The sequence below is a fragment of the Molothrus aeneus genome, chromosome 2, assembly GCF_037042795.1.
Source record: "Molothrus aeneus isolate 106 chromosome 2, BPBGC_Maene_1.0, whole genome shotgun sequence".
Taxonomy (NCBI): domain Eukaryota; kingdom Metazoa; phylum Chordata; class Aves; order Passeriformes; family Icteridae; genus Molothrus; species Molothrus aeneus.
In genome coordinates, this window is record NC_089647.1 from 50,761,842 (window position 1) to 51,050,199 (window position 288,358).

The window sequence follows — 288,358 nt, forward strand, 5'->3', positions numbered from 1 at the left end:
AGTTTAAGTGCTGACGCCATTCCTCTGACTTGCACATTCTGTCATAGAGGTTACTTTTGTTTAGCAAGAAAAATATCCATAAAAGAAAGCTTGATGTCTGTGGTATTTAAAGGATGCTAGTTAAAACAGCAAGGAAGGAAGAATTTTAATCTAGCATGACATTAGGAATAAATTAGTATGGCTGTAAAGGAGACTGAAATGTCTCCTGAATAGAAACTGCTTCTACTTCTCAGTCAATAACATGCTGGGTTCCTAATGAGATATTGTCACTCTGATCCTAATTACTTGTGCCACACAGAATTATCCTCCCCATATAGAATCTGTAGCTCATCTTTTGTGTCTATCACTGAATGTTTTAATTAGTCTTGGTTAAAAAAAAAATGTATATACTGAATCTAATTTTTTTTCCATATGTTAAAAAAAGATTAATGATGTACTGTAAAACAACCCCAGTCAGTATTGAGAGGCTTACATTTTCTTGAGATGCTATAAAAAGCATACCTTTGGAGGAAGGGGACACAACAAGAACCTTGACACATGGGGTTTATGCAGAAGAGAAGTGGAGGCAAATCTTCCTTTAATGGAACATGAAGCTCTGTGCCACAAGAAATCTTAGAAAATCTCACATGATCCAATTACACATCTTATGCTACCACTGAGAATTCTGGAACTCAGTACTGAAAGGAATCAGCTCTTGCTCCATCTGAGTTGTGCTTAGGCTTTGGTATACCTACTCAGACCTTCCATCTGGGATTGGTGTGTATTGGGTCTGAACTTTAGACAGTAAAAGAATTAAATACAATACAACTGATCTCTAAGGACAACTGTCCCTACCCGCTATTTTATTAGAGTACTTTGTGGACAAAAGTGGAATTCTTGAATTTAGGTTTGTTATTCCAGGTTTTCTGAGAGACAAATGACATGAAAAGAGCATCCTACGTTTACATTGGAGATGGTCACTTGCTAAGCACATTTTCAGTTGTCAAGATGGAAATGGTAAAAAACCTTTCCTCTCTTTTTTTTTTCAGATTTCACACCATTTTCTTTATAAAGGAATTAAACAATTCATTTTATTTTACTTAGATCATCTTTCATATTTTGTGATCTTGTAGTTTATTTCTGTGCACTTTCTGCTGGCAAAACTGAAAAATTTGGAAACATTGACAGTTTAAAATTCTTCTGAATTAGTTTTCATACAGGATATCAAAGAAGCAGAAGAAATGCTTTAAGAATTCCATCACCAACTCAACTGGACATTCCTGTTTATAAATACCCGAGAGACTATAAAGAAACACAAAGTAAAGTGAGTGCTCTATTGCTAAAGAGAATTCTAACTTGGTAGTATGCTAATCCCCTAATTAATTAATTACATTAATTTAAATTGCTTTGAGGTGAGGGGAAATAAATAGGAGGGCAGGAGAAATTGTAAGTTCTCCAAATTTGCTCATTGGTAAAAGACTGTCTGTGTTGACACAGAAATGGCTAAGCATATGAAAAGCAAATGAAAAGAACATGTTGTTTTTCTTTCTACACTGTATTCTGGAAAGATTCCTGTTCAGATAGCTAGAAAAAGCCACTCTACCAAAAGAAATGTCACTGTTCATTGTAGCTGGGCAGATATCTATTGTGGTCTGAGAAGGACTGAGAGGGATGATCTATCAGGGAAACAAGTTTTCATGGAGGAGTGCCCTTAGTATACTGTTGTATTTAACTTGTATTGTATTATATATTACTATTATATTATATATTACTTATTATTAATAAATTATATTGAAGGGTGAAATATGAAATGTATTTTAATGAATACTAGATGTTTAAAATTTTATCAAAGCAGAAAACTAAAGTTATGCTTTGCCACAAATTCACAAATTTATTCCTAATTGAAAAGGTAAAATCCTTTTAATTCCTAATTCAAAAGGTAAAATCCTGAAAAGGTGAAGACCTACCACAGGATAGGTCTTAATCAATTTTTTGCTATGATTTAATGACAAATGTCCCAAGGAGAGGTGACAGCTTAATCTTTTAGATAGTTCTAAGAGCTCTGATGTTGACCTAAAAGCTTTCTGGCTCTTTCCAGGGTTAAAAGTTGTCCTTCCATTAAAGCATTATCCTAGTAGATACTGAGGTTACCTTGGTGACATGTCTGATGGCCCACTAAGGCTGCACAATTTATCAATCCCATTCTCAGATAGCTGTACTTATCAAGGAGCAGTGTTCAGGGAATGTCCTTATGGAATTAGGGAAAGTTTTCATTGTTTAAGGAGAATGGTGCAGTTTAAGTCCATTAGCATGTGCTAAGTAAGAAGGGGAAGCATTAGTTTGCTTCTGTGAAAGCATATTTTGCAATTACAAGTCAAATTAAAAATCTTAAAAATACTTAGAATTTGCTTTGCTATTAAAAAATAATTACAAATGAAAGCAAGCACAGTTCAGCCAAATTCTTTATTGAGTACTTGTTTCAAAACAGAAGTAGAAAAGCATGTTAGACAATACCTCTGATATTTTGGTCTGCAAAATTAAGGAACTTTGAACAAGTTTTTCTACTCCGTGAATAATTGTCTTTCAACCTTTTGTTGATAAAGGCAGACAACTTCCATGAGTAAAAAATTAGAGTGATAAAATTGACATAATTTACAGAAAACTCCACATTAGTACCAGACATTAGCTAAGCATGTTTTGATACAAAAGCTTTCAGACCTGGCCTCATTTTTGACGACCTTTTTCCATGCTGAGTTAACTGTTTGCATGCATTTTATTTATTGCTTTTATAATCCACTTTATTAGTCGAAAGAAACATTTAGGGAAAAATGGGAAAACACTCAAGAATCTCAGTATATGTATTGTTATAGGATTCCTTTAATGGGAATGTGATTTCTTATAAATAAAGAAGTCAACATGATCACTAATACATTGCAAGAAGCTCATAATGTTTGCTTTTTTCCTTTTTTGAAGAGCTTCCATTAGCCAAGTTACTAGAAAGTATTTGGATATGCAGTGCAGGACAAAAAAACCCATGATACATTTAATATAAGGCATATTTGTTTGCTTAGGAAAGGTAACATTACTGGTATTACAAATTTAAACACATGATGAATTTTAACTTACAAAAGCATACAATACTACTGAACCAAAAGTGCTATGTTACCGTCTCATATTTCCTTAGATTACTATAAAAGTCACTTGAGTTGATTCTTTTTCTTTTTTCTAGAAATCATCTAATTTCATTTATATTTCTTATTTATTGGAAATAATAATAATAAAAAAATACACTCTGTATTGTTCCCTGCTCATTTTTAATCAAATCCTGCAAACACTTATTAACCAGCAGAAGAAAGAATCCTGGTTCTAACAGAAGTTTTTGGCCTTGCAGGATCCCACCCTTGATAGTTCTTACTATCAAGAGCAGTAAAAGCACCTCCAATGGATTACTCCTAGTGAGCACTGTGCTGGCAGCTTCACATCTTTTTGTGGATTCATGGTTCAGTTTACATAACGTCATCAAAACAACGTCATTTTCTAATGTTCTCATTAAAAAAAAAAAAAAAATCCAAACAGTTCCTCTCAGAGACCATGTTGTTAATTTGTAATTCTGTGAATTCTGTATTGGCAAGCTTTTAGGAATGATCTAGTCTTGTCCTCCTTCTTGCTCCTCCTCCTGCAAAATATGGAAAAAGAGCTCTAATTATTATCTGTAATTATATGTAACACAGTAAGACTATGTACTGTATTTATTGTGAAACAAACATGTGAAAAGGAAAGATGGAGCCTGGAGCTGAATATGTCTCTCTTGTGCTGGCAGCTGTGAAATTAAACTGATCTTTCAGCTTCTTCTTTAATCAAAACAACATAGATTCTGAGAATTATAAATCTTGCTGTGGAGAATCCCAGAGTGACATTTTCCCATTGTTAAGACTCCAAAATCAGACTTCACTTTGATTGCTTTAATCTCATCTGAAACACTCTTTCAGTAAAGCACACAATCTAGATTGTTTTTAGATAACAGAAAAAAATAATTAGCAACTCCAGATTTTGTTAGGGGCTTTTTAAAACAAAAATATTGCTTTTTCTTTTGAAATCTGTATTTTTGGGAGCCTTTTTTTCTTCCTGTCCTGACTCTTAAGACAACAGAAATAATATTTTATATGTGTTATAATGTTTAAATGTATGGCTTTTTTTACCTTGTGCCCTCCTGGCTGGTTGTGCTTTCCGTGCAGGTGCTTCTAGAAAACAGAAATATTGCAGTCAGAATTTATTTGCTGGAGCCTTTGAATTAAAAATCATTAGAAATACGGGAAACTCATTGCTGACTTTTGAAGTTTGTTCATTAAATTTTTCAGTAAATTAAGAATTTTGTTCCAGAAGCATGTTGGCTTGATCACCTGAAATATGAATGCTTATAATACAATTCCCACATTTCTCTCACATGCATTAAATCTTAGTAACAGTTTAAAAGTATTTTTGCATTTTGAACATATGAATTAATCTATTATCCACACTGATCTTCCACAGATGGTTACATGCTGTAGTCAGGTGCCAGGGCACTTTGCCCATGCTCTTCACTCATGAAACACCATGTGACAGTGTGTCAGTGAAGTACAAACTCAGGTTAAGGCTCAGGACTCAGTCTCGGCTTTTGGCAGTAGATGTCCAGGTCTGCTGCATTGACATTGCTTCAGGAATTATTCAAAGCTAAATGCTTGGAACCATTACAAGATATTGGCCACATATCCAGCTATGTTTTGGGCTTGATTTGTAACTGCATTGGGTTCCACACTTAAGGTTTAGTTAATTTTCTCAGGCTTCTGCTTTTAAAGCTGGAGCAGAGCAAGGTCTATTGGATAGGTACCAGCCCCATTAGACATATCCTTTTTATTTCACTTATTCAGTGAAACTATGGGTGTGTTTTCCTTTTTCTCATCAAATCTTGAGACTTTTTTTAACCAGATATCTCCTCACTGGGAGAAAGAACACATCCCAAGCATAAGAAATAGTTCCTCTGTTACCAGCACAGAAATGTTACTGCAGTAATTTTTCCTCCTTTACAACCATGAAGTGCTTGTATATTCACTAAAAAAGCTGCAGCCAGTTCTCTTTTCATCCTGATGTACAGGGTATATAAATGCATAGCCCTGAGATGGAGGCTTGGCCTCATTCCAGCTGAGGCTAAACAGCGGGTATCTGCACCACCATGGCAGAAAATTCCAAGCTCTGCACTGCCCTGACAAGGACAGAACACGGTCCATCCAAAGGATGCTTTCCATACTTAGGTGCTGTCTGTACAATTATGCTGTCAGATAAGGCTTGTGTTTAAAGATCACACCCATCTGTCATTTTCAGGCAACAGGAGACTCCCCAGCATGCCTTGTACTACTCAGCACTGAAGCTGTACAAACACTTTGTATAAACCTTCATTACTTGGCACAGACTTCAAAACTAAAAAGGCAGAAACACATTAATTTCATTTCATTGTCCAAAAGACATATTTTTCTCCTACGTATTTAGTTCAAAGGCTGACAGAAGCATTATTCTGCATTATTAGAATTAGAAAAATACATAAATACAAAAGAAGCCCTAAGCAAATTACTTCTTAACTTTGAATGAAGATCATTAAACAATGGTTGTTAAAGTCAAAGAACAAATTGCTGGTACAAAGGCAGAGTGAATTCTATTTGGCTCCTTTTGGACCTTTATTCCATTCTGGTTTTTGAAATCAAGAGCTTTCTTCACTTAACAACAGGACAAAGATAGAGAAATTCCAAGACCCTGTGAGATATTTACTCAACCCCAGAGGATATATTCCCTGCACCCCACCCATTCCTTCACAACACTGAGAAACCCTGGCAGCAGCAGATCACATTTACACAGACAAGAAATAACTCAATTTAAAAGCAACTCACGTGGTCTTCTTCTGTATGTGCTGCTTAAAGAAAAGCAAATTTTTTATGGCTCATGTTCCTTCAAATGTTTTACCTAAGCTTTGTGGTTAGGTATTTCCTCTTGTCTACTATGCCAAATCTTTTCGTTACTTTTAGCCACAAGATAAACCTCAACATTTTTCTTTGCAACATCAGTTAACGAATTCTTTTCCAAAACAACTATAAAACACTTCTTGCTAAAATTCTGTCTTCAGACCTAATAATTTTTATGAATAGATACTGTAAAACCTCACCTGGAATGATCACTTTGGACAAAGCAGGTCTTAGTGATACTGAATTTTTGACAAACTAACCTTCCAGATGAACTTTCTTGATTTCTCTCTCGATAATCTGTGGCTCTCCCTCAATTATTTTAGTAACCTTGGTGTACTCAGTTCCGGCTATGGTAAGCATCAAAAACAAATGAGTTAAATCTGGCATAGCATTTTTCCATATGCAAGGAGCCCTCATTGGAAACAATGTCATTTTTGGGCATAGGTGTTGCAGGCTACCATGCTATTCATGCCATAAGGCATGTTATCTCTAGGGATGAGTCATTCATTGCAATCTTGGTTTAAAGTTCTGCTCCAGCAAAGACTGCTAATTGTTTTTAGCAGTTCTGGATGTTTTATGAGCAGAATTAAAGCCCATATGAAATCATTCCTTTATTTAGACAGTAATAATACATATCTTTTGTGTCAGTACTCAAATTCAAATGATTAGGAAATTTTCAGTAAAAAATAATTTTATGTAGACAAGAGGGCCATAAAGCATTATCACCAACAACCCTAAAGCAGCATATGTGTCTGCTTTTATTGGCTAAATGTATAGTAAGGTATTATCATGGCAGCCAAGGGTAACTGACTGAATAAATCATGGAAAAGACAGAGGAAAATCAAATTAAAGAAAAAGACAAGTCTGCCTACTTGGTCCATTCTGTAAAGCAGGATGCTTATGCAAACTAACATATAATAGCAAGGAAAATAGCAAGAATTCAAGAGATAATATTGACTTCAAATTTCCTAGAGAGAAACCATCTCTTTTCCATACACCTATATGCTTAAGATGCATCTCTACAGATTACACCTATCTAATTGTATACGTCTGTATCTGAAGGTGATTACAAGTACAGTTATAATTGTTCGATTCTGGTATCTGACCAGAATTCTACAGATAAGATTTGATCCTGATTCTTTTGGACTGGTTTAAAGCAATAGTGCAGTACATACAGGAATTTTCTTGCTTCAATTTTTTAATTTCCAGCTTTTCTTCTAAATAGTTAATCCAGAAATAGGCATCTCCAGAGAGCAAATCTTTTCACATAGCTGGGATACTTAGGACAAAATGAAAAGCCCTCTGGAAGTTGCTGTTTCTGTCCAATATTATAGGTGAATTCTGGCTTAGGTCTGTAAAACTAGGACTCAGATATTTGAAACAGACAGAATTTCAGTCAATGGGAGTCATAGCCATATCTTGGCTTTTCTCTAAGACTAGCTGTGTTATCAACTAACATATTTAAGTTTGGTGGTCAGCTGTTTCAGCTGTTCAGCCATCAAGAAATTTTTTACTTGACTGAAGTTTAAGTCACATCCACACAAAAGTGCTTTTGAAAGACAATCAGATTTAGTTCTGTGAACTAAATGTGACTGTAAGTTACTTTACTGGAATATAACTTTGTAACTTACTGGAAAGTTAACATAAAATTAAATGGATTAATTTATGTGAAGAGAAACATCTATCCATATTTTTGAGCTTCTGACTCAGGATCAAACTAACATTTACAAAAAACGTATCACTTAAATTCTCTTTTTATTACCCATTGCTATTATAGATAGTTTCTCTAATCTACAATAAGCAGAGAACATTCCAAATTCATAGATAAAGATTAATTCATAAGCAGAAGTTCTTTCACTATTTTCTACAGCTACTGGTTACATACTGCCAAAACTGTTAGAATGAAGAGAGCAAGAAGGAAAGATAACCATTCCTTGGAATGCTGTATTTGAAGAGAATTAAAGTTAATGTCTGGATATCCATCACCTGTAAGCATTTAAAGAAGATGTTAAACATGCCTTTAATTATTAACTTGAGGGCAATGAACATTCATTTCTGAAGAACTGATAAGTAAGATGAATTTGGCCAGTTACAATATGTTCCATTTCATAGTGTTTTTCACAGATTTAAATTTATTAAAAAATATTGGAATAAATCTTCATTGCTCCCCTGGGTTTTAATTCAGTAACCTTTTAAAGACTGAAAAAAAGAATTTTTTTTTCCTGTGATCAATGGCATGAAAAATTTGATTACTCAAGCTTTGGTTCTTACTGCCATTTCACAGATATCTGGCACTAGAATATAGTGTTCTATTTTTTTTTCATTAAAATTCCTTTTCTACTACATCAGTCTTTAAAATGTTAAGTTCAACATATCTGAGAGGGGTTTCAGTTATCATAACCTGTTGCAAAAATGTTAGTTATAATTCTCTAAATTACCTCCCTGCAGAAGTCTTTTGATTTCTTCATCTTCCAGTAAATGACCATCACCTTCAATAAATTTGGTCACTTTGGTAACCTCTGATAGAATACAGGTTATGGCAAAAAAGTTGATTTACAAAAAAACATTTGGCAATCCCACAAGAGCATATATAATCATGTCATAGCATTGTTCTGAATTTAAAAATTTGTAGTAAAAATTCATGTTATGGTATCAAATGTCACGTAAACACTGGAAACACCATATTATATGACAAACATAGCATGCTATATAATAGACCGAGGCAGCCTCAACTCTAGAGCTGACTGAAATATGAAGATCAAGGACTCAAACCAGAATTTTACATTTGAAGGGTTCTGAGGGTTAATCTCTGGGTAAGATTTTGCAGTATAAACATAAATTCTTTAAACATAGAATATCCACTCAGTAATTACTTAAGTTATATATGGATATATATATATATGCTAAAGAAATGAAATAAAACAAGCATACTAACCTTCTTCAAGGATTTTCTTTAACTTCTCTTCATTGTCTGAACCTCCTGCAGTAATTCTGGTATATTTTATTTCAGGCCCTGGAAGAAATTTTATAAGATAGTGGCTTTTATCAGATATAACAGGTTTGTCCTTTAAATTATATTTTCCTATTTAATTCCTGTGGTGATTCCATAGTTTACATGCTGTAGTCTGCGTATATAGTAAGTTTTTTTTTTTTTTACCACTTCCAAAATTAAACAGAATGAGCTTTAAAAACAGTAGTTAGAACTAGTCCTGAAAGTAATTAGGCAAATTTGCCATAATTAGAAAAATTAGCTGCTTACATTCTTAGAGTAAGATGCAATTTTAAACTCTGTTGTATTAGATCATAGATCAGATATTTCTGCAGTTCATTATTAGTCTGAATTGACTAATGACTAATTTCTGCAGTCCATTATTAGTCTATTGACTGTTGTAAATAGACATTTTTGCTTTTATTATTGCTATGAATCATTTGAAGACTTAATATTTGAGATTCCTTATCAGTTTCTACAGATTGAAAATGAGATATAGGTCTGAAATTCTGGCATTTTGCACTCTATTTACCATTTCACATGGGATATTAGTGAAACTTGAATCTGAGAATGGAGAAAATTATATTTTATTCATCTCCCCCTACAATTTTTTGCCAGAAAATAGTCCCAGGTTTATTCATAAACCACTAACGTCTTTCATTCAGTTATTTTCATTGTAGTAAAAAGTTGTATGATAATAACTTAAGCATGATTTTTTATTTCTGTCTTTCTCAAGTTACTTTTGTTGAATTTCAATATTTTCTAAATAAACTGAATATTAGGACTTACAGCTAAGTCAAAATGTTGTTATAACAATGTCTTTTCCTTACAAGCTCTCTAGCAGAAAGAATTTTAACAGCAGCATTCAAACTGATATTTGCACAAGGTGATCAAAAAGTGTCAACGGAGAACTCCATATATCACCTACTATGCTAAAGTATGCCTCACTCTACTCATTAGTTTCTAGGATGCTTAAAGAAATAGCTATGTAATAGGTCAAATACAATTGAAATTGGCCAAGGAATTTGGAAGTTTTTGTGTGATGAAATCCAGGGATGCATATTGATTTTATCTTACATTAACTTTATCCAAGTGTCTAATTTGTGGATGTCAGATCAAGTCCCCCAGAGAAATAGAGATCTTTTTCTGAAATGGCTGTCAAGAGAGCTTGGGATGACATGCAAAGATAGGCATCTACACATTCAACATCTATGTTTAGTAAAATGAAACCTTCCTGGAGGTATATAGTCCAGAAGTTCAGAAAAAATGAAAAAGAAAATTATTTCCTTCTAAAGCAAAGCAGAGTACAAAAACACAATAAAAGAAAAGCAGTCTCATTCTGAAATGGTAGCAAGAAGGTAGCAGAAGTAGACACTTGCCAAAATATGAAAATTAAAATGAAAAAAGAAGACAAATTTTCATAGTTTTGCATGCTGTTAAAATATTGCTGCCATTTATGTATATGTGTGTGTAGGACATATGGCCAGCTTTACAGAGACAGTGGGAAGTATTAGGGAAAATTCAACTGTCAAGGAAATGCAGTTTAGGCACTAGGATAGAACTTATGATATGTTACTTTTGTATGCAAAGGTGGACTTTACTAAGAAGGAATATCTCAGTTTAATTTACCTTGAATAATTCTTTCTTCTGTTACTTTTTTCTCTGTCACTTCCACAGGTCGTCCATCAATGATTTTGGTGTATGTTTTAATAATTGGTTCTACAAGGATTTTTAAATTCAAGGCATTAATCAAGTGATGAACTTTCAAGTGTTCTTTTTGAGATGTGGAAACTGACTGAAGCACAGAAGGAAATGCCATAGAATATTTTATGAAAAATAAAAAATGTTCAGAGATCAGGAACTAAATCTACTCAAAATTTAGGATGATTGTGTGATTTTTCCGTGAAAACCATCTTACATGTGAACATCTCAATGCCCTTAGCAAAGAGAAGGCAAGGTTTACCTCTCTTTCTGACAAAATTGCCTTTTAATCACAGAATCACATACTACATATTTGATTTCAGGACAGCAGTGAGCAAGTAATTCTTGACTGAGATATATGTCAGCATGCAGAGTATTTCTAAACTGTCTTGACTGAAGCTATGGAACACAACTAAGGAAAAAAACCTCAATATTTTGAAATGCATGAGAATTAAAAAGTATATGATGCAATTAAAGTTGCAGCACTTCACAAAGGTCTTTTTAAAAACAGAACAGCTGTCTAACATGAATCACCTAGATAAAGTATAAACTGACGGGGAATAGTGAATGCTAATGCAAATTGAGTTGCTGAAAGCATACCAACCTCCATGAATCACTTTAGTTATTGTCTCCCCTTCCCTGACTATTTTGAACTCAGGTTCCCCTTCAATTAATTTAGTGAGCTGTGTGATAGATGGGTCTGTGACACAGGAAAAAAAACAACATGTTACAAATAGTCATAAAATACTTGTAGTATTCCATGGGGGTGAGATGAAGCTTGCATTTTCTCTCCTTACTCTAGATAAACCAGATTATTGTAATAGAGGGCTGCTTAAATCTGAGAGGTTATTTGTGGCAACATTTACAGTCTTGTGTTTTCTCACACAAGATCTTAAACAAAGATTATATTGTACACTTACTCTTTACTTATTTTTTGTATATGATATTTTTAAAATTTGTTGACAAGTTCCAGGCAATAAACCAGATCATCAGCAGCAGAAAGGAAGTATTTTTCTATATATCTTGGTAAGAACATTACTCTGCATCTTTGCAGATATCTTACAGCTATTGCTCCACTAGTGATGCAATCTACAAAGCTTTTAGTTTTTTAGTTATTTTTATTAATTGTTGCTTTGGAGTTTCTTTTTTTTTTTTGCTTTGAGGTTTTTTTACATGGCTTTTTTTTTCCTTTGTATTTAAGACTTGGCCAGAGGTTACGCAGATTTAAAAAAACCAAACAACCAAAAAACAAACTTTTGAGATCAGCTGGAATGGCTGTAAAAATATTTATCAGCATTACTGGATATCATTATAAGGGGTGAGGTAATTTTGATCCAAATGTATCTCTGTCTGACATGCTAAAGCAGGAGATACTAGATAATTAGGAACATACCATCAATTAGCAGTAATAATATGGTTCTTTTCTAATGAATGCTGTGGGACTCCTTTTACTAAAGAGGCTGCTATAAAACAAACTTTCTTTATTCCTTATTCAGAGACAGAAACTTAGCATATTCCATCTTTTTTACTTTCCTTAAAAATCCCTTAAATACCTTTATATGAATTTTTGTAGAAGGTGTATTGATTATTTTTTCCATAATTGCTGATCAGGATTTAACAACAGCTTTTAAAGATGCATGCCTCCTGTTAATTTTGCAAACAGTCAATATAGGCAACCTTCAATAATAAAAACCAAAAATGTTTTGGGTTTTTTTTCAGTAGCAAATGATGGCATCGATTAGAATTTAGAAATAAATAATTCAGATTAAATTATATAATAGAATCATAAAGATTACCTGTTATTATAGACCTCTATTAATTTACTCTGAGTTATAAACAGCTGAACAAGCCCTCATTTCTTTTATTTTTAACAGGTCTGAATGAAAAATATTTATAAATATTTTAAAGTAACTGTCTTACAAGACTCATTCCCTGCTTCTGTTTTAAACCTGGAGGAATTTTTTGCATGTTGAGAATCTATTAAATAGCAATTTTCATTGATAAAAGTGATGAATATAAATGAAATAATGTAAAAGTTGTATTTATGAATATTCATAAAGGCTTAATTTTTACATTTCTCAATAACTGTACCTTTTCATGTGATTGATACAGCAGATGTGTGCAAACCAAAAGGTGAAGGCATAGCCAGCTATATTGCCTAGTCTAGGATCAATCCTTTGTATATTTTATCTGTTAAAATTTGGGTTTCAGTCAGATTTAACTCTACATCTGTTTAATCTTTTAGATCATATACCTGCCAAGTACAAAAAATGGAAGAACAACACAAGCAGAAAACACTGAGACAGGAAAAGGCACACATCCCCCTCTAAACTTGGTGGGGAGAGATGTAATTATTTTTTAGTGGAAATTGCCCTTGCATCATGATGTAGGAGAACTTCGTGACAAAATTAGCATTTAACTTTGCCAGCTTTTATCTACAGACTGTTGTGGATTTACATGGTTCTGATGGCATCTGCCGCTCATTACTGTTACTGAGAAAGCTTGGAAGTGACAGAATTGGTTTTATTTGGTCTATATCTAAAGCAATTATCAGCAGAAAGGCTGCAATAGCCAGAGATGTTTCCCTGGAGTGTGTCCCAAAGCAGAAATACTGTACTGGAAATGGAAAGGAGTAGCTCTTCGATACTCACTAACTTTTTTTTTCTATTTGGTGACTAAAATTTAGTTCTAAATTTGACTATACAAGTGCTCAGACTTTTAATATTTCATAAAATATTTCATAAAATATTTAATTTTTTCACTTTCATTTTTTCTTTAAAAGACAATTTTATTTCAATTAATTTTCAACTTCTAAACATCCTGTAAATCACCTAAACAATATACTCTGTCTCTGGGTTTAGCAGAGCAGAAGAGGTACTTTCAGAGAGTGATTCATCCTCACCATAGCAAGATTTCTAAAACAGCTTGGATGAATTACCATATGAAATAATCTATCCATTTTTATTGCACTGTGGATCTGATTTAATGATGGAGACTAGGCAACAAAGATCGGCATATATGTTAAATGGCCTCTAATCCCAAATGGGATGAAGAACAGAAAAGCTCCTGAAAAAGTGAGCATTCGTCACTTCTTCTGGAAGGAAATCCTCCCAGAAACACTGATTAAGCAGTCTAGATAAAATTCTTTGCATGACATTTTTAACTGCCTTTCTCAGTTGAGGGAAAACAAATTCCCTTTCAGCACTTTTATTTCAATGGGAAACTGGATCTCATCAGCTTTACTTAAGTTATAAATCACATGTGATTTTAGCAGTCCCATCCCCACATTTTTTTCTCTTCAGTCCCATCACTAATCTTGAAGTCATGCTTCTGTATGGAGAAATAAAAAAAGCTAAAAATAGGGTAGCTATTTTCAGGCATCCAACAGATATTGGTAGTTAGAACTGATTGAAAATTATACGAAAATTAACCAATTTTTTCCTTCAAAGTATAAGAAACATATCTACTTTAAAGTATCTGTTTTAATTAGAAAAAAGGAAATGTCTTAATTGAAAAAAAAAGATGATAAAATAAATGCTCTAAAAAAATATTATTTAAGTTTTTTTTAAATACCCATAGAAAAAGGAGAAAACTCATTTGGGGAGAAAAACTATGGATAATCTTTTTGTACAAAATATTTCAGTCAGTTCTAATTGCAATATTTGTATCTTTGCTTTTCCAGCAAAGTACTTAGCATCCTGGAGTTGCTGGGTATAAAATGCATCCCGTTAAAGAAATATATTCAAGATATATTCTGAATATGTATATGAACATATGCAGAAATATATATACCACAGGCCTCATTTACCTTCCTTTGTGATGATAGGCTGGACGTTGCTTTCAATTATGTTAATTTCTGAAAATATAGAAAATGGAATATACAGTGCATTCCATTCTTACAATTTCTTTGAGGCAACCATCACTTAGATTTGGTCTGCTCATGAGGATGTGGGTAAAATCATAGATATTAATGGGTGGAAGAGCAACAGAAAAGAATCTAGAGTATGAATATTGGTCCTGGTTATGAAATGGTGATCCACTCAGGTCACCTGCAGAGAGAATCTGCTGATATGGTATTTGCCTTTTATGAAACCCATGGGTCATGGTACCCATGATGATGTATGGTACATAATGGAGAGGGCTTGTACAATTACCCACACAAAATTTTGCACAATTCCCTGACATGCCTTATGGCTAAATATTGCCCTTTTCATTCAGGAGTTGATCAGGCACACACAGGAAACATTCAGAACTATAGGTAGAACATCACAGAACATTTGCCCTTGGAAGATCAAGTTGTCCACCCAGGACAGACTCACGTATTCATTGAACACCTCTGATAGTGATTTGTTTCATACCCATCCACTGGAGAAGCCCACACTGATAGGGGTTCCAGCCTTCCCAGTCTTTCACTCAACTGAATCTACAGCTACAGCTTTCTAGGTGTCCACATTGACCACTCCAGCTTAATTTTTGCAGGAACTGCTTCCTGTGCTGCTCTCACTGCCCATGGAGGTAGAATCATAGAATATCTCAAGTTGGAAGGGATGCATAGGGATCATCAAGTCCTTCTTCTCCAAGGAGAAGGAAGACTAAGCCATATGACCAAGGATGCTGTCCAGAAGCTCCTTGAACTCTGTCAGGCTTGGTGCTGCGACCACTTTCCTGAGGATCGTGTTCCCTTGACTGACCATCCTCTGGGTAAAGAACCTTTTTCTAACGTCCCATCTGAATTTTCCCAAGGCAGCTCCATTCCATTTCCTCGTGTCCTGTCATTGGTCACCATAAAGCAGACCAGCACACTGCCCTTCTTGGGGAAGGCATGGGTTGAGACGGGGTCACTGCTCAGCAACGAGGTCACCTCTCTACCTTCCTTTATCCAAAATGAACAAGTCAAATGTTCATAAATTCCTCAAAGTCTTGACCCCAAGACCTTTCACCATCTTCATCACCCTCCTCTGGACACTGGGCCCAAAACTGGCTCCCAAAACTGTCCCAGCTCGAGGTGAGGTGGCCCCAGTGCAGAGCAGAGTGGGACAATTCCCCTCCCTTGCCCGGCTGGCCATGCTGGGCCTGATGCACCCAGGACACAGTTGGCTACTTTGGCTGCTGGGGCACTGTTGACTCATATTCAACTTGTCATCAAGGTGAATTACTCTGTTTTTTGTTCCAAGGGGTTTTAACTTCAGAATGTCCATTCCAAATTTTCAAAAGTCTGATGGGATGGTTTCGATGGGATGGTTTCACTTTATATTGTGAAATATGGGTAGGACTCAATCGGAATTTAGTAATTTGTCTAAATTCATCTTTCCTCACAAGGTTACAGTAGGAACTTTGTCTTCCAACACCTTGTTTCAACACATACTCTATCATAAGAAATTAAATGCACATCCTGAGAAAAGTTGCAAGGGAGTTAAAAGGGGTATTTTTTTTTACATGTACTCCCTAAAGAGAAAATATTCTGAGCAACTGTTTCCCATTCAAGCCTCATATTTGCACATATGGGAAACAGGGTCAAGAGGTACACTCTGTCCCTCTGGAAATATTTATGGAAAAAAAGTATCTCAGCACACAGACAATGCTGCATCCTGGAGAGTACAGCACAATGCTACATCTTAGAGAGAGATACAACTCTGTTATGCACCAAGCACTGAACCTTGGCTAAAAGCTGAAAAACAATCTTTTCCATATGTATCTTGTCTACCCCAAGAGTTTAAGCAGCTTACTTCAGGGTTACTCTCCAGTCACACATCTGGAAAGGGAAAAATACAGTAGCACAGCAGCCAGAAGCATTCTACTTTGAGACTTTCCCTTCCTTTTCTTCATTGGCACATCTTACTTTCCCAGAAATTGCTTTCTTCTTTATTGAAAAAGAGATGCACAATTCCAAATTGGAATTGGCACCACTTAAAAAGCAATATTCAACTCATCTGGAAGTATTTAAAATGAACTTACTGTAAAATGTCAGTGGAATCTCTTTGAAGGTACTGTCACGAACAAACTGTAAAAACAGAAAAGAAATTTATTTAAAATTTTAAAAAAGTAGCATTTGCCTTACAGTTTCCTAGTGAGTGTAGGTAGGATTCACTGCTTCATTGACCTAAAAGTTAGGTGATGCTATTTGTCTAGCTTCTCTCATTCATTGTTGAGGGAGAATGTAATCTCAAGAGGATAGCTGAGATAGACAAGGATGCCTACTTTTCTTCACAGGTTATTGATGCTGCTGGCTTTAATGGCATAAGAATTTAGTCACTTGGTATTTTTTTCAAATAAGTGATTTGTTTTCCAAGGGTGAAAAAGTGAACTAATGAGAAGATTTGGACCAATTCACACTGTTGTTATTCAGATGCAAATATTCTACAATTATTTGGCATTGAAAAACATAACTGTTGAGTGCAGGGTATAATTCATGATTATATTGGGATAATTGGGAGCTATTGAATGTGTTGTTTGCTGAAGAAAGGAAGGACCAGAGAATTACTCATGATTTATAACATGCTCAGTCACACAGATCCTGCCAGAAAGACAGAGGGATAATTACTAAAAGAATACCTTAATTTGAATGTATTTAATCAACTTCTTCAGTATGGTGAGCAGCTGATCATTTCCAACAGGCAGTTCTGACAAAAGAAGCAGGCATAAGAGGAAATAAGCAACTGTGTGCATTTTACTTTGATTTACAATGAGCAGGAGATGCAGTCATTCTCAAACACTCACACAGGCGTGTACTCGATATATATTATTCCATATCAGCAGAAAAGGTAGATTTGGCTAGTCTCGTCTTTCATATACTTTACTTGCATAAAATTTCAAAGTCTTGCTAAGGTTTTAACCAAGGCTCTTCCACAAAATGAGCATTGAGGTAAATTTTCTGTTTCAAATTCCACGTAGGAATTGTATCTTTAAACTGATTACCTTTTAAAAGTTATTGCAGTTACTGAGCACATAACAGATTTAAAAGAGTGGGTACAAATTTCACGAAATAATATTCACCTGCTGGATATAGGAGTTTGTCAATGACATGAATGACACCATTTGTTGCCATGAGATCAGATTCTCTTGATTTCAGTTCATTAACCAGAAGAGTATCATTCACCTGGTAAAGCAGCAAAAGAGAACCCAAGTTATCAGGGACATTAGAAAACAACCCCAAACCCTATTGTAACATTTGGAGAAATGCATGCCATTCTATAATGTGGATAGACATGGAATATCAAATCTCTGTTACAAGGCTGTAGCGGGAGACATTTTCTATACTTAACTGTTTTCAAGTAGAGTTTGCCTCCTTGGATGGTTTTAAGAATATTTGTTACACCAGGCTCAAAGCCACTTCCAATGAAAACTCCTTGTGTCAAGTGGTAAAGAAGAATATTCCTGAGAGCATTTTTGTCCCCTATGTAAAAATAAAATGTAGGAATAAAATTAAATGGTAGAGGATTGTTCTTTTGGAAATGCTAAGGATTCACATACACTTGAGCTAGAACTAAACATAATATGTATGAAAGTACCATGAACACATACAATCTGAATTTTTTAAAATGATGACAAAGTAAAAAATCCCAACTATATGATAAAAAGGTACTCAGAACATAATCACAAAGATCCTATGAGAAATCTTCTACAAAAAACATAAAAGGGGTCAATGGAGCAATTAGCAGTGCTGAGTTTGTCTGTTCTTATAGAGGACAGAAGCAGCTTAGAGAAGTCAGGCAAGGGGAAACCATCCTATTTTAGGGAAGATTTCCATATTTCAAAGTTTAACATTCCTATGTGGGATGAAAAGGAAAAAAAATCCAATATTTTCAAGACTGTCTTAAAAAAATATATATTCTCTAGCTCAAGTTAATATCCTGATAGGGCTGTCTGAGTCTATGGAGGTTGAGAGTTATAGGATGGGCTGCAGAAAAACTGTAACATGCCCAGGAGACAGAATATCAAGCAGAGAAACTTTAAAACACATCTGTTTGCCATTACATGGAATATTGACCATTAATACTAGAATCACATGCTGATAGTAGTTGTTATTAGGAGTTCCAGCCTTGGTGAAACTGCAATGGGAATCTTGTCTGGTCATATTCCTTGCCTGATATCTCTTTCAGTGAAAATTTTCTGTTTTTTCTCTGTGTTTTGCTCTGATCATTGACACTACTGCAATTTACTTCACTACTGAAATGCAATTAATTGTCTTCTTCTTCCCAGTAAAATTAGCACTGATATTTTGTCACTGGGCCATTCATGGGTAACATTAAGTTCCATAAAAAGCCTAAAAATGGCCAATCCAAAGACTTTTGTAAAAACTATCAGATTACTTTTGTAACTATGCCACTATAGTTACTGGTGAAAATAATCCATGGTTTATATCTTATAGATAAACAAAGTATTTCAAAGTATGTCTTATAGATAAAGTATTATATTTGCTGAAAAGCTATATAGTATAAGGTTTAATCTTTATGGAGAAAGCAACATAATAACTTAAAAGAAAACCAAGACAGAATTCTAGAAACCAATCTGGCACCAAAAAAACCCAACTCTGCTGTAAAAAAAAAAAAAAAAGAGGGTGAAGGAAAGCCTTAAGTAACTGAGTCACAATGATAGAAAAAAAATGGTGCATTAAACCCCTGGAAATGCAGAAGAGCAAATAAAATTGTCTTGTTAACTACAGAATTAGTCCATAGTTAACAAAACAATTTAGTAGTCTGGACTTGGACAACCTCAAGCTCTGAATTGAAGACAAAAATAATGGAAGGAAGCAACACTATGGAATAAGATATTGAGGAGTGAAATTTAAATTTAAATGTCAGGTTGGAGGTTTTTTTCCAAAAAGACATTTTCTCTATGCCCAAGAAGGAAATAATTAAGGGGATTCCTATGACCTGCTCTATGCAAAAGGTAAACTGCTTCAGCAGACAGCTTTGGTGTAAGAGGTGCATTAGTCTCCTTTCCAATAAATTTTAATTTGCTCGTAATTCCAGGGTTTTTTTGGTCACTTACTTATCAGTATGTCCTTGTCATCGTCAGTCAAACCTTTAAAGGCATCATTAGTTGGGACAAACAGAGTCCACTGTCCAGGCTGTGACAGAACATCATCCAAATCTGCAGCTTTCACCAGACTGAGGAAAATGCTGTTTAGAGCAAACAGACAAACCACAAATACATTTCATTGAAATGCGGTATAATTGGTCCCGGTTCTTAGTTCTCCCATTTTTTTTCCCCAATAGTGTTTCATTTTTCAAACACTTTCACTATTTCCCAGAAATAAAGTAGCAGACAGAGGAAAAATTATTTGAAAAAAAAAATAACTGCAGCCAGGATCAGAGGAGGATTTGTCGAACACAAACCCTTGCAGATCAAACAGATAAAAGGAGGATGCAAAGGATTGTTCTTGCTTTAGGAGTATTGAGATTCTTGCAGAAAAGGGACAGAAATAGGTATGATTGTATGATAAGTATGATTCTTGCAGAAAAGGGACAGAAACGTATGCAATCCTGCTGCACCCATATGGAATTGTATCATTCATTAATTAAAACTCCAGAGACCATTGTATTTATAGCTCTGGATGTATCACTCAATTCCTTCTGTCCTGTTACTCCTCTCATTCTAGTGCCTTACAACCCTTTGTGCCATAAAAAAGCATTCTAGCATTGAGTGTGGAAGCCTTTTCAGCATACAGCTGGAAAAATTTCTCTTTGCCCACATTTTTCTTTCCTTTTATGTTATTTGTGTAGTTAATAAACCCTTCTCTGCCATCCCCACTCTCAAAGCCCCAACAACTCACATGCTCACAGTCCAAAACTTTTTCTCAGACCAGCTGTGCTGTTTATACCCTCTGCAGGAAAATCTAGTTCTGTCAGTATTGCTACTCACCTAAAACGCTTATCATTTCTCAACATTTCATGCAAACTCTTTTCTGCTGGATTGATGATCTGTCTGAAGATGTGAATAAAACCATTTCTTCCTTCTTTGCTTCCTCTGACCATGCATGAATTTTCAATACATACAGCCTTATTGAAAGAGAAACAAATGTAGCTGTTTACACAATGTTAAAAATAACAACCATATGTATTTCCTATAGTCAAATTGTGTGGTCTTGCCAGGAAATTTGGCATTGCTTGAGTATGCAGAAATAGCAAAATCTATAATAAAATAGCATGGCGCAAATATTTTAACACTTGATTTGTGTGTGTGTGTGTGTGTGTGTGTGTGTGTGTGTGTGTGTGCTTGTTTTCCCTTGAGAATGTTCTTAATTACTTTTAAAAGCTAGCTTTAAAAATTTGTAACTAACTAAACACCCACTTTGAAATTTTGTTGCATTTTCCCAAAGAGTTCTCCATGCAGACAAAGCTCGGATTAAGATCAGATTTTCATTTTTTGATATCTTAAAAGTTGAAGGATTTTTTGCTAGATAGTCATAATGGTAAATGTTGGGGTTTCATTCAGCTTTGCCTTTTATTAACTTCTGTTTTCATAGTTGGATGCATATTTTTAGAAAGACTCATTCACTTACTGTGCGATACACAAAGACTCTAAGTAGTTTTCCTCCAATTGTTTCCAGCTCTTGTCCATTGTACAGTTCATTGAGCCCAACTTTCACTTTTATAATGTGATTCTGCAGGATTCTTTTAAGAAGACGTTGATCCAGCCTTAAGGTGTCATCTACAAAGCAAATTAGATATTAATGTATAGTAATTTATATAGTGAATTTTTATTCAAATATAGTTAAAAGAATCTGGAAATACTGAATCTTTCTTTGAAATGCTTGAATTAAAGCATGGACAGGTCTGTGTATACAGAAGACAAATTGTTTTGACCATTCTTCAAGTTCAGTCAAGAACTTTTGACACAGCCATGATTAATTACTATACCTAATATGTCTGATGATTTATAAGTGGGTCTGCTCCATCTTCTGAATTACTGCTATATTTTGTATTAGAACCAGTCCTTTCCACATGTGCACCTAAAATCTATCCAAATTTGCTTCCTTAGTAGTAAGACTACACTCTAATTCTTTGAGAAAAGGCAAGATATCCATGCTGTCACCTCCACAAATATACAAACACCTGTTTTACGATATATTTATATCAGTTTCCCTCTGCTTTGATGTACTGAGAAATAATAACTTTCTTGTCTTTCCTGAGTTTAACTTGGATAGAGTAAAATTTCCTTCCAGCAGGTCCCACAGTGCTGTCTTTTGGGTTTAGTATGAGTATAATGTTTATAACACACTGATATTTTTGTTGTTTCTGAGCAGTGCTCACCTTAAGCCAAGGACATCTCAGTGCCTCATGCTCTGTGAGTGGCCAGTGCATGAGAGGCTGGAAGCATCAAGTCCAGGACAGGTGACCCAAACTTGACAGAGGGATATTCCATACCATAGAATGTTGTGCTCAGTATATAAACTGGGGGAACCTGGCTGGGAGGTGTCAGTCAATGGCTGGGCATAGGTCAGGGTAATTGCATGCATCACCTGTTTCTCTTAGGCTTTAATAATACTTTAAAAATTATGATTATTATTATTATTATTATTATTATTATTATTATTATTATTATTATTATTATTATTATTATTATTATTATTATTATTATTATTATATTAGTATTATTATATTAGTATTATTAATATTATTATTTTACTTTGTTAAAGTTATCAAATAGCTCTTATCTAAGCCTATGAAGTTTTATTACATTTTTTCCCCCTGATTCACCTCCCCATCCCTGAGTGGGGGAAAGAGGGGAGTGATAAGTGGATGTGTGGTACTTAGCTGTTGGCTGGAATGAAACTACTGCATACATTTTCTGAGAATAAATAAGTTTTGAATCTAATGGAAGTAATGTAAGACTAAGGAAACTGGCAGTTTATTGATACCTTTCCATTCCTAAAATCTTTCTGTGTATATTTTGTATCTTATTATAGTGCTACTATTTCCATTAGCAAATGATATGGGTGAAAGCAAACTCTGCAGCGTGGTGGTTAGGCTTGTTTTGTATTTCTACAAGGTATGTAATTTGAAAGGATGCAGTCATTCTATTTATCTATGATGCTCTTGCAGTGAGACTTAGAACAAGTACTGGGCGTTATTTGGAAAACTGTCAGGGTAGCGTATATACTGGTTTATTTTGACAATCTTTTAGGGCTACTAACCTGAGAAAGCGCCATTCAGAGGTGCCAGGAGAGTGTATTGGCCTTCTGGCCTTAGAGAAGATGCCAACCCTAGCTGTGCCACCAGGTCCGTAAATGTAGTCTGCTGAGCACCCCCAAGCTCAATGACTTGTTTGGCTGCAAATAAAGAATTAAGAAAAGGTATTTTAACACACAATATCTTCCTATTTCTGATTTGGATTCTCCATGCTTATCCAGAACTACATATCTGAGGGAATCTGGATAAGGTTATTGAAAATATCTTCAGTGCAACAAGATTTCCATCAGTCACATCACTGACCAGAATCAGGAATTAGCACTTGATCAATGAGGTGGATAACGCCATTGCTTCTCACAATATCTTTGCGTTTCACCATTTTCACTCCATTCACAGTCAGACTTTCACCATCACAACCAACTTCAACAGTGTTTCCTTCCAAGGTTTCATAGACAGCTCCCCCTGTGATGGCTTCAGAGCACTGGAGAGTATTTAATATATGGAACTTCACAAGAGCTGCAGAGAAAAGAGCAGGAATTTAATAGATGTAGGTGTTTGGACACATATATGTATAATTTACATACACTATTTTTAATTAATTTCACTCACAGATACTTTATTTAAATTTAATGATACTGTAGGCCTCTAAATCACATTTTTGATCAAAACTATTTGGCATCCCTTATACTATTAAAAATATATTGGTTATGCTACAATCTGCTGGTCACTGCATATGATATGCTCCAAGAGGACCTATGAGTACAAAACTCCATAGGCTATGCAAAGGTATGAGAGAATTTAATATTCAGATAGCCCTGGATTTCTAGGGACAGGAATGTCTATCAGACCTATGCAGCTGAACTATTAGAAAGTCAATGTGCCTATATTTTCACAGTTCCCTTTAAACTGTTTTGGAGATTAAGTTTTCAATGACTTTCTATCCTTAGGCAAGTGGAAAAATGAGAGACAGAAGAAATAACTCCTCCTACACACATGAAAGTAGAGGCGCTTCATTCCAGAGCTATAAGGATAATGCATTTTCTGCCTCCTGATCAACTCAAACATATTTCTTGTTTGCAAAAAAGTTTAAATACCTTCAGAGGCCACCTTGTCACCCATGATTCTTTCTAAAACTCCCCTTGGAAGTTTCTCAAAAGCTTCATTAGTAGGAGCAAAGATTGTGTAATGACCGGGTCTTCCAAGAATATCCATGACACCTGATGTAATGGCAGGAGCCTAAAATATAATTTTTTATTTAAATGCTGATTATTTGAAATATTACCAAAATGCATTATCTGTCTAATTTTACCTCATGCCTACAGATACTTGGATGCTAGACTGAGATCAGTGTTTTAAAAAGATAGATAATGAATGTTACAGAAAGATGAAAAAAATAACTGACAGAGGAATGTTTTTAAACTGAAAACCAGAAAGCATTGGTTTTTATATTAAGTTTTTTCAAAGATATTAAATATTGCGGTTGCCTATAACTGTCATGAACTCGATTTGAGGGATTCAGAGGATCTTCTCCACCTTTATGCCTCTCCATTTAAAATACCTTTTTGTATCATATTTATTAAGGAGATGGAAGATAGAAAAGGACAACAGTTATCTGCAAAGCAATGGCATATTTTTTAAAATAAGCAGCATGAAATCCCATTACACTGTGGAGACACATTTTTTAGAAGATGGAAAAATTAGAAACTTGGACAATTTTTAACCATGCTTCCTCTATGCAAGAAAAATCCTTCTTATGTGCATCTACTGACTCTATGAGTTGGGTTCTGAAATTTATTTGGTGTCTTTACCATTTTTTATTATCCATTTTGAAATTGTTCTTATTTATCTAGCACCAGAATCTGTAACTTCATGCTCACATTTCATTTTCTCAGTGCTTGAAGAGAAGACACTTTTTAGGTACAAGGACACATTCCGTCCTATTGATGTTGCCTTTTTAAATAGCTAGGTTTGCAATATTACCTGAAGCTCTTAATTTAATTTATTTTTTCTCTCTTACTGAGCTAACACCTCTTACTTCCAGGTATCGTAAACAAATAAAAAAGGAATTAAAAAAACCCTCCTTAAATAAACAGAGAAGAGTTTTTATTTTTGTCCACTTACTCTAAATGATGAAAGCTCATCCTCAAATTCAATGAAATCTTGAATGGTATTTGCAACAGAAGTCAGGACACGATCAACGACATGGACAACACCATTGGTAGCAATTTGGTTGCCATGGATGATCCTGGCACAGTTAACAGTGACAACCTATATTTGAAGAATCAAGTAGTAGAAGATTAAACAGTAATTTGATCACAACCTTGGAACCTGACTCTCACAGACTGGCAATGTAGGTAAATTGTGTATTCACTGCTGTAATTCCAATTGTTTTTTTCAAAATTTGAAGTAAAGCCTTTTAAGATTTGAATGTTTGACTAAGCTTCTGGAAAGATAGCAGCAGATTTATTCAGGTTACATTGATTTCATATTCATGGTTAATTTCTTACTGCAATTATTCTGATTTCTTATCTGGCTAATATGTTGGTTATACTGGTTCTTTTTAGCAATAACACCTGTAGACAAACAAACATTTTGATGGATTTAAGACAACAAAGATGAGTGACTTCACTGGGAAGTTTCTTGCATTTATAATTTTATTTTTTTTTGCCTAGGCAAATAATGGATGTGTGTTTCCTACAACTTTCAATGCTCCTACCATGGACTCAAATTCAAATAAAAGATCTGTGTAATATTATTTAGCAAAACTGTAAAAATTAATAGTAGATTTTGCTGTCAAATTTATGACCATGTATTTTGACCACAAAAGGCTTTGTCTTTTATGAAGAAAGTTCATTTTCATTTGCACTTTGATTTTGAAACATCACAGTCTTTACTCATCCTTTCTTAGTGATTAGTCTACAGAGCAGACAAAAATTCTTGAAGAGAATATTTATTTTTCTCAGTGGCAACTGACTTGGTGTATGGTAAACTTTTGATAATATATTTTCTTAGTTATATAAGGAAGTAAAGGCATCAAATAAATAAATGTATTAGGGGGAAAAAAGAGAATGGACTTACCCCATTGGGATAATGGTTAATAAACAATTTCTGGCCATTATACATAGACACCAGGGTCATGCCATTCTTAAGATCTTTTGTCAACATGCGCTTGTTTAACATGTGGTGGTGGAGAGAATTATACAGTTCAATATTTACATTGTCAACCAAATTCCTGTGGGTTTCCTGAAGAAGAAAAGGAATTTAATCAATTACAAGCTTCAAAACCTCCTGCCACTCAGAAAGATGTATGTATTGTTTTACCTTAGTATATGCTTTCAACATATACTCAGCATCTGTTAGGGAAGACGACTTTGATGCCTATAAATCTGGCTCTACTTAAATGATCTTTAAGTCTGATTTGCTCACAAATGGAAGATGAGTCATCATCACAGTCAAATCATTAGAGGATCTTTAATTCAATGTTTATTTAACTAAAATCATACTAAAAGAAGGACACCTGAATTTCTGACAGTGTACAGCCATACATCATGCAGCTGCTGGAATTCCTAGGAGTTTCCCTGAAACTATGTTAAATAAATTAATAATACTAATATGTGTCATGCAAGTGCTTAAGTAAGAAGCAATTACAGTTTCTTAGTACTCCTAAAAGTAAACCCAGCTTCTCTAGTTTCAGAAATGTACATTAAAGATGTAGATTATTTCATTATTACCTGTATTATGTCCTTCAATGTCTAAAACTTGACATTGTTTCCTATCTAATTTATCCCACACTAGCTGCTTCAGCTAGAATGTTTAACTCATGCACGTGCACACAGACACACACACACACACACTTACTGAATCTAACTGATCCCAGGCTTCATTGCTTGGTGCAAAGAAAGTGAATGATCCTCGTCCCTCAATCTCTTCTCTCAGCTTTGACATGTCAGAGTAGCGCTGTGTGGTGGTAGCTCCCACAATACCAAGCGTACCATATACATGATCAATTGGAGCAACTAAAATAAACATGAGGAAAGAACGCTGTCAACTCTTCAGTTTATCACAATCAAATTTTCTTTCTGTCTTTTGGATGCGTAATAGCTCTGAAACTGTTTAAGTCAGAATTAAACAATATGTTTAGGTTAAAAATTTCGTTGTCAGCATGCTCAAAAATCATCTAAGCACATCTGCTTGCTGTTCCTTTTTGTGATTTTCTTAATGAAAAATTAGATCAAACAATACTGAATATTGTAAAGTTTCCTTTAGAAGATCTGTTGTATTTTGTATCAACCCAACATGAAGGAGAGAGGCTATCCATTTACAATCACAAAAATTTCAGTGGACTGGGTCTCATTAAGTCACAATGGACCAGAATTCTTTTCGTGAGGCCTCTTACTCTTCTTCCAATGTCTGGTTTATGCATATCCTGATTTATCCAGAGAGTAATGGCCATAGTCTCACAGTTAAAACATGGCTACATGAGAACAGCATTCATCTCTCCTAATTTTAGGCATCTAGAAGTGAGACATTTGCATGCAACCTAATGGTTCTTGGTTCTTTTTATGGTTATTGTGAAGAACAGGTGATTCTAGTGTGTGACTGATTTCATCCTAATGTCAGCATCTGAAGGGAGATTAATTTATCTGAACAAACTGAACTCTGCATTATTGAACATAACAGGATCATCTCAGTTACAGGGATCAAAAACTATGAAACGTATTCCTTCTCATACTACTCTTGTCTGCTGCAATTAGTTTTATTTTTACGAAGAAGAATAACATAAACAGGAGAGATGCAGAATTTCTGTCTTCATCTGCACTCTTTCTTTGATAAAGGCTAAAAGACTCTTTAAGTAAATTAGATTCAAGTTTTTTCAGAAAAAAGAAAATACAAATTTAGATATGCTCCACCCTGAGTCCTGGTTTTCTGACCACACTGATATGCTTCAGACTAGTCTCAGATTTGATGGGAATAGGAATTAAAGCTCTTCTTTGGCAGCTTTGGGAACTGAAGACACTATCATTTCTCACCAATCCAGAATCTGCAAGGAGCTGGGAAATTCAACCTAAACTTTATGATCAAATTCAATGCTAGTTAATTTTTAATTGTGCTTGCTGCATGCAAATGAAGCTGTACATTCTTAGGCAGTACTTCTTAAAAAGAGGCAATCATTTCTCATGCTGATCACCTTTGAAACTCTGCTGTAATTTTAATTTTTTACATATGCAACTTATCTATAAGAAAATAAGCTTATACCTGCAGGACATCCCCTTGTACCATCCATCTTCATATAGCCAGGACAGCACTCATATAAGACAGTTCTATGGATTCAGACAAAAGCACCATTAAATAATATGTAGGAGAAATAAACTAATTTTAGCTAATTCTAATTTTATTTCTATTATCAATTTTTCATTGCTAGCACATACTCTCCAGCATTTCAGCCTTTTTTTGTCATTCAGCCCTTTTTGTATTGATTACAAATTGGTCATATTTTACTGAATGTAAAGTTTTTGAATTTAAAGAAAGACTGACATCATTAAAATAAAATCCTGGTCAAAGGGTTGTGAAGGAAAAAGACAAATTTAAATGAACAGAATAGAAATTAAAGTGAGAGAAGTACATGAGGTCACCTACATACTGGTTATAGGAATTGACAAGTATTTCAGAGAAGGTCCTGTGCATTGTATGGAGATAAAAAGTGGGATAAGAGAGCCTCTGTTCTCCAAGGAAGAATTTGAAGAAGGCCAGGAATGAGGAAGAGAACTAATTAAGAACAGACATAAAACTGGTTCCAGAGAAGGAAGTCACTAAAAACTGGATGGATGGACTCAAGGGAAAGTTCACAGGTAAATGTAGTAAGGATGAAAACCAGAATACAAGAAACCAAACCCAGGGTATAAAAAGTTTGTCATCACAGCACACAGAGACCTTAGCATTGCCAGGGGCCAGGAAATGTTATATAAAAATACTCTAATTCTCAAATACACATAAGCTACACATAAGAGCAAAACAGGGCTGAATGATGATTCTATAATGTAATGTTCATTTTCACATGTTTCTTATGAGATATAATTTCTTCTTAATTTTAAACAGAAATAAAAGTTCTACCATTGACCTGTTTGAAAAATCCTCCTCTTTTACAGGAAAATGCAAATTCACTAAAGTTATCACTGAATTTTGGCTCCTTGGAAGAAATTTAATTCATTACACTTCAGATATTATTTTTCAAATTATCTTACACTGTACAGTATATTGTACACCATAATGACATTACTGTTTTTCACAATATATTTATTTTTATAGGTGTGGCTGATGCTGGCAATTCAAAAGTTCTGAACACTCATTCCTTGAAGCTTTTTACTGGGCCTTTAACCACTACAGTTCATTTTTACTTAGCAGAATCTTTGGTGGCAGCTGAGTACATTTTTCTCATGTTTCATAATTTAAAGCTGACAAAAAGTTAATCACAACCACATTAAAATGAACAACTTATTCAAATGAAAATTTGGACTTAATATCTTCAACATCCAAACTACTTAAAGAGATTTTAAAATAAAGTAGACTGGAAGAAAAATAATAATAAACAGCATGATTGGAAAAGTAAGGATTATCATTCCATAAAAGAGAGCAATCTGATAGAGGTGGTGAAAATTATTTCTTTATTAAACACAGTCTTTTATTTCTCTGTGCTATGAAAATATTTATTATCTATTCCTTCACAGGCATATACATACATGATATATTCACCATGTACATATTTTCAACTGAGAAACTATGTATTGAAAGTATATTTATAGTTCTTTTAGTACATCTCTTCCTTTAAAGCAATTCATTAAAGGCTGTGTCTTGGGAATGCATGGATAGCATGGGCTACAGATTTTTAATATAATGATAAACCTTTTACTCTTAGTCCTTCATGCATCCTTGCAAGAAGCTAATAATAAAAACATAATAATCTGATTATCTGTTAAAAAAAAGTGTAGCAAAATAGGAATTAAAATGTTCTCCTAACTGTGTGAACTGCTTTGTCATGAGAAAATATTTTTTCCTCCCTTGGAATAGAAAATATTTCCCCCTCATCCCATGGGAAGCTATGAAAGATTGCAGTTTAATTAGCTTTTGGAAAAAGGAAAGAGGCAGCTGAGTTATAAGCATAGATTAAGACATGGCAAGATAATTCTCATACCACATCCAACAATGATACAATTAATGAAAGACAGAAAATTGGCTGAAGAACAAAGGTAAGAAGAAAATGCTTCTTCAGCCAAGCATTACAAGATCAGTGACTTTTTTACCACGTATCTTATTATGCACAGCCCAGGCTTCTTTTCAGTTAGCAAGTTCCTACTTACATTATTCATATTCCCTTACAGTTTTCTGCAGTTAGAAAGTTCCTTAGCTGTGCCCAGAATGTAAGAAAGATGGGATGGGAGAAAAGAGGTTTATATGGAGCATCATCCCGCAATAAAGTCAGAACCAGATAAAATTTGGTGCAAGATGCAGTTCCTCAGTACCACCTGTGTGTAGGCAGAGCACACAGGGGAAATGCCACCTCAGACCAGACCAGAAATTATCCTCATATGCATCCCTACTGGTTCAAAAGAAGCCTGTGGCCAAAAGCAGAAAGAAATCAATTATTCAGCTGAGAAACCAATGATGCATTCTTGAGGTTTTGGTCGGGTTAGTTTCTTTGTCTTTGTTGGGTTTTTTGTTGTTGTTGTTGTTGTTTTTGTTTTGGTTTGTTTGTTGATTTTTTGGTGTTGTTTTTAAGTACAACATTGTCCTGACCTCATCCAAAGGAGTATATTCCAAAGGAAAAAGACAGAACAGCACTACCTTAATCCTTGTTATTCTTGGCTAACAGAGCCAGTTTTCAGTTTATTCAAATCAGCTCTGTGACTCATCTATTTCTACTTCTTGCTGGCATGGAGATAAAATACTGCTGAGAAACAGTGGAAAGACTTTTGTTCCAACAAATGCTGATTTAGGAAATTTGTATGTTACACTTCCATTGTAAATGGGAATTGCACATAATAAAAACTTTCAACATTTTATAGACATAAGTTAGGGAGGACTTTTTAACATGGAGATATTGACATGAGATGAGCTGTTGTCCTTTGGATTAGCATTCTTATTGGAGAAGTCTCTTAGTTTTGTCTGTGTTTCTGGGTTTAGTATGCAGAGTATAAAACTCATTAATGGCTAAGGCTAAGTTACAACAGATGCTTTATTATAACCACAAAAACCCCTTAAACAACCCTCAGGAGTTCTATGACTCACCTTATTCTCACACGGATTCTTTTTCTCATCTAGCCCTGATCTGTGAGTGCTTGTACAATGGTAGGGGGGTAAAAATGGAAGGGGAAGAGCAGGTGATAATTTTGTGTACACTGTCATGACCAAACCCACCCAGCTCCACCACTCAATGTCTTTCTCTGGTTGGCTGTATTAGACTTCTTGAGGCCTTGCACAGGATTTCTGTAATATTTTACAGCTAACATTCCCCCAAATTCTGGTCATGAGGAGAACAAAGTCTCCACGTGACTTCAGTTCGATGAGTCTAAACTGCCTATTGCTTCAAACTACTTTTCCTAACACATGAAGTTATCCATCACTTCTTCTGGAGCTTTGAAAAGTAATGAATTCCCTCAGATTCATTCTGAGAGCAGACTTTCTTTCATGGGAAGACGTGACATCTATCTAGGAATAAAACCACAGAAGTAGGTTGCTTTCCAAAACTGCCTGTGAGAATATTCAAGTTCCACTGTAACCATTTTCAGGAAATACCTTTCTTCCCAATGTGTCTGCGGTTAGAATAAAATTTAGTGCCAAAGTTGTCAGTAGTATGGCAGACTTTACTGAAAAGGTGAAGTATTTTGGATGACTTGCAGTGTGCCCAGAGAAGGAAAGGGGAAGTCAGTATTGCAATGCCACCTGGAGGAGAAGTAAAGATTCTGACATAAACTATAAACAGTTTGTCTGTGAGAAAAGGAGTTTTCTAATCATACATTTTATTATCTCAGTCAATAGAGAACAGTTTGGAAGCAGAGCATACTTACGCTTTCTTTCCACAGATGGATTGCTGGTACCAGTTTCTGCAAGTGCTGAAGTATTTCTTTTTTGTTCCCATAACTTGCTGAAGAGCACAGACATTTGGGCTATGGGTGCAGTGAGAAACATTGTAAAAAGAAGTTTTCATACATGAAAAAATTTACATGAAATAGTAGCAAATAGTTTTCCTGTCGAGTAACAAATTAACTCCTGGCTTCATTTCCCAGGACAGGTGTGTTTTGAAGTAGCCACAGTGCAAGTTCTTGGGGCTGCCCAGCTGGATTACTTGGCAAGTCCACCCTCCCTGCAGCGACAGAAGCTTCCCCTTCATTCTGGTTTGACCCTGTGTGTCTGATGGGCAGTGATCACCAGCTGTGCCCAGGCAAGTCTTGATACTCATTTCTCCCTTCCCCCTGTGAAGTGAATTACCAGACACCGGGGACCAGTGAACACCATGAGGCTCTTTTCATTAAAGTTTTTGTCTTTTACACAGCTGTGCAGCTGAAGGTCGTGGGGAGATGGGGAAGAAAAAGTGCCTTGTTCTTTATGTAGAAGGAAGCCCTGTCTTCTGTAAATCAATCACCTATTCTGATTACCAACCATTTTGAGTACCGCAGGCACCTAAATAAACATTCTGGGAATTACTGGGGACCAAAGGGTAAATTGGCATGTAAATAAAAGGAGTCACAGGCTTCAGAGGAGGAATACGTGTTCCTTAGCATGGTGGTGTACAAAGATGAATTTCTTATGGTCAAATTCCATGGAGCAAGGGCATTTCATCCCTTATTTTTATACTTCTGCAATTAAAAAAATTCATCAGCTCAGAAGTTAGAATATATACTTTACATCACTGGGAAGCTAGTGAGCTTCTTTATTTGAAAAGCTAAAAAAATTGGAAAAGCACATGTGTGTAGCAGGCAGTGGGAAGACAGGATGGTAAACAATTCTTATTCACAGACTGTTTTTTGCTTAAGAAGACTAGAGGAAAATATCTTTAGGCACATGTGTTTTCCTGACACCAGCTGTTCAAATTATTTCCATGTCTCCAAGCAGCCTGGCTTGTAAGCGTTGCCTTTTGAAAGCCCTGCTGAGCAGCTTGCTGCATTGCTCTAGTGGGAACAGAAGTTTCACAAAGGATTCCCAGTATATATTCCCACATTAGAAAACATTTAAATAGAGTTAATGGTTTTCATCAGAATGGAATAAAGAGAGCAAATACTGTGGGTAGCTATCAACTCTGCAAAAGTTTGAAAACACATAAAAATTTCTGATCTCCCATTACAATACTTACAAACTGAAATTAATTTTGGTGATTCTGAATCACATTTTATTCATTATGAAGTGGTGATTTTAGATTTCTTTCCATTTTATGAAGTTCAACAGTATTCTGTCTCCTTTCAAAACTCTGTGTAAAGCTTTTTATTCAGGAACAATTATTGTAAAATGAATTTTAAAAGAAAATTCTACTTGAAGGACAGCAAAAATTCATAGTGAAAAATTACATGTAATATAATGCTAAAAGAAAGGGGAGAATAAAGATTAACAATCTTCTTTTTAAATTAGAAATAAAAGCCAGTTACTTACCCCTGGTCGCGTGCCCTAATTCGACTGTGAGTTAAAATCTTGTCATAGTGAGCAGAAGCAGCTGCTTGTTCAAAAGCAGACAACAAAAAAGGCAAAAAGGTGAATAAGAAAAAGATCTTCATCTTTAGTCCTTTGTTGCTTCTGGCAAGTCTAGAAGAGAGAACTGGCAAAGGGTCTGGAGAGCTGACAATTTATATACATGCTAGAAGGTGGTGGGAGGGAACCAGAGGATCAACCTGAAACTTTGTACCACCCCCCTTAGAACAGCAAACAGATCCTGCTGCCAGCTTCAGTAACCTAAATCAGTACCCTAATTAACGGTATAAATAATTTCTTTTAATCCCCAATTGATTAATTTCTTCCTTATTACAGAAGGCTTAACATTTTATTCTGCTGACACAACAACTGAGAGAGTTTGAGAAGTTTAGACTTTGACTTATGGTTTAGTATTTATAGCACTGAGGCATCCAGAGGTCATGATCACTGCGTGTGGTTTTATTCAAACCCAGAGGAAGATGTTGTCTGTTCCCATACGAACTGCATTGCTTTCCTTTGTTTTCCATGTCCTCACAGTTATCAGCTATGAGCTGTTTAATTAGTGAAGTTGATGGAAGTTACAAATACAGTTGCCAATAACCTGAAGTAGCATTTTTGTCTTGAGAAAAAAAAGCCGTATTAACACATACTCTGATTATGAAGTAGTCACTCAATCAAATGCAGTATTAATTTAAATATTCATTTTCATTTTAATGATAACAAGTACTGTTACATAATGCTTTCATTCAGAGCTTTATGTAATATATGATTACTTATTATATCAAAATCACAGAGTATCTGAACATTTGCATGTGTACCTTTCTCTACTTATTAGTTGGTCCTTCAAAGCCTCTTGGAAAAGGTAATGGAAATGGAAAACCTAAATCTGAGCTGTAACTGAGGAAACTGAGGCAGAAATGACAGGTCAAATCTTCTATGAAGGGATAGTCTTAAGGTTCCAGGGGCAGCTTGTGTGTTGACTGCAATCCAGGAGTTTGAAATTTTCATGCCAAGGAAAAAATTCTGCCATTTATATAGTTGTGTTTGCATAACACTTCATGGTTTCTAAGATTAAGAGCAGAGACATTTAGTTAAATGGTATGTGGGCTTCTGTTCTATCATGACCTCTATATACCCAACTTGCAAAAAACTCAAGATAGCTCATGGAAGTTTCAGTACCTCTTGATGTACGAACTCCATGCCTGAAACCTCACTGAGAGATCCACTGATGGAGGTGATGGGTCAACTCTGTGATTTCATATTACATGCTTTAGGAGAATATCAGTGTTGTCCTGATATGCTTTTTATTTCTTCCGGGTCTTTGCAGCAGGAAATACTCTGAGAAATATCGCCTCTTAAGTGTCTAGCTGTGATATTTCAAGCTGCTAATTTGCCTTAGTTGAGTAGTCTTTGCAGTTCTCAACTTAAAGGTGAAAAAAAATCAGAAGATACACTGTCAAATTAACTTGAAAAACTTCAGAAAGTCCCAGAACTGTCCCAGTAACCTGTCTTCTCAGGAGTCCCTCCCTCATCTCTGAGACCTCAGCATAACTCATGTTCTTCTCTTCCACACTTACCATGTAGCACCAAAAAAAAGAGTAGCAATTAATGCTGCTGCATTCATTGAGCTCTTGTTTACAGAGCTATCCACCACAGTAAATGATGGAGCAATCTGAGAGGGAAACCATTTCTCTTTTCATGGTTTTCCAGTTTTCTGATTAGTGACCCTACCTCCTCAAATCTCAGAGAATCCCATTTGTTCTCTGCATTGAGTATAGTAGGCTATTGTCCAACACTTAATAACAAGCCTGGTGACATCATTATACTATATTTAATGAGGCAAGCATTAGCAAAAAATAGTAAATGCAGAGGTAAACTAAGCTGCCACCTTAGTTTTTTTCTGCCTTCTGCTAAATGCTTTGTGCTATTATATTTCCTAAGTGATGTGATGTTGAAGTTCTAATTATAAATGTTAAATATCTAACTATAAAATTGATTAAAACACTGAATGGATTTGAATTACTACCATAGTAATAGGAATAATTATTACCTACAACAGAAAGAGTATATCCAAAAAATACCTGGAATAAGAAAAGAACACGTGTTGATTTTCATCTTCCAGGACATGTAAATATTGTCAAGAATAAAGTCTAAGGTATCTGCTATTCTGAAGAGTTTATTGCATTTCTCTAGAGACCTCTAGTGGAGAGAAATCTGTAAAGTCATTTTCTGAAACCTGTGTTAATTGTTCACACTAAAAAATTATTATATGATAAGCAATTAATTTTATTATTCCTAAAGAGGATTAGTTTAACTATTTGATACAAATTACTTGTATTAAAGTATTTAGGGTTGTGAATAACTTCTTTTGCATCAAATTGAAGCAACAAAAACATCTGTCTCTTAGCAATTTGTACCCAATCCATAAAAATGAAATCTCAACATGATAGTAATATGGTTCAAAAGAAGCCAGTATTAATTCTGGACTTAGTTCTCTCTGGTCATTTACTGCAGTACTTAACAAAAAGAATTCTGCTCCTGAATCAAAATTGTTTTTGTTTTAAAGTTTAAATTCATTTGCCACACATTGTCAAATACTTTTTCTCCTCATATTTCCACCTTTTTTCAATAACTGAACTTATTCTATACATTATCTTTCCAAGTTTTAGCAGCACAAAGGAGTTTATCAAAATAGCTTCATGTTATTTTTCCCCATGAGTGTTGTTTCACCCAGTGAGTGTGTGACACAGCATGTATATATAAACATACATGGGAATTAAATCTCAGAAAGCATTGTTAGGTGTAGAAACACGAAGATAGCTCATATCCGTCTGAATTTAGAAGAGAAGAAATGGAGAAAGGAAGAAAGGAGGACTCAAAGTTTTCATTCTGGTGATTCAGACCTGTAGATACTAATCAATACTTTGATTCCTTCTATATTTTAAGGAAAGATTTATCTTCGTATATCCTCAGAAACTGTAAGTATCTGGTTTCAAGAAAGTCAACAGGAGCTGTAAAATCAACCTGATCTCTTAGAAAGTGCTATTTTATAGTCAAATTTTGATGGAAGAAGAAATATTCCTGAATTGTAAAATATCAAAATATTCTGCTTTCTCTGTGTCAAAGTGACACTAGAATCCCAACACATGAACTGCAATGTGCATATGGCAAAATGTTATAAAATGTAGCAGTAAAGCATGAGTTATATGGTCTGATTCCTCAGTCCCAATCTGCATATTCAGCTCAGTTACCCTGAAAAATTAAGTAGGGATTAGCCTTACTCCTCAGGAAAAAGGAATGCTGATTTCTCATCCAACAGCAGGTGATGCTCTTGGCACTGGCAAACAGTTGTTTTCTTCCTTAGAGAATGAGCACATCTGATAAGGCAGCCTGCAATAAAATCCAAGTTTTGCTTGTAAAACACATGGCAAGTGTCAGTGCAACACCGAGATAAGAGCTGGGGGAGCCAATCAATAGGAGTTAAGTCATTCAGGCAGCAGCAGAATGTACCAGAGGGCCCCAAAGACACAATAGAAGCTACAAGGGTGTTTGTGTTGAGCACCACTAATTTTTTAAGGTTACCCCAGAATTAGATGGTATGACGATGAACTAGACTCTGTCAACACTCTCTGTTCTTTACTGCTTAAAGGAAAAAGCACAGACAAGCAAACAAAGAAAAACCCTGTGAGTTTGCCAGTGCCATCCAGTTTATTTAGTTAGTGAAGATGCCTCACAAACAATTTCTTTTTTTTTTTGGTTGAGGTTGAAATGACAGCAAATTGTCAGTAGTATGCATCCTAAATGGCCCAATTAAATGCTTATTCACTCTGATGGGAAGCTTTTACAAATTTCAAAGGTCATTTAAACTACTCTAGTGCAGGTAAAATTTATCACATTTCCAGTTAATCAAAAGGTCATTTATTGCAGTGTCTGTATTGTCATGAACACTAAGTAGTGCTCATATCCCCAGGATATGTATACTACACAAATGGTGGCTGTTTCGTCTGGTTTGAATTTTGTGATGGCTACTGTCAAGTTAAGGCAAAATTCTAAGCTTCTTGCTGTTTACAGGCTATATAATCCTGAATGCCATGAGCCTTTCCTGTAACAGCCAAACTTTGAAACCTAGAATATACAAGGGCATGAATCAAAAGTGTAAAAAGATGCTGGAATTTATGGATGTGGTGGTATGGTGGGTGTAAGGTGCAAAAACCATGGGAATAACCATCATTTATGATGAAAGAGATCTTTTAAATTAGGCTTTTGATCAATAACACTGTAATAATAAAAGAGCTACTTTTGCTTTCTACTAAGTGTAATATAAAACCACTTAGGAGCAGCTCGAAGACAAACAAATTCTTTCAGGTTTTATAAAGTTAAACACAAGAAAGACAGCATTCTGGAAGATGTGAAAATAAGAATTATGAAAACTGAGGTGTAGTGAAACTTTAAAGCTTAAATTCCTCAGTTTGAGCTTCTGTATGTATGTATGGAAGGGCAATGGATTTGACATAAAAATTATTTTTCATTTTTGATTTTTTTTTCAAGCGCACATGACATACCAAGATAGAGATTTTGTCAATTGAAGAATGTAGTAGTGTCAGCTGAATGTGGGAAAAGAGATCTAGGCAACTATATGAAGTTTTTTGAGAATTATCAGATTCTCAGAGATTTCGGGAAACAGAATCATTAATATTGTTAACAAAATCTAAAATTACTTGTTGTAATATTTTTTTAAATGGAAAGGATGAGAAACTAAATGCAAGATTGATCTCTGGTAAAATAATGATAAATCTTAAAATAGCTAAAAGTCCTTTTTTTTTCAATTTAATAATTGAAAAAACCTCAAAAATTAATATAATTCTATTTACAGAGATGATTATAAAACACAGTTTGAAGTCTTGAGTTTTAAGAGCTACTGGAAAGGCACAGCTCCCCCTCAAACTGAGCAGGGAGGGATTTGATCCTGGCTTCCCACATGGTGTAAAATTTCAGGCTATCTATTTGTCTGACAATCAAGTTTGTTTACTGCACAGAGCTGAATTGAAAGTCAGAAAACCAATTCTAGACATGACAAGACATATTGCCTTCCTTCTGGCAACTACATTCCTATATATCCTGTCTGGAGACTGGGCAATTGTCTGGTATCTCTTTCCTACTAACAGCTATAGTGCATGACACAAATTTTAGGACCTTCTTAGTGTGTGATTACAGTATTCTAAATATGGGGGAGAAAAGCCTCACAGGATGGGTTCTAAATCAAGGATTCTCCGTGTAAATATTCACTATGAAAAAGTAGTTTCTTTGAGTTGGAGAAGTTTAAGACAGGTTAACTTTTCTTCCAGGAATTGAAGTATTTAATGATTTTAACTTTTAAAAAATTATGAGTTCACCTAATATAATCAATAAATAGCTCTACTAATAAGAACTCGATGCTGAGGCATTGTCCTATACCAGTGAGACCCTGCACAGTACATAAAACAAAGGACAATGAATAAGACCTCAAATGTGGCCAGATTTTATTTTTCATATACAATGTGACAAGGTCAAAATTAAATGTTTTTGTGACAAAAAACATGTGAGTGTCTTCACTATGGATATTTTGAAATATGCAGGTTGTCTTCTGAAAGGCTATGATAGCGTGAATATATGAGTGTCATCTTTCTAAAGCAGATCATACAAACCAGGTTGAAGAAAATCAAGCCTGTTTTTAACTAGATTTCATGTAGATTCACAGTTAAAGAGTGTTCCCCTAGTAGATGGATATGACTTTCAAATTTAGATTTCAATTCATCAAGTCGTGTGAGCACATTTATTGCATTTCAAAATTTTCAAAGCATGCACAGTGAGATTTGATCTGTACTATGTGCATCTGGATGCAGTTTTTTTGCACTTTTGCACATCAGTTTTGTTTTAGGTCCTTTCTAGAATATGTGACTTTTCATAAGAAGTGACACCTACTCTATTTTTTATTATTAATGTTCAGTTTAAAGATCATGACTTGCAAGACAAAATTAGTTAAATAAAATAATGCAGAATATAATCTCCCTTGACAAATCAGTAGATCTAATTCTGCAAGGTTAAAGAAAATTGATTTTTTCTTTGACATGGGCAGAGATTTGAGAAAAAGATTAAGGATATCAGTATTTTATTTTAGAGAGAAAATCAAACACTTCTATGTAATGTCAGATGCACAATTATTATTTCACTCGTTCAGTGAGTTACCATAGCAATACAATCCAGTGGATTTTGAAACAATTTACTTATTTTAGTCAATGAGGGGAGGGGTTATTCTATTCAGAATCAAGCTGAATCAAAATGAAAGATTTTTTTTTTAATCACAATTACAATGAAAAGCCCATAGCTTATTGATTACAACATAAGCTTCTTGATTACAAATCTGTCTTTTGAAATTAGCCTCACTTCTATAGTTAATGCATGAATGTATTGTGAAGAACCAAGAGTAAATCACTTGAGTGGTCACTTTTCATGTTGTAAGGACCATGACTTTGAGTGAGTCTTATTTATTTTGTGGTGTTTATAGAACACTGGAAATTATAATTAAATGACACAGCTCATTGGTGTGAGCTGGGATTAATGCTGGTGTCAAACCAGAGAGAAAAAGGGCAATAGTTAAACTCTGACCTTGTCTGATGCATCTTTCAGTAAAACTTGTTTAGCAGGCAGCATTTATTACAAGCAAGCATTTCACTATCAGATGAGCTCTGGCCACATTAAAGATCAATTAATAGGAACTAGACTGTAACACTGGCTTTAAAAAGTAAAAACCATGGTATAAATGAAGCATCCATGTATGTCATCGGAAGATCAGAGATGTAGCAAATTAAAAATAAGGTTAATTAAAGCTCATGGATAGATCTGTGTATAAAATGTCTGGATTTCTTATGCAGATGAACAGAATTACTGTTTGATTATTCTGTATCTGCAAAAAGATAAGTTTTATGATTTCTCATATCATGCAAAATAATAAAATATAAGACCAAATACTGTACAATAAATTTTGGATTCTGTATCTTCCCTGAAGATAATTATTGCAAAAAGAGACAAAAAGAGACCTTTTTATTTTTTTTTAAGAATAGATTTTCCTTTTCAATCATACATAAAAATTTATACTAGATTGTTTGAGTGGTTGGTTGTATCTATACATTTTGCAGACTATACCAATCAATTACATGATACAGATGATACCAATCTGTCAGATCATTAAATAAATTTTAACTTCACTAAATATGCTGTTTTTTAATGCAATAATATCTAATAAACTATTAGACACATAGCAGCCAGCTCCTTAAACACCTGTACTTCAATTTTTCTCACTTCATAACTACTGAGTGCTGTAGAGTGTCAATATCAGGAAATTAAAATATTATGTGTCTGAATAATCCTGAGGCTATCCAAGCAAATAACCAGTGACTACAGTTCGTATAAAACTCAGACTGCTAACATTGCTTAGTGTTTATGATGTGGGAAAGATTAGGTTTTTAGACTCTACTAATACAAAGAGAAATCAGTTTATGAGTCTAGTTAAAACTGATAAGGGACAAAATAAAAATTAACATATTCCACTAACTTTCAATAGACATCCCATTTATAGATCACTGAGTGACAAATTTCATAAAGTTATGAGCAAATTAGAGGATGCATTCTCACACATGGGGAGAATTCCAGCGACAACTCTGTGCATCTTTAAATTATTTTGAAAGCCTGTCCCTAGAACTTCTCTGAAAAGTGATCTATTTCAAAGGAAGGATTAGGACTACAATATGCATGGCCAAAGTTTCACCTTGAAAGACTGTAAGAGAACTTATGGAATACAGGATGCTCTGATATGGGGTCAAACCTTTGTCCCAGTGGTAAAATGTTTGTCAAGAATACAGTGCAGAAAAAATGTCTAATTTGGGGAGAGGTTATCTTAGACTGAATTTCTGGGGGGGTTTTGCTTTTTTTTTTCTCCATTTTAGAGGAAAATCTTTCTATTGAGCTATATGATCTTGATAAAGCCAGAAAAATATAAGGATTACCTCAATCAAAGAGAACATGTGATATGTATCATGTACCCCATGCCCCTGGGAATGATAGATGTTGCTTTTTTTCAAACATCTATGTTTGACACAATCATTCCTTGATATGAACATGTCACAGAAGATATATGGAGCAATACTTGGTCAATATTATGTCTTATATTACTTCACAGTGAATAATAATCCCCAGTTCTATCTTGAGCAATACTAGATAATTCTAGCATGAGTAATTATCAGTTCCAAGGTTTCTTTTTTAGTACTAGTGTGTCTAGACTCATTTAGAATTTCTTCCTATGTTCTGCTCACACAGGCTTTAATTTAGGTATGGTAATTCTCCCATCTGTAATTAAATCCTGGAGTTAAAGAGCATAATAAGCAAAAAGTGGGAGAACAGCCCTGGGGATATTAAGACTGATCTTTCTTTCTAACAGATGGTGTAGGCATGAATTTTAATATTGAAAAGCATAATGCTTTACTCTGTCATTTTTAGCAGTGCTTCCAAATGCTTTGACCTTTGTCATACCATTGCTAAAAGGCACTTTAGTCCTCTTTCTGTTTCATATACCTCCCTCTGGCAGAATAAGGATCACTGAAGTGGCAAGAAAATAAACCTATATGCACCTTAGGGATGCCTGTAAGACTTGCAGAGTAAAGAAAAAAGACATACAATTGAGAATGAGGCTCTCAGCATGAATTATAATCAGTCCATACTGTATTTAAAGTTGATAGCAGACTTTTAAACATACTGATAACATTTAATGAGAGCTGTGACTACATGTGGGGTTTTTGCCACTGCAGAGCAACTGCACATTCATGTTGATGCCTTGAAGTCCTGGCTGATAACATCCAAACTGGAGGGGGAAAAACCCTGAAGTCTTGAAGTGGGTATAAACATAAGATATGTGACAGACAGCATGACCCAGCGTCTGAAGCCATGTGTACTTGGGAGCCATGTGCATACTGAGCTTAGGAAACTCCTCAATGCTGAAGGTGTCATCAGCAACAGCTTCTGACTTTGGTCTGGTTCCTGGAAATTCACACTGAACAGCACTTCCAATGTCTAATACCTGTCTGCAGAACCCCCCTCCACAGCTAATAGTTCAGGTGGAGGTTTAAGAGAACTGGGTGTTGGATCAATAAGCTCCTACACAGCACATTGCTGCCCTTCATCTCCAGAAGGAACATCATTGGGCAGAAGTGATCAAATAACAGTGGACATCTGATTATGGGCCTGCAGGCTGGGCAGTGCCAGAGCAGCCAGGGGCTGCCTTCTGCCAATCACAGCTATTTCCAGCTGGCTCCAAACTGTTCGGCAGCAGACAAGACCCAGGTCTTAAATACCTGTTCAGCAAGGTAAAGGCTGGGATATATTACACGTCCTTTTTTCTTCTTGAACATTCATAGTGAACTGTCAAAATTTGTGTAATATTACTTATCTAAAAATTTATGTTTGATGCCATAAGAAAAATCTGATTCTCCTGATAAAAGGTTTAGTCTTTCTTTTAATTATTTGTATTTGAAGGCAAAAGTGGATTTGCTTGGATAAATAGCAAGATGTCTTAAGGGTTTTTCTTCTCCATAAGATTTTGATTCATTTTAATTTCTCAGTACAGAGGTTCTCATGAGGGATCTTTTCAGCAGCTGCCCTGGAGCTGTATAGCTTATGAAATGAAAACAGGTCCATATATTTCAGTAAATATATCAATCAAGATATCATGCATATTTAGTTCTCAAACATTGCTTTATTTATTTTCCCATCAGAAGAGTCCCTCTCCTTTTGTGAAATGAAGAACTTCCTTTCATGAAAGGAAATGAAATCTTGAAAATGGAGAAGCAAGTCTCACAAACAGTCTGGAAGGGATGTATAATAAAAAAAAAGAAAAATTGGAAATGGAGTGACTATAAGTACAATGAAACGAGGTGCATTGAAAAAGGAACCAAAACTTACCAAAATTAACTACACTGAAATCCCCAAATCAGGGAACAAAGTGAAATGAAAATACAGAAGAAGAAATTGATGCAATGAAATGCTTAAAGAGAAAAAAAAATTCTCAAGGAAAAAAAAAATCTGATACAAAGTGAAAACAAGAAAAGCCAGTAGGTTGACATGAAGTGCAGGAATATCAACTGAAGCCTGCCCAATTAAACCTTATTGAAATCAGAGGACAAAGTTGGACAAACACTCCAGAAAGGAGATATGGTCAATCAAAAATGAAATTGAAAATTCCAGAAAATTTGAAATTGAGTGATTACAACAAATGTACTGAGTTGAAACGAGGTGCAGTGAAATAGACCAAAACTTGCCAAAATTATTACCTTTTAAATTGTTAAAATCTGGGAAGAAAGGGAAACAAAGAGAAAGAGAAGGAACTCAAGAAATAAATTTCTAAAAAATTAAAAAACTGATATGACATGAAAACAAGAAATGCCAATGGATGACATGAAATGCAGAAATATGGACCAAAGCTTGCTGAAGTGATCTTCATTGAAATTGCAAGATTCCATTCCCTTTCCTGAAAGGAACCCCTTCCTTTCAGGAAAGGGAATGAAATCTTGAAATCAGAGGACAATTGAACTAACACTCCAGAAAGGAGACATAGTCAATCCAACATGAAATTGAAAAAAATCCAGAAAATTTGAAATGCACTGACTACAACCAACTGTATTTAGATGAATGAGGAGTACTAAAACAGACCAAAATTTGCCAAAATAATTTATTTTAAATCCCTAATATCAGGGGAAAATCTAAAGAAAGTGACAGGGATAAATGTGAATTAATGAAATGGTAAAAAAAACCCGACCTCAAATTAAGTGAAAGCAAGAAAAGAAAATGGACTGATATGAAGTGCAAGGAAATGAACCAAACCTTTCTGCATTTATTCTCATTGTGATTTCTGTTGCTTTCAGGAAATGAAGAATTTCCTTTCAGGCAAGGAAATGAAATTTTGAACACAGAGATGAAACTTTCAGATATAGTCTGGAAAGAAAGTATTATCAATTAAAATGCAAGTGCAAAAATGGCAGAAAATTTAGAAGTGGCTTGACCACAACCAAATGTACTGAGAGTAAATTATGAGTAGTGAAAATGACTGAAACTTGCTAAGATTTTGCTTATCGAAATCCCCAAATGAAGAAACCAAATCAAAGGAAAAGTCAGGCGAAGAAAGTGAACAAATTAAACATGTGCAAAAAACCCTTCACACAAGTGAAAACATTAAAATGGCATGGGATGACATGAAGTGCAGGGAAACAGTCAAAGCCTTGCCAAATTGGCTGTTTTCGGGGGCTAAGGAGGGGCTTTCACTGGCCATCACAGCTGCAATTAAAAGGGAGCTGAGTAGGTGGATCCCTTTCTCTTATCACCCATTCAGGAGCAGGGAGGGGCCTCCTCTGGCCATCAGAGGTGTGATTACAAGGTGGCTCTAGGGGTTTTGGTGATCTGGAGTGGGTAAGCAGCATATGGCATGTCTTTGAGGATATGGTACATCTTTTTTTTTTGCTCGTGCAGGCAGGGTTAGTCATCCTTCTGCTAGTGGGGTTTTTTATTTTATGTTGGGGTTTGGTTGCTTTTGGGTTTTTTTTCAGCAATACTCACCAAATTTCTTCTCTGAAGGCGTGGCTGGGCAATGGAATTGTCTGCCCAGGGAGGTGGTGGAGTCCCCATCCCTGGATGTGCTTAAAAAAAAGACTGAATGTGGCACTCAGTGCCATAGTTTAGTTGATGAGGAGGTGTTAAGTTAGGTCATAGGTTGGACTTGATGATCTCAAAGGTCTTTTCCAACCTCGGTTCTCCTGTGGTTCTGTGATTTTGACAGAATCAGCAGGTAAGTCAATAGTGTTATGCTTCCTTGGCCATGGTGACAATGTCACAGAAGATCAATAATAAAATTCTAGGTGGCTAATGAAAATACTTTAGATCGTATTTTAATGCTGTCTTTATGTGGAAAATAGATTTTCCATGGAAATTATTTCTTTTCTGGTTTATTGTAAAGAATTTTTTCTTTTGCAGTACTAGCATCTTGTTTCAGGTTTATAATTGCTTTTATTTGGTCTTTCATCACTTACTTCTCTTGACCATGCTGGGTAAATCTTGGCTCAGTATCATACATCTGGTTCTCTCTTCATCAGCTCCAGTGTGTGAGTGTGTGGGAATATTTAAGTTTTCAGAAGTTATTCATGTTCTGCAGAAATAGAAAACAAACAAACAAGCAAGGAAAGAAGTAGCTTCCAAAATGAAGTGCTCTTTCCCCACCATACATGGTCCTTAATGAATAAACTTTCTCAGTATTTATTTCTCTGGGGAAATATGAGCCAGATTTGGGTTAGTTTGACTTCCTAAAACTCTGGGTGTTCGGGCCGATGTTTTGGGTTCTAAAACAGAACAAACGCTAAAAATGTTTGCTCTGTTTTAGACAGTTTAGGCTGTTTTAGACAGCCTTAACTATTGAAATACTTTCTTACATGTATTTTATATTTATGTGCTATTATATTTTTTGTATTATTGTTACTATTGTTTAGACATTACTGTCAAGGGCTCTATATCATATCTATGACTGGGTAAACAAATCATTACTATGCACTTTTAAAATCAGCAGAGCACATTTCTCTGTGGCTGAAATCTTCATGCTTCTTCCATGTGGATCTGATTTCAGATCAGAGCTGCACAATTCAAGGACAATAAATTCACTTGGGAAATAGAGAGCTTTAGATCTTGGAAAGTAACAGTCATGTAAAAATAATATCAGTAGAACCAGTCCTCAGATGAGGTCTCTCATAATCTCTCCTGATTTAGCATCTCTCTGTTAATGTAATTCTTAATAATTAATAAATAAAATTCTGGGTGTCTTTTAAAGCACCCACAGAAGCAACTGTATAATTCAAAAAAAAAAAAGGAAAAAAGGTCTCTCTAATTTTACTTAATAAAAGTGAAGGGAACTAAGAATGCGGATATTCGCTTCTCTAAATATCACATATTTATAAAAATATGTCTCTTTCAATTTTCTTTTCCCTGCTTCTTTTTCTTGATGTAGAAGTGGATTCTGTTAAATTAGTCATAGTGAAAGAATATTTCCATGCTTTTCTAGCTGCATTCATTTTGGATATGGCTGAAAAAAATTATATCTGAGTACCACACGTAATTAATCCAAACAAAACTATCTTTTAATCCTAAGGACATAAGGTCAAAAGTGACATTTTATTATTTAGTCTTACTTTCTACTTTTAGAAATAGGTAGCAGAAAAATGTAAGACATTTTTATTAGTGGAGTTACACATTCTCTGTAAAAACAAAGTATTAGATAGGGAAGATATGCAGAAGAAAAAGGGATAAAAATTATTGCACTAATGAGCATCTGTGTAGGACTTTCTGAGTTTTTCTGAATATCTTTGAATGCTTATTGTATTTGAGACAAGTTGACACTTTCAGAAAATGATGCATCACCCATCTTGTAAACTCCATTTTGTATGCTAAAAGCCTAAGTCATTAACCAGAATGAGTTGTTTTGCAGCTGACATTCTCACTTGGCCACATTTAAGGAGCAGTCTGTGCTGTCCATTAAATTTATGAAAGGTTAGCTCAATGCTTTCAGATGTTCTTAGGGTACTAATTAACTACAAAACCTCATGAATCTCTAAAAACTGGAAAATCTCTGTGTTTTTGTTTTGTTTGTTTTTTTTTTTTTTGTTTGGGGTTGGAGGGTTTTGGGTTTTTTTTGTTTGTTTTTTTTTTTTTTTAAATGGGGACTGGAGTTCACGAATACAGTATTTCAATCCTATAAGATTTGCTATTACAGGAGAAAAAAAGTCTTTTTACTAGCCTGTTAAATTAAAACACATGGATTCCTAGAACATTATTTTATCTTGCTCACTAACCATGGACTTTTATTGCCTGTTTAATAATTTATGGAATAATTTTATTGTGAATTTAAAAGCTGAGCACAGAAAGCAAATATAGATGGGGCTATTCCTGCTTTCTCAGTTCCATTGAATAAAAGTATGCCAGCTCTTATGAATTAACTCTTAACTCTATGCAGTGGAGGAGATGAGTTCTGCATGTGTGAAGTTCTCTTAGTAACCTTCAGACTGGAACCTTTTTGGAAACACCTGTTTTACATCTTGTACATTTCCTCTGTCTCCACTGCAAGCATGGCTCTCATACTCTTAGAATGCAACACTGAGGGTGTTGCCATCAAGAGACTTCCTTTTGAGCAAGGACATCCTCAACTGCATTGTCAAAGAAGAAAAGTGAGAGAAAAGATACTGAAGAAGCACCATGATGAACTTGTATTCATTTCAACTATCAGCTATTGGAAACAGGTTTCTAGTCGTAGAACTCCCTCTTAAAAGATCTCTATCAAAGACAATTATCCTGATATTAAGTGTCTGAAATTGAAAGTTGCATTGGCCCTTGAATGTACCAATGGGATACCATGGTAGAAAAGTAGTAGGTTACAAAGAGCTAAAGGCCAGAATGAAAAGGCCACAGCAGTAATGAGCACTACTACAACCCCTACTGCTGCACAGCACTCGGTTGTGAATGTGACAGTCAATTCAAGAGAGCAGAAAGTTTAATTGAAATGAAAATAGCATAACTGGTTTAGACTACAGACAAAGAAACCAAAGGCTGAAGGGGGATGAGTATATTCAAAGCAAACAGTAGTCAGAAAAATATTATATAATTAAAAGATAGTGGCTACCCTAAAGTACAAATATGAACAATTGAAACTATTCATGTGTATCTATAAATATAGCTATTTCATAGCTATATTTAGCAACAGCAGAAGATTTGATTAATTAGGAAGAGAATTACATGTTGGGGGGACCTGTGATGAAATTGTATGATGTAGTTCTCTTACAGTTCTAAAGTCATGATGGTTGAAGTTGCAGCTGTTTTTGCTGTTTTGATATTAATGAGAAACGACCTCTGTTTCATTCTTTACACTGCTACAAATAAAGCAACTTATCATGTAACCAAAGCAGTGGTTACTGAACTTGGTTCGATGTAGCTCAGTGAGTTCAACTTCTTTTCATTACTGGAGGATTGAAATTCATCCTTAACTGCAGCAATTTATTTTGGAGTATATCCAACTACTTAACCATAAACTGTCTCAAAGGATCCCTAATCTGCTCCTGCTGCAGTGAACGTAGGGTCCATAATTAAAACTTCAGCTAGGGAAAGAGTTTAAACACAAAGTAAGATTTTCTCAACAGAGATCAGAGTGCCGATGTTGGAAGACAGATGTACCCAAGGACATTTTACTGGCGTTATCAAAAGGTTGCTTGATATGGGAAACGGGCAAACTTTGAGTAGGGAGTTCCCTCTTCCCAGGAGTAGGTATCTAGTATTGCTATTGTTACGTGTACATTTACTAGTACTACTGCATTCACTACCACTATCATTACCAGCTCTATTACTATTTACCACTATTATTATTTTTGTGAGGTTTCTCTACTCACTAAAGCTTTTGGTATCTCTTAAGAGACTTTAAAATGAAGATGGATTATGTTGTCATCCAACTTGTACAGCTATATTCCCAAAAGAATATTTGATGCTAAATGTTTTGAACTGTATTCAAAAGTTCATTGCCTCTTCAAAATATTTAGACACGATTTGCTTCTTTTCTCTTTCATGCTTCTTCTCAGAATATGATGAAATATTCATCTGAGGTTTTGACAGTAAATCGAGTGTTATAGCTTGCAATATACATATAGAATTTAAGAAGAACATATAGTAATTTCTTTGTGTCTTTTTTCTATGCTTTATTCCTGTGAGGAAGCTAAGAAAAAATTTTCCCCCTCAAAGATCAGTCAAAGGATGCCATTAAGGAAGACATTCTTGCATCAAATACACTTTAGAAGAATTTTGAAATTTCACCTTTTACAGCTCCCAACAGCTATAACTATAGATATGCATTCTCCTGGAACTAGGTACTATTTATTAAAAAAAACCAATTTGTATTCAGAAAGCCATAGAAATTCTCATTAAATCCTGATGTATCAAAAAGAAAGTGCTGTGTGATGTGTTTAGCTCATCTCACTCAATGTAATGGTCTCAATCTATGAATGAAGAAAACAAGATTAAAACCAGCTGCAGAGCTGTGGTTACCCCTGGCAGAGTCTTGGTCTCTGGTAATATTGTACCATGTACAAATATAGCTGTGGCCTGCAGCTGGCCCACAGGACCCCATAGTCTGAATCCTCTGATGTTCTCACCTCTGCAGTGCCCTTGAGGGCCACTGAAGCGTGCAGAGTCAGAAGGAGCTTTTGCAATTTTATCTTGAAGGTAAGCATGCAGCATTTGCATCCCTGGCCTCTGACTGTGAATCAATGTGAAGCACTGTCTTGAATGAATTCAAGCTGCCTCCTGTCCAGCTATGCCAAAGTGGCAAAGTCCTGCTGGGCTGTCTGTACTCTGTTTCTCCAGGAGCTGAAGAAATGAGGCAAAAAAAAGAAAAAAAGCTGAAGAACAAAGGGCAGTCAGGTGCTGTCCTTACAAAAAAAAAATTAAAAAATGTTTCCTCAACATTCTAAGCAACCTAATATTGGTATTAAATCCCTTTGTACTTAGTCAGTTTTCTAGCTGCATGAAACATTTAACAATTTTAAGTTCTGCTTCAAAAAACTGTCCTTTATAGGGGTTCATATCCTGGTCCATTTGTATTCCTCCTATATTGATGCTAATGGAAGCTGCAGGAAGGGACAGGTAGGTTAGAACTTAATTTCTTTTGGGAAGAAAGTATGCTCAGCTTTGCAAAGCTTAAAAATGCCTCTGCTGTGGCATTACAAGCTTTGCTCTGTGCATATCTTGATATTTCTTGGCCCAGGTGTCCTCTCAGAGGCATCCAGTGAGAAAGGGTTTTTTTTTGGCTGCCTGCAAAGCAGTAAAAGTCCATCACCATTTCAGTTTTGGATATATTTTGGGCTCATCTGTTATCACAGAATGAGGTGCTTATTTGGCATTACTTTTAAGTTCCATCAGGTCCTAATTACATCAGGTCCTTATTACTGTCAAGCTTCGATGCCTAAGAATAACATAAAAATAGAGCAGATGTTGATTTTAAGTATGCTTTATTTATTAGACTGATGTTCCAGTATTTGGATGTAAGAAAAAAAAAAAAAGGCAGCAACAGCCTCTTGCTATGCAATAAATTGTGTCCCCATGGTTTAGTATCCTGCCCACCTGCACTGTCTCTGCTGCTCTGTCTTGTATCCATGACTTAGACTGATGCACAGCACAGTGGGGTCACGAAGTGATGGTGTGGCTGATATTTCACTTTACAGTGTTGGGAACTTTATGCACAGGGGAAACAGGCTCTTATGATGCCAGAATAATAGGCACAACTCAGACCTGCTGTAGTTAACTTGTTCTGATAATGGTGATGTTTGCAATACAAATACCGTGCTCAGGCACTTTCTGTCTGGAGTGAAACCATGTGGCTGGAATGTGTTGAAAGCTCTTTTGAGCTAGCACTGTCTGTTTTGAATTTGGCTAGTGTAAAGGGAGTAAGCTTAGGACTCAAAGGCATTACAAACCATGATGAAGAATGAGAAATTGAATGCAGTAGTGGGGAAGGACTGTTAACTGGCATATAGAAAAATTTGTGACAATGTGACACATTTGCCTTATGGCATCTTTGGCAAAAATGTTACAGTACAAAAAAGAACTCTCTAAAAGAGTTAACCTAATACAAATGATATGAGGGTATTCCACCATTATTATTATTATTTATTTCTTTTATACTTTTAATAATTCAGGTGCTTTCCAGACAGAAAAGCTGCAGGCTCTGCCCCAAGGAGCTTACAATCTAAAGGTGGACAAGGAGAGAGACATGAAGGAGAGAGGGTCTACAGAGCAGTCAAGAGGTGAAGATGGAAACTAACCAAACAAATATGATTTGAACACATTGCTGCAAAGCTATACAAACTATTTTCCAATTATGACTCATATTTTCCATTTTGGTTTAACTGTATCTGCCATGACACAAACAGGTATGGAGGAAGGAAGCTTTCATCAGAGAGAGTAGCATATGTGTAAAGTGGAGCTGGAAAACTCACCTTAAGTTTAGAGATGAGAGGGGTTTGCCTGGATTTCTAAGACACAGTTCAGCACCAGGACAATTTAGAGCCAGAATGACATGGCTTTAGGTCAGGCTCTACAGGTTTACATGGGATAGATTCCATCAGAAATGTAAATTCACTCTATGCATCCGGAAGTTCCTTAATACATGCTAATATGAATTACAAAATCTACCATGGCAGGGCTGAGGAAGAATGAAATAACAACACCTTTGTGGTATATTCAGTGGAGGAAAGAATGGTGTTGAAAGCTAGGGGTGGTTAGTCTTATGCCAGTTGTAAAATGACATTTTTAATAATATAGGACACCAGCCAATGATTAAAAAAAAACCCACAATGTTTAATTTTAAAAATACTGGTTTTAACTAAGACAGTGAACCACTCATCAGTTATGAAAAATACTATTAGGTTTTCTTTATACATTTAGTATCTATTATAAAACACCCAATCAGGTTCCCCCAAACTGTAAAATCGTCAAAGAAACTCCCTTAAGGCGTGCCTTCTAAAACTTCTCAACAAATTGCCATATTTATTCAAGTACTCAGGGGAATCACTGTATGCTTTTTTATTCCTGGAGTATCTTTCCCTTATCAAATCCAAGTGTGTTGTAAAGGCAGAAGCTAATAAGCAGCTGAATATTAAAGTGCATAGGTTGTCCACATGAGGAAAAATAGATGGTTGAAGAAGCAGTAGCTGTGGTGATAAAGGCTTCTTGGGGAGTAATCCATCATCAATTTTTCTAAGCCACAGATATTTCTCTTCCTCTAAGAAACATTTCTACAGTCTTCAAAACTTGCAAATGCATTTCTAACAATGGTATCAGGACAGTCACACTCCTCTTGCTGTGAGGGAAAAGTTGTAATTAAATATCAAATAGACCTATTTTTCATAATTTACAGGTATTCATATTCCTTCAATAAATAAAAGAATATAATTTATCTTCTGATTCTGTATAGATTTTGACACAAGTTTCTAGCAATTTAAACAAATGATTCTAATAGCTTGACATGAATTATGCTGGCAGAAATCACATATGATTATTATGGTGCACAGAATCTTTTAAGAACCTACAAAGTTAAATAAAAGCTTACAAGTCTCTTAAGCTACTTTTTATTTGCATAGAAAAATATTTATCATAGGAGTTAACTATCATATGAGAGAAATTCCATTTGCTGTAATTGAAAAAGATAGCTAAAAAGTTTCTGTGGGTTATTGCAACAGTACAAGAATACAAGATGCTTCCATTTATTAAAAAATGTAAAACAAATCGTGAAAGCTAAAGCAGGCTACAAAACAGAAGGTCCTCATATTTTCTTTCTCTTGACTACTATGTTACAAGATCATGTGCCACAGTTGAGTACTATAAAGTGTAATTCTGCATTAGCTAATATAGTTCTTAAAACATTCCCCCCCAAAAGCACTATGCAAAATATATATATTTGTAAATGCTTCCTCCTGTAAGCATCACAACCTCGTTATCACATAGTCCCCCTGAACAATTGTTTCCTGTTTCCCATCAGAGTCAATGCTAATGTCCAAAGCCTTGCCCAGCTGATCCTGTGGAGTGGCAGGTTCTGAGCTCTGTAACTCCATTTTCTCTGTTTCTGAAGGACAAATACTCCCCTCTTTGTGTGAATCCAAAGACTCGCTGGTGTTTTGTGACTCAGCTAACACACATTTTTTGCCAGGACTTTGGAAGTTTAATTCACAGTTCATGATCAATTCTCCCTCTTCCAGTTCATCAGTTTTCTCACATTGTTCTTCTGCCTGTTGGCGGGAAACTTCTTCAGAAACGGTGTATATTTTATTTTTACTCTGCTGCACAGAGTTTGTTTTTGATCGTCTGTGAAACAACCCAAAATTTTTTATGTCTGTTACAAAATTCACACGCTTTTGTTTCTCCTGAGTGGACTCTGACACCATCATTGCTGAGCCATTGCTTACATTATGTCCTTCAGAGGCGATACTGGCTGATCGTGGGTGAATCATCGTTGTTATGTCAAAAAGGCTGAAGGGTTTCTTCTTTCCTTTCTTGTTTCCTTCACTCTCACTATTTTCTTCATTTTCTGACAGAGAGGCAGTGTCTTTGCTCATCTTTCCAGTCTGCAAATTAGACAGCTTGCTTCCTTTTAATAAACCCAGGACTTCAAAGCGAAAGCTGGAAATATCTTGTTTTAACTCCTAAAAATTAGAAAAAAAGATGAAATGTCAGAACATCAAAGTGAATTTGACTTTTCTTTTGAAATAAAAAGAGAAAAAAAAAAGGGGGGGGGAAAAAGGGCTTATGTTTGGGTCAGTAATAAACTTTACTCTCTCAGTGTTGGGATACCTGGCATCTTCAAGGCTGAAGATCTTGCTCTAGGAAGCAAGTTATATGCTACCTGAATAACTAAGTGTAAGAAATATGCTTCACAGTTTTAAAATATCTTACTAAATTACTAAAACACTTATAAAGATAAAAATAAACACATACCTTAAAATTTTCTTCTGTCAATCCTTCCTCAGTTTTGGCATCTCTTATCATTGCTGCAACATACCTTTTAACCAGATTTCTCATAACTTCCTAAAAATATAAAGTATTGTATTAGCTTTCTTGGTATTAGTTAGTAAACCTACACTCACAGGCTCTGCTTGGGCTTTTTCATGCATTAGGAACATGACAAAAACTATACAAACCTGTTTGAAAATTTGTTTTGCTATTTGATGGAAACTACTAATGCTTACTATCCTGAGAAGGGATATGTTGGGTTTGACCCAAGGTATGTTTCCTGCCAGTAAGATCCAGCCTGGAAGCAAGCAGTTGCTGATGCCTCATGAGGAGAGCAAGTCTGGTATGGTTGTACAACTTTATTTCCAGCTATTCTCTCTCAAGCCTCTTGTGCTGTGAGACACAGTGACTCTCTGAACAAAAACAATAGTTCTAGGTTTAATTGGCTGTGACAGGTTTTCTTATGCATTTTGAACTAATGCAAACTTCCAGCATTCAAAAATCCTCTGCCAGTGAATTCCACAGTATGGAGTAAGATTCTGTTTCAGGGTTTTATTTTTAACCTTCGGTCTAGTAGCTTCCAGTGTTGTCTTCTAAGAATTCTAGAAATTATTTAGGTTGAAATAGATACCTGGAGGCTGTCTGAGTCATCTCAGGGCCATGCCCAGTCAAGTGCTGAATATCTCCATGGGTGGAGATACTGCAGCCTCCCTGAGCAACATTTTCCAGTTCTTTACTACTCTCACTGTGAAGACAATTCTCCTTACCATACAGAATTACCCTTCCTTCAACTTGTGTCCATTTTGTCTTTTGCATTGTACCTCAAAGAAAAATCTGGCTCCTTCTCTCTAACCACCCACTATGATATTTAAGGCAGCAGTTATATTTCCCCTAACCTACTCCAGGCTGAAATCCAAGCTGCTTATATGACAGTTCTCTAACCATTGGTGCCCCCTTGCTGGATCCCTTCCAGTTTGTCAACATCTCTCTTGTGGGTACCAGACATGACATGCTGCTCTGGATACAGTCCCACAGGCGAGGGCTGGAGGACAAAAATCACTTCCCTCAAAAGGCCTTCTATACAGCCTCACTTACGCAGTGTAGTACATGTGTGGCATTCAGTTCACAGATAAACCACTGCTCTGTGCTCACCTTCCTCACGATTCTATAGATCCCTGTTGTACTTCCCACAGCTTCCTCTTCCTCAGGCTGGAAAAGTCCCAGCTTACCTAGTTATTTCCCATTTGGGATTCATTAATTACCAAGCCTACGGCTCACACCTTGTTTAACTTTTACAGAACAAAAATTCAAAATAAAGATGAAAATTAGTAATTGTGAAATAATAATCTAAAAAAAGTAGAAACTGAAGAAGGAAGGATGAAAAATAATTGCTTACATACAGGGGATCTAGGCAGAGGGGTTATTAAGGAAGTTATTAATGGAGCATTAAAGCTGGAGAGATGAAGAGCAGGTTCTGATGGAGCATTTCAGGTCACTGTACATATGGTCCTGATGTTTCCTGGCAGGAAGGAGTTTGCTTTTTTTAAAGGCAATCCATGTTACACTGGGCAAAATACTGGATAGCATGTTATTGCTCTTGAAAATATCCTTTTGCTCCAAAAAGAAGACAATTGTATTCTGAAATTCATTTGTTTGAACATCAAAAATACTAAGCTTGTTTGCTGAAGAGGAAATAAGTACAGATTTTATGTTTTTTCCCATTTATTTTCCTTTTCCACTTTCTCATGAAACTCTTCCATATTTTTCTTTCCTCGTGAAGACATTCTGAAGTCATAGAAAAACAATGGCCCAAAGAATAAACATAGGCCTGTACCTGGTATTGATGATGTCTCCTCAAATTGTCAGCTGCACGTCTCTGAAAAATAGAAAAGAATAAAAAAATATTAATCTCTGTGGGGAAGTAAAATATTTAAGCATAGAAAACAGCAGGACTGTGCATTATACAGTATCTAGCAAGCTGAGAGAAGAGGTTCAAAATCTGTTGAAAAATGACAGTATTTCAACAAAGCCTATCATTTGCTCTATAGAAAGGGGAAGGCTGCTGTGGGGAAGGCAGAGTTGATTTTCTACATTTTTGTCAAAATGCTTTTATTCCTGCATCAGCATGGATGTGGTGGGGCCATCAGGTCACAGGCTGCAGAGTCCCAAGGTCAATGATCTGAGAAGGAAGTGGAACAATGAATCATGTCACTCACTTGCACAGACTGAAGCATATTTTACTGAATTGAAAGAAGCTTGACTCATGACAAGTTAGATTTTTCTTGGAGGTACACAGTGAAAGAATGGGAGTCAATGGACATGAGTTACAGAAGGGAAATTCTGCATGGAAAACCGTCAATATGGTGGGATTTGTAAAGCCATGGCATAAGTAAGACACTTGCTATGGCTCCTAATGTCTCATTTAAGGTAAAGGTAATCAAAACCTGCACTATAAAACTGTGTTAATGAGAAAAGCTCCCCCTTAGCTCTCTGTTAAAAACACTTAGTCATAGAGAGCTGTATGGAAGAAAGAAACAGCTTTCAACACAGTATGGTGTTGATAAGGAGGGAGGGTAAAAGGGACAGTAACTCTGAAAAGGAGCAGCAAAAAGATGTGTGGTAGGATGAAAGAATTGCCCAGGTTTCAAGCAGGTGAATTAAATTAAACTGCCATATCTAAGGGCTGCCCAGAAGAAGACGGGGAAAAAGGCCAGATTTATTTATTCCTTTGATTTCCTTTTGTCCTCAATTGCATAATGAGTAACATATCCCCATCCTCTACAATAATTATTCCTAACTGGTGAAAGAAACACAGCTTTAACTTAGACTCTCATATCTGCTGCTGACAAGAAAATAACGTGTCTGACCACTGATTGTATCTCTACAAAACAGAACACTTGACACAAGCTTAAAACAGGGGGAAAGGACATCCAAAGGACTTGTTGAAATTGACCTCAGTTGCACAGTAAGGCAGGCACAGCAAGTTATTGAATCTTTTTCTTTTTTACTTGAAAGAAATGATGAACCTTCTCCCTGTACTTGGAGTCAGTTTATCAGGGTTGATTTCTTGTTTGCAATTAATTTGAGAGATGCAGTGGCTTCGTGGCTGGGCTAGCAAAAACTAATAGAAAGGAGGAAAGTCATTATTTCCTAATCAGTCTGAAGAGCCACTGTGGGGTAGGCTTTGTACATGAGAATGCTTTCTTCAGTATTTTCCCAGATTGTGTTTCTCCATCTATGCCTCGTAAAAGAGAAAATGGATATTCCTTGTGTTTAAGGATGGAGGGATGGGCGAGCTTGCCCTTCACCAGGGCCAGAGGGGACAGTGTAGCCTTGGGAAGGCTCAAACCCTCCTAACACCCGGACTTAGCCGGTTTTTAGAAAAAAAAAAAAATAAATTCAGCTTTCTTGCAGTTGGCCACACGGTGGAGATGTTTCATTCTGCTGAGAGAACACCAAGGGAGTCCGTGGCTAAGAGAGCTCTCAACAACAGATCTGACTCACAGGTGAAGGGAAAAACAATTTAGGGTGTAATTGAAACACACTTCAGGTAAAGTGAATAACTCCTAAATAAAAAAATGCTGATTTTTTTATTGCACAATACTTCCTGCAGCTGCTGTCTATTCTGCTTTATTTTACAGTGAAATGTGAAATAAATGCATAGGTTCAATTCTGTATCTGTAACAAGAGCTATCTAGATACCATTTATCCTTTTTTTGCAGCCAATTTGGAAACTCCCAGAAACAGAGGCTGTGGCTTTTCCCCTTAATGTAATGCCAACAAGTGCAATTTGGGATAACTATGTGAAAAGATTTATGTAATAATGTGTCAGAACAGTTCTACTGCACTTAATTGTTTTCAATCCATACCACCAAGATGCTGAAAGAAAATTAATTTAATTGTATGTTTGCACACACATCTACATACCTCCTCCACAGGGAATTACACATAACCTATCAAATTTATTATCACCAAATATTTCTCTATTTCTCATTTAAATGTTTAGGTGCCATCTCCAGTTCCCAATCATCTTTTGCTTCCTTTTGAAAGTAGAATGAATCTTTGCCGAAACACATCTGAAAACCAGGCTATTCACTAGAAATAAAATGTCATTAACATTCATATTTTCCTTATTTAGTTCTATATAGTCCTTACTTAGTTCTCAGCTGGCCTGCTTTTCTCTACTCAGTTATAGTCTAATTTATGGTTCAAAATTTTTTTCAAGTAACCATTGTTCTCTGTGCATGAACAAGTTGAAAATTATGACTGGCAAAAGGATGAAAGTTTAATTTTACTAAAAATAGTAACAGGCTGGGAAACATGGTTATGCATGTTGAATACAATAATGAAATTGAAGGGGATGCTGCTGTCACTTTCCAAAAGGGGGCACTAATATCCTTTAGGAAACTTTAATAGTAGCTCCACTAGTAGTGGTAATTATCTGATCCTCCTGTTTATGCCATTGCTAGCAATTTACACTGTTTGGAAAAAAAGATCTCTTTAGCAGTCAAAAAATTAATAAAATTGTATTACTTATTTTGATGTGTTTTATTAAAATTATATCTTTTATAATGGAGGAATAGAAATCCAATGCTTGCACTTGACCTTAAACTTCTTAGTGATAAAGAAAATGGAAATATTGTCTGAAGCTGTGGGATATATTCCTCATCTTGACTAGAAGCATCACCTTTAAAGGATTAGAACTTATCTGTGTTGACAGAGAAGATTCTCCATGAAATGATTCTTGGCTATACCAGGAACACTCCAGATTATTGATTTCCACACCAGATGGAAGGCATTATTCCTTTGCTCAACTTTCAATAACAGACATTACAGAGAAAATACAAAATGTTTACACTGACTTGGAAATTGCATCATTTTCCACTAGGTGAAAAAAGAATAGGAGAAGGGAAAAGGAGATTTTCTGTGACAAATGATAATAAAATCGTGTAGATTGCTTGGAAAATGGCATAAAATTCTGTATAGTTAGAAAAGAGGCAACTGTTTATCTAAACATCAGATGCAAAAAAAAAAAAATACTGAAGCTATCACTGTCAATCCTTTCAATTTTCACTTCTGAAATACTTAAAATTATAGATGAAACACTTTTTGGTGACTGATCAGATGTAAAGTAGAACATAATTTGAGGAAAGCAGTACTGTTTGTTCTGGTGGGACTAGAATTTCTTTTCCCATATATCTTTTTTTTTTTTCTGAAGTACAGATGGTCAACAGCATCAGCCATAAGCCATAAGCCTTGTGCAGTCAGGAAAACCTCAGCCTAATTAATAGAATTATATTACTAATCTGGCTTTTGCAAAGGTAAGCTAACAAAATTAATAGAACTGATACAAATATAGATATAGATGATATAGATATATGTGAAAAGCAGCACACAAGCATGCACTTACTTCAGAATTTTAAGTGCAGGAGATAACTGATAATAGCTGAAGAAAATGCTGCATACCTGGGATATGTCAAAATGACAGAATAAAAAAATGTGCTGAACTCTGAGTGGTAGAGGAGCTCTGTCTGATTCATAGCAGAGCTGAAATATCAGTAAATCACATGTACCTTCCTGGCCTTCCTTCAGCTGAAGCTGTGGCTAGAGAAGCTGCCATCAGCATGGCTGGGCACCGTGTTGCTTTGGAGAAAAAGCCTCTCCCTTGAAAAACCTCCCCTTGACTTCACCCCCCACTGCTTCAGCTGTCCCTCTACAACAAAGGACAGAAGAACCACAGAACTGACATCCAAGGAAAAGCAAATTAATTGCCTTTTTTTCAGAGGCACCTCACAATGCCACAGACTGTATTCTTGCCCATGATAGTTATGTTATAAACAGCAATGTAGATGATCCTCCCAAGCAACCATGTCCTACTTATTTTTAGTGGCATTTCTCTTCTTCCTATGGGCCAGATAAATCATTTCACTACAATGTGAGCTGTAAACTATCCTGACCCTCAACCTTTTCTTTACACATTCTGCCTGCATATACTGAACTCTCAACTGTAAACATATATTAATTTTGCAGTGGATCCTTGACTCAGTCCTAGTTCATGATTCCTGGCTTTTTGTTATTGAGGACTTTTTGCAGAGATCATGCATAATCCTTGCCAGCTCCTTTCTGTCTATTATCTATTTTGTATCCTCTAGCACTGACTCACTCACTCTTTGGATGCACATTATTGCTTTTTCTGCTGGAAAACACCATAGTACGTCACTGCTGATTAGTGCTTCCTAATAGGAAAGTTAACATTTAGAGATTTCAGAACAGAATGTTTTGAAATCTGAGCTCTGCCTTACAGACAATGTGGCATCCATCCATCTGTACAGCAAATATAAGAAAATCATATATATAGCGTTTTTTTTACTCTCCCAGACCCGGTTGTAGGGAAGGAGACAGAATTTATAATGCAGGACTCAGTGAAAAGGAGTAGATCTCAAAAAAGCTTATCTTGTAGCTCAGAAGCCAAAGTTATTACAGAGCAGATACAACTGAGCTGAAGTCCTCTGAGATCCTTTAACAAAAGGCAAAGAAAACTCTTCATTAACTTTTGGTTGAAAGGGCATAGAGGTCCTAAATTTAATTTGTGTTGTAGTTTGTGGGACAATTGAAAAAGTTCTAGGAAATCAAGGCTGAGCTGTGGGTATGGGAAGTTTGTCAGAACCAGAAAGAAGTGCTTTTCCTCAGGACAAACTATGAGATCACTGTGGTGTGCCCATTTGTTGACTGATGATTTTACCTCTTGGAGGATGTCCAGTTAGCAGCACCTATCTGGTGGTTTGCATCTATCCAACATGGAAATAAGAGCACAGAGTGCATATGCATATATCATACTCCATTTTGGAACTTGGGTGAATAACTGGGTCTGGAAATTGCAAAATGTTCCAAATTCACATAAACCTAATGGGGCTTGTGTTATGCTGAGGACTTAGCTTGAAAACTTTGTAGTTTGATGAGATGCCCATATTGTGGACTGAATCTGCCCAGTCAGCCACAGCCACTCACTTTTTTCAGGGAGCTGGAAGTGTGGTTGTCATGATGGCTCTGCTGGTAAGCTCTCTGCTTCAGAGGGGTTTCGCTCTAATTCAACTAAGAATACTTCAACTAAGAGTCTAAGATTCAACTGAGAATATCTATTCTGCAGGGGAAACCAGTGATGTATATGGCCCTACTGTCCCACAGGGATTGCTTTAGGGATTCCACTTTCAAATAATTAAAAAAAAATACAAGAATCAACTTAAAATCTCCCACATCTCTCCCTCACTGACATCCTCCATCCCAAACAGTTCAGTAATTAGTGGTTCACATTCAAATCATAAGGAAGCTTGGTTCAGTTCCTTCTCTTCTCCCAAGAGAGCATCTTAGCCCCTGCAGTATCTTAAAGATCCTGAGAAGGAAATTTCTGTTGTCATAGCTTTTATGCTTGGGGTAAATAATTAGATATCCACTGGAGAATAGAAGTAAATCTGGGTCTCCTCAGCCCAAGATATTTGCTTTAAATGGCACCTGCTCCTTTCTTCAAAGAGAAATTTCATCCTGGAGCTGAAAAGTCTTTCCCAACAAAAGCTTATTTGAAACTGAAATATATTAATTTAAAAGTTTGATGTTTAGAGATTTTGGGGGATTTTAACTTAAAAACAAAGAGAAAATTCTTTGGAAATATATATTTTGGAAACATATTTTTCCAAATATTTGGAAAAATTCTCAAGTAGCTTGGTGCATAGACTCCCTATCCTTTGACCCTTTGCTGTAGCAGTTTTCCCAAATCTAAGATGTGGGTTTCTTGAAGGTGGCCTTTATGTACCCTAGCAGGAGGTAGGTGCAGGAAGCAGACATGATCTTTCTGAATCCTCTTCCTCATCATGCCATTCAGCATAGGGCTGGGAGCACCCTGTATCTTTATTACTCCCCTTGTCCAGGAATGAGTTTACTCCCAAATCTGCAGTTTGAGACGGTAAGAAAAAAAAAAAAAATTCCTTATCCCAGATAGAAGGTCTGACAAGAAATATTGTCCTGAAAGTTTAGCTGGGCTGTATAAGGTTTTTCTGTCTCTGTCTCAGTCAAACAGAAATACTGTGTTAAGCAACCCTCTGCTATACACTGGCATCATACCATTAATTTTAATATCATTCTCTCAGTTTACACTAGCTAATCATCCCTACCAAATGTTTAACAAATGCCTAGAAGCATTGCCCACTCCCCCACACACATAAGTACATCACTCTCTCTCTTGACTTTTTCTTTCTAACAACATCTCATAATTTCTCCTTCTGTTGGTCTCTGCATTTACTTTTTTCACTTCCTATATTACACAGAGATGTTTTACTCTTAAGATTATTCACCATTCATGCTAGTTAATGTTCTCTTTAAAATTTCTATATGAATCATTGTTAATCTTTCTTAACTTAATATTTTTTTCAGTGTGTTTCTTGTCATCCATTACTGGTTTGTTTCAATATCACCCTCATGTTTATTAGATTTTTTTTCCTGGCTGTTTCTTTCCTATATGTACAAGTATGACATCAAAATGAAACAGTTTTGCTTCCACAATTTAGATACTGGCCAACAATATCAGTATATTGCAATAAGCCTGATTTGAAGCTTTCTACAAAGAGGATGAAATCAATTTATCAGCATATTAATTGTGAATTAGTTTTATATGTTACTTTTCCTCTTTACCATATATCTGTACATGCATGTGAACTTGTTCCTCCAAGTACTTCTAGAGATTAAACTGCATTTCAGGATATGACAGCAGAATAGGTAGGAAAAACTTATTATTCACTTATCAAGAAATAGGGAAGAAATACAAAGAAAAGATTGATATAGAAATGGTCCATCAAATAATTGTATCATACCCCCTGACTTCTTTGAAATGGATGGAATTTTTTTTTATAAGAATCAATAGCACAAGGACCATACCCCTTTCTTTTCCCCCTTACCCACATTTATCTCCCATACTCCCACTTAAATATTGTCTGAGTTCCTGACAGACTTGAAACATTTATATTCATCAAATCACTATGGTATAAAGAAAATGCCATTATCCACATCTTCTCCCAAACAGTATTCATGCTAGAGCTGGCTAAATTCAGTCTAGTTACTGAGGTACTGACTCGCTCATGGGAAATGAAGAAAACATAACTAGAGAGAATTAGCTGTTGGTGGGTTAGGATGTTGCCTGAATATTTGCACTGACATTATGGAAAAAGCGTGTCACTGACTGAGGTATCTCAAGTAGATGAAGTTAGGAGGGAAAAGTTCAAATCTGCTTTACCAGCTGCATCTACCAGAGAAAGTAAGTAGCTATTACACAGGCATCTGCTGAATCCAGGTGCAGAACTATTCTTGGTCGCCTCGTGTGTCTTTTCCCCTCTTTTTTTTCCCCCTAGAAATGTCACTGCTAATCGGCAGTATCAGAATATGGTATGATTTCAGAATGGGATTCTGAAATATCTCTACCTTTAAATTCAAGAAAACAAGTCCAAGTAAATGCTGTCACCTTTGAAAAATTTTTTAATGGGAACAGCTTTTGGTAAAAATGCTTTTATGGCAAACTCATTTCATATCATGTAGAGAGACAGAGACACAGAGAATATCCCATGATGAATACTTCATACATGAGTTTCTGGTTCATGGTATTCAATTATCCCTGAGCTGTGAAACTTGAGCTAGGGATTAGTAACCAACAATTCTGACAGTGACAGACAAGTATACACATTTGATCTCTTGTTTTTTTTATTGCTCTTAATCTTTCTTGAACTATCTGTAGATGAAGCACAGTCATGGTTCATAATTTATTGTACAGGGATATGATGATGCTTTCTCTTCAAATACATTGACATGAATGTAAAAAGTAAACATTCTCTGCTAGAATAATTGTCTAACTCATATGCACATTACTTGACAGGTCAGACACTCTATAAAGCTGAGAAAAAGTCATCTATATAGCAAAGAGGAGGACTACAGGCAGAGTAAACCACACAACTTACCCCTATTGTTCCAAAACTTTCAGGCTTTCTTCTAATTTTTTTCTTGCAAAGGTGTCTCCATAACCATTTGATCAGATACCACAAAGACTTTGGGCTTGGTATGACATTAAAAGGAGTGGGCAAAGTTCCTCCTTCTTCAAAGTAACTCATCCAGAGTTTTGTTCGAGCAAACTTCCACTCAATGTCTGCATGATCCTGCACACAAGAAACACATCATCGACATAGATATTGCTGTAATTAAGGAGGCGAAATAAACCCCTAAAAAATCTGAAAAAACTAAAGCTAGAACAACCTTGAAATCCTAATGAATTGTCTTTTTAAAATACTGCCATCTTTTGACAGTACATCTTTAACACAAAGCAAAGCTGAGCTGCTTTACCTCAGTAAGGAGATGTTCGATATGTAAAGTATGCATCTACTTATAAGCACTTCTTTCCCTGTTACAAGCTGTTAAATTATTGAAAGTCTCTCAAAAAACAGAAAGGTAATTACAAGCAGAGAAATACTACATTTCTGGAAGAAGCAGTTTGTTGTAATAGCAGCTCACCATTATTCTGCATAGATCAGTCTAATTATGCTGCTCTGCAGCAGCTGCAACAAGTCAGCAAGGCTCATGCATTTTCTTAGAAATTACCAGTCCCCAAAATTCACAAATAGGTTATCCAAGAAATCATGAGGCTACTAAAACTATTGAGTGAAGTATCTTTTTTTTCCTACTACTTCAGAATTCAATGTTTGGAATAGGTTGGGGGGTAGGTTTTTAATTTTTATTTGAAATTTCATTTCTTTTGGAACCTATATAGCATTGTAAAATCCTGACATTTTTGGGAAAATGAAAGCTAAAGGCCATGGAAAGATGTCTAAATCCTAGCAGCTGAACAAGAAGTTTAGATCACTAATGTTAGATTTGGATAGCCAAGAACCTCAGCTACAGATCTAGTCCTGGCCATACAGTAACAAAAGCAACAATTTACAACTTGTAGCAAGAAAAGTAAGCACTAAGTTTTGGTGAGTGGTACTATGTTGCGATCTGGTTCACTAGACTGACAACTAGAGTTATACAAACACAGGTGGTCAGTTTTTATTTTGTAGAAACACTTGTAATTTCCAGATTGGAAAAAAGGCATATTTATAATCTTAAGACTGTGAAGCTTTCTATTGTTTGCTTTCTGCATTATCATATTTGAATTAAACACTGATATGATGAATCAATGTTTTTTTCTCTTAGTCTCCTTAATAGACAGTTTAGAAATAAAACTATGCCAATTGCTCTGGTAATGACAAAGACAGTTTTCATTGAAGGAGGAAACAGGACGCTTGAATGAGAAGACATGACCTTTAGTTTGAATAGCTAGTGTCCTTGGAACATGGGCATCCAATTTCTGTTAACTGTATATCCATGTCAGATAAAAAAATAAAACAGCAGCCTTTCAAATGATAATAAATATAATGTAGTAAAAATGAAGCAGTGACAGAACAATCTGGGCAGTTTTTTCTAAGAAGAAGTCCTGCACAGTGCAGCTTTGGCAAGGCTGTAGCCCACCTCACTTGCCAGAAGCATCAGGACACCCTCCTCAATTCATGAGCTGGCTTCTTCACCTCTTCCCCATCTGGTGTGGGGAAATTTCACTCTACCCAGTCCAGCTTGGGTCTAGTTTCTTTGTCCTTCCAGAGCAGTGCCAAAGAATCAGAGTAAATTGCAATATTTGTCCCAATGTCCTGTCTGTGAAGTGTTTTACTGCCAGAAATATTGAATGTAGGAACAGAGAGAGGGTATATATTATAAATTATCCAAAAGTAAGAAACAACTTACAGCAATGAGTTGATAAGAGTTATTCATCATGGCTATTAGCATGTTGAGTAGAACAACCAGAGATATTACATTATAGGTACCAAACATGGTGGCCCCAACAAATTCAGTGAATTCATGCCTTGCTTTCACATTGGTCACATAGAGATTGATGAGTCCAAATATAGACCAGAATAATGACTGCAGCGTTTCAAATAACCTGAAAAACAAAACCCAGAAGGAATAGCTGTATAGCAACTACACATTTAGTTTTCAGATTGTTCAGTTCCTCCCAAAACACACAAAAGTTCTTGACTTGACTGAGATGAATGACACTTATCACAATATAGCCAACATAGAGGGAATATCTTTCTAGTGAAACAATGGCCTAGTCTTTCAAATCTGGGCCTCTAGATATACAATACAGAATCTATAAATAAGCCTGCAAACAAAAGGCTGAATTTGTTCAAACTTCAGAGAGATAAATAGTTTCAGAGATGTCATGTTGGACACCTTCTTTTGAAGTACTTTGACTCTTTGCTTTAATTACAAGGGGTAGAATAAGGATCCAAAAGTAATTCAAGTATGATTGTTGAAAGAAGTATGGTATCCTCACATTGTGCAATTCTAGTTTGTTGAGAGCCACTGAGATAAAAGGAGTTGAATAATTAGAAAGGCTTTATTATCATTAGCATATGTTTTGTTTTATGAAGAAAGGAAACATAAAAAAGAAAAGCATGCTGCCCTCAAAAGAAACTTGTGTTTTTATACCTAAAACATATGATATTCCCTTAGAGAAGTTTGTACAACATCTAGGAATCTAGTCACAATAATGAACATTAAAAAATAATCCTCTTCAGCTAGATATATTGAAAAATTTACCTTTTTTTGTTCTGTGATCAGCTACACTGTAGTGTCATAAGAATGGTCCTGGTTAGATTGCTCCTTGAAAGTATGGAGCACATAAAGCATCACATTTTGACATGACATCACCTTCTGACACTAGTACCAGTACTCCTCACTATTTCCCAGATTAATATTGCTTCCCTCACTGCTGAGCTCTGAAAAATTTCTGTGTGCTTTTCTGTTCAGATCACATAAAGTTTAGACCTGTATAAGTGTTATTAATATACAACATAAATAGGCTGTGCCTGAGGAAAGTTACTTGATTAAGATGATATAAAGGCTGCTATTTTTACAAAGTTATTTCCTCTAAGAAGGAAGCCATTGGTAATAAATATATATATTTTTAAAAGCCTAGGTACACAGAAGTTAACAGGGAACAGACATTTATAGCAGTAGTTTGATGCAGGTTGAAAGGTGAAAGACAAGAGAATTAGTATTCATTTGGCAGTGTTTGGTACTATAGATGAACTAAAAACTATAATGAAGTAAAATTGATTTTGAAGTGAAAGAAAAAGAAAGTTTATAATAGAAATTAGAAATTTGATTGTTTGGAGTAGAGTCAGTAGAATCTGGGACTGCATGGTTTTTTTACAGCCTATCGTATTTTCAAGGAATCTTCATTTTTTAGAACATCAGACTTATTTAATGCCCACAGGTAGACATGGAAGAAATGCAGAGTGACAGCTGCCTGGATGGGCAAGGTCTGAACTGGTGACCTTATGCAACTTCTAATCTCATTTATCCTCTTATCTCTATTTGATCTTTTATCTTTTGAGATATCTTGAATTGTACAGACTTCACTGTGGTATGAGATGAACATTATTAGAGTGATGAAATGTTGGGTTTTTTTGCTATTATTAGGGTAACATTAGATGTGTTTGTCAGGACACCACAATAATACCAAGAGAAAACAGAGGTTCTTTTCTGTAGACAGCTTCTAAGTCATTAAAATATTTGGGGAGAGGGGGAGGACAGAAATAAATAGCTACTTACGTTGAAAATGCATTATTCTGCTTTTCACATCGTATTCCTTTGCAGTTGCCAGGTTCATTTGTCTCATAGTAGAAGTACAGCTGGTTCAATCCATTTGCAAAAGCAAGCAGCACAAGGCAGTATATGAAGAGAAACTTCAAAATGTCCAGCAACATTCTTCCTAGAGATATCTGCAGAGGTCCCAGGTGAGAATTTGCAGTGAATAATGAGATCAAGCGTAGGGAGCTGAAGATGTTTGCGATTGCAAACAGGGCCTCAGCCACCAGGGTTGGATGCCACATGTCCCAGCTCTCCCGTGGAACTAACCCACTGTACTGAAAACAAGCAGGAGGGAAGAAATTACTCCTCTATTTTGATGCATAAGCAAGCATGTCAGTTTCTTTATAAGCGGCTCAATTAATTTGCAGATTTCACAATAAATTTTCACAGTAGCAAAAATTTTCACAGTTTAAAAATTCTGACACTGCAAAAGGAACAGTTTTGAGCACCTTGCTTTTTAGAATTATAGAAATTTCCAGCTGTACAAGCAGGTAAATTATTTCTTTGAAGGAAAGTGCAGGGCTGACATTGATGGATAGAAACCCACAAAAGCTCTGGCAAGTAGGAAGAAAACATTCAATCACCAAGTAAGTATATCAATTAATCACTAATACTGGACCAATGATGAAAAAGATGTTTATTAACGAACCATGGCAAACTGCTTATGTGTCTCATTATCAAAGAGTCTGACCCCTGAAACTGTGACTTCTGTTCATGCTCTACCAAAAAAAAAAAAAATATTCTTGAAGAGGAAAGATATTTGAACTGAGGATTAACTACTATAGCAGACTCATTATTATTTATTTGGACTCATTAATCTGTTTTATAGAACATATCAGATGAGAGAATCTATGCTAGGAAGCCCTCTAAAAAGGGGATAATATAATATAAAGCAGATTTCAAAGGGGGACTATGGTGTTATCTGTATTTACCTATTCTAGACCATGCACATGCACCTTCAGAGCTGCTGGGCATGCCCTGAGCAGTAAGGAAAGGGACTCCATGTGTCACTGGGGCCAGATGACACAACAAAAACAGGCATCACAGCATTTTACCACACTCACCCTACAAAGAAAGTGATCACTGTCAGAGTGGTTCAGAAACACCTGAGTAACAAATGTTAAGTCTGTAGGACCTGATCAGATGCATCCCAGCATCCTAAAGAAACTGGCTGACATGGTTTCCAAGTCACTCTCCATCATATTTGAAAAGTTTTGTCAGTCAGGTGAAGTTCCCAGACTGGAAAGAGGAAAACATTGCACCCATTTTTAAAAAGGGGAGAAATTAAAACTTTGGGAACAGCCAACCTGTCAGCCTCCCCTCTGTGCCTGGGAAGGGCATGGAGCAGATCCTCCTAGAAGCTGTGCTAAGGCACGTGGAGGGCAGGGACACAATTTAAAGCACCAGCACAATTTCACCAAGGGGAAGTCCTTCCTGACCAACCAAGTGGTGCTCTGTGATGGAGTGACTACCTCAGTGGACAAGGGAAGGGTTGCAGATGTCATCTGTCTGGACTTGTGTAAGGCTTTTGATATGGTCCCTTGTGACAACCTTCTCTCTAAATTGGTGAGAGATGGATTTGATAGGTGGGCTGTTCAGTGGATAAAGAACTGGCTGGATGAGTGCATCCATAGAGAGATGATCAACATCCTGATGTCCAAATGGATGTCAGTGACAAGTAGCATCCCTCAGGGAACTGTACCGAGACTGGGACTGTTTAGCATCTTCATTAATGACATAGACTGAGAGATTGAGTGCACACTCAGCATGTCTGCAGATGACACCAAGCTGAGTGGTGTGGTTGACATGCCTGGAGGACAGGATGTCATCCAGAGGGACCAGGACCAGCTCAAGAAATGGCCCCATGGGAACACCATGGAGTTTAACAAGACGAAGTGCAAGGCACTGCAACTTGGTCAGGGCAGCTCCCAGTATCAAGACAGTCTGGGGAGTGAAAAGATTTGGAGGAGATGGAGTTGAGGTGCTGACAGCCCAGAAATCCAACCATATCCTGGGCTATACAAGAAGTGGGGCCAGAAGGCCAAGGGAGGGTTTCTATCCCTCTACTCCACTCTGGTGAGACTGCACTCGGAGTGCTGTATCAAGCTCCAGCATCCCCCGTACAGGAAAGACATGGACTGTTGGAGCTGGTCCAGAGGCATACAGTGAAAATGGTCATAAAGCACCTCTCTTCTGAGGAAAGGCTGAGAGAGTTGTGGCTGTTCAGTGTGGAGAAAAGGTGACTTTGGGGAGATCTTGTGGCCTTCCAGTACTTAAAAGGGTAGAGATAGACTAAAAGGGTAGAGACAGTACCTAAAAGATAGAGATAGACTTTTTAATAGGGCCTGTAGCAATAGCAATGAGCTAATGGTTTTAAACTGAAAAAGGGTAGATTTGGATTAGATATAAGAAAGAAATTTTTTATGGTGAGGGTGGTGAAACACTGGAACAGGTTGCCCAGAGAAGTGGTAGATAACCCATTCCTGGAAACATTCAAGGTCAGGCTGGATGAAGCTCTGAGCAGCCTGACCTAGTTGAAGATGCCTGTGCTCATTGCAGAGGCACTGGACTACATGACCTTTAAAGGTCCTTTCCAACCCATTCCATCCTATGATTCTGTGATTCTACAATCCAAACTGTGAAAGGGAACTGGGCATTGTTTTGGACACTAACAGTTGGCACAGGCCCCACACCAGGGTTTCTCTAACCAACTGGTATTGCATGTGAAAGTGTCCCAGTGCCTGACAGCAATCCCTGGAACAATGCCATTTACTCATATACAAGCAGCCATAGCAGCTTCGTTTTTGGATTTGGGGATGAGAACTAAAAAACTGAAAAATAGCCCATTAAAGAATTAAGAATTACTCAGCCTTACATTTTGTTCACCTGTGATATTTTTTCTCTACAGTGCAATGAATTTAATCTAGACCTAAATTTCTATGCTGGAATCATAGATCAGTACTCTCTTCATTGGACTATCCTCTCCCTAATGATTATGCTCATCTACCCCATCCACTATGGCTCTTTAATCCAGTTCTGATTGATTCAAGTTCAGTGATGAAAAACAGGCAGTAGAAAATAGAATTTAGTTACTGGGGACAACACCTAAGAGATAAAACAAGAATAAAAAGCAGAATAAATTATTTTCAGTGTTTTTGAGAAGAGAGAGATGAAAACTCCTCAGCATGATTCCTATAATGGCTTTCTTTGAATAATATTTTACTGCACATTACTGCAAATTCTCATGGCATGTTAAAGCTCTCACAGCTGAAAACTGCCACCTTTTAAATAACTAGGAATAATTGTCTGTACAAGCAAAGGTTGGTACTGGACAGTGTAGTAGATACTCAGATTAGGGAAAAGTACACAAGCTGTCTTGGGGCAATAAAGTAAAATACAGTCATGGAGAAATGTGAAGAACATTCAGGAAACTGGGAAGAGATGGAGTTTTTGATAGAGAATCAAAAGCATCAAACTGCAGACATATTTTAGGTGAGGGCAAGTAGTGGCAGATTCCAGGGAAATTACAGATGTGGGGGAGTTGGGAGAAATTGAAGAAAATACCCTTCAGAGAAACACATGGAACTACAGGACACTGAACAAGTATAGCACATGATATACCAAGACAAGAAGAATCAAGTTGAACAAGTCAGGTGTGGAGAGCCTTATCTGCACTCTGCCACCTACTCTTACAGTCAGCAAAGTGAAATGAGAATTTCTAGAGTAGTGGGAAAGCAAATATCCCACATAGGTGAGTTGCTCTTTAAGTTTCTCATTTTCTCCTCATTGATTGTAGGGGAAGGGGATAGACTGTCTTACAGCTGCAGTCTGGCAAGATATGTCCAATGCCAGATTTTCTAGATGAAATGATGTTAAGCAGAAAGGTGAGGAAAAAGGGACCTTGTCTGTGATGTCGTGGATTATGACACAAAACTGATTTGTTTGAACATTCAGAAAAGATAAAATGACCTTTAATTTGTAAAAGGGAAATCAAAGGCACAACTGTGATATTTCAGCAAAACTGACTTCTTTTTTTTGGGCTCAAGGGCTTCCTGCATGTTTGGATAGAATTCAAGAGGTGTCACTGTCGTAAGCAGAGAGTCATGGCTTTTATTTTAGTGTTGAAGAAACATACTTTAAAAGACTGTAAATACTTGGTGGAAAAAATTGAGAAAGGTGAAGGCCTGAGAGATAGGTTTGGAAATTGTCTGGAAATACTAACTGCAAGAAGACAGCAAACAATATAAAGAAAATAATGAGTATAAGAGGTCTCTAACAACAAACCCCTGTTGAATACACTATTCAAAGCAGAGGATGCTGAAAAGGAATCTAGAAATTATAATAAAACCCCTACATAACAAAGCAGCTTTCATGTGAAAAGGAAAATACAGAAGAGTAGCAAAAAGACTAGGTATACTAAATCCAGGAACAGTGAAAAAGAAAAAAAATATATCTTAGAGTCAAACCATGTAGAATTGAAGCATTTTTTCTCTCACTCATGTTTGTTGAAGTTCTTCTGTTCTACACAGGATAAATAAATTAATATTGTTCTAAGGAGTGGAAAATGGTAAAAGAAAACATTGCAACACTGAGTTTGCTGTAAATCATGATGTTGATACTCTGCAGTCCTCTATTTGGTGACCCTGATGAATTTCTGTCCCCCCTGGAAATGCAAACACAACCTTTTCACATACAACAAAGCCAACCATCACTTAATTTGATTAAATAACACCCATTATTGGCTCTGTGGTTGAAGGAAATTTACATGGCACATCAATGGAAAATTAAGAAGAGCAGAAAACAAATTGAGCAGCATATAAACAGTAGAGTTTCAAGGTAAATATATGATGCTTTTGCAGTGTCAGCCAGGGAATACAAGGTAATAATCCCTGATCCTTAGTCAAAGGAACTAAAATGCAAATTCAATATCTGAACCATTTGTGAGGAAAAAAAGCTGAATGATCACTGTTTTGCCATTAAAACAAAAGACATGAACTCTTGATCTCTTGGAAGCACCACAGGAGATTAAACAGACATGTAGATCAGGCTACTTGAATGTTTAATGGGCTGTTGGACCTCAGTCTAAGATGACCCTCTTGTTTCTGGTTACAAAGAGACAAGTTAAATAATATCCATTTCAGGAAAAGTACTTTAAATAATTTCCTGAAAAGTCATATGTAAATGTGAGCTCTTCCTATTTTAAAATGTATGTGGCAATCTTTGCATTCATTATGTGAAATTTCAAAGCATCAGTAGGAAGGGGACCTAGCAGAGAGCTTTAGAATGGTAATTACACCAAGGAATAAGGTCCATAATTTCTCAGGGGTGGAGAGGTGCTTATCTGCCTGTGTAAATGGACATTTAGTCTGTGAATCTGATAAAAATACCAATCAAAACAAGTTTACAATGCAAAAATGTAAGAATATGTTAGCTTCTGCAGAACTGGTGGCAGGAGAGATATATAATCTTATTTACTCCTGAAAAAAGTAGACCCGACACAGTGATCATTAAGCCAGTAAATGTTGAGGCAAATAATGTACTTAGCTACTTTTCAGAGTTCTTGCCCTGAATAGGAATTTCTTTCCCTACAAGATCTTCACATCAGTGGCTTCTCATCAGCAATATGAGATTGTATGTGATTTTTAGCAGAATTGGAAACAAGCACCACTAGGTCCAATGCTCAAGTTTAACAAGTATTTAAGAGAAAGCAAGCAGATGCTGCACTCATGTTGGCACTGCACTTAATTTTACATATCAAAACAAAATACATTGTATTCAAAAAACGTAAAAGGAACCATTTTTTCTTAGCACACCTAAAAACCCTCCATAAAAACAAATGTGTTGCTTAAAATCTGTCATCTTGTACTTAAAAAAAAATATAACAATGTACTATAGATTATGATATTTTTATGGAGGAGAGAGTATTTTCAATGGATACACTGGATAATTTAGGAAGACCTAACATATGGATACAGAGACAATAAACCATAGGTCATTGAAAATTATAAGATGTCCTTATTTTATTTGAATACTGGCAATGAAACCAGTTACTTTGAGTTATCTTAGCAGTTCTCTCATCCTGAAATTATATGCTTTGGTGAATTTTACATTACCCAAACAGCTACTCTAGATAATATCCATCTACTTAACTACTGCATCAGTAAGAGCCTTAAATGGGCAATAAACACTATATTTTACTCTAGGAATATTTATCACACAGGAGAGTAGCATGGAGACACTCATAATTTCATTCAAGGTAGTCAGTTAAAATGTTTTCTTGGGTGGCTGGAACTGATCTGTAGAAGATAGAATAAATCTAAGAACTGACCTTACATATTTGGTTCAATAAAGACAGAAGAGTTGTAACTTAGAAAAACGTGACTCACAATGCTTAGGAAAAGAAAATTAAAGTTTTACATTAAAATATACTGGTTACATTTGGCATCCTCTCAATCTCATCTGGCATAGTGGCAAGGAACTCTGTTGTAAGCATTTGAAGGAATGTGGCAGGGTATTAAATCACACTTACATTCCTCTTTTCATTACTTCATCATGTGTTTCAGTTGACTAGCACAGCTTTTGTAAGCACTGTATTCACTATGATTAAATTGTACACACTAATTTGGAGAGTAATGGATGCACATTATCCCAGATACTGTCACCTTGGAATCTGATTACTAATTACTGATAAGCAGAATCCATTTTGGAGATGAAAGGACTATAATGTCTTCTAATCAATATTATTCTGAAGTGAATAATTGGCCATCTCCAATGCTTTGGAAACATTTATTTTAAATGAACTGTGTGCTTTGTTTCAAAGGACAGTGAAATGACTATTTATTTTTTAGTCATTTTATTATAAAGCATCTTTGTGTGTAAAAAGATATTTCATTAGCTTTTAAATGACAGTTCACCACTCTTTGGAGCACCTTCCTCTTTCAGGCTCCAAATTTCTTCGAGTGAGAAGACTTCCAAAGGTTTGCAGCCAGAGATCCAGCATGTCAGAAACCTTTTGTCAAAGAAGGCTGATGTGTCAACACATGACCCGGGGTGGGGTCTTTGTTCCTCCCTGCTCCTGACTGGCTGGCACATAGACCTTTGTGACCAGACACAAGATGATAAAAATTAGAGTTCCTAAGCTCCTCTATGCCTGTGGCAGGGCTGCAGCAAGATCAGCTGCTGTTTGAGGAGAGGAAGTCATCACTGGCTCCTTGATGGCTCTCTCCTTGTCCCAGTCAAAAGCATCTTGGCAGAGGAGGGACTCTCCTTCCACGCACACAGAGTAGTACTATTGCAGCTGTAAATTATTGCTGGTGGCAGGGAACTTGAAAAAGCTGAAGTACAATGCTGATCCCAGTGGCCAGTAAAAATGGGCTTATCTCTACTTGGATGTGGTAAGAACTCTATGACAAATGCTAAAAAATCCTTACATTTCCTTTCATATGTGGTTTCCTTGCACTATAGATCATTTTTTGCTCAAAATATCTCATTTTATGAGGAATTTCTGTCATATTATTTATTCATGTGGAATACATATAAAATGTTCACAACAACATGTTCTATGCCTTTGGAAAGAAGGGCTGTTCTGCTGAAAGATACTTAAAACAGTGGAAATATAAGACTTTTCAAAACAAGTCCATGAAAAGAACATAAAAATGAACACACCCAGCCTCAAATGACCATTTTATCCCTTTCAGTTTTACTTTTTCATGTTGCACTTATAATAAATTTTCAAAAGAAATTAAAATCTTGCTCTTTAGTTCCCTCCACCAATTTTGACTACATATTTTGCCAGTAGACCTGTCTGAAAGTTGTGTAAAATTGTCTTAGGGGCAATAATTTCTCACTTAAAAAGTCCAAGATTAACATAAAATGCAAGCATTATAAAATATTACAGGTAATTTTCATTTCTCAAGAATTTAACAGTATGACAGTTCAGGACAAAATAAGAAAACATTGCACAGGCCAAGGAGAAAGAAGCATAAAACCCAATATTTTGTTTGCTCTTATACTTTTCTAGTTTCCTGTCAGTGCTGCAGAAGATTCACAGAGCACATCATACATCTCTTGAATTGCTAAGCCTCAGGACCTCCAAACACAGATGAAAGATTGAAGAAGCCTGATTTAATTTATCTTTAAAATGTTGCTGATTTTTATTTACAGTTTACCTTTGAAAATGCAACAATTTTCAAGGAGATTGTTGCCAAGTACAAGGAGTTCATTACAAAATCCATGAGGTTCCACCAATCATGAATGTAGTCCTGTAGTCCACCATCCCACATCTGTTTAATTTCACCCCAGATAAAACCTGCAAATAAAACATAATTCATTAGGCATGAATATTAAGTTTAAAAAGGCTGTGACTATTCTAGACACTTAACTCATGATAGATTGATTTTCCTTACATCTAGTGTAAAGGGAAGGTGCAGAAATGCTCTAATTTACACATCCAGATAGGTAAAATTTCATCTTTTTGCTATTTCCAGAATCAATTTGTCACACAAAACCCCCACAAAAAAAATCTGCTTCTACAAGGACAATTTCTTTGGTTTTCTTGAATCTCTTTCTCATTGTATCCTAAAAAGTATAAAAAGGGTCTTAAAATAAGTTACCAGTGTCAACTCAGTCCTTGGCAACTGATGCAATGTATTTCAGACTGGAAAATTTATGACTGCAGGTCAATCCAACAGAATTTATTTTATTTGGAACCCACATAATAAGGAAGAGAATTTCTATTGTTATTCTCAATGCTGAGCTAAAGTCTCCCTTTTCCATATGAAAGAGTAGTGTCTCCAGAAGAAAGTCTTTTGTTGACACCTTCCTTTGGGACATGAAGCAATTGAAACTGTTGTCAGGTGTGCAGAGCACACGTCTAGGCACAGTGAAACAGAAATATTCAATCGAAGTGGAAAATCTTGCAAGTTGTCTAACATGAACTTGGTTTAACAGCTTCAGAGACAACTGTGTGGAGACTCTTTTTAATGCTATAAATATTAAAACCACTCTGAAGAAGATATTCCACATTTCTGTATAGTATGTTAGTAAGACAATACAGTACATTTAGATGCACATTTCATGTTATTATCTAAAGAGATTTTTTGATAACAATAACATCGCAACTTTTAATTTTTCACAGTTAATTATTTTCTTGTACGAATTTCTTACTTTGTCCTCATTAGAGGGGCAGAAATAATGCCGATCCCTCACATATTGGTGTTGAGATACAGTAAATTCAACATGTCTTTTTTTACCTGCTCTTTTAGAAAATGATAAATAGATTTTGAGCAGGGGCCTATAGAGTTCTGCATTTCCTTACTATAAGCTTAATTCTCCTTAAACCTGAACATTTTGTTGCAGTCAGTCTTCTGGCTGACTGGATTGAAAACTTGTGATTTTTCTCAAGCATGATCTGTATGAAGTAATCTCTGGCCTACTCTTGTTTGTGCCAGGTAAGTTTTTGAATTATTACAAATTAATTTTCCAGTGTATTGGCTTAGTTTCTCTGTCTCCTGATTGCTTTCAAAAGGAAAAGTCTCCTTCCTCACTAACTTCACCCTCAAACCTCAGACACATGGTCCCATCTGGTTTATGTGTGTCATCACTAATAATCACAAGCCTCAGGAGTATCTGAATCACCTGATTGATCCAGCAATTTTTATTTCCACGAGATTAATTTTCAGCCATGCCACCACCACGATTTCAGCATTCTGCAGACCTGGGGTAACACACTCTGAGGAAGGACCTCACTGGAACATGTAGATAGGAAAGTGGAATAGGCCCATTTTATTGCCTTCAACAGTCTAGACAGGCTGACTGCAACTCTACCTGTAGTGTATCAGATAAAACTAACCCAGAAAGTACAGCACTGTTACAAAGTGAACACATTTTAAAGATGCAATCAATTGTGCTGCGTAACAGTGAGAGAGCAGCTGAACATGATTGCATGGCAAGGGTCAATATCCTCTAACAGCACACCCTGCTACACTGCTGTTAGCTGCCCAAGTGCCATCGCAAAGGCAAAACACTTGCACAAGGCTACTAGGGCAGGCTCCTACATGCCTGCCCATTTCAGCCAGTGAAATGACTTAATCACTTACTCTTCAAGATCTGGTCACTTGTGACATGCAGTATGGCATGGTGACAGCAGATCTGCCTCCCCCTTCTCTCCACAGTCCTCTCCAACTTCATCACACAGTCCATGAACTTGCAAACGTCCCTGCTTGCTCTTCCACTGCCTTTTGGGCATAACCTTTTAATTCCTAACCATCAGGTCATAAAAGCAGCTGCTTTGTGTGCTGCTATATCCCCTCAAAATTACAGACACTGCTCTGAATCACTGCTGCTCCACGTGCATTATAGCACATAAAAATCACCACATCAGGAGAAGACCTGGCTCCAGGCTCCAAGCCAAAGTCTGTGTAACACAGATATGGCCCCTAAGTCTCAGTGTCACAGAACAGTGCCTTGCTTTTTTCATTTAAGGAATTTTTACTTAAAAATTTCAGGATCTTGACATTGGCAAGACTGCCATGGTTCATTAAGCAAACAGCTGCATTGACAGAAGATCCCCAAATAAAAAGGCTTTGCAGAAATCAATACACACATTCACAGAATGAAATAAACTTTTTTATGACTTATCAGAGTTAAGGATTGGCTTTAAAATACACTTTGAAAAGACAGCAGTAATAGGTTGGGATGCAAAATAAGATGAATGCTTTAACAAGAGGCTTTAGGTTAATTGAAGTCTTCTGCCAAGATATTCTGTGGTTCACAACCAGACAAGATGTGAACTGACACAGACTGCAGCAGGGCTGCTCTCTGTAAGCCTGTTGCTCAGTATTGTATGCTTTGATGGCACTGCCTGAAATATCATGGGATTGTGTACAGATTGGAAAAGAAATGCTGAATAATACTGCTGTACTTGATCTGTTTTGTGAGTGAAAAGCCAGACTGTTTTTCCAAGCACTTCCTGGGCTTTAGAAAAAATGAAATGTAATTTTAAAGTTGACATTAACAGAGAAATACTGACCTATTATAAAATAGTGAAGAGAGTATATGGCTGTTGTAAATTTGATCATTTTGAATTAGAAACATAATTAATCCAAGCTCCCAGCATTTTGGAAGTCATTTGGCAGCTGAAAGTTCTGAGTATACTTTGACTTTGTAAAGGTGGTGGTTCCAATTATTTTTTTGGTTCAAGACAACTTTTATGTTCATTTTGATGCATGTTCTTTTTAAACAAATAGTAATGGAAAACTGTAAATCTCATATTTTTGCTGGCTGTAAGAGAGATGTGATAGCTTGCTTTTTTTTCTTACCAGCCAAAGCATCTAAGTACAAACTCAATATATAAATACAGTTACTGAGATCCTATGTGACTCCAGAGAACTTGAAGCTATGCTGATGGACAGATGGATTTTACATTTGTGAAAGACACACAGCCCACATATGCACAGGAGAGCTGCCCACACATGTATTTTTGAAAGCAAATCTTGGTACCAAGTCCTAAGGTTGATTGCTCAAATTCACAATTGCAGGGCAACCTCACCATGACAGCTATGATCAGAGTCTTTGCAGCTACCAGGTCTCCATGGCTAGGGATCCTTAACAGGGCTCATCTGGAGCAATGAATGCTGGAAGAACTGGACTCTCTAGAGTTCTATAAATCCTCCCAAGTGTGCGTCAAGGGCTATCCTAGAAAAGTGTTCTCTGAAATACCAGAGCCTTTACACAAGGCTGAAGATATCTCTAAGGCCTGGTGAGCTTACATGATGAAAGTGTTCTGAACAACAAACCTCAGGGATTCCCAGCTGTGCTGTTTAGGTTTCATTTACCACAGCCAGAGGCCTTAAAATATTTTGTAGATCTGAACTGTATCTTTTAACAAGAAGGAGGTGTTTGGGGGGAAGAATTCAGACCACTCTTACCTCCACAGGCTCTGACACAATATGCCAATTTTCTTCTGTTACCTTCATTGGGAGAATCAGGAAGATACTTGGAAAATTTATAGGGATTTTTTGTTTGGTGTATGTTTTTTTAGAAAAATACATCCAGAGATCAGAGCAGAATTATTTCTGTGACCTTGTACACTTTTCTACTTGGAAGATTAATGGATAGCTGGATAGTACCTGATTTTATTATGAAAGGAGGCTTTAGGGCATTTCCAAACATGACCTGACATGACAGAGGAGAAGATATGCAGTGACAAGACTGTCTAGTAGAGGCACTCCTACAGGTAGGAAACAGATACAGAGTCCAGGCACTGTCTGATTATTAATGTTCCAAAGCAGCAACATTACTGCAAACTGGCAGAACTCATGTCAGAGCTACACTTTCAGCAGCAAGGAAGCTGACATCTCGACAAAGCAAAGGGGACACTGCCAGCCTGCACACAGGTATTGGGGAAAAACTGCTAAGAGAAACCAGCCAAAGACAGGGAGCAGATCTAATAGCAAGAGCCTTTTAGGCAGTCAGGCTGGGGACAAGTTGCTTGCCCAAACCCCTCTTTTAGATCCCTGGGAGGAAACAAGAATCTCCAAGGCAATAATCCTGTCATCTGCAGGTGGGTCAGTCTTCCCACTGGCTGAAAAGGAAGCCATGGAGGATCAGGATTAATTAAAACAGATGTCTAACTTCCAGATGACTGCATTTAGCTGAAATAATTCCACTCAGAGCAGATTTCACTATTTTAGCTGGATATTCTTTGCTATAGTGTGTCTCTTTGCTCCAACCGTGTCTTTCTCATCTCTTCACATCAGCCAGATTTAACACCTGCCTCTTAGATCCTCACCTATCCATACCATGCTGTTATCATTTATTGCCACTTGCAAGGAAATTATAAACATTATGCATCTCTTCCACCTCATTAATCAAGGATTTTAATTAAAAAGTTGAGGGTAAGACTTTCAAATACTTGCTGCATTGTTTATACCCACATATTGGAGCAGTAAAAGAGAAATAAAAGCATGGGTATTTTGAAACTGCCTGAGACGACAAAGAAAAATGTAATAAACGCTTACGGGTTTAATGGGATGAAATAGATAAGTTCAGGGCAGGAATCCCGCAGACCACAAAGGGCCCTGGGAATGACACACACCATGGAGAGGTTTTGTAAACCATTGTGAATTGTTATACATGCAAACTGATCAACTGCAACCATTTGAATGAAGTCCAGTTTGCCTGAAGCAAGAAAGGAACTAAAATTGATCAGATAAAATGAATTTGGAGAAATGAAATTAATTTGTGAGTTAAACATTTTTTTGCAGCAAAATTTTCTGAACATTAATGAGAAAAGTTGTTTCTTCTGAAATAAACCCCACATATCATAAGTTCTATTCAAAGCAGCAAAATGAAAATACATCTTAGAAAAACAAAAAGTACTGAAATAAAAATGTTCTTAGAAAAATAACATCTCTCATTAAAGTTCTTATAGAACTTTTAAAAAATCTTTACGAATTTAGTAATAGATATACTGCATATGATAAATGTGCAGATACATCAATAAACATACACTGATAAGATTTGCTTTTATTTTTGACTTTTATCTATAGATTTTGATTTTGAAGCTGTATTTCCAGTCTTGAAATCTTTGCATATTAGATTCTGAAATGTCTTTTCAAAAGAGTGGACTTGCTTTTCTTTTCATAAATTAAGACTTGCAACTTTGAGCAGGGCAGCAGCTCAAAACTGTTACAAAAATTCTTTTCCTTTGGATGAAGCCTTGGGTTAAACAAAGTATGTTTTAGTGCTGGCAGACAACTTCTGCTTAGAAAACATTTTGCTTCTATCCTGTTTGATCCTTTATAGCTACCTAGAGCTGTAATTTTACTCTTAAGGAACACATCTCAGTCTCATGCAGAAGAAACAAACAACAAAGAAATAACTTCCCTCTGAAATCCATTCAGAGGTGTTTTGGGTTCTAAGGAAAAAGCTTAGACACAGCCTGCCTAAATTCCTATGTTGTACAGAAACTTGAGCAACTGCAAAAAAAATTTTCCAGCAACTGTGGAAATTCACAAAGATTTATGCCATCTCTAAAACACTGCCTTTTGTGGAATTGTGGTTAAACTCTCACTGTGAACAATAACATCAAAATTTGTCAGGGAGATATGAAAGGCAATATCCTGAACTATGTTTGGGCTCAGAAAGTTTTGTGGATCCCTTACTAACTTTGGCCTTACCTTTCCCCCAAAAGGTTGGTTGCTCTGTGCTATTTCTGTTCCTTACCATTAAGTGATGGGAAGCAAGAGGTTCCTCGGGGTCAATCTTTGCATGCCAAGATCAACAACTGCCTTTTATCATGTTTCTTGGAGAACATATTTTTGCTGGGCTGTGAAACCATTTAACTGACAAAATCAACTTTGCTCTGCTATGTGATGTAGAGTTTTTCACAGATACAAGAAGTGAGACAAGCTGCTAATGATCTAAAGCTCAGTGAAGCAAAGGAAAGGCCTTCCAGGGAATTCAGTGAGCATTGATGAGGATTGATATAGCTCTTCTGTTTACACCTGGGCTGATGAACTGATCTCTGCTGAAGGTATATGAAGGTAACAAGAGGCACCCTGGCATAATTCAGGGGCTTCCACTCTCTGGGGCATATTTAATTAACAGAGTACAACTATTTCAAGAGAACATCGGCAAAATCAAACACACACCTCTGGCTTTCCCATGGGTAAATACCTGTTTGTGAGGGGAACAACTGTGCAGTGGGTCCTGTGTCAGATCAGGTAAAAAAGTGGGAATGACGTGGCCAGAGGCACCATTAAAAGTACTTCCCAAGGAAAAAGTTAGAGCATGGTACTAATACTGCCAAGGTTGTAAGCTTGATCACTGTATGGGCCATTCACTTAGGAGATGGTCCTTGTGGGTCCCTTCCAACTCAGAATGTTCTGTGATTCTGTAATGCTGTTGTAATCCACTATTGAAATTGCTGGTTCCACAGAGCTGGAGCCAGACTTGTTCTAGAGGTGCGCATTAGGAGGACGAGTGATGGTTGCATGTTGGGGTATGGGATATTGCTAATAGGATCAGGAAAAAAGTCTACCAGTTGTTAGACACAGGCACTGTGAGAGAGAGACTGTGAAATATTCATCCTTGGGGAAATGAAAGATCTGACTGTACAGGAACCTGAACAATGTGACCTGTCTTTGCAGTTAGCCTGTGTTTAGCAGTAGTTTGGATTTAATGGCCTTTGGTGGTCATTATGTGCATTATCCTTCCTTAAAAAGAAGTTGTGTTCCTGCTTTGTCTGGAGTTGTTTTTCTCCTCTGTGTTTTTCTCCTCTATGTCACTACTGGTTATGTACTGTTTCATCTTGCCAGCCATATTACTCTCTATATCTGCTCTCTGAAACATATCAATTCATACCAAATGTTTAATTTTTTACACAACTTTCTTGACCTAATTTAGAAGATGATGCACAGTGTACTTGCCCCCTCTATGATCAGTTATTGTGAAGTGTCATGCTGTGCCATCAGTTTGGATGTACATTGTGCCAAGGACTGACAAGACTGTACATTCCCATACATCCCACCAGCAGTTTGCTAACCACAAATGTTTGCAATTTTGCACAGTTCCCAAACATCCACATTCTCTATAGATTCATGTACTCCAATAGTATAAACCATTCTGACAAAAAGGATAGGGAACATGTTGTTCAAGAGATACAGTAAGGCTGTATTCCTGCTCCAGGCAGGCTTTTGAACAATGCAATTAAAATGAGCATTTAAATATGACCATAAAAGAGCAAAAAACTCATCCAAAGAAATTGCCTAAAAAATTTCCTTTGCTACAGTCACCCTGAAAAACTGGAAGGGAGCCTTTTAACCACAACTACTGAACACTAAATTTTTCTATTTGATGCCTTTCTCCTCTGAATTTTGTAGCATTTGCTGGTGAAGCAAATGCCCACTGTGAGGACACTTAGTACAGTTCCTGCTAGGTTTGAGGCCATGGTTTAGGGCAGAAGAACACCTCTGACAAACACACAGGGGTCAACATCATCCTTACATGAGCCGCGGTCAAGGCACACTGAGGGTGAGGTAGGGTCTTGTTGGATTTCCCCTCTGAATCACTGCTATAATGCTCAGAGGACACAGCAACTGGATGGGGAACATGATGATAGAAAAAGCTGTTCTTCCTCGTTTTTTTCCCAAGATGATACTCTTGATTTTCCTGCTTATTTTTCCAATGGTGATGGATTCTCAAGTATATTAAATAGGCCTATGTTTCTGTAGTGTGTACCAACAGCCAGTAATAAGATGACAATTAATTTTCTTTATGAGCCAAAGCCTGTTTCTTATTTGTTTAAGTACAAGGACAGGAGATTCTGACTCTTCTTACTGAGAATTTTTTCCACAACTACTTCTTAAGGTTATGACAGCCTTGTAACACTGACTTACTGTTCCACAGATAATTACCACATACTGGAGCACCACTTGCATAATCATCTAATCATGTAAAAGACAAAATTAATGCAGAAGTTTCCTCAAGAGACTTTTAAAATGTAAAGTCGATAGTCTCCATGGAAATGTAGCCCAACACAAGTTTTCCCTCTGAGCTTCCTACTCTAGTGACACTTTTAATTATGTGCTAATTATGCACATTTAGCCTTCTATTACATAGTAGTTGGCAAATGCTAATTACTATTTGCTCACTAGAGAGCTCAGGTTACTATGGACAGTCTTGAAACTTTTTAAGTTGCATGAAATATTTGTGTCCTGGATTACATGTTGACGACAAACCTGCAACAGTGAGCTCTTCTTCCTCTCTGAATATTAAGAGAGATTGAATTAAAATGCAAACTACAACCAGAGCTATCTGAACTAAGAAAAACCAAAACAGTTCTATTGTGTAAAATATTGATAGTTTTGACATACAGTTGCTGCTGCAGGTCCCAGAGAAGAGCTATAACCCTAGAGCCACACTAGTTTTTACTTAAATAATAATTTTTTTTGTTTACATCCAGAAAATGCTAAAGTACCTGTATGTACCTCAGCTATAGTCTCCCCTGAAGAGTGCTTCATTTACTCTTTTTAAGGTTACTGCATAATTTTATGGTTTGAAGAGATTAGAAAACAAACTAAATTGCAGCCTGGAAACAAACCTTAGCTTATTGATAGGAACTTAAGAAAAAAACTAAGTTTATTAAAAGATGACTAGACTACAGTTTTTATGTATGTGAATAGGAACATAGCAGGGTTTGGCTGCGATTCATTCCTTTAGAAAAACAACCACCACCACTGAAAAAACCAACCAAACAAAAATCCATCAAAACAAAATGAACAAAAACAACTCCCTCAACAAAAAGCAACCAAACAGAAAAACACAACATGAAAAAGACTTAAATATACAAACAAAAAAGCTGAAATAGACGTTTATCACATGCTGTGAGCTGGAACGTCCTGTGGAGATGTGTGTCTCCTTCAGTGGTACGGGGAAATCAGGTGCCAAATGAATTGCCTTAAATTATGATGGGTGAATCTGAAGCCTCATTATTTGGCTGGGCTAAGGCATTACAGCAACTAAAAGCTGAAAGCTGGACACAGAAAATGTGAAACTGGAACAGGAAACTGCTAGTTAGGAAATACTAGAGATCAGTGTGCAAAATGCATCATTTTGGATGCAAGAGATTTTGGAAGGTATGGCTTTTCTGAACAGCACAGTCTAGACTGACTACAAGCTATTTAACCAATGGTGTCAAGACACTGATCTTCATCCATGCTCATGAACTTTTGTTTATGGAAGTGGCTCCCTTGACTTGATCTGTACTGCTTGCAGATGAAGTGTTTGTTCAGCACAGGCATAATCCAGCCATATGAGTCTATGCTGAAAATATTAATGTTGCTTTTAGAAGTGATAGTTATCTTAAACACCATAATTCTCAGGGTTAATGGCTTCTTCAAACAAGTTCTTTGAGATGCTGAGTTACTTAAACGTCTTCCTAAGTAAACAACTATGTCAGAGGTTGAGGGCATTAGAGGTTCTTCCTCTTCCCACTGAGTGTTTTTTGGAGAGGAGCTGGTCACTAAAATTTTTGAATTGCCTTTACGACAGAAACTAGCTCTTGCCCTTCTCAAATTGTGCCTCTTTCTTTCATCTCTATTAAAAGACAGGTTAATGACAAAATCCACTTTGGCATGTCAAGGTCTGTGTGTCAGCTGTGCATTTGTTCTTCTTATCCTTTAGCCTCAGGATACTGTGAAAGCTGAGTAGATACTGACCACCTGCTACTTTGGAAAGCCAGAGAGAAAAGGTACTAAGGTACTAATATCTCCTCCGGGCATGGCACAGCACAGAAGAGCCTTCTGCTCCTCCTCAGCATTGTAGCATTTATTTCTAAGGAGCCAATGTGTAAAGATAATAGGTTTTATATTAGTTTCTCATTTATTGATGGTAAAATACTGGGAAAATTACCTGGAGGAAATTTTCTTTTAATATTTTAATGTGAATCTTGCTTACAGAACTTAGTCTGACTTGTCTGTAAGAAGTATCAATCTAGACAACCTCCCAGACTGAATAATTTCTTTGCAATAATCTTAGATTTTGGCTTTTTTTTAATGTATTAAAAATATTTTCCCAGCCCAGGAAAACACACCTCACAGAGAAGGCTGGTGGTGAGCACTGCTGTGCTACCATGGGGGAAATCCCAAAAAGCAGCTCACCCGTGGAAGGCAGGACTTCTGACAAGTGACGACAAATAAGCATAGACAGGCTTTTCAGTCCTGCATGCTTGTTTTAGAAATAAAAAGCAGATGTACACCTGCCTTGTGCTTCCCACAGTGCTCTTTCAAGGTACATGCAGAGAAAAAGCCATTGAATTGTTGTTCTCCAGAATAATGGGCACAACCAGCTAGTGTATTACAAATTCAACAATGTGTAGTAAATGATATAGGATCAATGGGGCCAAAAGCCTTGACAGTTATGTTGCTCTAAAGAAACCCACATGTTTGGGAAAAAATGGAAGATACACAGTATTTTAATGAGAAGCTCTGGGGGAAGTAATGGTATCAAAATCCCACCAAAGTTTCAGAAATTTTTGTGCAGGTACCTATTTATGTGATGACAATTTTAATGAATATACCAAACCTAAATTCTTGCAGTCAAGACTTCTGAGTCCTTCCTTCTATAATTTTATTTTAGACAAATATATTTGCCCTGACCTGGTCCAACTTGTGTTGATTCTAAAAATAAGAAAAAGGGGAGAGACCACAGCACACTGAGAGAAATTACCACCTAGAAGGCAGGCAAAGTTAGGGAGCACCTAGATAATACTAGGATCACAGGAAGGATTACTTAAGGATGACAAGGCCCACAGAAAGCAGGCTTTCAATAATACCAGCCCAAATATTTTATTGTAAACTATAAGGATAGAGAGGTAAGTTTTTTTTTTCCTATTTTAAAAATGCTACAGAATTTTTGCATTCTTTCTGGCATAGGATATTTGGTTTGAGTTGAGTGACAAATTCTTGCACTGAAAAAATATTCTGTGTGCGTATTTTAATGAAAATACTCACTTGAAAATGCTGATCAACACTATTTGCAATAGGTGCATCTGTCACTTAGAAAGAAGCATACTATAGGTGACTAAGGTTAGTAATAACACTACAGAAATTAAATTATGCCTCAATTCCCTACATGAAAAATCTTTCTTGTAGCAAAAGCATTCTTTTTAAAAGTAGATTAGCACATTAAAAAAACAGACACAAGAACCAGGACAATTTCTGGTCTGGAGAGAAAAAAAAAAAAATTTTCAGGCTACTGCATAATCATAGGAAGGAATCCTTAATATCTTTTGTTTCTTCTCACTGTAATCTATGACTCTGGATTTTCAAACTCTACTGTTTGTCTACACAGTCAACTACTCTTGCTAAGCACTGGAGGAGCTGGACCATCTGCCTGCTTTGGTAGGTTAATAATTCATGACAGAACTCTGCTGTATCCTGCCTCAGGAACGCCTGGCAAAACCACAGTGCTCAAAATACTTTTCACTGTATTTTCTTTAGTAATACATTTACCCAGGACCCACGGTAAAATCATCCACTCGACGATGGTTGGAGGGGGTCCCTGCATGCTGAGGTCTGACCTGTCGATGTGCTGAGAGGCAAGCAGCAGCAGGAACAGAAAAGTCAAGTATGATGCTGTATGGCAGATAAATTTGATAAATGGCTTTCTGATGAACAGCCCCAATGGGCTTTTGGGAGCTATCAGGTAGCACACAGAGAAGACTGGGAAAAGGAGTCCTATCACAACACATGTCAACATCTTCACTGCCCAGTGTCGCCTCCGCCATCCAGGGAACTCGTCGTACCAGCGGGATGCGAGCAGCTGCTGGCAGTTGGGCTGAGCAACAAACTACAGAGAGAAGAAAGGAAGAGAGTTAGTTTCTTGCTATCTCTGTGGAGTTTTTTATTCTATGTATCTTTAGTAGATAGAGATTAAAAACATTAAAATAAATCCACAGCCTGTGCAATCTCACTCATACTGATTGTACCAGCAAGACAGGGCTGGGTCAGCCTGCCTTTCCTTCAATGCCAAAAGTATAGTTAGTGCACAGAAACATTTACTTTTCACAATAAAGCTTCCCTTCTGCGTTGGTTGAGTACACAAGGAGACAACAGATAGCTAAACACATGGACTTCAAAACCTGACTTGAAACTGAAAAGCAAGCTCACAGATACTTCTTATTTAATCAGCAACATTTGTGGAGAATTCACAGAACATGAGGTAGAAACCAAGGAGCACAACTGAGGTCTGCAAACAATGAAACCAGATTCCACAGCCATGAACAAACTGTTCTCATTATGTTCCCTGCTTATTCTCTAAAAATCAGGTTTACATGCTTTAACACTGACAAAACTTACAGATGCATTACAAAATGTTTACACAATGTGAACTAAGCACTAGCATTCCCCGGTGTGTCACTAACCCTTGGCAGGATACACACCTATCCTGTGCGATACTTTCTGTTACCATTATGAGATTTTATGTTTTGGAATATGATCCTTAAAACTGAATTTCACCAAAACACACCAAAACAAGTAAATATTTAGTATTTTTCAGATAGCTTTTCAAAGAAGTATATATCAAGGTTTTTTGTCATACTTTTCTTCGATCACTAGTCCCTACTTCCCCATTGTTTTCTTTTATAAGGGTGACAGAGTAGCAGCACACAAGAGTTGATATAAAAGGCATAGAACAGAAGCAAGATATGTATCAAAGAGGGCCAGAGCTGCATTAAAAAAAAAGGAAAGAAAATAAGCATTTTCCTCCTGTTACTCTGGTGGTTTGATGCTGGTTGGATGCCTGGTGCCCAGCAAACCTGCCCTAGCACTCCACTCCTCAGTGGGGGAGGGAAAAAAGAGAAGATAAAAGGAAAGGCTTGCGGGTCAAGATAAGGACAGGAGAGATAATTTACCAATTACCATCATGAGCAAAATAGACTCACCTTGGGGCAATTAATTTATTACCCATCAAACCAGAGCAGAAAAATCAGAAATAAAATCAAATATTAAAACCAGCTTTCTCTCACCCCTTCCTTTTTTCTAGGCTCATCTTTACTCCTGAATTCTCTATCTCTACCCCCACATGGTGCAGGGAGATGGGTATGGGGGCTGTGGTCAGTTCCTCATGTAGTCTCTGCCACTCCTTTCTCCTCAGGGGTAGGACTTCTCGCACTCTTCCCCTACTGCACTGCGGGGTTCCTCCCACGTGAGACAGTTCTCCACAACTTTCTACAACATGACTCCTTCCCATGGGCTGCAGTTCTTCATGAGCTGCTGCAGCTTGGATCCCTTCCATGGGGTGCAGCTCCTCAGGAGCAGACTGCTCCATGGGTTCTCCATGGAGTCATAAGTCCTGCCAGCAAACCTGCTCCAGCTTGGATTCCTCTCTCCACAGGACCACAGGTCCTGCCAGGAGCTTGGTCCAGTGCAGGGTTCCCAGTGGGTCACAGTCTCCTTCATGCATCCACATGTTCCAGTGTGGAGTTACCCAGGGGTGCAGGTGGATCTCTGCTCCACCATGGACCTCCATGGACAGACTGCCATACCATGGTCTTCCTCACCAGCTGCAGAGGAGTCTCTGCTCTGTTGCCTGGAACACCTCCTCCCCCTCCTTCTCCATTGACCTGGGTGCAGAGTTGTGTTGCTCACACATTCTCACTCTCTTGTACCCTGTCTGAAATTGTTCCTGTGCACTAACTTCTTTCCTCTTCTTAGATCTGCTATCCCAGAGGCACTACTATGACCAGTGATGGGCTCAACTTTGGCCAGAAGCATGTCCATCTTGGAGTATCTGGCACTGAACATAGGAGAAAGGGGGGAATCTTCTGGAAGCATCTCACTTAAGCAGCCCAGCTATCAAAATCTTGCCATACAAACCCAATACACTCAACACACATACGTGTGTATTACATACATACAGTGGATTAAACCGTTGGCTGAATAGTTTGTAATGCTATGCAGAAACTTTTTTCTCTTATTACGAAATTGTATTTTTTCACTAAATAATTTCAGATTTGAACTCGAATCAAATGCACCTATTTTGGGATCTTACATTATCTTGATAATACTTATAACCAGAGGAACCAAGTTCCTTTGGGGATGAAAAACAGGTAACTCCTCAAATTGTTTGTAAAATCACTGGGATTACTACTAGTAAAAAATGCTCTTTAGATTGGAATGAGATGAGAGTCAGCATGTATTTTCCTATATATGTCTGGATCTTGTCAGAATTGATTACTTCAGCCATATTCAAACCTGGTGTACATTAATGAAATGTCAGAGTCTTTAGCAGAGACAAATTTGCCTACCAGGCACCAGCAGTGAAGCTGCCTCTGATTGTTGTGAAAGATAAGAAAATTTATTTCTACTGTAAGGATCTTGAAAATAGCCCTAAAGAAGAGCAACAGAATGTACTCCTCCTTTAGAAAAATGCATTCTCAAGGTTTCAGGTTGTTTCTTTCAAGGTAAAAATGTCTGGAATAATAGTGTATGTGGTCAGAGCAGATGGTTTCAAAGTTATGCTTTTGCCAAGTTTATTTTCTCTAAAACATTTTTAAAACTTAATTAGCTTGAGTAGATACAGATAGGTGCTTTGCTTGACTAGTGAAAAAGTGTGAGTCATTCCTCAATAAAATATTTTTCTCTTTTTGCCCCATAGAATGCCAGGTCCATGTTTGCTTCCTCATCTTCATATCATCTTCCTATTACTAAAGAATGGGAAGATATTATGAAAGAAATTACAAAGCTCCTCACCTAAACTAATCAGTGCCTAGGTTTTGCCTGTGCCCCTTTTCTAAACACCCTTGGCCACCCTCACAGTGTTGGGAGCTATGTGAAGAAACAGCTGCCAGTAGCTACCAAAGCCTGGTGACAGATATAGGGGACCTACTCCTTGCCAAGCACATCTAAAAAGGAATTAATTTTCCTGTTTGCAATGTAGAGAAATTTAACTAAAAGGCAGGAGTTTTTCCAATGTCCAAATACTGGGCTGCCCTGGGACTGGGCAGACCAGAACTGATGCAGAGTTACCTCATGCCATGAGGAGATCCTTGCTGAATGCACCATTTGGAGAATGCTCCACAATGGGGTGGGTGCTGCATTGCTTAGTTCTAATCTTTAAACAGATTAATATGCAAGTGTTAATTGCATATTAACACTTAATGTCAGTGTTAATAGAGAAAGCATTTCTGACCAGGTGTTAAAAAAATGCCTTGTCTTCTAATACCCATATTAGATTTTATAGTGTTGGGAATGTGTGGTTAAGGTACAATGTGTCAAGGATGGTGTTCTGAGGCACAGGAATTTTTTTAGTAAGTGCAGAAAATTTTCAAATCCCAGACACTGAAGAGATGATTTTTTAAGTAATATTTTCATAAGAAATCAGCAATAACTTTTCTTGAAAATATGACAAGAGAATTCTAGCACTGGTTGGCTCCTCTAAATACAGAAGAAAGCTTGCACAGACCATGCATTTGGTATGGCTGGAGTCAGAGGAAGCAGCCTTGGTAATGTGCTTTCAATTACTTGCTTGACACAAAATACATAAGAAACAACTAATGGTATGGTATGGAGCAAGCATAAAAAATATTATGTCTGCATTTAAAGAGCCGTATTGCATTTGGAAGCAGTTCTAGTGCCACAGGCAGAGGTTTATAACAGAAAACACAACACAGTTTGTTTAGCTACAGATGATATAATGCATTTCTGAAAGGTCTAAATATTCATGCTGGTGTGTTTTAACAACACATTGGCAAGGTTGGTTAGTAATGTCCTGAAACAACAAAAATATCTGGCTCTTCACTGAAGACTCTTCTTTTTGGTTCTGAGCCTCATTTGCCGTATAATATTAACTATGAACCATTCCAAAGTATTTTTTGGACATTTGGAAAATTATCCTAAGTCTCTTGCTGAAGTTTCTTTTAAAGTTTAATTTATCAATGAACTGTATGACATTATTAAAATGTCCAAACTAATTCTCACAGATTTCATTTTTGTGGTCAAGAGATTGTCTTCATATGCTGTGAAATACGGTCAGTAGTTATACCTACATTTATTACATTAGCTAAAAAATGAAGGAAAGGTTTTAACAGGGAAAAGTTATACTCTGATGGAAGAGAAGTGTGCTCAGTGGTGAGCCCTACAGTCTTGTTCTTCATCTGCACAGGAAAGGTGAGTTTCTCCCTTCTGGTCCTTGTGGAGGACCAGAGGAAATGAGAGGAAGGCGCTGTTTTCATGCTTCATAAGTAAATACTTGAGAGCATACAGGGATTGCAGGCAGGAAAACCTTCCTGGGACTCACAGTGGAAATGCTGCCCATGTAGCCTGTCTCAGAGACATTACTCACAGGTAACAGTTAAATAGATCAAACAATTTAATCTGTGATTAATGTATTTTATTACCGATTCCAAATTCTTATTATACTCTTAATTTATCCACTGAAAAGCCCTTCACTACATTAAAAAATAAGGAAAAGGTCTTAATGAAAAAATTCTCTGGTCAATTCAAATTTATACTATAACTATTAGAAACTTTTCTATCAGAAAGGACGAGTAAAAGGGGATGGAAGAAAGACATGCTCCAGCATAGAACAATTCCCATATAAATGGATGGCATTACATATAACGATCACATATAAATGCGAAATAGACATGGAAGTCCCCTGATGAACTTGGAGATAAAAAAATTAAAAACTATTTTGCACAGTATTTTGTGACTGGCAGAAATAGAAATACTCGGTGACATTAATTTGCCAGTTCTGCATTGCCTATGCAAAATATTTTCACTGTAGTATAATTTTCTTCCTTAATTGGAGAGATTGGAGGTATTCTTTTACTATTCTTGAGTATCTTTTGTACTGTCAGTATTATGTGATTTGACTTTGATATTGTCTCCACATAATTAGCAATCAGCAAGTTTATATTTTCACATTATGATGGCTTCCAGCAGTTTGTAATTACACAAGGGATTTTGCTACATGATTATTCCCGATTTCACATCTTTAGCTCCTTCACAGAGTCTGCCCATATGAAAATGTTCTGGTATTCACTCTCTCAGTTGTCATGCTAGGAATTGGCTCTTCCCTGAGACCACTGAAAAACAGAAATTCACAGCACCAACAAAAATAATCTGGTATAAATAATAACACAGCCTGATTCTAGTGTTATCCAAGCATTTACAGAACACAGAATTTAATTTTCACTTCTGATTAAATCTGTTTTTTTTTAAATACACCTCTCAGTAAATGAAATTATGAAGAAGTAACAAAACTGAATCTATTAACTCTATATGGTCTTTAAAGAAATAATAATTTTATAAATAATGTATCATCAGAATATGTTGTTAGCTCTTTACTGTACTACAATGTTACCTACAAGTATTTATTTCATTGTATTATGAAATACAAAAAAATATAAAAAACTTCCACTTATAACAAGGTGCTTATTTTTACATTTATAAAAGCAGTCTAACAAAATCTGAGGTCCAAATTCAATTCTCATTCTGACATCAATAGGTGGTTGAGTATGTTTTATAAAACAGGATGTAATTTGTCATCTAGAAATGAAAGCTGTCAAAGAAAATTTGTTTCCTTTCTGACATAACCAAGGGAGTTATGCTGTAGCCCAAAGAACTATGTCTGATAGCATTCTCTAAAAGATGAATGACATTAATGGCTTTTTTTGAGGAAGAAACAGCTGAAAACATTTATCACAAACTTTCTTATTAATATTTTTTTGAAGCCATAGCCAGATTCTCTGTTGTGCTGTGCTGCAGTGCCATTACAGACACACTGGTAGGAAAGGTTTGCTCTGGGGTTTGCTGCTTTGTCACACACACCTCCCAATGATTGTGATCCCATTTGACAAGACTCAAGCTCAATTGCTTTTTCTTTCTCTAGAATACTTTACTTTTAATATTTTAAAAATTTTCACAGATATTTAATGAAAAGTTAACTCTTCTATTTAGTTTAACTTCAAATTCACATCAGTATTTTCTATCTATTGCTTGTGAAAAGCATTGGCACTAATGACAGATTCAAGTCTCAACCTCCCTAAGAAGACTCCTAAATTTGGTAGATTGTTTCTCCCTTTAGACATGTCACTGCATATTCTTTTCTATATCTTCCCCCAAAGGCTGTAATTGAGAATTTCAGTGCTTACTCTGTGAGGACTGCTTCATTAAGACAAACAACATCTAATTGCAATTTAAATGCTTTAATGTTATTGACTAGATCAGCTCTACATTTTCCTTTCCAAAAGCTAGAGACCATGTTCTGGATTCCTTTGGGTATAGTTATACTGCGTGTTTTCTGCCTCAGCCCAGAAACCCTGATTCCTGCAACAAATCCTATTCTCAGGTCCATCCCATCTAAATGTTGTGCCAGCTGGAGCAGACCATCTCAATAACCATGATTCCTGCTGGATGCAAACAACTGGTCAACTTTTACTCAGCTCTATCTGCAGCTGTGTCTTTAAGAGGACCAGTGAGCTCACTCCGTGTCATGGTTTAACCCCTGGCTGGTAACAAAATACCACACAGTTGCTCACTCACCACCCAATTCCTCTCAGTGGGGTGGGGGAGAAAATTGGAAAAAAGTAAAAAACATGGGTTGAAATAAGAACAGTTGAACAATTGAACTAAATTAATATAAAAAACAAAAACAATAATAATGATAAAGAAAAAGAGACAGGGTAATAAAACCCAAGGGAGACAGGTGATGCACAATGTGGTTGCCCACCCACAGCTGAGTGCTGCCCAGCCCATCCCAGAGCACAGATTGGCCCCACCTAAGCAGCCTCCCCCAGTTTATATACTGGGCATGACATTCTAAGGTATGGAATGTCTTTTTGGCCAGTTTGGGTCACCTGTCCTGGCCATGCTCCCTCCCAGCCTCTCGTGCACCTGGCCAATGGCAGAGCATGGGACACTGAGATGTCCTTGGCTTAGGGTGAGCACTGCTCAGCAACAACCAAAACATCAGAGTGTCATCAACATTATGGTCATACTAAACCCAAAACACAGCTCTGCACTGGCTGCTAAGATGAACATTAAATCTATCCCAGCCAAAACCAGGACACTCGGGATCAGAGCACCAGATGACACCACCTTGTATATGATCAGGGCAACCTGAGTCACATCAGATCCCTGTAGCAGAGCAAATTCACAGCACAGATGCCTTCATCATAAAATCCAGAGTTTAGATTCCTCTCACCAAGAACAGAATACAATTCCAGGGGTTTTTATTTTAATTTTTCTATTTTGTAACTTCAAATATGAGGAGGAAGGAAACAAAAGTAAAATAGAAAAGTAAAAACTGAAATGCTTTCTTAAAAGGATTAATGACATTGCAGCTTTGAGCATTTAAAATTTCTCATTTGCTACATCAACACAGGCAGAAGCTCTTACTTTGATTCATGACTCCTTCTCAGTAAAACGAATCAGTACAGAAAAACCCTATTAAAAATCTATTAAATAAGCCAAGACTTATCTATAATTGCAGTGATTCTGATTAATTGCTTAGAAAAGGCAATGGCAACTAAAACTAGAATGCAGTTGTTAGGAACCAGCTGCGCATGAATAGCTTTGTTAGACTTCCCAGTGGTAAAGGAAAATGAATCTGTTATTGGGCTTTGGGATGATTGTGTAAAATAGCTTCAAACTTCAAAATTATGATGTTGGTATAATACTTCTAGCTCCCACACTGGGAAAGTCTTAGAACCACCATAATTCAAGACATTTTTTTTGTAGGGAAAAACAATTACAGAAGCCCTGTAAGTTTCTGAAGAGAAAATAAAATATGAACTTACTTCTGTTATACTGAATCTCTGTTCTTGCACACCTAGCTGGTGTATTTCCATGCATAGCAAGCAAATAATAAAACCAATATTTCTTAGTAAAGTCTTACATTTGAGACAGAATAACCCTGTGCAACAGTGCAAGCTAGAGTTCATGGTCTAGGGAGTAACTTTGCAGAAAACACCTGGGGACACCAGTAAGAAAGAAGATAAATATGACTGGGCACATATTTGATTAAGTCTTTATCATTTCAATCCTATTACTCCCAAGGCATTCTTCATCCACCTCTGACACCAAGTTTCCCTTCTGTACCAATAGTTTCTAAAAAGTACACTACTTCTCAAGAGAATAGAAATAGTGGCTGATCATTCTCTCAGTATTCATTCTAACACTGAATAAACTGAGACTATAAACACATTTTGTTTATAAATTCAGAAGTTCAAGTTCATTCTACAAGACCAAAATCAATATGTATTCTAAAAAACTTCATATACCAACACAGGGAATGTAAAAAGAAAAAAAACTCACACCTCTGGACCAGTGAGCAATTAGCAGTTAAATCTTGTTTCCAGTCCAAATCATTCTATGACTCCACTTTTCTTACATTCAAGTTAGTTTTGTGTCCTGTATTGGTAAGGCCTCCAAGCCTTAGCTGGTCAGCCAGAAGGGGTTAGGATCCAAGATAGTTACAGTTCCACTACAAGATTAGTGAGTTCCCTCACATACAGAACATTCTACCACTTTGTCTACATCTGTAGCTGCCATATTGCCAGAAGGAAAAGTTGCAAACTAAGACACCAACCTTTCAAAATTCATGAGGGAGCTGCTCATGTTGAAAGCAACTAAAGCACAGAACACAGTGAGAGTTTAATTGGAGAAAAATTAGCTAAGAAAAGTTTTGAGTGAAGGATGGGTAGGAAAACAACCAGAACAGCTAGAGTCTTCCTCTGGGAATTGCCTACTCATGTGAGAATTTTATTGGCATCACTGGAGACTGCCCTATTCCTCATTTGCTCAGCTTGTTGCAGGGGCCAAAACAAGGTAGGTGTCATTCTTAGTTCCACTTTCCTTTGTTTACTGTCCTTTCAGATTGGAGCAGGGTATTGACTTATTTGAAAGAAACCTGAACACAAAAATTTCAATGCCTTCTTTTCTTCATTTTCAGGCTCTTTGACTGTTTCTGTGAAGAGAAACCTTGGATCAGTGATATTTTGCTGCACTATTAAATATTTTCTGTAAAAACAATGGTAATCACCTCCCATTAGCGCCACGCAAATTTAGATTTTATTTTACTCTGTTAGCTTAGCTTTATGAGGTGCCATCCTGAATCCTCATGTGAAAAATGGATATTAAGCATAACTGTTCTTGATTCCATGCTTATACTGTTCTAGCCAAGAGATAAGAGATTTGAACTCCAAGGTTTCCCAGTTTCTTTAGAAGTGACTCTGTATGATGTGAAGCTTGCGTGGAACTGAAGAGGCCAAAGTTCCTCAAAATCATTGGGAATCCAGTTCCTGGAAAGCATAACACTCATTTGAAGGCTGACTGAATACAAAATTAGAGGGAGACAGGAAAAAATAATAACACAGACTGATTTCAAAAGCATTCAAGCTAGATAAAGAAATAAACAGAGTATTTTTCTGTTGAAAGATCTCTATTAATGGGCAGATCTGGCTTTGCAGTTTCACAAATACTTAGGAACAGAATGTATATAGTCACTTAATCTGCTTTTCTTTCTCTTCAAATACTTTAATGCTTTTTATCTTTAGGTTCCTCTTGTTTAACTTGGCTGTGTTTTTATCTAAGAATGTTGAGAGCTGAGAAATCAGATCAATCACCCAGTTCCTTCACAAAGACTAAACTGAAATAAAAAGTCTTTGGCAAGGATGCTCAATGAGCATTATTCTGAGACCATTTTCAGGAGAAATACATGTGAGTCTCTAACAGATGCATGAGTTTTATCAGTCAAGTGCATCCATGTGTAGCTTCTGCAGTTTAAACACAAAATATTAATTTTAGAAACTATTTCAGGGGAGTATAAATGCTTGCTTCAAAGTCTTGCTTTACAAAAGCTCTTTTACACCTAACAATAGGTTGTGGTTGAAGAAAATTACCTTCTTTTGGGAACAGACCTATGAAATACTGTGCTTTCATGTAATGGGAAGATACCTACTACAGCCATTAATGAAAATCTGTATCTAGCATCTGCCAGCCTGGATAAATGAGTACAGCCTTGGATAGTTCTTTCCTCTTATGAAGCTCTGTAATTTGTGGCAAAACATTAGAGTTTGGTATCTTAAAAAACCTGGAGTTACTCTCACTGTTATTGTAAAGATGTTTGAACACTGCCTGTTTCTTTCACAGTGAAGAACCAGAGTGAGGAAGGAATCAATAAAGAGCCAATTTTAATTGAGAATTACATAAGTGTCACTTTTAAGGATGTTCAGGCCTCATCTACACTGAAAAAATCAAGTGTCTGAGACTGAGCATTTGACCCCACTCATCCCCACCACCTATTTTCTCTTGTCTGGCTCCATTTTTTATTTCTCCAGACAGGTCTGTGCAAGGCAAATCTGCAACTTTTTGAAGCCTGAATACAAATCCCTTAGCACCACTCAGTCATCCCACCAGGCTATGGTCTGCTTGCATTTAGCATTACAGACAACCTTTCAAAGTCCAGTTCTTTGCTCAATATTTTATTGATTTTTACATTATACATTTCTGTGTTAGACTGGTATTTCTAAAACTCATTGCATGCTTCTAGTAACTAGATAACTTAGGGGATGTTTCTGTTTGGCCAGATTCCATAGCATTCTCTTGTGGAGATAGGGCATAATACATTGGCTTGTACTACCAGGTAAAGGAATATATTTTCTTTTAAAGTTTGGAAGAATATGGCCGTTTGTTAAAAGCTAGAGGTGGAAGAAGAATATGTGGAAGGATATAAACAAAAGTTTTTTCAGTCCCTGAAGGTCTGAGGCTGCATTCTTCCTTGACAAATCAAAGGCAATTTGTTCACTGTCAGAGAAATATACTTCATAGGCTGTTGTCACTGCCTGTATGTCACATGCCCTGGCCTCTGCTCCAGCAAGTCATAAAGGGTATATTTCTAAGAAAGAGCCATTCTTTAATCTTTGTGAAAGATACTAGTACTCTGAAGAAATATTTTCTTTTGCTTTTTTTTCTCTCTTCTGTGATGTTTCCCAATCATATACATGAAAGCTTGATTCTTTAAACTGAAAATTTGAGAGCCAGCGATACATTAAAATTAAGAATAAAGAAACTTATTGTACAGTAAAACATAAGTGAGTACAGAGAGGAAAAAGCCCCAGTAAACATAAAAAACCCCTTTAGCTCCTCAGTGACATCCAATTTAAATTTAGATCACATGTGTACCTTTATCATCCTATATATAACATACAGGATTTAACAAAATCAGCTGGGTTGAAGACTTCTGCTGTGGTCCACAGAGACCATTCCTGAGCTAGGAACATCCTGAGCTAATGCTATCATCAGTCATCTTTTTCTCCACGAAATCCAGCCTGCATCTGTAAAGGTGTCTTACTAATATAATCAAACACTGTAGTCAGGATGCAAAACATCTTCTGTACCACACAACCCTTTTAAATTTACACCCAAAATACCTACTTGCTGAGGTTGTGGTGGTGAGACTCCAGTGTCTCTTTATTACTTACTGCTGCCCACTCTGTGCCAGTTGGTACCAACCCTGACAGAATCCATAGCACTCCCAAATCCAGCCTCTATCAGCACAAAAAAAAAAAAAAGGTGATTTCCTCAGCACTTCAGCATACAAATGCTTCAGTGAGAGGCTGAGAGGAATGGCAGCCAAAAAACTCCATACTTCATAACTAAACTATATAGTAAGCTAAATTACATTGTAATTGGGCGGGGAAACAGCTGCAGCATTCTCTAAGATTTAACTGCAAGCTCCTTTACTGCTTCATTCTAGAACTTCAAAGATAATCCAACACCAGTGTTTTAATCTGGGGAATTTTAAAAACTCCAACAAGGGATCTGATACACAAACCCCATAATTCTCCAACCTTGACAGCTCACAATGGTAAAACCTCACCTCCTCTTTAAAAAAAAAGGACTTGGTGGCAGATGTATTATCAGTACTGCTTGGGGAAAATGTCTTTCTTTCTCTGAAGTACTGAGTTGCTAAGCTTGTTATAAACCCCAGCTTTTCCATGAAAACTGAGGGAGGATAGAAGCCAAAGGACTCAAGCCTAAGAGAATAATATTTATGTTTTTATTGGCAGAATACTTATATTGGCAGTGTTACGATGGGTCAATTTACATTGACTGCATTTGTAAAGGAAGGAAAGTAGTAAGGAAGGGAACTTCTTTTCCTTAATTTTCTTTTTAAAAATTATAGGATAATAATCTTCACCTAAATGTTTTGAAGTGAATAAGCATATCTGTTGAAAAGCTAGTCTATGAAGAATAGTATAAATTTGCTAAATAGTTCACTGATTAATTATGTGGATGATTTCACTACTTTTTTTTCTAATATAAGTATCTGTGTTTTTTCCTGTGAAAAGAATATCTGCAAACCAAACACTTGGTCATTCTATCTTCTGATGTAATAAATAATTTTATAGTGATCCACCCTTTTCCTTCCTCAGGCACCTGAAAATTCATATTGCTTGATTACTTCAAACTCATTGAGCTATTTGGGAAGTTAAATATCCCTGGAGTACTGCTGCAATATTAGTAAGAACAAAAATACTGTTTCTGAACCCTTAAAATCTATTTAGGGCTTTTTTTATGCTTTCAGCAGAGATGTCAGGTTATATACTGGCAAACACATATGAGAAAGACTAAGGTTGCCGGATTCCTTAACACCACAGGAGAAGAAAGGCAAGTATGTGTCATCCTCTGTACATTCGATGACAGAGACTTCCCAGCACACCGGCTACAGTGCGTATGTCCCCTCAGCTCCTGTCATCAGATCACAGAAAACCCAGTCTAGAAGTGACCTCAGTGGGGAGTGAGCTCCTTCTTTTGCTTTGCACGCCTGAGTGGCTTCTGCTTTATTTATTAAACTGCCTTTATCTTAACCCATGAGTTTTCTTAAATTTAATCTTCTGATTCTCACCCCCATGCCACTGGGGGAGAGTGAGCAAGCAGTTGTGTGGTGCTTACTTGTCAGATGGGGTGAAAACACAACAGGTATGTTTGCTCTGGCTGAAAGTTGCACCAGAAAAGCAGGACAATCTCAAACCAATGTAGCCTTAAGTATTGATAAGGTCTTGTTTGACCATCATTTGTGCACTGTAATTTGCAGATCATACCTGGAATGATCAGTCTGAAAAGAAAAAGTGCTCCTCTTGCCAGGCTACTTTTGTCAAGGTTTAGTACAGAACAAGGTTTTTTTTTTTCATAGCCAGGTTAGGAAGATATAACCTTAATTTACTATGAAAATGATTATTTCTCCTTATTTAAGTGTTATTATGCTACTTACTTTTAATGTGATTTGACCAACACATTTTTATTGAGAATAAGGCCACATGCATTGAAAGAAAGTATTTTTTCACTGTATATCAAAGCTTTATCCTTTATTTCAGCATTTTGACTGATTTTGAATAAATTCACTAGAGGTTTCAGCTTTGGAAATAATGATGAAGAAGTGTCTTAACACAAGTGCAATCTTGCAGGCTGTCATAGCTCTTACAGTTCTCTCTTGCAAAACTTTCCATCTGATCTTCAGCATCTTTATGTAAAATTGAGGATTTTTCCCTTAGAACAAAACTCTGAAATGCACCTTTGCATCACGCTTACTTCTCCAGGCAGACCCTTAGATCATACAATGCACTAGAAGTGACTCCTGTAAACAGGTTCACCATTTCATCTTAAAGGCTTTTTTGGGTCTCAAAGAAACAGAATATCAGGACTTAAAAAAATAGTCACTGTTAGTTATCTTCCAGAAATTATATGTCATTCTTTTTAGCCTGTATAACACATCTAGTTGTCCTTTGTCACCTCTAAAATAATTGCAAGCAAGATAGGTAGTGGCAAAAATTATTTTGTTCTCAGATGACCTGAGTTGCCTGGAAATGTCTGTCTCTTCCCATCAATGATGAAGGAACCCAAGGCTGGGCTGCTGACACAGGTACTGTAGTTAAAAACCTGAGGTTATGTGGAATGAGTCAGAAACTCACAGCACAAGCACACTACAGGAATGGCTATTTCTAGTTTCTTTCTGTGTGCTATTAAGAAGGCAGAAACAAACACGTGAACTAATTTTATTAATAATGTTTCAAACTGTTTTACATGATGTTACACTTTCAGCTTGTCTTAATGTCAAATGCCATGTAACCGAGTCATGTATTTTTGTGAGCTGCTGCTAATAAGCTGCTAATAAAGCCCTTAAGGATGGCTATTTAGAACAACCTCTAATTTAAACAACTGCATTACCCTGATAATTAAACATTATTGTCATTTATGCTCAGCAAGCAGAGTAAAATATGTCCTCTCCATCCACCTGAAAAACCTACAAGCCAGATTTTGTACTTGACAAACAGAGCATAGGCATGTTGTACTCTGTGGACCGTCAGTAATTTCTACTTTCTGAAGATCTTCATTGGTCTTTCTCTCCCACAGATGTTAAAGACCCTCACATTTATCCAATACTACTAAGGAATGAAATACACTCAAAGAATAAAAGCCATGATTTGATGTAATAACATAATAACATAGCAGGTGATGTTCACCTTTGGATTTCTTTCTTCTCCTATTCATATGTATTCACCTTGACTTTTCACTGTTCTCTGAAACATTCTGCAAAATCCTTCCTTATCAAGTCCTTTCTAGTCTGCAAGTGCTCACCAACATGTGAGACTATTTTCTCCATAACAAAAGAGTTTTCAATTTTTTGAAATCTTTTCTTAAAATATCTTATTTCTGTAAAATAGGATCTCATTAACCAACCCTGAAGACTATCATCCTATTATTTATAGAAGAAAGCCAAGTATCTCTGCAAGGAGGACTTGTTGATAGTTTTGTGTAAACATTTTCCTTCCTCTTTGAAAAATACCCTAGAAGTTGAAATGCCAGCACTCAAAATTAAACCCTATATAACTTTCAAAATGCAAGTTTCCCTTTGTCAAACCACTGCCATATTGAGCATTTCTCCTAATTTTTCTACTTTAGTTCCTGGATCTGGAAAGTTTAGAAATTAATATTCTCTGCTCAACTGAATAATATATATAGATCTGATCTCTTTGGAGGCACAAGAGTGAGTTCATCTAAGAAGCATCTGTTTTTCTCATAAATCTTTTGTTTGACAATGGGTGCACATATTGATGGAGGCAATGGATGAAGACACCCTTTGCTATTTTATCTTGATAGCTAAGGTTTACACTAAATGAAGGAAGGGGTACGGAAGGAAGTGAAGATTCCTCTGCGGACATCTGGTGGAACAAAGAGAAGATAGATTAAAAGAATGAGGAGACAGGCCTAAAACAAGTTTGCTTTGGCTGTCTTATTGTTCAATAAACACTCAATGAAGAGAGCCAGACAATGGAAAAAATGTCACTGCAACAGCATGTAGAAGCTTCAGTGTCAGCATGTTCACATGTGCTTCAGTCACTCTTATTTTAAGCCAGTTAAACCTATCACGGGAATGGATTAGTTATATTTTGGACAGAAGCAGAGAACACTTTGCGCCATGGTCCTCAATCTATCCCAGGTTTGTAGGGAAGCTTGTAGGCGCATCAGCAGGGACTCCTTCAAACCAACTTCTGCTGCTGCCAGTCTCAACAGAAGGGTTGTGCACTGCTGGTTAGCGGTTTGCACTACTGGTTTTTCCTGTTTGAGGCAGATATCCCAGCAACATTTCTTTTAATGAAGATGCAGAAAAGCAATTGAAATGAGAGATTTCCACTGTACTTCATTAACAGAAAGTTTCGTCTTTGAGTTAATTACTTCCATCAAGTGTTTGAAATAAAAAGTCGCTGATCTTAGTTCATTAATAGTTTAACTAGAACAGTGATGAGAAGGTTGCAATCTGTGTGTAACATATAGCATTTAAAGGTTATTGATGACTCCTGAGACATCATTAATTACTTATTGCCGAAATTAATTTCCCCTTATATGGGCTCTGTGCCTACAGAATTCAAAGTCTCTGTTACAACAGGGTAGAAATTGCAGTTGATGCAGTAAATTGTCTAACTTGTTTATACATTTTCAATGCCTAGTGAAGTAATTCTTCTAAATGAAGCACACTGTTTCCTTATCCAGCCACAGAAGCAGAGAGAGATGTCTCTGGAATGAACTTAGACGTCTTATCTTGAACAGACAGGATCTCCCTCTGTGCATACCTCTGTCTATTGACTCTATAAGGAATTTGTTCACATATTCTAGGAAAATTGTTTCACCACAACTAAATGCTGTATTAAGCAGATGTGACCTATGATTTAGGAACATTTTTTCCTAGCAGCAGTAAGTACATCTTCCACAGGGATACCTACATCACTGCTTGACTAAGTGACTTTCTTCTATAACAAGGTGAGAATGAGGCAAGGCTGTTGATATTGGCCACCTGGACTTCAGTAAAGCCTTTGACACCATTTCCCACAGTGTTCCTCCTGGAGAAACTGGAAGGTCATGGCCTTAGATGGGAATACCCTTCACAGCTTAAAAAAAACTGTTTGGATGACTGGGCCCAGAGAATGGTGGTGAATTGAATTACGTCCAGTTGGTAGCTGGTCACTAGTGGTGACCCCAGTGCTCAGTGTTGTGGCCAGGCCTGTTTAGTATGTTTATCAATGATCTGGATGAGGGTATTAACTGCACCCCCAGTCAGTTTGCAGAAGACACCAGGCTGAGGAGTGTTGTTCTGCTGGAGAATAGGAAGGTTCTACAGGATCTGTAAAAGCTGGATCGATGGATTGAAGCCAATGGCATGTGGTTCAACAAGGCCAAGTGCCAGGTCTTGCACATTTGTCATGACAACCCCAGGCAGTGCTACAGGCTGGGGGCAGAGTGGCTGGGAAACTGCCCAGTGGAAAAGGATCTTGGAGTGCTGTTCAACAGCAATTGAACACGAACCATGTGAGTGCCCAGGTGGCCAGGAAGGCCCTGGTCTGTATCAGCAATAGTGTGGCCAGCAGGATCAGGGCTGTGATTGACCCCCCCCGTACTCAGCACTGATGAGGCCCCAAATCCTGTGTTCAGTTTTGAGCCCCTCCCTACAAGAAGGACATTGAGGTGCTGCAGCATGTCCAGAAAGGGGAAACAGAGCAGGAGAAGGGTGTGGAACATAAGTCTCATGGAGGGGTGGCTGAGGGAACTGGGGTTGTTTAGCCTGCAGAGTAGGAGGTTGTGGTGAGGTGGAGGTCGGTTTCTTCTAAGTAATGAGTGATAGAATGAGAGGGAATTACCTCAAATTCCACTGGCGAGGTTTAGATTGAATGTTGGGAAAAAATTTCTTCACCAAAAGGCTAGTCAAGAACTGGAACAGGATGCTCAGGGAAACGGTTGCGTCACTATCCCTGAAGTATTCAAAAGACATGGATATGTGACACTGAGGGGCATGGTTTAGTGGTGGACTCAGCAGTGCTGGGTTAATTGTTGGAATTAAAGTTTTTTTTCCAACTGAAAGGATTATATAACCAACTAGAAGAAGGCTCTGTATGTGTAGCAGATAATCTACTCACCTAATTCATACTATTTAACAATCTGTGAACTTCTTATCTATAAACATGGAGACTTTTACATGATTTACAAAGCAAACATATGACCTAGTTTAGAGTACCTGACTCTAGCATGGAAAAATGTTTGTCAAATTTTTTGAGTGCTATAGCTGAGAGTCTGCAGAAATGGGTCTTCTGGAGACATGGACCCAAACGTGTATATATCACTCCTCTCAGTTATGCCATTCATAGACTAAACATGTCTTCCTTTGGTGTCAAAAATGTCCAAATATTTTCAGAGTCTGGTTTTTGTGAGGTTTTGTTATTTTTTACATGGAGACTTCTGAGTGCACCTTTGCAGCCTTTTGACAAATACTCATATACACAGTGACTTGCTACACATGGCCACTGTGTTTTTGCTTATGTTTCAGGTGTGGGCTAATTTTAAACACAGAACAATCCTTAAGATGTTGTTTTTCCAAAGTCATTCCTGCTTACAGAGTCAGTAGTTCATGTTTTTGCATCTGGAAGACTTTTATGAGAAATTCATTATAATTAAACATTAAAAACATTATTAAGAACATAGCAGCTTTTCATTTCAGTAGTTTAAAATTATTTTTCTCTAGGAATTGCTAAAACAGTTTTGAAAATCAGTAATTCTTGCTTTCTATCATGCCTGCACTGGTTTCTGTAATAATGTGATATGGATAATATTAACTATAAGAATTTAATTGGCAAACATGTCAAAGTCCAAGTGGATTTACAAGTAACTGCAGACAAACAAAATCCTTTATTTCATTGAAATGAAGTGTTTAGACACCGACATGAAATAACAGATTTGAAATGACTAGGCATGTTTTCATTGAAAATTTCACTGAATTTTTGACATTATTGTGAAACATTTTCATTTCACTGAGGCTGTATTTTGCATAGAAAACTAGGAAGAACTGATGATTCCTTTTTAAAAAGTCCTCTTTTGAGCAGAAGCAAACAGATGGTTTTTATTATCAAAACCAAACAACTTTTTTTTAATCTTTCAGCATCACTTTCCTAGAAACATTGAATTGATGCAGGAAATCTGAATATCATATTATTGTATTTAGTATTTAAATTTAGTTAGAAGCTGATTTCCCTGAAACATTTTCCCTGAAATTCTTTCTAATAAGGCCTGAACACTTGTTAATTCTTTAAATAAATCAAATTGTTGAACCCACTCCCTTTTTCGCTCTGCCCTTTGCTAGTACACATTCTTCAGCTGCTCACAACTCAGAAAAAACAGGTCCTACCCCTGGGGAGAGAGAGCATCTAGAGCTCCAACTAGAGATATTTGGGAGAGTTTTAGTAGTTAAGCAGCTGCATGTCTAGTAAACCGGGAGAGAAAGTAAAATTTAGAATTTTTTAATCAAACCTTTAAAAAGTTAATTCAGGATTAGAAAAACTTTAGAAAACTTAGTTCTGGCTTCTATAGATAGGTGTCAACATGACACATAACCCTGGATGGAAGCTGGATAAACCACACGTTTACTTCAGGTTTTTTAAGATAAAAGCAGAAAAAAGCTTATTAAAATCTTTCCAGACTGCTAATTTGAAATAGGCAGAATTTAACCTCTTTATATCCTATTTACAAATTTACCAGAGATTGTGTATTAGTCGAGGAAGAGAAAGATGATCAGCATAACCTAAGAATGGAAAAGATTAACAAAAAGAAAAAAGTGAACCCAAACCAAACCAGCCAGTGCTCATTCAAGAAGTGAGAGAGAAACGCTCAACAGTTACATATTTAAAATTTCCTATTTCTTCTGTTTTGATATGAGAATGTCTAATAACAAAGCAAAATGAGGCAATACTACCAATAATTATAACCTCATCCTGTTACTGTATTTGAGCTTATACAGCCACAGCTTAAAAGAAATGGGACATTTAGCATGAGGCAAAAATGAAACAGAGATATAAAAGACCAGTATAAATATTTAAATCGCACTGGTTAAACTTACAGTGAAACCAGATCATACTGATTCAACCTATTAACCTCCCCTTCTTTATTTCACATGTAAGGGAAAATTAGTAAGCATTGTAGTAAGCACTTTTTCAAATTTTTGTAGTTATATGCTTAATACCTAAACAGAACCAAAGCTAAAACAAAGTTAACTGAATAGTGAGAGAAACTGGGTTTTTGCTCTGATATCTCTTTTGAAAACTCTAAATATATATGACAAGAAAACACACATTTTACAATGAGTGAAAAGATGACTGTTTACTAATCAATGAAGAGAGCTACTATTCTCTTCAAATTGATTGAATTGCTGCACCAGAGATTTGCAATTAATTTGAATTCAGATTTGCTTGTGAACCACATAGAGGGTTTGGGATTTGCCTTCTACATCCTTATGTGGAGCTGCAGTTAATTCAGATAACATTTTCATTTGGTTCAGAAACCAGGAAAACTTATTTCTCACTGCTCATTGTGTGCTTAGAATCTACCCCAATGAACTTGTGGCAGCCTTCATAAAACCAAACTCTCCCTTACTTGAGACAATATCAAACAGGTAATTGGACAACAAAATGTCGGTGTGCAGTGCAGGGTGGCTGTGTGACTTCAGGGAACCTTTCTTTCTTTGCTGTTTGTAGCCCAGGCAACAGTAGGTGTCAGAAACAGGCACCACAAGCTTCTTTTCTTACAGTAAAATGGCACCAGTGGTGCAAAATGAACAGAAAAAAAAGGCACCTTGGATGGTCTGTCCCATGGGCTATGCTACAAAACCCCACTTATTCTGGCAGATACTCTCCTGGTTCTGCCCCATAACTCTGAACAGATAGTATCCACAGTCTTGCCAGACATTATCCTGCAAGGTAAACTTGAGACTATAAATCTTTCAACCTAATTAGTTATTAATAAAGAAGACTGATGATTTTATCAGGGAAGCTTCTTTGTTGATAATACACTGTAGGTTACCTCTGACTGGATTCCATGGAATGAGAATCGATATCACTGAGATGCCTTCTGACAGCACATGAATGAGAATCACAGTATTATGGCAAGTGTGAAAGGAATGGAAATGCAGAGATGAGCAACTTTCACTGTGGAGAACCTCAAATCCAGTTAGCATAATGCTCTTGGTTTGTGGAAGGCCCACTTCAGCAGCAAAACGGAGAACATGGAGAGCTCTAAAAATGAATGTACACTCTCAATTTCCACAAACACAGGGTGACGCCAGGAGCTTGGAGAGCACTACACAAAGCACTGCCTAATCATCTGAATTCAAGGGACTTTCTCTGTTCATTACAAGGCATTTCTAAATCTACATTTCAAGCATCATGTCATTTTGGAAAGTCCTCAAAAACTCTGAGCTTGGTAATTTTCTTTACTCATGTTTGCCAATTTTCATTTCTTTACACAATGAAAATTCTTCACCATCCACTTCTTTGTTTCCACAAGTACCCTAAATCTGCTGTTCTACACCATCCAGTGTCTTGAGATTAAACCAAGGTATGTTACCCAAAGAGCACCACACCCCTTTACAGGACTTAGTTTTAATGTTTGCTTGCTTAAAATGCCAAAAGGAATCTCTGCTAATAATTTTTGGAATTATTTTCAACTTTAAAGGAAAAAAGTAATACTTAAATCCTGAGCACTTAATCATAATAACAGTGTAAAAGGACACATGCCTCATTATTTTGTCACTTTTAATGGCAATTTTTGGACTGAGACTGGACATTCCGGACAACCAGACTAGATTGCTTACTTGTGGAGCTCTGACCTCAGCCCCAGTATGGCATTAGAATGTTCTTTGGTAACAGCATGAATAAAGGCTGAGATTTTAGGGATGGGTTGTAAGATAAGGGGGAAAGACAATGAATTCTTAGCTGTTGTGCTGTTTTGTTGTTTTGTTGTTTTGTTGCAGGAGAGGCATTTAAAGCAACAGAAATAGTCATCGTTAAGTCTGGCACAGTATCATCTGAAAATAATTTATAAAAGCAGTGAATATATTGCCCAAAACACTGTACTATCAAGAGCTCCTGGCTGGGTTCCAGTGCCCAAGCTGAAAGAATCCCCTGACCCTGGAGGCTGCTGGATCCAGCCAGAGGCTGTGTCTCCTGTAACATCCTGAACACAAGAAATAGAAAGAATCTGATGATGTATTTTTATCATGATCTTTATGGATCAGGACAGCTAGAATCCAAGCAACTGTTATGCCTGAGATAAATTTCTTGAGCTAAGAGCTGCACCTACCAGAATACTGTAGTAATGATCAGAAATAAAATAGCTGAACAGTTAGAGAGGCAACTGTTTGCTTCAGCAACCAGTATGGAAATAATTGTGGAACACATTTAGTAAACCTGGATTTTACTTCAGTGAGAATCAAATGGTAGGGATAGTGGGAAATTTTTACAGAAATGCAAAATGTGTGTAAAATAGAAAAGATCCACTGATTTGGAATTGTTTCACTAAATCAGTATGGCCTAATGTTTTCTATTATGAAGAATCAATTATGTAATAGCTGTATTATTGCAACTTAATTAGGCACAGCAATCAGATGTAACTATAAAAAACATTTCACCCTACATATGCCTATCGCTGTCTCTATCTCAAATGAAAAAAAATCAAGTTTTGTGTTATGGTTTAAAAAAAACTAAACAAACAATGAGAGGTCAGAATTTTATTTCAATGTATGAATCCTTGCGAAAACAGAAGTCCAAGCTTCAGCTTCTTATATGACTGTAAGACAGGACTAGCATTTAAAGAAATAGAAATAATGGTTGTTAAATCCGGCAAAGTACAATCTGAAAATAATTTATGAAGGCAGTGAATATGTTGCCTGAAACATTATACTATAAAACATAAAATTATGCAATACATTTTATGAGGGGAAAAATGCTTATTATAAGACTTATGAAGTCAGAGACCAATTGAGATTTTTTTCCATCAGTACTTCAGTAGTTCCCTACCTTCACAGTAGCTTCTTAGGATTACTAAACTATGTTTCAAATGAACAAAAGAATCATTAAATGTTTGGTTATTATTTCTTCAAACCTTTCTAACATATTTAATAACACATTTACTATTATATTTTGCAGAACAGAGATTTAGCAGTGATATGATTTAACACAGAAGTTTTTTAAGCATTTGCTGTAATGAATATGAACAAATATTGAATACATTTGTCTTGCTTATAAACTTCCATAGCTCAGCTGACTTGGTATGTACTGTTTTCCAATAAGATAATACAACATATTCTGACATGATGATATGCAGGGATTAGGTAAAGGTTTGGAAATATCATGGGAACTGTCTTCCTAACTTATTTTTGTGTCTTGCTTCTTTTGCTTTTGCACACACAAAAGAACCAGAGTACTTTTAAAAATATATGCAGACATCCTCTGATTCCAATTGAATGTACACATTGGTGAAGCAAATGTATGAACTTTTAACTGCCATGGATACCAACACCCAGGTATTTCCATTTTGAATTCTTTATGAAAGAGAATCTGAATGCTAACATTTTTGGGAATCATCCATGGCTATGAAACTTCTGCTTCAGTATCTGTAATAGCTACTTTTTGAAGAAATATCTCTACAGAGGTACCTCTAGAGTGTGTTTAAACACAGCTGACTTTTTCTTTCAGACACAGTCCAAGTTAATTTAAAGTATGCTTTATATATTTCTCACTCTATTACTGAAAGCACTTCAGAGCACAACTGCTGAAGACTATGTCTATTCAGGTGTAAAAGAAAAAGAGTTTCATAGAATTTGTGCTAGAAGAGAACATTTTGAATTGTGATACTATCAAACTGTAACAACTATTCAAATTCATCTAATTAAAGCTATAAAAAGAACAGAAACCTAGTAGAACAAAAAAAGAGATAAGCAAAAATTTGTCTCAGTAAAAGGATGTATTTCAGGCTCTTATCTATCACATTACTACTACTGAATACACTCAAATATTCTCCAGCACACTCACCTCTTTTTGACGGTACTTAATTGCCAGTTTCAATCTTGCAAGATCATTACCACTTTGTTCTTCTATCAAGCTATTATCATCTCTGTAATTAAGAATAATTTCCAATTCCCTGGAACTCCGTGTCTGATCCAGGAGATCTTTTGCAAATTGCTTGCATTGCCGTGACAGTTCCTCATACTCTGACTTAAACTCATTTTCGACTTTACTCAGTTCCTGCAGCTCCCAGCTCAGTTGAAAAGCAGTAAGGAAAGGATCCTCACTGGATAAAGCAATCAATGATGGGCTCGCCAGAGCCTTGTAGATATTGAGTCTGGAGCGAGAGTGGCGGAGGCTGTCCACATCTGAGCTTGAGACACATTCGACACAGTTACAGCGCACCTCGTGTGGCCTGGGCACAGACACCCCCTTCTGCACCAGGAGCTTTATGATTTCATAATTGTTGGTGTGGGCAGCCAGAATAATAGGTGTGATATCCGGTGTAAATTCTGAAAACTGCTTGTCCAGAAGCACTGGTGGCACCTGTGAAAGAAAGTAAAACCTCTTACAGGCCCCCTCATTGAACAAGAGTTATAGAAAATTAAGCTAGAAATGGTTTACTGGGTAACACACTTACTGCTGGATCTTTGTTTCTGTCCAGAGTTGAAGGAAACTCTTTAAATATAACAATTCAATTAGCTAAGACAGTGTCTTTCCAGTTAATGAATTGCTATAAACAGGGTGTGATCCTTCACAGACCTGTTTATACATAAACAACCCATGGACAATGATTTATTGGAGCAAATTATTAGATAAACAAGGACAAGTTAGACACAAATGCTCCTCCCCAGTCTCTTGAGGTGAGCAAGATGGAAACTTTTTCTTGTCTCTCATTGGTTTATCTCAGTTTCATAGGGAAGAAAATGCATGGGGGCATAACTGTGAATCTCTGAAGGAAGCAATGACAAGGACACAGGCAAGTTAGATTTAGAAAATAAAACAGTCAAGTAAATAAGAAGAGTAAATGAGAAGAAAATGAGTAAATGAGAAAAAAATGTGTTTTCTTAAAGAGAATGTTGAAAATAAGGCTGTGTGGAGAAACCAGGATACTTGCTGCAAAGAGCTTAATGTCTTAAGGCTCAGTTCTACATTCACCTGCACAAAGAAACATACTCTGTTTTTAGGAAAACAGGGGAGTTAGTAGAAAAAATGTTCTCAGAGACCATTTTTAAAGCCTCTTCTGATATGCATTTCTGTTTTTTCAGCCTTCTTCATCAGAAGACTGTAAGGTTTTCCATTTAAAACTTGTCTCTTTATTTTACACTACCACACTCTAAAGCCTTTCCCAGGTCAAGACAATTTGTTCAATTAGTATGACTAAGAATGTGAGCGTAATTAGCCAATGCCAAATTAAAAAAATGATATTGGCATCATCACTTACAGACTGACTTTTGTCCACAGCTCAATAACCAAGTACAAACACAATCCAAAGAGCACCGCAGTGAGGTGCTCTGAGGGATGTTCTTTCAGGAGGAAGAAAAAAGGAAAACATTTGACTCAAAGTTATCTGAAGGCGAGAGAAACAAATGGCCATCACAGGGAGGAAAAAATTTTTTATGCAAGTCTCATAACCATGACCTCACTGCCAGGTGGAAGAAGCACAAGTGGAATGGGAGGGTAAAATGGGAGTGGAAAGTCAAGACTGGAGATCTGGCATTCAGGACTGTAATCACACATCTCTAGGGAAGCAAAACCTTCCTGGCCATAGCATATTGCTGACCTTAAGTAGCCGTGCCAGATTCTGAGAAGGTATGTGGAGTCAACAGGCAGAAATCCCTTTTCTCCCCTCTCATGCACTCAGACATGGCTTGGCATTGAGTCAGGCTGGCACTGAGTTTGTTTTAGCACAGGACCGTGGGCTGACTGAGCTGGCACACCCACCCTCATGGTCCTGTGCAGAGGGTGCAGCTATCCTCACAGGCAGGTACTCACAACCAGTGGTTCTGAGCCAAGCAGCTTCTGTACCACTTCCCTTCTCCTTGCTTTATTCTGAGGTACAAACAGCGTAGCATGTGCAGAGAAACACTGCTTACATATTACTCATGAAGTAAGGAACCCAATTGAGAATATTCTGAAGGTATATAAGGATGGAGGGAACACTTGGATACAAGAAAAAACAGAAGCTCTGTGTGCTGCTCCTAGTCTCAGCCCCAAAACCACAACTATGGATATATGACTTCCCAGAGGACACTGTGGCTCTGCCCATGCTGCTCTGTCAGGTCTCTTCCAGGGTACCTCTGGGACATCTGTCACCTCCTGGCTGGACACTGCACAGAGCCCACCTGGGGATGCCCAGGTGCCCTGATCACATCATTATCCCTGTGCAGCGTGAACTGGGCTTGAAATCCATGTATGTTTTCTCTCCCGTCTTTGGTGTCAGCGGGGGAAGTGAGACCTGTTTCCTACCACAATTCTCACAGGTTATTGCCGTTTTAGATTTGTCTTCTCTTTTACTTGCATATTACATAGGAAAAAAAGAGAGCACTGTGTGCACACAAACACACTTGCTATGCTCTCTAAATTAGTAGTTTGGCCAGTGATTTTGAGACTAGAACAGCATGAAAATGGTGGTAGAGATTCAAACTTTGCATTAGTAGAAATGAGATTTCAGGCAATCATAGAGCTGAAAAGGTTTACAGAGAGGCATGTGTTGTGTTCTGACAGTGCCTGCTACAAGCAGTGAGACCCTCTCTTGGCCTCAGGTTTAGGGTACCAGAGAGCGAAGAAGAAAGCTGCAAGGGCAGAAAACTCAAGGTCAGAAAGCTGTAACTTCAAACTCACTGACTGCTCAGAGTATAACTCTGTCACTTCACATGTTGCTAGTTTTTTACTTTCTGACAGTACTGAAGTAACTTTTGCTTCAAGCCCTGCCAGAACTGAGGGCTGTCTTAAACATATCATCAGCTGCAAGCTCTGAAAAATTAAGACACAGCCTCAAATGACATGGCATTACAGCGACTGACTTGTACATGGGGTCCATTTCCTTACAAGCTGCTTGCTTTTTCTCATAGCTTATCAAAACCTTTCATCTTAAGCTAACTCAGATTCAAGGATAATGCAGACATTTTGGAATTCATTTTATCAGCATTTAACCAAATACAGAAGTATTTATTACATCTTTTCAGCCATAACTTACAGAAACATTTAAACTTAAAGGGCAAACCCTAAGACTTCCACTTGAATTACATCATGAATTTAACCCCTGATCCTTTACCTTAAAATTAAAAAAAAATAAGATTTTGTATTAATTTAAGTGAAAGAGAGAATATCGAAATAATAAGGTCAAATTACTCCCTCATCTGAAGCAAAATGAACATATCCTTTGAACTTATCTTTGGAGTAATGAGCACTCTCATGGCATCCAGAAAATTTCAACATCTAATGGCTGACCCAGAGTACTTGCTCTTCAGTTATCAGACTTACAATGAATTTTTCTTTCAAACTACTAAAAATAATTCTCTTTAAAGAGAACCAAACCAAATAACCAGCACACACTGATATTAGCCACACACTTGGAAGCCTTGACAGAACTCTCACAGAAAACATTTGAGTCTTCCTTAAATCCTGGAGGATGGAAAGGTACTAGGTCTTTCAGTCACTGCCTGTGACTTCTCAAGGCTCAGCAGCAGTGTAACTAATCACACATTTTGGAGTCAGCATGCTAAGTTTGAGGCTGCTTAAACTTGGCGAAGTCAAATAATTTTTGCCTTCTTACATTTTGTGAAGAATTTCTACTTCAACACTATTTACAGAGCTGAACATATATATATTTGTTATGAATGTCTATGTGATTAGAAAAAAAAAACCCTAAACAGAAAAAAAAGGATAGTTCAAAGTCTGAACACTTCGGTGCTCAAGGGCATGAGATTTTTTTGTCGCATTTCTTTTCCCTGCACTCACTGTAAGTGGGAATGAGTCAGTCTGGTTTGAATATCTAACAATTCTTTTAGATACCAAGTGGAATGGTCCTCTTCAATGTGTTTATGTTCCATGTATGGTCTGTGTGAAGACAAGCTCTTTTGCTATGACAGGAAGAGAAATCTAGGTTAAATTAATGCCAGTTAGGACTGAGATGTTTTCCTGTCTCCATGACATCAAAGGAGAGACCGATTGTTGATGATCTCTTAGACATCCAGGAAACAGAAAAATATAACAGTCAGTTGGAAAACAAAAAGTATAAACTCTATGTGTGTCTTTTTCTCCATCTAGATTTCTTATAATAGCTCTCATTACTGCAATATCTCAACAGAGAGACTGAAAACTACAGTCCATTTACCTGCTGTTTAGGTGCAAGAGCTCAGAATCTATGGAAATCTATTTCCTTGGGCAAACAGATAGGTTCCCTGACTCTTGTCCTTGTTTATTTATTTGCAATTATTTTGTCTTTTGTTTGAAAATGAAAGAAAATCCCACTTGGTTTTAGGCAGTTAGGAGAATAAATTTCTGAGTCATGTCCATCATGACAGCATGATTGGAGGAAAAACCTAAAGCAAAGGCAAAAAGAGAGTATATGACAGATTAGATGAATACGTATGCCATGCAGTACCAGGTTATATAAGGAAATTAGTATTATTAAAGTGTGTCATCAAAGTCTCAGCTGCTTTATCACTAATTCTCTATAGCCATCATCACTCAAACATCTTGAAAATGCTTAAGAAAATGCATTTCTGTACAGCCCACAGCACATGAGTTATGCCTATGCATACACGGTTCCATGCTCTACATTCTGCTTTGTTGAGTTCTTCTCCTCTTTGGTTTGTTATTATTGTATCATTATTGTATCACCTGAAATACATCCAGGTTAAGACAATGGAAGCAGTTCCTCTGGGAAAGGTTCAAAAAGTCCTCCTACTGCAACTCCTTTACCATGGACTAAGTCACCAATAAACATCCAGATACACTGAATAACTTAGAGATATTGTGTCAGGATAACTTGAAATCAGTTGTCACAGCACCAGAGGGGTCCTGAGACTCATGTTGAAACTATGCTCACAAGACCACACAAACAGCAGGACTGCGGTGGTGGCTCCTGATTGTCCCAAAGTGCTTTTTCCCACCCCAGGGTGCTCACTGTGCAGCGTACAGCTGGATGCGAGGCAGTTGTACATCAAGGATGTACCACAGGCAAGTGGACGGAAGAGGCCAAGCCGAGCTCAGGGGCAGCATCATTTCCAAGCAGGGTGTGTGACACTAGCCATGCAACACCCATCTGGTACACTGCCATTGTCTGCCTTCCAGAGGCAACTTCCCTGGCCTCACTGAGAAGGGTTCTACCTGTTTATTGTCCTTGAACTCATCACATTTCCTAATGATAATTACCACACTCTTAATCTGCTAAGTGTTGTCTTTCATTGGTTAAAATTCTAGTTTTAAATGTCTAGTTTTTTTCTTTTATGTAGGAAACAGACACATAACAAGTAAAAAAGAGGGTCTTAGGCACTTTAAGCTGACTAATAACTAAATAACAGTCTAAGGACTAAATGCAAATATTTTAGTAATATTGTAACTTCTTAAGAATGCATACTTTCATAATGCATACTTTCATATTCAGTATATCTGGATGTTTATACTTTCATAAGATTTAATTACAAATTCTGTCCTTTAACATTTTCATACACACATTTTACCTCAGGACTGTCAAGATGCTTAATGCTTGACTTCCAAATTTCTTTTCTCTGGAGTCTAAAGTAATTCCAGTTGTGAATTACAGCCAGGTAGGTATAGCAAAAAATAATAATGAAAAATCAGATACTTTTGTGTGGACATTTTTTACCAAAATATTCCAGATTTTTTTTTTGTCTATTTGAAAAGTTCCTTTATTCCAATATTTCCCTATGATCTAACAACAAGAAGGTTCATTCCCACTTTTTTCCAGATTAAATTATTGTGATTATACTATGTGATTATGACAATTCTAACTATTAATTTTACAAAATGTTCCCAATATTTTCCTGTGAAAATATTATATTTCATGTCATGCCGGAAAGATGCCTAGCAGAGAGGAGCTCTGATAAGCAACCCAAGATATATATCTAATTTTATATAGCTGAAATTGGGTAAGGTAAACACTCCCCTTAGCATGGAGCTCAACATAACTTGTTCTTCAGACACAAGCCATGTGCTAATAGCTCAAAACTTGATTGCTGTGCTCATGCTGGTACTGACCCTCAGCTAGCCAAGGCTTGTGCCTCCTAACCTGCATGCTGGGATACAAGACAGGTATTTTTCAAAAAACTCCATTCATCATTTTTGCTAGTTCTCCAGGATGTGTGAAAGAGGGTATGAATAGGTAATGCTGAATGTGTTACCTTAAGAGCTTGTTTTTAGTCTGTCTCCTCCTGGTAAGGGGGGAAAGGCAACATTCTTGCCTCTGTGTAAACCCTTCTCAATGTACATCACATGTCTTAATATATTTCCAAGGCTCAGGCCTAAATGCCCTCATTTGGTAATATGAATCACTGTTAGCAAAGGATCTCTTCCTCCCACTTAGAATAGTGTTTTATGTAATATCATGTCCATTTATTTTGCTGAAAATTTACTTTCAGCTTTGCTGGGACATGACTGGAACAGGGATGTTTGTAGTAACACAGAATCCCTGTCAAATTTAAGGAGGCTTCAGTAGTTGCCTTTTTACAAGTCTGTGAATTTTGGACAATTAAATGTACAAGTTTGAGCTATTTTCATCCTTTTTTTTTTCCAGGCTCAAGCTGAGTTTACAAAACCTTGGATGTAGGTTTTTTTTTTTATCAGCTACACTTAACCTACCCCAAAGATGTGAGCTTTCTAATGCTTGTTCATGCTGATCTTATTACATCTGAACCAATTTGTGTGTCACAAGTGTCACATCATGGACTGATCACTTCCAGTCTCCATGACAGCCACATTGCAGAAAAAGCATTAATGTAACACATTAAGGAAAAGAATTTGACCAATCTGTTTCTAAAGCTCTGCAGTGGTGGGTGGATATGTCACACCATTTCCTCACAATGTTTCTGATACTTCATATGCTCTACCTTTGTGCAGTTTATGCCCATAAATTCTTCTTCTATGAAATGTGAATACAGAGAATATTTCATTTCTTTTCTTAGTTTCTGTTTTACAAGTTTTCATTCAGACTTTCCTTATGGGGACTGGAAGAGGATAGGTCCCTTCCAGCCTCCCACCGTTTGGTCCCTTCCAGCTCAGGCCATCCTGTGATTCTACAATTCTACGATCTGTACTCATTCTGATGTCATCAGATGTGATTCTGACTTTTGAACAGTAAAATGTATTGTGCAGTCTTTTTGTGTTAGTCTTGTTTTAATATTCCCTGCAGAACTGTTATCTTAATTGTTTTCAATTCCAAGACATACTTGGTTGATTATTTCTGCTCCACTTGGAACCTTACATTTTCTCTTACTGAACTCTTTTATTTTTCACAGAAATAATTACTTGCTTGCCAAAACATGAAAGCTAATTGTGTCCTGCAAAAGCCTTGAGATCCCCCCACGTTGTCAGTTGTCTCCAGAACTAACAGGCCCTCTATTTCATCTAAAATGTCATGAATAATTGCACTGATAGGGCTAGACCCCTGCAGGACTGCTCATTTCACCCCTCTGTTGAATTTATATGTCCTGTTTCACCATGTACTGTGGGCAACTCCTGTGAGTGTGGTTTTCTTAGACTGTCTTTTGAGTGACAGTTTATGAAATCCTACAAATCTTGAGCTATATGATATGCACTGATTTTCCCCAACATACAGAACTTGCTATCTGGTGATGAATGATAATTATATTGTTATGACAAGCTTTGTTCCTGACAAATCTTGGTAGACTGTTATTCATGTCTATATTTTCTTCCAGGTGCTTCCAAGCAGAATGTTTGACTATTTTCTTCAGGATAGTCCCTGCTGTAAAAAAATATAGATTTCTTTTATTTGAAAAAAAGAGAATACAGAATGGAAAGGGAATTCTGTAAAATTAATTGATAGCAGTTTCCAGACAGAAGCAGAGGAAAAGTTACTGGATTTGATAGGTTTGGACATGAATTTGTTGGGTAGAACTGATGTCAAAGGACTTCAGTGCTTTTTTTTCTCTCTTTTTTTTTAAAGTTTTTTTTTATTTGTCCTCCCTGTATCTCTGAAAGAACTCTGATCCAAAATACTGCCTGTACATCAAATTGCTCATTTCCAATTAATGTTTTCCTGTGAGAATTATGAGTGAATGGATGTGATGTTTCATCAGTCAATGCCAGTAGCTTGAGGAAGGGTGGAAATTGCTTAAAAGTAGACACTCAATAGAAGACTGCAAGGATATTTAGAATTTGTTTTCATCTATGGAACTTACACTTGCTCTCTCCACATAAAATTTTTGAACAGGTAAAGGAGTGTTTCTAGTAGGACTTCTGGGTATTGCTTGACTGCTCATAATGAAGAGTGACAACAAAAAGTTGTTTTGCTCAAGAGACAGTGAAAGAAGGTAAGTAAAATGGTTTGGAAAAAACATGAGAGCCGAGAAAGAAGAAAGATCTTATTATGGAAAGGATTAAAGAGGAACTTGAATTACTTATGTCCATCATGATAAAGCTCATATATACCTCTCTCAGAGTTTGCATGATGAGTAAAGTCAATACTAAAATTTCCTGAATGTTCAAGGTAGATCTAGGGGGAGGGCCTTCCCATTTGAATTTATTAAATGGATGCATAAATAATTTTCCCAAACACAACATGGTTCATAAAGACAAAATCATTTTAATGAACCTTAGGTCTGATATTCCATTTCCTGAGAAATTGTGTCTCCAGTCTGATTATTAAAATGTGGAAAAGATCTTGTTTTTCCTGTTCATTCTTCTTGTCCCAAAATGGCTCCAATAGTCAGCTAGAGAGGTGGAAAGCAATTGGCTTGCTTCGACAGTGAGGTTTTCAGAGAAATGTCAGAACAAAGGAGTTCTTAGAATCTAAGCAGAATCCTTTGTTTATCCCTGAGCTTCCTAGATCTAGAAACAAGAAAAGCTGTCCCACTGGCTATGGAATTATAAAGATAGTTTCTGAAAAAGAGCTTTTGCAGAAAAGACAATAACAGATTGGTGGCCTCCCTTGGTATCAACAAACTGTTTAGGAGTTACAAGAGTCTCAGAGGGTGGGAATTAGCTAAATGTCTTTGCAGCTGATTGCAATTATTTAACATTGCAAAGTAATTTGTGATATCTTCATGGCTGAGAAGTAAATTTAATATTTGAGAAAATTAAAAGGGTTGTACTCACAAAGAACAAAGCAGGGAACAGGCAAATTCATGAGACACAAAAAATGTTTTCTCTATTTAAAAAAAATAAGAGAAAGTAATACAAAAGATTTTGGCAGAGACAAAGAAACCTGTATCTTAAGAGGATGCAGAGGAACTTCACAATAAGCTGTTTCACAAGTACATTATTCCCAGTATTTTTTTCAGTTGTCTGTTATTTAGCAGTAGCTCTACATTTTGAACCATACCGTAAATTTCCCATATTTCACAGATGCAAAACAGAACATTTTTTCTGAAGTATACAGAGGCTCACACAACTATGCTAGGATGTGCTGGGAATGAAAGATGTACTTGAGAGGTAAAGGACTGAAAAATGAAAATTATTACAGGTTGATGATATTCTCAGCTGGATTCTATTCCTTAACAGTAGACATGTTAAGATCTTCCTGGTATACAAGAATCAATTGAACAATCCTCCTGCTTAAGAGGTTTTGGGAACCTGTAAGTAAACAAGAGAAGATTGCTAGAAATAAAAATATTCCTTTTGAATTCCCACTGCAAAGAGGTCAAAGGAGAAACGGGAGAGATGTGCGTTGTTATATCCTGCCCGACACCTGCCCTCCAGTGAGAGACCAGAGGCAGAAGAGTTAGTCAGAGGCATTTAAGGGTACATTGCTAGAAGGAAACCTTTGAAACTGATGGCAAGGGGAATGTATTGGTTCAAACCCCTTAATACTCCTTGTTTCAAGTTAGGCTTATCTTAGTATTGTGTTCCTCTTCAGTTCACCAATTGGCTGGATTTTGATCTGTTCAGATCTTACACACATGGTGCATCCATGCATAAAGAGTATTCTTAATGTGCTTTAGAAATGTTTAGGGCTTTTTTTTTCCTTTGAGCGTATGTAAGTATATTTTTGTTAAATTCTGAGCATGGTAGTAAGCAAAGACTTATTAAGGAAAGGTCTAAATGAGCAAGGACCAGGGATGAGAAATTTAATCTTATCAGCCAGATGGCTTGTACATACAGTAAATGTCATAAAATAAGTTGGTAGCAAATAAAATGGTAGACTTTTGCATTTTCTGCAAATATTCAGCTGTATCTCAGCAGTACTTAATATGAAAAGATACACTTTGAGGGTATATATTTCAGGTTTCTTTTTTTTATTTTCCCCTGCCAGAAGGCCTCACACACTCTGACAAGCCTGCAAATTTAGATAATATTTTATTACCAGCTCTCTGTAGTGTTTTAGTAGCTGAGTTGAGGGGAGCTAATTTTGCCTCCTGCCAATCTGGGGTGAAGCTATGGAAGATATGGATCCTGGTACAGGCACAAGTACAATTGAAACACTTCTGTCAGTGCAGTATGTGACATACATACCCTCTATCCAGAAAACAATCAGTAAATTGACAAGCTAAATTGGTAGCCTCCCAAGACAAGTCAGATCCTGTTATCACATTAATGGGCTTTGTCAGTCCATTGTGACTTTTGAATTTGTTGGATTGCTCCATCTGGGTGTTAACAGAAATATAGAAGAAATGTAGAAGAAATATAAGAAATACTAAATTCCTTCAAGTTTCCCAAAAGATATGGATGTTTGAGATTTGAAGAAAATTCTGAAGTGTAAATGCAGCTATGTTACTAGGCACCAAAGAATTCATACAAAACCAGGATATCATGAGTGTATCAGCCTCTTCAAAAGCTTTGATGAATGCTCATAACATCAAAAAGAGGAAATTCTATCATGATACATGTAATTGGGTGAAAATCAGATTTCATAAATTTCACTGCTCACAGAGAAATTTGGCAAGAGATGCCCTGTGACACAAGGAAAGATAATGGTGGGATGTAGAAGACTATATATGAACAAGGTTCTTGACAGAGGTGTGTTTTCTAAATTTTCCTAGTGTTTTCCCATGGCTGAAGGTTTAAAAAGTTATTTGTTTTATAGATTATTGTGTATGATTGCATGCTTGACTCCCAAAGACTAATGCTGACTTTGAAAAAGTCTGCCAAATTCTACTCCTGCATTATTTAAGAAGTATCTCCATAGGCAAGTTTAAGGTAGCTGCATTTGAGCATAGTGGCTCCTCATAGACAGAACTCTAAAATGGTGGCTCTTTGAAAATATTTTTCAGTGGACCACTGTTCAGCGTTGGATTGCCTGAAGGTTTCTGCTCATCAGAAACTGCTGTGCCTTGAGCTTTTTTTCAACAGCAGGTGGTCCTGTTCCTAAAATATTTCCTATGTTTGTGCACTGGGCACTGTCGGAAAAAGGATATGCTGCAGATGAATATACAGGAGGGTATTTATCTTTGTATTTAAACACCTAATGATAGCTCTATATCTGAATTGTTTCTAAGCTTCTATTATACCCAGGAAAATCTAGGGCTCGTCTCAGTTGCCCACAGGTTCTGTGACAAAACTGCAAGGCCACAACACATGTCTCACAGATATTTTAAGATGCTTCATATTTCACTTACCCACTACATGTGAGCTACTGGGCTGGGCCCCTGGTTGATGTAGTGAGTGGAGTCCAGAGAAGTCTTTTTCTTAGCTTACAGCAGACACTTGGTATTTGCTCAGGAAGTCCTCTTGCTCATCACTGACCTGACTGGGAGCTCAGCTGTCTGGCTTATACGTAAGCAGTAAATGGACTGATTCAAACAGCACTTTGCTGCTTCAGACACTCTAGAGAATGAGAGAGACCTACACAGACATGACATGAGACCTACTGGAGGATGTCCCTCCTTTGCAGCACAGGCAGGGACAGGCAGGACACATCTCTGCACAGACTGAGCTCCACTGCTGCCTTGCCTTCAGCTTCAGGCATCTGAATGGGGGGCTGATTTCCACCCCCTTACATACATGTCTCTGTATACATACATTTATATATAGCACATATTTATACAGAGCACAGATCTCAGTCTGGGGCCAAAATATTAACTGTTCCCTGAGAGGCCGATCTTAACAGAAAAGATACTGGATTTTTTTTATATTGCTCCTTTAATGCTTATAAATTTGTTAACTTCCTAAGTTAAATTACACCACCAAATGTACAAATAATTGGCAATGGGGATTTCTCGGCCTTAGAAGACAAGACTACCTCAATTAAAAAAGGTTGTGTTGGTTGAACTTCTCACTCTTAACAAATTTATACTACTGGCCTCAAAGCTGATTCTTAACATTTTTTCAGGCACTGAAAGACTGCTAAAATATTTAAATTTTAACTGCAATCTTTGGAGTTGATGAGTTTTCAGGAAGTGAAGGCAAGTGGGTTTGATGAGAAGGATGCCTGGCATGGAGGCTTGTGAAGATGACACTACAGGTCCACTGACAGTAGAAGGCAGAAATTTTGGACATCTTTTATTTTAATTTGCGTTCTGTCCCTATTCTGATTGTAAGTTTGGCAGAGTGCTGTAAAGAGGGGCTCAAAAAACATGAAAAGAAGGAAAAAGAAATAAGCACAGAAAATGTGACTTCTTGAAGAAAAATCTGACTTTTATGCAGACCTTATTTTTTAATTATCTTTCTAAAGATTTGGAGTTTCTTTTTTTTCTAAAGGGTTTGATTTATTCTAGACTTTAAAATATTTTTGATAATCTGTACTCATCTCCTCATGATAGGAAAGTACTTTCATTTCTAGCATGACCTTCGAACAAGAAATATGAAAATGTCAGCAAATAATGACAGAAACGTACTCAATATATCTGAATCTGTAACACTTCAAGTTTAGGTGGAGTGTCACCAGCTGTCTTTAAAATAAATCTGTGTTTGTTATCATCAAAATTTTCTGGATTTCTGCAAATTGCTAAACCAGAGGAATAGATTAACAGCAGGGGGAAAGTCGTTCTCAATAACACTATCTTCCAGAAACCTATCTATAAGGATCCTGATAGTCAGAATTTTTCTTTATGTAGCCACTAAAAATTGGCTCATCATTTTGTACAGGTCAAGAAACTGTCATGTTTCCTCATATTTTGTCATTTGTCTTTTGGTATTGCTGTGGAATATGATGATTTAGAATTTGTTACAAGGTGATGGGTGCATATTGTAGAACACATTGCCTACCTCAATATTGAAATTGCTAGCAGCTCTGTTGGGTGGCACAGGCATACCAGCTTCTGGAGTATTTCCTTAGTAATTGTCACAGGTTTTTCTACTCATCCACCCACCTTAGCTCTGATGCATATAAACACAGACAGTTTGGGTTTATTGCCAAGACATAATGGCATTTATGTGCAACTTTTTCTGAACTTGAAAACAGCCAGCAACCTTCTTCAAACCCAAGAACAAAACTTCTGAAAATGCTTATCTCCATCTCACATGCAATTAGTCAGCTCCACCCTTACTGTGCACCTGTGCTACATGCTGTTTTCATGTGCCTAAATGGTTATATGAAAGACTGACTAGTTTTATCCATAAATGAAATATCCCCTACACAGCCTCTCCCATTCATCTATCAACATGTCAGAAAATTCTAACTAATCAGACACCACTGGGAAAAAAATACTCATCTACCCACTCAGGCAGATAGCAGTGTAAAGAAACAACATTTTGCCCTCACGTTCCACTTCAAGAATGTGTACTTTCAGACAAAGAATCTCTGCAATGCCTCCTCCATACTCATTACTAGCTAGACTGTCATTAATCACAACATTCGAAAAAGACATTTCGTTCATAAATTTCTGTGGGAGACATTTTCAAAACAAAAATGATGCTTGAATCTCAACAGGCAAAAACTACCCCAGAAGAGATTGTAACTGGAATTTTGCAAAGTTACTGGAAAAAGAGGTTTAGATTAGGAAACTACCAGGCATCATGCAGTGATCAAAAAATCTTTCTATCTCTTCTTGACCAATATAACTCCCAGTTCAGTTACTAGGGGAAAATTTGAAGGAGAATTAAAAAAAAAAAAAGTCAGGTTTAACATTTATGTAAAGTCTATTGCAGTCATGTTGGGCCTACAACCTGTATACATTCCTTGGCCTTCTCCAGGAGGGCCCACTGTCACCAGGAGGAAGTACAACCCTGACATAGGAGCTTTCCCACATATATACCATTGGGCTATGTGGAAATGCAGGACTGGGAAAATTATATTCCATGTGACTTGGAAAGAAAACAACGGGCCAAAGCTGCCTAAATGCTCTTAAAACACATTAAGGGAGACTGAGACTGAAGGTAGGTTAAAAGTGCAGCTCCAAAGCAGAGCATTGGCTTAATCTCAGGACACTGGGACTCCTCAAAGGGCAATTTCAAGAAGTCCAAAGATACTGAGAGACATTAAAAGAACAGAGTGGGTGATGTGGCCACATGTAGGGAATCTCCTAGGAGATAGGAGCTCTGTCAGTCCTGATAGGAGCTTTGTCAGAAGAGCAGCATCTAAGCTGCCAGGATTTCAGGAATGGAAAATGACTCTTCAGGCTCTGTGCTACTTTCATGCTACTTCCTGACTTTTCCCTTTTAGACTTTTTCTCTGTTTCTGGGAATGCTGCCAGACTGAAGGCGCTTTGCCTGCAAAGCTGTCTAGCTTTGTTGTCCATGCCCTTTCCCAGATAGCTTAGGTGAGTGCCTGAACATCCACAGAGGAGTCTGTTCCACTGGCCTAGAAACTATACTGTACAACATCCTTTACACTTCCTCACACAGGACCATTCCCTCATCCTGGCTGTTCTCTTACAGTCTTTCATTCTCTCCAGAATTACTTAGCAACTAATTAAAAAAAAAAAAATCAGATGTTGAGACACATTTTGGCAAAAGATCAGTCACTTTTTTTTCTGATGAGAATTACATCAGAAGCTTCAAGCAAAAGACAACTTGTATTCTTGTCCTCTTCTTTTCTACCTTCCCACACTCCAAATAATTATCAGTCAGACATGAGTCAAGACTGATGAAATATAACTTTAGCCTTTGACAGTAAAACAATGCCCTTTCTCTCCCTACCTCCCAAAAAGTCCCAAAATAGCAAGCTTTCCTACCAATCACCTGATAACTCCTCCTGTCCAAGAGTTTACAATGGCTGCTAGCACACTGAACAGCACATAAATATCTCAGCATTTGCCATCTTCTTACACATGAATTCTCACCTCACCCATCTCTTCCAGATGCCATTCCTTGTTACAGCATAAACCCACAGCTTGCTGTGGTTATCTCTGCCAAAAAAGGTTCACCTCCTTCCTTTCAGTTCTTTCCCTACAGATAAAGGCTAGAACATATCATACCTAAAGTCTACCATGACCAGAGAGAATACTAGAGGGCCCTCCATACTGATGAGGAAGGGTTGCTCACAGTCTGTCTGAAGAGAAAATGGTAACCTAAATGCTGAATCTTTCAGTCCTTCAGAAATGTCTCTATACTTAAAGTTTCAGAGGTTTGGGTTTTTGTCTCTTTTAATAATATTTTTTCCCAAATATTTAGACAACTAATGGAACTCACCCTTTCTTGGGCCTTTGAGAAATTGCCAGGAAAATCCATGAAACCCAACAAAAAAAAAAGTTGTACATGCCATGGACTTGCATTTTTAGAGGCTGACACATTGACAAGCTGAAGCCTGGCTTCCCGGCTTGACTTTGGCAGAGTAAGTAGAGGCAGGGCTTTTGCATAAAGTAGTTTATGATGTGACTTTACTGCTTGTCCTGGGAGAGCAAAAGGTCTCTGAGTGTTGCAGCATGTGGATATAGTTTATTTTCAGCTTCCTACTTCCAGCACTGTGTCAGTGATTTCTACTTTTCTCTGCATGTAAGCCAGGCACATATCACAGGGATCACATCCTCCCTTATCCAAAAGTTTTCCTTCCTCTAGCAATTCCCTTGTGTTTGCAAATGCCAGTCTGGCATTAGCTCAGTATTTCGTTCACACATCTGCACATCTATCCCTAGAGTGTCCACCCATTAAAAATACCCTCAAGTATCACAAGACTGACATACAATAGTGAACAGAAGGCATAAAAGCACTGTCATGTGCTTTATTCTGCTAGCCAGACAATGCTGTAAGCACTGCTGTCGGGTTTCCAAGCCCTAAAGCAAGTCTGTCAGCTAATACAATGCCACATGGATTCAAGTCTAGTAACTGAGATTTCAGCTTCACTTATGTGATTTGCAGCATCCTTAGAAGGCAGCTACACCTCTGCTTCAGTCTTCCCTGAATATACACAAATATTTAGATGGTCAACCCCCCAGCTAATGATCAAAGCCTGAGTTCCCTAAGCAGTAGAGCATACTATGATTTAGATAAAGGTATTAATTTTTTATGCTGCCTAGCCCCCAGCCCATCTGTGGATGCTGCATGCAATTTAACAAGACAAAAATGTTTTCTGCAGATACTAAATTTAAAAGAACAACTTTTTTTTCCCCCCTCTTAATTTGGCATTCAGCTATCCATCAGGGTAAGCAACAAGTGACTTGGCAGATAATTCAGGACATATGGCTTTAAAGAATGGTAATTTAAAAGTACTTGGACAAGTTTCCTCAACTCATTCACATTAATTTGCGCTATTCTCTTTTACTTGTGCTCTAGCAGCTGGTACAGCTAAAGAAGTATAGAAATATAATGAATATAATGCAAGTGACAAAAAACCCCTTTCCTTGTGTTAGATTAATGTATAGTGCAAAAACTTCTCTCAAAAACTGAGAAGCAGAAGGAGTTCAAAGACAATTCAGAACTGTTAAACCTACATAATCTGTACCTCATCTGTACCTCATCTACCTACCTCATCTGTAGTCACCAGGTGGCACCAGATGTATCCATACATTGGTAATTAGGCTAAAACCATTGTAACCTATGTGGTCTTGGAAATGCTGAGCCCATCACATATGGCTATTAGGCAGAGCCAGCAGCTGAATGATCAATAGGCTAGAGAGTTTAGATGTAACTTTAACGAGATCTGAACATTGTTTTATAGTTCGGGGGTTTGGGGGGTGGGGTTGGTTTGTTTTATTGGGGTTTTGTTAGGGTTTTTTGTAATTGGAGTGGGTTATTTTGATTTTGTTTTGTTATGGTGGGTTTTTTTGTTTGGTTTTTCTTCTGTGTTTATTTTTTTGTTTCTTTTAGGAGAAAGTGTAAATTAGAGATCAGTGGCATCTGCTAATTTGGAGATGTTGGTTATAAAACTTTTCCAAAAATGCAAAACCAGATTACTTTAACTAAATGAATTGATTCCTGGTTAGAATTAACATATTGTTACATTTTCCCCCTTTTCTTTTGCAACACCTAAAATGTTTAAAGCATTAAGTTTTGGAGGATAACCAGTTCTTTTAAAAGATACTTTTCAGCAGTCCTGAAGAATTGTAGCTTTCTGTTGATACAAGAGGACATTTTCTTCTAGATTTCTGACATTGACAATGAGAACTTGAATTATATAATAAATTCTATGCTTAAAATTATTTCGTTTTACAAATATAGCTACATTATTGTACGAACTGAAGCTGAAATTAGCTATGCATCATACATAGGATATTATCTCATGAATATAAAGAAAAAAATTAGTAAGAGCTAATTCATTTACTTGTGAATCATATCAGGTTTTTTCCAGAAATTCAATGTTCATAACTTTTTCACTAATTAAATATTTGGGAAACTGTTTCTTGTGCTTGGAAGTATTTAGCAAGGTGTTTTTCTTTCTATTATTAACTGTCTTCTGTAGAAATAAAACTTTTCATCAGGGACCAAAAAAAAAAAACCAGAAAAAAAGGGTTGCCCTCACTGAATCGATGGCAAAACTCCCACTAACTTGAAGGGGCCAGGATTTTACCACACATGACCACACATTCCCTTATTCAAAGAAGGAAAACCAAACAGCCAAAGATATCATGTTACTAAAAGCACAGAGTCTGAAAATGAATCATTGTCTAAACAATATATCAAATATTTACAAACACCAGTAATCAAAAAGTAGAGTTGTAATTTGAAATAGTTTCAAAAGAAACTTGAAGGGGGAAAACAACTTGAAGGAAGAAAAAATATATAATAGAAGTACATAATTCTGAGTATTCAGCTTTTATCTCTTTATTGCATTGGAATGATTTTTCAGCCAAAAGGTACTTTTTTATTATACTAAATTCATTGTGGCATTAGTACAAAAATGCCATTGGCGTTTACATCCTCTTCAGCATGCCATGTTCCTAAAAATGAACCAGTGTGATTATCAGTGTATTATTACACACCTGACACCCATAGAAGCTTAATTGTTGTTGGGATCCCCAGTGCATACAACAGCGAACATGTGTAAGCAACCTATCAGTTAAGAAGCCGTTTTTATAAGCACTGGCTTGCATTCAGTGCTTGCAGAGGTAACGGGCAAACCTAGGCTTAAACTGACACAAAAGGAGATGTCTCTGTTCAAATGATTCATTATTCTTCTTCACACTTTACAGTAAGACCCCCAGCAAGTCCAACCAGGGAAACCAAGAAAGCATAAGCAGGAGCAGTACTCTTCACTCCAACCAGCAGTGGACTCTGGCACTGAAACAACATGGTTAAGCTTCAGCACAGAGAAAGATCCTCTAGACCGGAGCAAAGCAGTTTGTGAATAATTTAACATGGTAGTATTCACACAAAAAGTAAGCTTATCTTTTGTCTGCTACAGCATGATGCTCACTAATACAAGTTTGACTGTTTATATTCAAGCATTTTCATTACAGCAGCTGTGGCCCATACAAAAATGTAGCCCTGAAAGTCTAAAGAACAGCCTGAAATTTAGGCAGCTCTTGTAAGGTGAATTTCTAGACTCCCAAGGTCAAAAAGTGATTTATGATGTCTTAAAACAAGTAACTGATAAAGACTGCAGGAGGAGCTCTCCAGGGATCACCATTTTTTTCCATTGCTAAGGGGAGCCCACGGAGCCAGACCAGAGACGAGACGCACCTTTGGATGGCTACCGTCAAATGGCATGAACTTTACCCTGCCAATGGCAACTTCCACTATAGAGGCTGCATAATGGAGACACAGGGGTTTTAACTGGTTTGGGATGGGGCTGTGCACTGATCCTTCAGGCTCCTGGTACACTGCACTGAGAAATTCCTATGTGCTGTATCCTCATCTGCACTATCAGTTCAGGAATCATGAAATGAGACAAACATCATGTGAATATAGTTTTCTTCCCTTTCTCTGACATAAATCTGTTGTCATTTTACAGGAGCTCTGCTTTTACTATCTAGAAGAAAAGGCAGGCACACACATTTGCAAGAAGACCTAGTATCTCTTTCTTTCTATAACAAAGGAGCGTAGAATTAATGTTATTTTATCAGCAAAAATTATACTTTTTACCTATTATCTGCAATTCTATCCATGGCAAGTATATTATACTGTAATTTAAGTATATTACATGTATTATCTGTAAAAGGGCTGTAATAATTTCAACATACTATTCATTGAAATACACTAATAGAGTACCTATAACACAAGAAAGCTGAAATTGATGAAAATAGAGTACAATAGTATAACTACTTTTGAGGTTTCTCTTCCTAGAAGAGAGTCCTAGGAATATCAGAATGTATGGGCTATGTTATCCTGTCTCCACTATTTTCTTAAAATTAGAAAGATTTGCAAGAGGCTAGATATTTCCCAGAGAGGTCTCAAAGCAGTTCAAGGGAAAGCAGAGTAGGTATCAGATCATGAATGAGACTATATGTAATGATTTTTTCCTTTGAGAAAAGACAGGGAGAAAGGGAGAGAAGTTTGCATTTTTTTAAATTGTACTTCATAGGATGGATGACTACTTGAGACAGGACTGAAGTTCTGATGAACTGGGTTGTGTCCACCAGTTTTGCCTCTCTGAGTTGGGATATGATGATATCTACATGGATGGGTTAAAACATTCATTGACTTATATGGGAGTTTCATAATTGATTCAAAGGGACTACATATTACCACTACTATTCTCTTTGGAATTATTTGTTTCTTTGAATGATTGAAGATTTCCCAGCCATATCTGCAGGAATAATATTGTGATTATACAGAGGGGAGTTATGAGAAAGACAAAGAGAGACTTTTAACCAAGGCCTGTAGTGACAGGAAAAAAGGCAATAGTTTTAAACTGACAGAGGGTAGGTTTAGAATGGACAGAAGGAAGACATTTTTTATAATTAGGGTGGTGAGACACAGAATAAGGCGGCCCAGAGAAGTTCAGGGTGTCCTGTCCCTGGAACTGTTCAAGGTCAGGTTGGATGGAGCTTTGAGCAACCCTGTTTAAGGAAAGATATGTCTGCCCATGGCAGGATGTTGGAACTAGACTTGAAGGTCCTTCTGAGTCAAAACAATTTCTGACTGTATGATGTATAAACATAGTTGAATACAATGCATGCAGCATCAAAGTAATTGATTTTCTGATTTTAAGTACTGCATGCAAGGATGATGTTTTGTTTTTCTTTTTCTTACCCCCTTTGCACAATTCTTCCCTTTACATTAGACCAGACTATAAACTCAGAACATCCTGCACGTACCTGCTTCTCTCCACTGGGTTTCTTGTGATTTAACAGCAGCTCCACGGCTCCAACCACCTCCTTCCGTATGGCATGCAACAGAGCATCTCCCACATACACGTTAAAACTTAAGAGCAGCTCAATGAGCTCAAGGTTCTCATTTTCAATTGCAATTAGGAGTGCAGTTCTGCCCAGGGGATCAATGCAGTTAATATTGATCTTGAAATAAATTTCTGCCTCCTCCAAGGCTTTCTTTACACTGGCATAATCTCCTTTCTCCACGGCATTCAGGTAGGCCTTCTCTGAATGAGACAGTTCGGATTCTGCCCGCACAATGCGAAGAGGGATTCGGTCTCTGTAGGGAGCATTGACACTTCTTTTGTAGTAGAACTGGGCCATATTTTATGCCATTCTAATACTTTGTCTCTGCAACATGAAAATAAGGATAAAATCAGTAATTGAGCTTGGGGTATGGGGCACCAAATTAATATTTGCTGTATATACATATTTAAAACTCATATTAGAAAGCAATGTTGAAACATTTTTTATCAATAGAACATGTAAGCAAAAGCGGAAGCCAAAACACTGCTTATTTGTAACATACCAAGTAAAAGCATATCTGTCAGAATACCATTTGCTTCTTTGCTTTTTTTAAATCTGTGGCAAACAAGAAATTATATGGTACAACATAGTTTATCACCAGAAGTGTTGCTCCATTTCATCCTTAATTTCTTCATTCAGTTCTGCAAAGCCTTAAAGAGCACAGTTGCCTGTCTCAAACACTGTAAAGTCCACAGAAAGATTTTGCCATGGAAAAAGCACAGAAGGGAGTGACAGGATGGTGACCACCCCAAATCTGACAGAGGAAAGTTCTGGTTAGCACATCCTGGTAGGTGCATCCAGACAAAAAATTCCCAATGCAGCAAACTGTGTAGAGAAGCAACTGCTCATACACATATGAATGGTCAAACGAAGATCACCCCAAGTTATGGGAAAGATGGCATCTATGACCACCAATGATCACCAAAACCTCCCTCTACCCTTCAAATATGCCTCTGCGGGTAACTTGAACTTGGACTGTAAGATAAACCACTACTACAGGGACTTGAGGTAAATTAAAGGTGGTACTATTTGTCCAAGTGTTGTCTCAGACCTAGGGAGAGATTAACAAAGCCTGAGGAAAAGAATGCATCACTGATAATGGACAAAGAATGTAGAATTTACGGGCCACAAGGAAAGGCAATTCAAAAACTGTGTTGAAATCAACTCCGATTGCGTAAAAGGTAATTCCAATGGAGAGATCTTCTCTGACATCCTACAACAACTTGTGTGTTGCTTGAGGATTGTGTGTGGACAACTAAATACAGTTTTTACCTCTTATCTAGTCCTGCTCAAATACCCTGACTTTTCTGTGACAGGCACAGACTGCACAGCTCAGTGGTAAGCTTCCCTACTAAGATTTTGATTCAATCTCATATGCTATTAGAAAAACATTAATATAAAATGTTTTTCTAACCAGAGCTCACTAACTTATAAATTAAAACTCAGAACCTAAAAGGAAAAACAAAATCCATAGGAGATAAATTTCCAAGGACTGGTAGATAATAGTCACAGTTTTGATTCTGAACTACTTAGTTCTAAACTAGAATTAATACTGAAACATAGCAGCAATAAAACAACTCTAAAGTCTTACATATAGTAAAGCATATGGTGTCTATGGTTTTATTCTGTGTACTTTATTCAAGGACTTTGCAAAAAAAATTCGTTATAACAAAATTATTTTTCCTGGTTCTATCTTCCACCTGGGAAAAAAAAAAGAAAAAAAAAGGGAAAGAGGAAAGTGGGAAAAGAAAAAAATTTACCTCAAAGAACAAGGTCCACAAAAATATTTCCCTCTGCTGTTCAACTGGAGGTTGAACACCTTATTAGAGGAAGAACTGTAGCTTCTTGTAATTTTTTCAGTTGATAATGCAAGCTGCATTAACTCACTGCTTTTTACTCCACTTTTTTCAGTCATTAAAACAAAATCTCTGTTGAGATTCTATAGCAAGCTATAATGCATATTTTTATTATTGTGAGGTTTTCATTCATCAAACAAAAAAGTCACTTAACATAGTGAGGAATATAGTAATTATTCTGATCCCCCTTTTCTTAAATAGTGTAATGAGAGATATGTAAAGGCTGTTACTAAGTTGTTTTGTTTGTTTTCCAGAGCAGATTAACATGGCTTGACATAGGCAGGAGAAGATAAAGAAGATACGGGACAGACAACTCTCTGCCACATCCATATACAGGAGCTGAGGAATTGCCAACCTTTGCAAGCTGTTTCCCAGTTCTCCCTACAGAATGGTATCAGCCTACAGTCTGGACTACTAGAGGTTGCCCAGTCTGTGGATTATGTTCTGTTAATCTCAGTCTAAGTAAAATAAAGCTCATATCCATTGCACAGTTTTGTACCCCTGGAACAGATATCAGATTCTTAATGCACTGTATTTTTTCAATTTGCTTTTCATTCTTTCATTTCAAAACTGCAAGTTCAAGGAGGTGAAAATTTTTATGTTCAGATCAAAATTAAGAGACATAAATATAGTTCACAAGGAGGTATCTGCAAGAAATGTGGACTGTCATATTCCATGGACAGCCACAGACACTTTGAGTTTCATAGCCCCATTCCCAAACTCAAGCAGATCGGGTGCTGGATGTGAAGGGCATCCTGCCTGACTCCAGCTGCCACCTGACAAAGACTTAGGTCTCAACACAGGCTCTATTTCATATCTGTCAGGCAGATATCAAGTTAACCCACAACAATGCACACACATTATCCAGTTTTTTACTATTTACAGAGTTCCCCAAGACCCCGGAAGAAAACAGAGAGACTGCAGCTGGGGGGTTAATGCTAAAGGCTTCTCTGTCTTGAAAGCACATGAATAAAAAGATCATTGTCTCCACATTTCTTGTGAGAAAAACCATGAATTAACTTGTATCAATGAAATTTGGCATCAGAGATGTTTATTGTAGATGAAGAGTACAGTCACCTACAGATGGGATCTATCATGATTTAATGAGAATGATTTGGGGGTTTCTTGTTTCTTTATTTTAAGTCTGATGAAGATCTTTTTTTGCTTCACTGTAAGCCATGAGGAAAATACTTGTTGGAACTTTTTTTGTTTACCTTTTCATGATTCTTGAGTAGATCTAAATTTAATTTGTCTCTTTTACAAGAGACATATTAAACACACATTTCATTCTTTTAAATAGCTGCGCCCCACTAATCTCTATTTGTTGCCTGTACCAATTCTTGAAAATAATTACCCATAAATAAGGTTTTGTTTTAAGTAAAAGTCTATGTTTACATGCAATTAGAAACTAGAGATTGATTGCTGATACAGGATGGTCCTGGAGGGTGATACGAACATCAAAGATAATGGTTCCATGGCTGTTTACAAAAAAAAAAAAACCTGTTTATAATTTTATCTAAAGGTAGATAGTGTTGTGTAACAACTGTTACTGTGCTGTCACATATAAATGCATGCATATGACATTTACATGGAGCTGTAAGACCTAGAAACAAACCAGCAGCAGTACAAAAGTTTCCAATAGCTTTGAACATCTCTGCAGGAAGAAGTCTAAACAAACAGGTCAAAAACACAGGGCCAGTGCAAGAAGAATGAAAGAAAAAAAGTTATGGTACAAACTTATGAAAAGTGTAATTATAGTTTCTACAGAGTTCATATACCTGACACGTAATAAAAATATTTCAGAGAAGAAATGAAGACAAAATAACTTTATATGGTGCTTCCCGCTGTGCAATGGAAATATCAGCAGCACCTGAGCAGGAGAAATAGATAAAAGAAGGAAATCATAACACTTTGACAGAATAGTGATTCTTACGAGAAAACATTTTTTTCTTAACAGTCAGTTTTGTTTGCACCTGCTACAGACCACTATTTCAAATTACGTGGGACTCTTTCTTTCATATGTTGTTTTTCATGGAGGAATGGTAACATTCCACCTTCTTTGCAAACCTTTACCATTTCCACTCTATTATTATTTAATAATTGCATATGTCCTTAGAAAAGTTGATGTTATTAATTTTGATAGTCCTAAATAAATAATTGGATTTTTTTTCTGCTGCCGTATCATTGTGTATATGTACATATACATGCATATTTTAACCACAGGCACACAGATATTTCCCCTTTAAAGCTCAAGAAAAACTGCAATCAGATTTCCTTGGCATTTATTCTACCATATTTGCTTCCTTTACATATATAATCATATCCTCCCTATTTTTCCAGCGGACACTGACTTGCATTTACTTTGCTTGCTGCCCCCTACCCCAAAACCAGGTGTGAGAGGGAAATTGGAGTGAGCCATCAGCAGGCACCAAGGGCCTCAGTGACAAGCCACTCGTATCACTGTTCACAGATGTACTGCAAACCTTCCAGAGACAGAGAGAGACCCCAGTGAGGACACATTTCCTTCAGCAGAGGGAAGTGGGAGTGATACAGATATGCTTGTTAGTATCCACATGTGCAGCTTCTGAAATCCTCACTGACACAACCCTTCTAAAGACACTCTATTTCCAATACTGACCACTGTTACACTTACTATAGCATTACAGTATATATAGATAGATAAATATAGCATTATCCTATATAGCTTCTTCTATATAGTCAAAGCACACTTATGATTTTGCTCATGAGTTTTTCAGACTATTTGCATTAAAAAAAAAAAGCAAAAGTGAAACGTCACATGTAACTATGGCATCACCCTGCTCAGAACCCGAACGTTTATGACAAGTGAATAACATGCTGATTTCTCTGATCTTCTGAAACTATTTTATATGCACTTTTCATGGCAAAGGAAAGTTTCTGACATTTTTTAGGTTGATGAAAGTATGACATTTTTCCTTCTAAAATAGATCTGTGACATACCAGCTTTAATCTGACACAGAACGCTATATGATACACAGTAAAAATGTTGTTCAAAGAGAATTTTGGAAAGTAAGACTAGCTCTGAAAAATCCCAGTCCAAATGAAGCATAAAGTTTCTTCTCTGTCAGTCACCAGAACAGACTGTTTCATTTCAACAAGAACAAAAGAAATGCAGATAAGCCTTTGATTTCTGAACCCAGCATTAGTCCAGATACTGCCTTATAACCAAATGCCTAGACAGCAACTTTAACATGCTCTAGCACTGGGGTCAACTGGATAGGCTGTGTCCACACTGTTAAACATACTTCACCCCAAAACAGGTCAGCTGAATGAGAACTGTCTTCTGGGGATAATTTGGGGTCCAGGCTAACTCCTACACTGTGCCTGGAAAGTGTGTAGGAAGATAGAACTGTATTGAGCCAGCAGTTGGGCTGATTCCAGGGACTGCTCGAACAACTTTGGCTGCAGGTGATGGAGTTTCACTGATCATGCCTGCCTTCTAGCACTATTTATTTTGCAACTGTTATAGCTGGCAATACAGTATGTAGGGTCCTTACCTGAAAGGAATTTTTCATTGTTAGAACTACAGTTCAGATTTGAAAGCTGACAATAGCAAAAGTAGCAATTTGAAATTTAAAATTTAACACTGATTCACACATGCAGGACATAAACTGAATAACTCAGTATGGTGCACGTTCCCTATAAGACTGCTAATTTGGAAAAGAGCTAAACCTCTTCGTTTTGCTCTGGTCTAAAATGCCTCATAATCAAAGTTTCAGTAAAGCAAAGAACATGACCTAGTATATAGCTGTAGTGGATCATGGGAAGCAGGCTGCCATGTCATCTGCTTACAGCTGTTCTGGCTTCACAGTCAGGAAGGCAGGACATCAGCTACAAAGAACAACTTTAGGCATCCAAGGTACAATGGTTATATGGTAGATTAAACACCACCAGCATTTTATATCAGCATCTTAAGAGAACAAGACCTAGGAAAGTCTGAGTCTGAGACACTGAATGTGTAAACCTTTCATGATGTGACACAGACTACTTACTTTGATGTTTTTTTGTAAAAGACAGGATGCAATTTCATAGCATTGTTGGGGGGGCGGCGGTTAAAGCATGGTCCTTCATATATAGCATAAAGATGGTCTATAAGTTTACTTAATGCCAGATGGGAGGAAACTTTTACCTTCTAGGGCTGATGTTACACCAAATATTAGTTGACAATGATAGATTCTTACAACAGTGACCTTTAAAGTCTACAAGACTACTATCAGACTGGAGTTTGAGAAATATCAAAATAGAAATAAAAGACCATTGAGAGACATTAGAAATTATTACCAGATCTTAGAGGGGTAGGATGATTTGGGGTCAAGCATACAGTACTGCAAATCTGTATATTTCTTAAAAGAAGAGATATTCAAGAACTTGGTTCTTCAAATACACTTAAAACTAAGCTTAATTTCATTTACCCTGTGGGCAAAAATCTGATAGCTCACTCATGAGGAAAAAAAAGAGCATCATTAGGTCACAGAAGTATCATTAGAGGACAATATTAAATTAGTTCATCTTCCCAGTTTATTTAAACTAGAGAAAGGTACTCTTCAGAAAAATACAAGATGCACGGTTACCTCTTGCTGATGGGTAGCAGTAGGCAAATGTCCTCAGGAATCCGTGGGAATGACCTTGAAGCTTGAACTATTTGTTCTTGCCCAGAGGGAAATAGTGACGTGTTTAAACCTGCCACCAGAGCAAAGGAGAGAAAAACTGCTTGCCTCTGACTGACATGAACTTGTTCTTTGAAATGATGGAGCATGAAAGATGCGAGTCCAGCCTACACGCAGTAGGCAGCCAGTTTAGGGTGGGAAGGACAGGGAAGGCAATAACACAGATAATGATCTTAATGAGTGACTGCAACATCCAGTTGAGTCGACCTTCCTGTCTCCTTGGCTGGTGTTATCCTCCGGGGTAAATTCAAGGAGCTCTCCAAAACAGTTTTCAAGATAAAAGTACTTCAGTGTCATCTAGCTACACAGAAGGCTGCCTTCCAGCATTTCCAAGAGTAGCACTGACCTAATGCCCTGTGGATGTGATCCTGCAGCAGCCACACAGCACGGCAACATTTCTCAGGGGACACAGGGAGTGGGCTGTCCCTGCTCATGGAAAGGGTGGGTGGTCTTTCTTCAAATGAGAAGAGGATGGGAGAAGAAACCTGTACACAATCTGTTCAGAAAAGTGTTGGGCAGAAAAAGTCTGACTGAGCAAGTTCACTTGAGGAGGAAAGAAGAGAGGATCCAGATTAGGTTGGGAAATGCAGGACAGGAGCATTACTTGTGGGAATTATGCTACAAGTAGCAGTGACTTTTCTGAGTTTCAGGGTATGTTTTCACACAGAACCACATGTCTTCCCATGCTTCCTATGATGAAGTACAAGGCAGCATGCACTTTGTCCAGAAAAGGGAGAGTTTGGGCAGACTGCCCAAATACTTTTAGTAAAGACTTGTAATAAAAACACTCCTCTGTGGGTCCATTTTCAGATGTACAAGCTAAGCCAGCCTGAGGATAAGTTAAAACACTTTTCAAGTATTTAGGACCAACAGAGAGCCAGCTGTGAAGAGATTTGTGTTCATACATATATCCTCACATAAGCATTTTAGTACTGGCTGCTGCCCTCAGAGTGTTATGTGCATTTTGTGGGGAGCCTTGAATAAGGCTGAACTTAAAAAAAATCCAACAAAATAAATAAAGGCTAGTTAGGGAAAACTGTTCAAGTTTTGGAATTTATTGGTCTTTTTCCACCCATATCCTTTGTAGTTCTGCCCTCACACTGCTTAGAGACACTTGAGTTGGTGTATTTTAATAATTTTACTAGAAGACTTCATGAAAATAAAATCAGGAAAATTTATTATCTAATCTCACCTACCATAGTAATCCAAAAACTCAAGTAAAAAGAATTATAATGTTCAATTAAATGGAAATCAAACTGACATCAAAGCAAAACATTTAAACTCAATAGCAAAGAATTTAGTTAGTTAGACAACACAAAATATATTTATACAAGTCTATAAGAAGATGATCACCCATTGGTAATAAACCTTAATGAAAGAATTTAATTGAAATCAGTCAAATGTATAATTTGGTTGGTTAACTTGTCTAACAGTGAAACTATTTACTATCTGGATCAAAGCCTGACAAAAATAATAGTATTTTTTTTCCTCAAGACGTTGTACACTTACGTGATGACTAACCCCTTCCTGCCCTTGTAGCAATAAAGACTTCAAAGTGACAAGCCCTATTTGCCAGAAGTCATAAAATGACAGTTTCATGTCACTCAGGACCTTTAAATGTATAGCACAGAACATGCCCTAATGAATAACTTGACAAGGTATTATAAAAAGCTTCTAAAATCCAGAATAACAGTTCCTTCCAGAAATTTGCCTGCATGGCCACATTGTCATTTCTACATATGCCCAAATAACAATTCAGGATTAAAAGTCTCCGGCTAAATTCCAACAAGAGTGAAAGATATAAATAGTAACAATAAGAGAACTCTCATTGCTAGGGAGTGATGGCACCAGAAAGCTGTCATGTGGATTCCCTGGCTGACAAAAACATGTCTATTACAGTACTCTATAGATCTGTGACCCAGCAGCAATTATGTGAGACTGGTAATAATTCAAATACTTTGAGCACCCTTCAGGAAGTTTGTATATTCTTGTGTGGGAGAATGTCAGAAGAAGGTACATCACTGCATTACAACATAAAAACTTTAAAAATAGATCACCTGAACATCTGAACAACAAATCTATCTCCTCAATACTTGAACTTTCTGAAGGATTATATAATGTCTCTTCTCCTCAATAATGAAATCTGCTCCCAGGCATATAATAATTTCAGCATCTTATTCATAGAAAAAATACATTTGACTGATAAGAAAATAGGAAATAATTGATACAGAAAACTTTCACTGTGAAAAATGCATCTTGTCAAAATTTTCAACTGGCAGAAGATTAATTCTGCACTCTTTTAGTCAAGGTTTTTACTCATCTACTTTAAAAAATAATCATCCAGATTTATGTCTGGAAATAGCAAGTAAACAACTTCATTTTGAAGCACCTGTGTTATGCTTTCTTCATCTTAAGCCAGAGTGTATAAGTTCATCTAAACACAAGCCAGCCTAACTTGGATTCTCATTGTAGGAATAACTCCCTGGCAAGACAACCAAATAAAAGCTGAAGAGAACAGCAAGTAACATTAATATTTCAGGAAAATGACAGTTGATAATCAGAAACCCTTTGAAACAATATTTTAACTATCAAGAAGCTCAGATGTTATGAGAGATTCACAAACTTAAGGATTACTATAAGTACCTCATCTGAACTCTGACATAAGGCAGGTTGAGGGAAAATCAGCATGGCTTCCTGGTCCTGAAAAACCTGAACTGCAAAAGGCTTCCTGAGCTACCAATTCCAGCCTCTCACACAGGCAACTTTCACCAACAATCTGTAAAGATCAGACTCCTTGTCAGAGGTAGCTGGGATCCCCCTGCTTGACCCACTGCTACTGTGAGTGGTGGTGGACAGACTCATTCCTCCAGCATGACAACTGCCTCAGTCCTAAATAATGTTCAGCTGTTAAGGACTGCTGACAGGATTATCCTTCTTCCAGCATAGCTGGAGAAAAAGCTATCCCTCTTCAGACTTCATTTGGCCAGGCTGCATAAATATGTTTCCTTTACAACTCCGGCCTATTCCTTGCACATTGGTGCCACCTGAAACACCCCAGGATGCCATATCTGTCCCCAGTTGCCCTCCTGAAAAGGAACAGGTCCCCTCTAGCTCTTATGTCACACCCCAAACCCTGGTAGCCTTAGGTATTTAACTAGAAATAGATATCTCCAAGTGGTCAGCTGAACTGAACCTTCAGACTCCTTCTGTGTTTGCACTACTCCTTTGCCACACCACTTTTTTTGAGTGATCAAAGTGTACTTTTTACTCCAAGACACACTTTCCTGCTTTGTACGATTTCAATAATTCTCCATCTCATGCTTGGATTTTTTACTTGATTAAGTTCCAGACCTACAATCACCTTGTTCAAGACTGCATCATAATCATCAACCTTTAATCTGCTGATAACCCATGCTCTTTTTTTCCTCAGCTGTTTTCAGTCAAAAAAAAAAATCTGATAAAAGGAAAAAAAATCCTTTTTCAAAATTATTCTGTAAACACTCATGTAATTTGCACTTTTAGCTAGATTAGAATAACCTTTTGTACTCTGCTTCCCGCAACAGTGGAATAACTGGTCTCAAGGGCAAAGCAAAAGAAAGCTCATAAGGCATGTACCTAATTCTGCAATGATGCATATATATAAGAACTTCTCTTCTTCCAGTAATCATCTTCATTCCCAGAGCATGAGCTTTAGTCAGTTTTCTCTACTTAGATGTATCACACAGGTCTCTGCTTCTGTTTGTTAGTAGTCAGTAAGTCTTTGACTCCATGACCCCTTGTAGTAAAAAATGTCAAATGTTCCCTGTGAACATCATGAACTTTGTATTGGAAAATTTGTTCTAAATATACTCACAACCATTTTATTTTATAAAATAGGTGGAATATAAATATGAGCATTTCCTTCTTTCCTTCCTTCCTTCCTTCCTTCCTTCCTTCCTTCCTTCCTTCCTTCCTTCCTTCCTTCCTTCCTTCCTATTTGCCAATAAGGCAAAAACAAAGGCAATTATTAAGTGGCTGAAAAGAGAAGTTTTTACTGTTTACTCTTCTTTCCAAGTGAGTTGAATGACACCCACAACTGCCTCTTACTGGTGAATATAAGAGGTAAACATTTTAGATATTAACCACATCCAGTAGTGCTGTACCTCGATGCAACTTACCTAAATTTAGACAGCCTACTAAGGTTTCTAAGTTGGAATGTATTTGTCTTGATCTCTTTCTAGAACTAGCAGAAAAAGAGGAGGAAAATCCTGCTGCAAGCAATTCAATCAAATTTCCATTTCCTTCTTTTGACTGACACAGCTGGGTATGAATCTTGGCCTGAGCATGTGCATTTGAAGAATTCTCTGAACCAAAGATGTTCAGAAAGTTCATTTTGAAAATAAAAAACCTGAAAATAAGAAATTGCTTTTGGTCAAAACCAAATGAACACAAATGTACAAAGGAAGACAGACCCTACCCTGATTAGAAAGATCAGGAAATCTCCTGATATGCAGGTGTCTGTCACTGTTGTAAGCCAGATACAGCAATAATGCCAGTTGTGCCTGCAATAATGCAGATTATGAGACAAATTTGTTTTGGAAAGGTGTCCCTTTGCAGGAAACTTATTTCTTACTCTAATACCCTTTTAAGTAAGAATACAAATACTGGCACATAAGGGAGTGCACCATGAGTTGTGGCACATGTTCCCTTTCAGATGCTGTGCTGTGTAACAACATATCAAACCACTGCTAGCCACTAGAAATCTCATTAAATGTCCAGAGATATTAAAGAAGATCACAGATATTCTGGGGGTATATATGTACAATTCAGTATAACTGGCAAGGGAAGTAATATGTACTTTTCCTTGAAACTGGTTGTCTGAGAGATGAAACTGACCCCAAGCTACACAAAGAAGTTGAGCTTCAAATAGATATGAGGAAACTGTGAACATTATTCCTCATTGTGCAGGTGTATCCTACACTCTCTGTGATCCCCAGCATGCTGACACTGCAGTTACACACTGAGTGTAGGAATTCCTTTCAAACTCAGGTGCTAGTGATGGAGCTTCCATTGCAATTCCATTTTTTCTTCCAAAGATGAGAGTATATACAAAGCTGAGCATAACCCAAAGATAAAACCAGCTGCTAGTAACAAGGCCACGTACTTCTAGTAACCAATGTTGATGCTATGGTTTGAAAGTAGTTATTTTATTGGCTCCGTGCATCTACTAGAGTATCATTGTAAAATACACTGTTTAAAATACTAATTTTCTGTCTAAAACTACTTATAGTTGATACTCTAGCAGATGCATGGAATCAAAAACAATGCTTGAAATCTAACAATGACTCTGTTAGAAATTCAGTGCACAGGGGATGCATTAACTAAATAAGCAACAGGTTATTCTGGCCTGACAGTAACATCTTTTCTGAAAGAACAGCCTAGCACACATTCTTAGAGCAACATCCCCTCCAGCCATTGCTTCCCTGCTGCTGAAGTTGTGTCCTCACAGGGACCTCCACTGCTGCCTGTGGTCCATGCTGCCCCCCAGGGCTCACACCACCTGCCAGGCCACCCACAGCCAGCTGTGCTGGACACTGCTCACTGCTGAAGTGGGTTAGGGCCCTGATGTTCTAGCCACTACAAACACCAGCAGTTTCTATTCAAGGAAATCTAAAATTATGGCATTCTTTCCATTGGGAGTTACAGATTCAGACATGCAATAACCCTTAACAAATAATCAGGAGCTGTTAACATAATACCATCCATCATAAAAAGAGTTGATACTAGATACTATTTTACCAGTGCTCTGAGGAGAAAAGTCAGACAAACAACTGAAAATAATTCAATTTAAAATTAATTTTTGTGACTAGAAAGAAGAGTCCTTTTAGGAATGATTAAGAATCAAAATGTTCAAAGTGATTTTTTTTCTTACAGCAGCAAAAACTTCAGACTGTCAGATATCAGGGATAGAATGTTACTGAAATATGGATCCCTCAGTTCTCTACACTCACTGCTTGGGACAAGGGGGAAAATTAAATTGCCATTGGTACATAATGTGCTTGAGTGCTCACTTAACACTGGTTGTGTAAGGAGAAGCTGACTGAGGTTTTAATATTGTTCACAGTAACAATTCTCATAGTAAAACAAGCTATTTGTTTTCCAGAGGTAGAACTGTTTCTAGACTAATCACACTCATTTGCTTAAATACTAAGACAAATGGGACTAATTCAAGGGTAGTATAATTTAGACATTGCCTTTACAGAGTAGTTCCAAAGCTCATTGCACAGTGGCATGTCAGTGAGAACTTAATCAAGCTAATTGTCTCAAAACATAAGGTCAACCTCAAGGTAGAAATACCAGCTGTTAACAAAACTCTTCTTCTCAGAAACAATTACTCAGTTTGACTGAACAAGAGTATTTGGCTCCTGCATTTTACAGATACCAGTAAGAGTGAAAAATGTCCACCAGTTTTAGCATTTTGGCTTAATAACTTATGGGACCTGGCTAGAAAAAAAATTGTAACATAAAAACAAGAGATCGGCAGTGGATCACTCAGCAGAATGTGTCCATGGGAATATGGTAAATAACATCGAATTGAGAGTTACACCTAGTGGCAGTGGACCCTAAAAGTATACTCTCATTTATTTCTGAGAAGCAACCAACTGTTTGGATGAGAGCTGTGTCAAAATGCTGTATATATCTGACAATCATTTACTGGCAAGTTTTTGGCAAGTTTTTGCTTTAGGCAATCTCATGTCCTTAGACTACTTCTTTTGGGAGAGTAAAACTGTGGGTGGCATTCAGTTCAGGGTTAAGACACCTACGTTAAATGTCTAAATGTAGATATTGGCATTTGAGATAAGTCCTCAAACTCCCTCTGTTGCCAGTGGATAACCAGGATGGGATTAGTTTTCTAAACAGAGAATGACCTTTAAGATATCCTACATGCCTGAGACATCCTTGGGAACTGACCAAATAGAAAATATCCTCCTTTGTCCACAGGTAGAATCCCAGAAGGCTGCCATATCAGATGTCACTTAGACACATGCCTTTTACCCAACTTCATCACAGCTTTAGTCAGTAAAAGTAACAGCACTTGCAAAGTGCTATGACTTGCCTTAGGGATCAACATGCCAGCCAGCTCTGAGAGGTCACAGACTGTTTTCTCACCCAGCACACTCATGGACACCTGCATGAATACCCTGTGTGGGCCTGGATACAAATCCCATATGGTGAGCAGAATTCAGTTGCCTGAATATTGTCTGCAGGGCCACAAGATGATACATTGAGGCTACAGATATGATCTGGGTCAGGTGAAAGCCATGATAGGCAGGGAAAGGGTTGCCTTTAGGGAAGCTATCATCTGCCAGGCTACGCACTAGGAGGAGCCCAGGAGCACACAGAATTTAGATGTCTGCTGGGGAAGGAAGAATGGAGACCATCTGCTTTAAGGCAGCTGCGCTACCAGGGGGTTGCTGTCAAACTGCTCCCTGGCTGTGCACTCTATAAAAAAGCCATGCACAGGGGCAGAGAGACAGAAAGGAGCATGTCTCTTCTTCCCATGGTGTCAGAAGGTCAGCAAAAACTGAAAATTCAAGGCTGCTGGCAACATTCAGCAATGGATGGGAGATGTCTGTGCAGCTTCACCTCATTGCCTGAGTGGAGTTTGCCATGCACTTTTTGCTACTAATAAAAAAATCAAGAATGTCTCCCATTAAATCAATATGTGAAGAGAAAATGAAGATATAAAGCATTAGCAGCCATCATTTGGCACAGATGAGGCTGTTGCAGGCACTGCTCCATTTTTGGGACAATCAAAGTTTTGCCTTGACACAAAGTGCTAACAGGCAACCAGGTGTTATCATCCCACAGCTTGATACCCTGTTACTCCACATTTGAGCAAACGTCAAAGCCCTTCTGGGCTGCCATCTGCTTATTTCCAATCTATGATATTTCGCTCACTACTTGCCCCAGTAGAGATATATATTGCTAGGGTTAAATCAGGGTTGCCAAGACTTCCCAATAATTTTCATAGATACATGATTATCATATCACATTAGAAAGGCAAAACAGCACAAAACATAAATGATGGACACATATGCATGTATTTCAGCACTAGGAGAGAATGTTTCACAGTCCAACACACTTCACGATTCAAAATGCTTTCCAGATATTTTGCTGGTATTTCACTTTGCTATCTCACACCCCATTACTTCTAATTATACTCAACCCTGACCTATTTAAGCAAATTTTGCTAACAGCCTGCTTATTGACAACCACTCATCTAAGTTGTTTTCATCTGTGATATCTATCAGCTAGAAAGATTTGGGGTGAACTGGATGTATATTTGCCTTTTGCTATGGGACAATGGGCAAAGCTTTCTACTGCAGTCACAACTTCTAGCTGTCACAATTTCAGGGGTGACAGCATCAGATGGCTTCAATATCATGTCTCATCCCTGAAGCAAGTCTTTATCCTAACCTTTTCCTTCAAGTTCTTCAACCAACTTATTTTATCCATACCTCTCCTCCAAAAAATCAAAAAAACCAAACCCCCTTTCCCCCCAAAAAATCCTGCCCCGCTAAACCCAAACCAGACTAAACCAAAAATAGGAAGTATAAAGGAAATTAAGCCAGATTTCTTGAGAACACTGTTAGTAGGCTATCTGCAAAGCTTCAATTTGTGTCAGGTGAGAAGGTAGAAGTGAGGAATTGAATTGGCTGGTGACCAGCTCTACTTCTACAAGTCCAGTCTGATTTGATGAGAGCAGATGAGCGACTGCTAAAATAGCTAATCTCTGCCACATTGCTTTTAACTGTGCAAAGCAAGGCTGATCAAGAGCAACCACCAAAGAGGAAGCAGGAGCAGGTGTACCTGTGCCTGTGTGACATGAGCCCTGCTGTCTCAGCTATATTCTGAAAACCACCTGCTACCACACAGATCTGCATGTGACAGAACCAAGGCATAAGGAAGGCATAGTCTGCTTATTGAGACTTGCTTTGTGCTCCCCAAAAGCATGTGCAAAACCTGAGTGGGTCACAACAGCACACTGGAGCTTGAGCATTATTTTTTCATGCTGTCATTCCTATAGGAATGGATAACACTGCATCTGCCTCAGCAAATATCACAGTGCAGTAGGAGCAGAGCTCCTTGCTGAGAACCCTGTACTTCAGGTGATGTACCTCAGATGAGCTCTATCCTGGTCCAGCAAGCTGAGCATTAGCAGCTGGAGTGTGGCAGGAACACACCTGGACTCAATGATCTGTCTTTGGATCTTCTACAGAAATCCAATCCACAGGCTCCAGGCCTCTCTGCAGTGCCAAACAAAGCTTGGTAGTACAGGGAAAAGCAGGAGGGAAAAATCACTTAAGAGGGTACTTTGATGTTATGAGACTAGACTAATGTAGATGCATCTACAATAATTCAATTTCTTGTTTTCAGTTTAGAAACTTTTGTGCTGACATAAATTGCTCTGATCATTAAACACCTAAGAAAGCTCTCCCTATCCCACTGGTATTTGACAGAATTGCAGTTATTTCCAAGCGTCCTGGTGGATGGTACATGGAGTTAATTTCTTTGGAAGATACACCTAACATAATCAAGGGAAGGGTTCAGTTACCTACATGACAGCATGAACTTTAGTGCATGACTAAGTTCTCTCTGTGTTGAGTCCCTCCCAACCCCAACCCAAACTGTTCGATAATTCTACGATTTAACCTCCACTTCTTTGTGAAAAGACCTCCAACCCACCCCCTCACACTTCTTCACAGATCTAGAGGAAATTTTTCTTCAAGTAAGACACTCAGTCTTTCTCTTGAAAGTAAAAACATTATAATCCATTTTTTAAGAAAATTACCTAGGATCATTGCTTTCAAACTAGAAAGACATGTTATTTTTGATGTTCATAGAATGGTTCAGTGTTCAGAGAACTTGGTCAAATCTTGAGCAAAGCATTCTGAGATTGTTTACAGACATATATTCTAATCCCAATGTTGTTCTGAAACATAATAGTTTTCAGTATTCTTTCTGAATTTTGCCATCGAAAAAGAAATTCAAAACTGACAACAACAGGGAGAAGGGAAAAGAGCATGATGACAAAAACTAGTGCTTAGAGCCTGAAAAGAGCCAGTTCTCAGTTCTGCATTCAGGACTGGCTAGAAATAAAGGCACAAGAGATAAAATAGAAACTTTCTGGTAGGCCTTTCACCAAAGACAAAGTTAGAATCGTAACAGAGGATTGTAATGAGAGTATGCTCAAATTTATTACATGGTCTACAAATTGAGAATATGAACTGAAAATTACAAAGTAATTTTTACTCTATCAACTTTTTGATTATCATTTGCCATAGCAAAATGTTGTTCTGCCAGTGCATAATGTTAATTTTGAACATGTATTAAAAAGAATTTAGACTTATGCTTTCTATGTATTCTATAGCACAGATCAAGTAAGCAGAATATGATAATTAAAAAAAGAAAAGTAATTCTACTTCGGATGATACTACGGACTTCAAAAATTATAGGTCTTAAACTCTATCCATGTTTTGTACTGACCTCAACAAGTCAAGAGTGATTTGTCTCCAGCTGCTTCTTTTTTTTTTTCCCCTTCTTGATAGAAAATAAACCTCTGCGGCTGCTTTTCTAATTTTGTAACAGTTATGTATGATGGACCAATGAGTGTAGAATACTATGGGCTTTTTAACTATTCTTCAGAAATTCTGCAAGTCAACATTGATAGTGAAATATTGCTTCATCTAACAGGATGAAACAAAATTATTTTATAAATATATGTGGAGAAGACTCCTAGGAACAATAGTTGAGAGATTTCCAATTGCTCATGTTCATCTGCAAGTCAGAACCACCTCTGCCATCCAGGAAATTGTGAGAGTTCCTTAATTAATTACCACAAGGCCTTTTTAGAAGCAAATCTGCTTAACTGTTACCACTATGCTGAGTGTGAATAAAAATGCTTTGTATATTCTTTTTCTTAAGGCAATGTTCTCCACACATCACCCAAAAACGCCTAAATAGAGCTACACTGTATTTTGAGACTATTTCTGATTATTACTAAAAGAAATCTAAAAAAAGCTCCTCACATGAGAGAGAGCTTTGTTCTTCTCAAATCCTTGCTTCAGAAGACATGGCGATATGATAAATTGCAAAGATCATTTGGACTAAATACATCTTCATCATGGATGTTTCCTCTGAAAATACATTCATAGTACTTGGATCTTCTACTTGCATATTTTACAAAATGCAGGTGGAGAATAGAGAAAAAGATGTCAGATAAAGGGGATCTGAGATATTTCCTGTGGCTTAAACAACCTTCAAAGTGAATCCTATTATGACTTTTTTAAATAGTTGGACTTTTGCAGAATAATCAAACTTCAAGGACTATTTCATCACACTTTCAATATGAAGTTAAAGGGAAAAGGCTGTCAAGTTGCAATAAGTTAATGTACTGCAAATAATTACCACGCCTATAACACCATCATTCTCTATCTTCAACAAATCAGTTGCCAAGTGCAAAGTTCTAAGCTTTTGTCAGTCAGCTGGTAAATAGTTCCAACTCCTTCACCCCAAGCTTATAAATAAAAAAAAAAAATGTTGCTAAAATAAGATGTTCTGAATTACAACATCCACCATGGTCTAGCCAACAAACAAAACATACCTCCTTACTTATATAATTGATTTTGTTGGAATACCTAGAAGATAACACCTGAACCACAAAGCAACCATAGTGGCTGTTGTACAAGATCTTTTGGAATGTAATAGAAAATGTAAGGAAAAGCAAACAGAGCTACATGTGCCCTGTATCACACACTCTGCCAGAAACCTGGAAAAAGGTGAGACATTTTTCTGTACTCTTCCTGCTCTCTGGACATTAATTCACACTCAAGTGTACCCAGGGCCACTGAGTTTAAGAGCATAACCAACTTATTGGTTAACATATTTCAACCAGAGTGAGAAGACATGGGCAAAGAAAAAAAATCTAACCATGAAAAGATGACAGTGTAATGAGTATCAGTAAGTTTGAAAGTGAAATGCATGAGAAACATATTAAAGTGACTAAGGGCAGTGGCTTCTCAAGACAGACATAAAATGGGGCAATTGTGAAAGCTTCCTTTGTCCTGATACTATGTCTTGACTTGCACCACGACAGTCAGCTTCATCTTTGCCCACGACAGTGAGATCATCATTTCTAACTGGCATGTAAACTGTTGTGGAGGAATTCCTCCCACCTAAGTTTAGTTGTCTAAATTTAGTTGTCCACAGTAGTCTTAGTTAAATTTAGTTGATTAACTAAGGGGAGTCCCCCTGTACAGTTAGTGCAGTGAAGCAGGCTGCTACAGATTCCTCATATGTACATCTTATAGATACTTTCTTTAGGATCAGATTAATTCCTCCCGGAGACCTTGTGGGCTACAAGGGAGGCTGACACTGATTTGTTTGGATTTAGATGTGCGTAAATGAATTAGAAAGACTTTTAGTATGTCATCCAGAAAATGGATTTAGCCTACAAATTCTTTCCATGTGGGGCACATGAGTTAGGAAAGGCAGCAGGAGACAGTTTAATAATGTATTAAATGGTGTTTGGATAGATGGCAATTTAGATCTGTAGTACACATATTTATAGATTTAGAGTTGTCTTGCACAATGGAATTAATATTAACCTTTATGACAACTTCAACAATTATATTTGTAAAATAAAAAGTGTGGCATGCCCAGCTTTTACATTTGATAAATTATTTGTAACTTAAAACTTAAATAAAATAGGTCTTAGTTTAATTCATCTTCTAAAGTAGTTACTGTGAACCTTGACACATTTTATCAGTTTTGTGAGACTGCAATATAGTTTCTTCAAGAAAACTTTCTTTTTATCTTCATCTATTATAAAATGAATTTATATTAACAACTATGAGTGAAATGGCTCTGGAAACTTATTATTCCCTTTTTTGTTAGTTGAACATAATGTCCTTGGTACAACATGTAACCTAAAATTACAGCATCACCATAGGACAATGTCAGGCACGTTGCAGAACTCAGATCTAAAAGGGTACAATTCTTGGATTTTAAATCTTTCATTCATGCCACTGTGAAAGTCAGATGTCAATGTTTTGAGTTGGTTAAGGACCATGGAATGTTTTCCTTCTCAGCTTAGAATATTCTTCCCAAGCAGCCGCAGGGTTTGTTCTGGGGCCTAAATCAAGACTCAAAACATTCCACAACCCTTTGCCTTGTAAACTGAAACATCAACGTCTGCCCCACATATGACCCTTCCAGAAAGAGGGCACAGGGGATGAAACATCATTACAAGTGTTCTTACACATTATTTAGGAAGAGCCACCTTCTACCAACACAGAACTTTTAAATAATTAATTAGATTTTAAAGCCCCATACTTTTATTAATAGGGCTTTCAGCTAGCCTGGCTTAGAAAGAACAAATTCCAGATGTCAGGTTCTGCAAATTTTGCTTTTATTTTTGCAAATAATTTGGCCATGAGAGCAGCCAGAAAGCAGGATTCTCCAGACCCTCTACTGCAATTGAGTGTGCACTGCAGCTTTTAAAACCTGGTAAAGGGAAACTCTAATTTACAACCTTTAATTTCACATTATTTCATACAGTTTGTCCAGGACACTTATCTTAATGGAGACAGAAGAAATAAGTTGTTACTAGAAACAAATACTTCACTACTATTTCTACCACCATTTCCTGTTTTTAACAGGAGGCTTTGTTAAACTGTAAACTGTTGTTTAACAGTTTTTATCATTAGGCTTTGTACTTCAGATTGTTGCTTATGTTCAGAACTATTTCTTTTCTATTTTTGGATCTGATCCTTCAGCACTAAACATTTCATTCCCACATCACTGCCTTAAAGAGACAGTAAGAACACATAGGAAACTACAAAAATAAATGTTTAGAAACAGCTAACCTTGCAGCATGTAACAGAACCTCAACACCTCTAATATATCACAGCTTCTTCCTTGGGGATCCAAAAAAAGATCATGGTCAACCATGTGCCATGTATCCTTGACAATAAGCTGTGAAAACAGCTGCTTAGTACTTAGTCCACTGCATATTTCCTGTTTGGTTTTCAGCACAGAAAGCTCTTCCACAGACAGACAATTCATTAGGAGAAGCATCTACCTCTATTAAAGCAGGACAACACCACTATTGATTTTATGATGAAATTCTACTGAACAGCTAGTTTAAATTACAAGATAGCCAGTAATGGATTGAGAGCATTGATCAACAATGAGAATGAGACCAGACTGAGACAAAGGAAATGTGCTCATGTGGGAAGATGTCACTAATTCAGGACTGCAAGGGGTCAGAGAGTGACCCGGACCTTCAGAGAGGGGAATCATGTGATCCACTGCAATAGCTTGGGAAGTTCAGATGCCAGCACCCAGGAAAACCAGCTGCAGAAATCTAGCAGAAAATGGGTGCAATTCACTGCAGGCTGGAGAAAGCATGGAGAAAGAAAACCTTTACTACCAGGAAGGCAGAATACAGTGGTTTAGGAGGAAAGCACCAGAACCATCACCAATTTCCTTCAGAATATTGCACCCTGGACTAAATATGCTTCATAAAGAATGTGATGTGGGCTAAGTCTCATGCATCAGGGGACTTTCCAAAATAATTCCAGTATCCCCCCGCAACGATGTAATGTATACCAACAAAAGCACTTGTCTATTGCCATACCATTTTTAAAAGTATGCTGTGTTTACTGGTGAGTATGGCCTCTCTCATCCAGCGAAATGACCTAAGTATTTGAGGAAAATATTTGAAAGATATCTCTCCAAGGCTAAGCAAGAATGTGGAATGTGTGGAATGATTGAAGGCTTCAAATTAATTAAAGGTTTTCTTCCCTCTCTGGATGATGCCAAAATTCTTTACTTCTTGTCTTTATTTGAGATTGTTGTGGGGCTTTTTTAATGAATCAGTGACACTTACTCACTGACTGCACATTGTACATTATCTCCAAATGCTCTAGCATTTATATAGCACCTCTACTTCAATAGAAGAGAAGCAAAGGTTAGTAAGTTACTGGGAAAACAATAACCGGAAAGCTCAATGATGTGGAAATATCTAATTAAAGTTGGAGCAATAATCTCTGCTTTGCTGATTTCCTTTGTATGAAAGAAGAGAAAAACAGCAATTATGATCTAAAATAAATAGCACTCCCGGTAGCCTTTCTGAATGAAGACACTGAAGTTGTGTTGGTAGGCTAAGAGTGGATTCAGTCCTTCATTAATGTCAGGAAGCACCTATTGTCCTCATGTTGGGTGGTGGGAATGCCAGCACACGGCTGTCCAGCTCTTTCCCAGGGATCCTACCAGTGCCTGGGTAGTATATGTAGATGTCATGTGAACAGTGCATGGACACACATCTTCTTCTCTCCTCTGTATTTTGGTCAGACCTATGTTTGCTGGATTTATTTGCTGTTATTGACTCAAACATGACCTCCAGCTTGTGATATGAATATGTAGCTCCTCATGATGTAGAGCAGGATGCAGCTGAGCTTGAAAAGAAATTGTAGAAATAAAGGAGGATTATCAACACAATTCCAGCTTGCAGAGACCATAGCTGAGACACAGTGTTGTCAAATCTGCCAATAAAAATAAACTTCTTTCTTGGTATTTTTTTTTCTCTCTTTTTCCTTCTTGGGCTTTGAAATTGGTGAAGGGCCTTGAGGGGAAGCTGCATGAAAAGTGGCTGAGGTCATTTGGTCTATTCAGCCTGGAGGAGATTGAGGGGAAACCTCACTGCAGTTACAACTTCCTCATGAGAGGAGGAGGAGGGGCAGGCACCGATTTCTTCTCTGTGGTGACCGAACTCAAGGGATAGGCCTGAAGATGTGTCAGGAGAGGTTTAGGTTGTATATTAGAAAAAGGATGTATATTAGAAAAAGCCACCCAGAGGGTGGCTGGGCACTGGAACAGCCTGCCTAGGGAAGTGGTCACAGCACCAGCCTGACAGAGTTAAGAAGCATTTGGACAATGCTTTTGGGCATATGAGAGCACAGGACTCTTGAGGATGGTCCTGTGCAGGGCCAGAATCTGGACTTTGATGATCCCAGTGGGACACTTCCAACTCAGAATATTCTGTGATTCTACGATTCTTTGTTGCAGTGTGATGCCATTTCCTGTTTCACCTATCCCAACCCCCCAGGTGTGCCAACTTCTCCTTTCCCCTTTGCCCTCCTCCTGAGAGCTGTCCATCAATCTTAACATTCCAGCAGGGTCGTGGTGTGGTTGGCAGAAGTTCAAAAGATGCCCCTCAGGTCCGGGCTCATTGGCCTGTCCAAGTGTCTGTATCCTTGGGCCTTCCCCTCCTCCCACCTGGTTGGTGCCTCACCTGTCCCTTCCCCTCCCCCTGTCCCCAGGCTTAAAAGGAGACGGGACCATGCGGTCGGGATTCTGTTGGGAGCTGTTACCAGATTCAGAGGTCTGTCATCCTGGAATAAAACTCTGGATTAAAACTCTACAGCAGAATCCTCTCCTTTTTCTCTTCACCATCGCCTGAACCTTTTCCACCAGAGGTAAACTGAGTTCCTACTTTGCCTGGATTTGTTCTGGGTGCCCAGCTGCAGCATCCAGCTGGCCAAAGGTATCTCTGAGGTGAAACACCACAGCTGCTGCCTTTGGTCCAGCAGCAAGGGTCAGACGAGGCCAGGCACGTCCCACCCAGAAATAGTGGGATTAATATTCCATAATTCTTCATATTATTTCAAAGTTAAAGTTTCATTAGATAATTTGTTCTTACATTTCCCAGTGTAGCTACTTGTTCCACCTTGGTGTAGCTCCAGGCACGGAATATTGCTGCAGACAGAGCTGCAGGAGCTATTTAATTTAACCTCTCTAAGAGATGAGAGACTGTATAACAGATAAATTGTACTAGCTAATCCCTGCTATCTTACCCAGCACAGAAACAACCCAAGAAAATGTTCAAGAAAATAAAGCTAATGTGAACAGACTGCTGCCTGGGTACTTTCTTTCTCTCCTCCTCTCAGTACAGAAAACCTTCCACTCAGAGGCACAGAGCCCTGGCTATTCCGTTTCTTTGAAATCTCATGCAAATTTAGAGCAATTTGCATTCAGTTTGACTCTCACTACTCTGTTTATCTTTTCTATTATTTATAATAAAGTAATTTTGCAAGAAAATTTAATAATATGGAAAGACTGTGCCAGAGGTGGCAGCTTTGCTCCAGCTGCCCAGAAAGCCAGCCTGAAATATGCAGTACTTGAAATAGCCAGTTAGTCTGAGTATTACTTGGCCCATCTCTTCTTTGCAGACTTCCATACTTAACATGTTTTATGTCAATAACTTGTAACTCAAACTACATTAAAAATCTGTCATCACATAAACAATTCAAACAGCTAATGAATGTGCTAATCATCTCCTACTAGATAAAGACTATCAAACAAAGTGGTGCCAACAAAAGAAAGGATGAAATCTGCATGGTGAAATACTAACAAAGTCTTTTAGTTTGGGGTCATTATTTAATGACAAACCGAGGCTTTGCAAAGGATGGAAATGCCATTTTACAATGGATTCCAAAGTTTTGAAATTGAACTGTTCAAAATTAGACTATTTCAATATAACTCAAGAAGATAAAATGCTGAGAGATGGAAGTGTGGGAAGAGAATAAATTCATTATTCAAAAATTTTTTTAAAATTACAATTTTGACACTAATAGTGCATTTAAATAATTTTAAAATGAAACAAAAAATCAAATAACTAAAACTTTCTGGGAAATTGTTCCAAAGATAACTAAATGATTATTTCAGTATTCTGGAATAATAATCCCCCCCAGAAGCTATCAACCAAAAAAAATTCTGATCTCATTTTTTCTGCTAAATGCTGGATGCAATTTTAATCAGTCTTATTTTTAGTATCTCTTGGTTTTACTGACTTTTATTTAACATTCCATTTAACATTTAATTTAACTGAATGAAAACTCAAGAATCTCATTAGCAGAATTAATTATGTTCACTATTTTTTAACTTCATGTTTCAGATGCAGTGAGGTAAACTTTTTTAACTCTTCAGTTCTAAGCATACAATATCAAATCCATGGATACAGAACCTACTGTAATATAAACTACCTGAAAAAATGTGATCACTGAAAATGCTTCTACTATACAACAGGTCTGCATTCCTACTGGATTATTCATATTTTTATATTTCTATTTGAATAATTATCAATATATTTTATATATATTATGCAAAGTGATGACATTTCTGTTATGGATTACATATTTAAAGACAAAAATCAATTTTAATTATGTTATAAAAGATTGGAATAGAGACATTAAATAGATTTTTGGATCAGAACATAAAGTTACAAATACAGTGTATGTGATTTCATTAAAAGCACTGACATAGTCATTAATTCCCACAGATACCAAATTATATTAAAAGAAATTCCTGTCCCTCACATATTTCCACACTAGCTCTTGCAAGGAAGAGCTTGAATTTTTTTGACAGAGTAAGAGAAATGCCACATAGAGATTCAGGGTTCTTTATATGAAATATGCAAATAGCAGCTATAAAAGATTAAGGTGATCTTCATAAAGCACCCTCAGGCAAGGTTCATTGCACCTTAATGGAACCAGAATTTTTTTTAAAGTCCCACATGCCCACGTTTAACTGAAGCCTGAAGTAAACCAAGAGCCAAACCATGCAACACTGATTCATTTCCTCAGTAGCTGTTTCACTCATGTAAAGACCCTCACACAGAAGATAGAATTAGCAAGAACCCAGATACACAGCAAAAGACACCACAGCAGCATCACTAAATGACCTCCATAGCACAACACAAGAAATGTTGGTTCAGGCCTTATTTAGGAGTTTACTCACTAATCTATAGTGGACCATCCCACTCACACAAGCTGAGAGGCTGGAGTGAAACCATTTGAAACCTCCTCCTAAGTCCTGGGCTCCAGGCACAGAAACAAAGACAGAACTGGGGACCACACTGCCCAGGTTTGGCCAGACATGGCACGTGTCCAACTGCATTTCTGCTTGCTCAGTAGTTCTATACACGCAAGCCATTGTGTGACTTGTCTTCCCTGGGTATTTTGATCTCTAGAATACAAATGAGGTTTTGATCTTCCTTGGTGTCCTGTTTCTTGTCTACTGAGGTGGGTAAAAAATATGCTTCAGCTGCATTCAGCCTTGTACTAAGGTAAGACAGCCGTAAGATTTATGTATTATTTTCTCTATCTTTGTGTATCTTTATCTTTTGGGGAAAGAGACAACCACTGGGACAGGTCTAGAGTAGAATAGAATAGAATAGAATAGAATAGAATAGAATAGAATAGAATAGAATAGAACAGGAGTATTTCAGTTGAAAGAGATCTCCAACAATCATTTAGTCCAACTATCTGAACACTCCAGGGCTGACCAAACGTTAAACTATGTTATTAAGGGCATTGTGCAAATACCTCTAAACATTCCCCACCAGCAGGAACGCAGAGCACAAATTGCCAAGCATATTGAACTGAGAACAAGGTTTTCACACAGTTTTTGCTGACAGCTGAGTGTGAAGACTACTTTTTTGTTTGGTTGTGTAGTTTTGGTTTGCCTGGTAAAAATTTACCTCAGTTGTACTTTGGTTTTCATTGCCTGAAGGATAGCTGAGGCAGCAGGATGATGCAAATTGCAAATCAGCTAAATGAAAGCAGGAATAATACACAGTCTCAGTAAATTCAAAAGTATTTTCACAGAACATGCCAGCAAAAGACAGAAGTTTTTTCTCACAGTTACTGCAAAGACTGTTAAAGTCAAACCTTATCTAAAGGTAAAAGTTAATTAGGAATGACACAGTTTTATATTACATATCGAGGATTAATCACAGAGAAGAGAGAGAAGAGCAAATCAAGAAACATTGAAAAAACTTGCTACATTTTCCTTATTTTTTCCTAATTTGCTCCAATATTGCAGCTCAAATAAAGGTATGATTCTAATATTTTTAATTGCACAATACTTACTGGAAACACTTTGCTCTAATAAGTGACATTAGAAAAAGCTAGATGCTTCAAAGGGAAAACCTGTAGCATTCATTTTAATTTCAGTCCTATTCTCTTGATTGACAGGAAATTACTTTCCTGTTTGTGATATATGGCAGTGACACTCATATAAACACTGAAGTAACGTGACAGTGATGACTTCAAAGCACAGTCAATGCCAGATATAAATTCAGCAAGGTTCTACAGTCTGCTGTTACTATTCATGAAAACACGATAAATAATGAAAGAATTATAGTACTTTGTTTTCTAGCAAGTACAATTCTGGACTTCACAGCTCCTGTGAGAAATCTTAGAAAACAGCTGTAAATAGAAACAACAAACATGCTTAATTTCAGGTCTGTCTCCAAGTGTATGGCACTGTTGTCACTGCTACAGCAGAGCCAGTGGGACATCACACCCTCCCCAGAGAGGCAGATCACTGACAGCAAACCTCACCTGAAATTGTTGCCTGACTGAGGGAGTATCTCTCTTTTACAGATGAAGTCTGGGTCTGAATTTTTATTGACTTGCACTGTGGCACCAAGACAGCTGATGGTTCAGGGAACGGGACTGAAGTCCTGTCTCTGCTGTCGGTCTTAGTGCAAATGTGAAAGGGAAGATTAGCTTTTGCTTAACTGAAAGTGTTGATCATCATTCAGATGAAGAGTCGCCCATGGATTTGCTATGTGGAGAAGGGGAGGACAAGGAAATCTGTCAAGAGCTGCCCATCAACAGCTCTGAGACCCCATGCTTCTTGTTACACCATGAAAGGGCCCTGTCCTTCTCTTCCTCCCTCACCCCTGTGGAATCTCCCAAATCACAGCTCCACAAAGAATCACGGCCCTTTTGGCTCCCTTCACCCTCAAAGCCTACAAGATATTGATCAGGCTATTTTGCCATATTCTCTTGCATTTAAGATCTACAGACACACTTGGGCATGCAGTGACAGGAAAAACAATTTAATACTAGCAGCAACAACAGAGGAAAGTAACTATTACCTGGGAAGATCTGTTTCTTTAACTTTAAAGAACTTTAAAGACCAAATTATATTTTATTACAAGACTTCACCAGCCACACTAGATGAAATTTGAGAAACACAGCATCATCTTACAAGAGGCAGCAATTCTACAGCTATCACTAAACAAGGTTATGTAGTCCAGACAGTGCCAAAGCAGCTTCAGAAAGAGAACATAAAAACAGAATTCTCCAGACTTACCAGTTATGGAAGAATTTAAAATTGCCTATTTAAGACCTGTGCTTAGAATAAATATCCACCTCTCTGGGATTTTAGATGGAACATGATTTTATGGATTTTCATTATGTGTGTGCTGATGTGTCAGAATGAGCTTGGGAACCATTCCTGGTTGGCTCAGAGGGGAGACACTAACTGTGGTGGACAAGGCAAAATGGCTCTCATGGCTGTGTGTGGTGCAAAGTGGAGCAGATGTGCTTGGGAGACAATGTCAGTCTGGAACACCTCGCATGATGGACCAGCATTTTTATTTTCCTGATAAAGGAACATGGAAGACTACCAACTACCAACTCAGATGCTAAAAGCTTTTACTCATCCTAGTCAGTCAGGCTTGGATCTCTTCAAGTTTCCATGACCACTGTGCCCACAACAATTTAACAAACAGCCACAGCACTGTCCAGAGACAAATTCTGCAAATGATCTGTAGTGAAGAAGCAGGGTTTTAGATAGCTGGATCATGATTCAGGGAAACAGAGAGAGACTGAACAAGTCATGAATAGCTCTTCAACCATGGACCTCCCTAGGACTCCTCAAAAAGTAATTATGCAGCTATGCCAACAGCATTTGATCCTACCCTAACTAGAATTTCATCCATAAAAGCCAAATGGCACCCTAGGAGACTGTCCTACCAAGCATCATTTCCTCAGCTGCTAAAGCACTGACTGGAGAAAGCAACAAAAGGAAATCCCCTCCCAGCAGGGAAACATTCCTTCCTCCACTTCTTCCAAAAAGGGAAAAAAGAAAACTACATCCTTTTTCAGGCCAGTAAGCCTAATGTTTGCCAGAGTGTTTGTGTGTTTCCTATTTTATCTAAACTATGTCTGTCAAAGTGAAGGACAGGTTTTGAACAGGAGCATGGCACAAAGAGGCAGAGCCTTCTATTGACTGTATCCTTGAGGTAAGAATGGCACACAGATTCCAGTTATCTTTCTGAGATTCCCACACAAGCAGGACATCTCTGGCCCGAGTGAGTTACCTCAGAGCAATTTTGTGGGGCAGTGTTCATGAGACTTTGGGGAGAAATGCTAAGGGACAGTGGAACTGAAGCATTGCTGGGGACACCGCAGAAAATGAACACTCTTACTTTGTTCTTCTCTGCCATCTCTTCATTTGCTTGCACATAGCTGCTATAAGTAGGGCCAGTGATTTTTTTTGTCTAAAATGGCACCTGTGATAAATTAAATTTAGAGAAGGGACATCAATATGACTATAAATAGTAAACGTATTCTCACAAAACCAGTCCTACAGACAGACCTAGAAGACTATCTTTGATTCAGCAAGCACTCTAGCACTTAAATCTCAGTGAGGTTTAATGGGGTTTAACAGTATTCTAAGACTCTGCCCTACTAAGTGAAGTTGTGAATGCACAGGGCATATAAAAGATTGAAAGTATTTGGCTTATGGAAGGCTTACCATGTTGCCTGGAGTTGTACCATTTTACAAGAAGCAAACCTCCAAGGACACCATTATTTCAGGTCATTTTCTTGGCTACATCCACTTACAAACTTTCTCTTTCACTTCTACCATCACACCCTGCCCTACACAAGGATCTCAGTTAGACTGAATAATACATTCCAGAATTTAGGTACAAAATTATGTATAAGATGTCAAGAAATCTACTACATTTTCAGATCCTTGAATGCTAAGTGATATAAAGTATTCAGTGGAGAATTTTTTCCTGTGCATGTGTGGCTTATTTTTGTAAGCCACCATATAAAAGCAATTTCTAATATAAATAAAAGCTAATTTCATATGAAATGCAAGCAGTGAGTGCAATTAAAAGGAAATAAATGCATAGTCAGTGAATCTAACTTTGGCCTCTCTAAAAAAAAAAATAAATTTGTGGAATTGTTGAATCTACAGATCACATTACTATATATTATTCTTTTCCTCCTCCTTAAGACATTCATCCTGAACTACTAAAAGTAGAGGAGGCTCTGAGATCACTGTGTACATAAACTAACTCCCAAGCACTTGTTTAGGAATGAAAAATATGTTTTATTTCCAGAAGAATGGCTCATACCCTCTTCACCTCCATTCAAAGGGCCAAAAAGCCACAGATACTGTGAAACTGAGTAAGAGAATTCCTGCAAGCAGCTCCACATCACAATATTCCCACTCATATACAGCCACAGTTGTTCCTGTGCTGGTGAGAACATGCTTATATAACATGCTTGGGAGAGACTCTTAGGAAGGGGAACAAAGGATTTCAGAATAGCTGTACTTCTGCTCAGTTACCTGGTGAGCAAAGCATCGTGCTGGAACTCAAGATACCATTGGGTGATACTGGGTGAGTCACGTTGCCCAGTGACTCACAGAATTAGGATTGTGAAACTGATTTTACCTGGGACAAGAGCTGCATAGAGAAAATGTTACTCTCATTCCAGCTGGTGGAAAATATCCCAATGTTGCCCTTGCTGAACTTTATGAAGAAGCTGCAGACTGACCTGATTCAAAACTCAAATCCAAGTCAACATTCACAAATTAGAAAGCCTTTAGGATGAAGGCATTGGAGCTATTCTTATAATCATCCAAAATGCACACAAACATACTGGTCTGGATCAAAAATACTTGGGCTACGTATTAAAAAAAAAAAAGAAAAAAGGTGAGCTCTACAGATCATATTTAATGTTATTTATCAAAGTTTGAAGCTTCTGTTCAGCTACGAATGTTTGTGGTCATATGAGACCACCCACTGTGGCCACTTTGGAAGGCAATATTTTGCTTTGAAACACTGCATACATTGTATGGTATTTACATATGCCTCACTATCTTGGGATAATCCTGGATTCATCAAGAGAGGGATGACCAGCAGGATGAGGGAGGTAGTTTTGCGCCTTTAGTCCGCTCTCCTGAAACCCTACCCTGAGTGCTGCACCCAGCTCTGGGGTCCCCAGCATAGGAAAGGCATGGATCTGCTAGAGCAGGTCCAGAACAGGGCTACCAAGATGGTCAGAGGGTTGGAGCTCTCTTCTGTGATGACAAGCTGAGAGAGTTGGGATTGCTCAGCCTGGACAAGAGGAGGCTTAGGGCTGACCTTTTTGCAGCCTTCCAGTACTTAAAGGGAGCTCAGAAAAAAGCTGGAGACTGATTTTTCACATGGGCAGATAGCCACAGGATGAGAAGTAATGACTTTAAACTACAGGAGCGTAGGTTTAGATTTGGTATTAGGAAGAAATTCTTCACTTAGAGGTTGTGGCACTGGAACAGGTAGCTCAGAGAAGCTATGGATTCCCCACCCTGGATGTCTTAAAGGCCAGGCTTAGATCAACCTGGACTAATAGGAAAGTGTCCTGCCCCATGGCAGTGGGGTTGGAACAAGATGATCTTTAGGGTTCCTTCCAAACCAAACAATTCTGAGATTCTATCATTATATGAATTAAACAAAAAACACGTAGAGGTTTTCAAAATTACAGACCAGATGCTCTTATGAAATGTTTGAAACAATTTTGGATCTCAAGCGAAAACTTGCAGAGATAAACAGATATTGGAGGTAACTCCATGCAAGAAAAATGCTGGCCTTCTGTAAGAATGGTTAATGAAATGAAGCTCTACACAAAATTAATGTATTCTCCCAGACTACTTGGATGGTTTCAATTTCATAAGCCAGCACTTCCCTTAGGAAAATAATTTCAATTAAAAAATAATTCCTTTTTTTTAGGGAAAAATTAGGAGGTGTGTTCTGGTACTTAGTATCACTTGTGTGAACAGCACAGATGTGATTATTTTCAAATAAAGCTGTGTAAATTTTTAAACTTTTTCTCATTGCAAGCAACCTTTTCCCACATATTTAAATCTGCCTTGGGCTAAAATATCTAGAAATTTTGTCCATAAAAAGTAATTGTCCAATGTTAGATTCTTTAGCTATATACAACAAGCCATGTAGTACAATTTCTAAAAGTTGGCTTCTTGGTTACACTATGACAACCGTTTTGCAATTTTAAGTATTCTTTCTTAACCAAAAGGGAATAGTATTTATTGCCTATAAATGGCAGAAGTAGCACCACCCACATACTACAGTGCTTACTATACTGTTCACTGCTGTAAGTCTGCTACAGTCTCTGCTTTGGAAGTAATCCCTGGCAGTATTTTTTATATATATGGTCTTTCAGTTCTTAACTTTTCTGACCACATACCGAAAGCACTACAAAAAATCCAAATTACAGACTCATGGAAGATGAGATCATTGAGTCCCACCATTAACTCAGCATGGGTTATGACTATTCCTTTTGGTATTTTTTCTTTTTACTGCCGGCAACATGAAATGTGCAGTCCTACCATATTCATCTGCAGTTTTTATGTCCTTTTATAAAGTATGAGAAGTTTTTCCAAGGCAGTAGTTATTATTTACACCATGGAAATGCATAGTCTGATAATGAGAATGAGATACACGTTCATCTCCAGTAACATAAGCAGTCCATTTCATGAAGAATGACTTACTCCATGGTCTGCCACTGTTATGAGTCCTGCTGGTTTCCCTGCCCTCTTCTTCCCTCTTCTCTTCCAGTCATAGCATTGACATTTATGATGAGTGCAAACAGACCATACTTGGCAATTGCAATATCGAGATGCCTTGCTTGGGAATACATTTCCAATGTCTGCCTCTGTGCTTTGTTCCTTCATGAGATACACTTCTAGCAGTACTAATGAAGCAGAGTGGTCTATTTAGTCTGGCTGATAGGAATTCTTTTTTCCCCTGTTTCTTTATGACTCACTCTTGATTCTCATGCATGAGCTAATAACTTATATTGATAATCCAAAATATATGTGTAAATACTTTTTCATCCCAAGCAGCCTTAAAATGGAAAAATGCTTACTTTTAATTTTACACCAATTAATAACTAAAAATTTTGGATGTCTATTTCTTCGTTCATGTTCATAAAACTAGATAAGATGTAACTCATCACTGACTGATCCCTCTGTTACAATGTGTTTTTATTAATAATAACTATGCCATTAGAAAATGTAATTCTTGAGGGTAAACAACATCTGCTTTGGACCATAGTAGGTAGGTACAATGACATCAAAAAGAAAAGGAAGAAACTGGTAAATCAGAACTGAGACCTTTTAATTGGAGAGACATTAGGATGTAATGTAAGAAATTCAGGTTTTGAACTTGCATGAGTTTAGGGGAGCTAAGCCTTGCGCTGCAGTGGGTTTGCATGACAAGATTTTCAGGGGGATGAGGGGAAACCTCTGGGGTTGCTTCTGTGAGAAGCTGCAAGAAGCTTCCCCCATGCCCAACAGAGCCAGTGCCAGCCAGTCCCAAGACAGACCCACTGCTGGCCAAGGCCAAGCCCACCAGTGACAGTGGCAACATCTCTGAGAGAATATATTTAGGAAGAGGAAGAATGGCTGCACCACAGCAGCTGGACAGAGGAGCGAGAAGCACAGCCCTGCAGACACCAAGGTCAGTGAAGAGGAGCGGGAGAAGGTACTCCAGGTACTGGATCAGAGATGCCCCTGCAGCCAGTGGTACAGACCATGGTGAAGCAGCTGTGCTCCACAGCCCTGGGAGATCCAGGGTGCAAGAGACCTACTTAATTCTGTGAAGAAGACTCACGCTATTCCACGGGTGGATGGATGTGCCCAAAGGAGGCTGTGACCCTGGGGGAAGTCTGCACTGGAGATGGCTCCTGGCAGGACCTGTGGTCCCATGAAGAGGTGAGCCCACACTGGAGCAGATTTCCAGGCAGGACTTGTGACCCTATGAGGGATCCACACTGGAGCAGCCTTTTCCTGTAGGACTGCACCCCATGGAAGGGACCCGTGCTGGGATAGTACATGAAGGACTGCAGCCTGGGTAAGGACCCAAGTGAACCAATGCAGGCTGAGTCTTTTTCTTTCTGAAAGAGTAATGCAAATGTGTGACATCCCAAGGGTTTGCAAAGTTGTCAGAGAGTGTGATCTATATCAGTAAGACCAAGATGCTGAGCACTGCTGGAATCAAGTGAATATTTCAATCCCATATAAAAACATATCAAGAGCAGAATAAGCTTTTCAGTACAGTGGCTGAGCAAAGAACCCAGCAACACGACAAAATGAAAAACACAAAGTGGTGCTCGGTTCAGATTATACAGTGACATGAGACACAGACTTTGTGGCAATTCTGAACTACAAGATTATCATCTCTAATGCTCTGTCGCAGAGAAGCACGACAGAATCAAATTATTTTTGTATTGCTTGTAATTAAAAATCCATTATAATACAGTGAAACACCTTCAAGTTTAATAGTTCCTCAAAATTTGGAAATGTATTGACCATGGGCTTTCTGCCTACTCAGGCTTCCCTCCACTTTGGCTGCGTATATACAATAGCAAAGATAACACCTTTCAGTGCTAAGGAATTGACATCACTCTTTGGCATGAGCTTTCAAACATTATTCTGGTGAAAATGAGAACTGTACAAGCCCATGGGTTATGTTTCTGTCACTGCCAGCTGAGGGGAACCTGATTATGAATGCATAATTATGAATTGTAAATTTTCAGGTAGATATGAGAGAAACGAGATTAAATGATGGCTCCTATACCCAACAGACAAAGCGGAAATACAACCGAACACTTAACCTTTTTGCTAAAGAATCTCTGATTTATTTTCTGTGGATGTCTTGAAGAGAAACATGTACACTTAAATTATAAACTTCAAGTCTGAAGAAAAAGAGGGATTTTTACTTTGTGAGATGTGTAATTAGAGTGAGAAAGACAGAAAAGAACAGTGGATTCTGCATGGCTCAGTGAGTAGTCTCCCAACTCTTATTTTCAGTATTATATGACTCAGTAAATTCCTATTCTCTTAAATTCTACAGTTCCACAGCCTGAGATACATTTTTAACAAACTCAGAACAACAAGTTCAGCTGGGCAGAGACTGTGAAAATTCAAGAGGATAACAAAAGCTCTTCCACAATTTCCATTAGATCCATATGCTACAGTGAGTAATAAGCAGAATTTTAACACATGTACAGGAACTAAAGGACTGATTATTAGCATTAGCAAGCATTTCTACAAGGTAATGATTCAGGTTTTGCAGCACTGTTTGATCTTCATTTCAATTAGCAGAATAAAAGTTATCTTCCCAGCATTGAAATAGACTGACATAAACAAAACAGAAGACATTTTATAAATCTTCTTTTCTTGTCTATGCATAAATGAGTTATAACCAGTTACATGCCTCAGCTACCTCTGCCAAGTTGGCTTCAGGAAAAGAAGACTACTCTGTAACTCTTATTTTATAAAAAGGGACAAGACAAACACTTTGGAGTCATGGTTCCCAAAAGCTGAGATGAATTTTCTCTAATTACCATGCCCATTTCCTGTCAAACAGAATTTGCTTCACTCATACTAATGCAAATGTGTATGTGTCTGTAGTTTCAGGGTGGCATACAGGATTGGACATGCACTTCTAGGCTCCTTATCTCAAAAAAAGGAGCCAGTAGTACTGGAAAACCTTCAGACAAGAGCAGCAGAATGATTAAATCTCCAGAAGACCTTCCAGAAGCAGAATGACTAAATAAGGTACAAATCTTACCTCTGTGAAAGAAGAACAGATGGAAGGTATAATGCAGGTCTGTGTAATTACTGGTGACAAGAAAAGGACAGACATGGATTATTTGTCCATTGGCTTTTCGGGTATGAGATCCAGAAGCAATCAAACAGGCAGTAAGAGTCAGGTTCAAGTAAAAGAAAGAGCTGATGAGACTTCAAGCAACTACTTGAGGAATTCATTGCTGAAAGATTGTGAAGATGCTAAAATTTTCTGTGGGCTACATAGAAGATTGCATGACTTGGTGAAACAGAAAGCCACAGAGGATCGCAAAACACAGAGAAACTGTATCTGACAAAGAAGGGTCCCGCTGAGTCCTACAGCAAGTGAAGGTACTCTGTAGCTGTACTTCTGTCTATAGATACACTTTTCTGCCACTGTTAAACACATGCTACAGAGCTTAAAAAAATCGAGATGCAGGCAGTAAGACTGAGGCTGTATTCAAATCAGTTGAGAAATTTCCCAAAACATCAACACAGCTTATTTTCTTCATTTAAGTTATTATCTTCCAGATTGTAATCCACTACAGTTTACAAGTTCATTGTGTTACTTCGCACAAGCAATGGGATTTACAGATCTGATACTCAGCAAATCAACACTTTTTCTAGAGGAAGTACCAACACAATTTTTACAGAAAAACACACAAATTAGCAAGATCACTTGACACTTCAAACGGTAGTCTTTCACTTTCAATTGATTTTATTTGGAGAAAAAAAAAAAGAAGAATATTGTTTTCATTGCCTAGCTCCATCTATTTGTTCCAGTACAGTATATTTATATTCATTTTCAGGGATCTGTTCCAACTCTTCCTTTGTTTGGAGTCTTTTCTACTTGACTGCCAAGACACTGTGTAGCTCTTGGTCTGTGTCGCTTCTTATTCAACAGCTAGAGAAAATTAAATACCCTTAAGAATCTTATACCACCCAAATACATGAGTCATTTGATTCTCAAAAGCTGCCAGGACTGCTACAGTTCAGCAATTACATCCACAATACTACATAGCTGACTTTTGGTGTCACTCAGATAGTGTTATTTAAGGCTCCAGTGGTATTATCATACTTTGTTTTCTCTGTGCTTTCCCAGGAAATTTTAAGCACGTTATCATGTCCCCTTTGATTTCTTTCTAGTGAAGTCTCCAAAATGGTATATGGTAAAATGTTCCATCCTCTACTGCCAACAGCCCAGCAAGGCAGTTTGTCCCACCGCTCACAGTGTCTCTCAATCTTGACTGTTGCTAAAATATCAAAGGCATTACAACTGCTCAGTAGTTTGAGTAATAAGACAGCTGAAGTCAGTGGCAAAGCAAACTTTGACTTAGCTAGGTAGGCTGGGATTGAGGAAATGATAAATAAGTTAATTACTATAGGATTTCTGTTTAAATGTCAGAAAGCAATGAAAAGTTAACGTGTATAAGTACAATAGTACTGCTACACTAGAGGTGCAATAGCTATACTTACTGTATAGCCCAAAAACTGCTTTTTCTCAAATTACTAGTACCTCTTTCACTAATTGGCACTAGGAAATGACAGATAAAGTGATTTTTGTACCTTGTTGAATCACTGTGATAGAGCTTTACTGTACTATTCAATCTTAAATCTTCTATTTGTAGTGATCCCTTTCTCCTTCAGCAAACCATAGTTTATCAACTTCAAAAACCTCTTGGAAATCTTTCCAGTACTCTTCTATTCCCTGGTGTGCTTCCTCCTAATCTGTGTGTTTTACTTGAACAGTTTCTTAATTTTTTGTAATTAAACAGCTGTTAAACCTTCTTTCAAACAGATGTTAATTACTATTGCTTTCTGATCGCATCTCTAATCCAGTTTATATCTTTAATCCTGTTGCAACTTCTTTACTTTTTCTAATATTTTTAAATAAAAAATCATATCTATCTTGAAATAGATATGATGGATATGTTCTCTCCCCAGTTTTAGCATTACAGCAAAATTGCATTCATGTTTCGGACCACTACTGAAACCCCATACAGCGAGAGAGGAAAATGGGAAAGATGAGGATTTCAGTTGCTACAATTTTTGAAACTTCAGCCCACTCATGAGGAACAGATCCATTTTCAGTAGTCCAGAGATAATAAGGTATGATGAATTAGGATCTTTTGCTTAATAAAGGACTTTCAGAGGTTGTTACAGTCTCTTGTATACTTGAATAAAGTTATTTACCTGAAGAGAATTATTCAGTTTATTTGTATTGGCATTCAAGGCTTAGACATCTGGAGAAGAAACCCCAATTTCCTCAGGTTTGTTTATCATCCAGCACTAGGACAGACCTTGTACAGTTTGGGGGGTTTTGTACAACACAGAAAATAATTATGATTATTAAAACTGAATATATTATTATAAAATAACAATAAAATAAGCACCAGTCTGTTAAAGGAGAGAACTGTGAAAACATGTCTGTGAAAATTCAACACCCAAGCAATGAAGAAATGAGCTGCTTTATGGACCTCAGCAAACATGAGTGTGGACTTTATTCGTTCTTCAGAACAGCTGCTACTGGCTTCACTTAAGCTTGGAAATCTATTTTGTGTGCAGCTTTTGGCCATCTTCATTTCTGACCTGGCAGCCCAAGTCAAATCCTTGCATTCCATTATTTTTCTCTTGGTAGCACTTAGCACTTATCTTTGTTTGATCAAGGAATTTTCCAGTTCTACTATATAAGTTACCAGCTAGCACTGAAAGGAACTGGATAAATTATCTGCAGATGACAGATAACAATAATCAATGACTCAGAAGAAATTCAACTTTTCTGTGTGACAGTTCTGAAAACTTTAAAATATTCTTTTAAATGCATGAGATCTAGAACTGAAAAGTAATTTCTATGGACCAGTTTGTGACTGACTCAAACATGGTTACCTAGAGAAGTCTAACAGATTGGCTGGTTTTGATCTCTCCAGTACTTTTACACTTAGCCATCCTGTGCAGCTACTTCAAAGGTCCAGGCAAAAAAAGAGGGCAACTTCCTCAGCGTTTTGTAGACAGGCGAGTGCAGAGACTACTGTGGGAGAAGGAGACAGGGAAGATGGGGCGGAGGCACCCTGGGAGGATTCTACTGTATAAACATCAACCACCTGTAGTTGTAGTTCGCTCCCTCCTTTCTGTAATATTCCCTGTTCCTCACTCCCCCATTGGACCTTGTCACAAGACCACCCTCTCCCCACATTTCTATAGGTGTACCCCCGATCACCCCACCTTGTCCCCTCCTCTGAGCCCTCTCCCCACTGGTTGATTTGTACCCCAACCCTGCCTACCCTCTCCCCTTTATAAATCCGGGTCCCACCCCGCTTCGGGGCTTGAGCTCACCCGGGCATCGGCGCTTTTGAACTGCAGTTGTATCCCTGCTTCCCTCCCTCCGTGGACCCTGGGACAATCCTCAAATAAACCCAGTTGGGTTTGCACCGGTGCCTCGAGTCCTCCTTCTCCCTGGTCGTGCTATCGGTATACATCTGGGACTGCGCTTGCGGTGGACAGGGAGGAGCCGCTCCACGGGACCCACGAAGGAGTGATCTGCCCGCACCCACACAGGAGTTCCCTGCGGGGGGAACAACCCAGCAACTATCAAGAGGTTTAAGACAAAAATATGTAATCTTGGCTATGTGTTTCCTGTTTTTACCAACAAAAAAGGTTCATCAGGGATTTCAAGTTACTGTTTTTCTGAATCAATCAACAAGGACCATATCCAGGTGCATGTCCCAGGGCAACTAAAACTGTCAGGCCTGGATGACATTTTCTACATTGGGTTACATGATATATGCTGCTTACCCTGAAACCCCCTTTTTCACTGTGACAGTATCCTCCTCCTCTGTCCTCACAATGCTTCTTGCACTCAGATAAGGAGATCACAAAACACAGCCTTCTGCCACTGTACTGACTCCTTGTGAAACATCCAGCAGGATCCTGAGAGATCACATCACAGAATCATAAAAAGGTTTGGGTTGGAAGGGATATCAAAGATTATCTAGTCCCAGCCCCTCTGCCATGGACAGAGGATGATGCTCACTAGATCAGGTTGCTCAAAGCCCCATCAAACCTGAACAGTTCTAGGGATTGGGCATACACAGCTTCTCTGGGCCATGTTTTGTTTTTTATATTATGCACACTTTGGTCTTCAGACTCAAAAGCAGGTTTCCAAGGAGGTTTAGAAACTGTGTAGCACAAGAGTACTCTGCCTCCTTTCAGATGCTTTCCCTGTAATCTGCAGTTCACCTAAGGTTCAGTTTAAAGTGTTATTGTTAGACTTTCATTAATCTGATTAATAGACTGCTGTGCTTTTAATTGCATCAGTTATAGCTTCTACATAAAAGTCTACCAAGAAAAAAAATTCTTTCTGGATAATAAACAAAATGAAAGATAATAGATTAGTCCTAGTTGAGCTGTATTTGCTACCAGACTTGAGAAAAAATTCCTTTATAGGAGCTGGGTCTAAGTTTGCATAGCGTCAGAGCTGTCAGCTCCATGGACAGAAGTCGCTGGCCTTCAAGAAGCCTCCACTTCCTAGGAGTCTCTAAATTCACAAGAAAAGTAACTGCCTCTGAACTTTCCATGTCCTGGTAGGTTGCCATTAAGTGAAGAGCTCTTCTCTGTTTGGGGTGGCAAAGAAGCCATACTTGGCCAAGAGCTGGACTCACTCACTTAGTTTTTAAATCTTACGAACAAGTGTAGAGAGATAAATACTCCTGGGCAACGAGATACTGATAGAACTCTGTGTGTGCTCACACAAGGCACACACTTCAATAGGCTGTATTAGGCTGTATCAGGCTGTATTCCTGAACTCTGGGTAGCTCTTCTCTCTCAGTCAACAGAGCAAATATTAACTTTTCATGTGTGTCAGTTACACAGTGCACATAAATATTTCTCTCTACATGTACATATCCATGTGTTGTTCTCTCATGTGTGTATAAAACTCTATATGCATGTACATACAAAACTGTAAGGATCTAGAAATGTGAGAATTTTGGCACAGAAATACAATTGGAGCATCCATAATCTTGGAAATCATTCCATTATAATACAAAGTCTGGTTTCACAGTTGACATAAGTAGAAGATAAAATGTTAAACCCATGTTACCTTATGTTCAGTGAAATCTATGGGATTTACTGAAGGTATGAATAACAGCTTGAACATACTGAATATATAATTGTACACTAGAGTTCTGCTTATAGTAGAGACTTTCAAGACTGATATTTTTTCATTTGATGTACTATAGACTTGAAACAGAAATAGGTTTTTGGCAATTCTATATATTGCTGTTCAGAATGGCTCCTCAATGTTTTACAAAAGATTAAAAAAGAAGTTTGGTTCAAAAACATGCCATTTCCTACTTGATTTTCACTCTTAAATTCAATTTCCCAGCAACAAAAAGATGCAGGAATTCTTATAATGAGATACAGTGAGATTTTAGACCTTGTCAGCTACAGCAGTATATTTAAAACAAAGATTCACTGCCTCCCTCCATCAATATTCCATATATATGAGTCTCTAAACTACAACAGAAAAAGGTATTTAGACAGAGAATGAAGAAAATTTTATATTACACAGGACAGATGCTGGCTGCAGCTATGGCAATAATTACGAACAGATTTCAGGACTACATATTTTTCTAAAATACTCAACAATGAAAAGATTTCAGATTAGATTCTCCACAACTTGTAATTGCATTGACTGCATTAGAGTGGAAAAGTCAACACAATGTATTTTTCATAAACTCCTAAATTATTGAGAAGAAACAAGAAGCTGTCAAAGCACTACAATTCTCTTGAAACTAAGGGGACAAATTTTCTAAAATTACATCATCTTTACATATGTAGGATTGATGAGAAGGCACAATTGCTTTATTTTGTATTTTGTAAAATTTCACATAAGAGTGGTGCAATTTCGAATTACTTTGACCATTATCACCATCTTAAATTCACTTGTGATCTTAGAATTTCCCTAAGACCAAAGAGCACACATAGTTGCAATGTCCGACAACTAAATGCAAAAATAAATGAAAAAGCACAAAGTTTTTGGGATTTTAGGTACATTTACAATATGCAAAAACGGCTGAGTGAGTTTTTGAACATGGCATCTTCGGCTACAAAATGACCTTCTTAAATGACAGCTACTTATAAAACAAAAGTATGTCATAAAAGGAGTTTTCTCAAGGAGTTATGGCAAAGGAATGGGAGATATTTTGAACAATGAGCTGAACATCTGATCTAAGGTCACACTTCCAAGGGAGAATGAAAACATGCAACGTACAAACATCAATTGCTAAAGAGATGTTAGTTTGTGCATTATTGATATTTTTCTTTGTTGTCATATATAAAATGTTCACCTGAACTTTCAAATTGTACTCTAAAATCTGGATTAAGGAAAATGTGAAAATGTCTCATTCTGAGAAGAGGAATGAAGCTAATGCTTAACAGGAAGCACCTTCTGAAGCTGCTTTCAGTAGAACACCAGAAATTCTTTATGCTTGAATACTTTCTTGAATTAAGGTTAAATCAGAAGGAATTATCTTATTTCTTAAAATGAATTCCATCATGTTCTGGCCATAAAGCATTGCTATCATCGGTGGCGGATTGGATTAGGTAATTTTTACTGTAGGCTTTGTTTTTCAGCAATGGGTTTAAGAAAAGAGTGTTAAAATGACAGCAAGTAGGCAATTCAGTAAGAAAACACTAATGGAATAAGATGGCTAAAGTATCATATTTCCCCAGCACACATGTTAACCAACCCATCATGTTTTCAAAAGAAAATCAAGCCCTTAAAGATGTCTATTATCTAACTGTCACTGGGAGTATCATGGGGAAGATGAGCATGAACTGACCTACTTGAGTGTGCTAATGTCTCTCAAGTGTCATGGTCTTCATTGTCCTCTATTTCCCTGATTGCTCTGAAATGGCAACACTTTTTGTTTTGAAATGTCAACTTATTTCTATCTTCCCCAAAGTCCCACTCTTGCCCTTGCTAATTTGCCCAAATTCAGCAAACCTTGGTTTCAGCAAAAGCCTGGTTGTAGATTATCACTGCGCAGAATCACTAATCAGCAATGACTCTTTCTGAAAACAAGGATCCTGACGTGTGGAGTTTGGGTAGTGCAAGACACTATGTCCTAAATTATTTGTTTCTTGGGTGTTAATAGCAATGCCCTGAAGAACTTCAAAGGCTCTGAGGACTAACCAAAAAAAAGAGTTCCTTGAACATATCTCATCAGACAGACTGATGGACCCACACGAAGGTACTGCTGGCCCAAACCTCTCCTCAGGGACAGCTGATTGCTTCTTTCCCACATACCTCAGTGCCATTAAAGCCAAATGAAATCTCTTCAGTCTCAACCAGAGCTCACCTACAGCTTTGGGACTTAATGTACTGAGCAAGTGAGTTGGAAATCTGAAGTTAATAAGAGACATGGATGAATGCACAGGAGCACATCAATTAAGGCGACACTGGTGAAACCCCCCACTAAGGGTGCTAAGCAAGGAAATACCCTGCTATGAGAGTATGCTTCTTTAACAAAATAAAAGGACAGAACAGATAGATGACATACATCCAGATCCTAGGCACTGGAGAATCTTTTAAACTATAAAAACCTCTAAAGCTAAATCCTGTCTGCACTTAATCCAAAGGAATTCTTCAGATGGAAAAAAGTCCCCACTTGACCTAAAGCCACCACAAGCAGTAGCAAAAGGAGGGTGGTTTCTAGGAAGTGAGTGCACAGTGGGGATGAATGAGAAATCCTTCTTTGATCCTAACCCATCCTTATAAAATCCAGCTTGTGCAGACAAGCTAGTTCAGTCAGTCAGTGCAGCTCTGAGGATGGACTAGTGGCCAAGAACTGAAATGCAACCCAGCTCACTGAGCATCCCCTGGTTCCCTCCTCTGTGGGCAAAATCATACTGAAAAGAAGGGACTTTCAAACCCCTGTTCAATCTGCTTGGTTTAAGTATTTTGAAAAAAGCAAATTTTAATTACAAAAAAAAAAAAAAAAAAGAAAAACAGAAAGAGTTATGTGGAAGTTTAGTTCTACATAAAGACACTGCAGCAACATAAATGTAATCATCTCAAATCACATCAGTATTTGGTACAACTGTGCATAAACAAATATGCTCAAAGTTACTATCACTAAGTTAAACAACAAAGAATAAAATATTTTTATGTAAGTGGACAGACAAAAATACAATTTTGTAATTGCTCTGTAGGAAGCATGATGCCTTCTATGAGAAAATACAAGAGTAGTTACTGACTAGGAGTTAGTGCAAATACCTGCCTACATCATCAAGTTGAAATATATGATCTCTGTGTCATAGGTACCAGGTTCCTTAACAGATTAAGAAAAATTAGTGCAACACATTCTTCATATTAGACTTAGGAAACTTTATTAATCATTATGTGACACAATAAAGTACTCCAATTTAAAACACGAGAAATAAAGCCGAGACACATATTCACTAAGCCAGGAATCCAAAACATTGACATCCAAGGCTGGTTTGTCATCCAATTTTCCTTCATTACAAACGGGAAGAAATGCACTCCCTGCAGGGCAATTAATTTCCTTCAAGATATGTCATATGAATCACCCTGTGAAGTTACCAAGTTCTTTCTAAAGGCAATACAGACTCAGAGGTCTGATGCTACAGTGTCTAGATGAATTCAAAGACAAACAGTTAGTTACAGCCTTTGGAGTGACAGTTTTGTAGCTAAGAGGCTTAAGGAAAATTAGACAACTGCTCCATAGGCAACATGGAACTGGTTTTATTCATGGCCAAAATTCCTGCTGTAGGGTATCTGCTAGCTAGTTAAAGCCACTATAGGGAAAGCTCACGTGGTGTTGCAGGTATAAATGCACTACGGAACACACCACATTTGAAAAACAAACTCACTGTGCCAGCATAAACAAATCCAAGGGATTGACTGCAGCTCTCATAACTTTAAATCATTATCATCAGAAAGAAATGGCCAGTACCTCTCCCAACCTAAAAAATAAAAAGTTGTCAATATAAACAAAACACAAATGGAATATTTCACCTATTTTTCAGTGGAAGATAGGCAGGATCCATTCAGCAATCAGTGCTGAAGAGCAGCAAAAGGATTGCTTCTGAAGTGTTTAATAATAATGAGCATTTCCACATGAAGGTCACTTAAAACTATTTCCTCACTGAGAGATAATTTCTGTATTCAGTGGACTAAGGTACACTGTGGTGCTGGCAGTGCTGAGAACATCTGAAGAAAGAATCTGTTCTTGCCTTCCCTTGGTCCACAGATACAATGTGTTCTCTCTGGAAAAGTCACCTTGCTCTTGGACGAGGCAGGATGTGAGCACCCAGAACTGTGTTTCTTCCTTTGCAAGAGTCCAGCTGACACTCCCATTTTCCTTGGCAAAACTAGAAGCTGTATTTCAGCTACTCAACCCATCCACAAACTCCTAAAAATTTTGACAACAGACAACAGGATGTTTAAATTATGTTGCAGACATCTGTTATTCCTATGATGTCAGCATCAATATCCGGAAAGTCAGCAGGATCTTAAGATGCCTTAGAAGAAAACCAGTGTCCATTTAATGTCTCCTCTGAAACTGTTTGTTTATTTGTTTGTTTGGGTTTTTGACACCACTAGAGTAAGGCTGATCTTGCCTTACTTCGCCTGTGTGAAATTAAACAACAATCAGCAACAATAAATACCTGATTTCTTTCCTCTCAGGTATAAATTGGATAGATCAGTTTGCTTATGGGAGGTTTCTGTCTCTCCAGTGACTATACAAAGAATGTAGGTGGATGGTGTTCACAACTACAATCACATTTGTGGGACCTAGGTGAAAAAAATCCCACAGGCCTTCACTGCTAAAATCCCTTTTTAGAGCTTTTCAAAATTTACTATTAATTTTTTTTAATTGAAATTAGTATATAGAAATGTACTACGGGTAATTTCAAACCAGACACAATATGACCCTCCATCTTCTGCTATAATCCTATTGCTCATTCCTTTATCAAAAGTAGTAAATTGGTCTGGTTTACTTTTTATAATGGAAATGAGAATAGCAAATCAATGCACAGAATACAATACTTATTGGCAGAGACAAATTTAAAGTATATGAATTTTTAGAAGAAAAAAATATGGAATATCATTTTCACTGAATGTAAATTTGGTACTCTGTCTTCTCAGTCCAGTACTCTCTGGCCTGACATCAAACTGCTAATCAGTTAAAAAATAAGCATCTCCTAGGCAGAATGCCTCCATCTCTCTAGGAGATGTGAGAGGTAAGGAGGACTGAGGCTCTCAGGCCAGGCCAACTTCTCACCATACATTTTGGGCTGGATACAGAGCTGCATTAATGCCTCATTCATGCTTTATGACCAGGGTTAATAATCACCCCCACTACTTAACCATCACTGAGAGAGTTTCTGGGTTCTTTGACAGCAGCTGCCTCTCTCTGACAGACACGACAACCAGACACCTGAGCTGAAAAGTGACAAAAATTTTAGTTATTAAGTAGTTATAATTTAAGTAGTTATTATTGAGAGTTTGCATAAGACTCTCTGTTCTGAAAAATTCTGGAAAGGAAACTGGATTGCAGAGGTGGAAGCTGGCAAACTTCCAGAAGATTTGAGTTCATGCTATTTACAGATTTTATAAAAGTTAGTAAAGCAGCTTGGAGCACGTGCATGTGTATGCATGGTTTTGGGGTTTTTTTAAAAATGTATATTTTAGGTTGATTATATCAACCATTTATCCTGTGTCTACTGACCTCTGTGCTTATTCAACCTTTATGAAGCACTACCACAGCCTGCTCTGCACAGCTGGGATTCAGCAAATCTATCTTAAGAAGGAAGGTTCCTTGTCTTGGTGTTTGCTGCATGGTTAACAAAGAGAGACAGTCACCTGTGGAGTATGCTTGTTCTATTATAAAAGAGATGACAAAATACAGAGGATGGTTTACTCTGTGCTTCAGCCCTTCTCTTTCCAGGAAAGGAAGACAGACACTCCAGGTTCACCCTGACAGCTGGCAAACAGGTATTCCATGTCAGTTCAGGGTTATCAAATGTAGCCACAACAGGTTAGCCTGCACGCTACAAGATCTATGGGAGGCTGGAGGCCTCCCAGGTGCCAGCTCTCAGTCAAATGATCCATCCTTTGCCTGACCAGCTGGCACCTTCTGATACCAGTGTTAAGGACATGAGGAGCCCAGGACTTCCTTTGCCAGTAGGGTCTTGGGTATGAACACAGGTAACACAGGCTTTCTGATTCTCTGAGCCAAGGAAGGATGTACTTGTGGTCCTTAACACTGGTATCAGAACCGCTCTAAAAAGCCAAAACCAAATGGAAAGATCTTGTTTATCACAGAAAACCAGCGTATGCTGAGCTAGGACTGGAAGAGCTTAAGGGCACCACCACATGCTCAGGGGCTGTCCATGCACCAGTGGTGCAATAGGAGGCCTTTGCCTCCTGAGGAAAGGCTGCTTGATCCTCAGAAGTTTCCAACGATATGTGGAAAGCATCTCCAGAAGAATCCCATAACGTCTTTCCCCAAAAAGCCCAGTGAAAACTCTTTCTCTATTTACTGTTCCCTTTTCTACCCAATGCATAATATACCAGATAATATAATTATAACATTCCAATGGCTCATCTGACACACACAAGTATGTCAGAAGCTTTTGAGATTAATATATTGAGCACAGACTCAGTGACCAAGAAATTGCAGAAACTGTCACGGACTTCAGAGATTAGATTTGACTGGCTCATAATCTTAGACAAACGTACAATTCACTCAAATTTAAGGAAGTTCTCTTGTCCCACTTCAGCCCATATTTGCTGAAAAATATGTAAAAAAAAAAGGAACTTTTATCCAAGGTTCCCTTTAGTTTTTGTCTCACATCAGTCAATATGTCTGTTAAACCAAAGCAGACATTTGAAGTGAGAAGGAAAACCTCAAATGAAACCAAAACAGCCCACAACTCCAAGAAGAACATGATGTAATAGTGAAGTAATTTATTTGTTACTTTAGTCTCTGTGGCACACTAAAAACCTTTTAACTCCTTTGAAAACATCACTGTACAAAGAAATTGTCTTAATTGCTTCTCTTTTGACAGTCTTAAATTCTATTTGACTGAAAGGTGATGTCCCTTTAAAGGACTTCTGCATGCATATCTGTTACAGAAAGATTTAATTTGCTCAGCCTTCCCCTGTATTCACTTAACAAAACTATATTAATTAATATGCATTTAATCAGGAGATTATTTTTTTTCCCAGCAACAAATCACAGTGGACATGAGGATCCTGGCACCATTGTTACTGGTGTTACACTAACACTATGCTATACTACTTAAAGAAGTGTCAGTGTAATAAAGCAAGGGCAGTGTAATAAAGTTTGGCTTACCCTTCTCAATGATTCAGGACTTATAAAACAGATGGTTTCTGGAATTTTGTTTCATCACAAAACATGGTGATGGAAGACTGATTTACACACAAAGTTTTACCTTCAACCCTCCTTCAGTAATTAAGAAACATTATATTTGCAAAAGTAACAAGAACATAACCCAACACAACTTAAAACTGAATAGAAAAAGTAATGATAAATCTGAGACTCAAAAAGCCATTACATTTCTGAATAGAACAATGCTCCATCTATTTTTATCTGCTTTTTCTTTTAACAGGTTATAACAGAGTCTTTTCTTCCTGCTTCTATTCTGCCTTTCTGTAAGATAAGTTAAGGGGACATAGTCATCATTTTCAAAATTAATTCCGTCCCTTTTAACACTGACTACCAGCACCACCAGAGGCAAGCAGAGATGCCACAGAGGATTTTCCTTGTTGGTTTTGCCATCTCACTCCAGTGAATCAAATCCCAGAAAAAGCTGACAGATTAAACAGTGTACTGGTATGGAGACAGGTCTCAGGTCTTTGGAGGAGCAGTCATGCATATTTTTCCTAGTCAATTAAGTCAGGCAATAAACACACACACACACACACACACACACACACAAAGGTGAAAGCCAATCCTTTAACTGTTTTCTCTACGTGTGTCCTTCAATATACACTTTGTGGTCTCTCCACACTGAAGAAATGCAAGCCCATTGTCACCAAGAGTAGAACCACATTGGTTAGGACCCAACATTTTCAGTAGATAAGCAAAGCTATCTCAAGAAGAAAATCAAAATCATACCAGATCTGTAGTGACCTCAATTTCACTTAAATTTCAGCTAGCAGTATTTGCCTCTAAATAGCATGAGATAAGAAGAAATTGAATTTTTTTCTGGAGCTATTTTAAGGGCAATGACTGCTATACATAGATTCAGAGTAAGTGGCTGAAGTTAAATTTAAAAGACAGACATATTTTTGTTTTCCTGTTTCCAAATAGAGTCTCATCTGTTCCTAACTCAGAATAACAGAGGCAAAAAGAGAAAAAAAACCCCACAGTAAAGAATGCCATCATCCTGCAAACAAGACTAAGGCCTTTCAGTGTAGAAGGCAACACCAAAGGAAAACCATGTTTGGCTTCAGCTATTTTGATATTGAAGGATAAAGCTTATTTCTGAGTCTTGTCTAAAAAAGGGGTGTAAATTCAGGTCTTCTAGAATTTTTGCTATTCTAAAACAGGTCTAAAGGACTCTTACTGGTGCCTGGCTTCCCTAACTGCACACAAAACTATTGCTTAAGTGAATGAGGTTAATTTATGGAAAATTCAGTATGCTTGCACAGAAATCCTTGCTAAGCTATCCAGGTGTGGGTTTTGAAGCAAGTAACATAAACACTGAAATGCTCCATATCTATGCAATACAATCAAATTTGAAATTTCAAGCAAAGTGGACTTAAAGGCACTGTAATACTGATATTTAGTGTGTAAAACTTAAACTATGTCCCACGCTGTCTATTCTGCATTCTAAAGAAAATCTTTACATGCACTGTTTCTTAGAACTACTTATTTCTCAGATGAAACCAACATGCATCTCTGTTACCTATGTTTTTAAATTTTTTTTTCTTTTTTTGTGGAGTACTCATTCTCTGGAACAAAAACACATAATAGAAGGTGTTTTTATTTACTTCAACCTGAAAGGTATTATAATGTTGGAAGAGCCATCTCACAAGTCATGCGTAGAGAAATCTAAAATTCGGTTGCCATGCTAACAGGAAGTCACTCAACTAAATCCAGTAAAACAAAAGTGCATAAATGATGCTTTCTGGTAAAAACAGAGAAATATTAGATTAACAAGTCTTTAGGTTTTGACAACTGTAGCCACAACTACAGTTGCGTGCCTTGGTAGAGTGCTGAATTTCTGTCGGCATTTAAACCTCGAGAGCATCAGCTGCTTCTTCCCAAGAGGACCACAGCTTCTCTCCCATCACCTCAGGCATCAGGGCCTTGCCGTGTAAACCCCAGATGGGGATGAACCCACCAGTCCCTTCCTCTGCTCCAGGAACCGTCCCATGGCCCACTTCACCCTGCTCTGCTCCTGCCGCCTGCACCTCGCCGTCCTCCAGGTCCCTCCTGGGGGCTGGCAGGACCCCCGCTCTCCCTGGAGGGTTCCTGCGGACTGCGCCGGCGGCGAGCGAGGTCCCCTCGGGAGGAGCCGCCTGCGGGGACCCCGCAGCCGCGGCCGCCACCGCCGTGGGGACCAGGGGCGGTCCGCGGCGCGGCTCCCGCACCCACCCGTGTGCGCGACATGTGAACTCCCGCCCGGTGCTGCCGGGGCCGCGGCGCTCTCAGCGCCGGCAGCAGCCGCGGGGGCGAGGGTGGAATGGGTGCGGAGCGCGGGTGGCGGATGCGGAGCCTCCTCCTGCCCCGCGGAGCGGCCCCCGCCCGCTCCCTCCGGCCCCCTGGGCGCTCCGCTGTGCTGCAGGTGTCACCCAGCGACCGAAGGATGCGGCTCCCCACGGCAGCGGCTGCCAGGGAAAAATACGTTTATTACAAACAAGAGGAAGAAGAGATCCTAATACTCCTCTGGACTATCACCAAGGGCCAAGGGCGCGCACGATGTTGCTTTAGGCTGCTTGCGTCGGCGCAAAAAGTTACCTTAGACAGTCATAGGCACTTCTTTTTGCAGAGGGTTAAAAAGGTAATCAAAGGCTCAGAAAGAGGACAGGTCAAAGTTGATGAGGACTTACTTGGTTTAGCTGTTTGCGTTGACAGCCGGCATCTTCCGACAGTAGTTCTAACAGGTCACATTTTCCCATGGAAGTTGCACCCTTTTCAATCCCGTTTGCAAATTAAATCCCTTCAGAACGTGTTTGTTTTGTTTCACTGGCTGTCGTCCATCTCAGGCACTATCCACATTTTTTACTTTATTTTCTCCATATTTGCCAGACATGCAGGCACTCTCGGACGCACGCCACGAGTCAGCGGGTGCCCATCACCGCCGCCCGGGGGACCGCGCCTGCCGCCGGGTTCCGCTGCAACAGATGAGAGGCAGGTACTTCCCCGGTTGCTTAGCGCGGCGTCTCCTTATTCCCCCGGGAAGCCTCATGCCGGCTACGGAAAGTAACAGCTCCTCCCGAGGCGGCGGTCCCCTCCGGAGCGCGGGCTGCGGGGCGCGGGAAGGGGGGAAAGGCACCCCAATACGGGCGGAAGGAGCGCGGACGGGCACACGCCGGGTTCCTCCGTCCTCGCCGCTGCGCTCTCTCCCAAGCTGGCCGCAGGCTGCGCCTCGGCGGGCGCTGTCCCGCCGCCCCCCGCCCGCCCGCCCGCCCGCCCGGCCGCCGCCCCCGCCGCGCTGTGCCCGCGCCCGCGCCCCCCTGCGGCCGCGCCGCGCACCGCGCCGGCTCCGCGGGGCTCCGCGCACGCAGAGGCCGCCCCGGGCGCTCCGCGGGGCTCAGCGGAGGCTGCCGCGGGCGCTCTGCGGGGCTCACCGGCTGCCGCCCCGGGCACGGGGAGGAGCGAGAAGGCGCCCGCCGGGCGCTGGAGCGGGGCTCGTCGGCGAGCCGAGAACGCGCACCGCTCGGGACCGCTCGGAGGCAGACGCACCAAGGAGCAGCCTCGACTCCGCGGAAAGTTCGCTGTTACATCGCTCCGCATCTGGGAAAGCCCTGAGCCGCTCCATGCAGCCGCGGTGGGGCTCTGTGAGTCCGCCTCCGCGGGGACCTCGCCCGGCGCGCTCCGAGCCCGAAGCCGAGGCTCGCTCCAGGTAGCTCGCCCGACACTCCTTCCCGAGGCGCAGCAAAGGCTCTGCCCTGGTTCCGCCACTCGGCGCAGCCTCCAGCCGGGTGGTCCCTGCCCTGCGCGGCCCCACCTCGCCCGGTGCCTCCGGGTCAGCCCGGCCTGGACGTTAACGGGACCGAGCCGCGGCCAAGACTGGTAATAGAGGAGCAGACGGAATGAGGCTGCTCAACCCCCAGTTCCCCGCTTTACTTTTCCTTTCCCTAAAAATTTGTGACAGAACTTAAATGCATGAGCTTAGAAATAGTAGGGAAAAGATACAACGTGCAGAGACAGAAACGCATAACAGAACATCCATGTCTTTGGACATGTTTGTTTGTTTGTTTGTTTGTTTGTTTGTTTGTTTGTTTTGGGATAATATAATAATACAAAACAACAACAACAACAATGGTTATTATTATTTGCGGTCTGTCTGGACTCAGCCCCGCGTTGGGGTCTGGACACGATGCGCGCAGGGGCCACCTGCCACCATGTGCAGAGCGTGCCGTGCCCGGGCGAACATCCTTCAATTCCGGCTCACTCCTGCCCCCCGGGAGGCTGGCTCCCGCCTGGCACCGCCGGGCAGCATGCCACCGGGTTCGCGCCTTGCCTGTCTCTATGGATGAATAGCTTCCACCTGGGGGCTCCGAGAGAGAAGCGGGGTGAAATAAGCCCAGGGCAGCACCGGGCAGGGCCGAGTCTCAGCGGGGCGTGCAGTGCAGCCCAGGCAGCCCAGCTGCCAAGAGCCCCTTGGCTTCCTGCACTGCCGGGACGGGAGTGTCCCTCGAGCTGGGTTCCACCTGCTTCCCTGGAGAACACCGAGGAGTGAAGTGCTTGCCAAAGCAGGCAAGCCTGAAAATGTCACTACAGCAAGTGTGAAGGAAATGCCAGCCACAGCACGCACTGTGAGAACGAGCACCAGACCACCAGACCTCCACGGGCAGCAGAGGTGATGCAATTAATCTGCATTAAGCTGCGCAGTGAAAATGCCGGATGGATTCTGGCATCCACATTTGCAGCATCAAGTCTCTGAGTTGGACTGCTATGAACCACTGGCACATGTATGTTAGATGTGCCCCAAGTTAGGCACTGCTGGGATTTCAGCAGAAGCATACTGCCTTTGGGGACCTGCTCAGAAAGCAGCCTCATCCCACCGGGCAGTGTGCAGTACAGGCAGGCTGTAACAGCTGTCTGCGGGTCTCTTCCTAAGAGATGCCAGAGGAACACGTGAGATCAACTCGTGTCAGTTCAAATACAGATCAAATACCAAAAGCAGCTGCTTGGAAAGCTGAGCCAGTCATTCTAGTAAGCACACATGGATGCATGCAAATGTTTGTGTAGACCCATACATGCATATCCACACAAAGGCAAGGAGAGAGGGCTGGGTAAATAGAGGCACACGTGAGGACCAGAGAGGAGAGCCTGCAATGGCTGCTCCATCAGATTTCATTGGAATTGGCAATGTGAGCACATCAAAATGTTATTGGAACATTTGTACCTCTCGTGCAGGCTACCAACAGCACTGGTGTTGCTCTGTGTTGCTACAAATTGGAAGTGTAATCACAGCTTACTTTCAGAGGCATTTCCCAGAGCAGAGTGCTTTTTCCCCCATAAATTTCCTTATTAGATCATGAGAAGCCAACTTCTGTTTTGAGTGTAATATTTAATTTTTCACAAGCAAATACCTCTATAATTAACAGTATTTCCTGTGCCTTTTTATGCATATTGTGACATTTCTACTCTGCAGGGGTGAGCGCAACATGGCACTATCAATATGTTTTACGTTTTCTGGCATTTTACATATCATAACCCATTAGCAGTCTCCCATGGGTCTTCCCAAGTCTTCCCAAGCTTATAATTCCTTATTAAACTAATGTTCAGATAAAATCTCTGTGGTATTTCTCAGATGAGAATTAAGTAAACAAAATTTTACCTCTGTTTCAGGACAGTGAAGTCAAGATCCTTGCAACATTTTGAGTGCATGCTAGTATGTTTTATTCTCAACATGTAGCTAGCTGCCAAATGTTTCTCGGTAGCAAATACTGTGGCCAGGAGAGAGAAGTAAAGGGCAAAAATTAAACATTCTGTGATACCCTTATCACATATTGAGGTTTTAGGGGTGATAAACAGCATGATTGGGCCTTCCTTTAATCTGCTCATAGTGTCACACCAAAATAACTTCCCCTTAGGGCCTTCTCCATTTCTACCTCCCATGTTACATCCTCCTTCTCAGAACATCTACCGACACATGCCCAGGTGCCGATCGTTTTCAATTCTGCCAAATCTTACATATCCAAAAAACCAAGCAGACTGGGATTTACCCTTCTCTCTGCAGTTTGTGCAAATATCAGTAGGATATATCTCTTGGTTTTATTTCATGAACAGAAAAACACAAGAATAAGACAGCTTGAAAAATAAGATAGAGTTGGGGGATTTGGGAAATACTAATTGATTTCAGCTTCTAATATTAGAGAGTACAGGTAAGAGCAACAGCAGCAGCTGTGATTCAGTATAACTTTACCCAGATCAGGTAAGCTGACTTGGCTCATTATCTTTAAAGAAGAAAGGAAAGAGCAATGCAGACATTTTAACCATATTTACTCATTCGGTACCAGGTAAAAGGTATTTTTATGTCTCAGCTCCTTTTCTTTATGTGCTAATGAAAGCTTTTATTACAAGCATGGACATTTAAGAGATTATGAAATTTTCTCCAAGATGGAGATTTATATGCAAAAGAAAGAATCTTATACTAATTATTTAAAATATTGTATTAAATTTATTAACAATTAGTTGTATTTTTTATTAATTTGGAATAATGGAGAAAGATTTTTCTCAGACTTCTTATTATTCTCATTTAATTTTAAATGGGCTTCTACCAATCTATTGCTCATTAGCAATGATGTAAAATCACAGAGTACAAAAGTATCTCTTGTTTCAGTTTAGATTTTTTTCTATGTTTGTTTTGGAGACTGCACTTTTACACAGAATAAGGCTTATAATTTTTTTTCTCTGTATTAATCTAATTCATGATATCTGTAACAAGTAAATTTCATTAATTCTATTGTTACAGACCCTGCAGTTCTCCCAGACAGAACTCTGCGAGCAGCAAATGGTTCTTGCCAACCCACACCAAGCATTCCATACTATTAAGTCTTTTCTTCCACATAACTCAGTGTATTACCATTTATGTACTTAAATACCATTAGAGAATACTCAAGTTTCTGAGACTCTAGAAAGAGAGATTGTATTTATTGACTGATAGAAGAATGTGGATTCTGTGAAAGAAGATGGGGGATCCCAGTCAATATCTTTCATTTTCTATGAAACATTTATTGTCAGAGATATCATTCTTGTGAAGGTTTAGTGGGGCAAAAGGGTTGTGAGTGAAGAGAGAGACATGCAAGGAAAGGAAGGAGAGGAAAAGATGTGAATAAATAGTAATACTTTCTTTTAAACAAGCAAGTACTGACCTCAGCTGTAGGACTCTTTCACTCAGGTTGTTTTTCTATGCCAGACTAGAATCTTGAAGTATATTTCTTTTGTGTTTGTCTTTAGTTGGTTTGTTGTTGTTTTGGGGTGGGGTTTTGTTTTTGGTTTTGTTTGTTTGTTTTCATTAAAAGGTAAAAATAGAAAAACAGAAGCAAACACAAGGGAACGACTAGAAAAAATATACAATATTAATATTTGGTATTTTCTCAACCTTAATTTCAGGTCATGACAAGAAAGTTCTTGTCTGACTTTTTCTCAAGACTTTTGAGTTATTAGGTAAGATATTTGGGGTTTGTATTTTAATACAGGGAAGAAAGTGGCTTAGGTTTATTGACAGTTAAATTGCTATTTAATTTTATTATTGCAGTTTACATTGGAAGTATGCAGAATTCTATGTAGATTCCCATTTTATTACTACTTAAATCTCAACAATTCATATTTTTGGTGGAAAGCAAGCAATTAAACTTCTTTTATCTGCCTACATTTGTCAGTTTCACAGAATTCACATCTGTTATTTTTACTGACATGCTACCAGCTCTTTCTCCTTTCTTCTAACCAGAGTTTTTGAATGATTTAAGCTTGTTTTTCTTACATCAGAGAGTAGAACTTGGTGCAATAAGGTTCACTGCTTTCTTTTGCAATTTTTTAATGAATAGTAGAACAACATTACTGAAGTTTTTGGTGTTTTTCAAAGTAATTTAATTTTTATCCTCTATGATTATTTTCATGTCTGTGCTTCCCAGTAAGCACTTATTTTCTGTCAGAATACTCGGCTGTTACATTTTGAGGTTTTTCTGGCACAGTCTTTCAGTGTCAAGTTTTAGGAAGGAAAAGTCTAATGAATCAAACCCTGTGCTGGAGTGGGATGTGCCTTCAGACTAGAGACATCTAAATTTAGGTGTACACATTTGAATTCTTAAGTGTCCTAAGCTCCCTGTAGAGCCAATGGAAATTTATTCAACACAGTGATGGGATCGTAGAGAAAAGTTCGGCTTTGAATGTGCATTTTGACTTCTGGGTGAGCTCCATCCTATCTAAGCATTATACTGAACAGGACAAACCCCAAAGCAGAGGTGCCTTGTGCTGGTGGAGGTTCCTAAGACTATCCAAGATGCCTGTAAAAGGTGAACAGATAGTTTTTTACCTGCCTTGAATTGCCTTGCCAAGGAAATTGCCTTATAGGTTATCTGTATGTTTCTGTACGTTAGACCAAATATTCTGTGAAATTTTATAGGTTTTGGACACCTATTCACAGCCACCTGAATCCACATTACATCCCTTTTGTCTCTAACAGGAGATCAAATCTCACATCTAAACAACACCAGCATGATAGACACACAGAATCAGATGTTTGAATCTTCATCCTTAGAATAACACAGCAAAATCCTTAAGATAGCAAAGTTTGTTGAAAAAGAGTAGAAAGTAAACCTAAGGAATGATCCCTTTCTCATTTTTCTGAAAGAGCTGAATACTTTACCTGTTTTTATGGGGGTAGTATCCTGGTAAAAAACCTGAAATCTTGGAAACAAGTGGCATATATAAATCAAGAGAAAAGAAAACAAGAAGCAGGGTTCCAGGGAAGCTAGCCAGAGATTTTAGGTATCTTTAAGTATGTGGAATAAACAGAAAGAACGAAATGTCTTGCTACACAAACAGAGCTATAACTTAATCAGCAAGACAGAGACTTTGTAGGATAAATCAAAGGATTGGAGTGTTGATAGAGAGCAGTACAAGCTGTTCAAGAAAGAAAGGCTGGGAAAAGGGGAAAGCAGCATTGCATTACCAAGAATGTGTTTATGACTCTTTAAAGAGAAGGCAGATACATCAAACATCTCTAAGGGAACCAAAAACAAGGTTTCAAAAGATTGGTCTACCTCAAATCAATGTGGAGAAGATTGAACATCTTAAACACACACAAACAGGAGACATTTCTTGGAGCTGTTGTTTTACATCTTTAAGTGGTAGAGTTTATATCTAGATTTTATTCGCTCTTAATGGTGTGAAACAGCTTAGAAAGACAAGATGAAGGCCTCAATATCTGGTAAAAGGGAATTCGAAATAACAGGATAGAGAACAGCAGAGAACAGCACTTCAAAAAAAGAAGGTGGTGACATACTTAGATGACTGGTAGGAAAAGTCTGATGATTTTAATGGAACATACTCAGAGAGAGAGAGTCAGCCATGAGAAAGTAAGTTGTTGCCAAAAAAAACCCAAAAAACCCACAATATTGGCAAGAAAGCTAGTAGACATTCAGCATGTATTACCAGGAGTACAACATGTGAGAAACTGTTGTTTTGCTCTAGGTGAGCAGAAGTTTGCATCAACTTCAAACCTCATGTTTGACAAAGGTGTAAAAAAGAACCTCCTGCAGGGAGCCTACAGGTCAGCATCATGGATAGTGGAGTAATGTGATCTCTCAGGAATATTTCAGCTGGGCTTGTTCTGCCTAAGAAAAGATACCCTTATGTTATGTCATATAGCTTATAGTTGTGAAAAGGGAAGTACTAAAGAGACAGCTAACATATTCATCAGAAGTAGAAGTAGTAATCAATTTTTCATCTTAGCAAGGAATACCTAAACTGCACATAAGTAGGATGTTCCTAACTATAAAAAGTGTTAAATACTGGGAGATTTCACATCTCCTGGTTGTAGAAAGTTGTGGAATCCAAATCTTGAAACATATGAACCTTTTTCTAAGAGTAGGGGTTTTTCTGCTTAAGGATTCTCTAAGTGTCTGAAATGAGATATTTTTTCTCCAAAACTTAGTGTACCCCTTTTTATCAATGATATTTTTGGAAACTGAGTTTTCATGCTGTTAAGAAAGACATGCAGCCAATCTGTTTGCACTCTCAGATGCCATTTGAACAGCGTGATTCAACTTCGGAAGCATATGTAGCTTAAGAGACCAAATACAGTTTCTGTCCTGGCCTTTACATCTAAAAAGGGTGATTTCTTCCCTTTGGACAGAGTTCTGTAAAAGCCAGGAGGGTACTAGAGCATTCCAGTGCAGGAATTTGGCTTGTGTCCATTGTGGTTTAAAACAATGGACCTCAAATGAGGAATTCAACTGCCATTCATAGACAGTCCTTTAGATTTCTTAGGGTACCCCAAAGGTCTAAGTAGGTGTAACCCCAGCCTAACAGCAGGTCTGCACCCACCCAAAGAGCAGGAGAGATATTCCACTGTCCAGGAGCTTCACAGAGCCTAAAAAGACACCAGGAAACTGACTCCTGTCCTGAAGGTGCTTTTTGGTAGTTTTATCACTTCCATATTTTCTTTCAACTAACATTGTGATAAAGCATACATATTTTTTTCCTTAACCTCTATGTGGAACTCTTTTAAATTCAAATCACAGATTATTTACCAAAGCTTTCAAAAAAAACATAATTAGTCTTCTCTCTCCACCAGACAAATACATCAGTAATGCTTTTAACATCTGGGAAAGGGAGAAGTTTTTTAAATTGTGTGGCTTTTACAGTATATTAGTGATCTGGCTCATAAAAAGGCAGAATGACAACAGTTCAGCTTGATGGTGGGTTGTGTTGAAAGTGTGTAGAACCTGAGAGCATATAAAATTCACTCATTTTGCAGACAGGCTCTCGAGCAAGTAGGGGATGGCAGATAGTCAGGCTTGAGTCATCACTTCTCTTCCTGCCTTGTAAATACTTCCTTTGTGCTGTTCCTGAGACTCAGTTTTCTTCCTTATGATATGACAACCCTCTTTCTTTATCACTCCAATATGACTATGCACTCAGGATCCAGGAAGAAATCATAAATACCTGTAAAACCATTAAAGACCCTGTAAGTAGGAAGAACAGTTACCATAAGAGGTTTGCTTAGAATGGATGCTGCACTGATTCTGCATTTTGAATAAAAATAGTTGATCTCTTTTAAAAACTGTTTTCATTAATGTAAAGTATTGGAAGTGGATTATTTATATGTATAAAAGATTACTTGTAATAAGACTTGCTGTGCATATTGAGACTCACTAATAAGAATAATGGCTATGTATATTTGTTATGGTGTGTTGATGACATTGAGAGGCAAAGGGTATCAAGAAGATATCAAAGGATGTTTCAAGATTGAAGTTGCTTTCCTTTAACAGTTGACAACAATTTCTGTTGCTGTACCTTTTATGTTTTTATATAGCTAGGCAAAAATAAAGAGAATTGACTCATGTTTTTATTGTTACCATTTTAGAGGGCTCTGGTAGCTTTCTGATTTTTTTTTTCTTTTGTCTGTGTGACAGCACAGTATGAAATTGGCTTCCTGGATTTTAAAGTGCTTAATGCAGTCTTTAGCTACATTTCTAATATTACATTCTCCAAGTGATGTTAAACTATGACAGAAACTTACTTCACATTTGATTATGTGTAACAGAAATGCAACATAATTTGTTGCATAGATTTCCAGAACATTGCTTAATGATTAATTCTGAGAGACCGAGCTTCTATTTATCCTAAAATAAATAGATACAATTGTATTCCCCCGTTATTCCATTGTGTTGTATCCATAGTTATTAGCTGAAGAGAAGTGGCAGAAGCTGGGCAGGGCAGAGGGAAGAGCAAGCACGCCGAGGATATGGCTGTGTTGCTGTACACTTCAGCCCTGAGGTGTGGAGTTTTGGGCGCAGGTTTTCTGCGGTGTTTTCCAGCCAAGAAAAAGCCACTGGATGGTGCTGTGGAGACAATTTGCAGTCATGGCACAGACCTGCAAGGTGCCCAGCCTCTTAGGCTTCTGCGTGAGGCATGAGAGAGGCTCACACAAAGAATTAAATTTACCCTTCCTTTTCTTTTATTTCTTTTCTGACATGCTTTATGGAATTCCATGGTAAATTCTAAGTCAACGATTAACAGTCACCTGCAATCTTATTACAAAACATGTATCCTATTTGTGTGTGTGTGTGTGTGAACTTTTTATTGAAGGAAACTGGTCAAGACTTTATGTAGGTTCAGTATCTTTTTCTGGCACTGCATTCACAATAATATAGACATAAAGCTGTCTGATTTATTTGAAGGTAGTAGAGCATGTCCTCTCTCTGGGCATTTTATGCAGGTATGTATTTGTGCAGAGAGCTTTAGCCTCTCATCACTTGATGGCTGGCTCCATGGGAGGGAGGGGAAACAGCTTAGCTCTGTCTGTGCCCTGCCTCTGGTCACTGCTGCCCTTTCTGTGGGCAGGGTAATTGATCTACACAGGAAGAGCTTCCTTTCTATCAGTGCTATGGTGGGATAACAATGGTGGATCAAGAAAGTAGAGATCTATTACAGTCAGACCCCAAAACCTCTGTGCCTCAGGATAATTCAGCACTTGCTGCTTAGATCCTGCATTAATGGGTGCCTTCTGTGCAGGTTCTAACAACTTCAGTGAGATCCACGTCAGCAGGTGTTAAACACTACAGTACAAGTGCCTGTATGAGATACTTTCTTACATACTGCCACACAGCAGCTGATGTAGACAAAATGGTTAGGAGAAGTCTGTTCACAGATGGGACTCATCTCGCCATAGGAAAGCCATTTTCTCCCCAGTCACTACCAAGACTGAACGCGGCACTTTGCCCTCTGTAAACATCTGCAGAGGACCTCATCCTCATAGCCCACAGAGAGAGAGACACAACTGGCCATGGCTTTCAGGGGAAGGACATGTAAGCAATATTGCAATTTGGAAGGAGGAATTTACAAACTTTATGTCCATGAGTGTATGAAGCAGAGTTATATCATCTCAGCTGCATCCTTGAATTCAAGATTGCTCAATAAGCTAATTTCTTTCATTTTCTAAGTGTCACAATCACTAGTGCTCAGATATCAGAGGGAGAGAGAAAAATATTGAAATAGGTATTTAATTTCTTAGAAATTAATTGTTTGTTCAAGATAAGTTCCTTAATATTTCTCTGCACTAGCTCCAGTTCATTCCAGATCTCTCTCTCTAGTCTTGAGTATTTAGACTTTGCAAATACTCCATTGCATTCTCCTAAATTCACCAAATCTCTGAAAATGTATGACTATGACTACAATAAGTGGAATGATCATCAGATAAACACACAGAAGGATGAAACATTTTATTTATCAGAAGAGAGATAATGAGGATATATTTCTAATAGTCATTCAACTTTACTCATGATGTTTCTCTTGGAGGAGAGGATATTTGGAACAGCTGGTCAGATAATACAAAGTAGAGCTTAAAAGTTATTAGCTATGCTACTGAAGTTATACATGTTTCTGGTGTAAAAAATGGTAATAAATAAGTGCATTTAGTGATATTAGGATATTTTGTGCAATAGAATAGTGTGTATTTGTGTAAACAAGCACAAAACGCTTGACAATGTTGACTCATAAAATCTGACAATGATTTTGCCCAGTAGGACTTAATGGAAAAAACTTACAGACATGGGAAAATAAGAATATGAAAATCCAAAAGTTTTATCAATAATTGCTTCCTGGAGTTTGGTTGAAAACATATTCATTTTAAAATACAATCTAATGCTGGCATTTTCACTGAGATTACACACTTTTCACCACTGCTACCCAATGACTTTGCCTAAATTCAAAATGTAGTATTTAGTGGCTTGCTAGAAATCTTTTTTCCCCCCACTCTCTGAGATAACTTTGTGGGTGGAAATACTTTGTGTAATTGTATTATTTGTGCAAGTGACTGTCAAGATTTTCCAGAATTTTTAGGTTTATTATACATGTTAAAATTTATGAATAGTTTTTCAAAACTAATGAGATTTCTTGAAATAATCAGATTTTCTAATCACTGAGATTCTGTGACTGTTAGACCATTTTCTTCCATGTAATAATTCTATGTCTACACACACCTTTCTCTCTGCTAAAATATTTGTATTTGTCATCATTTAATTTTAATGTCAAATCACCTTATAATTTAAGGACCATTTAATCTGTCAATCTTATGCTTTCTTACTTCACACATGAATAAATTACATTTTTCATGCTTTGTCTCCTAAACAATGGTTGCCAAAACAGTCAATATCAACAATCTAAAATGTTAAATTTGAAAGTAATTTTTAAAAATAATTATAATGATACTCTAAAGTCTTGTTTCTATCTGGGAAAAATACGGAGGTCTGATGGCTCAAGAAATTAATATATTTAATTCAGAGGAAATAAATCTTTAAAATTAGCCTGCAGCATGATTAGTCTTAATAAATTACTGTTAGTGAAAGAAATAATTTGTGTAGAGTAAAAAGGAAAACACAACACCATTATCTTTAAATAGACATATTTAGTAAAGAATATATGGTTAGGTTATTTTTGGCTATCGAAGAAATCCTACAGGAGGGGAATGATGTAGCAATTCTTTTCATGGAGCACAGCCATACATCTCCCACTTGTTCTTCCTGCTTTCTCTGCCCCATGAGAAGACAGCACTGGTGCCAGGTAGTACTAATTTTGATTTGTGATATAGACAGGAAACAAGACCACACTGACGCTGAGAAAGTGTCCTTAATTATTTTCCTGATGTGGCAGACATCACTGGCTTCATTACTGTTTTTCAGCCAAGAGCAAGGGCTGCTGGAGCCAGGAGGTACGTGACAGCTCCAAGAGGCACAGAGAAATGATTTTCAGGTTTTAGCTTTTATATTTTTCAGATCCTGTACTGCTTTGGTGTGCACTTCTGAGCTTCATATTAGGGGATAGTAAGTTCTCTTCACAGAGTAGGTAGACAAAATAATTCCTTCTCCAGCTGGAGACCAAGGACAAATGATCCAAATTTCAGGCCCAAGAGCATAAACAATGGCAGAATGAAGAGACAAAAAAAAGAAGGATGGGACTTCATAATATAAAGCTATAATTGGACAATTAACACCAATATGCGAATGGACCAGAACTTATAAATGTGAGAGACTTCATGACTGGCTGTCCATTTTGTGATTATTTTGGGTTCACCTGGGGTGTGGCCCTGGCTGGGCTCTTGTACTGCCTAAGGGGTATCTATTGAAACCTTCTGATAAATATCTACTTTACTCTTTAAGTCTGTCTAGCCTCTGTTCTAGGTCAGCCTTCACAAGTTCAAGTATTGCTTGTATCTTCATATGGGTGGAGGTTTTGGGTAACAAATGTCTCTTGTGTTGATATGCAGGCAATCTGAGATATTCAAGAGAGTTCTCCTTTGCCTCCTTTTTATCTCATGTTCAGACAGACTTTACATCAGCTTAATGGCAGAGATAGTTGTAGCTCTGCCCCCTTGAAGCGTGCTAAAACATTGCCAGTTATTATCCAAGCACCAGGAAGTGACAGTCAAACAGCTGAATGGGTCTGAAATAGTTTCTGGATCCCTTAGGATTCCTGTATGGCAGCACATACGCGCAGAGGCTGTGCCAGCTCAGCAGGGTAGGCTTCTCCATCCACAGCCCCCAGCCTAGCTGGCAGCAGGTGTCTGTCACTTTGGGGGCCCTGAGGGCAGGCATGGGCACAGGGACCTGCTGCTAGGGTCCTCTCCAGCATTCCCAGACAGCTCTCAGCTCAGTGTGGGGCTCCCACACAGACCACCATCCAAGCTACACCCTCCTAACAACTATATTAGAGAAAATATCTTCTATGTATAGAACTCAACCAAATTTCCCTCTATTTCCCTCTCCTAATTCTAAAAAAAACCTCTCATGCACTGTGGGCAGTGTATGCCATACTGTAGTTGTTTTTCCACCAAAAGATGCTAGAAAGGAACTATTTTAGAAGCCCAAAATATTTTATTAATAACCCTGTTAGGAGCACTAAATGATGTGACATGCCTGAACTTCCCTGGATTTTTAATTCTGGATTTAAACATTATATGGAGAACTATTTTTTAAAAGGAATTATTCATTTTTTTATTTGCAGTCATATCCTCTCTCACAATTTATCTGGATTGTACTAAAAATGTAAAAGCTGTTTAAATGAAGAAATTTTTCAGCAGAAGCAGAACCAGTAATTCTGGAAGTCAAACTCAGCTGACCTTCCTAGGTATGTTCCAAAAATGCTCATTAATTTTGCTTTGTTTGACATGTTGCTTTGAAGTATTTTTTCAGTTATGTTTTCAGAAATGTTTTTCAAAGCTACTGAAGCTCACATGAAGGTTTGGAGGAAGTTAGCTTAATACAGAATTGCCTCCCTTAGGAAGTTAACCCTATATTGCCCATGGATTTTTAATTTTTTTTATTTCTTGACAAGAAATGGCCTCAGTTGCCATCTGCTGCACCTTGCCAGATTCATATGGGAAATAAATCTTCTGTGATAGCAGGACATGATTGGCAATTTTCTGGCTATTGCCTGTAAAAATCATGTGGCTAATAAAATAGAGATCCATCCTGGAAAATGACAGAAGTGAAGAAAAAACAGATAGTCTTCCTTTCTGTGATTAATGACTCAACATAATAATGAGACAGTGTTTCAACTGCAGCCTTTTCTCTAATGTCTTGGTGTGTCATATGAAGTATTCCAGTTAAAAGCAATAAATGGATATGCTTTTTTTTTTTTTTTGTACTTTCTATCTTTTTCTCATTAATCTTCATTAAGGAACCTCCAACCCATGATTTAGAATGACTCAGACACTAAAAAATGTGTTTCCCAGACTAGTACCCAATCTGCTTGAGCACATGGGTGACATCAAACTACTTGTAAGGGTCTTGCTCACAAACAGCCTTGTCTTTACAATGGAATTTGGTAATGTTTCATCTCATGTCAATAAAGACACACAGAGTGCTTCTGCATTTTAAAAAAGAGGACACAATCACAGAATCTGTGCATATACTGGCAAACCTAAACTATGGTAATTGGGTTTTTTACTTGTTTGGAGTTTGGTTTAGGTCTGAAGTTTTGGATTTTTTTAAATTTTATTTGTCATCCTGCCCCTCTGTTTTTCCATACAAAGCATCAAAAACATTCAGAAGACTGTGCCACAGTACTGGTTTTTTATGGCAAGAACCAGAGGTGTAAAATGAATACCCGGGGCTGTGACATGAAATCGTGGGTGGGTGTTTGCAGAGCAATCTCCCAGACCATGCTGGAACAGAGGGGTGAGAGGTGTCACCACACCTGCCCTGCCATGCTGAGTTTTGCTGTGGGAGGAACATACAGAAAAGAAACTCCAACATAAAAGAGCTTTAATGTTATATGTCAAATATGTGGAGAGAGCCCCAGGAGTGCAATAAAGAGCTAAAATTTTTGACTGCAGAAATAGCCAGAGCTTCACAGCTGCTATGTAAAAGCTGCTATGTCTTTTCCTCTTATTTGTTTTTAAAGCCATATAACCATGGTGCAAAATATACTAAATTAAGAAAGTAAGGGAATGAGCTTGAACGCTGAACATCAAGCGTTCACACAGTGTGTGGCTTTTTTTCCAGACCCTTCTAGTTAGATATGAAACAAGCAACACCAAATGCCAGTGAGTGTTTATTGACCCTCTCACTTGCACATTTAATTTTGTATTCTTCACAGGGAAGTGCCTATTGTAAGAAAGCTATTTATATGTTGATCTATTACAGCAATATGAGATGAATAAATGAATTTTCTTGGTATGAATGAGTATAGTTTGGCTATAATAACAATGTTTATGTGCTCTACAGTGTATATTTACTGATGTTCATTTTCTTACAATCATTTGCTCTTGTTCTTTTTTGGACTTGATTAGTGCTGAAATTTCTTGATTCAGAGTATATTTTAGTGCTCATTTATTGAAATTCAGAACAAATATATTGGTTGTTTATTTCTTAATAGATTTTTTTTCCTGGAGGGATAATTCTACTAGTCACTTGACAAATATGCTCAAAAAAAAGTCACAGAAACGCCTCATTTTCCTGAAAATAGATTTTATAAGGCTTTAGAGAGCCAACAGTAAACTTCATTTATTTCATGTTGGAGTCAACAATATCCACTTTATCCACATGAAAGTAATTACTAGCATTTTAAAGCACATTTTGGTCTATGATTAACTGTTTTTTATATCCTACTCTGTGTAGATAAATATTCAAATTTTATACATCCATAATCTTTGATTTATTTTTTAATTATTTTAAGATTAAAGTAATTCAGATCAGATTTCGTGTGCCATGTTCATACATTATTAAGTGGCGATTGTAAGTATTTACACATAATTGTGTAAAATAATTTATTATTTATAAAGCTACCTATCATATTCATTATAGCTTTGTAAGAGAGGCCTAGGGTCACCACAGAAGCCCTATGCACTCCTTCAGACCCTCATCATCTGTGTGTTTGGGGAGTAATGCCAGTTTAAAAATACCAGTGAAAGACAGGAGGATAAAATAAACTGGGAAAGCTGTGCAGCAGTCAGCATGTCAGCAACTGGGTGAAATTAGAGCCTAGCTGAGGACAGTGAAAAGGCTGATCCAATATCTACTAACTCCAAATACTATTATTTAATACTATTACACAGAGGGAACTGAGGCCTTTCACTCAAATGTGGTAGGGAGCATAATCCAGTCGCTCTTAATAATTTATTTAGCTCAGCACAAAGAATTATGACAGAAACTTGGAAAGAATAAGTGATCATCATCTAGCCCCAGGCAAATTGTATAGAACACAACAGGGCTGTCTGGCAGACAATATCAGCCCCAAGGCTGTTTCAGGGAAAAAGTGAAAACTACAGTAAATAACATACTGAGAAAGAGAAAAAGAAAAAACTACACCAGTGATACCGTACAAAACCAAGAATGGATAAAAACTGTAGAGTTTCTGGTCAATGTTTTCTTAAACAGGACTACATACCATAATAATGAAAATTTTAAAGGTATTTCTTAAATGATGAAAATTTTAAAGGTATTTCTTAAATGATGAAAGGTATTTCTAATGAAATAGAAACAAGTTCTTTCTCAGATGGACAGGCAGGCAGCTTGCTCGAGGATGAAATGGTAAGCAGCACGGTGAGAAAGACTCTAAGTTTTAGAGCTGAAATGCTCTCAGGAATAATATTTCTTTATTTCCTAATCATTTTTTAATGTGCAATAATTTATAGTTTTGTAGAATTGCAGAGTTGATTTCTATTTCCTTTCAAATACTCAGCTTTTCAAAATTTTCTGAAAATTTTGAAAATGAAAATTTGAAGCACTGATAGCAGTAACAAGAGGCCTTGCCTCCATTTGTGAAAGATTGTCAGCTGCAGGGGCTGAGGTAAGATCTGGGTGGTATTTTTTAAGAAACAGAAAAGAATCCTCTTGTTCAAAGCTTTTTTATGTACAAATGGTCATCACCCATGAACTTAAGCCTGCGAGCAGTTGTGAGATAGCATCTCAATACATATTTAGCATGAAATTTTTGAAGGCAATCAGCCAAACCTGAAGGGGACATCACAGTGAGCATGGTTTCTCTCTAGGTAACTCAAGGCCAGAGTTTAGTGTTCTCCCCAGTCCCTTGTGCAACCTCAGGCACGTGGCACTGGCCTGCCCTCATGGCACTGGCCTGCCCTTTGTGGATCAGGTTGTTTCTTAATGAATGTATTTTTGCCATTGACCCAAGCATGAGTTACAACAGTCTGTTAACTCTGAATCTAGTCTGCTGACTGGTGAAGCACAGTGCTTTTCATTCTGGTATAGGCAGGGTGCTGCAATGAACTATAGCCCTGAAGTCTGATGATGATCACATTCAAAGAATCTCCATGGCTGTTTTACTAAAGATTTCTGGAAATGCATTGTATCTTTCAAAATATTGGGGCTACGTGTTTTGCTATTGCCATGGGCAAGGATCTCTGCAGAAACTAATTTCTCTTTGAAGAAAAAAAATGAAAGATTTTCTTTACACGTCTATGACTGCAGCTGTTTTTTTGGCCTTCTGCCCCTTTAGTCTAAAAGACATATGAAAATAATGAATTAGGGAATACATTCATTTATTAAGCATGATTTCCATCCTTCCTTTTGGAAGCATTTGCTTATCATCACTCTGTTTATTTGAAGTAGAGACATTACTGAACACTGTTGGTTTTTTTTTGAAATTACTTTTATTTTATATTTGGTGAAAAAATTCCAGACCTAAATATCACAATAACAAGAATAAGAAATCCTTCATTTACAAAGGTGGGGGGAGGGAAGCAAAACAAAGCAACAAAATACTCTATCTTATCTTTCATAAAAAATGTACTGCTTTCACATGTTAATGAAATTCATGCTTCTGAACAAAAATTCGCTGAGAAAAAAACATTTCTTACCAATAAAATAGAAATGTCTGTATTAAAAACAGGAGCTAAACAGTCATTAAACAGAACATAACAGGTCCAATCAGGTCTATCATCCCACTGCTATGAACAGTTCCACTGATGAGAGTTTTTACAACAGTGTGCCCTACATCTGGTTGTTTTTCAAACAATGGTGCTTTTTCTCCATAAACCAGCAGGAATTGATCTTCACATTTGCGTGACGTGAGGGTCCTTTTCCCATCTCTGATACTTGAAAGTATCCTATGAGCTGTGGAGCTCAGAGAGTATTCTATGAGCTGTGTTCATCTTGCCTGTTGCAAGGTGGAATAAATTGCACGGCCATGGTAGAAAAACCTAAACCTCTTCTTGTGAAGGTAATTATGGGTCATCAAAACAAATTGATGATCCAGGATCCACTGCTGGTGCCCCTCATCCAAGAGAATGGTGAAGGCAGAGGCTGCTTTATTCATCCTATCTGAAAGTTTTACTATATTGCAGTAGTGTTACACATTCCCAAGGATAAAGAGAATTTATATGATGGTTAGAAATTAGGGTGTTCAAATTTTCACAAAATGGGTTCTTTGCTAGAGACAGAAGACCCAGAAGCCAATGAATTAAGTTTGCTTGCAACAAAAATCCTCTCCAAATTTGCTCATCTGAGTTTCTGAAGGAAAAGTAGGACCACGGGAGAAAAGACGGATCATACATGCGGTGTTAAAATGCTGGAATAACTGGAATTCCACACTCCTCTTCCCAACACTAATGATACCAATGGAAAATATGTGTGAACTGGCGGAAACTGGTTCACATCCAAGGTCTTGAAAACTTCAGTACTCCTTACCAGAGTTGTGTGACAATCATCAAATGGCTTCCTAAACTTCATGTAAGATTTTTCTTTTGCTCCTCATGTTCACTATGGGAGTTTTTGCTTCATAAAGCTCTTTACACTCAAAGGAAAACATAGGGTAATATTTCATGTTCCCATATAAAACTAAAGAGCTTTGTAAGGTTTCCAGTGGAAACCACAACGCCTCCCTGGCATGTCCTCCCCTGGTAGCAGCAGGTGTCATATTTTGTGGATTATTTAAATTGCATTGGAAGGTTATGGTTAGGACCCAGCATGAGCACAGAGAAAAGGAACAAAAGAGTTTCAATAACTTATCAAAACTGCTATTTCAACTTATACACAGCAAAGAAAAAAAACCTCCTGAAGTCTCTCAGTAACAATTGGCAAGTCAATGCACTTTAATAGAGATCAACAAAGCACACCTTGTTATAATCTGTCACTTACTGAGAGAGAAGTTCTTACTAGGCTGGTAATAATTATTATGACTTCATCTTAGTGGCTGTGGTAGGTAACATTAAATATTCTGTTCCTAAATTTGCAGTCAAATGACAGGAGTGTATATTTGAATTGGTGATAAAATTATACCTCAATATCAGAGATAGTAGCTTAGAAATCTAATTCTTTCCTAAGATTCATAATTAGAAAAAAAAACAAAACAATCACTCAGGACTTCTCTGTCACTCAGTCTTGATTATGTTTGGTCTGTGAAAGGTTGAAGTGTCAGATTCTTCCCTGCTCTAGTGTTCCCCTCTGCTGTTGACAAAACAGCAGGGGAGGAAAAGACTAATGAAAAAACAAATCCTGAATCATTGGAATTGTTATTTTATTTAAAAAATTAAAAATAGTTTCTTTTTATTTTATTATATATTATGAAATTAGATGTGGTCCTCATTTCATTCTGAATACTGTGAATAAGGAATACAAATGTTCCTCAGATCTCCAAGATTAATGTTTACCTACTAGGACGCAGACAGAATAAATAATCATAATACTGAGAAGTGTATATATTTTACATTTAATTAGTATCAAACCCAAAGTCAAAATTGAATTATTTTTCCTGCCCATGTAATGTCTAATCAGGAGCTACGCCAGTTATCTAGCTGATTACATTAGCATGAATCCACATAAGTAATTTGACATTTAGGTCATTGTTTTGTAGCTGGGAAAAAGTTTGATGTTGAAGCTCAATACATATATAGCAATAAAAATGGAGGATTAGGAAGCTCTGCAAGAGGCACTGCAATTCATCCTAGATTGTAAGAGAGAATTAAGTATATACTATGATGATGCCCTTCAAAATATTTGCTTAATTAGTTCTTGAAAACCCAGTTTTATTGGAATTTGTGATGCAGTTTGCTTAAGGGCTTTAGCTATCCTCAAACCAGAAAGATTTTTTTACTAATTTTAATAATATTTCTTCTAAATCAGATTTACTGAGAAGAAAGTTGGTACAGCTCATCCTGACCATAAGGAACACAACAGATGGAATAACCCATCATCATTTTCTCTTTAAAGACATATTCACGTCTTCTGGTTGTTTTTCCAAGTCACACAAAATTACAACCCATCCATGCTTTGTTCAAGTATCTTGCTTTCTTACCTATTATTCTTTTCTTTTGCTGTCTCTTGTCTGTCTTCCTTACCAAAAGACCAATGCCTTTCTAATTTTTCTTCACCTTTTAATTGTATACGACTCTTCATATATTTCATGATGTGCTTCATTTTTCCTTGATTCTCTCACAACAGGTTTTTCTGTGCAGCCTTAGGACTCTCTCAACAGGCTGACACCAAACTTGACAAAACTGGTAATACATCAACAAAGGGTGGGGATGCTGCTGGTGTGTGACCCTGAAGAGATTTAGTCAAACCACTCTGGGATTCACTGGGCTGTTCAGTGGGGTCCCCACAACAGGGCGCTGGTTGGGTGTAAGGGTCTTGACTTCCCTGGGGGGGCACCAATAGATTGATCAAATATAAAGAGTTCAAGGAAACTCCCCCCTTTGACATGACTCTTCTCTCCAAAATCTGCTTGATCACCTAAACCATCTTGTCCTTTGGAACTCCATCTCAGGAGCTCTCACCATTTTCATGAGCGTTTAGAAAATTGCTGTTTGGGGGTTTCTTTCTCCTTGTTTACAATCACAAACAGTTCTGTTGGAACTTCTTTCATGTGAATTGCTGTCTGTCTTCATATTCGTAATCACTTCCTCAGAATCGGATCTAAACCAGCAAAAGCCTGATCCATTTTTTCAGCTTCTGTATGAAGTGTCTTGTCCAACCCTCTCGAGAAGGTTTTGGCTCATTCTGTTGCAAGTGTTGATGGTCATGAGTATTTTAACCCCCTCACATTCAGATACAATCAACTACCATCCTATCCTGAAATAAAAATAATGTATTTGCAAAGGTGTTGAGTACAAGAGTTTTATTAAAATAAGCTTTTTTTCCTATTACTTTTGTGCTAGGAAAATCTATACCATACTTTCTGTAGAGTCTGATACAAAGACAACAGACTAACAGACTTACTGACACAAATGTTCTTAAAGTAGATTCAGGACTGCACTACAGACTAGCTTTTGCACTATATGTAAAAATGTTTATATTCCACTAACTAATAGAAAAATCAGTGTTTTAACAGACAGAGGAATAAACAACAATGGTAAGAGCTGCAGTTAGCAAAGCAGGAGAATAATACTTTTTGTGAACTCATCACTTGAATGAGTGTGAATTGCATAATATTGGCTTAAAGCTAGAGAACTGATATTTTCAAATTAATGACAAAACAGTGTGGTAATGTGTTCCTAATTGTTTCCTTAAATAAATAAAACAATGAAAAAATAAAACCATGAAAAAAACCCAAACGATGAAAATCATACTGTTTGAGTTTAAAAATACCTTCCTTAAATTAAATTGATTCAAAGTTCATTTTGTAATTTTTTTTGTTGGGGTTGATTTGGTTTTGTTTTTTTTTTTTTGGGGGGGGGGAGGCTTTGGTTTGTTTTTTGGTGGTTTTTTTTGGGAAGTAGAAAGCATTGATATGGATATGGAACATCTCTTGCAGGTCTTTTGAAATAACTCTTGGGCACTTTTTAAAATTCCAATTACTTGAAAGTTATGACCATAAAAACCTGCAAGGTCCTATCTCTCTTAAAATGGTGAATAAGCTAAAGGGATTTCATGCCCTGTAGGATTTGTGGAAGCACAGCTGAGGATGTAGAATGTATTGGAAATAAGTTGCCATGGAAAGAGGATTCAGGTAAGTGTGAAAAAGAATGGTTTACACTTGTTCTGCCTCTGCAAAAGGACTCTGCATAGTTCAGAAAATTTCAAATCAATTCTGCCATGTTTTCTCCTTGAATTCTACATCTACATTTTGTAGTTGAAAAACAAACCTGATCAACCGAACCCTCCATCTTCCTAGTGGAAACTGGGATTTGATTAAGTTTATTTTGCTTAAAACCAGAGACGCTTCCATAAAAAGTTTTAATTAAAAAACTGGAGTTCTACATATAGGAATCTCATATAAACTCACTGAAAATGTATATTTCCATTTAGAAATGCTTCTGTCCTAGAAGATACAGTGTGATTTCCTGCTATCACTACTTTCTCCTTCTGGTTGCATTCCCCAGCCAGACTCAGCCTTCAGTGATTCACTGAAGATAGAAGTCCCAGGAGCAGGAGGCAATAGTGCATTACAGAAAAACGTATTCTAGCCACGGAATCTGTCGTATGGAGGATGGTAATAACAGAAAGCATTTGAACTGCTTCTACTATCAGGCTGGGGTAAAAGCTGTCACAGTCTTTCTGTATTAAAAAGTTTGTTTTCAAATTTTTAAGTATTTTCATCACTTGATTTTCCAATTAAACATAAACAGTTGTTATGAGGGGGAACAACAGCTGTCATCAATATCTACTGAAACAAAATTTCTGCGTTTGAATGTTTTATCCATACAGGAATGAATGAAGTCCAAATGTATAGCAGCTATGGTAATCCAGCTCTAATTATACGTTTTAGAAGGCATGAGGATATTTTTTAGATAGCATGTCATTGTCATCTAAGTTGAAATCCAGGTATTACAAAGTAGAATGTCAAAGCAGACATTTCTGTAGGTAGCTGAGAGGTGATTTTTCCATTTGAATTAGTTCTTCATATTGATAGCCATGAGATTGAGAAGTCAGGAGGAGAAGTAAAATATTTAACTTTCCAAACTGTGCAACAGCTCCCATAAACCAAAATTACAGCCAAAGAGCCAATGCTGAGAGCTTTTTTATGACCCTATGAAACCAATATGTTTGCCTATTTATAATAACACTGTGAAATATGAACCTAAAATGTGTCTGATTAAATTGAGTTGAAAGCATGGTAAAATTCCATTAGAGGGGATTTGTTAATATACTCTAACTAAGGAGCTTTGTCTAAGCCTGATTTTAGAACTCTTATAAAAAACATGCCATAGCAAAATTGTTAATGGAAAATGATTGGTGGAAAGGGACAGCCAAGACAAAAAGTCCCTCTTGGACTTAGAATGTGAAATAGGAGTGTCATGGTCTGGCTTTCCCTATTTGATGGAGAATACTGTAAGTTTCTAGTACATTAAGTATCACTTCAGCACTTCAGTTATAAACCAAATATCTGTTTGATTTGTTGACCTCCACAAAAGAGAGTAATAATGATGAAGAACATCCCCCAACAAAGAGGGAGCCTTATAACTTAAAATTGGTGGCACGGGATCATTAACTACGTGTCTGCAAAGTATAAGCAACAAGGAAACAAAAAGGACAGATAGATCTATATCTGCTTTGCTTTTTTAGGTCTGCAAACTGTGTAATTTGCATGTTGTCAAGGCCATTGTTAGAATAGCAATAAAACAAATAATGCATTTTATTTCTAATACTGCTTAAACAGATGCCATCCAGAAACCTCCCTCTCAGAGACAACTGCAGGGGTTTCTGAAACTGCTGTCAGGAGACTATAATAAAATGAAAACCTCTATTGATAATTTCCCTCCAGTCTGACAGCACTACCCTGCTGCCCTTGGGGTGGATTTGCATTGTTACCTTTCTTGATTACAAGATTACATCTTCATGTACTTGTTAGTAGTAGCAGTGACACTCGAGTAGTATTGTGATTCCTGGAGGTCAAAACTAGATTCTCTGCTGATGTCTAAGGAATTGATTACCTCTGTCTTGAAGAATAACTCAGAGATTATATTCACAGTGGAGCAAAACACACAATTATGCTTCATTTTGTCATAACAATGTCCACCTCAATAGAACTAGTGCTCAAAACAATAGCAATAATGATGTTTACTATTGATTTCAACATACACTAGCAGTGTAGGCATACAGGACTTTTTCAATGCTTCTAGAGATTTCACTGATGTCTGTGCCATCATGCCTGTATTAAAGTTGACTGGAGTATGGCTTCCTGAGCACAGGTAGATAAATCAAATGTATATGGAGAATACAAGAATGAATAAATATTAACTCATCAGCATGACGAAAGTGATTATAGAAAACCTGTTAACTAGTTTTTCTCATTTTGGCAGACATATTGGCAGAGAGCATTTCAGGAAGGGATCTAGGAAGGATAATAAAGCAGTCTGATTGCATGCAGCTGGATTTCTTATTCAGACTGTCTTTTTTTTGGACTGTGATGCACTGTAGGAGCCCTGTATACAGCAGTATGTAACAATAAAACCCAAAACTACAGAAAAGCTTAAATAATTGAGTATGGAAAAATAATTTCTTTAACTGTGCCGTTTCAGATTATATCTAATGCAAAATATCGTTTTTTGCCTGTCACTGACACAAGGAGTCAGTCCTCTTGGTGAGACATTCACTCATGCAAGGAGAAAAACAGGAAAGCATACACAATACTTTAAAATCTTATTCTGGGTGTACAGTAGAAGTAAATGTACATTTCATCATCAGAAGACAAAATGTAATGATTCATTATCCCTTGCTGTTTCTGAGAAGTACAAATAAAAGTCTGATATCATCAGCTATGTCTCTAAATCAAACATATTGCTATAGCCTCTTGATTTTTCTTTCTCTACATTCAGTTTCTTCTGAAGCAGATTTATGCTCTTTATTTCTACAATTTAATCAGGCTGTGTAGAAAGAAATTCCTTCTCAAAATGCTTGCAAATGCAGACTGACCTTCAGCAATAATCCATTGAAAGAATTACTCTTTCCATATCATGATGCTGTGTTCTCCTAATATTGTTGCTTATCTGTGTTTTCCCCTTAAAACTGCCAAGAAGCCTATTGGAGGTTTATCACATCTCCCATATGCAGTGAAAAATAAATTTGGAGCATGAAGTTGAGCCTCTCTTTTATTTGTAGCAGGTGTTGGCTCACTAGCACTTTTAAATTTAGTCCATCCTGACTATGAGAACAAAATGTTTCAAATTGGCCTGGTTCTGATTTTAAAAGCACTGTTTACATCTGAATTGGGAGATAAAACCAAGGGGTTTTACAACTTCAAAATTAAAAGAATGGCTTTAAAAGGTTTCAGGAAGATATCTTCTAAGGCAATACTCATATGTCAATGGCCCTGTGCTGGGCAAATTATTGAACACAGACAGTTGTATTTTTCAGCCCGTTAAAATTTTTGAGACTTCAAAAACATTCCCATTTCTCATCCAGAAAATAAAAAAAAAAAAAAGGAAGGATTTTTAATCTCCAAGTTTTCCACAAAGAAGTAGATATGAACTGAGTACTAAGTACTCAAATCTCTCTGGTTGTGGAATTCTGCATCCCAAATAATTGTCTTTACCCTTAGATTCATTGGTGTTCAGGGCTTGGTTTTCCTTCCTTCCTTCCTTCCTTCCTTCCTTCCTTCCTTCCTTCCTTCCTTCCTTCCTTCCTTCCTTCCTTCCTTCCTTCCTTCCTTCCTTCCTTCCTTCCTTCCTTCCTTCCTTCCTTCCTTCCTTCCTTCCTTCCTTCCTTCCTTCCTTCCTTCCTTCCTTCCTTCCTCCCTCCCTCCCTCCCCTACAGCTTTAAACCATCACCCCAAACCTGATGGATGTAACTTTTGCCCAATCTCTGTTTTATCACCAGAAATCTTAGAACAAAAAACAGTGAAAGAAATTCCTGAGTGTATGTATGTGCATCATAAAGCAGGCAGGGCTGGGGAGTGGGTTTGCACATTGTCTATAGGTCACCTTACCAGGGCAGGAGTCAGCCTGCTCCTTGCTTTGGTGGCATCCCATACCAGCTGGAACTCTCTCAGTCTCAGATAATTTTTCCAGGCAACCCTAGACAACAAAGATTTAGTTAGGGCAGTGTCCTGCTGACAGGGCTCACAGAGGACGTAGCCAATCAGTAAAGCTGTAAGTCCTAGCAAAACAGGTTGGAGGAAAATGTTGTAAGGAAATGTCATGTAAGAGCAGGACACCTGCTCCCCATGGATGCACTTGAACATCAACAGAGATTAAGTCAGGTCACACAGCCTGTAATAATTTTTTCACAACATACAGGCTCATCTTTTTCTGTGTCAATCCAGTTTAAACCATATCCCTTTAAGTTTAGTTCAGTTTCCTGGTTGCCTGCTTATCTGTTGGCAGATGGGGAAGGAAGGGAAGGAAGATTCAGTGATGCACTTATCTAGCACATGTGCATAGGTACCCACCTGTTTCAAGGAGAAGCCTTTGAGAGAAGTTCCTCACAGAGGAGGGGGCTGAGAGTGCAGTAGTAAAGTGATGTCTCATTTCACCCTCTGGTTGGTAAACTTCCTAAGAAAGTTGACTTAATGAAGAAAATCTGTTGAAAGAAGCACCTGGAGGATGAAATGGGTGCAATACTAGGTACAACTACTACTAATAGTTAACAGGAATGGGTCAAATTTGGGCCTTCCTCTCTCTGTCTGTGGGCATCTCCACTTCTTATTTCTGCCACCCTCTGGTAAAGAAGAGCAGCCACTCTCCTACAAATGAGGAGAAATGTTTTACTTAGATCTCAGAAGGGCAAAAGCTCAACAGCTGTTGTGTAGGCTGGAATGGTGCTTGTAAGAGACAAGCTGTGATGTGGGCAAAAGACTTCTAGTCTTTTCTTCATTCTTTAGACTGTTTTTTCAGAGCTTTAAAGAAATTTATAGATATGTCTAGATCTATTCTTCAAACAGTGTGCTGTGTTGTCACAGTGCAATATACTATTACTATAATGCTGTTCTACACTATGAACTATTATATATAGCTTGATAGCTCTGAATTCAGTGTATTTAGTAGTCTTAAATCTGAATTTCATTGATTCATGTGCTTTCCTGTCTGTGGGAAGTTGGTGTTGTCTAGATCCAATGCTGAATTTGTCTTGAAAGCTGGTTTTATGTTAGAACATTAAGTTCTGCCACAAGGAAATTGAGCATCTCCTGCTAGTCACATAGATTGCTCTTGTACTTAGTGACTGATGGATGAGGCAACACACCCTGGAACTGTGGTCTCTGAGACAGTAAATAATGGGATGGCTCCGCCTTGGAGACTGAGATGTGAGATGTTATCAGAGCATGCACAACGAAATTAGGAAAGGTTCTCACTTCTATTACACAGCCGTGATTTAAAAACCCCCAGTATCTGCAATCTCTTGCTTGCTTGAACTTAGCTTCTAGCTGGATTTATCTGTATTTCCATTTGCACTTAATTTTCTTTTCATATAGCTATACTACTCTAATTTTAAAAGTTAATACAAGGCATTGAAATGATGAGTAAAAATATAATATAGGGTAGAAAGTGTCAAAAACAAATATATGGATGGAAAAATGCATTGCTTTAATGTTTAAGACCAATACAGACAAATACAAAATTAGATCATAATGCTCTGCAAAATGTAAACTAATGCTTTCAGCCAGGCTGAAAGGCTCAGTCTTGGAAGAGTCCCTTCTAATAAAGTGATTAACATTAGGAAGGTTACCAGAATGGAGCCCTTAATCAAATTAGACAACACTAGACATAATAATGTTTAAAAAACCTTCTGAACACATGTGCTTTCTTCTCCTTTATAGACATTTGAAGGAAGTCAGTACTTTAACACTATTATTACATCATGTAACTATTTTGTTTACAAATGTAATTATTAACCCCTCAAACTCTTTTTCATGCATCCATAATATCATGCAATTTGATTTCAGAGGTTGACCTATTTCAGTACCACAGTTACATTTAAGTTTAGTTAAAACATGATGACCTCTCACATTTCACAATACAGTAAATTTAGAAATACTTATTTCCCAAAATGAGTCTTTTCAATACTTTTTTAGTGCTGATTTTAATGGCAAACTCCTATGTTCTGGAATAAAAATGATCCATGCTTCTATGAGGAATATAAATATTTCTTTTTTACTGTGTAAATTAATCAATTTCTCTAAGTTTAATAGTTTTCCAAACATGCAAATACTTCAAATTATTCATGGTTAGATCAGATTTATTTTCTCACTTCCTGGCAGAACAGATGAAAAAACAGAACATTTATTCATCATTATGAATAAATTTAACATCAGAAGATTATTTATCAGATTTTTTGATCTTCAATTATACATGAAGGATTAAAAAAGACTGATTCAGAATACAGTTTATTCTTAAACAGTGTAAAATCAAAGATGCTAGTTTAGACATATGGCAGATTGTCTTCATATCTGAAAATGAGTAATATGGGAGCAATTATTTTCTGTAAAATGATAATTCATATCATATTCAGTTATTAATTATCTTTTTTGTATGCATTGTAACACTGAATATTTAAAATTAGAGGTAAGAAATGGTAAAAAGTACTATATCACCTTGGCTCAGCCAATGTATTGATTATTTATTGAGTTGCATAAGTGTAGTTTTGATGCATGTATCAGTAACCTTCAGTATCTATATCCAGCCAATCTTTCACAGAAGAGTTTTTTTTTTATTACACTAACTGATGCAGTTTGAAAAACAAACAAATTTTTTGGCACAGAGTCCCATCTTAGAGTTGGAAATGAAAAAACAAAATCATAACAAAACAAAACAAATGACAACAACAACAAAAAAAGATGAAACCAAGCCAAAAAAAAGAACCAGCCAAAAAAAAGAACCAACCAAAAAAAACCCATTCCAAACTCCTTAAATTCATGAAATATTGTCTCTTCTTTGTAACAGATGTACTGAAATCAGAAAGCCTTTGTGCCTGTCACAGCTTTCTACAATATACCAAGTCTGAAGTTAGGCAAGGTGTTCTGTGAATTTCATTCACAGGGTAATGTTGATAATGTTATATGATTTCCTACCATATTTATCAAAGACAAAAACATTTCTATCAATATGATACTGGTCTGTTTCACCTCACAGTGCTACTTTTCTGTATAGTATTAATCCTGAAAAAGAAAAGGAGAAAAAAGGGTTATTCACTTTCACCATAAAAAAACCATCCTTCCTGATGCCTACAGCAGCTCAAATGCATTAAATCTTTGATTTTCATCTCCTTCCAAAAAAATTCATCTAAATGACAGAATAGATTTGTAGCAAAGCTAATCCATTATATTTAGGAAAAGAAATCCTTTTCAGAATAAAAATAAATCCATTTTCACATTATGGTGAATTAATTTGGCTCCTGGAGAGGTCTAGTGAAGATGAGGTATGAGGCAATGAAAGGAAGATGACCACCTCCTATAAAAGATGCCAAGTTAGAGCCATAATAGGCCTTGAAATAGTCATTTATGCTAATGGCCATTCATCAGCCAAGCCAAACTGTGAGCCTGTGAGCAAAACAGTGGCAAGAGTGGTAGACCTGAAAAAGTAGGTTAGCTGTTTAAGCAAAATTGAATTAACTTCTTTAGATTTTTATTTTAAAGGCCTAAAGGTTGAAGTTTATTTTGAGAAATACCAGTTGTAACATCGTCCTCAGTGAAAAAAAAGATGGTGGTTTCCCTCCAGCACTAACCTCCCAATGGACAGCCCCTCATGTTTGCTTTCTGAAAGCTTTTCTTCCCTCAACTCAAGGAGCAACATAGGTAACAGAACAAGTTGTTGCCTTTGCTTACATGTCCTCACATGTATTCTGACAAATAGGTTGCCAAAATGCCTAAACTTACCTCTACTTTTATTGAAGTAAGATCTACTTAAAAATCAAAGACTTGATTTAGTTTTTACCTTTCTGTGAGAAGAGTTGCAATTACTCATAGGAGGTTATGAGTATGGAACTCACAGAACTTATGAGTATAGATTTGAGTCTGGTGTGAAAATCATATATTCTGAGACTGGCTTTGTTTTTTTTCGCATTGGAAATGTGTCTGTCCTTTACACCTGTAAGATTTAGGTTTAACCAGAGGCAGAAGAGCCAAAAAGGAATGGAGGTAAGAAAATTAGCCTTGTGAAGAACATCTTAAAAGAGGGAGCATAGTGAGGATCACTTGATCACTGCAGCATGAATTTTCAGTGTCATAATGGCATCTAAATTGCATTCAGCAATCCAGACTGAAAACACAAAGGCTAGAGAATCAGCAAATGTAATTCATTTGCACCTGGACCAGTTGTCCTTAACTTCTGGTGGTGTCTTATCTCATAGATCAATAGAATAAATGCTGCACACCATTTTTGACATCCACTCATGTGCTATGTCCCTTGCAGACCCACATTAACATTAGCCTTTTTGTTTCTCCTTTGATAGCGACCAAGGAAAGAAAAAAATTGGGTTTTTTCCTTGGTTTACTACTGTTTGCTGCATAGGGCAGTATGATCACTTTTACACAAGAAATTCCATGTTGTTTCTGACATTAAATATTGCTATGGCTATAGTAGATGATGACTCTAAGGGGTAATGGATTATAGCCTGTAAATCTAATTCTTTTAATATAGTTAACCTTTTTATTTGAGTCTACACATACTCAAGAAACACCAGCATTTTAAATTATAGCCTTGCTGTTAACTTTAAACCCTGGACATTTTAAGAGTAAAAAACCCTCAAAATATACGTTCTGAAACTCTTCTCCGTGAAAAGAAATGACAATCCATCCAGGTAGGCATGGAAATCCAGGAATGAGCTGAATCCACTGCTCATATCTTGCAGACCCACATACTGGAACAGGCTCCCTAGGGAAGTGGTAACAGCACCAAGCCTGACAGAATTCAAGAAACATTGGACAGTGTCTTCAGGCACATGGTGTGCCTCTTAGGGTATCCTGTTCCCTTCCAAGACAGCATATTTTGTGATTTGACTTTTGTCACTTTATTGCGATATGGTTAGTATCTTTAAAATTATTACATTTCATTACAGTCTAATTCAAGAATCATTGCTAATCCAGGAGGAATTTTTGGAGAGAGGAAAATAATACATCTATGCAGAAAGAGTCCAGCAATTATGATAATTCAGTTAAAATCATTATGAAAATACTTCTTATTTTCTATGCCTTTTCCTGATTTTCTGCTCACTCTTCCTCCGCTCCTCAGGGTCATAAACTTGCTGGTCTCATCCTAGTGTTGGCAGTGAGGATGTTGCAGGAAATTTTCAGCATCTACAGTCCTTGATGGGAAGACTAGATGCCCATGTTGACAGTTTCTTCTTCCTCACTCTAGGATCCATACAGGGTCATTTTTGTGTGCTTGGTAATACACTTTTACACCATGATCTTTCTTGCCAGGTCTGCAGCTCTGTCTCACCTGAGTTTATTAGTGATACTTTGTTCTCTGTGTAGCCCCCTTCACTTGAAATCCAGTCCTATGTTTCTGTAAGTGACCAGTTGTGGGTGTTTATGGCCATAAGGCCTCCAGTGCCTCCATGGCCCCATCTCTTACCATCCCATTCCCAAATCCCTCTGACACATCTTTCATCTCCACTTCTCAAGCCCTCTGCTGTGGTATTGGGCCTATATTTCTCTATACTGCAGGATAAAATTCCTGGGAAAACCCCAGATAGGTAATCACCTAGTGTTGCAACTGAAGGAGTTGCGGCACTACTGCTGAGTTGCAAGTTCACCGTCAAATACCCACCTTGGAAAGAACAAACCTGAGGCAGTGCTGGCTGTGGTGGCAAAAGACAGTAGTAGTAGGTCCCCACAGCTTTTGTATCCCCAGATGTTTCTTCTGTTAAAGGAAGGGGATGGGGAGGAGGGGGACTGTCCTCAGAAGTCAGAATTACAGGCAGCAACCTCTGCCTCCTCCTTCATTGGGGCCACAGGTCAGGGGATGATCACGTTGGAAGAGCGTGGAGCTGAGGACTGGGGTAGATCATGTGGGGGCAAGATGGCACAGAAACAGCAGGCTGCCTTGGACTGAAATTTTGGTGTTTCCACACCATGGAATTCAGCAGAAATTACTCCTTGGAGATTAAAGAATAGGCAGAGATCCCAAAGGCTCTCAGTTTTGTGCGCCTTTATACCTTGAAGTGGACAGAAGATACAAAGAAGGCGTCATGGAGTGCTGAGAGATGAAAAAGCAAAAAATCCTCTTTTTCTGGAAGATTTTACAGACCCAGTTATTGTGTACAGAGGACACAATAGGCTGTGTGCTACCAACAAGCTTATGAGCCTGAATTTTGTCATGAAGCACTTGTTTCAAAGAATAAAAATCAGTGCTCAGCAAGCACATAAATATCCAGAGTACTTCAGTGAAGAAACATTTTGCTAAGATTTATTACAGGCAGTTATGTAGGGGTGGCAGATTAATAGGAAAAGCACCAGATTCATTTTGAGGGTGTTTAGGAGGTTAATATAAATTGAGAATTTGAAAACGCCTCTTTCTTCATTTCGGATCACTCTGTAGAAGGCAAAGCAGCTTTGAGATGGGTGAGCAACTTTGGGTTGTTTCACCAGGTATAGCAGCAAAAAGTAAAAATAAAGACTGTGTAATCTTCTGGAAAGAGTTGCTGGAAATTTCTATTTATTGTCTGTCCTTCCCTTTTGATCTTCTTTTTTCTGTCTTCTTTCTATCCTTTTTACCAAAAGATTTTCCTTCTCTGAGAGCAATTTGAAGAAGGCAATGTTCACCTTGAATCACTGGATGGTGGGAGCTGAGCTTTATGAAAGATTCAGACTGGCAGAGTATTTTTTAAAAAATTAATCTGAAGTGAGAAAACTTAAAGGGCGGGGGGGTGGGGGGGGTGGGGGGGGTGGGGAATGCTATCAGCCTAAAGTGGCAATTTTTATTTTTTCCATCAGAATTTTTTTTCTCAAGGCATAATGGTTTCTTTGGTCTTGTTCCAGTGTGAAGAAGGTAAAAATAAAGCCAACTGATAATTTCCCATGAGCCAGAAACACAATTCTCCCCCATTTCATTCTTAAATTTAAATTATACTGATCCAAAACCCAGCAAATTATCACCTTGAAAGAAGTAGCATTTTTCATTCAAGAGGTCTTTTTATTTTTCAAGACACCTAGAAATATTGTAGTTATTTTTTTCCTGACATTCTCATTTCTTCTGGTTTCCTTATTTGTATTGTGTTTCTGAGGGTTTTTTTAGTTAAATAAATTTCCAGAACCATCTGAGCAAAACCAAAAAGATTGTATTGCAGCCTAAAGAGATTTTTGACTCCACAGGTATGCCATTTAAAAAATAATTTTATTTAAAATTCTATTATAAATGCTTCCATGATTCCTAAACATTCTCAAACTTGTTGCTTTTCAAAGTTTTACTCTCTTCATTTAAAACAGATATCTTAGAAGTTACAACCCAGGCTGTTTCTAGAGACTATAGAAGAGCTCTGCACAAAATATGTATTTTATTTTCAGAAATTTAAAATCCTCTCCTTTTCTCTCTATTTAAGTTTTCTGGCAGTGGAGAAATTCTAATGACAGAATATTTTTCATTGTAATCTAGATGAATCCTCTGTACTAAAACAACATAAAATTTGGGGAGAGGGTTTGAACATTATCTAGCAACAAACTTCAAATTCAAATGTCATTTAATCCATAAATATATCTTACTTTGCAAATTTTTTAGCAAGAATAAATTTTTAATTTTTATAGTCAGAGAGTTTCAAATTCATATTTCAAAATGGGATATTATTTTAGCAAATTATTTACACGCAGCTAGAAAATGCAATGGAAAAGATCCTAAATCACATTTGGATGTGTAAGTTTGGGGTTTCTTATTTTTTCACTGGAAAAAGCACTATTTTGTTGAGGGATGCTGAAATTATGGCCAGCTTGTGTGTGTCTGTGCATTCACTCTGCTGATGGACAGAATGCATAAGGTTTGCCTCCTTAGGCAGCATCTCCAGCTGTTCCAGTATGAAAAAAAGTCTTGAAAACCTGCCTCCAAATTTGATCATCACTCTGCAATATTACCCTGTCCAGAGGGTCACTCTTCATTGGCTTGAAAAATGTTGAAGCAGAGTTCAGCTGTCACCCAGTGCAAGAGGAACTGCAGAATTCAAACTTAAAAGTCCTCCTAGACTCAGTTTTAAACAGTCAAAATTTATAAACTCTTTGTTAACTGGTATTTTAATAAGAAATCAATGTTTCTTTAAGGACATACAATATCAAGACCTGGAAAATTACACTTTCTGTTTAGCAATAATTAAAAAAGAATTGAAGTCCTTAGGGAGTACCAATCTGGAGCTGCAAACATCAGAATAATGTATATCTCTATATTACTTTCATTTTTTCTGATATCCCAGTCAACATGACCTGTTTTTGTGAAAGCCAGTGATAAGATCAGTGTACTAGTGCACATAAAAAATAACCAGGAAAAGAAAAACTTCCAGGTGTTGACCCTAGGTTTTAGGGAAGAGGTCACCATCATCCAACTTACCTGCTAGACTTTTCTTGTCCAAGTGTTCAAATTTGTAACACATACTGTGCCCTTGGAAACTTCTTTTATACTGTCAGCTACAAAAACATTCCAATTTTTTTTTTTCCAAGAAGTGACTTATTTTGTACATGAGAACAATATGCAATTATTAAGCAGCTTAAGGTTTCTTTGATAATTTGAGCTTGTTCTGAGACATGAATGTATAAACTTTTGGCTTCTAAGAAATCTAGAGATTCCATGTTTCTGAGTTCATTTCTTACACTTGTATTTTCACAAAGAATTGAGTTAACCATTTAGGCAGAATGTCAGGTGGGCTAGTTAAAAATTATAACTAATATACCATTTCCAGACCAAATAAAAAATCTCAAGACCTGATATAAAAATGGTCACTGAGACACAGGGGAATGTAAGTCTGTGGAAAGGATACCATTGCCAGGCACAGCCTTTTTCAGTTTAAAATAAAAAGAAAATCCGGGTTCCGATTGCAGTACTTTGCAATGGTTGATTGTACAGAGGCAAATGTCACTTTCAGAGTATACTGTTAAAATAATCTGGGAATAAAAATCTGCTCTGTGTGCTGTAGTTGTTAGGATAATCTGGGAATGAAAACCTGGTCTGTAACAATATAAAGATTGGGAATAGATCCAGTGAGAATATGGAATCTAAATATGTCAGTATGGAAGAGCAGTGATCACACTAAAACCACTGCAGGTCTGGATTTTGAAGACTGGTGGCTGCTGACAGTGGGGCAGCTGGACAGCTTTGCTTCTCAGGTCCTCTTGCTGCCTTAACTATGCATATTGACTCTTGTGAAATGTCTCTTTAAATGCCACAGTTTGGAGGGTGTAGTTTCAAAATCAATGCTGTTTTGCTTTAAAAATATTCTGTAAAATTCCGTGTCAGAGGAACGGTTTCAGTAACAATTCCCCTGTCTTCCCTGGGGTGGCAGAAAGGTCAGGTTACAAACCCAGAGTAAGCCATCCTTGCTGCTGTGTCAGAACTATTCACATGTATCTTATGAGTTATGGACTCGTCATTTTGCACTGCTATTTTTGTACACAGCACGTGATATGGCTGACTCTCTTCTAATCTTCTGGAAGTGCATTCAGGGCTTTAGATCATGTACAGTATACAGTAACATGAAAAATTGTTTTCATTAGGAGATTTGGCAGACAGGGAGGCTGCTTTGAAGTCTGGTTCTGTAACAAATCTTGCATAAACCTTGTTGTTTAGATGTTGAATACTTATTAGTGATCCTTTTGCTGTGATAGACTTCCATATTATTCCAGTTTGGATAATGTGTTACCCTAAGGAAGATATTTAAACCACAAATACTGTTGCCTGCATGTCATAGACTTCTCAGACATAGCAGGAAAAAAACGAAAACAAAACCAAAAAATCCCCCACAACGTTTCAACGGAAACAGATGCAACTGACAAAATTACAAGAATTTTAAAAACTGCTAAAACTTTATGGCCCCAGCTATTCAAATCTTATTCTAAATATCTACTTACAAGTTATATGTTGTCCACTGAAAGAGATATCCCAGGAAACTGATTGCCCTGCAGAAATGTTCCTAGCTGACATATCAGAGTTCCGAATTTATTCCATGTTTATGATGTAAATGTTAGAGACAGTAGGAAAAAAAAGAATAAATCTGTTTTGACAGAAAATTCTAGTCTTTTGAGCCTGAAATGTTTACTTTCTACCATGTCAGGAAGTATTTTTATCTGGATCCTTAATGAACTTCCCTACAAAAAAACTTTGTGTTTTCAGTGTTTCTAGTCTGTGTGAAGCCATTTGGCATGTTTGCTTTGGAAATGAAAATTAATTGCTTTAAAACTGTGGAGTCAGTATGTTCCTAAACCTATAATAGTCTGACAGAATGACAGGGTTTTGACACTGGCATAGCTAAAGATTATTCCAGGACTGACAGCCTTAAAATACTGAGGCATGAAAAAAACATATCTGAGTGAGGGGCTAAGCCCCAGCCCCACCTAACTTCAGAGCCTCCAAGTGCAAGGGATCCTGGAACTGTTTCAAACTTGGTTTCCCAGAGAAAATAACTTTTTTTTCCCTAATTCTTCCAGTGCTGCTGCTCTCAGCTGTTAAAAGTGTACACTGGATGTGGGCCCTGCAAGTAGCTGTGCCTTAGGAGTGGATGCAAAGGCACACACACTATACGATACTTCTATTATCCTATTTCTTATCTGGCAAAATAAGACAACACCAAACCCATCACCCCCCCAAAAACCCATCTTCCATGATAGAAATATTCAATCTCCTTCCCCTGTGCTACTTGCCAAGATAGAAATGTCTGTGAAAGGACAAAATAGCTACTAGTTGACATACCATGCTGTGCTCCCAAAGATATGGTTATAAAGAGGTGCTCTTGGGCAAATGAAGGCTGGCTCACTCTTTGGGTAACACAGCTCATGGAATGTCAAAGATGGTTGCTCTGGATGCAAAGTCTCAGCCCCTGGTTGAACTGAGTATTTTTGGAACATTTGAAAGCATTGCTTTGACTAATACACTTAAGAACTTAAGAGGAAACATCACTGACAAGCAACACGGACTGATGTGAACTCTGTTCTGGGATGTTCACAATCAGTCTCCTGCACTTCAAACAATGCCCCCAGATCCCAAAGAGTTTTGTATCTCTGTAATGCTTCTGCAATGTAATGGCTTAGATTGAAGATAAAATAAATGAGGCCAGTAGGCTTTGATTATGTTGTGCTAGATTGAAATTCCAAAAAACATGCCCCAAATTATGAAAGCCCTCCTGACCACAATGAAAAATTGCTCAGTAGATTTGGTCTGGGATAGTGAAAAATAAGGACCTTATTTTTGTATATGACCCATCGGAATGAGCCTGATTTGTTTGGCAGTCTGGCTAACACATGGATGCTCATGTCTCCAGCTTCCTTTTCAGGAAGCCTGTGGATGAATGTTTCTGATTTGGACCCACTTTCATGGGGAAGGAAACACCCACACTCACAAATATTTGGGATGCTTTGAGGTAATGTTTTAGAGTGCTGAGCAATTATGTTTGCACCACATGAAGAAAGACCCTGAGTAACCCTTTCTTGCTAGGTTACTGCATAACTAACAGATTTCAGCCACCTACACCTTTACCACCTACACCAGATGAGCATTTTATATATGCCTGAAAAACAGGTTTCTGTCCCACTCTTTTGCCACTGTCTTTTCTTTCTTAACTACCACTTGTTAGGAAGTTAGCAAAAAACTCTCAACATCTAGAACAGCTTACTTAAGTTTTCTTTCAAGTTTTCATTCAAGTTAAGTTAGGAAAAATGGCTCATTTTAAAACAAATGAAAGGAGTAAAGCTGAGGTTTAAAAAGTACCAAAAAGATCCTGTGAAATGGATGATTGTATCTGGGCAAATAGATAATTAGGGTGTATGAGGCCTTATTTTTTGAGCATCTGAAGTGTAGGTGGATTTGAGGAAACAAAGCATTAAAGCTCAATTTTACATTTATTTTATTGTCTTTGCACACTTGTCTCAGTTTCCTGTGGTGCCAGCCATCTGTCCAAGCCCGTGTGTTTGATAGGGCATGTCATGGTATGCCACAAGGACCTTGAGTACTATCCTGTTTAGCCCAAATCTCAAACTCTGAGTTCTACATGCAATTTTCTTTTATTTTATGTTTGTCATATGCCTGGGTGTGAGTCCAAGTCAAATATAAAACATGAAGGCATGCTGTCCTTCAAGGAATGACAATCCCTGGAATTTAAAATAAAGACATCATGCCAAGCAGGCAGCTAAAAAAAGTGTATGTAAAAGATAAAGAGTGCTGCTCTGGGCCTGGCTTCATGGACCATTTTGGAGACTGAGGTGTTGGCTGTTGCTATGGCAGGGAAATGTTTGCACAACAAAATTTAGGTAGATTCTGTACTATATAAAATAGGATAGTCTGCATGGCAGGATGTCTTAGCAGGTCTATAACAAAAATTGGAGCCATAAGGCATGCAAACTAAAGGTTTTGAAGTTAGGTGTAGCTAATTAATTTTCAAGAAATAACTTCTACAACCCCACCTCAATTGAGTTAACCATATCATGCATAGAACCCAATGTGGATTGAAGTCTGTTTTATCAGCTTAAACATGATTTGAAAATGAATCAGAAACAAAAGCTTTAGCATTTGCATTTGTATTTCCGTTGCTTATTTTCAAAATACATAATTTTTGCAAGGGGGACACTACTGAATTAGAATGATCTCCAAATGGTGAGAAGGAAGAGTATATTGAGAGCACTGCAGATCACAAGATAGTTTCTGATTCCTCTTTACAGGTTCTGTATGACCTTAGGTAAATGTCTGAATGTCGGATGCTAAGAAGATTTTAAAATATTTTCAAGAATAAATGTGCCTGCATCCATTGTCCAACTTTATTGATTCACTGCTGCTTAAAAAGCTCAACTAAGAGTTTCTAGAATGAAACACTGGCTGTGTATAACATCATCTGGAACATTTCACAAGATTTTTAGATGACTTTCACTTTTAAAAATGAGTATCACATTCAAATTTTCAGTTTGGGTTGGTTGCAGTTATAACTTTGGCAACTGGATTGAAGTACCCATTATCCATGTTTTACTCTCAGTATAGGTACTTAAGGGAAGTTTTTATCACTTCCTCTAGAGTTACCCACTTACTCTAGAGGTTTTGATATTCTAAATAGCTTCATCTTCCAGGATGCCATTACAAGGCATGACTTTTGGTTTCTCAATTCCTAGATTGTCAAACAGACCTCATAAATTGTGACCAGTATATGTGGATATGGTGACAGTCACAGCCCTGTTAGTACAAAGGAAATGTAGTCACAAAAATCCTACTTGGTACTGTACATTGGTCTTACAGGTATCCTTTAAGAGGTTCAACTGTTGCCCCTGCATCTCTCCAGAGCCCTCTCAAGGGACAATAGTTCTCTCCATTGCCAACAAGCAGAAGTTCTCCTGTTTTCTCAATGACACCTATTTTCCAGATATTATACTGCCACTGATGGAATAAAGAAGCTTGTTGTCTGCTTCCACTCATCAGATGAAGCTATCCAATTTTTTTATTGGGAACTTATCCTTTCTTTGGTGCTTACTATTTTTCAAAAATATCTGCCATCAGCATACTTGATCAGTTTGCTTTGTTTGGCTTTATTCTAAGTTGTTCAGAAGAACTAATGTTTCATAAATCTTATGAAAGAGCTTTATGTTTCATAAAGCTAAGAATCAACTCCTGTGGATCCTTGTAGTCCCTATGAAATGCACTGGCTGATTCCCATTAGTTTTGAGATATGCCATGTCTATTTTTAATACAATCTTGGTGTCTCATATCATACCATATCATTTTAGTTCTTAATCAAAATGTCAAGCAATACTGAGTCATGATCATTACAGAAGTGACGGTTTGTTACACCACCATCCATTACCTTTATTAACCAAACTGGGATCATTAACAGAGCAAACTACTTGGAAAAGATCTAACGGGTTTTCCTGAAGCATTAATCATTTTCCTATTTGTTCATTAACAAACTGTCAGCCATTCCCGTATTTACTGATGCTGGTCAAATTGGTCTATTTTTAGGTACTTTGTTTGAGCAACACTGTGAGGGCATCATTACCCCTTTTCTCCAATCTCCACTTAAGTAAGTAAACACCACTGTCTCTGATGGACTGACTGATTGGCCAGCATCAGGTCTGTCTTGGGCACCTCTGCCACTCTCTCTGTGGACATGAAGGAAGTTTCTGGTAGCTTCTCTCTGAAGCCACCCATGTGAAAACCCACACTACCAAAATCTTGTCAGGCAAACCCAATACAAGCATGAATGAAATTATGAAGTTGGAGTGCTACAAAGAACTGAGTCACGTTGAGATACAGACTGGGGTTCTCATAGCATAACTTCAGCTACATAAAATTTAAACATATCTTCTAAAATAGCCATTCATGCCTTGTTTATTACTCACAAGACTCTCAATGATCTCAATGTTTATTACTCACTCTCAATGATCAGAGAATTCATCCCACAGATGCTGAACAGTTGAGGCTGGCTCAGCTGTCTTTTGTGGGTGCCCATCTGGCTCCAAGCCATCCAAGGAAATTAGGTTAAACTGGGTGAATAACACTTATTTGGCTAAAGACAGTTGAAATAGACTCCAGGCAACATGGCTGATGCAGGGAAAACTGCAGTACAAAACAAATTTTTCAACATTCCTCACAACCTGCAGAAAAATGTAATCATTACACAGTTCTTTTCTGTTGAGACTGTAGTTTACTGAAATAAAATAACAGTGTCAGTTTAAATGTTACCTTCATTCCACATGTAAGTTTTTTTAATTGGCTTTTTATAGAAAGCAACCCTTAGAGAAATGCCAATTATTGTACAGTGCTTGTCTCTAAGAAAAACAAATCATTCCTCCTAAATAAAATCAATATATATTTATAATCTTTGTACGCTTATTTGATTGTATGACTGTGTGTCAGGGTTTTTATTAAAAGGAAGGTAGTATGCATTTGAAATTCTTAACTGAACATATTAGTTTACATATAAGTCTGCATGTGCTTAATCAGAGATTGCCCCTCAGGAAAAGGCCCTCATACTCCAAAAGTAGAGTCTTGACTCTGTTTCTCCTTATTCCATGAAAGTGCAGCCCTGCTTCCCAAAAGAAAGTTCCCTTGCTTTTTAAATTCCTCTCTCTCATCAAACCAAGCACCCTGTCTAGCACTCTGAGACAGAGGAAAACAGCGAGACCGAGCCCAATTCACTCCCAGCAGAGAGGAGAAGGGAGCTGACATCCTTGATTAGTCATTGCCATCTCCCTGCTGCTATCAACACAATGCAGCACCTGTGGCAAGGAGCTGAGTGCCCCTTTATGCTTCCCACTTGATGTACTCATTCATTGCATTCACACATTCAGAATGTGATCTTTGTTGAGTAAGGAGTTATGTTCAGTAATGAGACATGTCCAGTAATGAGGAGTGAATTTTTCCTTACTGAAATGTTATCTGTTTAAAAAAAAAAAAAAAAAAAAAGAAGAAAAAAAAAGAAAAAAAAATCTTTCTGGCAGAGAAGAAATTGCAGATCTTTAAATACTCCAGTGCTATTAAAAATCTTAGACCTCAGCAAATGATTGACAATGTTTCAACAACAGGGAAGTGGTGACTGGGAACTTGTCTGTGAAAACAGATGGTGCTTGACACTTCTCTGGAAGAACCTGTCAGCCCCTTTAGAACACTGGGTCATCTATGAAGTATAAAAAGAGAATGTTCTTGCCCTAAAGTGTTTACTATGCAACTTTAAAAAAGCATTTGTGTATTAATTGCCATGGGAGAACTCCAGACTTACAGAAGGTGTGAGTGGTGCAGCAGTCTCAAGAGAGCCTTGTCTCAAGAGAGCCTGGCACTTTGCTGCATATTTGTGTGCATGTACAGACAGGGAAACACACCAACGTAGGTACTTCAGCAAAGAGGGTAAGGACTAGCCTGACTTGTCTTGTAGGCATTTGGTGCTAGTTTGGATGTCCTCTTTGATTTAAGATACCTTGAAGATGACAGGTATTTACAGGCAGCTTACAACTTTTTCCAGTTTCAGGTGGAAGTTGCCAGGCTCTCCCCACAGTGCCTAAATGACAGTAGACACAGGTATTTGTGTGCCTGAATCCCACCCCACATACTGTAGTGTGGAATGCAAACTGTTATCTTCTGCTTTATGTATTCACCTTGAGACATATGTCATGAAAACCAAAAATCAGAGAATCTAGGGTTTTATCCGTTTGGAACAGTTTTACTTCTGGGTATTTTTTATGGGTTTCTCTCTCATTAATTTCATCTGGTCAAAATGTGCTTCAGTTTGCTGCTTTCACTAATGAGTCACCCTGTTTCTACTGTGGCTTGCTCACTCACTGAAGTGTGGGAAGACATGTGCTACATGCAATAAATTCAGCTGGCTTCATACACCAGCTTTGGTGTCCAAGACTGTGAATGAAAGAACTTCAAGTTCATTTTTGCTTTTGCTTTGCACTTTTACAAAGGGAAGTGATTGAAATTGGTGACTAACAAGTTCTTAATTAAAAACCACTGTAAAACCAGACCTGACACCTCTAAGAGACAAAAAACCCTTAATCTATATAGAAAATGTATACAGCTAAGAAGGTGAAGAAACTTAGAAACTAATTGCCCAGTAACTGATTTTCTCCAAGAATTCACTCTAAAGTGTCCTTGTAAGCATGTTCTTTATACTTTGAAAACAAACTTTTTTTTATTGGGGTCCATGTTATCACATTGATTTGCACAGGTGAGTATAAATTGTGTCCCTATCTGTTTTTCTATTTTATTTCCTTTTATCTTATTTTTTGTTATTTTTTGTTTTTGTTTTATTATTTTTCATCCTTTTTTTGTTGTTTTTTTTTTTTTCTCTATAATAGCATTATTGACAAATTTGCCATGGGATATTTTAAAAGGATCATATTATTAGTCTACATTTCTAGGAGTGACTCTCTGTTCAGGAGTAACCCTGCCAGTTTACAGCTAACCAATGAAAGATTGGAGCATGGGAATGTTCCTAGAGTTCAGGGAGAGGCTTGATCTATTTTGTGGCTTAAAATTTGGGTTGAGAACCAGGCCTGTACTGTATATTTTTTATGCCTTCCTTTCTTTAAGTTCTCAATTTTTACCCTTTTATTTGAAATTTCATTTGACCCACTTCAACAGCAGATAGAACTTTTATCTTAATTGTACCTTGAGAGAAGCATTTCCACATTTGTCCCTGTCAGAGTTCAGTAGTCTCTGACCAGGAGGAGGCTTCAGTGTTTATTATCAAATCTACTCATTTGTGATTTTGATATAACAGAGCGCTGCAGCAATGTACTGAAAGCATAAGAGAAGAATGATACAGCGCTTGTGTACTGGTTGAATCACAGAACAACCCTGTTCCTCATTACCGGTCCCTGTGTGCTCACTGTCAGGATGCTGAGCATCCCCAGCCCCTAGGAAAGGATCCATGCATGGATTAAAGCCAGATTGAGCTGCCTTCCAGTTCTGTTCTAGTAGTTGACCAGATTTTATACTTTATGTTGGGCTGAGGCATGTGTATGTCCTCCCAGCCCTGGCACACTGGTCTGGCTAGCTCAGGAAGACATAATTGTCTGTTAATTATCTCAGGGAACCTGATGATTCAACAGTGCATCTGTCTTATCTAAAAACATTGCCCTTAATTTTCCCTGGTGCTAAGATAAGCTTAGCTTTCTTTATGGTGCTTTTTTACCTGAGCTTATTGGGGTTTTTGCCTCATCTCGGAACATTCCTCCACTGTCAAGGTGTGTTGGTCAAGCACACCATGCAAAAGCTGTTTTCTCCAATGTATAAATTTGAAATATCCTTTCCCAAAAAAAGCATTGCATACAGTACATACAGTATAAATATTACACCTCAGATTTTTCTTCTGCAATGACACCATCAAAACTGCAGAACATAGCAGCTACTTTTACCTGATGACCCTTTTTATTATGACTATAGTAAACTGCTAGTCTTCTGCAAATCTTCTGAAAAGTCTTTGTTTGTTTGTTTTAAATCTTTTAGGGATTATATTCTGATTTAAAAGAGAAAAATCTAATTATCTTGAAAAGGTGGGTACCTGAGAATCCATAATCAGCACAGAAGGAAGACAGGGAGTCAACACAGATAGTTGGCTTTGAAATATACTGTAGGAAATGATGCTTTTCTACAGCTGAGTCATATAGTAAAGAAAATCATATAGAGAGGTCATTGCTCATGTGAATCAAATGACTAAGAGTATGAAAATTACAAGTCCTCTCTTTTACCCCTCAGATCAGATTTTTATTCTTTCTTTTTTTAAGCAGTGGGTTCAGAGTAACAGAAAGTGTTATTTCTCCAGTCCCTTTTCCTCTAAAAAAATCCTTTCTGAAGAAAACATGCAATATGATGTTTCACATTTTATGAGTTAGAACAGCATTATTCTAAATTGGCCACTTCTACATTTTTTCCAAGTTATTAACATAATAATGTATTGGTTATGAAATAATTTACAAATTTATTTCAGTGATCACTATATTTATCCAAAGTATGTGTCCAGGTTTGCCTTTACGTAAAGGCTTATATATGGGGCAACATCTCTGCAGTGTCTGAGTAAGACATCAACATCCAAAAAAATGAAGTACAGGAAGCACTTCACAATTAAGAGAATGAAGGTACTCACCCAGATAGTCAAAGGCTATGTCCACAGGTGTAAATTAAATATGCTTGAGAATATTTCAATGCAAATTTATTAAAGTTGATTCAGTCACAGATGGACAATAAAGTTAGTCTTATTCTGGAACTCTACATCATATTTCTGAGCCTCTGTTTTGACTCTAGGTCTAAACTTGGCTGTCCACCTTCCCCAACTCTTGGAATGCCTTTACAAAAGTCTCTTCATGTGTGAGTAAGGTGGTATCTTGCAAGTTTCTATCCTCCCTAATCTCTTTCCAAACACTTCTATAGGCCATTTTCAGGCAATTCAGAGGAAATTAAGCATCATTTTATAGGACCTGAGTCTGAGCCAATTAATCATCTTCCACCTGCTCATTGTCTGTTGAATGACTGCTAATGGTGTGATGCTTAGTTTGGTTCTGGGTCATTACTGGTGAATCTTTGAAAGCCATGAAACTGACCTTCTGTTGCCATCAGAAAGGCAAGCAGAATTGGACTGATAAAAGTAATGAAGAGCCTTTTGTGAAGACTTTCTTTTCTTAGCTGGAGAAATAGAGTTATTCATCACACTATTTTAATGTATTCAAAATTCATATTTCTAGATTCATTTCCTTAATTTGCAGCCCAAAAAGGAGACAGTGTTATGCTTGTATGTGAGAAATGACAACGATTGATGTCTCTTGGAGTGAGCTGTAATTTTTCAGTGATTCCCTGGTCTTTCCTTAATTTCCATAATTTATGAAACTGTAAGGAAAATCAGGTTTATTCTACTTGGCTGGTCTCATTATGGTTTATTTTCTCCTTTTAATTTAAGGAATATGTTGGTCTACTTCTTTGATTAGATAACCTAAGTTCTTTGCCTCTAATTTTGGTTAACTAGTGAATCCCTTAAATATTTTCCAACAAGTTAAACTAGGGAGGTAGAGTCTTCTATGTATCTGACGTGCTGATGCTATAGAGATGTCTTCATCTCTATATCAAGTATATAGAAATGCAGATATATTAGTAGGTATATTATATTGTATAAATAATATATTCGTATAACATATTAATATAATATATTAATACTATATATTATATATAACATATATTATATATAGCAATGAATATAATATATAGTATAATTAATATATTGTTAATATAATATAGATATTATATTAATAGTTATATGTAAGATGCCAACTTGGATTGTTAGGCTTCAGAGAATACTTATCATTCCTATATAATACTGTGAGTATGACATACAATAATGAGTCATAACTGTGATTTATTTCTCCTATTTTTGCTGCAGAGATCTACGCATGGGACAATTCTCTCATCAATATCCCATACTTGAGAAAAATGGGCATTCCTTAGAAGCGATTCACCTGGTCTATTTCAAATGTCAGCTTGAGGAAGAGGTTAATAACGCCCTGCTAGGACTGACTTCTCTCTACTGCCAACATGAGTGCATTACTTCCAAGACAGACCCCTGCATGGTAAACACCAGCATTATACCAAACTTCTACTTCATTCTTGCTTGTCTAGAGCTGTAGCATCTATAAGTGTTGTACAAGTCTGGGTACCATTTGTCTCCAAGCTGGTGCTAGGCTTGGGGCTTTGTGCCCGCAGCTTTGCTCTGTGGCTGTGCCAGCAAGGAAGAGCAAGAATATGAGTGACTGAAAATGGTCCCAATTCCCAGATTGCATGTGGGCCTAGTGACTGCCTTGTGGCTATTTTGCTGTCTTTTGTCTGTCTTTGTTGCTACAAGCTCTCTTAAATACACTCTAAACTTGAATGTTTCTTAACTCCATATCCTCAGTTTCAAAGGGTCTAATTTATGAGCCTTGTGGGAATACATATTCTGCAAGACGGATAGAAGTTTTAATTGTAATTTTTTGCTCCAGCCTACATAAACTATACCTCAAACACAGGATAGCACAAGGTGCAGATTTGTTGCATTGAGCAACACTTTATTTACAGATTTTTCTGACCAATGAATAAACAGTCTGAGATGGACTTTTTTTAATGAACAGTTTGTCACATTCTCATATGCTGTGAACTGAAGGCTACATTATTTTACCTTGGCTAAGTGTATAACCATATAATTAATGCCATAGTTATTGACAATATTTTTTTAATTTCAGATTTAATTTTTTTTGGAAATAATCAAGAAAGTGTAAATATGAATTACAATAAGACAGAATTCCCTCTTTCTTTTTCTAAGTTCTTTGCTATGAAATACTGTAGATCAGGAGTTTAGCACTAAAGGCCCACTTCATCATGTCAGGACTTTCTAAAGATGGATTTGATGAAGCAAATAAAATACCAATTATCTTTTTTAGAAAAAAAAAGAAGACAGAAAAACAAAATCAAAGGTTTTGTTCAATGAATAGTCACTTGAAAGTGCTGGATTAACAGATGGACTTGGGGTTTTTAAAGGTTTTTCCAACTAGATGATTCTATGATGTTATGATATTTAATGTTCAGTGCATCATCTTACTTTTCATTTCTTTTCCTTTTTTTTTTTTTAAATGAGCATTTCTGTTTGAAACCTTCTTTATTCCAAAGTCTTCTAATTATACTCACTCACAGTTTCATCAAAATTAGCTTCTATCAAAAGTAGTAAGATTAAATATTTCATCAGAAAAGATCCTTTGGACCCTGGTAATTTTCTTTGTGTCCAAATTATTTGAGTTTATGCAATGTATTTTTATTCTGAGGAAAAGCAAGGCAATTTTCATGTTGAAAATAATAGTAGGCCAGAGTCATGGGAGAGGGGCACACCATAAACTTATACTCTTCTGGTGAATGTGGTCATCCTTAGAAAATTAGAGAAAGAGAGACGTGAGCATGGCTCATGATCCAAAAGGAAAACTTATAATTAAAAATAAATTTCAGCATAATCAATGATGTATTAGTGAAAAAGGAATAGACAGCATCCTGACACCTCAAATGCATCATGGAAGAAATTTCTTCCTCTCCAGTACTACATGCAAATATATACTTGGAAATTTCATATTCTTTTTGTTAAGAACCATTTAAGTTTCCACACATATTTAAACAGTGAAGATGACTGGATGATGGACAGCAACCTCTTTCTTTTGAACATCAGGCTCCCTTGTGAGCACTGATATGATGTGGGTGCTGAAATTTAATTAAAATGCCTATTAAGAAGAAATCTTTAGAAATATCTTGTCTTCAGTAGGTAGATATTTAATTTATTTTTAAAACGTTGGTTTAGCTGTGCAAAGCAGAGCTTTTTTCTTTAGAAAGATGAATATGAATGAAATCCTCTCCTTTTGTTTTCTAGTGAAAGCATACTGCTGATAATGCTTTTAAATCAGATTTTATCATTAGCCCATTGCCATCGGCAGATATAAAAGCACAGAAATTTCACAGTAACTTCTGAGTCACCAAGTTCAACTCTGTGTCATAGACAAACTGAACAGACAACTATAAATGTATGATGTTCTGTTTAAAACTAGCTGCATTAAGTGCTTTGCATTACACTTGAGGAAAGAGCCTCACTTTTGGACTCCTAAGAGACTCCTTTTTCTAAATTCATATGTAAACTTACTAATGGTCCCCAGACAAGTTGCATATTTTAAAGCTATTCCTTACCTTGATTTACCTTGTCCTTAGATGTGCAGCAAGCACTGCTGTGACTGAGTTGCACTGACGTGGCAAGGTTTTGGTGGGAGGTGCTGCAGGGGTGGCTCCTGTGAGAAGGCACCAGAAGCTCCAAGACAGACCCACAGCTGGCCAAGGCCAAGTCTGCCAGTAGTGTTGGCAGAACCTTGCATGTGATAACATATTTAAGAAAGGATGAAAAATTCTGGAAGAGAGGAGATAGAAAACGTGAATAAAAGAACTCCACTGAAGGAGAAGGAGGGCCCAGTGCAGAGACTCCCCTGCAGACTGTGGTGACAACCATGGTGAGGCAGCTGTGCCTCTGCAGTCCATGGAAGATCTCTTACCAGTGCATGTAGATCTGTCCTAAAAAAACTGCAGCTTGTGAGAGTTTGCACTAAAGACACCTGGTAGGACCTATTGACCAGTGCAGAGGGGGAGTCCATGCTGGAGCAGCTGTTCCTGAAGGATTGCACCCTGTGGAAGGGACCCATGCTGGAGCAGTTTATGAAGAACTGCATCCTGTGGGAAGGACTCACACTGGATGAGTTTATAGGATTGTCTCCCATGAAATGAGGGGAAGAGTGGGAGGAAGAAGAAGAGAAGAAATGAGGTGTTACAAACTGACCACAATCCCCATTCTCTCTCCCCCTGCACTTCTCACATGGAGAAGGTAGAAGAATTGGGAATGAGGTTGAACCTGGGACAAAGCAAGAGGAGGAGGGAAGATATTTTACAATTATTCTTGTTTCTCATTATCCTGTTCTTTTTGATTGGCAATCAACTAAATTGATTTCTTCAAACTGAGTCTGTTTTGCCCATGATGGCAATTACAGAGTGACCTCCCTGTCCCTATCTTGACCCATGAGTTTTTGGGTCTTAATTTCCCCTACATCCTTTTGATGGAAGGAGAGTGACAGAGCAGCTTGATTAACCCTTTCCAGGGTCAACCCACCACAGTTCTTTGTGTTGCACAATAGGGAACTCTTTGGAGTTGAATATAAGAATAATAATTGGGAAAGGTAATGGGCAAAACATGGACTGAACAATGCCAGAGGGCAAAATCATTATTAGGAATTTTATTTGCAGCTGTAGTGAAGGGATTGGGGGTGGAGAGTGTGTGAATTGTCTGTATTTGTCAGCGTTGAAATGGTGTTTTAATTTTAGGTTGCATTTTTAAGAAACTGAGGTCTTAAAAAACATATGATTTCATATAAATTTAATCAATTGTTAGCAGTGGACAGCCAGCGGGCAACAGGTGCTGAAATACCTTTACCAGTCCATGAAGAAAGTAAAGCACTTCCAAAGTGCTCTTCTGTTTTAGGCCTTTTTGGGGTACCTAGCCTTGTGTAATTTTCTTTGCAGGCCTTTTGTTCCAATCTTTTCAGGCTTTTATTTCCTTTATGGCTTTTTTTGAGATACTGCCTTCTACAGCATCTGGTCTGCATCATGTATACATTTTTCCTTTAAGTTCTCAGGAGTCACTTTCAGCTGCAAGCAGCATAATAGTTATATTGTTGTATGCAAGTTATCTCATTGTTATAAATAAAAACTTGATTTTGTACCTTAAAAAAACATAATTTCTAAATCCAAAGGTAACCACAGTGCTGATCTTTACTATTGAATATTTATGTTTCTCTTTCTTGAGCCATTTTGGGGGTTTTGACTGTGAAAAGAGATTTTTTTTTTACTAAATCTAATTTATTTAAATGTGAGAAGTTAATTCCTTCAGCTTCTGATCAACCTTAATTAATGATCACTTCAAAATGTAGCTCAAAGTGTAGGCTCAAAATGTAATTTAAAATCTAGTGTCCTCTTTGAAAAATCCTTTTCTTTCCTAAGGTGTACCTGTATCCTGGATCTTTTTTCTTAATCACTCTTGTAAATGACTAAATTTATCAGCGCCATAATTTATTTAACATTGTAAGTATTTTTTCTTCAGCAAAAGCTGAAAGTTTGCACTATAACTACACTTGAAAGTAGATTTGTTATTTTCCAGATCATCTTTTTTCATCCCATAGATTAGTGTTTAATTGAAGAGATGATTGGAAAACAGAGTACATTAATAAAATTTAACCTCTAGTTCCTAATTTATTAAAGTTCAAGACAAGTTCTCTGCAATAGTGCATGTCTATTTCAGAGCAATAAAAAACTTTAAAAGCCCAAAAAGTATTTTCCTATGATCAAGTTAGAAGCCTATATGTGATTTTGGACTTGGTATTTCCTTAAAAAAAAAAAAAATACCAAAGTTACAGATATTGACTGCAATTTTGGCCACACCAAAAGTCCTGCTTAACCATTTTTTCACAGGTACTTTTAGTGGGGCCTTTATTAAAAAAAATTTCTCATTGGCAATAGCTCTCTATAATCTCTTTTCATCTATCACTTTTACTCTCAGCTTGGTCCCAACACTCCCACTTCACCTGCAGTGCTGGTACTTTTTTGTCATGCAGAATTCCAGCTAAATTACTGGAGTCCTGCATTGAAGCAAAGACCCATTCCTATGAAGCTCTCTCAGGTTTCTCAGACAATACCTGGAAATAGCCAAGAGTTGAGCAGATGAGGAGCAAGTTCTAAGAAGCAGTTAACTGTTATTTTTTAGTACTGGAATCTGTTTTGACTCTGTTTAATTTGTTGTGTATGCATATCCTTAATATCTCATGGCATGGTCTCCACTTGTGAATCACCTAAGAGTTAAGTGCTGCCTTGGCATCTGTAGTAATCCAGGGCTTCAGGAGTGGTGGGGCACAAATGTCATGGTTGCATTAGCACTGAGCAAGGATGTGGGTGGGATTTGTGCTAACTGTGTGCTGCTGTCTTGGCTTGGCTGCTTGCTCTCTGCAGTGTATTACCACTGATAGCTGCAGGTGATTTATCTTACAGAAAGATTCACATCACAGCACTCGAGATACACAGGACAGAAATAGTTCAGTGCTTCTGGCCCAGCAAACTCCTTAGGTACTGGGATAAGCAAAGAGGAGGTGATGTCTTCCTATTGCATAAGCAGCAGCAACAATTAAGAAAATCTTTTTCTCACAGAGGTGTGAACCCAGAAATGCAAAATCCTTTCATATTATACTACCTGAAGTAAAACCTGCATATTTATCCATTCTCCAGGTCATCTCCATCATCCTTCCTTTCTACTCTGCGTGTCTAACAGCATCAGCTGCCATTTCATCAGCTCCTGCTATCAGTCATTCCTGATCCCTTTTCTTGTTCTCCTGAGCAGAGGACCTCCCAACAGCCATCCTCTGCCTTCATTTCCCTGTAACATGATGTGGTAACTTCACCAGAAAGCAAAATGTGGATTGTTTCAACCAGCATATAAAGAGTGTCTTAGATGATGAAAAAGTGCATCAGGAAACTCTGAAAATCTTTATGAGGTCATGCCATATATGTAAAATGAGAACAGGAATGTGAGAATAGAGCCCCAAAGGAAAAGCAGTGTTATAACTGACTGTGCTGTATTTGCAAAAGCATTTTACTCACTGTGAGTGCAGAAACTGCAAAAGGCTTTCCTTCTTAACATATTTAGAGAAATTATATTGTTATGATGATGATGAAAATCTAAACAAAGATAAATACAGGTGTTTTATATCAACTTCTATTTCAGTGGTAATACTAATGTGACTATTAATGGAATTTTCAGCTGAAAACTGAGGAGGCTGATTTTTCAGCATAGCATATTTTGGCAGATATCCAGCATTGGAAATAGAAAGGAAAACCTGTAAAAAAATATTTTCAGGATCTAGTTGCACCAATTAGGAACATTATTTAGTTCTGTAACTATGATTTTACAGGTGATATTTACTACTTCTATGTATTCACTTCCAACATAAATGCTGACAGACTGTATAAGCATGTGCTTGTCATTTCTCTGACTAGTTTAGTCTTCATGAAAAGTTTCTTACTAAGTTTTGTGTAAAGATGAGCTGACACTAAAATAAGAAAAATAAGTTTCAGAAATTAATTTAAACAAAGACTTCAAAACAAAACCACTCAACTAAATCTTACATTTTGAGTGAGGTCATTATCTGAAATCTTGTTTTATTCATAACTAGACAAGAAAAATAATTAGGATTTTGTCATCCTACTTTTATCATTTGGCTTTGAAAAGTACTGAGGTTCTACGTGCTGGAATTTTAAGTACCTAAAACAACTCTTTCATTTTTAGTTTTCACAATCCTGAATGCACAAATGCATTCAGGAAGTTTTTAGAAAAAAGAAAAGAAATGAAGCTTGATATGCCCATCTTCTATTTCCATTCTTGTAGTCCATCACTTGATGGATTTGGCCAAGAGCAGATGTCGCCTAAAAAGACCCACTTTAGGACACAGGTGAACCTGTCAGCCAAGCTGATGGTGTCTCTGGAAAACCATATTTTAGAAAGGGCAAAATGCCAGACAGCACCTATTTTGTAACAATGCTTCTGTTTCTTGCATTGCAATATCAGTAATCTCTTAGGTAGGACAATCTCATGGATTGTCCTACCTAACGGATTACTGATATTGCAATGCAAATATTTTTTAAAAACTATAAAACGTACAAAAAAATTACATTACATCCTAGGAGTCTTTTGGGAAGTAGTAGTATGAACTGGGGACACAGATGTTTTCCTTGCAGTCTTTCCGTGTGACCCCTGATTCAGAGTTTGCACAACTCTTCCACAATGGGACACCAACAGAAACTCCCTTTTTTTCTCTAGCCTGTTGTCACAAGACTGATATTCTTGGGAACATTTTCTATCATTCTTGGTTGAAATATATTTCTCATTATTGTAATTTAGATAGCCTTTGATTAGATTGTAATTTAGATCACTATTGTAATTTAGATAGCCTTGATCTGCTTTCTGGAATAAAGAGGAATGTGAAACTTAGAATCACAGAATCTGCATCACAGAGAAAGCGATAGCTTTATAGCCACTGCAACTAACAGAGCTGGAGCTCTGGCAGGTTTGTAACATAGAGTTAAAATTCCTCATATGCACTAAGGTGTGAACTAGATCGAAGCCTTCCCTGCAGCTGGATTCATCATGACTTTTCTGTTTCAAGAATAACATTGGGGTTTTCACTCTGCTACTCCTAGAGTCCCATAGATAATTTGTAAGAGAAAAAAGAAACTCTTCCTTCTGGTTCTGACTCTTTCAAATTGAAGTTTTTTTATTTATTTCATAACTTAATGTCACTTGCCAATCTTCCATCACCTGCCTCCTTATCCAAACTGTGGATGATAAACAGGCAGAATTCTCACATTGTGACAGGCATGGGTTTTGATTCTCCTCTGTCAGCCAAGATTCTCATATCAAGTTTATCATTTTTCATTGCTGAAACTGAGAACACTTCAAAAATATGGATGATGCAAGAAGTTCATGAAAAGATGCTGGACAAGTTTCTGAAGTTATATGTAACCATCTAAAAGAATTTCATAAAGGTATTAATAAAATTACTATGTGTGCTAGATATGCTTCACTGTAGTCCAGAAGCTTCCAGTAGGATGTTTTTGGCTCTGTGTGCATTCCCATGTTTGTGAAAATGGGGTGAGAAGGGAGGGCTTAAGTCAGGTGACATGAAGAGTGAACCTCTCTGTAACAGCAGAGAGGCTGTCGTGGGGAATTTGCCTTGTGTGGCAAGGTTTTGTTAGCTGGGGCATCACAGGGGTGGCCCCCTGTGAGAATAGACCAGGGCCCCGTTGGTAACAGCCAGTGCCAGCCCACTCCATCTGAGCCACCACAGGACACGGCTGAGCCCATCAGTGCTGCTGGTGGCACTGCTGCAAGAACATATTTCAGAAAGGGTAAAAACCCTGCACAGCAGCTGTGAGAGAGGAGTGAGAAAAATATGAAAGAAAGAACCCTGAAGGTACCAAGGTCAGAGAAGGAGAAGGAGAAGGAGAAGGAGAAGGAGAAGGAGAAGGAGAAGGAGAAGGAGAAGGAGAAGGAGAAGGAGAAGGAGAAGGAGAAGAAGGAGGAGGTGCTCTAGGCACCAGAGCAGAGATTATCCCACAGCCTTTAGAGGAGGTAATCTACACACTCCAGTCCATGGAGGACCCCATGCTGTAGCAGGTGGATATGTCCTGAAAAATGGTGCGTCCCATGAAGAGGGCATGCATGAACATAGGGAGGAGCCCACAAAGAAACAGGTCTCCTGTCATGATCTGTGACCCATGGGGAACACACACTAGAGTAATATATGAAGGACTGTCTCAAGTGGGAAGAGTCTCACACTGCAGCAGGGGAAAAATATGAGAAATAAAAAATAGCAGAGAGGAAATGCTGGGACAACAACTCCCCTTCCACATCCCACTGTGCCAGTCTGCAGTGTGTGGAAGAGTTAAGGAACAAAGGAGTGAATTTGAGCCTGGGAAAAAGTGGGGATTAGGGGGAAGATTTTGAGTTTTGTATTTGTTTTTTATTATCCTACACTGGTTTTAATTGTCAATAAATTAAATTAATCTCCCCCAAGTTGAATCTGTTTTGCCCATGATGGTAATTACTAAGTGATCTCTCTGTCTTTATCTCAACCCACAGATTTTTTATCTTATTTTCTTCTCTCTATCCTGTTGAGCAGGGAGAGGGATATAATACCTGGATGGGTGTCTGGCAGCAAGGCAAAGTCCAGTACAGAGAGACAATCATGAGTTAGTGAAATAAATAAGTTTTGATCACATCCTTCTCTCCAGGAAACATTGTCATAATTTAGTTGTCATCATCTCACTGTTCAGAGCTGTGCATCTGCATAGACAGAGTGCACTTAGGAAATGCTGAGGGTTTCTAAAAAGAGAGGAAGTTTCCTAACACTGTGATCCCTTGAAAATAGGTGTCTAAACTGTGACCTCTGTCAAGGATGTTTGGATTGCTACTTAAGGACAACTTTTAGTGGTACAGAAAATAGGGTAGCTGCATAGTCATTGTATCTGAATTGGTAGTTATTTGCCAGTGGGAGGGAAGTCAAATCCTCCAAGTAAAACCAGCTGGGTGCAGTTTTGAAATGTGTTCTCAAACAGAAGTGCTGACATAAGGCAAATTTCACAAGTAGAACTAACTGTAGGACTAACTCTCACTCATGGTGGGTGAAATTTCAAAGCAAAAAGTTTAAAGAAATAGACATAAATGGAGATAAAAGTCAAGACAATGTCTTGTCTTTTATTCTGGACCTCTTATCATTATTGTCCCTGAAGAGATGTAAGAAACCTTATATCTTACATGTGCAAACACTGATACACCTTTCAGGAAGCTTGACAGGAAGATATGTCTGCACATTTCTAAACATAACCAAAGCTGGTATTCTTAGCTTTTTCATTCTTATCACCTAATTCCCAGTTGGTTTTTTCTACTGTCTGCTCTGACTGCTGCAATCCTTAAAGTTTCAGCACAAGAGTCATACTTCCCTCTGCTCCATAAGAGTGGATCAAAGCTTGTCAACAGCCCATAAAAACTAAATAAAAATTAATCAAAAATTTAACATTTTCCACAGATTTCATACACATTTAAGTGTTTCCAAATGCAAAAGTAATTGAGAATGAAAAAATATGACTTAAATATGCCCCACTTAGACTTTCTGTTGGTTTGCAGTGAAAATGAGTCCTTGCAGGAAAAAGGACAAAACTATTTTGATTCAAGCTTCTGCAAGTATCCCCGGGTCTTTCTCGGCAAGCTACTTCTCTTCAGATAGACCCCAGTCTGCTTTGTTGCATGGAGTTATTATAAAAGGTACTTAAGTAAGAGAGCTCTGTCTGTTATTTTTTTATTGTGAGGTTGATCAAACGCTGACACAGCTAACCCAGAGATGTTTTGGAATATCCCCCTTGGAGATATTTAGAAACCATCTAGACATGGTCCTGTGCTGAGTAGCCCCTGTTTGAGCAGGTGGTTTGGACAAGGTGACCTCCAGAGTCTCCTTCCACCCTTATCCGTTCCGAGATTCTGTGAACTGCAAAGATTTGCTCTTCTGGATATGCACTATTTCTGTATCAGTGGGACATGACTACTGAAGAAAATGTAAGTAACCTCATATATGTGTGACAAGATTATTCTTTGGTAAGAGAGGGATCCTTGATCACCGGGTTCTGATATGTGCTTCTCTCTGTAGCTTTCACTCTGTTAATGTGTGTTTCATCTACACTTTCAGGACAATTTTCAGTGAGTAAACTGAATTTTGTAAAAAAGCAGTTTCACATTTACCAGTACTTTAATGCAAATACTCTTCAAGTCCCTGAAAATTCAAATATTAAACGAATTGAAAGTCATGTGAAGAAAATAACCATGAGCTAGTCAAATATTTTTCTCATTTTTGTTTCCATTTCAACTACAGAAACATCTTGTTCTTTCCCCATTCAGAATGGTAGTTTGGCTTTGTCAGAGAAAAACACTTCCCCATTGCCATTACAGGACCTGTTTTTACTGCTTGCTAATCATGTTCTAACATAAACTGTGCATAACTAATTGTAATTTTAGATAACTATCATTTATCTTTAACCAGGGGAGTTCTGAAAGATCTGGTTTAGAATTCCTGAGTTGTAATTTTGTTTTTCTCTGCAGCTGTTGAAGCAACACCTCCTATTTTTATATTGGAAATGAAGTTTTATTTTGGATGTGTGCATGAAAACTAAAAATCATTTTTTGTAGATGAGTAGAATGACCATTTCTGTTAATTCATGAAAATAAGAAATGTTGGGATAAACCATTAAAGAAACACAGGGAAATTTATCCATGTGTTAGAAATCATTGTACCATAGCAAAAAAAGTATTTAATTTTCATTGTTTATAAATTGCAGACAGATTCCAAACTTATGAATTCACAACTGTGGGAAACTGCATTTTTGGGACCTCTCAGGTCACCAGGGGTTAGAAAGAGCGGCACTGCTATGATTTCACAGTGCTGACTAATTAGAAATCAAAGACTAACTGAATAAAAGTCTCCTCCATCAGACTCAGAGTGAGTCAGCGAGTGATTTTTGAACGTAGAGATGACAACAGCTTTCCCAGGAGTCTTCCTGGCCTCTATGGTAAGTGTGTGTTTATAGTTTAGGGTGGTACAATAGAAAATTGAGTGAGATTCTGCCCTGTGGTTAGTTCATGTGTGCAAGTCATGGAACCTCAAGACTTTTACTGGGCAGGCAGAGAGATGTAGATGAAATTAATTAAACATGTAGATGAAATTAATTATTTTCATCATTCATGATGCACTATTGGAAATTTGGTATCTGGAAATGTACTAAAGAATAACAATATTCTACTATTGCAACTTTAACTACATTTTTAATAAGAAAGGTAAAATTTTGTCTTTCAGTTCTACTACTTCCTGCAGCTGCTTCCTATTTTCCTGTCAATATTACCCCTAAGCTCATAAAACCCTCCATATGAGTCAATAATTGATGCATCTGCTTTTTATTTGGCCAGACCCACAAGATGTAGAGCACAGAGTGCTGTGTACCTGTGAGAATTTGTACTGAGGGTTTTAAAGACTGAGGCAGAGAGAGGGGCTAAGACACTATATATACAGACACTATATATACAGCCAGTTCACATATTGCAAATAATGTAAAGGAATGGCTTAAGAATCTGTTTCTATTACACTCAACATGTCTACTAAACACACTGGATTGACCTATAATATTTTGTGTATATCACATAAGAAATTGTTGCTTGCCTTCCTTGTTTGATTTATTTCTGATAAATAATTCATTTGAGCAATTAGTTTTGAATCCTTGCTCTCTTGGTATGAGAACATTGACTAAGTTACAAGGCGAACAATTTCTTTGGAGTGTAAGCTGAGATGAGTAAGAGAAATACAAGAATAGTAAAATATCTGAATCCTAGGAGGGACTGGGAGGATTGCTGTCTCTAAACATTTCAGGTGTGTGAGGGGGGAGAAAGGAGCAGATGGGACCTTGCCTTTGGTGTATCCCAGCCCTGCCACAGCCACCAGACCCTGGGACACTGAAGGCAATGCTCTAGACCTCTGGAATCCCATTCTAGCCCCAGATGGCTGGAAGTCCTACCTGGGAAAGGCCCAGGAAAGCCAAAAGGTATTTAACCCAGGACATGTGGTGAGCATGTCTTAACCCTACCTCTGCTTGGAATTTCTATCAGCTGAACACTGCTGGGACAAGAGTTGTTCTTTTCTATCTATTTTCTGTCTTGCTCTCTTTCTCTTTCCTCTTCTAATTCCCTCTTCTAGTAGTTTTGACTTGCTTAAAATTGGACAGCCTTGGAGGCTACTAATTTGAATAGGCAAAGTTAATGCTTTGAGAAATATTTTATGTGTTTTAAACTTTTGCCAAAGTTGTATGATTTTTTAAAGTTTTCAGTAAAGTTTTTTGTTGTTTTAACCTCTTCAGAATATCTTGTCAATAGTTCTGCCTTGCATCTCACTCAGAGTACATGAACAACCCCAAGCCCTTTTTAAGCGTCTCATTTAGTGTGTTTCCTGGGGCCTTACAAATGCACCCATGCATATCTGATGAGAAGACCAAGAAGGTCAAAAAATGAACAGATAAGTGTCAGTCCTTGTGGGAGACTGGAAATGTCATCAGATTAGTTATGTGATTTTGCATATATAAGCTCAGCTGAAAATAGCTGCATTTGAAATATCACTGGGACTCTTGAGAATTATTCTAATATCCTTCCAGCATGTGGTTTTAACAATACATAGAATTTTCACTGTTCTTAGGAAGCTTTTGTATACTAGCTAGGTAGATGTGCAAAAACCTTTTGAAGAGTCATCATTTGCATTTCCAAACTTTATGTCTCCTTCATATGTATCTCTTCAGAATACCTGAGCCTGAGAGTGAGGGAATTGGATATGGCAGGTACAGGAGTTACTTGGCTATTTGCTTTGTGCACAAATGATTATGGGCACAGGCAGGCAGCAGTGCTAACAGAATACAGGAGATTACTCTCAGTGCTATGATTTTGCAAAATCAATCTCAGACACTAAATGCTTAGGACCTTCATGATATCATACTAAATGAAAAACAGCAATTCTGGTTTCTCCACAGTCACTTCACCCAAGTGGGTCTCAGCCATCCAAGTGCACACCTGCACTTAGGAGCTCTGCACAGAGGTCTACAGACATCATCAGTTGTTTCCTTAGCAACAGGAGCCATGTGTAGGCTATCCAAATTGCTTTTCCTGCACCAGGTTTCCTTGGCAGCAAGGATAATGCTTAGAAAGGAAAAAAAAGGGACAGACCAATTCCAATACATGAGTGAATTTCTGCAGTTTGCCTGTGCAGCCCGGGCTGCAAAAAGAAATGTGCTTATTGAAATCTTTTTTTTTTCTAAACATCTATATGGATCTGAACTTTTCTTTGCTAAGACTGACAGAGAAGCTGCAGGGATGGCTGTGTGTGTCTGGCCCAGAGGAGCGTCACACTGTCACAGCTGTCTGTGCACCACTGAGTGGTCCCAAGAGATTTACATGCCTGCAAATGCAGCATCTTCCCCTGCAGGTCCAATGGACACGGTGGCCCAGGAGAAACAGCTTGCATGAGTTGTGTGCTGCCAGAAAGTTCCGGAGGAGTCCAGCAATTAATGAAGGGTAGTGCTTAAATCAGTGAAGTTTCTCTGATGAGCAGAGGTTGACCTTCACAACCAACATCACAAACCATTTAGTCACAAACCAACCTGTGCTCACCACGCTTGTAAGGTCAAGGAAGAAACAGTACAGGGCTGCTGTTGCTGTCACTGGCTATAAATTTACCCACAGTGCAGGTTGCTGGGGTATATCCATCCATCACATAAAGAAAAAGGAATGTCCAGCTCCTTGACAAGGCAGATCAACCCCTGGGTTGTATGGTACACAGAATCAGGAATAAATGTACCAAGCCAACTAGCCTACAACATGTGGATATTTAGCCAAAAGACTTCATCTGAATTGTAAACTGTTTCAGAGGTATTGGAATTTAATTAAGATCTAAAATTCACACATTGCTTCATCTAACAGATGAAATTTTATAATTTATTTCTTAAGTAAAACATAAAATGGAAAATTTATCCTTCACATTATTTGTATGTTTGTATTTGACTTAGGGCAGCAATACTGTCTTAAATGTCAAGTGATGAGACACCCTAGAAGAAAGAATAATGGAAGAAAGCTTGATGACTCTGGATACAAAGGAGTTTTCTGGAAGCAGTTTCTTGTATTTGTACAGAAGCTTAATGGCCTAAAGGGCAGCTTTTCATTTTTATAAATGAAAGAGAATGGATTATATATATTACTTATATGTTTATATATATATAAACACAAAATGCTGAAATTATAATTTATATTAGAAATACAATATTAGCTTAAAAACAAAGAAAGATCAGAAAACTATGTAAACCAATACAAATATTCCAAAAGAGATGAGATGAGATCATTCTTACTGGGATTTTTTAGAAATCACAAAAGTTTAGTAGGAGGTCTTACCAATGTTTTTTTATGAACTTGGATCTGCTCCCACTGAATTATCTGGACATAGATAAGAAAATTAATTTCTTCAGAAGTACACAAAGACTTCTTTAATAGCCATTCTAGATTTTCCCTTTGCCCCTTAATAATGGGTTTCTGTCCCAGACTATTGCTACCCTCTTCCTGATCACTAAAGCTTGCTCAAACCTCCAGGAATACTTCCAATGTTTGAACAGGTGCCTAAGCCATGCAGCTGCTGAGCCACATTGCTAACCAGAGATGACAGCACGTATCTGCTACAAGTGAGGTCCTAGTTCAGTCAAACAGTACAGCTGCCTGAACAAAATGGGCACCGCAGTCCCAAAAATTTCATGGTCCTCATTAGATTTACTCAATAATTTGCTCTCAAAACAATTTCTTGTAAGTGCATATGCTGTCTCTTGACTTACACCTTTTTGTCTCAATTTTTGTTGATCTGAATGGTTGAACAATATTAATAATGACTTCTATATGCATCTGTGGGGGTTGATGCATTTTGGGGTCCTGTCAAAATCCTGGTTTTATCAGACGGCTATATTGGGACACCTATTCAAAGCAAAGCTTTTAAAATCCCTTCAGTGTGTCATAAAAATTTACTAAGGTGAAAAACAAATGCATTTACTAACTATACTAAGTGTTTCCTGCTTAAATGTCTCTAGCATTATTTATTTTAATGTTTTGTCTTTTTGAAAACTAATATGAAGGCAGCATAAGGAAATTGTATAGCTATTTGTCTCCAGGGTTCTATGATCCAAAGAACATATTTTATCTGCACCCTGATGTGTCAGGATTATTTAAATCACCAGGAGAACTAATGAGTAGGTCTTTGAATGTCCTGTCTCTCAGCCTAAACATTAAAATTGGAAATTAGTGACATAATTTCTGTGGCACATGAGTGGTAAAGAGAAACTAAAGGGCAAGACTTCTTTTACTTCTAACTGCAGTAGAGTTATGATCTCTGAAAACATCCCTTTAGTCCAGAACATCCTTGATTACCATGTAGAGTCAGCTATTTATCTCTTTTTGGGCTATTTTGCAGTAGTGCAAAAACTATTTGTACAGCCTTAGACTAATTTTGGACGAAGTATGTGATAATGCCTAAGCCCACAGAGTGCAATTTTAAAATATATGTTAATGTTCCAAAGTGTGAAAATGTCATTTTGGAGATAAGTATGAATAAAGAATAAAATCCTTTAGACATAGCCTATTGTTAAAGTAGGCATTCAGACAGATGCACTCAGCAGTCAAAATATAAACATATTTTGAATATAAAAAATTTATTGTAGTGCTGTACTTTGTTTGTTTTAATTCACAAGGTTTTGGGTGAAACCGAGAGTACCACCACAAGGAACAACTGGCAGACATGACCAGTCACACTCCTTTGGAATGCAAATGTTACAAAACTGATTCTGATCACTGACCATTTCATCTTTCCTGGACATTAAGTTAATGATTCTGCTGTTTCTTTACCTATCAGCTGGAGCTTGTTGAATGAGCTTCTTTTCCTATTGAGGTAAAGGTTTCCTCGGAAACCTCAAACTTTTAATGATGACTTTGTTGAAATTTTCTGCTCCCTCTATTACAATGTTACATGCTGGTTAGCAGCTTTGCAACGTGATTTTATTCCAGATAGTAACAGTAAAATAAACAGAGATTTACTGAAGAGCTGAGGTAATAATCTATGGCACTTCAATTTAAGATTGATCACTATTCCTGTAGTCCTACTCAAATGCCCTGCTTGGGAATTTTGGGCAGTTCACTGCTACACAAACAGAATTACAATATTGCACTTAGTACTGTGCTTCTGAACAGCCTTCTTGAGGTTTGCTTGTGTGAAGAACACCCCACTAGCAGGACAGGCTTTTAGAGACATTTTTTTTCTTTGAACTTATCACTGAAAGCAAAATAGAAGGCATCAGGAAACCTAGTGCATATTTTCTTTTTCTGTATCTGTCTGCTGCGGCAGTGGAAAATTTATTTGATTTACTATGGGTCAGGTATCACTGAATACCTTTGCTACACATGGACACTCAGGGGTTTTTTATCTATTTAACTGTTCTTAACATTGGCTATCCTGCAATTCTCAATACTGAATGCAGGCCCTGTACATGTAAATAAGGCACATGCTGGGGCATATTTAGCAGCCTCCTGAGATGCTTCATCAAATTCAAGCTGGGCAGGCACATTCTTAATCAGGCAGAGAACAGCCATTGGCCTCTGCCCTTCTGTGCAGATCCAGATGAGTCTCCCTGGCAGCAACCAGCCACTCTCAAAATTGCTGTTTCCCTTTCCTATCAGCTGGATTGCTTGGTCTTCACTATTATGGTAATAGGTTTTTTACAGAATCACTAGGTTGGAAGAGATCTTCAAGATCATTGAGTCCAACCCATATTCTAACACCTCAACTAAACCATGGCACCAAGTGCCACATCCAGTCTTTTTTTAAACTCATTCGGGGATGGTGATTCCACCACTTCCCTGGGCAGATAATTCCAGAACTTTATAGCTCTTTCCATAAAAAAAACTTTTTCCTCCATTTCCTATATTTCCTTTGGTGCACCTTAAGTCTGTGTCCTCTGGTTCTGTCAGTTGCTGCCTGGTGAAAGAGACCAACCTCCCCTGGCTACAGCCACCTTTCAGGGAGTTGTAGAGAGTGATAAGGTTACCCCTGAGTCTCCTTTTCTTCAGGCTGAGCCACCCCAGCTCCCTCAGCCATTCCTCACAGGGCCTGTGTTCCAAGCCCCTCACCAGCCTCACCGCTCTCCTCTGGACATGCTCAAGTGTCTCAATGTCCTTCCCAAACTGAGGGGCCAGAACTGGACACAGCACTCGAGGTGTGGCCTCACCAGTGCCGAGTACAGTGGGAGAACAACCTCCCTGGTCCTGCTGGCCACACTATTCCTGACACAGACCAGGATGCCATTGGCCTTCTTGGCCACCTGGGCACACTGCTGGCTCATGTTCAGCTGGCTGTCAGCCAGTACCACCAGGTCCTTTTCTGCCTGGGCACTGTCCAGCCACACCATCCCCAGCCTAGAGCATTGCAGGGGGTTATTGTGGCCAAAATGCAGGACTCGGCACTTGAATTTTTTAAACATCATCTTATAGGACTCTGCCCATCCATCCAACAGTTCCAGGTCTCTCTGCAGAGCCCTCCTACCTTCCAACAGATCAACACACGCTCCCAGCTTAGTGTCACCTGCAAATTTACTAATGAAAACACAGAAGTTTTTACTTGTCTTCTATATTTAATGGCTGAGAAATACATGCTTCTTCCCTTCATAGTTGCTGATGCTGAAGGTTATCAGTGAGACAGCAAAGGTAGCTTTAAGCAAGCTAGCGAGGGTGGGTCTTAGCAAGTGTGTTCAGGTACTGGAAGAAGCTACCCAGGGAAGTAGATACCTCACCAAGCCTGACAGAGTACATTTTTTGAGATATTTTTGAGATATTTTTCAAGAGTGCTCTTCAGCTCATGGTGTTATTTTTGGGGCTGTCCTGTGCAGGCCCAGGAGTTGGACTTCAATGATCTGTATGGGTCCCTTCCAACTCAGAATACTCAATAATTCTATTTCAAGTGTGTGAAAGTCTCAGAAACATTAAACAAAAGATTGTAACCATTTATAGACATAAAGGGAATAAAAAGCAGCCTTTCTTGCCTAAACCACACCTAACAATAACAGTTCCAGCTGTCCTAAAATATCTTATTGCTAGCTCACAGTCTGGCAGATTTGTGGGGCTTGTGTAGACTGTAGAAAAGTCATTGTAATGGGGGTGGGAAGACATAGCAAGCATCTCAGTGGATGCACAGTATGTTGCTGTTGGATTGCTGTTTTCAAGCAAACAGATGACTGACAGGAAAAATCTGAACTTATCCCTCTGCTCATTTCTTGTAGCTCTGTTGCTGCATTTTAGCTTATTTCAGGTTGTTTCCAGAGAGGCTACTGCCATCTTTAATCTGTCCCCGTGGTGAAGTACTGGGTTCTGCTGCACAGGGTGGGCAGAACAAACAGCATGCCCATGAGAAGCTGTAGCTCTGACCCTAGGCTAATAATGCTGGTGTGGATCTGGCAGCAGAGGAGGGCTCTACAGGTAACAGCCCAGTGATAGCCACAACTCTGTCCAGAGCATTGCTATAGCATCTAAAAGCAGTAAAAACATGATGAACATTCCATGGACCAGCTCCAGAATGGAGATCTTTCTGGGGCAATAAAGAAGGGATGTTTCAGTAAGACTGAAATGCATCCCAGTGTCTATTGTCTGCTTCACAGGGAATAATTGGATATAATATGGATATCTGCTTTTCAGGGCTCACAAAGGTACAAATACAGAGCGAGAAGGTGAAGCGCAGAATGAGCTGAAGGATCTTTGGGAAGCTTTGCATTAATTTAATACAGGCCCTGCAGAGACCCGCAAGAAAGAATGTCTAAAAAAGAAGTTTAATATCTCTCATGCTGACTAAATCAAAGCCCTAGATAAAAAAAGCAGAAAACTTGATTTTCAGTAATCAAAGTCTTTCTAGGTGATGCAGAAGAATGACAGGAGAGTGACAGGAGAGCAACAAAGACTTCAGGAGGAGAAGGAGAGAATATTTGTATTTAAAATATTTGTTCTAATTATAGCATGAAATAGGGAATGTGGGTGGCATTCACAGCTCCTGGTAGAAGCAGGTGGGCAGAGAAGGAGGATTTTTTTCATTTTCTTATGTCTGTGAAATGGTGACTTAAAACAGGAACTGCGGTGGGCAAGCACTGATGGAGATTCAAGAAAAGAGCAATTCATTGAAGGGCAGCTTTAAAATATGATCACCATCTTCAAGATATGCTGTTCTCATAAAAAGAGAACAAATTACTTACCTCAAACTTCCTGTTTTATTTTAAATGCAAATTTCATTTTAAGGTAAAGTAACTGGTTTCTGAAGCTGCCTCACACTGCTGAGCACTCCCTAATAATTTTACTAATTGAGTACACGCACAATTATTATGTGATAGAGTGGACATTACAGAGAAGAAGTCTTTTGCTAAAATTTTCTTGAGAATTACCATAGAATTAATCTTACAGAAACAGATTCTTTGGGGCTTATGGTATGCCCAGGGGCCACCAAGAAAATGCTAACTGATAACATTTCCAAAATATCTTCCTGAATAATTTTGCTGGTTTTTTATGGGTTTTGTTTTGTTATTGAGTGATGTTTGTTCCTTCCAGATTCTCCATTTATTGATTTTGTTAAGAACACTCACGCATTTAACAGCATACTTGGATATAATAATATGGAACTCAGAGGTGTGAGAATTTTCAAAAGAGAAAATTTCTCATAGAAGCCTTAAGAAAAAGGTTTTTGGTTAGTTAAATAAGGATCTCTCTCACAGTGAGGCTTTCACTGCATTGTCTTAGTAAGTGGAGACTTGTGAGTGCATGGAAGGAAGGTTTGAGGGCTTTGAAGGAAGAACTGGGGAAAACATTCAGTGCAAATGCTTTTTACAGTTGTTATGATTCTGTAATGCTGTTAAAGAGCTTTCTTCATAAAGATGTGCTCAGATTTATGGACTTGAGTCTTTCTGTACTTCATGAAAGTCAGCATGTGGTATAACCAACGATACGCAGAACATGGAAAAATAAAGTACTGGGAAATATTTCACTTGTTTCAAAAAAATGGTGACAAATGGGAAGACAGGTATGATACAAAGACTCATTAATTTTGAAATATTGATTTCTGTGTGGCTAATTAGCTGGTATTGACTCAAAATTAATACATTTTTATGTAATTTTTCCTGCAGTGTGATCAGGCTTCAAATGGAAATGTTTTTGTACTCCACCTTAGATGTTTAAGAATCTTTTTTTGCTGGTATAAGGTTAGCTCCAAGAAGAAAAGCAGTGTGTAAAATTCCACATAGAAAATGTTAACGGATGGAATCTGCCCAAAGAAATACGCATTGCCTTCCCAGCAGAATGGTTTTCTTCAGAGGACAGTCAGTATTTTTATAACTTGTCATCAATACCTTTTTCTGAACGTTTGGATTCAACAGTCTCCCTGACAAAATATTGATTTTCCTCTGCTGAAATATATATTCACTAGGAATGATGATAAAATCCTAGGAAAATGCATAATCTAATTTGTTTAATCAGCAGGCTTGATACAGTGTATTTTACAGATACTGAGTTCATTTATTCATATACACTTCGTGTTTCCTTTTGTTCTGGTTCTATATGCTAAAATAAAGAGCAATTTGTTCACCTTGATGGTTTCAATCTAACTTTTTTTATACTTCAGCAGATGCATTAAGAAACTACATGCTGTACAAGGAAATTTTTCAGAGATGCTGAAAAATTTCTCAGGCCTGAATCCTTGGTAGCACTTAGATCTGTCAGAGCTCAGCATGAGTTATGTACTTATTGCTTTAGACAGTCTGGATCTCAGCCCTTTCCACGATAAAATTTTTCAGTGCTGTAGCAAATAGTAATAATCACTCACCAAAAAAATTGATGGTGGCAGAACAGAGAGAAAAGTAAACTAGTCAGTAGGCAGGCATTGGTCTTAGCTGTAATGGTAGTTACTTTTACGTGTTTTCATGCATATTTAATATAGCCAGTTGTGTGTGCTTGCTTTTGAACTATTTTTACAAAAGCATAAGTGAAAATATTGTGGAAACAAGTATTTCTAGACCACTTTCACTCCTATGTCTTGAAGTATTGGCACAACACTTATATGTATCAGAGAAATTTCAGTTTCTCCTCCAGACAGTATCTTTCAGAAGAGCAAATACCAGCAGCTGCAAACCTGGAAGATCCATCTGGAAGAAGCATATATATTTTTGTCAGGTGTACAAACAAAGAAATGTTCAGCTTAGCAAATTGTGTGAAATTAAATTTATCTTCCTTGAATGCTCAAGAAGTATCTCATAATTTTGTGTAACTGTAATGTTGAAAAGCTTTTCATATCTGGAGTTAATTAAAGGAACCTAGCTATGAAGTTACAGAAGCCAATACTCTACAATTATTTCTTATAGTATTTTCAATTATACCCCATTTGTGTAATGATTTCAGTTTTTCCTGAATATGAAAACTATGTCAAAATGATTAAGAAAACAAAGAACTTGTATGCAATTTTTGGATGTACACAGCTGAAATATTCTATTAAATACATGTACCTGTAATGTCCTTACGTGAAGCTTATATTGTCTTTGTCCTTTCCTCTCAGTGTTTGAATGTCCCAAGCACCCTTTTTTCAGATATATCATCATCATCATCACTTAAATTAATGACAATTAACAAATACGTTTTGATCTAGCTTTGATTGGATGTCTCCAGTTGACAGGAAATTGGCAAATGTAACACCCATCTACAAAAAGGGTCAGAAGGATGACTGGGAGAAATGCAGGCCTGTCAGCCTGACCCCAGTACCAGGGAAAGGTCATGGAGCAGATCATCCTAAGTGCCATCACAGGGCATGTGCAGGACAACCAGGGGATCATGCCCAGTCAGCACAGGAGTGAAAGGCAAGTCTTGGTAGATCAATCTGTTTTCTTTCTATGACAGGATGATCAACTTAGTGGATGAGGGACAGGCTGTGAATGTTGTCTACCTAGACATCAGTAAAGGTTTTGACATCATCTCACACAGCATTCTCCTGGAGAAGCTAGCAGCCTGTGGCTTGGACAGGTGCACTCTTCACTGGGAAAAAACCAGTCTGAAGGCCAGGCCCAGAGGGTGGTGGTGAGTGCAGTCACATCCAGTTGGCAGCTGGTGACCCCAGAGCTCAGTATTGGGGCCAGCTCAATTTAACAACTTTATTGATAATTTGGATGGGGGGATGGAATTCACCCTCAGTTATTTTGTAGAGGACACCAAGTTGGTTGGGAGAGTTGTTCTACTGGAAGGCAGGCTCTACCAAGAGATCTTGACAGATCTGCATCACTGGGCTAAGGCCAATGGTATGAGGTTCAACAAGGCCCAGTACCAGGTCCCACACTTGGGTCACAGCAACCCCAGGCAGGGCTACAGGCTGGGGGCAGAGGGGCTGGAAATCTGCCCAGTGGAAAAGGACCTGGGGGTGCTCTTCAACAGCAGCTGAAGATAAGTCAGCAGTATGCCCAGGTGGCCAAGAAGGCCAATGCCATCCTGGCCTGTATCAGCACTGTGGCCAGCAGGACCAGGGCAGTGATTGTCCCCATACTTGGCACTGCTGAGGCCACATGTTGAATCCTGTGTTCAGTTTTGTGCCCCTCACTATGAGAAGGACACTGAGGTGCTGGAGCATGTGCAGAGGAGGGTAGTGGAGCTGGTGAAGGGTCTAGAGCACAAGCCCGGTGAGGGGTGGCTGAGTGAGATGGGAATGTTTTGCCTGGAGAAAAGAAGGCTCAGGAGGGACCTTATTGTTCTCTACCTGAGAAGAAGTAAATATCAATGTATTAACAAGGTTAGATTAGCAGTAAAAACAAGTGAAATAAATTCCAGATATTGGCAGTTCTTTGTTCTTGCTGAATTTGAAATTTTGTACAGGTTTCTCATTCCCTCTAATGTAGTGTTCAAGTATTGAGAGCTGCTGACCTGAAAACCTGCATTAAAGTGCTTTAAGCATCTAACTGTTATGCATATCCTTTAATGTTGTTGTCATGGAATCTGAAATCTTATAGAGTTAGGACAAGTCCCACAGACTTCCCGTGATTTTATTATTTTTCATGAAACATAATGAGAATAGCTCAACAGCAAGACAATATTCTCTACGGCATGGTGTCTATTTGCATTTAACAATTAGAGTCGGGCTGCTTGATCAACAACTCTCTACTACCCCAAATTATTCAGAATTCTCTGCTCTCTGAAAATTGTTTCTTTTCACTCCATACAAACAGGAACTGGGGTTTGTGGGATGGTGCCTAACCTATACCAAATTTCAGAGAGATTATGTAAAAGCTTATTCTTTCACTGCAGATTGTATGGGCTATAACATCTCTTTGCCCTGTGCAGACTCATAGTACTTTAAAGTTGGTCTGAAACTCCTGAAGAGGGCTTACCTAAGTATAAATAGGATAAAGAAAAATCTCTCTGAGGGTGCATTTTCAGTATGATAGTAGAGGTAATTATTCTGATCCTATTAACATCTAACAGGGTTGTTTATAAAACCATTCCCCTACCTAACACTTGCTTTAAAAGTGCCTAGAGGACTGCCCTTAAATATTGTGACACTTAATCCTACTCCCAGACAAAAGAAGCAGGATTTTAGCCACAGATTTGTAAGCAGAACTGAGTGTAGCTCATGGAGATGAGGTAACTGCAGGCATGGGGAAATATTTTGCTGCATTTAAAAAAATAAATCTAATTGTGTATATCCTTAATATTGCTATCAGCTGAACTCACATGGTGAACATTGTACCTAATAAGGAGAACCAGCCAGTGGAGTTTCATCAGGACTAAACTTAGAGATTGATTTTATTTTAGGATTAGAAAATACATATTTTTTTTACCATGTCTATGTATTAAGGGTAGGATATAGCCACCAAGCTAGGGTGTCACAGCTGAGTGCCCTTGATAGCATTAATTTCAGAGCTTACTGAACAGTGCTCTCATATTACTCTTTTCTATTTCTGCTGATTTTTTGTTTGTTTGGATTTTTTGGAATTCTTTTGCACATTTAGACACAATAACTCAAGTTTTAGAATTTCAGCCAATAGGTGTTTAGATGTTTAGCTTTGAGGCACAATAAAATGAGACCTGTGATCATTTCCCCCCTTCTGTTGCATACCACACCAGTATATTACATTTAATCTTTCAAAGTAATTATTTTGGAGAGAAGATTTTAGGATGCTTTTTTTTATCTGATGTGGTGGGTTGACCGTCATGGATGGCAGGTGCCCACCAAATTCACTGAATCTCTTCTCCTCATCTGCACAGAAGAGAGAAATTATAAGAGAAAACCCATGGATCAAGATAAGGGCAAGGAGAGATCACTCGCAGATTACTCACAGGAAAAACAAAATTGACTTGGGGAAACAAGTTTCATTTTTTGCCAATCAGATCAGAGTAGGGTAATAAGAAATAACATAAAATCATAAATAAAATAAAATAAAATAAAATAAAACCGAACCACCATTCCTCCTTTCTTCCTTGGCTCAACTTTGCTCCTGAATTCTCTATCTCCTCCCCATCAGTGGCTCAGGAGAACAGGGAATGGGGACTTCAGTCAGTTCTTCACATACTGTCTTTGCAGCTCCTTCCTCTCCAGAGGAAGACTTCCCACACTATTCCCCTGCTCTAGGGTCTGGTCCTTTCCATGGGAAACAGTCCTCCATGAACTGCTCCAGTTTGAGTCCTTCCCATGGGCTGCAGTTCATTGTGAACTGCTCCAGCTTGGATTCCCCATGGCAAACCTGCTCCAGAGAGAGTTTCCCATGGGGTCACAGCCCCCTTCAGGCATCCACAAGTTCCAGTGTGGGGTCCCCACCATAGGCAGCAGGTAGATACCCACTCTACCATGGGTTTCTAAGGTGGTAACCATGTCGTCATTGCTTCTGACTACAGCTTCCCTCCTAATTATACAGCATTTTGCAAAACTGCACAGTGTTTCTGACATTCATGCTGTAACTGTTCTTTGAACTCGTCACAAGAGGTTTTGTCATCCTTGACTCCCTACTGTTAGAAAGCATTAACAGCTGCTAGGCACCTTCAAAGCTGATCTAATGTAACTTTGTCTTCTTTTGATAAGTTCAAGGATTGTGCAAGCTCCTTGGTTTGTATAGGAGAGATCTTTTCCCAACGTGTCACTCAAGGCTATATGACATGAGGAAAGATTCTGTAATCCTTATGCTGAATTTTAGTGATTTATATGCAGCTACTCTTGTGAGTAGTCCCAAAGAGTTCAACAGTATGTTTGAGTAAATGGTGTAAGGATTAAATGATCTGGATGAAAATATCTCTTCTTACATACATATGTTTGAAAGTTATTCAATAATAGTACATTCTCTGAAAAGTTTATATTCAACTTTTATTCTCTATTTAAAAATTCAACTCTGAAAGTTTACCAAGTGTTTTTCATTTCACTCTGAGATTAGCAGGTTGACTTTTAAATCATGACCTAAGTATTTCCTCCATACCTCAAGATAATGTCCCCACTGACTGTTCTGTGATGGGAGTGTTCATGCTGCTTAGGCTGAGAGCAACTTCTTCCTCCAGCCCCAACTACAGGTTTGAGTTCAGGCTACTCAGCACCGCTCAGAATTGAGACCACACATAAGTTAAATTGCTAATTCTTTTGGTTCAGTGGCAAACACCTTCTTCAAGACATTTTAAAAATAAGGTGATGAAAACAACAAAATCTGTTGCTCACAAATTTAGATCACTTGGAGTGTTCACAAGTACCCAGAATTCCATTCAAAGCCTCAAGACACTTTTTCCTTTCTAATACACATAGTCCTTAAGGAATACTGACATCTGCTGTCAATATGGGATTAGAATCAGCCTGGTAGGAGGTTTTGTCTAGCTTACTACATTCCGCACCTCAGATGACCCCGAGTTTCTCTGTGCTTCAGACTCCATTATTTCTCCTGAAACAAAACATGCCAGCTGTTAGTAGAAATGGGTATAACTTGGGGAGTGATTTGAAAACAATTTGGAACAGTTTTCTTTGTTGTCATTGACCTAGGACCACCTGAGAATTGGTAACGATCAGATAGAATTTTGTGTTGATGTCTAGTTAATGTCTCATACAAGGAGCCATTTAGATTTTGCAGTCTCTTTTTAGACTAAAGTAAATGTTCACCAAATCACATCAAAACCAGGAAGTTATCATGAATAAACAAGAAGAGAATCAACATGCAGGTTTTTCTAGGTTTTCTTAAGTTGAAATAAATGAATAGATGAATGGATAAACATAAAAAAATTAAGACAATGAGTTAAATAAAAGTTCAGGATATTGTCAGGGCTCTGTTTTGAATGCCTCCATTTCTGCTGATTAAAGATACATACTTTAAATTACTTACATATAAAAAAGAATCTTCTTGTATAGTGTCACCATTCTTATTTGCTCACTAAGCTTTTTGTGGGATTTAGCTTTGGGCAGTTTGGTTAAGCATCTAGCCAAAGGTCATCTGGGATTTCCTGAGAGTGGAGTACAATAGACTGCTTCAACAAGATGTCTACAAAAGCGTTGAGAATCTTTTGCTGGATATGCCCAGAGCTTCCTAATTTTCTCTCTGCTGTAATGCCTATAACTAAGTGAAATGAGTTTTGAATGAAAACTGACATTGTGGCTTGGCAGTCTGAACATGTAACACTATCCAGAGGTAGGAATGGTCTTGCTCTTTAGGTCTTGTTGGCTGAGTGTGTCATAAAGTGAAATAATCATGTTTGGTTACTGGGTTGCTTATCATTAGGATATTATATATTGCTTTTACTAAAAATTATTCATGAAAAGGTTTATAAATATTTCCAAGTCATTTGTCAACTCTTCACTTACCTTATCACACGCCTTGACATGTGTCTGAAGTATTTCATACTAGAAGATGATCATGTAAGAGCAGATTTGGGTGCATTGGCAGTAGGAAGGCCAGTAATTCCTCTTGCAATATAAATACTTGAAATAACTTTGCTAAGGTCATAGAAAGGTAGTACAGATTTCATGTATATATATATATATGTAATACTTGTTTGGGTTTTTTAAGGATCGTGAAATTATGAACATCTATTTGATTTGCCTTTATTTTTCCTTTAAAGTATTCCATACCTTATAAATTTTTCATGTGTTTCAGTTATAGGAAGTCCAGGTTCATCCTACATTAAAAACAAAAAAGCAAGAAAATGCAAGAATAATGCAAACAAAAAATATGCAGTCACTGAGTTTTATTAATCCATCATTTCATTCTTCAATCAATAATTACAATAAACCTTTTAAATTTAATTTTACATTATTTTTCTTGACAGAAGGACTAAGTATATTGAAAAAAAAATAAATCAATAAATCAGAGGTGATTGAATTATTATTAACACATAGAGGGGAATGAAAAAAAAGCCACACATTCATTTTTAGTTTAAAAAGACAGATTGTGATCTACCTTTATTATTCTTGAAATATCACAAAATGTTCCCCCTCAGATGAAATCTTGATTGGTATTGGCATTGGAAAATCTCCTCTCTCTGATGTTCTGTATCTCCTACTCACTGCTTATTACATGCCTCTGTGTGCAAAGTTCAGTTCTGTCCCATTAGGTTCCACCTGAGGACAAAGGTGTCCATGTGAGCTCAAGCCCAGGAGGTCAAACACATCTTGGGCATCCAAAGTGGGCAGCAGGTCAGGGGAAGGGATTCTGCCCCTCTGGTGACATCACACCTGCAGTATGTATGAATGCAGTGTTCTCCTGGGAGCTAGAGTCTCTCAGCACAGAAAGTCTAAAATTCTCAGCATCTAGAATTCCAACACATCCCCATATGGGTTTCCCAGTACATGAGAGACATGGGAAAGACCTGCTGGAGGGGGCCCAGAGGAAGAACACAAAAGTATCCAGAAGGCTGAAACCATCTCTTATGAGGAAAAGTTGGGAGAGTTGGGGTTTTTAAACCTGGAAGCCTCCAGGGATACCACATTACAGCCTTCCAGTACCCAAAGGGGGCCTGTAAGAAAGGTAGCAATAAACTTTTTAGCAGACCTGCAATTGATAGGACAAAGGGCAATGGTTTTAAAGTGGAAGAGGCCAGGTTTAGACTGAACACAAGGAAGAAATTTTTACAGTGAGGATAGTGCAACAGAGAAACAGGTTGCCTGGAGACGCTGTGCATGCCTCATGCCTGGAAGTGTTAAAAGTCTTAAAAATGTTAAAAGTAAGGTTGGATGGGGCTTTGGTGTGACCTGGTCCAGTGAAGATGTCTGTATTCATGGCAGGGGGTTGGGCTAGGTGATCCTTAAAGCTCCCTTACAACCCAAAATAATTTCATGGTTCTGTGGATATCTTAATGTAAAAATGAAGGAAAAATAGACTGGAGAGATAATTTTGTCATCATGAAAAGAGCCACAATCATGTTACCTGGAGTGGTGGGCAGAACTTTACAGAGCTGTAGAAATGTCTGGCATTACCTTAGTGAAGAAAGGTAATAATGTTCCATAAGAGACTTGTTTCATTGTCTCAAAAAATATTTTCCATCAGATTTTTCTCCATTCCTTGTGAAGCCTTTATTTTCTGTGATGCAGACAGCTAGAGTAATTCTGTAACACTTTCATTTTCTCAATTATGCATCTCAAAGGCTGAGCACTGAGATAAAGAAATGGCTAGCAATGTCAAAGACAAGTATTGAAAATGTGAGAATAGAAGAACAACCTCTTCTTTGTAGGTTGAGGAAAAATATGATAGAAGTGAGGAAAAGGATCCTGCATATGTGGGAGTACAGTAACAGTTGCATATGTCTGAAAAGAATGGACTGACAAGAAAGTGAAGAAACAGAATTATACAAAGAGCACTGCAGGGAAAAAAAAATTAGTATTAGGGAGTAGAGGAGTCAAAGCATTAAGCATTTGTAGAAGAACAAGAAGAAGAAGAAGATTGATGTTTAAAAAGTTGAGGATAAAAGAGGAAGATACAGGTTGCAAATAGGTGGTTGTCACAGTTGGGTAATCCACAGGTCTTCTGTGGTTGCACCTCTATTTGTAAATTAAACAGTGTCTAGAAACTTTCCTGGGTGCTAGAAATACTAGTTTATACATCATAATTATTCAAATGGTCTTTTAAATGGCTTTAATGCATTTCCTAGTCCAGTAGCTTACCATATATCAAGCACCATTCTCAGTAGTCTATCTTCATGCACACACCCTGTTTTGGAGACAAAAATATTTCATCAAGTCTGTATGAAGTGCTTTGCTCCAGATTCCTGAGCATATTTCTTTTACCACTATAGATATAACCAATCCATCTTGTTCTGAAGAGTAGCAGAGGCTACAAGTCATTGTTTTTCTTCCAAACCCCTGAAAAATTTAGATTTAGCCACAGGTAGACACATAGAAAGGATCCAGGAGAGAAGTTCCCTGAGAAAAACCCAAATAGTGATGGCATATACACTGCAATCTGCTTTGCCAAATGGCACAAAAAGGAGTTCCAGTTTCCCAAATGTCAGAGGGAAATGATGCAAATGCTCTGGTGTAAAGGCTGTGCAGTTGGACTAGATGATTGCTGTAGGTCCCTTCAAAGTGACCCATTCTGATGTCATGGACACTGAAGAGGCAGCCCTACAGTCATGCGAAGGTTTTCTTCCACCCTAAGCAAATAAAATGCGGTTCTTTTCCCTCCTCATTATTCCAGAATTTTATTTCTTTCAAGCTCTTCAATTTTATCACTGTGGAGAGTCTCACATGCTGTGTGTACCTTTACAAGGACCCTAGGAATAGGGGACTGTGCATGAAACCACTTTTTGCTTTATTCTTTTCTATATAACTTTGCCTGCAGTTTTCAGCAGCTCTTTCACGTAGGCATAAAGGAAGGCTGAGTCAAAGAATTAAATGCATTTTATTCTTCACAGCATGTAAAACATGTGATTAAAAAGAAAAAGGCCTATTTGAGGTCACAGATTGCAGAGGAAAACAGCATTTACCCTCAGCCCACAAAAGATCTTGATTTTGATTGACTTAATTTGAACCCCTAAGGTTCTGGGGGAGAAGGAGAGTTCAGTTTCCTTTGTTTTGTTTTGGGGGTTTTTAAAGAACTAGTTCCCACAGCGTCATTTTGAGTATTACAGAGCAAAAGTTAAAAAGCCTTTTTCAAAGACTCTATTTGTTCCACAATAAAAATATTTGAGCATTCAAAGCTCAATTAGCTCTACACTTTTAAAGTATTTTCTAAAAGGACTCTTTACAAGAGCTAAAGAAGTACTCTTTTCCACTTTTTACACCAGGATTATCCTATTCACTTCAAGAAATTTACAGACTAGGTATGTAGAAAAATATATGAAAACATAATTTTAATTTAGCTGTTTACCCTAGATTACAAAATCCTGTTTTGCACAGACTCCTAGATCTCCCCATTTTTGTATGACAGGATAAGTAGGCTTATCCTTAGACGTTGAGATAGTTCTCAAAAAAAGTTAGGCAAGGATCCCCATATACTTAGAATCATAAAAACATTTAGGTTGCAAAAGACCTTCTAGATCATCAAAGTCAACTGTTAACCTAGCACTGACAAGTCCACCACTAAACCGTGTCCCACAGTGCCACATCTACACATCTCTTAAATACCTTCAGGGATGGTGACTCTACCACTTCCCTGGGAAGCCTTTTCCAATGCTTGATAACCCTCTCCATGAAGAAACTTTTCCTGATAAAGTCTGAACCATCCCTGTTGAAACTTGAGGCTGTTTCTGCATGTCCTATTACTTGATACTTGGGAGAAGAGACAAACACCCACTTTGCTACAACCTTTCAAGAAGAAAGCAATAAGGTCTCCTCTGCAATTCCTTTTCTCCAGCCACTCCTCATAAGATTTATGCTCAAGACCCTTCAGCTCTGTTGTCCTCCTCTGGACATGCTCCACTCCCTCAATGTCCTTCTTGTACTGAGGGCCCTAAACCTGAATGCAGGATTTGAGGTGTGGCTTCACCAGCGCTGAGTGCAGGGGGAATCCCTGCCCTGGTCCTGCTGGCCACACTATGGCTGATCCAGGCCAGGATGCCATTGGCCTTCTTGGCCACCTGGGCACAGCTGGATCATGTGCAGCTGCTATTGACCTACAGCTCTGAGTCCTTTTCTGCTGGGCAGCTTTCCAGCACCTCTTCCCCCAGCCAGCAGCACTGCCTGGGGCTGTTATGGCCAATATACTTGTTACCCTGTATGTGCAGAATTAAATGCATCGACTCAGAACATTTTACACAGTAAATGTTGGACAAGGCTGATAGGGAGCAAATGAAGGAAAAAACAGCTTTTCTTACAAAACCCAAGATTTTTTTAGTCATCTTCTCCCTGAGGATCATATTTCCCATCATTCAGCAGCAGAGGTTCTTAGGACACCTATTCAATTTATCTGTTAAATTAACTTATTTAGGCAATATAATGATAAGTAAATGGTGGAAATTTGCAAATCAGATTATATTATGCACTGGAGCATAGCCTACCCTCAGGATCTCCCTCCCTTTTAATACACAATCACCTTGCACTAACAGCACCACACTGCTTTCAACAGTTTTGTTGCTTTATTCCTCTAATCACTGAAACCTCTCTGCAAGCACAATGAATTTACAAATTGGGGTTACATGGTCAGATTGCATATTTTTCCTCTTCTCCTCTCAAGATGTCCCTAACCAACCTTGGACCTTGAGTCTACTGGGTTCAGGTGTGTACCCCACAAGATGAGACACATTTCATGGCAAAAATTTCTATTTAATTTATGAGACTCTGTACTAAAATGCCTTTTAATATTTATTTATTATATCCCTAAAACTTATTAAATTTTGTAATGAAAAAGATGAAGAAAGGTGTCTTGAAAACATAATTTTAGAAAACAAGCAGAAAAAATAACCTAGGAGATTGAGTTTTTGTAATTTTTTTAATATGCCATTGGAAGTTTTCTATATAAAGTCCATTTATCTGATCTGAGGAATAGACATTTTAGGTAGATTTGTTTCATTTTGTACCATTGCATTTTCAGTAGGAAATAATATTCTGTTGCTCCTGCCTTATAGCTCCTGAAACAGCTAAGGACATATTGTAATAGAAGATTTCATGCCAGACACCTCTCAACAGCTGTCAGCGGGGCAGTTTCCAAAGTAAGGTAAGCATAAACAGGGCAAGGGCTAAATGAATTTTTAGACAAAGTGTTTTAAAAGCATGAGGGCAGCTGAGTGCTGAGTAAATTTGCATTTGAAAATGTACCCATTTATTCTCTTCCTTCAGTTCTTCAGATACAATGAGTCAGGCCAAAAGCTGACGTAAATGAAATCCAGGCTACTCAATTCAGAACATCCCACAGGTGAAGGCTGTGCTAAGCCAACAGTGCTGGGAAGTTAATTAGAAGCTGGATCCAGCAAATACTTAGTCATAATTTCTCCAGGAAAATCATGGATTGGAGGGCTCAAAATAGCATGGACAGATGCTGTCTTCTGGATCAAGCTGTGTGATTTTGGTCTATTTCAACTGCTCCTTATTTGTCACCTTTTGGAGATTTCCTGTTTTGTAGCTTTTCTGATCTCAAGGGCTGCATAGAAGTGGTTTCTAATGTGCACCAGACATGCCCAAAACAGGAAAGGGAACATTAAAATGGCATTGAAGCCAAGGGTTTGTTTTCCCTTTGTTTTTTAGATCTGCCAGGTAACTTCACACACTTTTTACAATGCATGTGTATATATATACACACACATACACACATATATATGTATATATAGTGAATGTTTTACAATTTTGCAAGGGAACAAAACAATGGGGGCACTCCTGGGGTAGTTTTGCACCATGACCTTAAAAACATAACTTTCTTGTACATGTGTTCTCATTTTAAAAGCACTGAGAAGGGATTAGAAAACAACACTCATTCAAATGGGTATATCAACATGATTATTATCATTGACAGGACAAGCTGGTTGACACTGAAGCACACCAAAATCATGACTCATTTTCATTTTAAAATCTTCCTTTTGGGAAAGAAATTTAAAAAATCACTTCATTCACGTGAAAGAAATTTTCTTCTAAAAAGAAAATTTAAATCACAAAAGTGTAATCAGAACTATACATCCTGAAAACAAAAACAGTGATTTAGGGGATCTTCTTTCTCACCGGAAATGCACCATCACTTACATGTAAAGTTGATAATTAAAATGATTCTTTTGAAGAGGCTGGACCTCAGAAGATTTTGATGCCCTACAGTCCAAAAATGGCTAATATATATTATAGTAAAAATAAATTTTTACTATATTTTGTCCATATTGCTTTAACATGCAGACATTTGTTTTGGTGCAAAACAGCACTGAAATTGTAGCCATTCAGTCATGTTATCTCTTAGAAAGAAAGATTATTCTTATTTGTAGTGCAAAATGCCCTATTCAGTAGACTCTGATTATTGAGATAGTTGGAATGGTGCAGTGAGAGAGAAATATTAAATTTCTTTACAAAAGGAATGACAAATAGACCTTGGACACAATTTTTTGTATAAATACAATATTCCAACTTCTTTTGGGATAGAAGGAGGAAAAGAAATATAAGGTCACCACATTTCTAAGAGGGTTTTCTGCATAAAACTTTTAGGATATCTGCTAATGGTCTGACTAATAGGAAACAATATCTGTCATAACAACTTGCCCATCAATTAACAAATAGTCATAGAATAATTAATTCAATTTAGATCAAGGCTTGAAAAGGTATTTGGGTCTTGAACTTCATTTAGAGGAAAAAACTGTTTTTTTTAACTTACACTAGTCAAAAGTAATTTCAAGACTCACACAATCACAGATCTAAGCAGTAATTGCAGGTAACATTTACATGAATTGTCAATACCTCACTGAAAGTGAGTGAGCAACCCCTTCACTGAGCGTCCTGTGCTAGGCATTGGCAACTCCTAGGGTAGGGAAGACTTTCATTAACTTCACAGCTCTAAAAGCTGGGGGAAAAACCCACTTAAATCCTTATTTCTTAATGGTCTACTGTAATGCAGAAGCAAGAATAGAAAAGGAATGATAGAAACATTTTCCACATGCTTGGGATAGAATGTTTTGTTTCCATAGGCATAAGGAGAGACTTTCTGAAATTTTTACGTAGCCTAATGTTTTGAAAGATGATTCTTCATACAAGTTAGATGATGTAGTTATCATCAAGATCCACCAGGCAATCTGAATGGAAACAGAATACATTGAGACAAAGCATCGTAAGTTCTCAGAAAAAAGAACTTTTCCGTCAGCGCACATGTAAAAAAGTTTGTGTCACAATAATAAACATTACTTGACACTGGAGCATATTTAAATTATTCAAACTCTGCTAATTTCAGTTTTAAATACTCAGCATTTCCACAAAAAGGTTTGGGCAACACCCATATCAGATTCCCTGGTTTTTGCCAACTTTTTCACTCTCCAGTAACATCTGAGGTGTTATAAGGCAGCATTAATAAGATATGTACCTTAGTCAATGCTTCCAAAACTGCATGTGTACGACAGATCTCTTTCAATATTCCACTACCTCCCTAGAGATGACTTGTAGAAATGTGGAGTAAAATGTTACTACTAATTAAATGAGAACTACTTATTTGGTTATTGCAGTTTGGTAGTGAAATTTGTGTCAATTTTGAACATGGGATGGACTTATTTTAAGAAATGCTTAGCATCTGATGCTCTTTAGTGCCTACAAGGACTGCATTAATGATAGCTGCCTACTCAAAAAATTGTTGGAGGACTGTGAAGCATTACTTATATTTAGGTTTTAACTTTTACCAGAAATATGTGGGTGATACAAAGGAAAAGATGTACTAAAGATATCATAGAACAAGTTTAGATTTTCTGATGAGCTTGGAGAGTCTAGATCACTTTGGTTTAGATGGATTTCTGTCAGAAATTATTTAGGTATATTCTGATGGGTTAGATGGCATTACCTGTAGTACTTGTATTCCCTGCAGCTTTATAATTCTGCAGATAAGAGAATAAACATTTGGGGTTGGGATAAGAGTAGAATTGTCCAGTTTCCTCAGCAAGGCCAGATTAGGTACCACAACTAGGATAGTTTTCTAACATGTAATGGTTTAATTTGGAAATAATGACATTTCATCCCAGTATACTGAAAGATCTGGCTGATGTTGTTGAGAGACCTCTCTCAGTTATCTATCAATGGTCTTGGGAATATGCCATGGTTCCAGATGACTGGAAGCTAGAATCTTCAAAGGGCAAGAAACAAGACCTTGGTAACCTTGGTAATAAGCCTGTCAGTCTCACTTCAGTGACTGGTAAAATTATGGAGAAGATTGTTGGAGGAATTATTGAAAAGCACTTGAAAGACAATGTAGTCATCACTCAAAGTTAGTGTAGGTTCATGAAGGCAAAATCATGCTTCACTAACTTAGTTTACTTTTATGACAAAGTTACCTGACTAATGGATAGAGACAGTAGCAGACATAGTTGTTTTTTTTTTGTTTTTTTTTTTTTTTTTGTTTTGGTTGTTGCTGTTGTTGGTTGGTTTTGTTTTGTTTTTGTTTGCTTGGGTTTTGGTTTTTTGTTGTTTTTTGTTTGGTTTTTTGGGAAGTCTTTTTATAATCTCTCTTTATATCCTTCTATAAAACTATCCAGTCATGTATACAATACAATGTGCAACCAATTGGCTGAAGAGCTGGACCCAAAAAGTGTTGGGAGGCATGGGTTAAAAAGCAGAGGTTGGAGAAGAGACTAGAAATTCCTCAAGTGACCTTGCAGTTGGGAATAACTCTTGATTAGTCTGTGTGAACAGCAGGGCAGGGATCTTCTAGCATGGATCCTGTTTAACAGTTCCTGTGTCTCTGCTTGTGAGCCTCTGCCCAGGTGTTGCTTTACCTGCTTAAAAAGATAACAAAAATAAATTTACTCTATCCATTCTAGCCACAAATTTGTGTTTGTCCCAACTGCCTGCCTTTGTTGGCTCACAAAAAGAGCTGCAGTAAATGAGGCAACATTTGGTTGGTGGGCAGTCACTAGTGGTGTTCTCCAGAGCTCAATTTTATGGCAAGCTCCCAACAATATTTTTATCAGACCTGGATGCTGCAATCTAATGCACACTAAGCTTGTCAACTAAGCTAAATTAGGAGGACTTATTGACTTTCTCAAGGGTAGAGAGGCCCTTACAGAGAGACTTTCATGGATTAAAGGGCTGGGCAGTCACCAACCACAGGAACTTTAACAAGCTCAAATGCCAGATCCTGCATGTGGGATGATGTAATCCTGGATGTAGGTATAAACTGAGGGCAAAAGACTGGAGTGCAGCCCTGCAGAAAGAAGTTCTGGCAAGCTCAGTAGGAGTCAGCCATGTCCCCTGATGGCCAAAGTGCCAACTGTATCCTGTGGTACATTAGGCACAGTACAGCTAAACAGCTGGAAGAAGTGATTTTAGCATCATAATCAGCATTGTTGCAGCCTCACCTCAAGTACTGTGTAAATCTTGAATTCCAAAATATAGGATGGATAAAAATATTAGAATGTACCCAATTTTTCAAGTTGCCTTGTGGGGAGTCAATTATCCTTGTGGATCCTTTCAAATTCAAGATATTTGATGATTCTATGAATCTTGGAAATTGGGGTAGTAGAGAAAACATTTTTCAAGGAAACAAAAAAAGAATTAATACTTTTAAATGACAGTATGTACTTCAATTTTGAAACATACTGTTTAGGTTTATTGCCTGAATTTTTCACTATACGTTTTTGAAAATTTTAAACATATATATGTTCAGAAAAATGCATTTATCAAATGCTTAAGTGTATTAATTAGGCACCTCTTCCAGCCTCATGTTGTGAGAATGATATAAACTACTTTTATGCATCTGGAATGGATATTTGATCAAAAATTAAAAGGCACAAAATCACCACAACTTAAAGCCACTTAAAGCCAACTTGGTTTCTATGAATAGTAAGTTAAATATATATCTCTGTATTAGAATGGATTTCAATTTCTTCTTTATTGTTTGAATCTCTTGTACAAAGTCTTAAAGCAGATCTTAATTTATTTAGTCTTTAAATTTATTGTCAGAATTTTTTTTACTGTATTCACCGAGATACAATTTAGGTTTGTGATTTACTGTCAAATTCATTATTTAGAATTCTGTGCTTTGCAGTGTAATGATGTAGAGTTTATATCAAAAACATTTATTGTGTTGACTTCACTGTATTTTCCTCAGTATTATGTATTTCAATCTCTTTTTAAGTATGCATGACTATATGAAAAATCTTTAGAAATATACTTTTTTACTTTCTTATTTGACAAGTGTTTCTTATGAAAAATTCAATTTAGGTGACTGAAAGGGATTTTAAGGAAGAACGGATTTATTTATACTCATAAAAATAACAATTCACTTCCACCCCCCACCCCCCCCATTAATTATGTTTTCCTAGCACCCACTTTGAAGATAAGAAAAAAGATTTTTGAGTATTATATTTCATTTTTTTTTCTTATTTAACTTTACTTTTGGGTGATCTTACTGAGTTCTGGTTATAGTGTAACAAGTATTTTCTAACCCATGTAAATGAATGATAGATCAAAATAAAATCATAGTTGTTTGAAAAAGAACTTATTATGACTTGTATGCCTTAAGGGGCTGGTCAAGATTTGAAGCAGCATTGTGTATGCTTTTAACTAAAGCTGCAAAATATGGTTTTTAATTAAACTCCATTAGGATAGATTTAACATTAACAACCTGTTGTGACAGTTCCCCTGTGATATATCACAGAAGTGAGTAAAGATACTGCCTTACATGAAAAAAGGTGCTCTAGAGAACAGTGTAATGGGAAAGCTTAATGATTAATGCCTACCATTAAGATATACCCATTATCTGCATATAGTCCATCCTTCTTCCAGTAGACCTTGAAGACCTATTCAACCCACCTGAACATATTCTCAAACAAATCTGTTTGTAACATGAAAATAATTCATTTCCAGGCAACAGGAGCAGAGAAGATTGCCTAGAAGAGAGTAGAAAATAATTCAGCAGCCTTTTCTTTAGAAAAATGAAGCAACTTGCCAGCTTAGAAAAGTTTTATTGCTTTATCTCATTGGCAGAGTTTTCTGTTTTTGCCACAGAGTTCATTTGCCCACAAACACCTCAGATCTGGCTAGGCTAATGAAAGCTCCAAACCCCTTAAAATATAGAAAGCCCTTACATTACATCCCAACTGACTCTACAATGAAAAAAAACAATAAAACTAGAAGCATGGATACTTGGATACACAAGTATCCAAACATATACTTCTTCTCATCTTATTACTTATTACCTGGGCTGAAAGACAGACCCCTGCCTCACTACACCCTCCTTTTAGGTAATTATAGAGAGCAGTGAAGTCTCCCCTCTTTTAACCCAGACGTGAGAAAAAGTAATGGGACACTGCCTAATAAACTCTTTTTCTTTTACTTGAGTGCATTTTTGTTTCATCTGTAAAGGGATGTTCATTCTCTATTTGTGAACAAGTACTCTGAATCAATCAATTTCTTTTGTGTGAAAAAGAAATTATTGCTATCGACAAAAATGCATTATAATTTTGTATTTTTTTGCATACATTTTCATAGCATGCTCACATAGAATATTTATGTTTTGTATTATGAGACATTCTTTAATGATTTTATTTAATATTGCTTAAATTTGCAGGAAAACTTTATTAGCAGTCAGAAATAAATTTATCTTATTGACTTACCTGCATACCAGTCCCCCATCAGGAAAAAGCAGCTACACTTTAGAGGTAATCAAAATATTATAATTACATTCTTCATACTTGTCATCATCTATTTTCACCTCTGCAATAGTAGTGCTTTGTGAAATGCCCTTTTCCATCCAGATGTTTGCTAGACTGAATGCTTAAGTAATGAAGCATTATTCAAGCATTATTTTTATTGCAGTTAAAAATAGTTTTGGAATTGATTTATTTCAATATTCACATAAAGTGGCAACAGAGGAGAGGAAGAAAGGAAATGAAGTGATTAATTATATGCACTTCAGAGGTGAAAGCTCCTATTTTCTTCATCTAATTGTTGCTTCCACAAAATTCAAAAAAGGCTCTTAAACTGGATTAACAAAAAGACACATTTCTGACTAAATAAAGCTTTTTATGATCTTTCTGACATTTTATAATTTTCCGCCAGTGCAAGCAGTCCAGTGCTCATGGGTGTGCTATGCCCCAGTTGGAATTTGGGCATGTCTCTTTTACGAGTGCAGAACTGGTTGTTTTTAAATACCTATGATGAAGATATCAAAATCTTGGATAGTCTTTCTAAATTTCCTGGATTTACAGTATAGCAACTGAAGATACAGTAACTTCATCTCAAATTAAGAGTTAAAAATGGGTTTTATGACACTGTTTCTATATCAGAAGTATTATGTTGATTAAATGGGGCAACTATGCTGTAAGTTATTTTTTCCCAAATGTAGGTAAGTTATAGAAGCTGGAGAGAGCTCCTTTAATGCAGGAGAGTAGGAAAGAGTAGTTCTTTCCTACAGAAGAGTGGGAAAAACATTTGGTTTGTTCCTGATATATCTTTTGTTGTGACAAGCGATCATTTTGAAATTATCTGGCAGGCAGTTTTGATTGCCAAGGACCAAAGAACAAAACTTCAACAAAAATATAATAAAAAAGCTCATTTCTGCATCTTTCTGACTGTGATTATTTCCTCAGGAAGTGGTTCAGCCATCTTGTACACATGCACTGATACCTCTGAAGATTGTTAGGCACTGGAGAAATTGGCAGCCTGAATAAAAGCCCTCAAAAACAGCACATGAAATTTCTTGCTCTTATTTTCTGATTAAAATCCACAGAAACACAATATTCTTTGAGGTGTCATTGTGACTAAGGGAGAAAAATGCCATTGAGCAAAAGGTTATCATGAAACAGCACCATGCTTTTACAGGTTCTGTTAAAGAACCAGCCTGAAGTGAGCCAAGACAGAACTCTAAATCAGCAATTGCCATCAAATGGTAGACGAGAAAGGAGTTAAAAACTGAAATGCAGATGTTTTCAATGACATATAAATGAAGGTTTCTAAGCAATAAAGTAGGATCTTGCACCCACATGGACAATAGGGCAACAGGCTCTCTACAGTTAATGAGATCTGGCTGCCTTGGAACTGGTAGTTGGGACACCAATTTTCCCATCCAATATGTGATAGTCAGGACTGTGAGGAAACATTTTATTTGCCTAGGTATTCATCCATGGACTTTTCTTGTGGAGTTTTAGGTGCATTCCTTTTCTTTTCAAATGAATGAAAGGTTGCTCTCTTAAAACCTTATCTGAAATGTTGCAGCTGCCCTTTCCTCAGTAGCTTGGGTATTATAGCACTTAGAGAAGATGGACAGAGCAGCACGGATTCCCTCTGAGTTATTTCTAGGTCACTTTTGTTTGTCCTCAGTGTCTGATCTCCTTACCAAGCAAGTTAGCCCAGGAAGATTTTCCTTACTTTCCTCTGAAACTGAGACACTTCTTATAAATATTACAATGGACAGAGAAGAGATCATGATATGAGAAGGACATGGACCTGCTGGAGTGAGCAGGTCCACGTCCCAAGGAGGGCCACAGAGATGATCAGAGGGATGTAACAGCTCTCCTATGTAGGCAGGCTGAGACAATTGGGGTTGTTCAACCTGGCGAAGGCTCTGGGAAGACCTTATAGTATGCTTTGAGCACCTAAAGGGGACTGTCAAAACACCTGTACAGGAGCTTTTTACATGTAGGGAATGCAGTGATAGGGCAAGGAGTAATGGCTTTAAATGAACAGAGGATGGGTTAGATTAAATATTAGGAAGAAATTTTTTACTGTGAAGGTGGGGAGACATTGGCAGAGGTTGCTCAGAGAAGGTGTGGATGCCCCATCTCCAGAAGTGTTCAAGGTCAGGTTGGATTGGGCTTTGAGTGACCTGGTCAAGTGGAAGGAGTCCATGGGACACCAAGGGAGGTTGGAACTATATGAGCTTTAAGGTCCCTTCCAAGCCAAACTATTACAGAATTTTATGATTTTATAATCCTATGAGAGAACATTATCCTCTGATTCAGCTGATTCCCATGAGAGACAGTCACAGTTCTTTTCCTATCTTGAAGGGTCCAAAAACATTTTATGATCAGACACCATGTACTAAGCATGAATTAAACACTCAACGGCGCAATCACTGTGTCAAACTGAGGCACATATAGAACCAAGCCATGGCATCTGGTGGCATGCAGTGCTCAAAAACAGATGATAATACAGTTTTTTAAGCATCTCTGGAATTAAACAGATGCAGCTTAGCAGATCTCAGGATCAATAAGGTACTAAATTCTTCCAAGTCTTTCTTAAGGTGCATAAATCCTTTTATGGATCTGACCCTTGGCTTCATGCAGATTTCTTTCAAAGTCCATTTATTTATAGCTGCCCATTACGGCACATGACATAGTGCACCAATTCGCTCAGATGGACATGCACTAAGTATTTTCCCACTTTGACCTGGGGAGGAGAGAGGGACACAAAGTGTTCCAGAGGTTTATAAATGTTGCAGACAAAGTAAAATTCATGTGATGTGCAGGAAAAACTGGTGGTTTTTTTCTTCCATATGCTTCAAGAGTCTGTTTTGAGAGAATTAATCTATTGCCTGTTTCTTGGAAATCTTTCCCATGAATTAGGTTTTGAATGTTAAAAAATTAGTTTTATATAACTTTGAAGAATAGTGAGCTTAAAAATAGTCAGTCATATATTCAGGTCTGTAATGTGGAACAGTAGGTTACTGTTGCTTTTTTACCCTTTATTATAATAAAGTGTTTTATTTTGCTGCTTCAAGTATCCCTTGCAGTACTGATACCAATAAAGGTGCAATAATATAATGGCTCATGGCAGAGATAATATTCATAATTGAAAGGGAGTTGTTTATCTTTGGAACCAACACTTAAAAAATGCAAATGTATAGATAATATGACAAATTTTGTTTATACGGATTTCATATTTTCAGATTTATTAGATTTTTCTTCCTTATAATAAATCCAGATAAATATTATGCCTACTAGATTTTTCATAGACAAGAGAGATCTCATCATAAGAAGAATGTCTTTCTCACTTCCCTCCAAAACCCTGGTGGAGTGCATCCTGTAAATCAACAAATTTTTAACCTCAGATTTAGAATATGGATTGGAAATCAAGATTCAAAATTGCAAGTCCTTTTCACATTTTTCTTCAGGAAATGCTTATTTTAAAATAATTGCCAGACCATTTTTAAGACTGCTTCTCTATATGGTATATGCTCCTTCTCTTGCATAGTCTTGACCCAGAATCCCTCATTTTCCAGAATAGTCAAACAAAACACATCCTGAAATGATCACAGACTGAGAGGTGATCAGGATAATGTCACTACAAAGTTGGAATGCTGTTAAGCTACACAAAGAAGTTAATACCACTTTGAAATAAATATCCAGATTAAACAATTGAATGTATGAAAGACAAATTATTTGTATAAAAGAAACTACTGGAAATATCACCATGAGCTTGAATACATATCAGATATTTGCCAACCAATATTCTGCCTTATGTGTTGTTTTTTTGAGCCTCACAATTACACAGTGATCTCTTTCAGCCTCCTTCCTTCCTGCTCATAGTCTTTTCTCCAGTGATCATTCTTAAGGCACAATAGGTTTTTTTGACCTCATAGACATTCTGTTCTGTGCTGATTTTCCACCCACCCTTCCCTGGTAGCTAACTGCACAGCAGCCCACTCTCAGCAGCTCTTTTCACAGACAAAATATAGATCTTGTAATTGCAATATAGCTTCAATTTCCTTGGACTTGTCATATATTCATCTGAAAATTTCACTGCAGTAGTTATCAGAATCTTTACTTTTACACTTAAAAGTATTAGATCATCATAGAATCACAGAATGGTTTGGGTTAGAAGGCACATTAATGACCATCTAGTTCCAATCTCTCTGACATGGGCAGGAACATCTTCCACTACACCAGGTTTCTCAAAGCACTATCCAACCTGACCATGAACACTTCCAGGGATGGAGCACCCACAGTTTCTCTGGGTAACCTGTGGCAGTATCTCACCACCTTCACAATAAAAAATTCCTCCCATATATCTAAAACTACCCTCTTGTCAGTTTAAAGCCATTCCCCCTTGACCGAATCAGGTCACTTCAAGCTTCTCATCTACCAACACCCCAAGATCACCAGTTTCTCTTGATTTCACTGACCTATGCTTTTCCTAGATGGACCACACTTTTTTATAGGAGTTTTCTGTCACCTAAGTTACTTTTAGCACATAACAACTTGTTCAGTTGCTAGATGAACAGCAACATGTTCATCTAGCAAATGAACAAGCAATGTTCATTTCTTGAATTATCTAAAAAAACAATATTCAAAATCATACATATATTATTTGATTAATCACTCTGAGATCAGTGCTAAAATGCTTATTTTAGAATACAGAGGGAAAAATATTAGACCAAAACCAGAGTTTTTTGGTTTTGGTTTTGTTTTTTTTTAAATACTCGGTTCTGAAAATACAGATATTACAGAAAATAGATAAATTTTAATTCTAAAAACATATTTCTCCTCACTGCTCCTTCAGACCTCACCCCTCTAACCCCAAAACCATGAAGACAACAGCATCCAGACAATTTCTGAACCTTCCAATGGGGTATGTTATTACAAAGATACTTCTTTATAGTCCCAGTGCCTCCCCACACACTGTTTCACATCCTTCATTTATTACTCTGAATCACAACATGTAGCAGCAAAAAGACCTCCCACAATCTAAAAAGATTATCTTTCTTGGGATGTTTGGACTACATGTCAAAAATGTTTTATCATATAATACATCCAGAATAAACAATGGATTGTACCTTCCAGATATAAGATAGAGGGGATGAGAAGTCCAAAACCAAAAGCACAGAGTTCAGCAACAGCCAATCAGTAAATCATGAACTACAAACGTTCATGATCCAGTCAGTACAATTATTTTTCAAAGAAATATTTGTTTGAACTATCATGTAGTACTTCTATTTATATACATTGATTTTATTTCTACAGGCTATTTGCAGATTCTTTTCCTCATGCTGGGGTGGGTTTGTTTAAACATCCATTTCTCACTAAGATATTTTAAATCAAAGTTTGTGTCAAAGAAATATTCAGATGTTACTATATAATACATGTATTACTGCATGTTACACTCATTTCTATTTCAGTCAGATTAAGGAAGCCCAAGCACTTTGCTATTTATAAGGAACATAAGTTCAAGAATCAAAAGACTATAGTTATTCATGGCAGTTAATTTCTGTGATTTCTGGTGTGTCTAAATTCAGGACTGTGATTCCAACAACATACTGCCAACCAGCACATTTTCATATACATTCAATATATATTTAATAATATTAGTCAGATTTTGGTCACAATATCTACTGATTTATTAATAATTAGGTATGTCAAAAAAAAAAGAGAAAGCATTCTTCTCTTGGTGAGTCAAAACATGCAATAAGGGTGTGTGTTACAATTGCAAAATCACTTCACTTGTCTTGTTCTGGGTCAGATGATCAACTGATGGAAAATAAATTCCAGGACATATTCCACATAATTGAAGACATAAACCTTTGTTCTGTGATTCCTAGGTTTTGCACAGTCATGCAGAACACTTGCTCTCATGCTCTCTCTCTCTATAAACAGAATTTACCACTATCTAAATCACAGAGCTTTTTTTTTATATTCAAAACCAAAATGGAAAAAAAAAACCTTTAGAAATCAAGATATTTGGGATTATATTAGAGCTGTGCTGAATGTTTACATGAGCTACTAAATAGTTTAAAGTCCCACACCTTAGAATATACAGCAAAACATAAAGGGTCAATATTCAAAAAAATGCTGTTTCAAAAAAAAAAAAAAAGTATGTTAAATCAAGAATTATTATTTTCTTTTTCATTTTTTCTCAAAAAATGTTTAATGTCTCAAAAAATTTGAGACAGAAATGAAAGTACCTGAGTACACATCAGATCTTATATCCTCCGGCCCGGTCCTGCCCAGACAGCCATGTGTGCAAACAGGGTCACACAGAATGAAAGCTGCCCACCACTGCCATTTGATTTTGAGAGAATCAGACCAGAAATCAAACAGAAAAGGTATCAGCATTCATTTACTGACTACATCGTTCTGCTTCTGGGTGCATAGACCTGCACTGAAAGACCGGACTATTGGATCAGACACAAGGTTATAATAAAGCAAAATCTAGAGGAATTTGTGCTTTTTTGGGGAAGTACTGGTTTTTTTTTTCTTTTTTTTTTCCCATTTTCTTTTTTTTTTCATTTATAATATCTGTTCTGATTTTTCATAGATCCATTATCTTTACATGCTAGGACTTCTTCTTTCTAATATTCTTCATCATTTTGACTGAGTGCCTTATAGCCTTTGTCAGACAAAAGCAGCAAGAGTGTGTTAAAAAATAAGGTCAAATAAAAACAAGCATACAGAGATGATCAAGTCAAAAACTTGTGCGTGAAAATCTTGGATGAAATGCAAAAAATGCATAATTCACTAAGCCTTTTGAGCTTGTGCTGGTAACAGATGCTTGACTAGACAAGAAGGAACAGAAGCACTGAGAGGCCCATGATGAGCAGTGACGGACTTTGAAAATTCAGCCTGGTTCATGTCTTGCTTTGGCACATATCAGGGACATTTCACTGCAGGTGATGGAGCAGTCTTACTGAAATCTGCATGAGATGAGTTTGTTCTCTACCACATCATCTTCTGGGTTTGTAAAACACATGTAAACAAGTCCTGAAAAAAAGCTGCACACACCATAACTTCTTTGCAAATAATTTTTTCAGATAAATCAATTAATTTCTCAGATACTGAAAATCTAACTAATCTGGCATGGTTTGTGAAAGTTCAGTTCCTATTACTAGAATTCATAGTCTACTAGGAACTTAAATATTGAACTTAAAAATGCAAATTTTGCTTTGAAAGGTTGAAAATAGTAGAATAATGGTTGATCAAAACCCTGGACTTGGACCACTGATTTTGACAGGACTGGAAAAGCAAGTGTTACAGATTCTCTTTCTTCAGAGCTAAATGGCTTTGATAATTAGAAATAATTACATAATTTTATTTTACTATTTGCCAAAGATATGATTGTCTTAAGGAATAACTAATTGTGACAGTCAGAATGATTACATTTTGGTATGTGTACCAAGTTGTGAATTTTTTTCTTAAATACTTTTTATGTTTTGAGAAACAGAGTTTTACAGGACTCTAACTGTAAGAATTTCCTAATTTTTAAGCAATTGTGGGTGTCATTCCTATGGTATCTAGGCTTGTTGGAGTTGGGGACATAATTGTAGAAAACTGCTGGTTTTACTCCTGAAGATGCACTAGTGAATAAATGAGAAAAGAAAACACAGAAATCTGAAATTTTTGTGGTCAAATATTCTTACTGAAACTGTTCAGGTTTTTCTTCCATTCAGACTTCAATCTGACTATATTCTAGCTGATGTGGTCAGTGTTTTTTTTCCCAAGTGAGAGGGTAGCAGTGTATCTTAGGATGTGAAACCATTTCCATAGTAGATATAAAGTTGATTTCACTTGGGAAAAAAAAGGATATTTTCCTTTGACTTCAACAGATGCTTTCTAGCTCTGACAATTCCTGTATGGATACACATCCAGCAATCAAATAAACCACAGAAATGCATTACTATCCTCAACTATTTGATGTCTTCCTACTTCAGATCAGATCTATAATTTATAAAGGATTTCAGTTAATTCCAGGCAGTAGGCTCATGTTTCACATTTCAAACACCTCATAATTTAATTTAGAAGAAATCAGCAGTGCTGACAAATGACTAGTTAGGAAAAGGAACTGGAGTGCACGGCATGGCATGGCAGGAACTAGCACAGGTCCCATAATTTTTTACTTGTTATGTGTTTATTTTTTTCTCTTAACTTTACATGTCAGATCGGTAATTATGTTTTAGAAAAGAAGATTAGACCATTCATCCAGGGTAAGCATGATCACTGATGACAACATGTCAGAGAGACAGAATGTGTTGACAGTGACATATCCCCAGAAGTCTACTTTTCAGTCACGATTCATTAAATCACATTCAACAGTCCATTAAATAGAGGCAAATTTAACTTAAAGCTGGTAATAGGAAAGCATGTGTTTCTGTCTGTGTACTTTTAAAGCATAAATGGAACCTCAGGAAAAAGATACATGAATTTGGTTGTTGTGTAACATAATCCTTATTTTGAGGTAATTAATTTAAGCATGAAAACAATTTTGAATGGAATTGTTGGAGGGAGTCCAGATGAGAGCTGCTGAGATGATCAGAGGGCTGGAGCACCTCTCAAATGTAGATAGCTGGGAAAGTTGGAGCTTTTAAGCCAAGAGAAGAAAAGGCTCTGGAGAAACCTTGAAGTATTTTACATACCTAAAGGCAGCCTGCAAGAGAGAGGCACAGGGTGTTTTTAAAAGGACATACAGTGATAGCACAAGGAATAATGGCATTAATCTGGAAGAGTGTAAGTTTAGATTATATATTAGGAAGAAATTCTGTAATGTGAGGATGATGAGGCATGGGCACAGATTGCCAAGAAAAGCTATGAATGCCCCATCCCTGCAAATGTTCCAGGCAGGTGAGATGTGTCCTTGAGCAAACTGGTCTAGTGGAAGGTGCCCCTGCCCCTGGCAAGGGGTTTGATCTTTAAGGTCCCTTCCAATCCAAACCACTCTGTGATTCTGTGGATGTTTCATTTAGTAAAGATAGAACAGCAAAAATAGCATTCACAATGCAAATATTTACAGTATGGTGTAGTATGATATAATGGGTTTCATTTCAACTCTACTTTAAACAGCTTTCATTCAAAATCATGTAATGCTATTTTCAGAGACATTTGGTCGTTGTGAACCCTTCAGACTCCTTTTATAAACATTTTTATGCAAATGTTCATTATGGGGTAAAAATATCCTGATGCGATATTATTGTTAATGCAAGTGACAGCGTACTAAGCAAAATGTAATGAAAGAAAAGTTTGAGAAGCAATATCTCAATGCAGCATGTAGTGGAACAGTCATTTGTACATATTTGCATTATAAAACTTGTCTATATAGAATATGAAGCAGAGCTAAGTTTAATTTAATTATCCTTTAATTTCTCAAGCAGCTTACTGGACACCTGATGTTGCTTTCTGAAGCTTTGATTTTGCTTCCCATTCCACATCTACTTCAAATGTAGAAGATTCCCCAAACCAGGTATATCAGCATGGTTTCATCTTGCATTTAACTCTGGAAGAAGCATAATTCCACTTGGGGTTTGTTGTAATGTAGATTCCTGAGCTACTTGACCTGAATGAAATGCAGCCCTTCAGCCAGCATGAATTGCAGCACTTATGTTCACTTTCAAGAAGAAAAGCACAGGCTGCAGCCTGGAGATCTCTGTGCTGCCTAGCACTAAAAGAGATTGTTTGCTTGTTAGCTGCTACTCTCTTGCTAACTTTGTAGGAGGGAGAGGAGGAAAAGCCTTTATTCTTTTTCAATGTTTGCAGTTGTGTTATTTTCACAGCATTCCTTGCAGATTAAAGCCTAGATGGTGTGTAAAAATGTCATTACCAGTCTTACTGGTCTTACCAGAGTATTTGCATTGTTTGGAGACATGAAGTGAGCACACATTCTACTTTTACTCTGATGTACTGACTGTGCTGAGGATTTTTTTCTTTGAAATACATCAGCAGAAGAAGCTCAAAAGTATCAGCCAAGACATATGAACAAAGCTGTGTCTTCTCACCAGGGTTGCCAAAGAGAACTGCATTTCTTTTCCATCTCTCCAGTCCTCCTCTGGTTTCATGTGAAAGAATAGACTAGAGAGAGTTTGATTTGACATTGAAACCATGAATGACATGCAGCATATGTTTCTTTCTTACTTGTTCATAATGTTGCAGCCTCTTTGCTTTTGTTTTGTTTGTTCCAGATTTCGCACCTGTGCTGACTGGAAAAGCAGTGCATGGGAGGAAAAATGCTTAAAATCTGTTAAAAGAAATGGAATCCAAGTCAAATAAATTTCATAGAAGAGTGTTTATTAAAATCTCCATTAATAATTCTAACCACTAAGGTTTCATAGGAAAAGTCTAAACATGGCCATCCCTACCCAAGCTTGTTTTCCCTCAGGAGAGGAAGAGGCAAGGAACCTTCCATTGCTAACAGAGGCAGCACCCTAGAGAACCAGGAGCCAGCTAATGAAGTGCTGGCCCTCTGGCATAGCACACCTGAGCAACCCAGCCAGGGTCTTCGATCACCATCCTCCCCAACTTCAGCAACTAAATTCTGTCTTTGAAACACTTAATAGGGTTGCTGTCCTTCTCGAGAACAAAGTGAACCCAAGCTCACATAAACTTCTCAGTAGCATTCATTGTTCAACATCTGAGACCATCCTGTTTCACTGAGTGGGGTGATAACATTGCAGTTGACTGCTGTTGAATTCTGTTGCTTTTTTTAGACTCTTAAGAGATAAAGTAAAATATTTAAATCTCATGTGTTTGTGTTGATCTGTTTGGTGTCAGCTTGTGTTCATCCTTCATCCCTTCCTTCTCTCTAAGTTAATCTGAAAAGTAATCATAATGTCTCTGATTTCCAGGTATTGCTTTCTCTATATGTCTCACTTGCATTTAGGTCTTCTGATGTAACAGCATTGATTCACTGTGTTTGAGATTCTTCTACAGATCAACATGACAGACCATCTCTCCCTGAAAAATTGTCTGCAAGCTGAGTCAGGGGAAAAAGGTGAGATGTTGAAAGATTTACTGACATTTAAGATGGCAAAGAGCTGCATGTGTAATTGTGTAGTTAGAATATCATTACCTAGTCTAAAAATATCTTTCTAAAAGTTCATTTGTACCAAAGAATAAATATTTTTATTAGCATACACTTAGCCAAGCCATCAGACTGAAGGCCAAACTAGTGCCAAGAAATCACTTTGTTATAGTTACTAAACATATCACAGAGATGCAATTTAAATTTAAAACACCTAACTCCTAAGCCAGAGCAAATATTTTACTAAAGAAAGAGTAGGTTCTTTTCAAATTGTTCAGAAAATTTCTTACCGGAACATCCTTCAATCTTTTTAACATTCACTAAGTGCAGTATCTTTTTCTTTCCTAAAATAATTGCTTTGTTTCAAAAGTCTGTTCTGAAACTCATCCCCACAAGTGTTTGACCATGGTTTTCTGGAGAGTCTTTTCCGCATATTCTGTGCTGCTTGTGTTTGGTGTTGGGTTTTAAAATAATTCTGATTCTGGAAAGAGTGACGTAGTTCCGGTGCCTTCTGGTGCCTTCACACCCTGCTCTGACAAGCATCAATTCATCCATATTGCAAGATTGGAGGGTACTTTTTTGTTTTTTAATTTCACACTAAAACATCAAACTAACTTCTTAAAGGTAGGTATTGGAGGGTACTTTTTTGTTTTTTAATTTCACACTAAAACATCAAACTAACTTCTTAAAGGCAAAATTAAAAATCTAATGCATTGCACCAACAATTGAGTTAACAGTCTTCTGCAAACCTAATTTGGAAAGAATGCAGATTTTAGGAAGGAATTCATGTGTCCAAAGAATGTTTTAATTAAGAATCCTACATATATGTCTATATTTGAAAGATGTATCACTAACATAAATATGGGACTTGCAAAGTTTTTATGTAGATTATGTTTATATACAGGGGTATATTTTGTGAGAAGCAGACTCCAAAAGGCCCCCTATCCTCAACTGTAACAAAATTAAAATAACATGCATATATATGTATCTTTTGATATATTCCTCGAATGTTGTGCCTTAGTTGATAATATGCATTTCCAGTGCTGAAAATTAATTGCTCACACCTTTTAACTAAATAAATTAGCTGCTACTTATTATTTGCAAAGGTCTGAGGCACATAAAATGCTTTTTCATGAAAATTAGGGATAAATGAACGTGTTAAAGAATTCCTTTGTTTAAATTAATTATAACATTAATTTAAATTAATCTTCAAAGTGGAAAAATAACATGCATAAGTAATTCTATAATTTAAGGTTATTAGGGATTTCATATGCTGCAATTCTGATATTTTATGTATATTCTGTATGTGCATGGAAATGCTCTGTTGAAGAGAATGTAATTGCACCTTTCTTTCAGAATTTTTCTGTATTCAAGTGAAAATTTGAATATGAATTGCAGATTCATTGGTCAGGAGTGATTTAAGCTTTTGACACAATGGGTGATCTGGAAGAGGTCTCAGTATGATTTTCATTATTATTTTTTATTATATTTATGATATTACTCTAATCAAATATGTGCTTCTCAAAAGGCACTCACAGGCAACACCAGTTTCTTTAAGTAATTTGCTAGATCTAGAAGTAGGAGAGGAATCAGGAGCGTACACAAAATGGAAGCAGTCTCAGGCAAAAACCAAAAGTGTTTTTGGAACCTTAGAAAATAAAACTGATAACAGGAACCCTTTGTAACTGGCTTCCCAGAACTCTTACATAAGTAAGGAATGGAAAGGGTCCTGGATAGAACAAAATCCACCCAAGGATTTGCTTCATGGCACTGAGTGTCACTTGCTTCACAGTCCACTTAGTCCTATCAACAAATACACACCATGGCTATAAATTAATTATTACAGCTGCAGTGAGGCTGAAATGACAAGCCAAGTCAGCTTATGAACAAACCTATATATTCTAGAAAATGACAATTCCCTCATGATCACAGTCATTTTCCTGCCATCATACTTTTCTATGCTTTCAACTGCTGTCAGTAATACTAATTATTCTTTTCCTATAGAGAAGTTAATCAAATAATTTACTGAACAGGACTAAAGCAACACAAAGGAGTGATTCACAGCATTCCTGTCATTTTTTTCCTTGTTCTATCCTGCTGCCCTCCACAATACAGTAAATAATAAACATAAAGCCTCTCTATTTCTATCCATATTGCTTTGATTTTTAACCTATTAGCCCATTATTTCGTTCAAGAGAAAACCTCATGTAGCATTAGGTCACTTTTAAATCATGACTGGTTCCTTGCTAATCCAGCTTCTTACTGTCTATGAAGAACTGTTCTTGGAATCAGACATCATACAGGTCAAGGCACAGAACTGCTTGATTTCCTACAAGGGGTGCAGAACTGTGAAAGCAGGCACCTTGAAATGATGATCAAAAGTACTGTCTTGAAGATGATTTTCAACAAAGCCATAACAGGCAGAATATATATTTAACAAGACCTAGAATCTGGGGTCAGATCATTGACTTTTAATGTATTTTATTCATTAACAAAATAACAGAAAACAATCTCTGCATATGATGAAGAAATCATCAGATCAAACAGCAATTATCAACAATCATTAATGAAGTTGTTGAAGAGAACTAGGCTAAGGATGGAGCCCACTGGAACCTCACAAGGGACAGGTCATGAGCCTGACGTCAACCCCTTCCAGTATAAGAATGCTTTGTGCCCAACTCGTGAGTCAGTTGCTCACCCATCCCAGGATGTGTTCATCCTGCTACGGGCTGGACATTTTGTCCAGAAGGATCCTCTGAGGGACACTATCAAAAGCTTTGCTGAAGTCGAAAATTATTACATCAGCTGGTTTTGGAACAAGAATCAGGTGGGTTACCCTGCTGTATAAAGAAATCAGGTTCTTTCATTTCTTTCTTTCAATTCAGTACTTTCCCCTCATGGAGCCATGCTGGCTGTGAATGATGACTGCCTTTTTCTCCAGGTATTTTTCAATACTACCAAGAGTAATCTTTTCCATGGTTTTACCAGGCACTGAAGTGAGATGGACATGCCTGTAGTTTCTGGGGTACACTTTCTTGCCCTTCTTGTCAAAAAAAAAGTTGCTTCCCAACCTGAAATTTTTAGTCATTGGCAGATGGAAAGAAACTCACATTTTGTGCAGTTTACAACAGTCTGTCCCAGGGAAAACGCTTTCATATTGACAAGACCCCATTTACAAGATAGATTACACTAAAATATGTTTGGCAAGCTCTGTAAAGAGGAAAAAAAAAGACTGTTGCCAGAGACAAGAGGAAAAAAATCCATCATTAAAAGGAAAAAGGACATGTATCCAGAGACAGGGAAGAACAAACATGCATATACTACATAGGCTAGATGATAAAATTAAGCTGGCAGTGTAGTTATCTACAACAGGGAGAAAGATGCCCTTAAAAGGAGTGAATAATTTCTTCCTAAAATGTACAGTGAAAGTAGGCAGAATAATATACTTCTGCTTTCCTTAGAGAGTAAAGGCAGTCTAAGCAAGATGGCCAAATGCAGATATTTAAATTCTCAACTATGTGTGTAGAGTCAAACAAAAAGATCCCATCCACAGGATCACATGAAGTTTGACACCTCTTACCTATATATTCATTTAATTGAACTTCAAATATAAACAAAATTGTTAAAAGTAAAAAACCATGTATGCTATAAGAGCTGGGACAGACACACAGGCTCAAGGCAGACACACACACCATGTTTATTGTTTTATAAAAACACAAATAGCAATCTACTGACTTGAATGACTGAGGTAGATATTTTCAAATGAGCTTCATGGCTCCTAGTATATTCCTAGCTTTTATGGCAGTGTTGGAGCAAGGCATGTCTTAGCATTGCTACCATAACTTCCAATGACTAAAATACATCTGTAGGGAAAATCTTAAAGGACTCAGAAGTGTAAATACTCCTGTTGTCCTCTTGTTCTCATATGTTTCACTACATTTGCAACATTTAAAAATAATACACGCACCATAAAGGTTAGCCTGCCTGAAAGAGAAGAAAGACTAAAAATCCTGCTAATTCTGCTCCAGTAAGGACCAGCTTCCTGAAAGCCTTCATACCTCTAAGACCAGTGCAATCCTGTACTTCATAAAAGAAAAAAATATTTACTCTTCCAAAGTGACTCTTAAGTTCAAGATGCTGCTGCCAGAATTTCACAATATTTAGAAAGAGTTTAATTCAAAGGCAGGACTTTTTCTTTCCAGCTGATTTTCTACCAATGGGGGAAAATTCAGCTGAGGAAGGAAGACAACACTTCTGGGAATCTGATGGCTTAATAGGAAGAATGAGATGCGGTAAGATTAGTCAAACCAAGAGCTGGATAGAAATCCTAAAACTTAAGGCATCTGAATTCCCCTTTCTTTCTACCCTGCAATCAACTTTCTACTGGTTCATGCTACAGATATTCAGCTTGCATCTTGGAGTTAATATTCAGGGGGTGGAAAGAAGGAAATCCATTCACAAGGCTGCAGATGAAAGCCTGAAATTTCATGACACACAGTCATCTTATCAGAGACTGCTGACTCAAATTTTAAAGCATGCAGACAGTCCGTGGGCTTCCTGGCTCTCACTTACATCTATATTTCTAAGTCAGTGAAGTCAATCCTTAGAGATTTCTCATGAGTCATTCCCCATTAAAAAATTCTTTGGTACTAGGCTGATTCATAAGCAGGGACTCAGGACTTATGTTTCTTAAAATTTATCTATATGTCTTTTTGTCTTCTAGTTTTAAAAGGTTGATTTAAGTATGAAGAAAGGACTACAGGAAGGCTGGAGAGAGACCTTTTGCAAGGTCATGTAGTGATAGCACAAGGGACAGTTGTTTTAAGCTGGAAGAGGTAGATTTAGCTTAGATATTAGGAAGAAATTCTTTATTTTGAGGATGGTGAGGTTCTGGCACATGTTGCCCAGAGAAGTTGTGGATGCCCCATCTATGGAAATGTTCCAGGCCAGGTGGATTGGTCCTTTAGCAATCTGGTCTAGTTGAAGGGCTGGAACTAGATCATCTGTAAGATGTCTTCCAACTAAATATGATTATATTATTTCATGTATAAAAGCCTTGCTAAATGACTAGAAACAGTTTCACATCATGGCAGTAGCTGCTGGCAAATCTAATCTATAAATTACTCAAAACACCTTTGACTCACAACCTGCTTGTTTCTGTTTTGTATGATTTGAAAAACACTTTTTAAGAGCAGATTGGCATATACTTACACATAGAAACAAAAATAGAACATTGCTAAGGGACTAATACTGCATCTCATGTTCCAGGACCTTCCTGAATTTATTGTCTTCAGAAGCCTGTAGCATTGAGCTGTTCTTTTAGCATGTGCTTGCTCCCACTATGATTATCTGTAAAGTTACATGATCTTCTCAAATCCATTTTTCTTCAACTTTCAGGAAAAATTTCCCATGCAGGATGGAATTGCCTGCAGACATGCATTTTTAGAATAGTTATGCACAGTAATATACAAGCCTCAGCTAAATGCAATATTCCTTCTAGGTTTGTACTGGGCACTTGCAGATGTTCTGTGGATTGGATATGCAGATGTATGATTTGAAACACCATTCCACACTTATGGCTTCTCCTGCCATTGCTTTTTTGTCCTTTTGAATTTAAAAAAGTCTTTCTGACATTCCATCAAACAGCAGGACACTTGACAATGTTGTGGTGCATTTTATTCCAAGGATTATTAGTATGGAAATAGGGCTTTTTTTCTCTATGCTTTATTCTGTCAAGCAGCATTAAGGGATGCCTGTGTGTTGCAGACTATTTCTAAAAAGTCACTTAAAGGCAAGTTCAGTGTCAGTAGGTTTGCCTAAAGAGGATGAAGGAGGAAAGTGGGGTCTATAACTTTAAAGCAGCTAAAGCCCAATAAAAATTTCTAATTCCACAGGCTGTGAATATGTACAGAGATACACACTTTTAGTTTTAATGATCCTTAAATGGGTGGGTGGTAATTGAGGAGGCACCAAGGACCACTGGCTAGATCAAGGAAAGGATAGATCCAAGGACTTTGTATCTAACCCATGTGCATCTGTGCAGGAAGAAATACTTATCTGTCACGGAATTTAGCCTGTGCAGAACTAAGGCTGTAAGAGTTCTTATTCTGAACCATGTTGCACTGTGTTATGCACTACAAACATGACTTAAATCTGTACCACCTCCCTGATGTAAAAGACACCTCAGTTAACTGTAAGATTTCCTACATATATACAGTGCTATATTTCTGTTTGTTCAGTCTTTTTTTCTAGGAAGACAATTAATGTAAGCTTAGGATCTTTTTATTTAAAAATAAAAAGCTTTCCACAAAGCTTCAGTAGATATTTAGTACTGCTATTAACAGAGTTTCTTGGCTTGAAAAACCCTTTTTGCTTCTTTTTGCTTCTTTGTAAAAGCAGCAACTCTCTTGCTCTTTTTTTTTCCTTCCAAGTTCACCTGATCTATATATCTCATTTGCAGCTTAGTCCAGCAAAGCCAAAGATTTCAGAGAAGATAGCAATGGACTCTGCAGGTTCTATTTACTAAATAAGGAACATAAGGCAGAGGAAGTTTTGCCAGAGCTGGTTCTGTCTGGGTTATGAACCTAAGTGAATTAAATAAACTTAGGCAAACTCCTTCATCTCTGGAGACAAAATCATGAAGCACCAATATGAAATAGTACTTCTGATCTCAAAAGAGCTATAGAATATGATAGAATATCATATCTATGATATCATAGAATATGATAGGTACTGAGCTAAGAATTAACAAGTTTATAAAGCAATTTTTAGAAAACATTAGAGTGGCTGCTTTGAACTTCAGCCTGAAGCATTCAGCCAGAACTGAAGATAAGGTGCAATATTCATTATTTTACAAATTTTGCAGGACTTTAATTGGCTACAAGAGGGTGTGGATTTTGCAAAGAAAAGTGTTTCCTTCATAAAGTAACTGATTTCTATTATCTCTTTAGGGTTAGTGTGCTGATAACACAATATATAAGTTATTACAAATAACATTTTCTTCTTGTTAGCAACACGGTTTGAATTCCCATGTTTAGGAGAGGTAGCTGCAGGTAGGACTATTTCGGATTAAAAAAAAGGAAAAAACCAATGCAATTTTTTTATTCACCATGATGCCTTAACTGAGGCTGCACTGAAATTCAGAAGTGTTCTCTAACACCACAGATGCTATTTTTAACTCAGGAAAAATCACTAAAGTTCTTCCCTAAAACCTTTCCCAGGCAGTTCAGCAACTGCTCAGGCTCAAGCCCTCCCTGGGTGTACTATTTAGCACCTTTTTAATTTACGACCCCTGAAAGGTTCAAACCACTAAGCAAATATAGAATTTACCCCCACCTTATTACAAACACCTAGTCTGCAAAACCATATTATTTATGTATAGCAACAGTCTTGTGCTGCTCCTGCACAATTTCCCATTCAATACAGTAATGTCTCTGTCTCTCTCTCCAGACAGAGTAGGCTCAGATTTAATAAGCTTCTCTGCTTGTGGGAGCATCAGTTACACTTCATGGAATTATACAATTATTTAGATTGAGAAAAAACACTTAGTTCATCAAGTCCAGCCCTGAAACGAACACTACCAAGTCCACCAGTAAACCATGTCCCTCTGTGCCTCTTCTGCACTTCATTTAAGTACCTTAAGGGAAGATGACTTCCCTTGGCAACCAATTCTGCTGCCTAGCCACACTTTTGGGGTAAAGTAATTCTTCCTAATATCCAATTTAAACCTCCCATAGCACAACTTGAGGCCATTTCCTACTGTCCCATTGCTTTTGAGTTGGGAGAAGAGACTGAACCCTTTCACTACATCCTCCTTTCAGGCAGTTGTAGAAAGTGATAAGATCTCCCCCGAGTCTTCTCTCCAGGCTAAGCACTCCCATCTCCCTCAGCCACTCACCAGACCTTTCATCAGCTTCATTTCCTTTCTTTAGATTTCACTGCTGTGCTTTCCCACCTCCTGGAAACACTGAAAGTACCAGAAAGCTGACAGTGTTCTAATGTGGAGGCTTCTTTCCCTTTTCTACTGAACATCCTATGTAGTAAAGATTTGTTGAGTAAGGGACTTTGGATTTCAAGCAAGGTGAGCAAGACATTACTGCACCAGAGAGGGGCAATATCAGTGTCATCCCTGTCATCCCCTTGTTGAATATTTTTGTGTACCTCATATTTATTAAACCAGGATAAGTTTCATAGATCTCTCCTAGTGACAAGCAAGACTACTGCTTTCATGCAATAGTAAAATGCATAGTATTTCTTCTCATGGGATTCAAAGCCTTTCACATCCTATAGTTCCACTCATACTGTGTGTTGTTGTTCTATTTCTAGAGTCCCATACTGTTGTTATCAGATTTCTAGAGTCCCATACTTCTTTGGCGTGTTCCCATGGCTGCAGATCTTCACAGCACATACTCCTTCTTCTGTATATCACTCTTTCTTAGTTCAAGGCTCCTTCAAGGCTCTCCCTGACTGGCTAACCCGCCCCCTTTTATCCCAGTTATCTTCATTAGTCACAGCTGCAGCCTAATTAAGGACATCGCAGCTGCAGCTTATTAAGGACAACTGGGACCTCCCGGGGCAAAGCCTATATACACATATTCAAGTACAATACTTCTATTTTGCTAGGACTCAAAGGCCACCTCTACTATATTTGTGTAGAAGCAGAGCAGAGTTATTTCTTGAAAGACATTTGTGCTGATTTTGGAAAAGGACAGTTATGCCAACCACTTGTTACTTTGGTTGATTTGAGAACTCTTCATCCCTTGGGGGCAAAGCAGATGGAAATCTGAACAAAACCTGGAACACCTCATCAAAAAAGTATGTGCAGAACCATATCTGAAATAAATACAGCAAGTATTTGGACCATCCAATTTATCTGCTCTGTTTGCTGCTGCCTGCTCACTTGCCATCCTTCTAGACATGTGAAAGGGCTCATTTTTCCTCTTTATGCTCCCTGCTTCATGGGCTGAAATATGGCTGAAAATCACCAGAGGATGGTTCTATGTATTACTTCTGATTATTTCTGATTCTTGCTATGGTTTATGACAATACACAACTGAAGAACATAAAACACCAAGTCATAAGGAGCATATCCTGTCAGGCACTGCTGAGCAGTAGTTTGTGTGTGTGTGTTGAACTATTCATTACAAAAGAAGTATTGGGCATGCCTACTGCTTGTGGGAGAGGTTGTTTCCAGGTAATATATGGCACCAAGGGATATGGTTTACTGTTGGACTTGGCAGTGCTGGGTTTACAGCTGGATTCTTAAAGATCTTTTTCAACCTAAATGATTCTATGATTCATTTCAGGCTGCTTTACAGAAGGAACAAGGTTTCTTGACAGTGACAGTGCCTACACTGTCTACTTCTCTCACCTTCAGCCAATTCTGATGCTGTGAGAAAGGACTCACAGTTCCTTAAAGTTTCATGAATAGGGGCAACTGCACAGAAAAGTAGTATGTGTGTCTTGGCAGAGGGAAAGGTGCAGCTTTAGGAGGTCTTTCCTTGTCTTATACTGATCACGAGGATCCCAAGGATCCCTCCAAACAGGTCATTTTTGAGTGGTGTTAGTAT

General features: G+C 37.6%; 2 protein-coding genes across 6 annotated transcripts; both read right to left on the reverse strand.

Moving 5' to 3' along the window:
• Positions 1 to 2,424: 2,424 nt before the first annotated feature.
• Positions 2,425 to 33,563, reverse strand: POSTN (periostin). 5 transcript variants are annotated; one of them, XM_066571088.1, is made up of 23 exons: positions 33,432 to 33,563; positions 31,856 to 31,954; positions 28,050 to 28,114; positions 26,652 to 26,809; positions 25,872 to 26,036; positions 24,915 to 25,061; positions 23,888 to 24,029; positions 23,097 to 23,309; positions 22,799 to 22,933; positions 21,164 to 21,312; positions 20,524 to 20,660; positions 19,651 to 19,781; positions 17,922 to 18,052; positions 17,653 to 17,755; positions 17,212 to 17,279; positions 16,615 to 16,660; positions 14,468 to 14,515; positions 11,264 to 11,359; positions 10,588 to 10,677; positions 8,905 to 8,982; positions 5,898 to 5,917; positions 4,179 to 4,220; positions 2,425 to 3,655 (listed from the first exon to the last, which is right to left on the reverse strand). In XM_066571088.1, the coding sequence occupies exons 1-23, from the start codon at positions 33,551 to 33,553 to the stop codon at positions 3,626 to 3,628; spliced, it is 2,415 nt and encodes an 804-aa protein (XP_066427185.1). In that variant the 5' UTR covers positions 33,554 to 33,563; the 3' UTR covers positions 2,425 to 3,625. The 5 variants fall into 5 exon arrangements, with proteins under 5 accessions (XP_066427185.1, XP_066427192.1, XP_066427202.1 ...); XM_066571095.1 differs by lacking the exon at positions 5,898 to 5,917; XM_066571105.1 differs by lacking the exons at positions 5,898 to 5,917; positions 10,588 to 10,677.
• Positions 33,564 to 51,220: 17,657 nt separating this feature from the next.
• TRPC4 (transient receptor potential cation channel subfamily C member 4) lies at positions 51,221 to 183,429 on the reverse strand. Its single transcript, XM_066544927.1, has 11 exons — positions 182,921 to 183,429; positions 132,399 to 132,803; positions 111,709 to 112,227; positions 87,809 to 88,145; positions 75,962 to 76,101; positions 67,755 to 68,068; positions 65,880 to 66,075; positions 64,067 to 64,261; positions 55,906 to 55,947; positions 54,057 to 54,146; positions 51,221 to 53,764 (listed from the first exon to the last, which is right to left on the reverse strand). Exons 2-11 carry the CDS (start codon positions 132,774 to 132,776, stop codon positions 53,048 to 53,050), a joined length of 2,928 nt encoding a protein of 975 aa, XP_066401024.1. The 5' UTR covers positions 132,777 to 132,803; positions 182,921 to 183,429; the 3' UTR covers positions 51,221 to 53,047.
• Between the last annotated feature and the right edge of the window lie 104,929 nt (positions 183,430 to 288,358).

Excerpts from the sequence above, each read along its gene's own strand:
- POSTN (XM_066571088.1), bottom strand. The coding sequence starts at position 33,553 with ATGAAGATCTTTTTCTTATTCACCTTTTTGCCTTTTTTGTTGTCTGCT. Across the intron at positions 28,115-31,855 it reads TCCATCTGTGGAAAGAAAGC|AACTGTCTTATATGAGTGCT; the intron begins GTAAGTATGCTC and ends CTGAATCCATAG. Across the intron at positions 25,062-25,871 it reads TTAACCATTATCCCAATGGG|GTTGTCACTGTTAACTGTGC; the intron begins GTAAGTCCATTC and ends CTTCAAATATAG.
- TRPC4 (XM_066544927.1), bottom strand. The coding sequence starts at position 132,776 with ATGGCCCAGTTCTACTACAAAAGAAGTGTCAATGCTCCCTACAGAGAC. Across the intron at positions 64,262-65,879 it reads ACTCTTATCAACTCATTGCT|GATCATGCAGACATTGAGTG; the intron begins GTAAGTTGTTTC and ends TCTTGTGTGCAG. Across the intron at positions 53,765-54,056 it reads TGACAGAAGAAAATTTTAAG|GAGTTAAAACAAGATATTTC; the intron begins GTATGTGTTTAT and ends TCTAATTTTTAG.